The 288,358-nt window shown below is 42.9% G+C and overlaps 1 protein-coding gene across 2 annotated transcripts; it reads right to left on the bottom strand.

Annotated features, from left to right (window-relative positions):
- Positions 1-67,976: 67,976 nt before the first annotated feature.
- Positions 67,977-278,604, bottom strand: LOC120932057 (solute carrier family 23 member 1-like). 2 transcript variants are annotated; one of them, XM_040344158.1, is made up of 12 exons: positions 278,440-278,604; positions 256,589-256,738; positions 222,046-222,203; positions 207,084-207,243; positions 196,263-196,444; positions 183,615-183,732; positions 172,070-172,226; positions 115,911-116,164; positions 112,157-112,321; positions 105,102-105,210; positions 79,441-79,536; positions 67,977-68,382 (listed from the first exon to the last, which is right to left on the bottom strand). In XM_040344158.1, the coding sequence occupies exons 1-12, from the start codon at positions 278,446-278,448 to the stop codon at positions 68,207-68,209; spliced, it is 1,734 nt and encodes a 577-aa protein (XP_040200092.1). In that variant the 5' UTR covers positions 278,449-278,604; the 3' UTR covers positions 67,977-68,206. The 2 variants fall into 2 exon arrangements, with proteins under 2 accessions (XP_040200092.1, XP_040200091.1); XM_040344157.1 differs by lacking the exon at positions 278,440-278,604 and adding an exon at positions 275,919-276,110.
- Between the last annotated feature and the right edge of the window lie 9,754 nt (positions 278,605-288,358).

Here is a 288,358-nt window from a genome sequence, read left to right as displayed (position 1 = left end):
TAATATTTCCCATGTACTACTGGTTTGGAAACAACTATAAAAATTTGGATTTCTCGTCACTTTCTCGAACAGGGACTTTTGACACAAGGACAGCAGTAAACACCACAGTGGGCTCCTAGTTTCAAGGCTAGACTGTTACTGATAGTGCTGGTCTCATTATGTGGTGCCACTCTATCATGATCACAACGACAGCCAGTTATGGTCATTACATGGATTTGTTTACAATACAAACCCGCTGGCTTAAATGTCATTGTGGGTCACAGGGAGGTTACAAAGGGAGGTCACAAACAGCAAAGTAAATTATTGCATCCACACTCTAATCCACAAAAGCTAATGAGAGAAACATTTTGACTCAAAGTGGAGCTCCAGGATCCTTCAGAAAAAATGTAAAGTCAGCAGCTACAAATACTATAGCTGCTGGCTTTGAATTTCTAGGATACTTACCTGTCCACGAATCCAGCAGTGTGTTCACCTGAGACGATTTTTCAGTCGGCTCTCAGGTGCTGCCGCCGCCATCTCAGGTGAGGGAAACCGGCTTCACTGCCAGCTCCCTACTGCACTCTGCACTTTGTGAATGGCTTGGTGGTGGGGGAAGGAGGAGGGGGGTCGAACTTCCATATGAGTTTGCTGCGGCAAAGTCAGCCAGAAGTTGGAGCAGGTACCTGTTAAAAACAGGTACCCACTGCCCCCTCCAAAAGGTACCAAATTGGCAGCAGAGGGGTGGAAGAGGCAAATAAGCAGAGATTCACCTTTTGGGTGGAGCTCTGCTTTAAAATACGATTAAGGGCTTGTGTCAACAGGCTTTAAGCTTGTGTCAATGGCATTAGTTTGACATTAGTTTTAGAAACTTCTGAGATAATTCAGAATTCATTGACAGGTGCTATTGACCTGCAATGGACCACCTTCTGATTTGCTTCAAGTGAGCTTTATGTCTCCATAGACTTGCACAAAATGCAAAACCTATTTGAAAACTAACAACATCCCATCAAAATATACCCCTAAGCTGTAAGCTAGTTCTTAGATAACATGCTTTCTCAAATGTGTTTATAAAAGCATTATTTGTTTTAACTCAGAATTCAGCAATCATTGGTGAATACCAGTATTTGCAAATAAAAACTTTTTTTATTATTTTATGCACTCTATAGGGCAGTGATGGCGAACATTGGCACCCCAGATGTTTTGGAACTACATATCCCATGATGCTCCACTACACTGCAGCGTGCATGAGCATCATGGGAAATGTAGTTCCAAAACATCTGGGGTGCCAAGGTTCGCCATCACTGCTATAGGGCATGCAACCTCATCACTTGAGTGGTTTAGTTGAATGCAGAACTTTGACATATTGTGGGGGTAAATATTGTCTAGGCAAAGTTAAAGTCAAGACTATGGGCTAGATTCAAGTAGCCCGCCGTAAGTTTGTGCGGGCGTAGCGTATGTTATTTACGCTACGCCGCCGCAACTTACACGGGCAAGTGCAGTATTTACAAAGCACTTGCTCCGTAAGTTGCGACGGCGTAGCGTAAATGGGGCCGGCGTAAGCGAGGGGCGTGTTTTCTGTAAATGGGTGGTGACCTGACGTGATTGACGTTTTTCCCGAACGGCGCATGCGCCATCCGTGGAATTTCCCAGTGTGCCTTGCTCCAAAGTACGCCGCAAGGACGTCATTGGTTTCGACGTGAACGTAAATTACGTCCAGCCCTATTCGCAAACGACATAAAAAATTCAAAATTCGACACGGGAACGACGTCCATACTTAACATTGCGTACGCCTCATAATAGCAGGAGCAACCTTACGCCGAAAAAGCCTAACGTAAACGACGTAAAAAAATAGCGCCGGGCGTACGTAAATTTGTGAATCGGCGTATCTAGGTCATTTGCATATTCTACGCCGAAAACGACGGAAGCGCCACCTAGCGGCCAGCGTAAATATGCACCCTAAGATACGACGGTGTAAGAGACTTACGCCAGTCAGATCTTAGGCTAATGTCGGCGTATCTTGCTTTCTGAATACAGAAAGAAGATACGCCGGCGCAGCTTTGAATTTACGCGGCGTATCTATAGACACGCCAGCGTAAATCAATGCTGAATCTAGCCCTAAGTCTTAAGCCTGCACAGTACTAAAAAATTTAAGAAGACAGAATAATAGGCAGTGACAGGGGAAGGTCATTAGTTCACAAAACCAAAGTGATAAAAAGTCTAGACCAGAATGAGAAAACATTATTATCAGGACTTGATTTAATGTTGTGGGAAATAGTGCAATCTTGAACAACCTGATGGTTAGAAAAAAAGGAGCAGCTAGAGAGGTATAACTCTATATACCTATATATATTATCTCTATATTCTAGAACAAACAAACCCTTGTCTTCTTTGGATACACTTGTCTAAATATGTTAAACAAGTGTACACAAAGTAGTGTGTGTACCTTGTATTATACTGGTTTCAGAATTTACAGAATACTGTATGTTAAACCTAATCAAATATCTGTCTTAAAGTGGACCTCCGCTCTCCAGGATCACTGTTCCGCCTTGTACTCTCCCGTTCCTCCCAACACTACAATATAAAATGAAGTTTTTTTTTTTTTTTTTTTTTACTTTTTTGATGGCCCCACCATTCTTGCCTACTTAATAATGAAATGTCCTGCTCTCTCAGCCTCCTGATATATCTACATTACATATCTCAGGAGGGTTCAGGAGTAGGACACAGATTGATCATTGGGAGGAGCTGGTGCTGCTCATTGTGGTCCGGCTGCCTGAAAATGGAAGAGGCAGCTGGCCGACGAGGACCAAGAGGACAATATGGGATCCAGGTTGTCAAAACTGAGCAGTGGATTGCAACAAGACAAAGCTGGATTCAATGGGCAGGTGAGTATGTGAATCAAGGACAATGCTGCAAAAGAGGTAAGTGGGGTGGGGGGAATAACAATGTATATACACGTAAATTCATAGGTCCTTTTCATTATTTTAAAATCGTTGACTTTCATTAGGACCTGGGGATTTTGCCTTGGAGGTTGTATTTCAGGAACTTTGTGCCTGTCTCCAGTGTTGTAACCATGTGATAGAGGCTTTTCATAGAGGCTACAATTGGCCATTAGTGTTGAGCAGAATATGCCATATTCGATTTCGCGATATATCTCGAATATATATTCGAATATTCGAGATATATTCGCTAAATTCGAATATTCGTGATATTTTATCGAAAGTAAATGATTGCGATTTTTCGCTATTGCGAATGCGAAAATAATTGCGATTTTTTGATAACTGCGGTAGGAGCACTCTGGCTCAGAATATTCGTGATATTTTATCGAAATATCGCAACATGCGAATGCGATATTTATTGCGCAATTTCGAGAAATGCTGGAGGAGCGCTCTGATTGGCTCAGAATATTCGTGATATTTTATCGAAATATCGCAACATGCGAATGCGATATTTATTGCGCAATTTCGAGAAATGCTGTAGGAGCACTCTGATTGGCTCAAAATATTCGTGATATTTTACAATACAAAATAATTGCGAATATTCGGCAAATGCGGAAGGAGCACTCTGATTGGCTCAGAATATTCTTGATATTTTACAATACAAAATAATTGCGAATATTCGGCAAATGCAGAAGGAGCACTCTGATTGGCTCAGAATATTCTTGATATTTTACAATACAAAATAATTGAGAATATTCGGCAAATGCGGAAGGAGCACTCTGATTGGCTCAGAATATTCTTGATATTTTACAATAGAAAATAAAAAGTGTTTTGCATTGGTGGTGATTCTTTACTCTATCCATCTGTCACAGCCGTTTGTCAATCAAACACCTTAAAGATTGAACACGTTCATGCTGCATGCTTTGGACTTTTTTTCACTTCACATATCAAAGACATTTTTATGAAAGATTATTTTTCTATTATTGGGACTATATTTCTTTATATATTTGTTTCACTGTGTATTTCACAAGTTATTTGCGCTTGCTTATTTTATAATTTGCCCACATGTCTTGTCACTAAACATATTTTTTATTCTTGTAGAGCGACTCCATTTTCTGTCTTGTATTAATTTATGTTGTATAACATTTTTGAGTTGCTGCTGTATTCTCCCCTTTTTTAAGGTATGCGCAATTTTTTCCTTCTTACAAAAAATAATAATATCAAACATACAAATATTCATAACATACACATACACAAAGCCCCCCCCCTTTGCATCAGAGACAATCAGAGTTCTCCTACCACAGTTATCGAAAATTCGCAATCATTTTCGCATTCGCAATAGCGAAAAATCGCAATTTTTTTTTTTTCAATTTGGCAACATAAAAGGATCGCCTCAGCTTAGCTACTCGGCCCAGGGTCTCTAATCATACCAGCAATGCTTTTAGACGTCGATAGGATGTGATCTGTTTTAAAAATCAAATTGAAAAAATGCGAATATTCGGAATTGCGAATATTCACCGCGAAATTCGAAATATAGCGCGATTTCTCGAATATGCTATATTCGAGTCGAATATTCGCAATGCGAATATTCGTGAGCAACACTATTGGCCATCCCAACACACATTACTGAGACATTGTCTATGATTGTAATTTGTTACCATCAGGAAACCAGCCCTGAGAAATGCAGGCATTTGGACTTAAGGTGGCTGCAGGTGATCTCCAGCACTGAGACACAGCAAAGAATGAAAAAAGGCAAAGACAAGGATTTGTTTTTATTTGAAAAAGGTGATAAATGGTATTTTAGTAAACTAAATACCATCTAGTAAAGTGTAAATTTAATTTGAACGCATATCTACGGTCAGAATCCAAATCATATGTTAATTTCCACATTGTATTTCAATTATTTGTAGCCTATGCCTGTTAATCTGAATGATCTTGAAGTTTGTTAGTTTACTGTTTGAAGATTCCACATATTTACTTCCTGGAATTGTGTGAGACATATTCACTATGCTATGTAAATAGGCATTGTTGTGTCACAAGATTCAAAGGGCCTGACCTTCTGACTACAAAGGAGCTGAGAGAAGGAATTTCAGGATGCAGCAAAGTACCATGGGATATATAGTCCTTAGAGATTGAAAGTAAACAGCAGAGGAGAAGCTGCAAAGCATGCGGGGAATCCAGGAAATTGTGGGAAGAAATGACCAGCAGACAGGCAGAACTCACATAGAAAAATGTAAATGAATTGTGAAAATAACCATTGTTTGTATAGTTATTACAATACTGATATTAAAAATGAACATGTATGCTGCGGTCATAAATCTCCTAAAATATCATGGTTCAACTCCAGTTGTTTAAATAGTTGCTTGGCATGTGCTTGAAAGTTCCAAGAGATGCAGAGATGCACTCATTCACATTCACATCCCGAAGCAGGCCTAGGCATGTAATTATTACTCACCACAGCTATAACACTACATTCCAATGTGTACCCATGTATCTGTGCCAACTTCTTTTGTTTCATAACAGAGACTGTCCTTCTGTTTTTCATGAGAGCATGGCTGTTACTGCAAGGGGTGGTAAAATTCCAATCCGTGGTACTACACAGAGGGAAGCAAGTTATGCAATGAAAAGCATGGACTTCCCCTTTAATCTTCTATAAATGATAAGGTATATGACAAACGTATACAGTTCTTTCCCCCTCCCCCTATTTTTTTTTTGCTAAACAATATGGGTTTTCACACACACACATACAGAGACACACACAAGTATGCATATGTATGCATATTTTTTTTTTAACAAAAGAACACATCTAAATTTCACATGAGAGACTATTTTCGTGGAAAAGGTTCATATTAATTTTATGTCTAAATCAAAGAGAAGCAGATGCGAAAAGGCTGTGAAACATTGCACAAGGGAGTGATAAATGATCCTGACCTATTAGACAGATGATTCAAGGAAATACTTCTGAACATGTACCTTGCTTCTATTCATTATCCTTTTTGTATGTGTAAAAAGGAAAGCCAACGTTATACTGTCTAAAGGATCATGTGATATTGAATGCTCCTTGTCCACATTATACATAGCTCCCAACTATCCCTGACTTTGAGAGACTGTCCCTGATTAGAAACAGAGGGCCTAATCCTCAAAAGAGATACGACGGCGTATCTACTGATACGCCGTCGTATCCCTGTTTCTATCTTTGGAACAAATTAACAGAATCAGTTTCCAAGAGATAGACAGAAGATCCGGCATGTGTAAGGGACTTACACTGCCGGATCTTAGGATGCAGTACCGCATCCGCCGATGGGGGCATTTTGCGTCGAGATGCCGCCTCGGGTATGCAAATTAGCACTTACGGAGGTCCACAAAGCTTTTCAGCTTAGTTTTTTCTCCGTAAGTATTAAGTTGCATGTGTAAAATTAGGGCTGCTTTTACAAAGTGTAAACTGTTTACACCTTGTAAAAGCAGACCCTTCTGTCCAGCGACGCGTTTTTTTTTTGTTTTAAATTTTTTTTTCCCTGACGCAAATTTATTGACCCGTCGCGATCCACAAAGCTCGGCGTAACGTGGAAATCGGGAAAATGACGTCACGAGCATGCGCAGTACGGCCGGCGTGGGAGCGCGCCTAATTTAAATGGGAATCGCCCCCATTTGAAGAGGAACGCCTTGCGCCGGCCGGATTTAAGTTACACCACTCAAAATTTCGAGGTAAGTGCTTTGTGGATCGGGCACTTAGTTAGAGATTTTGCGGCGGTGTAACTTAAATGGAAAAAGTTACGTTGCGCCGGGTTTTTGAGGATTAGGCCCAAAGTCGCTCTGTCCCTCTTTCCTCCTCATTCCGCCCTAATTTTGGTCTGAACTATATCGTTGCATATAAAATGCATGTTTTAGCTGTCAAAAAGTGTTTCCCAGTGATAGACCTTTCATCCAATTACTAAATTGCTGCATTTGTAATTTTCAAAAGTCAGTAAAAAGGAATGGTAGTGGTAAAAAAAACACTTGTCTTCTGCACTAATTATCCTTTAAGGGGGGAGTGGCAGGGGTTGTGTCCTATGCCTACATCATTTTTCCAATAGGTTTCCCTCATCCCCATCTTAAAAAGTTGGGTTGTGATATTTCCCAGCATTATCTGAAGTGCATTGAGAAATAAGTGGGCAACCATGCTATCTTCTCTTTTTATGCTAATTCTTTGGCTTGCACGCTCCTCCTCCAGCTCCACTAGTTAGTGTATGCAGGTCCAGATTTCTCACTGCAGATCAGGGACTATTTAAAGAGGAGCTCCAGTTTCCTCCAAAAAAAGCAATGTAATGACAGAACGGCATTGTTAGAGCAGCATATTATAACTGTACCCAATGTTTACAGTCAATCAAGCATTCAATTTTACATGTTGCATATAAAACAGGATGTTGGACTGAGGGTAGAGAAGAGCAACTATTTATGTTGCTCTGGGTGTTTAATCTTCTCCTGAGAGTCTGCTCACAGGATTCAGATCCAGAAGTATTGTTTTCCTTTTTTGCCTTTTAAAGTGGTTGTAAAGCTTTGTTTTTATATTTTCTAAATAGGTTCTTTTAAGCTAGTGCATTGTTGGTTTACTTACCTTTTCCTTCGATTTCCCTTCTAAATGTTTTTTTTCTTAGTCTGAATTTCTCACTTCCTGTTCCTGCTTAGGAGGAACAGGAAGTAAGAAATTCAGACAAAGAAAAAAAACTTTTAGAAGGGAAATCGAAGGAAAATGTAAGTGAACAAACAATGCCCTAGCTTAAAGGAACCTATTTAGAAAATAAAAAACAAACCTTTACAACCCCTTTAAGTAAAAACTATTTACACATTAAGCCACCTGTTATACTGATATGGCCTGTATGCCTTTCAGCATCAACATTCTCATCCTATGCAAAGTCTTCGAGAGATACCAATATCCTATTGCCCACATTCTGGTTATTTATTTCACTGATTTATAGAAAACACTGTATACCGGCTTATTACAAATGGTGGCTCAGAGATATAAGCTTTGAAAGGGAATGTCAGGCCATAACTTGGTTTTGTATATATATATATATATATATATATATATATATATATATATGAATCATTTTTACATTTGTTTAGTCTGTGGTCCATCGTCATGCATAGTCTACATAGCGATTACAATGCCCCTTTATCTACTGCATTTATACTGGTTAAGGGCTGGTTAAGGGCTTCCTGCCTGTGTTTATTTGGTCGGCATATACAGCAAGCAGAAAAAGGTTCCCATGGAGGGGTAGAAAACATAGTCCCAAAGCAAAAGTACAGCAACACAAATATAATGCTTCTGGCTAATAAATATACCTCACTGTGTCTGCTCCAGTTCTGCAGGCATGTTCTCTTACAGCCTGCTTGTCTACTTTCTCAACCAAAAACCTGATTAACCCAAGGCAGGCAAATTATACCCCAGGTGGGGAGCAGGGTGTGGCCAGGGCTTAACCCCTAGTATCCTGCTACAGACCTCTATTTTCTTCATGAATATCAAAACTCTGTGTGGCAGATACTATCTTCCACTGACAGGAGCTGTTTGTCACACAGTAAAGAAGTTCACACCGACCAGCAGGATAAGTACATGAGCAGGTCACCCTGGCGGATGAAGCAGGCTCACCCCGAATACAAAATTAAAACATAGCATGCTGTCACAGTCAGGGGTCAGACTGAGAGGCTAGTAACTATAACAGTGAAAAGGTTCACACAGAAAATGGAAAGATTAATGCACAAGTCTCACCCGAGGTGCAATGTCTAGGATTCACCAGTGCCCCTGATGGTGGAGATGGGTTTAACTTTGTGCTAATGCCAGGTCACAGTTCTCGGGATTGCCCCACCAGTTGAGAAAGCCAGGGTCCGGTTGCAAGGGTGGCCAGCTAGGGATCAAGAAAACAAGCCAAAGGTCGATAACAAGTGGTTGCAGGCTGGGATAAAGTGGAAGCATAGTGAATGAAAAAGCCAAATGTAGGTAATGGGTGGTTGCAGGTTGATATCATGTGGAAGTGTAGTTGAAGAAAATACCAAAGTTCGGTAATGAGTGGTAGTAAGATAAGGACAGCTGCAGGTGTGCAAAGGAGCAAGATATTGTCTGGAGAGGGAACAATAATCTGGCAAACAGAAGTGCAATGACATGGTTTAAATCAGGACATTCATGGGAGGAGCAAAGATTTCAAGGGCCACCAGAAATAAGAGAGAAGGCAAGGTTGTCCAAGAATCCGACAGGGAGTTGTTCAGCATCTCAGGTGGGAAAGCGAGAAGCGCTACAGCCAGGTTCATATCTGGATCCTGACACAAGAATCTATCAGCTATGGGTATAATGACTTTCTGTCACTGGGATGTGGTAATTACTCTGGGTAAAATTAGTGTTAGCGTAAACCAGTATATGGTTTACTTGTTGGTAAGAATAAAGGTTTTTCATAGTTATTGGACTAAATTTAATTATCTCTAAACTATATCACAATACTTAACAAAAGCAATAGCAGCCTGGAACAAGAGAGTAGGGTTGTATAAAAAAAAAACTTAACACAGTTGTAATACATATACAGTATGTTAAATTGCAAAAAACTAAAAAGTTTTACCAGCTAAATAACTTGTAATGCACCACTTCTGAAGACTAGGCATGAGCTTTTGGTTCTATACAAACACAGGTTCAGGCTTTCTGGAAAAAAGTGAACTTCGCCTTGAAAGGTTCAGATTCTACTGTATATGGAGGAGCTCATTCATAAGAAATCTCTCAGTTATGCTTAAATGTCCAAGGTCTATGTGGAGGAGCTTGGTCACAAGAATGCTCTCAGTTATAATTGAAAGTCCTGATTCTTTGTGAAGGCGCTCACCCATAAGAAAGCTCTCGATGTACCTAAAGGTCCAGGTGCAATAATTGGATATATTTGTAACACCATTTACGCTAATCTTCAATACATGTATCTAAACATTGATCTTCAGCTGACAGATTAACACCTAATAGCTACATTAAGAATGTCCTAAGTCCCCCTATTTGACAATAAGGACCTGTGCACATTCTTCTCATTGTGTGATTATTTTTTCAGGATGTATAGCATTATTTGAGCCAGTTACTTCAGTTAAGGTTTTTGTACTTGTATTGTACTAGTGCATGGAGCAGGAGTAGAGGAAGCAAAGGATACATGAATGTTTCTACATAGAATAAAGTCTATAGTGGTCTTTACATTTTTTCTAAACTTTCTGGGTCCCTCTCTCATATGGCTATAATAGTTGGCCACCTAAACGTAGAATTTGGCTCATTGACTGAGGTTCTAGTGGTATCTTATGCTTTCTTTTTCAAGGCAAAAGAGCATGGAAAAATTACATTCCAGTCATGACCAGTGTATTAGAGAAATCCCCCAAACTATCCATACCAACCCTTACCACCAAGTCCCATACTTTAACCACCCTTGTACCTTTTTCCTTTATTAAATAATAATAGACCACACCAGAGTTGGAGTATAACTGGCTATAACAGCTTTTTTAATAACAAATAAATAACTCCAAATTTTAAATATCTTTCAATAAAATAAGATTTCCATTAACATCTACAACTATTTTAACGTCAGTTTTATATATCACCCAGTCTGTTGGTCTCTGACGGCACCCCAAACTTTTTCCACTTTTACCCTACACTGCGGGGCCATAATTTCTCATACCAGGCCTCCAGCCGTTCCACTGAAAATACACCATAGGGGCCCATACCACTTATGAGCCCCCACCAATTCCATCACCTCTGATTTGCCACTGTCAAAGACCACAGACACCGCCATCCCACAGCTGCTATGACGACCAGGTCCATGTGTCCTGCAATAAAAGAAAACAACGACAAAAACAACACATACCACACTGCATAACATGGGAAAAAATTTACTCTTACTGCCACGCTATTTCAGAATGTCCTCCTCCATTCCTGCCCCCACTATTTAAAGGGCTCCTCCCCCTCTTCCAACTAAACTCCTGCCTCCTCCCTTCTTCCAACCCCCCAGCTGTTAACCCTTCTCTCTCTGTCTCCTCTCTCCCCTGTCATGCCCGTCCCTGTCTTTTATTCTGGGCCTCCCTGTAACAGCCTGGGAAAACTGCAGTTTTCTTCCTTTAGGACCAAAGCAGCTTGCTTCTTCAAGGGGTCCTAGTGCTGCTATTCTTGCAGCACTATAAATTCCTGGGTTCAAAGATCTGAGAACGAGATAGCTGTTACAGTTGCAAAAGCTAGGCAAAATCTCAGGAAAAAAGACCATATGCCAACAAGTATCTCAAGTAATTACTAACCATCCCATTGTGCATCCACAGAACCCACCCTCAAGCCTGCTGACTGTCTCAGACGTCAAATGTTCATGATAAAGATTTTCCCCTTTAGTACACCCTTCTTACTCAAACAGGAAGTCAAATCATTCCATACTTAGACATACTGACAAAAGCTATCTGCTTCCTACAGAAACACAAAAGTATAAAATGAAAATTCAGAAAAATACTACATCACTACATAGTGTATGGAGTAATATAGGTCAGCTATACAGAGTTTACACATGTAGGGGATTGGACATGTCTTGTTTGCCCCATTATTTCCTGTATTCAGTTCATGTAGGATTATTGTTTTCTACTTTCATTCTATTTTACATTTTTATTTATTGTAGTATTTTTGCTAACCACACATCTGCCTAAGTAAACCAAATGAAAAACATAACCTGTTTGTGATTTTGTACAGTTCCTTGAAATATTGGAAAGAAAAACTATGTTGCTTGCCATGTGTCCTTTTTTTCACAATACAGTACATTAACCAGACAAAGCTACATTTGTACAGAAATTCTCCTAAATATTTACATACCTATTTATTCAATCTACAGAGGCGCACACAATTCATGATGCATAACTGCCTGGCTTATTAAAATTGCATGATTCTAAATAGATCAGTAAAATAAACTGCAAACATTAACCACTTAAGCCCCCGGCCATTTTGTAGCTAAAGGACCAGGCCCCTTTTTGCGATTCGGCACTGCGTCACTTTAACTGACAATTGTGACATGACGCCCAAACAAAATTGATGTCTTTTTTTTCCCCCCACAAATAGAGCTTTCTTTTGGTGGTATTTGATCACCTCTGCGTTTTTTATTTTTTGCGCTATTAACAAAAATAGAGTGACAATTTAAAAAAAAATCTATATTTTTTACTTTTTGCTATAATAAATATCCTCCAAAAAGATATGAAAAAACATTTTTTTCCTCAGTTTAGGCCGATACGTATTCTTCTACATATTTTTGGTAAAAAAAATTGCAATAAGCAATAAGTAAAAATTACACTGGCAGTGAAGGGGTTAACCTGTAGGGGGCGCTGAAGGGGTTAAGTGTTTCCTAGGGAGTGATTACTACTGTGTGGGCGCGTGGCTTGGCGTGTGATGTCACTGATTGTTGTTCCCTATGACAGGGAACAGACGATCAGTGGCAGTCACACTAGGAAGAACGGGGAAAGGTTTGTTTACACTTACCTCTCCCCATTCTTCAGCTCTGTGACCCGATCGCGGGACACCGTCGATGATCGGGTCCCGCGGGTGCAGTCTCGGAGAACAGGACCAGGTCACGAGCGCGCCCCCGGTGGCACGCTTGCAAACCATGGCTGGGCTCTTAAAGGCGACGTACAGGTACGTGCTTGTGCCCAGCCGTGCCCTTCTGCCGATGTATATTGGCGTGAAGTGGTCCTTAAGCGGTTAAGGATAAACAAAACATGATTAATCAACAATTATTCTGGTTCGATTATCCCAAATTCTATGAGTAATACTGTAGAGCATGCTAACAATAATAAGAACTCTATTTATCATGTTGGAAAATACTAGATCCTTTACCCCCCCCCCCCCACCAGTAAATGATTGTTTCACTGTTCATGCTTGAAAAGACTTTGGTGGGTTTGAGAGAATGATAGTACTGTAATTTTTATTATTATCTATCATTGAAATAAATGAGAGTTCTGCTCATTTATGAGTGGGTTAAAGGTAGCCATACATAAAGATAATTTTCTTATCAATAGACTTAAACGGGTTGTAAAGTTACATGTTTTTTCACCTTAATGCATTCTATTCATTAAGGTAAAAACATCTAAGCATTAGTGGCCCCCCGAGCCCCCATTTACTTTCCTGACCCCTTTGAAAGTCCTTCGCCGTGAATGAAGTGAATGTCGCATGAAGGTGGAAAGTTCTTGTGGGGAGGAGCCAAGACAGCTGCCGAGGGACCCCAGAAGACCAGGTTCGGGGGCCACTCTGTGCAAAAGGAGCTGCACAGTGTCGATAAATATAACGGGCCAGATTCACGTAGATCAGCGGATCTTTAGATCCCCTCGATCTACCTGATTTAAGATACACTGCCGCAAGTTTGAGAGGCAAGTGGGTAATTCACAAACCACTTACCTAAAAAACTTGCGGCGGCAGATCGTAAAACCCCCGGCGGAATTCAAATTCCGCGGCTAGGGGGGGGGTGTACTATTTAAATCAGGCGCGTTCCCACGCCGATTTAAATGAGCATGCGCCGTCCGCGTAATTTCCCGGCGTGCATTGCTTCCACTGACATCACTAGGACGTCAGTGGTTTCGACGTGAGCGTAACTTGCGACGCGCGGGTTTCTGAATCAGCGAACGCAAACGACGTAAAAAAATTCAAACTCGACGCGGGAGGCAGGGGTAAGTATACGCCGGGAAAACCGCTACAGAAACGTCGTAACAACACTGCGTCGGGTCCGCGTACGTTCGTGAATTCGCGTATCTCGCTGATTTACATATTATTTAGCGTAAATCAGCGGGAACGCCCCCGCACCATTTTTAAATTGAAAATAAGATCCGATGGTGTAACACAGTGTAACACTGTCGGATCTTAGCCATATCTATGCGTAATTGATTCTATGAATCAGGCGCATAGATACGACCAGTTTAAGTCAGAGATACGATGGCGTATCAGGAGATACACCGTTGTATCTCTTTGTGAATCTGGCCCAACATGTTTGTTATTTAAAAAAAAAAAATCTCTTTATTGTTCCTTTAATGTGGCTTAAAGGTTTAGTTAACTTTACCAAAAAGCTGGCTATGCAGATAAGAAGCATATGAAGATAAAAGCTAACTGTACATCTTTCACTAAATTTGAATAATGCCCTTGCTATAGGTGTAAGCCATTTACATACCTCATGAAGTCTGAATGCAAAACTCCCAGGATGTTGCTAGGACGTTGCTAAGAGAGGCTCAACTCTTACTCTCCACCTCGACCATCACAGGATTGAGCTCTGAAACTCCGAGCTCAGAATACAATAGCTTGTGTAGCACCCTCTAATTAGTGAGTGCTAGAAGTGAGTTTTTTTTGACAGGGTAGAAAAATGTGGGCAGGCCTAGCTGGCGGCTAGGCCTGTTAGTTTTCATTCTGGGCTTAAAGTGACTCAGGGAGAGTTGGGTGACTGACAGGTGGCATCCACATCTCCTCCCCCTTCCTTCTAGAAGGCCTTGGAAAGACAGGAGAGGAGGAGAGGTGGAGCTGCTTGAGGTATATGGGGAGCCTTGTTTTCATTCTGGGCTGGGAGTGGCTCAGGGAGAGTTGAGTAACTGATAGGTGGCATCACTATCACCTCCCTCTTCCTTCTAGAAGGTCCTGCAAGGAGAGGAGGGGAGGAGAGGTTTATCTGAGGAGCCTTGACCAATCCCCAATTTAGATTGACAGGAGGCAGGCCTCCTTAAATGCCAGTGGTCAGCCTAGCTGGGGAGGAGTTGTCGGGTGGAAGAGCTGGAGGGAGAGGGTATGCAGGCCGTCGAGCCCACGGGGAGCTCCCCAGTCTGTGGGGGGGACTCGGGTGCATCCGAAACGAGTGAAGAGATCCTGGAATCAGAGGTGCATATGAGAGCAAGAGAGAGGATAGCAGGAGAGAACACGCAAAGAGTCTCCAGGAGGACTACTGGTCGCAGTCAGGAGGGCTGGTGAGGAGTGAGCACAGTCAGAAGGACTAGGGAGGCACGACTGAGAGAACTGGGAGATTGCAGTTTGACAGATGGGTGCAGAACCAGTGGAGAGAGGACTGTGGAAAAGGGCAGTGGAAAGGGGTCTTTGCAGCCAGGCTGGCTAGTAGGGCCTGAAGTGAGCTATCAGGGAGTGGTAGCTGAGGAGAGGACAACTAGCACCCAAACTATTCTACATCACAGGGGCCCAAGGCCCTTGCCTGCAAAAGGCAGTTCATTGAGGCCTTGCTGAAGCAGTGTCAGGCCTACCCACATGGTGCTAGCTAGTCTGGAGGAGTGAAAGTCTGCAGCAAGTGAAGTGCTGGTGGAGGAACAGTCTGCAGCAAGTGAAGTGCTTTAGGAGGAACAGTGTGCAGCAAGTGAAGAGCTGGAGAGAAGATTGAGGTGTATGTACATGTGAAGTTCTATCCCATAAGTCTGACAGATTGCTGGAGAACTCATCTCTAGTGGTTTCATAGTTTTCTCTGAGTTTCTGTATCGGTTTTATTGTATGTTTGGGTCTCACACTCTGTTCGGCAATATCTGCAGAATCTACTCCCTGTACATCTGCGGGTTCAAAGGCATGATAAATCTGTGTTGGTTCAGCCACTAAAAAGTGCTCAGAGTCTTGTCTAGACATTTTTCAAGTTTTTGCAAAAAAATTGTACTGTCTCTTTAAGAAGACGAACAGCAGCTTAGACAGGTGGGGTAACACAGTTATATATAGAAAAACATTTTTTAACATTCACATGAGGTGCAGTAAGCTTGTGCGACCATGTGCAGGGGTGCTTTTATTCCGAACATCAGATTACAGCAGATGACAGGATACAACAGATGAATAGGTTATGGTACTTATGCAGTCAAAAGATGATATTGTCTGTAGCTTACTATGTAGAATACATGTTCCCTGCTACATGTGGCCTGTAGTTGCCTCCATTACACAGGAAGTACAATCACAGGAAGAAGGGGTGGAGCATTACATACAAAGGAAGTGTGTCATAACATCAGAGAAGGGGAACATGGAAAACAAGTGCATACCACAAAAGGTCACTAGATGGCAGAATGAGAACTAAATATAAACGTCGATAGAACAATAGTTCAGAGAAACAATATATACAAATTCTATGCCCCATTGGGGCAGCACAAAGAGCATTATTCAACTTTGGTAAGAGCTGCACAGTTTGTTTTTCAGCTATAGACAAAAAACAATTACATAAACTTCTGAGCTGCTAACCTCTTAATTAATATAACGTATTTATCGGCATATACCGCGCGCCAGAGTATAGCGCGCACCCCAAGCTGAGGAGGGAAGTTTAGTGAAAAACTTACATTTTGGATGTCTTGCCTGGCATCCATCGGCGGCCTTGTCCGGCGTCCGTCTGCGGCCTTGCGCGGGGTCCGTCCAGCCTTGCGCAGGGTCTGTCTGCTGTCTTGCCCAGCGTCCATCGGCGGCCTTGTCTGGCGTCCGTCTGCGGCCTTGCGTGGGGTCCGTCGAGCCTTGTGGGTGTCCGTATGTGGTGGGGTCCATCGAGCCTTGTGGGTGTCCATCTGCGGCGGGGTCCGTCGAGGGGTTGCAGCGTCGTGTGTTTGAATTTGACGCGCTGTGCAGAGCCGGATTTCCTGCGCACTTGGCTTCACTCGGCTTCTCTCGGCTCCTCTCGCGTGGCTGCGGGCGGAGCCGAGCGTGGCCGAGCCTAGCCGAGTGCGCAGTACACTCGGCTCGGAGATGTCGGGGACAATGTCGGAGACAGCGGGGATCGGCGGGGTATCGGCGTATATCGCGCACCCACGATTTTCCCCTGATTTTAAGGGGAAAAAAGTGCGCGGTATACGCCGATAAATATGGTAATGCAAAAAATCTATAGCTTGCTTGCACTACCATCTGTTTTAAACATTAAACACAACAAATCACAATATACTGTATGAGTGGTCTTCAAAAAGTTTCCACACTTTTTTATATTTTAGTGAGTGAAAAAAAGTTCATGTCATTTTGCAAAAAAAAAAGATCTTTCTTCATACATTTAGCCCAAAATGTATACTGCTACATTTCTTTGTGGAAAATATCTCAAATCAGTGTATATTATTTAGTTAGTAGGAAAGTTATAGAGTCAACAAACCATGGTATATATATCTGAAAATCGACAAATCCTTATGTACTGTTGGCCTAATTTCTTGAGGCCCAAAAATGCCAGGACAGTACAGTGAGCAGTCAGCCTTCCATTGAATACAGCACTGTCTTCATGGAATACCCTCTGGGATGCCGGCTGGATGGACTGTACACAGTGAGTACTGGAAGACACCATAGTAACCTACACATACTGTAGGTCATATCAGCTGTGCTGTCCTTGACCTTGAGCACAGGCTGGACTAGGGACATGGATGAGAAGTTGTAGCATCGGGACACTGGCGTACCTGCTGTATTCATTATTTCCCAGGACAGTAACACAACAACTTGCATTGTTATTGACTTTCTTCTCTACCATCTATATACCATTTTGTGCTGGATTAGACTTTTTACTATTCTTAGTCCATCTAGTTTATGTACATACATTGGTTGGCTTAACAGCTCACTCCCTACTAGATTGTATATTCAGTCTATGGCAGCAGCTGATTTATCCACTCATGGTATGACTGCAGATCACCTATCCATCCACCTATCCATCTACCTATCCATCCATGATATGAGAGCGGCTTACATATCCACCTATATCACAGAGACTTATAACTGAGCATGAGGAGTTAATCATTCTTCCATTCATCCTAACTCACAGCAAGCAGATTACTTGTGCATGCATTTTATTCCATTGAGGATCTACTCACCTTCACTTACTACTGCATGCTGCATGCTCATCTATCCATCCATGATAAAAGTCACTGACATTGCTCCCAGCATGGCAATAGTGTATATTCTGGTGTAATAGGAGTACCACCTTTGTTTAATAGGGGTGTTTCTGTATCTGTTCATTGCTCAACTTAGTGGGTTGCCATCTACCACTGTGAGCATTGCATTTCTAGGTACTGTTGTGTATGTCTTGGACCTTATCCATTGTGGTTATTTACTTTCTTGGAGGAGCTGGGATTGGTCCCGGACATTCCACACTGTTGCGTTTTGACTATATTCATAGGTGCATTTTAGGTGAGTATCAGAGGGGGCTAGGTAGGGGTAAGCAGGTTCCCCAGCTTCTTTGGGGCTTCGGGTGTTTGGGTGGGGGGTTTGAGGTGGGCATGGGGGGGAATTAGGGATCTCTGTTGTGGGGGGCTGCTTGGAAGGGCTTGGAGGGTGGGCATTGGGAACTCAGATGCAATGTTTTTACTTTGTATTCTCTTTTTTATACTTAACTAGCTGAATACCCGGCGTTGCCCGGTCTTCCTATCTTAACCTTTTGGGGAGGAAAATCATAGTAATATAAATATACCCATCTTTTATATAAGGGTGTAGGTAACAGTTAATTTAACTGTCATATATTTTTTTATTTGGCATATAAGTAATATGTGTACCAGGTATTATTGAAATATCTCCAGGCGTACAGAAGTTATGTGGGAACATACATTTCCCATTGATTTGCATGGGACTTTAAACAAAAACCCTGACCCTCACAAATGGGGGTAGTTAAGGGATAAATTAACTATCCTATAGTTTAAGTGGACATATAAGTAACATGTGACCAAGTGTTATCGAAATATCTACAGCCGTTTGGAAGTTATGAAGTAACATGTATTTCCCATAGAGTTGAATGGGACTTTAAAGGAAAACCCCGACCATGGCAAATGGGGGTGGGTAAGGGTTAAACCACCTATCCTATGTTTGTTGCTGACATATAAGTAACATGTGTGCCAAGTTTCATGTTAATATCTTTAGCCGTTTGGACGTGATGCTGGAACATACATACATACATATACATACATACATAGACAACTTTTTTGAGGAGGTAGCCATTTGGATATGTTCCATTTCATTTTTTTTTTGTTGATATGTGTATTTCTGGTTAAACCAAACGATACCTAAACTGTTTTATGGTGGCACCACCTGACATGGTTATACACTAAGCTTTGTATGATATTATTTTACCTTCTTTTTCCCAGGCCCCAGCCCCTGGGAGACAAGGATCTTCACACATTGGATGTGGTGCGAGCTGTCAAGATGTATATTATATAACATTTTCTGCTGCAATCAGGAAGTCTGTAAGTAGACTATATCACGTTGGATTTGTAAGCTTATTTCCCAAGCCTACAGCTTGAAGAGAAAGACTATTTCAAGTGAAGGCTCATTCTGTCAGAAGTGTTGGTGCATCTTAGGCAATCCATCATCAGGCATCAGTGGCTTAGGCTGCAACCTGGTCTTCGGTTCACGTTTACAAGGTACTGCCTTTGGCTGCAGTGTTGTAGGCTGCTGAGTAGTTTCTTTGGGCCTGATAATGTCAGTCATGTGCATTGCTTTGAGGCATCCCTGGTAGTCATGATGAATAATAACTCGCTCTGTGTCCTGTGATGTATGACATTTTTTTTGTACTTAACTGTAAAATCCTTTTCTTTACGTAATGGGACACATTCCTATATGCTGCTACTTTCTCACATACTCTAGCCCTGCTATACAAGGGCTGGGAGAGGCTGCTATTAGGCCAAATCAGATACTAAGCCCGCGTACACACGATCGGTTAAACCGATGAGAACGGTCTGATGAACCGTTTTCATCGGTCCAAACCGATCGTGTGGGGGCGCCACCGGTTATTTATCCATCGGTTAAAAAAAAGCCAACTTGTTTTAAATTTAACCGATGGATTCCTAACCGGTAGAAAAAAAACGATCGTTATTAGGCACAGCCATCGGTTAAAAATCCATGCATGCTCAGAATCAAGTCGACGCATGCTTGCAAGCATCGAACTTCATTTTTTTCAGCACGTCGTTGTGTTTTAGGTCACCGCGTTCTGACACAATCGTTTTTTAACCGATAGGGTGTAGGAACGACTGACCATCAGTCAGCTTCATCGGTTAACCGATGAAAACGGTCGATCAGACCCTTCTCATCGGATGGACCGATCATGTGTACGCGGCAATAGACTGCTTGCTTTGAAAATACATTTAATTACGTATTAGTGATTACAGAGCTGCATTAAATTGTGTCTTTCATATCTGCCTACAGTTCAACTTTAAAGTATAACTAAAGGTAAAACATTTTTTTAGTTTTGGACAGTGGAGATGGATTAGAACCCCTGTCAGATTTTATTGCAGTCTGTTCCCCCATTAGGGAGATTCGATCTCTCTATTTGTCCTGTTTACCATTGTCATTGAAAGTTAAAGTAAAATAAAATAAAAAAAAGTGGGTTGTTCCAAGAAAAGAAATAGAAGGAAATCTTTCACTGGGGACACTAGTTCGGGGGATTTGGGATTCCCCATGAGATTCCCTTAATTAGCAGGGATTTCCTCTCACTTCCTGTTTTGGCGATGGGACAGGAAGTGAATGGACATTTTGCAATGGGAAACAGATGACAAAAATAAACAGGGGTTATTATCCTCCTCTATTCAAAATGAAAAAAAAAAGTTTTGCCTATAGTTCTAGTCTAAGCCACTTTGGCCAGTGAAACAATCAAACCATATTTTAAACTGTATCTACACCAAAAAACACAAATGTAATATAATGTAGCTTACCAGTCCTTGGATGTGGAGGTTGCATGTATTTTTTCAACTGAATACATTTTCTGTAACTACTAGACATGTGCATTCGTTTTCGTTCAAATGCATTTTCGTCCGATTTTCGTGTATTTTCATTATCGTTTTAACAAGCAAAAACAAACGTGCAGAATCCAAAATCAGAAACATCTGACATAAAAAAAAATGCTTTTATTTCGTTTTTGTTGCTACAACAGTTCGATATATAGATAGGAGATTCGACATGACACTGACAATAGCAGTCTGTGTCTATAGAACCTGTGGTCGAATGTGCCTAACCTTAACTCTATTAGTCCAAGGTTATTCTACATAGAGAGGAAAGATTGACATAGAGAGAAAAGATTCAACATTATAGAGACAGTGTTGGGGTAGACCATTCGACATGAACGGCAAAGATTCGACAAAGCAGCGAAAAACATACAAACGTTGAATCTGTCATTGAAGGCTTATGGTGTCTGTCGAAAATGTTCTAAGGCCCCGTACTCACGACCAAACATGTCTGCTGAAACTGGTCCGCGGACCAGTTTCAGCAGACATGTTTGGCCGTGTGTAGGCCCGAGCGGACCATTTTCGGGCGGATCGGACAGGTTTCCAGCGGACAACTGTTTCCTGGACTTGCTTTAAAACAGTCTGCTGGAAACCTGTCCGCCCGGACATGTACGGTCGTCTGTACAGACCTACCGTACATGTCCTGCTGCCCGCCATCCCTCGCATGCGTCGAATGACTTCGACGCATGCGTGGAAGCATTTTAAAGGCAGGCCGCCCACGTCACCGCGTCATTGTCGCGGCGACACCGCGTCATCGACGCGGCGACACCGCGGACACGCCCCGCGTATTGTTACGCGCGGACCTCTGTTCGATGGTGTGTACAGCCATCGAACAGAAGTCCCCGGGCAGTCCCCGGGCAGACATGTCCGATGAAAACGGTCCGCGGACCGGTTTCATCGGACATGTCTGCTCGTGAGTACTCGGCCTTAGAAGATTCGACAAACAAAATAAATAAAAACGAATTCAAGGGGTTTAATATTTTAGGAACTGCAGCCATTTTTATACACAGTTCCCCCATTTTAAGGGGCTCAAATACAATTGGACAAATGAATATAATCATAAATTAAATGTTAATTTTTAATATTTTGTTGAGAATCCTTTACTGCCAATGACTGCCTGAAGTCTGAAACCCATGGACTTTACCAAATACTGGGTTTCCTCCTTTCTGATGCTTTGCCAGGCTCTAACTGCAGCTGTTCAGTTGTTCTTTGTTTGTGGGTCTTTCTGCCTTTAGTTTTGCCTTCAGTGAAATGCATGCTCAGTTGGGTTGAGATCAGGGGATTGACTCGGCCATTGCAGAATATTCCACTTCTTTTCCTTCGAAAGCTATTGGGTTGCTTTTGCATTGTGTCTTGGATCATTGTCCATCTGTACTATCAATCGTCATCCATTAAAATTTTCTGCATTTGGCTGAATTTGGGCTGACAGTATATCTCTAAACACTTCAGAATTCATCTGATTGCTTCTGTCTTCTGTTACATCATTATTAAACACCAATAACCCAGTGCCACTGGAAGCCATGCATGCTAATGCCATCACACTGCCTCCAGCATGTTTTACAGATAACATTGTGTGCTTTGGATCATGAGCTGTTCCAAGCCTTCTCCACACTTGTATTCCCATCATTCTGGTACAGATTAATCTTAGTTGTATCAGTCCAAAGAATGCTTTTCTAGAACTGGTCTGGCTTTTTTAGATGTTTTTTGGCAAAGCCTAATCTAGCTTTTCTATTTTCAGGCCTATGAATGGTTTGCACCTTGTGGTGAACCCTCTGTATTTTCTCTTGTGAAGTCTTCTCTTGATTGTAGACTTTGGCAATGATACACCCACCTCCTGGAGAGTGTCCTTCTTTTGTTTGTATGATGTGAATGAGTTTTTCTTCACCATAGAGAGGATCCTGCAATCATCCACCATGGTTGTCTTCCGTGGATTTCCAGGGCTTTTTATGTTGCTGAGCTCAACCGTGCCTTATTCTTTCCTCAGAATGTACCAAACTGTTGATTTGGTCACTCCTAATGTTGCTGCTATATCTTTGATGGATTTGTTTCCTTTTTGAAGCCTTACACTGGCCTGTTTCACTTGCATGAATGTAGATTCACAGCAACATATTCCGAATGCAAATACCACAAATAGAATAAACTCTAGACCTTTTACCTGCTTAATTGATGAAGAGAAATAACGAAGGCGTAGCCCACACCTGGCCATGAACCAGCTTTTGATTCAATTGTCCAATTACTTGGTAATGTTTTAGTAAATACCAAAAAAATTAAAATTGTGCCTGTGTCCAAATATATATGGACCTAACTTTAAATAAATCAATAAATAAATACCTGCATCAGACTCTATGCTGTTTTCTATAAATCAAACTGGGAAGCAGTCAGATGTACTTTGTGTTCCTTTTAGGAGAAAGACTGGTTCTCAAGAATGCTGCTGTCTGACAACTAGCCAAGATAAGGTAAGACATACATTTTGCATTCATCTTTTTTTGTACATTGTGATAAATAAATAATAAATATGACTGAAATTCTTCAAAATTCTCAGGACTCACTGTGTACATTGAATACACTTACAATGAGTCATCGGGATATATTCCTTGCCAACTGTAAATGTGTGTAGTTCATTAAAATTTACTGGCTTTCATATGATCGGAATCTTACATCACAATGCCACATGGAATTACTTGAGTCATGTTTCATGGTGATCTCCACCATAACTTGGCTTTCATCTTTCTATTAGTGCCCTCTCTTTGCACCATTTAAATTTGACAAAGACTGAAATACATCTGGGACACAGGAGCCATGCTACAGACTGTTTACATGCTGAATCAATTTTCTTACGTAATAAACGACAGGTAGATTTATACAAATTCACTTCAAAAACTTCTTAAGAACACTATATAAATGAGTTCAAACTATGAAAAGCTCATTGTTGTACCATGTTGTAACATGTCATTTAAATTGACTCTATTTCCTGCTTTGCAAGTAATGACATTATCACTGGAGGAACAACTTTTAAGGTCCTTAATCACAGGCTTGATGACATAGTTTAGAACATGTGAGCACATGTGAGCACATCTCTAACCCATATCAAATAAATATTGACTTTCTAGAAGGATATGCCAAATATGCCAAATATGCCAAATAATAACTGGTCTCAACTTCAGCTTCCTTATATTTTCACTTATAAATAAGAAATGAACAACTTTATAGGATATATCCACTCAATGTGTGCCTACTAGCCTTAACACAAAATCATGGGAGTGCAATAATTGCTATATTCAGAGATAATTGCAATGTTATGCCTGCAGTTAAAGTGGTTGTAAATGCAGTAATCGCTTAAGGACCGGCGTCACAATGGCTCTCCTGCGTGAATCGCCGTAGGTGTACGGCGGCTTGTGCAGGCTCAGTTGCGGGAGCGTGCCCTTGGGTTGGTAGGACTTAATGTCTTCTGGCGGCCCGTGATTGCCTAGTACACAGGCAGAATGGGGAAATGCCTATGTAAATAAGGCAATTCCTCGTTCTGACAGGTGACATGACAGGGATCTACTGTTCCCAGTGGTTGGAAACAGTGATCTCTATCATGTCCCAGTAAGTCCTCCCGCCCCCCACAGTTATAAAACACTCATTGGGAACACAGTTAACTCCTTGATCGCCCCCTTCCCTGCCAGTTACATTTATACAGTAATCAATGGCTATTTTTAGCTCTGATTGCTGTATAAATGTCAATGTTCCCAAAAAAGTGTCATAAGTGTCCGATCTGTCTGCCACAATGTCGCAGCCCCAATAAAAATTGCAGGAAAAAGAGAGAACCCCCTTGAGAATGGGACTTTTAAAGTGTCTGGAAACAATGGAGTACGGTATGTAAAAATGTATACATTTATTGTATATAGTAAAAACATGCATAAGTTAAAATAACATGTGGAATATACAAATCCTATGAGAATATCAATTCAATACATATAAAAGACTCCAAATAAAAAACGCAGATCACCGCCATTACTAGTAAAAAAATATATAATAATAAAAATGCCATAAATCTATTCCCCATTTTGTAGACGCAATAATTTTTGTGCAAACCAATGAATATACACTTATTGCGATTTTTTTACCAAAAATATGTAGAAGAATACATATCGGCCTAAACCGATGAAAAAAAAAAAACGATTTGTTTTAAAAAAAAAAAATAATGTGGGAATTGTATTACAGCAAAAAGTAAAAAATATTGTTTTTTTTTCAAAATGTAGGCTTTTTTTGTTTGTAACTCAAATAAAAAAACCCAGAGGTGATCAAATATCACTAAAAGAAAGCTCTATTTTGAGGGAATAAAATGACGTAAAGCTTTGTTTGGGTACAGCATTGCACGACCGCGATATTGTCAGTTAAAATGACACAGTGCCGTATCGCAAGAAATACTCTGGCCATTAAGGGCTAAAACCTTCCGGGGGCGAAGTGGTTAAAGTGTTACTAAACCCAATAATATGAAAATAGTTCATCCACAGTGCCCACAGCTTATAAATCCTCTACATCTAAATGTGGAATCGTTGAATGAATAAGGCCCCTTTGACACTGGCCTCTCTGCAGAGGCGAATTGCGGGCGGTATTGCCACGGTTTCCTATTGTTTTAAAGGGGAAGGAGCAGTGAAGGAGCGGTATACACGCCACTCCTCTCAAAGATGCTGCTGGCAGGAGATTTTTTTCTCTCCCGCCAGCTCATTGCCTTAGTGTGAAACCCCTCGGGCTTTCACATTGAGTATGCAGTGCAGGAGTTTTTCAGGCGTATAGCAGCGCTATTTTTAGCGCTGTACCGCCTGAAAAATTCCTCAGTGTGAAAGGGGTCTAAATCTTTACATTAAAATACTGCCACTATATACCTTTTGGATGATCTGTATACCACTGTTACATGATAAACTGCAGAGTTTCTCTAGTGCTGAGAGTTCAGAAAGGAGGAGATTTTCACTTCAGCCTGTATACACGCCCACATGTGTGATGTCAATATCATGTGACCTGGCTATCATTGAGAACAAGTAACTGTTCTCTACAGCATAAAAGACACAACTGAGCATGTGAATGTTGACTACTCTGCCTGTGTTAGCTGGCTTTACCCATATAGACAATGCAGGGGGGAGGATCTGAGTAAACAGGATAAAACAGCCTTTTTACACAATGCAGAGGATTAACCCCTTAAGTTCCACATTAAGTATAACAAGCATGCTATGCTGCATATACAGACTGATTTTACTGTTGTGGGTTTAGTAACACTTTAAGGTGAAAAACCTTCTGTCCTGCAGCTCCCCCCAGACCCCCCCCCTTTCCTTACCTGAGCCTAAACCGATCCAGTAATGTGCATGAACATAGCAGCTCAAGCCACTGTCTCTCTCCTCATTGGACAAATGTATTGCAGTGGGAGCCATTGGCTCCCGATGCTGTCTTCAAATTCAGTGACATGGGAGTGAGGGCCTGGGCCAAGTCCAACTTTCTGTGTCAATGGACCCAGCAGCGGGACTCAAGAGCAAGCCCACATGGGTGTCCCCATGGGAAGTGGCTTTCCGTGGGGGCACCCTATGAAGAGGACCAGGGCTCCTCTGTGCAAAACCATTACACAGAGCAGGTACGTTTAGACATGTTTGTTATTTTTTTTCTAAACTACTGTTTACAACCCCTTTAATATACAAGTAGCAATATGATTGTTGCAAATGCATTACATGCCCTTGTCCACAATTGTGTTCATTCCATTACTGGCTTCATATTTATGAGTACCTTACACTGTGTAAAGGCATCTGCATCAGAAACACACATGCAAGTGGAAGCCTGGCTGAGAACCATAACAACTGAAGCATAAACTCATTCAAGCTTAATTCACTGTTTAGCCAAGTTGCCATAAGTATTTCAGGTAAAATTTGCTCAATAATGGATACTTTTAAAAACTGTACATGGGAATGCTAAATATAAAGACTTTTATTATTAAAGTGTTACTAAACCCAGGACTCTGCATTCTCTATATCTGGTCGCCCACAGTACACAGAACATGGAAATTTAATAGTTTAGTAATAGTAATAGTTTTTAGTAAAACTAAACTTCTAAATACCTTTTTTTTCATCACTAGTTAAAGCAGTCTTGTAATTTCTATTGGTGTCTGTTTAAATCTTATAGGAGGGTTTTTTATTCTGTACTGGCTGTCCTATAAGGCTGCAGGACCCCCGATCCTCTGTCTGGACAGTGCTGATTAGCCCTGTGCTGAGCACATGCACTTTCTCAAGAAAAAAAAAATCTTTAGCAATACACACCAAACTGAGCATGTGCAGCTTGCCCCCTAGCCTCTATCTTATCAGGAGATAGATTGGGGACTGTGGAAGAAGGGGAGGAACAGAGAAGACAGGACCAAACAGTATTTTTACATAGTGCAGAGGATTAACCCCTTAGGTTCCACAGTGAGTATAACAGGCATGCTTTACTACATATAAAGACTGATTTTATTGTTGTAGGTTTAGTAACATTTTAATGGCTTCATTTGTACTGCTTTTACACACAAATTGTACACTGAGGGCTAGATTCAGATAGCCCTGCGTAATGTTGTGCGGGCGTAACGTATCTCCGATACGTTACGCCACCGTAAATTAGGGCACAAGTTCCGTATTTAGAAAGAACTTGCGCCCTAAGTTACGGCGGCGTAGCGTATGTGCTCCGGCGTAAGCCCGCCTAATTCAAATTTGGATGATGTGGGCGTGTTTTATTCAAATTTAGTGTGACCCCACGTATTTGACGCATGTGCCGTTCGTGAAAGAATCCCAGTGCGCATGCTCGAAATTACGGCGCAAATCGTCAATGCTTTAGACGTGAACCTAACTTACGTACAGCCCTATTCGCGAACGACTTACGCAAACGACGTAAACATTTCAAAATTCGACGCGGGAACGACGTCCATACTTAACATTGCGTACGCCTCATATAGCAGGAGTAACCTTACGCCGGAAAAAGCCTAACGTAAACGACGTAAAAAAATGCGCCGGGCGTACGTACGTTTGTGAATCGGCGTATCTACCTAATTAGCATATTCCTTGCGTAAATCGACGGAAGCGCCACCTAGCCACCAGCGTAAAATTGCAACTAAGATACGACGGCGTAAGAGACTTGCGCCGGTCGGATCTTAGTCAAATCTATATGTAACTGATTCTAAGAATCAGGCACATAGATACGACGCCGCAACTCAGAGATACGACGTCGTATTTGGAGATACGCCATCGTATCTCGTACCTGAATCTAGCCCACAATTGGTAAAATTCACGCAAGTTGCACTATCCATTAGAATGAATGTATTTTCTATTAATTTGCATTGTTCCCCAGGTTCTACCCCTAGCATGGCGAGTGACCGATGATGGGGTTGACACTATACTCTCCCATTGTTCTTGATAACCTTCTGCATTTAGCATAACAAACATATAAATGTCTTGAAACCATTGGTGTTGGAAGTTGGACTGAGGGCCTGATGAAATGCAGAATGGCTTTTTCTTTTGAGTGCCAGGATTTTAGTTCAATGTACTAATTCATTTGCGGATTTTAGATCACACATTTTTGGAAAAACCAAGAAAGTGCAGGATCTCTTCTTTGTTATGGCATTTATTTGCATGCAGATTACAGTTTCTGAGCCCAGTGCTATCACAGTACATTAGGTGTATATAAATATTACCTGTGCGTCATTCATTGGACAACAGTCTTAAGCAATAAGCAGAAATATTGAAAAGAAACAGTATATTTATTTACAAACTTACGCTATCGGTTTTCCACTTGAAGAATGACAGTTTGAATTAAAAGTCTTAGTAAGTGCATGACATGAAAAAGAAAGTATTAACTAATAAATCTTTTTTATTTGTCTTTTTTCACCTTGACATGACTTGAGGCGATAGCTTGTTGAGTCAGGAAATGACAGTGTGATGAAACACATTATTATCCAAAGAAATCACCCTGTCATAAGCTAGTACTATTAAGCTGTAAAATAAACCCTTTGTCTGAAATGTATACCTCAAACAATTTTTTGTTAACATTTCTTTTTTTGGTAATGTATAGTTAAATAATGATGATTCGGCTTTAAACTATACCGAATAAAGCGTCATTTAAAAAAAAAAACGAAAACAAGTTATATATATATATTTTTTTCAACAATACATTTTTATTTATGTTAAGTAAGAAAAAATACAAATAAAATTGCTGTATATAGTAATCTACATTGGTAGTAATATCTATACTATAAAGGAATTTAGTATAGGATTGATAAGTTCTTGATGACCTGGACTTGCCTACCCCTAATGGGTTTATACTGTAGGCCTGGGAGGTCACCAAGTTAAATGGGCTGAATTAAAGTTATATATTTTTTTAATTGCCAGACATTTAGTAAAAAAAAATCACAATAATCTAGGACCTCTCAAACTTTGATGGTTTTCCCAGCGGTCAAAAGTTCTCCGGGAAAACCGAGGGGAAAACCGAGAGGAAAACCGAGAACCTGCTTTTCCCGTGTACACACGGCCGGTTTTCCCGTCAGGAAAACTGCCATGACAGCTTTGGTCGTGAAAACTGGCCATGTGTATGCTCCACTGCAGTGTTTCCCATAGGAAAATTGCAGAGCAAAAAAACGCAGAGAATCGCGGCGGGATAAAAAAAGAACAAATTCTCATTTTTTTGCTCGCAGTTTTCCTGTCGGGAAAACTGCTATGGAGCATACACACGGATGGTTTTCCTGACCAAAATCAAACATGGCAGTTTTCCCGTCGTGTGTACAAGGCATATGTGTTTTTCTTATTTCTCCTCATCAAAGAGGAATTTGATTGTATAATACTGGGTGTATTTATAAAAAAAAAGAGGTGTGGACAACATTTTACAATATTTGACAGGACACAAATCATGCCTCTTTGAAACAGATGGTGTCCAACTTGGAAAAGGGCCAAACACAACAAGTTAAAGAGAGATATCCTCATGTAATTACATCTGGACAACCTTAAAAACCACAGTCATCTGAACAGTATAACATTGCAAAGGATATCAGCGGCCCCGTCAGGAGCTGACCTAAGAGCAACTGTCATGGACAAGTCAGTCCACTAGATGTCACTAGCAGCACATCGGCGAGCACGGGTGCGCGCATGAGCGGCAGCGGCGCGCGGGCTCGTGCTGACGCCATTTTGGCGCCGAGCCAGACTATTTAATGGAGCTGATGCTAGGGGCCTCTTGCTGTTTGGTCTACAGAGCCTCCTGTGACCCATCCGAAACCTGTTATCTGATTGTCTACCAGTTTCTGCGACCCGGCTTGCCTCTGATCATCCTAGACCTCCGCCTGCCCTGACCCCCATCTTGTCTGACCTCATCTCTGCCTGTTCTTCTAATCTGACTGCTGCCCGCCTGTTGCTGATCCGGCCTGAACTACGACTTCGCTCCTGCTTCTACCCTGTACCTGACCCGCCCGCCAGTGGTTGACCTGGATTGTCTGGCCCTGCTTGTGCCTGTACTACAGCACACCTCCCTCCTGCTGCTGATCCCGCCTTCCTGCACCAAGTTCCAGCTGTCCGCTGTCCTGCTATCACCGGCACCGCTGACATCTCCTTGGAGTCTACAGGAGTCCACCTCAGCTCCAGCACAGAGTTCCTGCAAGGCGCTTGTGCGACTTTGTACTCTCAAGCTCCCTGTCCACACTACCAGGGGCTCCGGAGTCAGAGAAGCAGGAGTAGCCGCTCCCTGCACGTCAGGCTCTATTACTAGGTATGTGATAGCAACAGTTACTGGAACCTTTAACCACTTGAGCCCCGAGTCATTGTAAAAAGACGTCTTCACGGTGGCTCTGAAAATCCAACAGGACGTCTATTGACGTCCTGGATTCCTCCGGCCACTGAGGGGCGCGCGCGTGCCTGCCAGTCGCGATGTCCGCCAGGTACCCGCGATCAGTAATGACAGAGCAGGGACGTGGAGCTCTGTGTGTAAACACAGAGCTCCACATCCTGTCAGGGGAGAGAGGAGACCGATCTGTCTCCCTTGTACATAGGGACACAGATCGGTCACCTCCCCCAGTCACCCCCCTCCACACACAGTTAGAACACAATACAGGTACACATTTAACCCCTTCCTCACCCCCTAGTGTTAACCCCTTCAATGCCAGTCACATTTATACAGTAATTAGTGCATATTTATAGCACTGATCGCTGTATAAATGTGAATGGCGCCAAAAATGTGTCAAAAGTGTCAAAAGTGTCCGATGTGTCCGCCATAATGTCGCAGTCCCAATAAAAAAATCGCAGATCACCACCATTACTAGTAAAAAAAAAATATTTTGTAAACGCTTATTGCGATTTTTTTTTTTTTTTTTTTTTTTACCAAAAATATGTAGAAGAATACCTATCGACCTAAACTGAGAATTTTTTTTTTTTTTGGAAAAAAAAATTGGGCTATTTATTATAGCAACAAGTAAAACATATTGAATTATTTTTCAAAATTGTTGCTTTTTTTTGTTTATAGCGCAAAAAATAAAAACCGCAGAGGTGATCAAATACCACCAAAAGAAAGAGACTTTCTAAGAAGGAGAAAATATTGCATGGTCTTTGTGTATTCTGTTTATCCCTTCCGTGTAGTGTGCATAGCAAAATTAAAAGAATGGTAAAACAAAAACAAAAAACTTTATGATCATTTATATGACCCACTCAAATGTGATTTTCGTTTTCATACCTTTTTGGTATGTTTTCTTTGGGACCTTAGTCCCATTTCGCCGCAGTGAGGTAAGTCCCTTTTGCAGGTTTTTTGTGCCCTCCTCCTTTCCCTCATTAACCTCTGGGACCTGTATGTGTCCCAGAAGATGACGGGACCATTTAGAAAGTGCCGTGCGACTTGCGCATGCTCAATAGGTAACAGACTGTGGAGCCGAAAGGCTTCACTTCCTGTTTCCCTTGGTAAGGATTTCGGCGCTTGCACCCAAAGCCGATGGACGGGTCGGCTTCGGGTAATGACATCGCAGGCTCCCTGGACAGGTAAGTGTCCTTATATTAAAAGTCAGCAGCCACAGTATTTGCAGTTGCTGACTTTTATCCTTTTTCACCCAGGCTGGAACTTCGCTTTAAGGCAACATTCCCCTCAGACTTAATGATTGTTAAAGTGGTACTAAAGTCTAAGCATTCTATGCTTTAAGGTAAAAAATGCTCCACATCCCTAAACACTCACCTGACTCCATCGATCCAACACTGTCCTGTCTGCAGTTCCACTGCACTCTCTTCTTCTTCCCACAGCGGCCGTCGGAGGACTTCTGTCCCCGCCCACCAGCGTGACCTTTCAGACACCTATTGCAGCGGCAGAGCCTATAGGCTCTGTGCTACTGGTGATGGGCAACAGAAGCAGTGAAACACTGAAGCACCATCCAGACCCAGTCCACTCCTGAATTGCTGCCTCAGTTCTATGGTAGGGCCGGCCCTGGGCAGTACAGCAGTGCTCAAAATAATGGCTGCGTGGGCTGATGAAAAAGTTTAAGTGCCATCTCTTCTCTCCTCTCTCCAGTCGTGAGCTGGAGACAGGAGGGGGCGCCCGGGACATTCGAGCCCCTTACATGTGTAATGCCTGTACCCCCCTGATGGCGGCCCTGATGAGAAGCCATACTAATGGTGACCTCCAGTGATCCCGCAGAGTACAGCTCTCCCCATAGTAAAAAGCAGAGGCCACTGAAAAATGCGCAAGGGCTACAAATATTTTTCAAGGAGGCTACCCTTCCTAAAGCAAGGCTGTGCGGATTTGAACAGGGCCGTACAGTGAAAGTCACTGGGTTAAGGTTAAAGGTATTTCTTTAGGTGGGCTGCAGGGGTGGGGCATGCCTTGAAGGACAACTTGTACCAAAAGTACAATTTGTCCATGGGAAAAGGAATTTGTAACATTCAAAAAACATAGACCCCCGAGGTGACATTCACTTTAAAATTATTTTTTCAACATATTTCTGATTCACATTTTAGCAAAGGGTCATAAAAACATTTTCAATATTTTCCTGTATCATTCTGCAGCTGCAAATATGGGAATTACATTTACACAGCTAACTAGTTTATTTATGTGTGTATATGCATATTGTTTATATACAGATTGGGCCGGATTCAGGTAGATCCGCGCATCTTTCTGCCGGAGTAGCGCATCTCATATGCGCTACGCTGACGTAACACAGAGAGGCAAGCAAGGTATTCACAAGGCACTTGCTCCCTACGTTGCGCCAGCGTAAGGTAAATTATTCGGCGTAAGCCCGCCTAATTCAAAGTAGGTGGACGGTGGACGTGATCCATTTAAATGAACCGTGACCCCATGCAAATGATGGGCCAAATGAACAGCGCATGCGCTGTACCGTGGACGCATCCCAGTGCGCATGCTCAGAATCACGTCTAAAATACTCCATAAGATATGTCGAATCACTACCTACGTTGTGACGTAACCTACGCCCAGCCCTATTCACGTAGTCCTACATAAACTACGTAAAATTTGACGGCTGTTATGTCGTCCATACCTTTGTATGGGAATCGCCTCCTTTAGGTGGAATAACTTTACACCGGACGTACGCCTTACGTAAACGGCGTATATTACTGCGACGGGCGCAAGTACGTTCATGAATCGGGGTATCTCAGTCATTTGCATATTCTACGCGTAAATCAATGGAAGCGCCCCTTGCGGACAGCATAAATATGCGCCCAGGAGACGACGGCGTAGGACACTTACGTCGGTCGGAGGAAGCCAAATTTCAGGCGTATCTTGCATTAAGAGTCCGGCGCATAGATACGACGGCGCATCTGTGCACTTACGCGGCGTATATAGAGATATGTCGGCGTAAGTGTTACCTGAATCCGGCTATATATATATATATATAGTTATCTTCACCCAGAAGATGGGAGCCTTTAATACTTATTTTTACATGAAACGTAAATAAGATCTTGGAAAGAGGGGGCATGTATGAAAAAAAAAATCCTGCATAATTTTAAAGTTGGCATTTATGAGTGGAGCTTTTCCCACATTTTCTGTTCAGCTATATTTGATCAGTGGTAGGATTTACTTGGTTACCATAACACTACACCATTTTTTGTGCAAAAAAATGTATCTCCTTATAATGTACCAAGAAACACTAATCCTTTTACTCTAACTTCTAATGCTCTCCATATGTATTCAATAAGTAGAGCCTGTCCAGTACTTTGCAGAGAAATGTGCAACAGACTCAGATAATGCATACCAAATCTAATTATAAAGGTCACTTAATGTAATGTTGTTGTTATACTTTAGTTCTTTCATTGTTCACGTGGCAACACATGTGTAGGAAAGATCAATGGGAAACTTAAGAAGCACAAAGAATAATTCCCCCCAGTGTCACTGATGGGTACATAAAATCATAACAAGTAGAAATGATTCCATAATTAAAGTGATCGTAAATTATTATTATTATTTTTTTAAGAACAAACAGGTCATACCTACCTGCTCTGTGCAATAGAATTACACAGATACATGGCCCTATACAGCGATCCTGACATCCCGCATGACCCCCTGACCCCCGACCTGACCGACCGCTTGCACCAGTACCTAGAAGGCAGCGGCATTCCCAAGCTCCAAGTGTCGGAACTCCTCTCCCTTAATGCTTCTATAACGGTGGAGGAACTGACGGCCGCTATCAAGACCTTGCCCTCGCATAAATCACTGGGGACGGATGGCCTCCCTTATGAGTACTATACGGCGTTCCTCCCAACCCTCCTACCACACATGTGTAAACTGTTTAATACCTTTCTTCAGTCGGCCCCTATTCCCTCGGACATGCAAAGGTCGTTCCTCGCGCTGATCCCCAAACCTGACAAGGACCCCTCATTGTGCGCAAGCTACAGGCCGATAACACTTCTGAACTCGGATCTGAAAATCTTCACCAAACTCCTCTCGATGCATTTGAACACAATACTAGCCTCCTTGATTCACAAGGACCAGGTGGGCTTTGTTCCCCTCCGCCAAGCAGGGGATAACACGAGACGGGTTATCGACCTGATAGATGTGGCAAACAGGGATGGCCTGGAAGCATTAGCCCTCAGTTTGGATACGGAGAAGGCTTTTGATCGCCTCAGCTGGCCTTTCATGTTTGCCATGTTAACACACATGGGGTTTCGGGGGCCCTTCTTGCTGGGCCATACATCACCTTTACACGAATCCTACGTCCCAGGTTTCAACTCCCTTTGCAAAGTCTCCCTCCTTTCCGATAGCCAACGGGACCCATCAGGGCTGCCCGCTGTTGCCGCTATTGTGTGTGTTATGCGTGGAGCCCCTGTTAGCGTCCATCCGACGAAATCCGAAAATCTGAAATTCACGGGATCCTGGTGCGGGGCAGGGAGTTCAAGCTAGCACTTTTTGCGGATGACATCATACTTACCCTGACCCAACCCAGGATCTCTTTGCCCAACTTACATGCGGAACTTGACCTATACAAGTCCCTCTCTGGCTATAAAATAAACGCGGATAAATCTGTAGCTCTTCCTATCAACATTCCGGACGCAGAAATTCTACATCTGCAACAATGCTTCCCTTACCACTGGAATACGGAGGGCCTGAAATACCTAGGGGTTCAGATTACTCCATTCTATGCTACTCTCTATAAGGCGAACATTCCCTCCTTCTTCCAGGCTGTAAGAGAGCTATTACAGAAGTGGAGGGCTCACCATATTTCTCTCCTGGGCAGAGTGGCCTCTGTGAAGATGACCATTCTCCCCAAACTTCTCTACCTCTTCCAAACGCTACTTGTTCCAATTCTCTTTGCAGACCTGAGAAAACTCCAGGCGGACTTGGTGCGCTTTGTCTGGAACTACAGGAGGCATAGAGTACCCCGCACTGTCCTGACAGTTTCTCGCACTGATGGAGGTCTGGGGTTTCCTGACCTGCTCAAATATTACCAAGCAGCTCAGCTGCGCACCATCACCTCCTGGTTTCCCCAACGCTCCTACAATAAGTGGACTGAAATTGAAAAGATTTGGCTTGCACCCATACACCCGAACAGCCTGCTCTGCAATGCGAATGCGAAGGTAGATCCTGGCCGGCTCCTGGGGCCTATGCTTCACCTTAGGACGCTCTGGCGTAGGTTGTCTCGGGCACATAGCCTGAGCACGGAAAGATCTCCTTTGACCGATTTCCTGTACAACCCCAGGATGCCTGATAGTCTAACCCATCAGATGTCTTCGCCCTGGGCGACACGAGACCTGTTCCACTTTGGCCACCTGGTGGACCTTATTGCACGTAAGCTGCTCTCATTTGCTGACTTACAAAAAAAATCGATCTGCCTCGCCAGGTGTTTTATGGGTATTTGCAGATACGACACTATGCTCAATCATTTGCCCCTAATCTCCAATTCTCAGCGCCAACCCCCTTCGAAAGGCTGGTATTAGAGAGCTCTGCTCGCAGAGGTCTGATATCAGACATGTACCAGCTGCTGAACTCCCGCTCCTTCCCCAACCAGGTGCCATTTTGGACGGACACACAGCTATTGCTGACCCGTCTTATGGGGGTGCCGGTCCCCAGGACTCCAGAATTATTTTTACTTGGGGTGTCACCTCTGCAAATCCCAAAGTGCTCAAAAAAACGACTTGTTTTGACGGCTGTGAGGTGCCTTGTTGCTCTCCACTGGAAGCGACAATCTCCTCCCTCACAGGAGGATTTGTACTCACGGATAAAAGATATAGAGCTGATGGAGAAAATGACAGCCAGGCTGCAAGATAGACTGGCGATGCATGATAAGGTCTGGGAGAAGTGGCACCGTTGTGAAGATCCGCCCTGAGCTGACGGCCAATCCCACCCCCCGCCCCCTTCTCCCCTTCTTTTCTCCTATCTGCAGTTACCTCTCCACTCTTCCCCCCTTTCCTTCCCCCACCCCCTTTTTTTCTCTCTTCTTCTCTTTCTCTCTCTCTCTTTTAATTTTATTCCGTTCTTACTGTGAACTTAACTGAGGTTTTCAGCAGACTTTGTTTATGGTCTAGCAATATATATGTGGAGTCAGTAAACTCCCCTTGTAGTCTGCCTTGTGAAGTACTGTACCTTGCTATGCTCTGTTTTTGTTGCTGCTATGCTGAAGTTTGCCATAATGCATGTGCTGCCTGCAGAGACAGTGCCATCCATGCTACCAATGGCATTATGCCATTGACAGCATGGGTGGCACTGTCTGCAGCACAATATGGCATTGGCGGCATGGGTGGCACTGTCAGCAGGTAGCACATGCATTATGGCATTAGCGTTATGGGTGGCACTGTCTGGAGCACATTACGGTATTGGCGGCATGGGTGGCACTGTCTGCAGCACAATATGGCATAGGCGGCATGGGTGGCACTGTCTGCAGGTAGCACATGTGTTATGGGCCATAACGCATGTGCTGCCTGCAGAGACAGTGCCACCCATGCCGCCAATGCTGTAATGTGCTGCAGACAGTGCCACCCGTGCCGCCAATGCCATAATGTGCTGCAGAGACAGTGCCACCCATGCCGCCAATGCCATAATGTGCTGCTGACAGTGCCACCCATGCCGCCAATGGCACTGTCTCTGAAGGCAGCACATGCGTTATGGCATTAGCGTCATGGGTGGCACTGTCTGCAGCATATTACGGCATTGGCGGCATGGGTGGCACTGTCTCTGCAGGCAGCACATGCGTTATGGGCCATAACGCATGTGCTACCTGCAGACAGTGCCACCCATGCCGCCAATGCCATAATATATACAGTAGGGAGAAAAAACTGCGCTTGTCAAAAACGTTCTAAATATATATGCGTCAAGGCAGCAGAAGAAATGTGATAAGCATATAAAGTCCAATATAAAAGTAAACTGTGCCAAGTAGGAAACCAGATATCAGGCTGGTAAAAAGCAATGATAGTAGATAATATGAATAAAAGCACATTCAGTCCAATAAAAGGTTCGTAGCAGCACCACCATGTGTCAGCAAAACTTCAGTGTGAACACACCACCACCAAACTGAAAGCCGCTTACCAGAACCACCCAAACATTAGGCATGTAGACAGATTCTATTCAATGGGCTCCACATCAGATTAGCATCAGACTGGGGAGGGATCCAGGGAGCAGATCTCAAATTGCACCACATCGATGATTAAACATATCCTCGGTATATAAATAAAAACGGACCATAGCGTGATACCGTACGAAATATTTAATAAAAATGCATAAGACATGTACTTACAAACATCTCATGATTAAAAGCGTGTATGTATGCCGGCCGGCAATAGGAGCCCTTCCTCCTTCAATTGGAACGCAGTGACGTCAGTGTGCGCCTTCCCAGACGATGTTTCGTCATTAACAGACGTTCTCAATGGGCGGCATACATACACGCTTTTAATCATGAGATGTTTGTAAGTACATGTCTTATGCATTTTTATTAAATATTTCGTACGGTATCACGCTATGGTCCGTTTTTATTTATATACCGAGGATCGACTCGAATACGAAGCTCATCCCTAGTACAGGGTGCTGAATCCCAGTGTGCGCTATGTACAGGGTGCAGATTCCAGGAATGTTCTATGTACAGGGTGCAGATTCCAGGCGTGTGTAAGTACAGGGTGCAGATTCCAGGAGTGTGCTATGTACATGGTGCAGATTCCAGGCATGTGCTATGTACAGGGTGCTGAATCCAGGCATGTGCTTTGTACAGGGTGCGTAATCCAGGCGTGTGCTATGTACAGGGTGCAGAATCCCGGCGTGTGCTATGTACAGGGTGCAGATTCCAGGCATGTGCTATGTACAGCGTGCAGATTCCAAGCGTGTGCTATGCACAGGGTGCAGATTCCAGGCGTGTGCTACCCCAGTATGCATACCCAGTCGCCCTGCAGAGCTCTCTTCCCCCCAAAGAAGAAAATTGTCTATAACTCACAGTGGCAGGTCAGGCATCTGACACAGGCTCCTGTTGATGCACGCTGAAGGCTCGAGGGACTGTGGAAAAACCACCCCTCCTCTGTGGTATATGCAGAGCTGGGAGAGTAGGAAGAGTTTTGTGTGTGCTAACTCCTCATACTAGAGACCAGCGCTGTCTTAACATCGGACAATAAAAAGCCCTGCCGGCTTCCGCCCACAGTGCAATCTTCCTTCCTGTGCCATGTACTGGTACATGGAGAGCCTTACCGTGCCTGGCACACGCAGACACTCTGCACGCTGCGCTTGGGTGATTAGGGTGTGCGTGCCTGGGCACAACCCATGCGCACCCCTTTGGCAGACACCTTGCTGATTCATGATTCCAGGGGGGCGCTTGTTCCCCCTGCCCCTACCTGTGGACACCCATGTTAATCAGTGTTTATGTGTGTACTGTGAGGCGTTTTCACTAAGGGATGTACTGTATTGCATTCTCTGCTTTGCAGGGAAACAAAATCCAGCACACCCTCGCTGACAGGATGGAGCTATGGAGTATATATGCCATAGCTTGTAGACGCTATAACGTTTGTGTAAATCAATCAATATGTGCGTATTGGGATTTTTTCTACCAAAAACTTGTAGCAGAATACATATTTGTCTAAATTTGTAAAGAATTATTATAATTATATATTATTGAATATGCTTTATAGCAGAAAATAAAACATACTGTTTTTTTTGTTTTTCAAAAATTGTCAGTCTATTTTTGTTTATAGCACAATAAAAAAAGGCAGTGGTGATCAAATACCACCAAAAGAAAGCTCTATTTGTGGAGGAAAAAAATACATAGTTTTTATCTGGGTACAGCATTGCATAACTGCGCAATTGTCAGTTAAAATAGCAATTTTGCCTGAGCACTGCATGAAGAAATTAGAGGCTATTAGGCCCCGTACACACGACCAAACATGTATGCTGAAACTGATCCGCGGGCCAGTTTCAGCATACATGTTCGGTCGTGTGTAGGCGCGAGCGGGCCGAATTCCAGCAAACATTTGCCCGCCGGGCCTTTTCCCAGCGGGCAAATATTCCTGGACGTGTTTTAAAACCGTCCGCTGGAATCCTGCCCGCTCGGACATGTACGGTCGTCAGTACAGACCTACCGTACATGTCCGAGCGCCCGCCGTCCCTCGCATGCGTCGAATGACTTCGACACATGCGTGGAAGCCTTTAAATGGCAGGCCCGCCCACGTCGCCGCGTCATCGCCGCGGCGACGATGCGGACACGCCCCGCGTAGTGTTTACGCGCGGACTTCTGTACGATGGTTAGTACAACCATCGTACAGAAGCCCTCTGGCAGGCATGTACGGTGAAAACGGTCCGACGGACCGCTTTCATCGTACATGTTTGCTCGTTAGTACCCGGCCTAAGAGGTTTTTTTTTTTTTTTTTATGAGATTTTGCCAAAAAATAAATCTGTAATTTTGTGGCAAAATCAGTTCAGCTGATGTCCTTTAGATCTAATCCTAGGTGTTATGTAATATCTATAGCCTGCTCAAATCTTACAACTTCTAGTAGGGAACATGCTGTTATTTGTCGATGGGCCTGTTTGTAAATATACCTTTGATGTTCAATACGCTTTGATGTTTTCATTTATCTCTTAGTGATTATCTCATGAATTAGAATCTCCTAAAATGATTCCACCCATATCCCAATTGTGAGTTTCCTGTAAGAGCAAGCATAACAACAAAGGTGCATGACGCAACAATGGCCAGTACTTATGTTCATACTCTATAGCTCTTGTGTCAGCAGGTACAAAGCTTTAGTCATTCATAGCAATATACATATCATAATGGTATTTATTTTTTGTATCCCCTTAACTATACAGTATATGCCTGTATACAGTATATATACACTTGCACAGAAGGAGGCAATCCCATTCATGCATACACAGAAGACTGGGCCGTGAGCTATGACCACGATCCCCTCATGTAGTTATTTTGTAGGGAGTTTTCTGATACAGTAATGTCTTCTATCAACGGGTAGAAAGATATATATGTACAACACTGGAAGGCTCCCTAGCACTAAGGCCCCATACACACAGTCGGTTTGGTCCGATGAGAATAAACCGAAGTTCATTTTCATCGGACCAAACCGACCGTGTGTATAGGCTATCGGTCTGTTTTCCTTTGGTCCAAAATTTTAAAACATGCTTCAAAACCGAACTGATGGACCGCTGCCCCATCGGACCAAACCGATGGTTAGTACAGAAAAGCATCGGTTCAAAACCTGCGCATGCTCAGAATCAAGTCGACCCATGCTTGGAAGCATTGAACTTCGTTTTTTTCAGCACGTCGTGTGTTTTACGTCACCGCGTTCTGATCCGATCGGATTTTAAACTGATGGTGTGTACACATCAGACCACTTCAGCGGTGAACCGATGAAAATGGTCCGTCGGACCATTCGGTTTTGTCCGACCGTGTGTACGTGGCCTTACTCTGTCCATGCCAACATTGATCTGGCCTGGAACCTCTCAAAGAAAAGGTATGTACAGTTTTTTTACATGAACACTTTTCTTAAGGCATTTTACTGTTAATGGTTACTCAAACTTTTATCCCATTCTCTGCCTGACTTTAGCTGTCTTACATCTTACCACCTTCCAGACAGGTCCATTTTAGCGAGGAGCTTTAGTCAGAAAATTAAGTCCTGTTAGATCATATTAGGCTGGCCCCTTTTTCAGGTATAGCTATGTAAAACATTAAAAATAAATGTCTATACTGCTGCTCTCTATCTTTAGGCAATGTGCTGTTTAGGGGCTCTGGGCTACAGCAAAATGGCAGCCTCTGGCAAGAAGAAACAGGAGCCATGCTGGAGGCAATTTACAGCACACACTAATTTTGGTTGCATAATTATTAGCGTGGATTGCATGTTCCTTGCAAAAAAAACATTATTTTTTTATCAAATTGTTATGGGTAAAGTTCCACTTTAAGGTTAGTACAACCAGATTTAGAGATTAGCTTACTGCCCTGCATGATTTCATTGTTTATGACATTGATTAATTTTCTGTGGATATGAGAATTGAAAATGTGTTGTACTGGAAAAAAATTCAAGGGGGTCTGTTATAAAAACCCAAATTTTCCAGCATGTTTTAGCAGTCGATGAGGACATGATGGATGTCTAGTGAGGGAGGGGCCTGATCGCACCGCCGCCGCCGGAGGAATAAGGAGCTCCGAGGACCTGTAGGAGAAATCAGCGGAACGCAGCATGAGAGGCTGTGACGCCCTCTGAGACCCCCCCTCCGCAGCCTTCCGTATCCCCGCACCCGGCCGGCTTCTAGATACAACAGAAGCGCTCTGAGGCATCGGGGAAGATAGCAGCCAGAGCGCAGTATGAGAGGCAGCGAAAGCGTTGGAGAGGATCTCCCCACAGCCGCATCCGCCCTGGCAGACTGGGATGGTGAGCAGGACACCGAAGCGGACAGGCGGCGTGGAGAGAGCCGCCATCGATCAGGATAGTGTGAGGGATCTTCCCCGCCCCCCCCCCTACCGATGTGCTCCCATTCCCTTCCCGAAGAACCCCTGTGTATAGGGTAAAAAGCTTTTTTCTCATTAAAACTGGAAACGATCTGTTAACAGGGCAGAGGGGGGGGGTCCCATGTGGGTGGGAGAGCACACTGGAGACTGAAGGCGATAGCATGACCTGCTAAAGTGCTGATTGTGACTGACAGGATTGAAGGACAAGTGCACAGTATTTAGGACTGTGGAAGCTATGTAAAACATAAAGAGGCTGCACAGATACTTTGGACAATTGAAATACAAAGGCATTTACTGACCAGCGACTTTCAGGAAATTGCAACGAACGGCAAAGAGCCCCCATACTTTTGAGGGACGGTGCTGTTTATAATAGCCGTGCCTTTCTTAAAGGGGTCATAGCACAGAAGGCTCGGGAGGTTGTATACCCCGAGATAGGTTAAACCTTAGTGAAAGGAGAAAACGGCTAATTTTACTATCTCTCAAGTTACGGAGGAGTAAGAGAATTTATGGCTCATTAGTTAAAAAAAAACAAAAAACGTAAGGAGCAATTTAACAAATCTTTAAAGGCAGGCCTAAAGGGGAAGCCATACCTAATATTGTATCGGCCCCTGCCCCCTTTGAAGTGTGTACCCCTGAATAATCTATATGCTGGATAGCAGTAACAGGAAGAACTTAATTTGGGGGGACCCCTCTTTTTGCTGGGCCTGAAGTCTATCTGCCTTAAAGGGTCACTAAAGGAATTTTTTTTTTTAGCTAAATAGCTTCCTTTACCTTGCTGCAGTCCTGGTTTCATGTCCTCATTGTTCGTTTTTGCTTTCATGTTGCTGTAAATCCTCTCTGTTCTGGACACTTCCTGGTTGCCTGTTTCCTGATGACCACAGTACTGGGAGATTTCTCACGGTGGTCACTAATCAAGGAGGTGTGAGTAAAACGAAAATTGAGATTTTCCTAGCTTGTGACGGAAAATATTAGTTATATGAAGACAGGAGGCGAGTATCTTATGCATTATCTTCCTTTAATAATGCGCACAGCAGAAATACAACTTTCAGTGAATTTCAATAATAAAAGAACTTTTTATAAACAAACTACAAGTCCCAGCAGTCCTCTGGGTATGCCGACCAATCACACGGCAGATCAGGTAGTATATAAGGGACTGTCTCTTTAAACACCTCCTCTTTCTTGGAGCGAAATTAGTAAGGACTTGAAACCGAACAAAACTTCCACCGTAACTAGTCTTCCGTCCGTCAGGAATCGGATCCGGCGAGTCGAGCAGGTAAACGTCCCAACGGGGAACAACAACGGAGAACACTCCGGAACTTCTCAGCCCGTGGCTCGTGTATTTCGTTCATCAGTAGCCTGGAACAACATGAGATAAAACCGTGATAGGGTTGGGTCGGGTGGGAAGATACTCGCCTCCTGTCTTCATATAACTAATATTTTCCGTCACAAGCTAGGAAAATCTCAATTTATATATCAGACAGGAGGCTCATATCTTATGCAAGTTCAAAGTCATACATGGATATACATACAGTGTTAAACTTGACTAGTCAAAATAATAATAACATCATCACAGAACTGTCATAGATACGTGGTCCTCCGGTCTAAAGTAAAATTGGCGAAAGGTGGTCTCAGAAGACCAGTCTGCCGCCATCAGAAGATCCGAAAGTGAGCCACCCGAGGTGATTACCTTGGTAGCCATGGCACCCCTTGAAGAATGGGCACCGAACAGAGTGACGTCAATCCCGGCCATGTCCATGGTGAACCTCACCCACCGGGCCAGCGTGGCCGATGACACCGGAAGATGTGGGCGTACGTAGGAAATGAGAAGTTGTGACAACGACGGAGATCGTAGCGCCGCTGTTTGTAACTCATAAGCCTGTAAACAGCGAACCACACATAAGCGTGGGTGTGATGGAAAAGACGGATAGAAGACCGATTGTATTCTTGTTTTTGTACGACGTACAACCGAGAACTGAACGCCCCGGGGTGAAAATTGGCGCCTAGAAATGTCTAGGGCTTTGACATCAGATACTCGCTTGATGGAGATTAAACATAAAAGAACAGTAAGTTTAAAGGATAGTAGTTTTAGCGAGAGAGCGTCATTGTCCTCCCATGTAGAAAACATGTTCAACACTAATGCCACGTCCCAAGTGTTCTGATATCTGGGAAGTGGTGGACGTTGGAACCTAACACCTCGTAAGAGGCGGCACACCAAAGGATGTCTACCAACCGGAAGGGAGTCTACCGGGCAATGGTACGCCGAAATGGCTGATCGATATACGTTGATGGAGCTATATGATCTCCCGGATTCAAATGAATCCGCTAGATAATTAACTACCACTGCTACAGGTGCGTGAACGGGATCAATTTGCCGTTGATCACACCAACGTACCCAGGTTCCCCAGGCTGATCGGTACGCCGATCTAGTCCCGGGGGCCCAGGCCAGGGCGAGGAGGTCCCTAGCCGTTCGTGAAAGGTTGCTACCCGAGTCCGGGACCCCGAGACCAACCAAGCGAGGAGATGAAGGTCGTGACCCACTAGCAGGGGATGGGGTTCCCCTGTTGGGTTGGATAGGAGATGTGGAACCCGGGGAAGCAGCCTGGGGAGATCGACAGTCATTCCCAGGAGCAGGGGGAACCACGGTTGTGCTGGCCACCAGGGAGTGATCAACACGACTGAGGCTCTCAGGTTTGCCACATGTAGGAGAACCCTGAGGATCATTGAGAAGGGTGGAAACGCATAATGCGTCCCTTGTGGCCAGATCTGGCGAAGGGCGTCTATCGCCTGGGCCTCGGGGTCCGGTCTCCAGCTGAAAAAGTGCGGGAGTTGCCGGTTGAGGCGTGAGGCGAAGAGGTCCATGAAAAAGGGACCCCACAGTCGAAGCAGGGAGAGGAATACCAAACGGTCCAGTCGCCAGTCGCTGGAATCGGTGAGATACCGAGAATTCCAGTCCGCCACCAAATTCGAGGTGCCTGGGATGTATTCTGCTAGGGGAACGATGTTGCGTTCCAGACAGAAATGCCAAAACTCCTTTGCTAGAATTGCCAGGGTTCTGGATCTGGAGCCGCCTAGGCGGTTGACATATTGGACTGCGGTCACGTTGTCCATGCGTAGTAAAACACAGCAATTGGATACGTTCGGCAGGAGACTCCTGAGGGCGAAAAAGGCCGCCGTGAGTTCCAACGCATTGATGTGTAGTATAGACTCCTCTGCGGACCAGGTCCCTCCTGTGGTGGAAGGTCCGCAGCGAGCACCCCAGCCGTGTCGGCTCGCATCCGATTCTATAATGTAATCCGGATTGGAGCTGAAAATGGTTTTCCCATTCCAATCGATGGCGTGTTTTAACCACCAGCGTAACTCTACTACCGCCTCCGCATCCAGTGGTACCTCGTCTGAGTAACGAAGGCCCTGGCGTAGGTGAAGCGCTTTGAGCCTCTGCAGGGCTCGATAATGAAGGGGTGCCGGAAAGATGGCCTGTACAGAAGCCGATAAGAGTCCTACTATTCGTGCTAATCCGCATAGGGACACTCGTCGTTTGTACAGTACGGAACGAATCTCCTTGCGGATAATGGCCAGTTTGGTCTTGGGCAAGCGAAGGCCGGCGCGATTGGTGTCCACTAAGAATCCCAAAAATTCCATCTCTTGAGATGGGGTCAGGATGGACTTTTCGCGGTTTATGACAAAGCCTAGTTCCTGGAGTAAACTGACAGTCCAGGAGGCATGTATGTTTGCCAGGTGAATGGAACGAGCCATAATGAGTAGGTCGTCCAGGTAGATAATTAATCGTACACCTCTGCTCCGTAGGGCCGCCACCACTGGTTTCAGCAATTTGGTGAAGCACCATGGGGCGGAGGATAGGCCGAAGGGAAGGCAGGTGAATTGCCATACCTTGTCCCTCCAGATGAAGCGTAGAAGGTGTTGGGAGGAAGGGTGAATGGGGACTGTGAGGTAGGCGTCCTTCAAGTCCACCTTTACCAACCAGTCCCCGGGGCGCAGGAGGTCCCTCAGATGATGAATCCCTTCCATTTTGAAGTGTCGATAAACGACGTGTTGATTGAGGATTTTTAAATTTATAACAGGGCGGAATCCGCCATCATTTTTCCTGACCAGAAAGAGGTTGCTGAGAAACCCTGGGGAGAGAGGGTCCACCTCTATGACGGCCTGTTTGGAATGAAGAGCTAGGAGCTCTTGGTCTATAAGTATCGAGTTTTGGTTTGAGAACCGGATGGGGTGAGGTACCACATTCAGTTCTGGTAAGGAATACAGTTCTATCTGATATCCCGTAACCGTGTTGAGTATCCAGGGGTCTGCCGAAATCGCAGACCAGGCGTGGATAAAATGTCTCAATCTTCCCCCTAGGAGAGTGTGAAAAGAATACTGGTGTATGGCACTCACCGGTAGTAGGTCTTGAGCGGGGGTAGCCTCTCCCTCCGCGTCCCCTCCAGGGACGTCCGCGTGGCGGAAAGAATGGTGCTGGTTGAGCCACCGGGATCGGATATGACTGTGGAGCCTGGCTGTACTGAGCGGGAGCTCTATAGTATTGCCTGTTTGCGGAGTAGCGACCGGCAGAACGGCCCCTGTTTCTGCCGGCCCTAGGAAAAATTTTGGCGGTCCCTGACTTCTTCAGTGAAGATTGGGCCTTGTCTAGACTCGTGTACAGTCCGACCATTTTATTAATATCCTTGATAAGGGAATCTCCAAAGAGCATCCCTTCGGCTGACGGGCCAGGTTCTGAGTCTGCGAGGTGGGATAGTTGAGGATCCAATCTCATTAAAATGGATCGGCGACGCTCCGTGGAGCAAATGGTATTTGCGCTGCCTAACAGGCAAACCGTTCTTTGTGCCCAACCTCTGAGTTGCTCCAAGTCCACCGGATTATCCGAGGAGGAAGCTTGCTCAGCAATGTTCAAAATTTTGGTGACAGGACCAAACAGGTCGAGGATGCGATCCTGGATGGAGCGAAAGGATCGTTCGATACCCTTTTTAGAATATTTGCCCTGCTTAGTAAGGTACCTGAGCAGTACCGGATCCACCTCGGGGGTGAAAACCGCCTTCTTCGGGATGCATGGGCGAGGGCACTCCGCTCTCAATTTGTTGCGGTTGTTTTTATCCACGGACCTGCGGGCCCAGTATTGGATATATTGGGCAACCTCCGGAAGAGGGGCCCATTCTCCAGAGCGGGGGTGAGAAATCCCTTCTGGGTCGAAGAAGGGTTCTCCCCTAGCGTCTAGAATTGTTTCGCCCTGGGTTACAGGGGTGGCGTTGTCAGTGGGCGCCATATGCCCACTACCCTCATAATTAATATCATCAACATCACCATCAGACTCGTAGGCGTCTGCCGCCTCAGATTCCGCGGACGAATCAGACGTGTCCACAAAGGAATCAGGTTTGGACCGTCTTGCGGACCTTTGCCCCTGCGTTTGCTGCTCCCCGAGGCTCAGGGGTCGGTGAGAGTCTGGGAGGGTAGTGGGTCGGCAGACCGGGTTGGGTGCTGCCTGGGGCACATTATTTACTTCCCCTGCCGGGGAGTCGCATGTTGTGGGAACGTGTTTGCGCTTGTGAGTCGCCTTGCCCTTTTTTGTGGGCGGTTCACCACAGCCTGGGGGACCAGGCATGACCGGGGTAGCCCAGTGTGTCATAGGGGCTGAAGCCATGGCTACTTGTACTGATTGATTAATAAGTTCCTGGATCTGTGCAGCAGTCAGGAACATTGGGCTATGAAGAGAGTGGTCACCTCCATTAGGGGTGACAGGGGATTCATTATGCTCTTCATCAGCCATGCTAATTATAGCTGAGGGTATAATCTGTTAACAGAGATAGTTGAAAATCAATTTAGGGCCAAAGGGGAAAGCAGGTGGGAAGACTTTCTATCTCCTGATATCACTAAGCACCGTGAAAACTGGAGCTCCCCAAATTATATATGTATATATATATACCCGCTTTTGATTTGGTAACCTTATCTCTTATTAAATATATCTAATTACTTTCCAGGCCCTCAGGGACGTCCTATCCGTAGAGCCGACTTCTCCACACTGGAGCAGCGGCGAACGGTAGGCGTGTCCCCGTTCAGGAGAGCGTAATCTCGCGAGATTACGCTTCCTGCGCTGTGATAGGCCGGCGTTGAGGTCCGCCGAGCCCGCCTCCCGCAGTGCGCGACGTGCTGATTGGACGGTGCGCGGGGATGCTTCGATACGCCCCCTCAGAGACGGGACGCTCTGAGGGGGGAGCGCGCGGTGACTAAGACACTGACAGGAAGGCGCCAAGATCCGTAAAATGGCGCCGACCTGCAACGAATCTACCTCAGAGAGGGCTACAGTCTTGTGGGAAAAAACCCCGCTGCGCCAGGCGGCAGCAGCAGGTACCAAAATCATATACACATTACATGTTGTACATATTTATACAGATTAAATAATATCAACAGTATATAAATAAATATTATACAAATATCATACAAATACTGGATAAAAATTTTTGTAAAGGGGGAATATAATGGGAACAAGTCCCAACGAAGTCCCCTTTAATATGAAAGGAATCTTATTCAATAGTACAATTATCTGATAATAATATACTCATCTGATTTCATGCTGTGAGCAGAAAGAAAGAGGAGGTGTTTAAAGAGACAGTCCCTTATATACTACCTGATCTGCCGTGTGATTGGTCGGCATACCCAGAGGACTGCTGGGACTTGTAGTTTGTTTATAAAAAGTTCTTTTATTATTGAAATTCACTGAAAGTTGTATTTCTGCTGTGCGCATTATTAAAGGAAGATAATGCATAAGATATGAGCCTCCTGTCTGATATATAACTGGATTGGTGCTGAGGAGTTTTAGACAAAGTATCACTGCTCTCTATTGGCTGACTGCCCTCTAGTGGCTCTCTGTACATCAGAGAACCAGCAAACAACAGCAAAAACGAAACTACACTGAAGGCACATTATATGATTGTTTTTTATCTATTTTTAATCATTTTTAAAAGGAATCAGTTAACTATTATGTCTCTATGCCCTGTAAACAGTCATTTCAGCAAAAAAATGTTTTTCCTTTAGTGACCCTTTAACTAAGGTTATCTGAGACAATTTACACTCTGGAAAAGGATAACTACGTGTCTAAAACCAGGGGGCCAAAGTATATGTGAAATCCTGCAAACAGGGATTTTTAACGCATACTCCCAGAACTTAAACTTGGTAGTCCAAAAAAAAAAGGGGGTGCTGAGGCGACAGACGAACAGTTAAAGGTCCCTATAAACACTTTTCAAACTGGGGAAGCGGATTAGAGCCTCAAATAAAAACAAGATGAATAGGACCACGAAGGGTACCGCCCCAAAGACCCCTAAAAACAGTGCAGTCACTTGCACAATCAAGCAATATATGACCCAGGAGGGAAACGCAAAGAGCCCAGGAACTACTAAGAAAATAGAAAAAAAAAGAGTGAGACCAATAAAGGGGTAGGAGGATCGGAACACTCAAATGCAGAAACAACAATAGAAAGTGAACAAGAGTCTAGCAGATTGGAGGAGCAAAGAACGGAAACACAAATACCAACAAAGGGGGAAATTAATGATATGCTAACGAGGCTAGGAAACGCTATAAAAATAGAAATTAAAAAACTAAGGACAGACTTAGGGGGTATACTAGAAAGGGTGGAAGATTCGGAAAAGAGAATAGAAAAACAGGATCAGGAACTAAGCAAATTAAAAGACCAAGTTAATTTAATGCAACAAAACCAGAGGATGTTAGCATATCGTTTAGAGGATCAGGAAAACCGTAACAGAAGACAGAACCTCAGAAATTAAATTTGAGCGGGTGCATCGAGTGGGAAGATCCAAAAATACGGATAGCCTGGCCAAGAGATGTAATAGTAAGGTTTTGGTATTACGAGGACAAAGCAGAAATATGGACAAGACTGAGGGGGAAACCCCCCATCAGATATAAAGGGACTGAGATACAAATTTTTACTGACCTTGCAGCAGAAACTTTACCAAGGAGAAGGCACCTGAAACCTCTCTTAGAACAGATGCCGTCACAGAATGTAAAATACCAATGGGGATTCCCTGCTTGCCTCATAGGTCTGAAAGAGGGAAGATCTGCTAGACTCAGGTTCCCAGATGAACTGGCAGGATTCTGCCATAAATTGGACTTGCCAATACCTGACCTACCCGACTGGGTTGAATAAGTAAAATAATAATAATATAACATGCGGCCAGATAAGATGTAATGAAGCTAGCCTTCGGAAATCAGGGGGGGAGGGAGGAGGAGGGCGTAGGGGAGCGGAGTACTTTTTACCTCCGCCCACCCCCCCTTCCTTAGGGGCGGCGTGGTGGGGGGCAGGAGTGCGGTCAGAGCACCACCTCGATACAAGCGAACCGGTGGCGATGAAGAGGAGGAGGCCACTAGGGGTTCTGTAGCCGGGATTGGGCTAGGGGGTGGAGAGGGAGGGGGGTATGGGAGGGAGGGGGGAGGGGAGGAGGGAGGGGAGAGGGAGATGGGGGGGTGAAGGAGCATCTTGATGACCCCATAAGGAAAAAAGGGAAAACTCAATGGCAGACTGATCAAAAAAACAAAAAAAGAGAAAAGTAATGACAGAAATAAAGTTCCTGTCCTACAATGTAAGAGGCCTAAACATCCCTCTAAAAAGAGAGATAAGAGAAATTAAGCAGTATAGGGCGGATGTAGTTTTCTTACAGGAGACTCACCTGACTTTGGAGTCTAATGTAAAACTTTACTCCCCCAAGTACCCAACCTGGTTCTACGGAGATACTATTTCAAAGCGAGCAAGAGGAGCGGCAATTGGATTTTCAAGAGAAATGCGATTCACATTGGAAGCCAGGCTGACTGATGCGGAGGGAAGATTTCTCTTCTTGAAAGGCAAATTTGGAAACACATAGTTAGATTCACACACATTGGCGTCAATTTAGGGCGGCCTAGCCTAGCCTTTTTAGGCTACACCGCTGTAAATTAGTTAGGCTAGTAGTGATTCACAATCTACTTACCTGCTAATCTACGGCGGTGTAGCCTAAAACGAGCGGGCGCCTAATTCAAATGACTTGGAGGGGGGTGTGTTGTATAGAAATGAGGCTTGACCTCATGTTTTTTGACGTTTATTGACACTGCGCATGCGCCGGGCGACTACATTTCCCAGTGCGCATTGCGGCTAAGTAGGCCGTACGGGCCTATTGATTTCGACGCGGACGTAAACGACGTAACTCCCGATTCGCGGACGACTTACGCAAACAACGTAAAAAATTCGAACCTCGCAGCGGGAACGGTGGCCATACTTTAACATTGTTATTCCACCATTCATAGGTGGAATAACTTTAGGCCGCCTAAGGCCTTACGGAAACGACGTTAATCGACTCTGGCGGGCTCGCGTTCGTTCGGGAATCGTCGTAAAAGCTCATTTACATAATCTACGCCGGCCGCAATGGAAGCGCCACCTAGCGGTCAGCCAAAACATTGCAATCTAAGATAGGACAGCGCAAGCCGTCCTATCTTAGATATGTTTAAGTGTATCTCTGTTAGAGAATACACTTAAACAAACGCCGGCGTAGATTCAGAGTTAGGTCGGCTTATCTACTGATAAGCCGGCCTAACTCTTTGTGAATCTACCTAACTGAATACACTTTGGCAAATATTTATGCCCCCAATGTGAACCCCATTAATTATGTTAATGAAGTTATGGGAAAGTTGAAAGATTTTGCTACGGGGTATGTGATATTGATGGGAGATTTCAATTTTTGCATGAACCCGACAATAGACAGTACGTCCCGGGTACAGGGGATGAACAGGTGTCAGCTGAAAAAATAAAACAAAAAATGTATTATAATCAAATGGTGGACATATGGCGGATATTACATCCAAAAGTTCAGGACTACACGTTTTTCTCCCCTGTACACGGGACATATTCTAGGATTGATTATATTCTAGTTGATCACAGACTGTTGGAGATGGTAGCTGAAACAAGTATAGAGATTACGACAATTTCGGACCATGCCCCTATAACAATGAAAATCAGGACACCCGAACAGCAAAATCAACCACCAATCTGGCGGCTTGACGAAAATTTACTGGGGGAAGAGGAAGGACTAGAGAGGATGAAAAAGGAATTGGAGCAATATTTCCCAGAGAACGACACGGAAGGGATATCTAGGGCCACATTATGGGAAGCACACAAAGCCTATATAAGAAGAATTTTGATTATGGAGGGAGTAAGGGAAAAAAAAAAGAGAGAGGTAGGAAACGAAATATGTTAATTGATGAAATATTTAAAATGGAACAAGAACACAAAAAACAGGGACAAAATCAAGAAATACACCATAAATTTGTTTTAAAGAGAGACAAGCTCAAAGAACTGTAAGGGCAAGAGACAAAAAAAAACACTAAACTGTATAGCTAGAGAAAGGTATATCTGGGGAAATAAATCTAGTAAACATCTAGCAAAAATGGTATAGAAGAAGAAAACTAGGAATTATATTGAAAAATTAAAAAAAAGAACGGAGATATGGCATATGCAACAAGGGATGTAGCAGAAACCTTCAAAAAATATTATGAGGGATTATATGCTGTTTAACATAAGGGATGGAAGCCAGGGGAGAAAGAGGCTACAATTAGGGAATTTTTACTAAAAGCTAATCTGCCAAAAATCGACGAGACTGAAAGTTTAAATATAGACAAGCCAATAACGGAAGAAGAAATAAGTAAAGCATTGAAAAATTCAGCAAAAGGGAAAAGCCCAGGACCAGACGGGTTCACAGCTCTGTATTTAAAAAAAGTTTAGTAATATACTGATTCCTAGACTCTGCCAATTTTTAAATGGGCTAGGGTCAGAATATGAAATGAGCAGGGAAGGCTTGGCAGCCACTATTACGGTCATTGCAAAAAAAAGAAAGGACTGCACGATCTGCTCCGGATATAGGCCCATATCATTGCTGAACGCAGACACAAAGCTTTACGCAAAAATGTTAGCAGAACGAATAAAAGGGGTAATGACCTCGCTGGTTCACCCAGACCAGGTCGGCTTTATCTCATGAAGGGAAGGGAGGGATAATGGGGTGAGAGCCCTACTCCTCCTACAGAAAGTAAAAGAAAATGGGTCCCCCGGTCTATTCCTGTCAGTGGACACAGAGAAAGCGTTTGACAGGGTAGACTGGGGGTTCATGATGCAAACTTTGGAAACAAAGGCCCAGATTCTCGAAGGCGTTACGACGGCGCAACACCATTAGCGCCGTTGTAACTCCTCATCTGACCCCGGGTATCTATGCGACTGATTCTTAGAATCAGTTGCGCATAGGTACCCATTAGATCTGACAAGCGTAAGGCTGTTACGCTGTCAGATCTTAAAAGTAATTTTTTTTCCCGCCGCTAGGTGTCGCATCGTCGCTTTTCCCCGTCGTCTATGCAAATGAGGTAAGTACGGCAATTCCCGAACATACGCGAGGTCGACGCAGCGAATTAACGTCGTTTGCGTAGCGTACCCGACGCGTAAGGTTGCCCCTGCTAATTAGCAGGCGCAACCAATGTTAACTATGGCCGTCGTTCCCGCGTCGAATTGAATAAAAATGACGTCGTTTGCGTAAGACGTCCGTGAATGGCGCTGGTAGCCATTTACGTATACATCTAGGCAAATGACGTCGGGGCGACGTCATTTAGCGCAATGCACGTCGGGTAATTTACCCGACGGAGCATGCGCAGTACGCTCGGCGCGGGAGCGCGCCTTATTTAAATGGTGCCCGCCCCATTTGAATTGGGCGGGCTTGCGCCGAGCAATCTAACGATACACCGCCGCAAGTTTACAGGTAAGTGTTCTGAGAATCAGGATTTAAACCTGTAGACCTGCGGCGGTGAAACGTAGAGCTCATACATTACGCTGCCCAGGAGCAGCGCTAATGTATGAGAATCTGGGCCAGTAGGTATAGGGCCTAGGATGACTTGGTGGATAAAAACGTTATATCATCACCCCCATGCAAAGATCAAAATTAACGTCATGCTATCCACGTCTTTTGAGATGAAGAACGGGACGAGACAGGGGTGTCTCCTCTCCCTGCTCCTTTTCGTTTTGTCGTTAGAGCTTCTTCTTTCCGCGGTTCGAAATAACCCAGACATTACAGGCGTTAAGGTGGAAGAAAAGGAGCATAAACTTTCAGCCTTTGCAGATCATATATTATTTTTTGTTACCAATCCTAGAATTACTTTACCTAATTTACTCAAAAGCCTTAAACAGTACGGAGAAATCTCAAATTTTTAAATCAATGTAACCAAGACGGAGATATTAAACGTGAATATCAACAAAGTTGAAGATCGCCGCTTGAAGGACGAGTTTAAGTTCCCCTGGCAGAAAGAATTAAAGTACCTGGGTATAAAACTAGCCAACTCATTAAAGAAAATATATAGAATAAATTATATTACTTTATTAGATGACATTAAAAGAGAAATAAAAAAAATAATAAATTGACCTATCTCCTGGATGGGAAGGATTAACATCCTGAAGATGGTCCTGGTCCCGAAAATATTGTACAAATTCCAAATGATTCCAGTAACTCTGCCACAATCATATCTCAGGCTCCTAAACACCTTATTAATGAATTATGTGTGGAAGAACAAAAAACACAGGATCTCTCTCTTGGTGTTAAAACAGAATAAGAAACAAGGAGGACTGGCTGTCCCTGATATTAGAATATACTACAATGCCATGGTACTGTCGCGGGTAGTGGATTGGGTCAAAGAGAATCAAGAAAAAAGATGGATTAAAATAGAAAATGCACTAGGTAAGACACAATTGCGAAGCACAATATAGAACCCTCCGCAGTATAGAACACTAAACACTAATACGCACGTTGTAACGCTGAATGCTTTAAGAATCTGGGATAGATTGCACAAACAAATTGATAGTGATTACAATTCCACACTTATAGACTTAAAAGATAACGAATATTTTGCACCTGGAAAAAAAAGTGTAGGGGGGAACTGGATTAGAACAGATAGAGCACAATTAAGGGATATTATCAAAAAAGGAAAGATTATGTCACTACAGGAGTTAAGATCTAAGGAAGATTTAATGATACTGGATGAGTGGCGGTATCACCAGCTCAGACATTTTGTTAAGCACTTACCACAACCTCTGAGATCAGGGGAGGAGCTAACCCCACTGGAACAGCTATGCACAGCAGAGAGCTCAAAGGGGACTATATCAAAAATGTATAAATTGCTGCTCAGGGTGGACGACCTGGGGATGCCCCCATTCATCCAAAAATGGGAAAGGGAGCTGGGAGCACCAAGGGAGAAAACTACAATTGAAAGAATTATTAACTTGACCCATTCCTCTGCCATAGATATAAGGACCGCCAAGATGAATTACAAGTGTATCACCGGATGGTATGCCACCCCCGACAAAATAAGTAAATTCAGAGAGGGGCAGTCGGCAGAATGTTGGCGAGGGTGTTCAACAAAGGGGACAATGGCCCACCTGTGGTGGGACTGCCCAAAGATAAAAAAATACTGGAGAAAAATTCTGACTTTAATTAAAGACATCACTAGGAGGGAGATAGAGGAAGACCCATGGGTAGTCCTTTTTCATGGAGGAGAAGAGGCAATAAAAGATTATAAAAATTCATTGACCCCCCACTTACTGAATGCCGCCAAAAGGATGATCCCCAAAAAATGGCAGGAGGTACAGTACATGTTGCCGAGAATGTGTTTCTAGCACGACAGCATCGCGCTGATTCTCGGCGACATGGTGCCGACATCTCGCACTCGCTGGAATAGACAAAGCACATTCCAGCGAACGCGTCATAGAAGCGACGGGGATCCGACTTTAATTCCCGCCAATTCTAGCTGCGGCATTTGGTATGCATTCCTGAGAGGGAGAACCCCACGCCAATTTTTAAATAAAAAAACGACATGGGTTCCCCCCAGGAGCATTCCAGGCCCTTAGGTCTGGTATGGGTTGTGAGGAGACCCCCCTACGCCGAAAAACCGACGTAGGGGGTCCCCCTACAATCCATACCAGACCTGTATCCAAAGCACGCTACCTGTCCGGCCAGGAAAGGAGTGGGGACGAGCGAGCAGCCCCCCCCTCCTGAACTGTACCAGGCTGCATACCCTCAACATGGGGGGGTTGGGTGCTCTGGGGCAGGGGGGCGCACTGTGGGGCCCCCCCACCCCAGAGCACCCTGTCCCCATGTTGATAAGGACAGGGCCTCTTCCCGACAACCCTGGCCGTTGGTTGTCAGGGTCTGCGGACAGGGGGCTTATCGGAATCTGGGAGCCCCGTCAAATAAGGGGGCCCCCAGATACCGGCCCCCCACCCTAAGTGAATGGATATGGGGTACATCGTACCCCTACCCATGCACCTGGAGGCAAAGTGTTAAAGTAACGACACAGGGTTTTTAAAATAATTTATTAGTCTGCTCCGGGGCCCCCCCCCCCCTGTCTTTTTTAGCTCTTTTACCAGGGGGGCTTCTTCCGCTCTCCGGGGGTCTTCTCCTGCTCTCTGGGGGGTCTCCTCCGCTCTCCGGTGGTCTTCTCCGCTCTCCGGGGGTCTTCTCCGCTCTCGGGGGGTCTTCTTCTATCTTCGCCGCTCTCGGCTGTTGACTCGGCGCACCCCGGTTCTACTCCCGCTCTCCGGTGCCTTCTCCTTCAGGGCTGGCCGCCGCTATTTTCGTGTGTTAGCTCAGTTACTAGCAGGCGGCCAGCCCGCTCTTCTGTGACCTCTTCTTCTTCTCTTCTCTTCTTCTGCCTTCTCCCGATGTTGACACAACGCCTCTTCTCGCTGCAATGACGGGTGCGCGGTTTGCATCCGATTTATATAGGCTTCTCTTATGATGTCACAGTCCCATCATGCTCCGGTACCTACCCACGTGGGTAGGTACCGGAGCATGATGGGACTGTGAGGCCTATATAAGTCGGATGCAAACCACGCACCTGTCATTGCAGCGAGAAGAGGCGTTGTGTCAACATCGGGAGAAGGTAGGAGAAGAGAAGAGAAGAAGACGACGTCACAGAAGAGCGGGCTGGCCCTGAAGGAGAAGGCACCGGAGAGCGGGAGAAGAACTGTGGTGCGCGGAGTCAACAGCGGAGAGTGGCGAAGATAGAAGAAGACCCCCGAGAGCGGAGAAGACCCCCGGAGAGTGGAGAAGACCCCCGGAGAGCGGAGGAGAACCCCCGGAGAGCAGGAGAAGACCCCCGGAGAGCGGAAGAAGAAGCCCTCCCTGGTAAAAGAGCTAAAGAAGACAGGGGGGCCCCCGGAGCAGACTAATACATTATTTTAAAAACCCTGTGTCGTGTGTTTATTTACTTTAACACTTTGCCTCCAGGTGAATGGGTAGGGGTACGATGTACCCCATATCCATTCACTTAGGGTGGGGGGCCGGTATCTGGGGGCCCCCTTATTTGAGGGGGCGCCCAGATTCCGATAAGCCCCCCGCCCGCAGACCCCGGCAACCAACGGCCAGGGTTGTCGGGAAGAGGCAGTGCGCCCCCCTGCCCCAGAGCACCCAACCCCCCCATGTTGAGGGCATGCGGCCTGGTACGGCTCAGGAGGGGGGGCGCTCGCTCATCCCCACTCCTTTCCTGGCCGGCCGGGTAGCGTGCTTTGGATACGGGTCTGGTATGGATTGTAGGGGGACCCCCTACATCGGTTTTTCGGCATGGGGGGCATCTCCTTACAACCCATACCAGACCTAAGGGCCTGGTATGCTCCTGGGGGGGGGACCCATGTCGGTTTTTTATTTAAAAATTGGCGTGGAGTTCTCCCTCTCAGGAATGCATACCAAATGCCACAGCTAGAATTGGCGGGAATCCAAGTCGGATCTCCCGTCGCTTCTATGACGGCTTTGTCTCCATCGCTGCAAGCCAGCTCGGTGCTGGCTCCCGCGATGGGGCTCGTAGGTGGTCAATCTCGCCGAGAAAGGGAGCGAGATTGACACAATATCGCGGTCACCTACTGTAGAAAGCCCACAAATATGGGAATGGATAGATTCGGTAGAGGAAACATATAGGATGGAGGAGCTGAAATGTTGGGTGGAGGAGGAAAAAATAGGCTTTAAGGACAAATGGAAAAACTGGAACGATTTCAAGAAAACATGGAGTTACGTAGAAAATCTGAGAGTAACGAGATAAGAGGTTAAGGAGTAAGCAAGATCAAATCTGCCAAAGGAAGAAGATAAGGAGTCACGAGATGAGGGGGGGGAGGGAAGGGGGGCATTTACCGCGGAGACTTCCTGAATAATTGATCAAAAGGAAGCATCCTTAGCGGGCCTGGGCTGGACCAACAAAGGCCATGTGATTTTCTAAATTAGAAAAAAAACAAAACATGGCTGTTAGTGGTGTCTGTTTTTTTTCTCTCTACCTCTAAATGACCCTGCATGTTATGAGTCCATGCACACATAGGGTTTTAGAGGAGTTTAGAGGCAGGGTATTTAGGAGCATCGAGTATAGAGAAGCAGCAGCATTTTGGCCAAAAAAATGCTTGACGCGCGCAAACACATGTAAATGTGTCTAAAGACGTGTTAACACTAGGTGCGTTTAATGCTTGAGCGTTAGTTCATTTCAGTAGCCAGAATAAATAGTTTTTCTAGTCAATAAAATAAATTAAAGTGGAGCTCCACCCAAAAGAGGAAGTTTTGCTTTAAGGCCTCCTCCACCACTCATCTTTCAGTAATGTCAAATTTGGGGAGGGGGAAACAGTTTCCCGATTTTAGTAGGAACCCCTTCCACTTCCGCTCCAAACGCCTAAGCCAGGGTTTTTCAACTCCAGTCTTCAAAGCGCCCCAACAGGTCATGTTTTTAGGATTTTTTTCAGATGAAATGGCAGTGGTAATTACTAAGGCAGTGAAACTGACCAAATCACCTGTAAAAAATAATGCAAAGCCTGAAAACATGACCTGTTGGGGCACCTTGAGGACTGGAATTGAGAAACACATGGTCTAACGAGAAGGTCTCCTCCCTCCCCACAGTCTTCTGGGACATGTGACAGGTCCCAGAACACTACAGGATCATTCACTATGCGCAGCGCAGCACAGCACACACATGCACAGTGAGCACCTGACTGTGAAGTAGAAAGCTGTCACAGCCAGGTGCCCACATTTAAGATGCCGGTACCTAAGACAGAAGATGAGAAGTGAAAATGGCTGGGGTGAACACACACATCTCTGAATCGTGGGACAGATGAGAGGCTGTGTATTCAAAGTCAGCAGCTACAGTTTTTGTACAGGAGACAGGAGCTCCTCTTTAACGCCTAAGCATTTGGTGCTCCTAAAGGTTCCTAAATGTGTTACACGTGTTTACAAGTATCAAGCGTTTTGTTTTCAACCAAAACGCTGCTGCCAGGAGAAAAGAAGTCTAGAAGAGAAAGCAAAATGTCCAGGGTGAATTGGGCCTTAAAGTATATACAACAAAACTTTTTTATTATTTATTTTTTCTCTAGAGTAGGAAATGGTTACATCCCATGTCAAGTTTTTTTATTATTATTAGTTTGCTGTCTTTGTCACTTTGTGAAGCATTTCCTTCACTTCCTGTGTAGAGATTCAACAGGAAGTGAGAGGAAGCCTCTCCAAAGGAAGGGACATTCTTTCTTAGACAGTTGTCACTAGAAAACTTCCCTATTGGAAGATTTCTCCTCTATTCTTGTTTTGGGACAACTCCAAAATTTCCCTCACTTTCAGTCCAGTGTTCTCTCTGACAAATATGGAGGATAAATATTCCTAAAGAGGACACAGCAATAAAAGCTAAAGTTTTAAGCCTCTCGCCACCCTATCCAACATAGAAAAGCAAAATGGCTTTATACACACTTTAAATTTAAAAATGTAATGTACACTTATTGTTGGGCAGAGCATAGATTTTTACATTTTTTTTTTTTGTATAAATTATAATAGTGATTACCTGTACCAGATTTCATGTTCTGCTTTACACTGGTGTGTTTTGCTCTGCTTTAGGTGATAAAAATCATGCTCTTTTGCATTATGTGGGATCTGATGCAACCAGTTGGAAAATCTGTCAGGCATAACCCTTCACATTGCCCTGCATTGGGACCTACACATGGGGATCGATAAGTACAGTGGGCATCAAAAGTTTGGGCACCCCAGGTAAAAATTTGTATTAATGTGCATAACGAAGCCAAGGAAAGATGGAAAAATCTCCAAAAGGCATCAAATTACAGATTAGACATTCTTATAATATGTCAAAAAAAGTTAGATTTTATTTCCATCATTTACACTTTCAAAATTACAGAAAACAAAAAAATGGCGGCTGCAAAAGTTTGGGCACCCTGCAGAGTTATTTTCTTGTACTGCCCCCTTTGGCAAGTATCACAGCTTGTAAAACGCTTTTTGTAGCCAGCCAAGAGTCTTTCAGTTCTTGTTTGAGGTATCTTTGCCCATTCTTCCTTACAAAAGTCTTCCAGTTCTTTGAGATTTCTGGGCTGTCTGTCACGCACTGCTCCTTTAAGGTCTATCCATAGATTTTCAATTATGTTGAGGTCAGGAGATTGTGAAGGCCATGGCAAAACCTTTTTACGCCTCTTGATGTAATCCCCCGTGGATTTTGAGGTGTGTTTAGTATCATTATCCATTTGTAGAAGCCATTCTCTCTTTAACTTCAGCTTTTTCACAGATGGCATCAAGTTACCATCCAAAATTTGCACAAATTTTATTGAATCAATTTTTACTTCTACTCGTGAAATGTTCCCTGTGCCACTGGCTGCAATACAACCCCAAAGCATGATTGATCCACCCCCATGTTTAACAGTTGGACAGAGGTTCTTTTCATTAAATTCTGTGCTCTTTCTTCTCCACACGTACCTTTGCTCATTCCGGCCAAAAAGTTCTATTTTTTTGTTTTCTGTAATTTTGAAAGTGTAAATGATGGAAATAAAATCTAACTTTTTTGACATATTATAAGAATGTCTAATCTGTAATTTGATGCCTTTTGGAGTTTTTTCCATCTTTCCTTGGCTTCGTTATGCACATTAATACAAATTTTTACCTGGGGTGCCCAAACTTTCGATCCCCACTGTATTCTTTGAACAACATATTTCTATTTTAAGGACTTGTTTTAACTCTATCAGGCAATTCATGGCAGACTCACCGTTGGACTGAAAACGGTCTTTAGATTGGGATATAATAGTATTAAGGTGATGATACTCTTCTGAGTCCGATCAATCCTGGCAGCACATTCATTCATCCTCCTCTGTACCACTAAGCCCGACATTGTGTTTATGGGCACTGCCGGCTGAAGTTGGAGCTGTAAAATAAGGGGCAACCAGTGGACAGACTATATGGATATATAAATGGGCTGAGCACCACTCCAAAAGCTTTCCCATGAGATCTTCAGCTGCCAAAAAATCCTGGGTGCCTTCCTGGGTCCGCAAACCCCATATGCAGGTAGAAAAGAAGAAGATAGCGGCACCGCTATCTTCTTCTTTTCTTTATGAATATATACCTTCAGAGGGAACTTGTCAGGAAAGGTTCCATCCGCTGGTGATATTTATTATTATTGTTTGGATCGCAGTACTGCATTTCACCAGCAGGTGTCTCATGGCAGTTTGGAACTGTCATGAGAACTTCTCCCTGCTGGTGTTATATCACCTTTGGGACGCAGTACTGGTCTCCACCAGCGGATGGATCCTGGCAGTGTGGAGCGTACGGCTCTTGCTGCGCTCAGGTGTGACTTGAACCTAATCACTGACACCTCTACTTATACCTGGCGAGTACAAGATCACACCGCCTTGGTATCTATCTATCTTTCTGACCCTGAGCCTGCAATCCTGACCCTGAGCCTGCAATCCTGACCCTGCTTCTGATCCGATCTGATCCTTATCCCAAGCCCTTCCTGGACCCGTCCCGTCTGTATCCTGGTTCCCTTTGGATCCCTGCCCCGCGGCTGATCCATCCTTGCTCTCCCTGTTTGTCTGCTCCTTGTCCCCCATCCTTACGTTTATGGTATCTCCCCTGCATTTGTATATATTATTTGTTGTGGTTGTGCACTGGTTGTTTTCACTTGTTTTTCACCTGTTTAATAAATACCTTTTTCTTTCACTTATATGTGTTTCTGGTCTCCTCTATGCAGTGACACAGTCTGGTCTACTAGCTTCCCTGACAGAACTCTTATTAGTTGGCATACGATATATGAGTCATTATGGATATGTTATTGAATGCTTTTCTGCAACTTTATAGCCTTTCATGCCATATAATATCTCACTTGTTTACAACTTTTCTTGAATGGAAGGACTATAGTAGATTCGACGTTTGGATGTTTTTCGCTGCTTCGTCAAATCTTCATCATTCATGTCGAATGGTCTACCCCAACACTGTCTCTATAATGTCGATCTTTTCTCTCTATGTCAAATCTTTCCTCTCTATGTAGAATTATCCTGGACTAATAGAGTTAAGGTTAGGCACATTCAACCGTAGATTCGATAGACACACATTGTTATTGTCAGTGTCATGTCGAATCTCCTATCTATATCGAACTGTTGTAGGAACAAAAACGAAAATAAAGCATTTTTTTTATGTCAGATCTTTCAGATTTCGGATTCTGTGCGTTCATTTTCGTTTGTTAAAACGATAACAAAAATACCCGAAATTCGGACGAAAATGCATTCGGACGAAAACGAATGCACATGTCTACTGTTTTGTAATGTACAAGGACCAAGTGGGGTACTAATCTGTAGTGATTAGTACATGTTTTTTTCTATTTTAGGCATGTATAGAGGAGGTTGATTTTAAACCAGGTCTTTTTAGTCTAAAGCCCTGTACACACGGTAGGACATCCAACAAAATTTCCCTTGGATTTTTGTCCTAATTGATTTGTCCTGCCACACCCATAGCATACACACAGTCAGACTTTTCTGCAAACTTTTCTAAAAGTTTCCTAACATCATGTGTTTTTTTTTGCTATTTTCTGCTCTTTACCGCCACCCTTTGGTTAACCTCTGCTATTGTTTGTTGCTTTTAACATTGGTTTTGAGCATTCGTATTTGCACTTTGTCCAAAAGTTGGTTGGATTGCTGTACACACGGTCACACAAAGCACCATCGGACTTTTGTTGCCGAAAAGTTGGTCCGTTCGCAGACCCAACTTTTTGTTGGATGAAACCAGAAAAAGTTGGTCTGATGGAGCGTACACACGGTCGGACAAATTTGAAAAGTTGCAGATTTTGAAGTTGGTTGGCCAAAAGTCCTACCGTGTGTACAGGGCTTTAGGCCGCGTACACACGGTCGGTCAAAACCGATGAAAACGGACTGAAGGACCTTTTCATCGGTCCAAACCGATCATGTGTGGGCCCCATCGGTCAGTTAACCTTCGGTCAAAAAATGTAGAACTTGCTTTAAAATTGAACCGATGGACGCCTAACCGATAAGTCAAAACCGATGGTTAGTATGAAAAAGCATCGGTTAAAAAACCACGCATGCTCAGAATCAAGTCGACACATGCTTGGAAGCATTGAACTTCGTTTTTTTCAGCACGTTGTTGTGTTTTAAGTCACCGCGTTCTGACCCGATCGGTTATTTAACCTATGGTGTGTAGGCACATCAGACCATCAGTCAGCTTCATCGGTTAACGGTCCGAAGGACTGTTCTCATCGGATGGACTGATCGTGTGTACAGGGCTTTAATCTACTGACATATTATGTAGGACCAGACCTATATAAAGGCTGTCCACAATATTGAATTTTTTTTATGATATATTATCTTCACATAATTTTGAAGTATGTCAAGATGGTCTACCTATAAGGCTTTTTAGAAGTATTGCCATCTATTACAATATTTTTTTGTCTTATACCTGTCTTATACCTGTCTTATAATCGTATAACGATTGTCATTTACTGAATATAACAATATATACAGGAGTTATTATTTATGCTCTTATTCTGCAAGTATGACATGCAGTTATTTAACAGAAAAAAGAATCTAACATAGTAATTTCCATCCATTTTCATGTCATGGTGCATCTGCCAACACACCTATCTGCTTGATTGTTATTTTGACAAATATGTCAAAAAGTATTCTAAGAAAATGTATTTTCAAACAAAAGTGTTTCCAAATGATTTGTAATTTGTTTTACAATTCAGTACTTAGCAATAAATGTAACAATGACAAATGTTGTAATGGAGTACTTTGAAGAACTCAGAATTCAGACAAAAAAACAATATATATTAGTATAAGCATGTTGTAAATATGTACACAAATGTTGTATTATTTTTTTCCTCAAAATATAGATGAGCTTTTTCAGCAAATCTGACAACCAGAATAATTAACTGTCAGCAGATGAGTCACAGATTCTGTAGAGAGATGAAGGAAGGGAGTTCTCTAAACTCCAACTTTCCATCATCAATATTATGTGCTTTTTCCTATTGATACTGCATCTACTGGTGCATGACATGAACAATAATAACCATTAAGGGCTCTTGTTCATTTAGCACTTGTTTTGCAGAAGTTAAATAGTCATTCTAAGCTTTATGCAGATCAACATGTGATTCCCATTATACCCCCTTAAATATAAACTAGTCATTTTGGGTACATTTTTAGTTTTTAGTTGGTTTAAACTTTCTACATATATAAACAGATGTTTTATTTTGTAATATGTGCATCTCTGACTTAAAACAGAAGTAAACCCATCGATTTGATAGTTTAAAAAACAGTTAACATTCCCGTTTCCTGGAAATGTTAGCTGTCACATTGGTTGTGCTCTCAACCAAACTTTCACACTATCCAATGATTGGTGTCATAACTGATCACATGTGCAGCATCAGGGCAGTTGAAGGTTAAACAAAGGCCAAGATGGCAGCTTCCTTGGCTGAAAACAATAGGAGGGTTTACTTCCACTTTAATCTAAATACAGACCCTCTGTCATAGTCAGGGGTCAGGCTAAGAGGCCAGTAGCTACAGTGCCTTAAAAAAGTATTCATACTTGAAATTTTCTACATTTTGTCATGTTACAATCAAAAACGTTAATGTGTGTGAAGTGGAAGGAATATGATAAATGGTTTTCCAAATCTTTTCAAATAAATATCTGAAAAGTGTAGCGTGCATTTGCCCCCTATACTCTGATACCCCTAGCTAAAATATATTGGAACTTTTGGAACAATTGCCTTCAGAAATCACCTAATTAGTAAATTGAATCCACCTGGTGTAATTTAATCTCAGAATAAATACAGCTGTTCTGTGAAGCCCTCAGAGGTTTGTTATGCCTCGTACACACGGTCGGATTTTTGACCATGCAAAAGTCTGCTGTGAGTCCGTCGCAAAGAAAGAGAACAGGTTCTCTATCTTAGGTCCGTTGGACTTCCAACAAAAAAAGTCAGATGGAGGCTACACACAGCCAGACTTTCCGAGAAAAAAAGCCTGTCTGACTCTTTTTGTCGGAAAGTCCAACCGTGTGTACGAGGCATAAGACCCCTTTCACACTGAAGCGTTTTTACAGCGTTTTAGCGTTAAAAGTAGCGATATTAAAACGCTCATAAAACGCTCTCCATGCATCTCAATAGACCCTTTCACACTGAGTCCTGCAAGCAGCATCTTTGGAGCAGCTTTTGGGCACTGAAAAAAAAAACGCTCCAAAAATGCCCCTCTCTATTGAAATGAATTGAAAGCACTGTAAAAACGCCTTGCCCTTTCAAACTGAAGCGTTGCACTGGCGGGGCATTGAGAAAAGTCCTGCAATCTTTGAATCAGCTTTTGGGCGCTGCAAAAACGCCTTAAAACTTTAGGGTCTTAGCAGTGCTTTACCAGCGTTTTTCAGGCGCTGGCAGTGTGAAAGGGCTCTGAAAGCACTCGGGCTTTCACATTGGGATTGCAGATGAGACTTCTTTCAGGCGCTTTACAGGCTTTTTTTTAACGCCAAAGCGCCTGAAAAACGCTTGAATAACGCCCGAAAAACGCCCCAGTGTGAAAGGGGCCTAAGAGAACCTTTTTTTCCCCACAAATAGAGCCTTTATTTGGTGGTATTTTATCACCTCTGCAGTTTTTTTTTTTGCGCTACAAACAAAAAAATGTAGACAAATTTGAAAAAAAAAAAAAAAAATTTACTTTCTGCTATAATACATATCCCTCAGGTGGCGTGCACGTGCCCATAGTATCTATTACACGGAACAATGTACATGTACATCGTTTCACACAATAGAGCCGCCCTACCACAGTATATGTGCGGTTAATTGGTTAATTGTGCCTCAATAGTACCCTCAAAAATGTATTTTTTATCTTGGTTTTCTCCTTAAAAATAGCAGTGCAGTTCTTGGTTAGGGATGAGTCGAACACCCCCCCGTTCGGTTCGCACCAGATCCTTCGAACGGAACGACTGTTTGCGCGAACATTTAAAACCCCATTGACGTCTATGGGACTCGAACGTTCGAATTCAAAAGTGCTCAATTTAAAGCCTAATATGCAAGTTATTGTTGAAAAACGTCTTTGAGAACCCGGGTCTTGCCCCAGGGAACATGTATCAATGGAAAAAAAGTTTTAAAAACTGACGTTTTTTCAGAAGCAGTAATTTTAATGATGCTTAAATTAAAAAAACATATATTTAAAATTCCTTTAAATATTGTACCTGCTGGGTGTCTATAGTATGCCTGTGAAGTGGCACGTGTTTAGAACTGTCCCTGCACAAAATGAGATTACTATAAGAAAAAAGTAATTTAAAACTGCTTGCGGCTTTAATGTAATGTCAGGTCCCTGCAATATGGATGAAAATCATTGAGAAAAATAGCACAGACACAGACAGTACATACACAACGTAGCTTTAGGTGCACACTGCAGAGGACACGGGCAGTACACACTACATAGCTTTAGGTGCAATCTGCAGAGGACATGGGCAGTACACACCAAGTAGCTTTAGGTGCAAACTGCAGAGGACAAAGGCAGTACACACACTACGTAGCTTTAGGTGCAAACTGCAGAGGACACGGGCAGTACACACCACGTAGCTTTAGGTGCAAACTACAGAGGACAAAGGCAGTACACACACACCACGTAGCTTTATGGTGCACACTGCACAGGACACAGGCAATACACCACGTGAGAATACTGCAGCTAGCACAATCACCTGCCTGTCAGTAAATTAGGAAGAGCTGATCTAGCTAAACTATACAGTGTATAAATATATATACAACACCTGGGATGCATATATATATCCTCTACACACTGTAACTTTAACTGACTAGCCTGCCTGCTCTATCTACCTGCAAAAAATGACACTCTCTCTGTCTCTCTCTGTTCTCTCTTAACCACCGCAACACACTACACAAGGCCGACCTGCAGGCGGCCTTTTATAGTGTGGGGCATGTACTAAATCCCCTGAGCCATAATTGGCTAAAGCCACCCTGGCTTTGGCCAATTATGGCTCTCCGTTTTTTGCACGCTGTGATTGGCCAAGCATGCAGGTCATAGTGCATGCTTGGCCAATCATCAGCCAGCAATGCACTGCGATGCCGCAGTGAATTATGGGCTGTGAAACGTAACTCGAATTTGGCGCGAACGGCCCAAAACGTTCGTAATTCGACGAATGATCGAACATACGATGTTCGAGTCGAATAAGAGTTCGAAGGAAATACGAAGCTCATCCCTATTCTTGGTATGTGAGGATATTCAAGCACTTTTGTGCCTACAACCTCATAGCTGTACATCTGCAAATGAGACATGTGAAATCCAAGGCATTGCTGACTGCTAGTTTCAAGAGATCTGGAGTAGGGTTTGGTGATTTTACCACTGTGTTGCTCAGTGATCACTGTTCTCCTTGCTGGAGGCTTTGAAATGAAGAAGTAAAGCTGTGTCTCTAGCAAGATGGCCACCTCTATACAGAGACACATTGCAAAACAATGCATGGTATGTCAATAATGGGTAAAATCAACTGCAGGGAGACCACAGACAATACTGGTGACTGGTGCCTTCTGACTACCTTTTTATGGCCAATGTTTCACTTTAGTTCCTCTTTAACTAATTTTGAGAATAGCATATTTATCTATATGTAGAGAGCCATTTTTATTATTATAATACACACAACTGCTAAGAATAAGGGTTTACAAATGCAAAATTGTATGTGTATTTATTCCGCTTTCAAAATTGAAAAACATCCTTTTGTTAAAATCAAATGTTTTATTAATGATGTTCCCACAGCCCAATGTTTATTCAGTTATTTGATAAAACAGGATATATTTCATTTGGCAGAAATACTGTCTGAAAATGTTTTCTTCTGGTGAACTTTCAGATGCTGGTCCGGTGGATTTAGCTTATGCAACACGACTTGTTGTAAGAGGTCAGCTAATTCCTATTCATCTGAAATGTTGGTAAGAATGGAATGTATCGACTCCAGGAAAGCTTTCTTAAATATTTTGTGACAAAAGGCAGATCATAACAAGATTGTCCTGCACTGCCATTAGTTTTCCCTGCATGCATCTGTTTGTGCCAAGCGTTAGTTCCCCTTTCTTCATCTGAACCTAAGCGGAAATAAGAAACAAGATCATCATTTCTGCCTGAACAAATGATTTATTGCTCTATGCTGGTTGCTAGCCAAAACATGCACAATAGCAGGCAGAGAAACATCCTGGGATCATATACTTAAGCACACAAGTTTTATATTCAAACAGTAGTTAAGGTAACTTTGTGATGATTCAAGGAACATCCTTACTGAAAAAGTCCTGTTTCAGAGCCAAAGAGTATATATTTTGTGCTCACAGCCTTTCTATTGCTACCTAAACAGACTACAACTTCAAGCAGAATAATAGATCTCAGTTTGAAATAGACATGTGCATGATGAAAAAATTAGTTTAGGGGGCGTGGCCTGGTGGGGTGCTGGATAGGACGTGCTGCGGCTGAGCTCCAGCTACCCGATCTTCAATCCTCGGCATCCAGCTCCCGGGAGACCCATCCTGCCACTGCAACAACACCGGGGGCTCGCTGGGCAGGATCCGCTCTCCACTGGCCTGAAATCGCGGCGTTCCGGGTGCTGGGGACCACTCGGGAGGTGACTCGAGGCTTCGGCCTAGTACGGGACCGGCGGCCGTCTCCCTCCACCTGACTGAGGTACCCTCATCTGCTCCCGGCCTCTGTGGGCTTGTCGGTCCTATAGTGTGGGCTCCGGAGCCTGGCTGCAAGCTAACTGCCGCCCCTGATCCCTGGCAACACCTGTCCTCAGCGGCCTGTGGGGAGATTGTTGTCTTCGGGCCCACAACGCGGTGGCCATCTTGCTCTATCCGGCTATAACGTCTAGGCCAGATTTCGGCCCTGGGGACTCTTACAGCACCCGCTTCTCCCAAGACACGGCCACCGGATCATACCTACATGCTCCCCGCTGCCCGCAACAGTTAGTGGCACTCCCTGTCAGTGGCGGTGGATCAGTTGAGGCCCTATGTTAGGCGGCCATCTTGCTGCACCTGAGTGCCCACCATTTGGACTCTCCACTGTTTAGTCAGTTCTCTGGAAGCCAAAGTACTTTAGCTGACCAGGCTATGGCCCCTGAGCTGGTTAGCGCTATAAACTGACTTGCACCATGTACTGAACACTTAGCCTTGGGGGACGCATATGTAGGGCCAGGAAAGATGAACCCTTGCTCCCTGCCCTGCGCTGTCAGACTGCCCATTCTCACGAATAAGGCACATCTTGCTTCCTGACACCTTCGTACCAGCTCTCTGTGCTGCGGACACTTCTTGGCTCCCAGTGGGTATGTACAATACACCCTGGAACCTGCAGCGTTACTGCTCCCAGCAAAAAGCCTCTCCTACTGTGGGAAAGGGGAAGGGCAAAATGTCTCTCGAGCCCCCTGAGCCGGATGACACTACACAACATTCTGAGGACAGCCTGCTCCAGTTCCCCACCAACTTGATGAGCCCCACGGACGCTGGCTCTGATGCCTTGCTCGAGAAGTTCTGCAGTATAGCAGGGATAACCTTCGTATCCATGGGCTCCCAGAGGCCATCACTGACTTGCAGGGGTCAGCCACGGCTTTTTTTCCAGGAGCTGGCACCCGACATCCCACTGGAGCGCCTGGAATTTGACCGCATACACAGGTCCCTTGCTCCCAAACCCTCTGAGGGTCCCCCCAGAGACGTTATCATCAAGTTCCACTTTTACAGGACCAAGGAACGGCTTCTGCAGGCAGCCAGGGATCTCCCGGACCTCTCCTTCCAGGGTAATCCCCTCCAACTATTTGTGGACCTCTCTCCGGTCACAACGAAGCCTGAAACCTTATTTGCTGATCCTGCAGACTCGGGTCATCTGATATAGATGGGGGTTCTTTAAGCTCCTTTAAGCTCTCCTTCTATCACCAAGGTCGTCAGTTTCATGCCTCCTCCTTGCCTGAACTACGGTGACACTTTCAGGATCTGCAGTTTGATCTCTCTCCCTCCCAATCAAAGCCTTCCTCAGCCCGCCCACAGACATCCCAGTCCCCTCACGGCTCCTTGCAGTTGTCTCAGCAGAATCCCAGGCACTTCGATCGCTGCAAGCACAGCAGTTCCAGGATGTCCCTAAATGATGACAGCTTTGACCCTCATTTGATGACCTTGAGAGGATGACCTTTCCTGGAGCCTGTTTTGATGAATCGACTGTCGGATCGCATTTTGACTTCTGAGTATGACTATTCATCTTGCCCTTGAATTTTTTCCTTTTTTTTTTTTTATTATTATTTTTATTTTTTTTGAGGGCCCAGTTGTTATACTTTCTGCTTCAAGAACTTTACGATATCTGGACTGCCCCTCCCCCCTTTTTTTCCTTCTCTCCTCCCCTTTCTGGGCCTCTGGCCCGGTCCTGCCCCCCTCCCTTGCTCCTGGACGCCTCACTGTGTGTTTGCCCCATTGCCTGATATTGCCCCAACTGTGTGATGGCGGCATTTGGTTTCTATGATGGGGTTGCATTCGCATGGTCATTTGGCCTACCTTGATTTGTGCCCCCTGTTCCCCCTCCCTCTTCCGCCTCCCATTTTTTTTTGGGGTGTATGTTTTTGATCTGCAGCTTATGGGGGCTGTCCTTGTGCTGTGGTGAGCGCTCCCACTAGAATTGTGGGTGTGCCCAGCCCACCGCAGATCGCAATTTGTGGCCCTCATTGATTCAGTGATAGTCTGAGAATGTCGTTGACATTGCATTTGCCGTGGACTGGTCCTGTGCTCTGGACTTCCCGGACTTTTGTGGGGACTCCGGGGTGCGGGATCTCCCCCGACCTTCAGTTTTCCATTTTCACTTTAAACTGTTATGTTATATAATTTAGGAATTAAGACTGCTTTTACCTTTATTTAGGTGGTGTCTATCAAACATGTTGTTCTGTTTACTCTGTGCCATAGTTGATTTGACCTCAATATTCATTTTACTTTTAAAACGATGCCGAGTGGTTTCTGACGGACCACTGCTCCCCCATGTATCGGAACTTGACCCGAACTGACGTTTTGGTCAACTTCCGACCCTCCAGTGGGCTTTAGTCCCACTACAAATTGCAACCTTGATGTCTGGAATATGTTTATTCCGAGTTCTACTCGGTCATTGTGTTTTCCTTGATCTAATTTCTTTCATTTTCTCTCTACCTGGCTTTCTGGCCTTTATATCCTTTCTTTCCTCCTCTGGGTCCGCGGGGTGTGTGCTTTGGGGAATGGTCTCTGGCCTATTGTTAGATTTATGCTCAACTGGCTATTCCTGAATGTTCAGGGTATGAATTCTCCTCAGAAAAGGGTGAAAGTTTTCAAGTATGTAAGGAAGCAGCTGCTTACAAGAAACCCATTTTTCGGCCACTTCCTTCCCTAAGTATTTTGATGCTCAGTTTCCTCAGGTGTTTTTTGCTAATGCCCCAACCAAACAAAAGGGGGTGCTCATAGCTTTCCACAAATTGGTCCCATTTAGTTGCACTAGACAGATTGCAGACCCTGATGGCAGATATTTATTGCTACAAGGCGCTATCCAAGGAAAAGAGGTCGCTGTTATGACTTATTATGCTGAGATGCCACCTTCCTATGGTGACCACAGCCTCTGTTTTGGCTGCTCCGAGATCTGATCATGACCCTGTTCTGGTGGTCAAGGAAGATATCCTCAAGGCCTCGGAGGACTACTTCCGCGATAATGAGGGGTCGGTTGCTTCGCCTGTAACGCTCTGGGAGGCGTATAAGGCGGTACTCCGAGGCCACATTATTCGGTTGGCGTCGGCACATAAGCGATATCGGGGTCTGAAGCAGAGGGCTCTGGAGTCCCGTCTGGAGGTGCTATCTGCGGCTTTTAAACAATCCACCACCCCTGGCAATCGTAAACTCTTGGAGCAGGCCCGTACGGAGTTAGATCTTTGTCTCACTGAGGGGGCTGAACGCGTTTTACGTTGGTCCCGCCAGAGGTGGTATACCAGGGCAAACAAACCGAATCGAATGCTGGCAAATAGACATAGACATACAAGTTTCAGAGGTCCTCCAGGGTATTAAGGATCTTAAGGTGGGAAAACGACGGGGGCCAGATGGCTTTACGGCACTTTACTATAGAAAATTGTCTGTTATGATAGCCCCGCATTTAACAACCATGTTAAAAATGGTCATTCCTTCACCCCTGATCTCTTAACTGCAAGCATTGTGATGATCCCTAAACCGGATCGTGATCACTCCTCCTGGGCCAATTTTAGGCCTATTTCCTTAATTAATATCGATATGAAAATTCTGACCAAAATTCTGGCAAATCGCTGTTGGTTTTATACCTCAGAGACAGGCTAGTGATGCTATCTGGCGTATATTGCAACTCCAACACATAGCTTACACACGCTCGCTGGAATCCATGCTCTGGTCTCTGGATGTAAACAAGGCCTTTGACACTTGTTGTGGCCCTATCTCATGTCTGTTCTTAGGCATTACGGCTTCGGGTTATCGTTTATGCACTGGATGTCAGTCTTATATGACTCCCCCTGGGCAAAAATTAAGTACTATGGATTTGAATCTTCTCTTTTCAATATCAAGAGGGGAACCCTCCAGGGATGCCCCCTGTCGCCTCTTCTTTTTGTACTGGCTCTGGAGCCCCTGGCGGAGGCGATTCGCTCACATCCGGATATACGGGGTATTGAAGTAGTGGGCTATCCCCATAAAATTTCCCTTTTTGCCGATGATATTCTTCTTACTTTGACCTCCCCCAGAACTTCCTTACCAAATTTACAATCCCTTTTAGACACCTTTGCTTCCCTTTCGGGGGGTCCAGGTTAACCCTTCCAAATCGAAAGCGTTATCGGTCAATCTTTCTCCTGGTCTGTTGGGGGATTTACAGTCGGCGTTCTCCTTCCAGTGGGTCTCCTCGCTACCCTACTTGGGGATCCACCTTACACCTACGTATTCTGGATTGTACCAGGCTAACTTTCCACATTTGTTTAAAAGGTTAATGGATATGCTGCTGTCCTGGTCACATTTGCCTTTGTCTTGGTTCGGTACCTCCCAAAATTACTATATTTTTTCCGTGTCTTGCCTGTTCTAGTTCCCTCACATATTCTCTGCATACATCAATGCAGAATTATGCCATTTATATGGGGCTCGACCCACCCTCGAATTGGCAAACAGGTCTTGTTTGCTAGGAGAATCAATGGCGGTCTCTCGGTTCCTAATCTACGGGCCTATTATATAGCTGCTAATATAGCGCCTCTCTCTCTCGCCTTCATGAGACTTATCAGCTTCCACTCTGGGCTATGCTTGATTTAGTTGACATTGACCCTGTTCCTATCTCCTCATTGCCCTGGCTCCCTCCTGTGCATCGACCAGCGGATATGGGGCCCTGTCTGGCCCATTCTCTGCGCCTCTTGGTAAAGTACTCTGCAGGGCTGATCTCTCCTCATCTCCCACTCTTACGACTTTTACAATGCCCTCTATTTCCCGCCGGGTCATGAAAATCCATCCCAGTTCTCATGGTGGACCGCGAACGGGTTTACAGACATTCATTCACTCTTGAGGCCTACTAGGATTCTGACATTTGATGCTTTATTCTCTTCTCACAGTATTCCTTAACAAGAGCACTATCGCTATTTACAGCTTCGCCACTTTCTTCAGAGTCTTATTAAGTATCAGCCTGCCCCTTATACTTTGACCCTGTTTGAGGGTCTCTGTAGATCCAGACCCCATTCACCGGGCCTGATTTCACTGATATATTCGGCTGTGATATCCACAAGGAGACCCCCGGTGAGATCCTACCACCTTTAATGGGAGAGAGAGTTGGGGAAGCGGTTGGACCCTGAGGACATGGGAAGGCGAAAACACTAACTTTGTCCAAGTGCTCACGTAACATGTTGATCTTGGAAAATGCCTATAAGGTTCTGTACAGGTGGTACTACACATCGGTGAGATTGGCTCGCTTTATTCCAAATTATTCTCCACTCTGTTTTAGGGGGTGCTCCCAGGAGGGCTCCATGGCACACATATGGTGGTCCTGCCCGCGGGCGTGCAGACTGTGGATTAGGGTATACACTCTCCTTCACAATCTATTTCAAATTAACATTAAAAGGGATCCTTATGTAGCACTCCTTGGTAAGCCTATTGTGGAATTACTGCCTCCAGAGAGGCAACTAGCCCAGCATCTCTTTACTGCAACGAAGTTGACAATCGCGAGAGCATGGAAAACCCCCGAACTTAGCTTTGAGGCAGTCAAAAACCGCCTGAATGACGTTATGGTTAATGAGAAACTGACGGCGTTCCTTTCTGATACTCATTACAAATTTCTTAGGGTTTGGCAGCCTTGGATTACATACCACCAGGCCCGTCGCTACAAAGCAGGCAAACCAAGCAATTGCTTGGGGCCCCGAGCTGGCGTGGGGCCCCAAGCAGGGCCCTTGCCACGCTTCCTATATGCTGCAGCCACCTGAGCGCTCTATAGAGAGCCTCGAGTCATCACTTCCCCTTCTCTGTAGCGTGTCTGAGCTCCTCTTCCTTCCTCCTGTCATTCCGGACTCCGGCCGGGTACCACGCGGTACAGGAGATTCAGTTTCCTGTTCCCGGCTGGACTGACAGGAAGTGCACACTGAGTACTCACTTCCTTTCAGTCCGGCCGGGAACAGGAAACTAAGGGCCGGATTCAGGTAGATCGGCACATCTTTCTGCCGGCGTAGCGCATCTCATATGCGCTATGCCGACGTAACACAGAGAGGCAAGCAGAGTATTCACAAAGCACTTGCTCCCTACGTTGCGCCAGCGTAACGTAAATTATTCGGCGTAAGCCCGCCTAATTCAAAGTAGGTGGACGGTGGGCGTGATCCATTTAAATGAACCGTGACCCCATGCAAATGATGGGCCGAACGAACGGCACATGCGCCGTCCCGTAGACGCTTCCCAGTGCGCATGCTCAGAATCACGTCGGAACGAATGCCTAGGATACGTCGAATCACCGAACGTAACCTACGCCCAGCCCTATTCACGTAGTCCTACGTAAACGACGTAAAATACGACGGCTGTTCCGTGGTCCATACCTTTGCATGGGATGAGCCTCCATTAGGTGGAATAACTTTACGCCGGACGTACGCCTTACGTAAACGGCGTATATTTCTGCGACGGGCGCAAGTACGTTCGTGAATCGGCGTATCTCCCTCATTTGCATATTTGCAATGAGGCGGCCAGCGTAAATATGCGCCCAAGATACGCCGGAGTAGGAAAGTTACGTCGGTCGGAGGAAGCCTATTTTCAGGCGTATCTAGTTCTATGGGCACGGCGCATTGATACGACGGCGCACATTTACACTTACGCGGCGTATCTGTAGATACATCTGCGTAAGTGTTATGTGAATCCAGGCCTAAATCTCATGCCACGCGGTACGGACCTGGTAGGGAGGGGGGACGTAAAAAGAACATAGGGAGGGGGCCCGGGGGGAAGTAAAAAGAACTGGGGGGGGGGCTTCATGTCCATTTTGCTTGGGGCCCCCAAATTCCTTCAAACGGCCCTGCATACCACCACCCTTCTCGGTTTGACACTGCATTACTGTCAATATGGAATCGCCTTGCGCGCACCCGGTGGACCTCACACCCCCTTCCTCTGTCGTTCCCTCTTCGCCTTCTCGCTCTGCTCCATTCTTCTTTTTCTTTTTTTTTCTTTTTCCATTCTCCCATAGTCTCTTTTCTCTTGGCAGTTAATCCTCTCTACTCTTTCTAGAGGATGCTAACCTTTAGGTTCTTCTGTTGTGTATTATATACAGGTTAGCCTGGGTTCTAGACCGTATGGTTCTAAGGGCTCTTTTCTTTTTTATCTTATATTTGAGTATAGCATAAGAGCTTGGCTCCTGCTTCCTTTATGTTGGTTAGGGCTTGCAGGCCCGGATTTGCTTTGTATGATGTATACTATAATACCATATATATCATAAACCTGTACTGTTGGTTTTTATGACAATAAACTTTTTTGTAAAATAAAAAATTTGTTTAGTTTTGTTTCGTTTTGATTTGTTAATCTAGTTATTTAGTTTAGTGAAATTTGATTGATTCGTTCGAACCGTATTCGTAATTTTCAAATTTTATTTGAATTTACTGATTATTTTGATTCAAAATATTCAAATCGATATATTTTCGAAACAGTTGAAATTAAAATGTTATATTGTTTTTGATTTGAATGTAGAAAAGTGAACAAACAAAGAAAAATCTTCATCAAATGATTACAATGACTATTTAAATCACCTTTGGCTTAACAAAAACAGCATTATTTTGAAACGGTGATCTAATAGCACACACAGTTTTTGATTTCAGCACTATGTGTAATTAGAATTGGACTGGAATTCAATGTAAGTTTCAATTAGAATTTTAGACTGAATTTGTTACGTTATTCGGAGCATTAGGTAAAATTTGTTTATACTGTAATGCGGGAATTCAGGTAAATCCAAATCTCTGAATAATGAAAAATGTGTCTGAGTATTAATTTGAAACAAAAGGAACCACACATGTCTAGTTTGAAAGGTTACCTATGCACAGTTTCAGACCTGTGTGTGTCCCAGAAGACAGCCGCCCATTCACAAAGCACTGTGCGACTCACACATGCGCAGTAGGAAACGGGCAGTGAAGCCGCAAGGCTCCACTGCCTGTTTCCCTTAGTTAGAATGGCGGTGACGGCACCCGATCCGATGGACGGATCCGCCTCGGGGGGCCAACATTGCGGACTCCCTGGACATGGATATGATGTTACGGCGAGTAAATAGATACCTGACTTAAAAAAAAAAATATTGGCTAGAACACTGCTTTAAAGACATTTTATGAGCCATAATTCACCTAGCTAATCACATACCATCACATGTGCTGCTATTTTATTTTATTTTTTCTAAGATGGGAATAGCTCTTATTTTTGGGTTTTCAGGGCAGGAAGTGAGTGACATGTTTCTCAGTAGGACACAGAGCAAAAAAATAACATAAAGCAAAAAATAATTGGCTTTTAAACTCCTGCTCACTCTATTGAAAATAAAGAAAGTTATAGCTGTGCATACGCTTTCATGATTTATAATGTCTTTTTAGTACACAAAGTATGGTGCTGTATGCCACAAGGAGGTATTGAGAACCAATATTGTGATTCTAGTTTAACATAGAGATATTTGGGGTGGTGGTAGTGTATGTGGCAATATGGGCAGCTCCCAGGTTACAAAGATATGTTCTGTCGTTTTGTTTTTAACTTGAATTTTTATGTACAGCGTAAGTTGAACTAGATACATTTTTTAGGTGTAACTCCAGCCCAAACATTTTTTTTATGTTTTTTGTTTTTGGATAGCATAGGGAAGGGTTACACCCCTATTTGTTTTGCTGTCTGTGCCCCTGTTCAGAAGATTTCACCTCACTTTCTGCCCTAATGACAATTGGATTTTAAAAAACTTGGGTTGTTGTGGAAACAAGTATTGGTGATAAAGTGTCAGTGGAGACACTTTTTTTTCCATGGTAACTAATGCCCCGTACACACATGCGGGATTTCCGACAGGAAAAGTTCCCGTTGGAAATCCCGAGGGGAAAGCCGAGAACCTGCTTGGGCAGTCTTTCCCCCTACACACAGGCCAGTTTTCCCGACAGGAAAACTGCGATGGAGCTTTGGCCGGGAATCCCGGCCGTGTGTATGCTCCATCACAGTTTTTCCCATAGGAAAACTGTCAAAAAACGCCAGGCAAAAGTCTGCCAGTTTTGCCAGTGGGAAAAAAGAGAGCTGGTTCTCTTTTTTTGTCTGTCAGTTTTTGGGCAGTTTTCTCGTCGGAAAAACTGCGAGGAGCAAACACACGGCCAGGATTCCCGGCCAAAAGTTCTCCTTGCAATTTTCCTGATGGGAAAACCGGTCGTGTACACGAGGCATTACAGGAGTGAATTTCCCTTCCTAAGGGTAGATTTCCTCTCACTTCCTGTTGTCTCCTTCCATTTGTAAGTATGGGTCTTATGTAAGTCGGATGTATGAAACTCTGGGACTGCCTGTAGTGGTGGCAATGGTTCTGGCAAATCTATGGGTGGATAACAGAAAGGACACGGCACCTATAACTCTGCTTCTGTTATTTTCTTAAGTAATACTAAATATTGTTAAGGTGTTTGACTCTTTGACAAGTGCAAAGGGTTGTACATTTTTTTGCTTTTATTAAAAATCTATTCCTACTTCATCACTTAAGTCTGATTACACACCAGAGGAGTTTAGGCCGGGTTCACACTGGAACTACACAACAGTCATACTACTTTGGATCCGACTTTGCCCTGCGACATGCGTCCGACTTCAATGAACAGGGTTACGACTTTGATCCCCACAATACCAGGCACTTTGTCTGGTATGAATCTTTAGGAAGAACTCCACGCCAATTTAAAAAAAAAAACGGCATGGGTTCCCCCTTCGGTCTGGTATGGATTTTAAGGGGAACTCCCTACACCAAAAAAACGGTGTGGGGGTCCCCCCAAAATCTATACCAGACCATTATCCGAGCATGCAGCCCGGCCGGTCAGGAAAGGGGGTGGGGATGAGTGAGCGCCCCCCCCTCCTGAACCATACCAGGTGCATGCCCTCAACATGGGGGGGGTGGGTGCTTTGGGGATGGGGGGCCCTGCGCCCCTCCACCCCAAAACATCTTGTTCCCATGTTGATGAGGACAAGGACCTCTTCCCGGCAACCCTCGCCCTCTGCTCTTCTTCCAATGTTGACGCAATGCTCTCTCCCGCTCTAATGCCCAATGCGCAGTGTGCCACTAATTATATTGGCATGGGATGGGTGACCGGAACTGGCCGCCCCTTATCACATCACCATCCATCATGCCCGGGTGGTGACATCATAAGCGGTGGGGCCTTCAGATGATGTCACACGGTCACCCCGCCCCATGCCAATATAAGTAGTGGCAGACCGCTGATATTCAATGGGCTGAAGTAGGATCAAAGTCGGACCAAAGTAGTACAGGGAGCTTTTTTTAAGTCGGATTGCCTTGTGTCGGACCAGTAAAGACGGCTCCCATAGGGAAACATTGATTTTTTTACACGTCATGTGACATGAGCTCCCAATGTCGGAGCGTTTGTCATACCAGTGTGAACTCGGCCTTAAAGCCATAGTTAGGACACATGTGTGGAAACCTTACAAATACATGTGAAAAATTACCTGGTATAGTATTGTCCAGTAGACACCCGAAAAATCCTCCAACAAACATATTTGTTGTAAGAAGTACAGTTATGGTTTGATCCATTTCTTTGATTCCTGCCAAAAAATAAATGTCAGATAATTTTTAATTAACCCTCAGATCTTTTATTTACAACATACTGGACCTGAATGTGTCACAAAGTGTTATACAGTTCATTCAGAGAACATTATGCATAATATCTGCCCTAGAAAGAAAATATGTATAATTAAAGCGGTATTAAACCCAAAACATTTTTTTAATATATATTGCAGCTTACCAATCATTTGATGTAGTGACTGTGTTGGTTTTCCTTTTTTAGGCTCTTTTCCTTCTGTTTTCACCTGGTGATCTATCCAGCAACAATCTTCCTGTATACAGACACCACGATGGATATTTGGACAGCAGAATTGTCAGTCTTGGGATTATAAGATATACTAGCTGATTTAAATACACATTGAAGCTTAACTCCAGCTAACCCTGTATAATCAGTTACAGCAGTAAGATTTTTTTTTTTTTTTTGCTTTTGGGATAAAGGTTTTACATAAATAAATAAAAGCTAATCATTTTGAAGCACCCTGCCAGTGTTAAATGGTCTCATCCTTGTCACTGCAAGAGAGCTTGTCTGTTGAAAAACAACAGACTTACTGGCTGGATCACCAAATGAAAATAGAAGAAAGAAAGCCTACACAAGAAAATGAATACAGCCATCATATCTAAGAACTGGTAAGCTGCATAATAATAAATGTTTGCTTTTGGTGTTAATACTACGTTGACCAATTGCTGACCAGCCATAGTACAGTACATATACTACAGCTGGGTGGCATGTGCACTAAAATCATGTACACATACATTGTTTAGCCTGTTTCGGTTTAAGGGCATGCTGCACCCCCCCCCCCCCACCACCACCACACACAAATGATCACAATGTCAACAAAGCTGTTATGAATTAATTAATTCATAAAAGCTGTGTTTCCCAAGCTGTGACTGGCCCACAGCTATCACATGGTACCTGGGTCAATCACAGCACCCCTTTACCGTGTGATTATATGTAGCCAATCACAGATCACTAGTGATTGTAGCTGTCATGAATGTAACCCATTTATGACAGTTAAAAACGTTGCTGTTACAATAATCTTAATTTTCTTTTAACATACTGTCACCAGTCAGTGTCCCTGATCATCGCCCTATCAGTCATATGATCACGCTGTACTGCACTGACTTATTTTCAAAAGATTGTGACAACAATTACATCCTCAAAAAACTCACCATGCCTCTTACTAAATGCCTCAGACTGTCTGCTTTCCACAAAGGGGTCATTTGGAGGATATTTTAATTGTTTTCGGGCCTCAAGAAATTAGATAGGCCATCAGTACATCAGAAATTATACATTTTCAAATATATACAGTATACCACAGTTTGTCCCTATAACTTTCACACAACCCAATTAATATACACTTATTGGGATTTTTTTACCAAACATATGTAGCAGAATACATTTTGGCCTAAGTTTATGATGACATTTGATCTTATTGGATATGTTTTATGATAGAAAGTAGAAAATATTATTTCATTTTGTTCACAATATTCAGTCTTTTGTTTACATCGCAAAAAATAAAAAAACTCAGTAGTGATCAAATACCACCAACAGAAATCTCTATTTGTGTAAACATTTTTTTATAAAAATGTCATATGCGTACAGTATTGCATGACTGCAAAATTGCCAATTAAAGTTTATGTAAACCCTCCATACACCCAGTGAAGTGAACAGCCTCAGATGATACACAGAGGTTAACCAAATCTCCCTACATAGGTTTTATATGAATATCTGCTGTGTTCACATTTATATACTGTTTAGAAAGTTCAGATTTTGTTAGGAGATTTTCTCTTTGTGGTTAACACAGAGTGTGACGTCTGGGCATACAGCCAAGATAGCTAAAATTGCTGATTGGAGGAAAGGCACACACCCCCTCTCATCATAGGCAGAGACTCTCAGAGCTGTTTTGTAATAGGAGCTACTCTCTGCTAATCTATTTTAGCAACCTCCTTTGACAAAAGATTCAGGCTGCTTTTGTCTAAAAAGTAAAAAAATATGTCAGGAGTTCTCAGGCTAAAAAAACAGAGGAACTGTTCAGAAGAGAGCTATAAGACTTGGCTCATTGAAAAGAGATAACAAAATACTGCAGATATATGTGCCCAGCTTAAATTTCATGAATCGGGTTTAAGGGTGTTTACATCCACTTTAAAGTACCACAGTGCCGAATAGCAGAAAACTTCCTGGCCCTGAAGGGGGTAAAACCTTCTGGAGCTCAAGTGATTAAACATATACTATATTTGCAATTAAATTAATAATTAGAGCATTAACAAGAAGGCAAGCCCACACACTGAGATGAACTGTACAAATGGTGACTGCAGAGGGTGGTGTGGCATTCAAGTCAAACCGTGACTTTTGAATTTAGACAATAAAATAACAAATTTCAAGGAGTGGAATTTATTTTTTTACATACTTCCCTGCTACAGTTATACACTTATCCCAGCGTTTAACTAATGCCTGGAAAGTTTCGGCTTCGTCATCAGTGCTGAAATACTGACCTCTGAGGAACCCCTTTTAGGTGTCCAAACAGGTGGAAATCACTCAGAGCGAGGTCCAGGCTGTAAGGGGGATGTGGCAATACGTCCCAACCGAGTTGCTGTAATGTGCACATAGTGTAGTGAGCAGTAGGAGCGTGTGTGTTTTCCTGTAGAACGAGGACTCCCTTAGTGATCAAACCAAGCCATGTTTCCACAGAAAGATTTGTCTCGTGCAATTTCACAAGAGGTTATGCTTCGATTATCCATGATTAGGATTGACTGCTGTGAGCTGGGAACCACAATGGCCGGGATCATAACTGACAATTTAGCGGCCATCTTTGAAATGTTCCCACCATTCAAATGTCCTACTGCAGCTGAGCATCTCATCACTGTAGTGTGATTGAAGTCTTCTGTAGATATCTGCTGGTTTTACACCTTCATTCACAAGAATTGTCATCACCACACGCCATTCCATGCACGCACTAACACTGCTGTCTGCCATCTTGTTTAACAGTCTCTAGACTGGTGCGCAGCCTATCAGTAATAGGACAAACGTAGCACTTGCTACTGCATGTAGTACCGCCATGCTAGCATCCCTTTTTATACATGTACAATTAAAAGTCCCGGTTTGACTTGAACACCCCTCATATATGTAAAGCATAGTTTTGCACTTTAAATATAAGTACAGTAAAACCTTGCGAGCATAATTTGTTCCAGAAACATGCTTGTAATCCAAAGCACTTGTATATCAAAGCATTTTTTTTACAGGGTATAAAAGAGAAGAGAGGCACCTCTTAGGCCCCGTACACACGGTCAGTTTGATCCGATGAGATGGAACCGAAGTTAATTTTCATCGGACCAAACCGACCGTGTGTATAGGCTATCGGTCTGGTTTCCTTCGGTCAAAAATTTCTAAACATGCTTCAAAACCGCTGCCCCATCGGACCAAACCGATGGTTAGTACAGAAAAGCATTGGTTCAAAACCTGCGCATGCTCAGAATCAAGTTGACGCATGCTTTGAAGCATTGAACTTCGTTTTATTCAGCACGTTGTGTGTTTGACGTCACCGCCTTCTGACCCACTCGGATTTTGGACTGATGGTGTGTACACATATCAGGCCGTACGGCCACTTCAGAGGTGAACCGATGAAAACGGTCCGACGGGCCAGTCTCATCGGTTTGGTGCGACCGTGTGTACGGGGCCTAAGTGTAGCAATAAGTTGCTAAATGTTGTACCTTCATTAAATGTAACCATATTGCTACACTTAGAGGCTCCTCTCTTCTTTTTTATACTCAGTTGTGACATGACGCTACTCTTATATCAAGAAATCGCTTGCATATCAAGGCAATTTTTTTGTCTTGCAAAATGCTCTTAAACCAAGTTACTCTCAAACCAAGGTTTTACTGTAAATGTATATGAATATCTACATTGAGGTTATGTTTAATAAATAGGCAGTAAGGTACTATAAGCATTTCACTTATAGAAATATTTAAAAAAATAACATATGCACCTTTTTTGGTGCCTAAGGCTGGCCATACACAGTTTGACTCTCGACCGGTTCCAGCTGAACCATTAGTGGGCAGGCTGAATGTACCAAGTTAATCGATTGACCGCCCCCGCTCCTGCCTCCCATGCTGGGAGAAGACAATGGCTCAGCAGGAGGGATTCCCCTATCAACACTGTCAACCCATGGTTGCAGGAAAGAAATTTGCACCGTCTATGGCCTGCCTTAGGAATTGCTAGTTAATGTATGGCATAATGAGTGTTAACGCACAGCAAAGATGTCAATGAGCTCAATGTCCGAATACTGAAAATGTATAAACATGCACTTTTTATCAGAGTGTTGAAAAAGATTCTTCAATTCAAGTGCAAGTGGTAAAATTAAGTCTGCAATATGTGAAGTTAAGCAGACTGTGATACAACTAATCTGTCTTTGATTTACATTTGTGCAGCAACTGCTGAGCCTCCAGAAGGGACAAATCAGTGTATATGGCTACTTTTGTTGAAATATTGCCAGATAATGCGCAGAGGAAAAGCCTGGGGTGTAAAACGCGCAAGGAAACACTCTTCCTTAGAAGATCGCTTTGGCATAAATACGAGTAGTCTCACAGTATTAATTTTGGAACTGTTTAGGTAATAAAGAAAAAAAAATGTTAATACATGTCTGAGAGAATGACTGACAAAATCCGTTACTATAAGGGTTGTGGTACAGGGTGGTTGTCTTGCAGAGTTTTGGTAAAGCACAACACATACCAAGGAACAACAAGCCATGAGCACAACAAGCAAAGAGCATAGTGAAAATGAAAGTTAATAGGCTGTTCACTTTGCAAGGGAACTTCCCCATAAGCTTAGTGAATGCAGTGAAAATCCAATTTGCAAATAAGAAGTCAATAATGTGACACTGAAAGCTGGTGAGTGTCATTATCACTGATCCCATCCCTTCCCCACCACCACCCCTCTGCCTGATCCCATCCATCCCACCATGCCTCTGATCCCACCACCCAACTGCCTCTGATCCCACCACCCATCTGCCTCTGATCCCACCATCCTTCTGCCTCTGATCCCATTATCCCTCTGCCTCTGATCCCAACATCCCTCTGCCTGATCCCACCATCCCTCTGCCTCTGATCCCACTATCCCTCTTCCACTGATCCCACCATCCCTCTGCCACTGATCCCACCATCCCTCTGCCACTGATCCCACCATCCCTCTGCCACTGACCCCACCATCCCTCTGATCCCACCATCCCTCTGCCTCTGATCCCACCATTCTCTGCCTTATCCCACCATCCCTCTGCCTCTGATCCCACCACCCCTCTTCCACTGATCCCACCATCCCTCTGCCACTGATCCCACCATCCCTCTGCCACTGACCCCACCACCCCTCTGATCCCACATCCCTCTGCCTCTGATCCCACCATTCTCTGCCTTATCCCACCACCCCTCTGTGTGATCCCACCTTCCCTCTGCCACTGATCCACCATCCCTCTGCCTTTGATCCCACCAACCCTCTGCCTCTGATCCCCCCATTCTCTGCATTATCCCACTATACCTCTGCTGATCCTACCATTCCTCTGCCACTGATCCCACCATCTCTCTGCCTCTGATCCCATCATCCCTGTGCCTCTGATACCATCCATCCCGCCGCCTCTGATCCCATCCATCCAACTATCCCTCTGCCACTGATCTCATCCCCCCACCACCATCATTCTGCCTGATCCCATTCCCCACCACCATCCCTCTGTCACTATCACTTATATTTTGTGAATTTAGGTCAGGTCTTTGTTAAAACAATCTACTGAGCAGCCCAGAACTAGTTTGTGAGAAAGTCAGTGTGTTACACATTTTCACAGCTCTTACGGCAAAAAAGCCTTTCTGTTTTTCTTCTAGATGTAAAGAATGCTCCTTTGTTCTCTGCTATGAACTGAAGGTGAATAACTTGTAGCCCTCTTTTGGGATGGTTATGAGAATTACCCTCCCCAAACAGGATATTGCGCTAAGAGCAAATTAAAATAATTTTTTTTAGTTCTTCTGACTGCTTGAATTTTTGGATAAAAAAACATGCGCAGTAATCGTGATGCATCACGGAATCGAATCAAATCTAATCGTGGACAGGATAATCATAATCAAATCAAATTGTGAGACCAGTGAAGATGCGCACCCTTAGTGTCTAATCATATGGCTGCTCCAAGGGGATGGCAAACATAAGTGAAACTGGGATTACACATAAAAGAACAAGGGGATCCACTTAAAAGTATAATACTACACAGCTACAAGCATACTGGTTGAGGGCTTCTAGATCTATTTTACAATAAAATTAATATCAGCCCCGTGTCTATGCAGTGAATGCACATAGTGTGCAGTAGAACAACTATTGCTGTTCATCCTGACATAAAAGTACGTTATTTATAACTGTTTATTCATGAATAAAATGAGTAATGATGAAACTTCCTCATTGCTAATAAATCAAAGAGATTTTTAACCATTACTCAGTTTAGAGTAATTTAATACAACCCGTATGGGGTCTATAACTGTCGACATCTGAATCGAATACTGATTGCTTACTGACAAAGTTGGAACACATTTTTAGTAAATAAATTCCCTGTGGTATTTAAAGTTGTTCCCTAAAAGGTCACAGATGATTCTGAAGGAAATCTGGTGGCAATAGGTAACATATATCACATTCTATAACAGGTAAGGATCAGGTAAGTAAAACTGCTTTTCTGTTTTTCTGTTTTTCTTTTCATAGGGCAGCATAGTGGTGTAGTGGTTAGCACTTTCATCTAGCAGCAATAGGGTCACTGGATCAAATCCCGACCATGACAGCGTCTGCCTGGAGTTTGCATGCTCTCCCTGTGCCTGCATGGCTTTCCACTAGGTGCTATAGTTTCCTCCAACTATGTAAAGACATGCTGGTAGGTTAATCGGATCTTTTTTCACCAAAAAAATTGTCCCGTGTATGTAAGCGCGTCGGGATCCTACGGGGTAAGTGACCGCGCTATATCTAGATAGACTCGACTCAACTGTTTCCTAGATTAGGGTGACCAGACATCCCCAGTTTCAGGGGACAGTCCCCTGATTGAGGACACTGTCCCCGGACCAAGTCTGTCCCTGGTTTTGTCCCCAGATTGGATTTAATAAAGGGCAGGGGCAATTTCAAAGACAGTCAGTGCAGAATTAAAATAAAAAAAATAGAATTACACACCCCCGCTCCGCCGTGCCTACTAGCTTAGGGGGTGTATTTTTTCCCTTTCAGAGTGATCTTCCTCCACTCCCCATCCAGTAGTAGTTGGGGCCCGAAGAGTAAGACTTGAGAGGCTGTGAGGCGGGCGGCTGCGGCGATGGGCAGAGAGTCGCTGATTGTTGCCAATACTAGTAAAGAAAAAATATGTCCCCGGATTTAATTTAAAAAAATCTGGTCACCTTACCCTAGATATAAACAAGCAGTTAACTCTCCTGCTGCAAGGGAGGGTTTTTAGGTCTCCTGGAGTTGGGCTTTAAGTGAATGGGGGTAAGCACTAAATTCTAATAATATAAAAAACTTACAATCTTTTTAATGTATGATTCATTCACCAGGAACTGAGGAATAGCTTAATTTCAGAAACCAAGGGTGAAAGTGAGGGAGCATATTCTAAAAGGCCTCAACAGCATTCCATACATAATTAAATTTAAGACAGACTTGCACAGCATGTTTAACTATGGAATTCTTGTCTAAAAGCATGACAGATTGTCCTACTTTTAACACCTATGGAAAAATCTTATCAATTCTAAATCTGTTAAATTAACAAAGCTTCGGGCACTTTGTTCCAGGTGTTCAAATTTATGAGTATGTAACTCAATATAGTTACTGATACATAATTAGAAGCAATAAGAAACTTCTAACAGACTTCTTTTTTTTTTTTTTTTTTTTGCACATTACATTTTTATTGGGCTTAGACAGTACAGGAAATAAGATACAGTAACTGTGGATGCAGCCACTGTAGATTTCAATAGTATCTACCATATTTGTTACATAAGGTACAGAGCAATAGAACATTAATACATTGTATAGCGGACTGCTCCTGTTGGGCAGGTGCTGCTCTAAATTTAGAGGGGAGTCTGAGTGTTAGTTGACTCAGACACATATAATTGTGACTAAATTTGGCCTCTGTTTCAGCCATGACTGAGCTGGGAGTAACCACCGTTGTTCGCCTAAGGATGTTGTTATCACACCAGGCCAAGGGGTGGCAGCAGCTTAGTCAGGGTGAGATTGGGTGTCCCCCTCAGCAGCCAATCAGTGGAGGTTTATCGTCCCACTGTGCATGCTGGGGAGAGGTACTTAAGGAACAGACGTAGTTAGACCAGGGTTATCAGTCATTGGTCTATCATCCCACCACCTTGTGGCCCTCCTGGCCAGGGGTGCGTGCTCCTGCAATCCTGGCTCCGGGACCACTTTGGTCCGGGGTTGTGATTTGTAAAGTAGGCTCAGAAGTCAGACTGGGTCTACACTGTCAAGGTAATCCTGTGCTGTCCATCCTGGAGAGAGGAAGCCGCTTGATGAAGGACCTATCTTGGAGAGGACCAAGAAAGAGGCTGGTATCTCGGGAGAGACCTGGAAACTTCATCGAAGGATGCACCATATACTGAGAGGCTTGATGATGATCGCCTGTCATACTTGAGTTCTGCAAAAGTTAATCTGGAGAGATCCGGGTGCTGAATCCTGTGTTAGGGGATTCTGGACCAAAAGTGTTTCCATCCAAAGGCAGGTCTGTGGCAGAGACTGTACTTTGTTCCGTGCGCCACTCCGGCTGCTAGGCCGGTGAGAGGGACCTATCCGGGTGCGCAATACCCACTCTAGCTAGAGTGGCGACGAAAGCTGTGTTGCTGGAAGCAGGAGTGTTTGCGGATTAAAATTACGCACCTGAACCTATCTACCTGTTTACCCTTCCACCTCTTCAACCACTTTCTTCTTTCTTACCAAGTTCTGCAATAATAAATCTTAGAAAAGAAGTGTAAAGTATGGACATTGAACTTTTTCAACTCTCATTCACCACCCTGGACGGCGAGGAGAAAGAGGTAACATGCCGTCCGAAAATAACTAGCAGCTCCTTCGGGGGTAGTGCTACAATAACATAACAACAGAAAACAGAACATTAAACATGGCAAGGTAGTAAGTCAAGGCACACCTAGAGTTAAGTATTTCCATTACGAAAGTAAAGTTTATGGTCATAGAGGGTACATTCTAAGAACCCCCATATTGTCTGGGGCCTAAATGACCGGCTTAAGCGAGCCCTCATGTTCAAATTCTTTCAGTTCCATAAACCACATGCACTGTTTCTCCAAGAAACTCACTTGACTGGTAGTAAAATATTGGCCCTTTGCAAAAATTGGGTGAAACGGTTCTTCCACACCACAGAGTAAGGTGGAACATGTTATTACTGACCCTAAGGCCCCTTTCAAACGAACGGACCGTCTATCTTTTTTTCTTCCACCCGTCAACGGACGACAATGCATTCCTATGGGCAAACAGATGAGCATCTGTTACCATCCGTTAACCTTCGCTTTTAATTTTATCAGTTTTTTTAAACGTACAAGGCTACGTTGAGATCTGTGAAAACTGATATTAACTACAATTAACTGACAATGTCCGTCAACGTCTGATCAGTTAAGATCCGTTTTGAAGAAATAATAAATGTTTTGTTTATATGTGAACTCATTCTATGACCCAGGCAGTATTAGTTGGACAATAGGAAGTACATTGGAAATACATCCCCAAGGAGAACCATGGCCACAGATGTCTCCCAGGAGCAGCTCCTAGTCACAATCTGTTTTTTCTTGCTCTACTTTCTCCACATCTAGGCAAATATGAAAAACAATTTCATGCTGTCCCAAAATGTGTTGGAATCCATCGCACAATGCAGATAGCACACACAAGGACAAGGACAAAGGAAGGACACAGGAAGGACACGTCACTCACTGAAAACTGCAATGCAGAATGGGAGGAGCAATGTTTTCTGGGTAATGTCATCAAAGCCACAGAAACTGATTTAAAAACGTATGTAAATGGGTAAATTAACAGATGTAAATGGATGTTAACGGAATGGAAGACAGATACAAATGGAGATTAATGGCCCCTACACATGATCCTAATATCTTATGACAGATCATATGACTTTTTCCGCTTAATAGTCACAAGTAGAAATTGAATGAATTACTAAAGTCATGAAAATTCTCGTACGACAGAAAAAAAAATCGGAAGTGATGTCATGTGCTGTAATGTATTTGCATTGTATTTTCGGACGACAACTATACTGACTAAATGAAAATCATACGATCTGGCATCGTAGGAGGAACATTTTTGCGCTTGTACGATCGAATAATATCGGATGAACTGTCATGATCGGTTCTCGAAAGTAGTGTACACACGATCCGAAAATCATATGATTCTTCCTCGGACGATCGTTTTCATCCGATATTCGGATCGTGTGTACGGGCCATTAGGGAACGGAAAACAGATGAAAATGGATAAGAACTGATGCGTTTTTAACGTGGCTAAACTGATGGTGCCCATGTGAATGAGGCCTTAGGGTCAATATATTGTACTGCACCTGCTGATTGGGTTACAATTATTTGCTTTTGTTAATGTGTAACCCCCCTCCTTTTATTCCCACTATTCTGTACATAGTGTATGACAATTTTAATAATATACTAGATGAGCTGTTGGGCACCACTAATCCCAGCAGACTACAATGTGTGAGACATCTGCTGTAGACCAACATGACTCTGAAGCCGCGTACACACGGTCGATCCATCCGATGACAATGGTCCGACGGACCGTTTTCACCGGTTCACCGCAGAAGTGGCCTGACGGCCTGATATGCATACACACCGTCAGTCCAAAATCCGATCGGGTCAGAACACGGTGACGTCAAACACACGATGTGCTGAATAAAACGAAGTTCAATGCTTCCAAGCATGCGTCCACTTGATTCTGAGCATGCGCGGGGTTTTGAACCGATGCTTTCTGTACTAACCATCGATTTGGACCGATCGGGCATCAGTCCATCGGTTCGGTTTTGAAGCATGTTTTAACATTTTGGACCGAAGGAAAACAGACCGATGGGCTATACAGACGGTCGGTTTGGACCGATGAAACTGAACCTCGGTCCATTCTCATCGGTTTTGTCCGTTGTGTACGGGGCCTGAGGCTGCTACCAGTCTCCCTTAAGTATTTAAATAGACCCCTGCCTCTTATAGTTCATTTGATTATTTTACAGTCCCATGACTAATGGTTTCTCGATATCTCAGCCCATAGGGTAATAGAGAGGGGAAACTTTCCTCAGGATCATTATTCTCTTGTTATACTGGTCCTAGCAGTTTGGGTACATTTCTTGCGTTAAACGAGTAACAAGGGTGGGGTTTTTATGTATCGTTTTACGTTTTACGTTTACGTTTACCTGCTCTTGTGTTTTTCGAAGACTCTATGTATTATTGCACTGCTACCTTATCAGGGGTATGCCCAGAGGCTCTGTTTTGTACCTTGTAATTTTTAGCATTAAATAAATTAAGTGTTTGTTTATTTTGGGAGTTGTTTTGGTGAGTCTTTTTTTTTTTAAGTGATATGTAAGAATTTATGGTGATAATTAAACGCAAAGGATAGCTAGATAATCGGAGACTGATGCCGCATACACACCATCACTTTATGTGATGAAAAAAAACGACATTTTCTGTGAAGTAAAAAACGACGTTTTTGAAACTTCAATTTTCAAAGACGAAGTTGCCTACACACCATCGTTTTTCTCACAATGTTCTAGCAAAGCGAGGTTACGTTCACCACGTTTTTCCATTGAAGCTCGCTTCATAACTAGCTTATGGGCATGCGCGGGTGTAAAAACATCGTTTTAAACAACGTTTTTTGCTACACACGGTCAATTTCTGTGAAGTAAAAAACGACGTTTTGAAAAACGACACATAAAATTGAAGCATGCTTCAATTTTTTTTTGTCGTTTTTCAGAAGACATAAAACAACGTTTTCCCCCCCACACGGTCATTTAAAGTGACGTTTTTAAAAACTTCGTTTTTTTCATCACATAAAGTGATGGTGTGTACGCGGCATGATTCCATACGTTTTTGGCCTTTGGGCATTTCCATAATTTGTGCTGCATAGTACGACCTGGTATAGTTCTGCAAATATTACAGGTCTCTAGGTAAAAATACAGTACACATATCCAGTAAACACACATACATCCTCTCATCAACCTCTTTATTAGTAGAACAGTATCAAACAATTGCAGCAGGTAATAAAGAAGATATTACATTAAGCTATTATTCATATTATTATTATTATGTATGCAAGTTTCTAAAAAAAGGTGAATTTGCTTGTGGAGGCATGTAAGCAGAATAAAGTGACAGATAAAGAGTGAAGGCTTGATTGTGAGAGTAAAGCCCCATACACACGGTAGGACTTTTTGACAACAAACTTCAAAATGAGCAGGTTTTCAAAAAAATCCTACCGTGTGTACGCTCCATCGGACAAACTTTTTCGGTTTTCATCGGACAAAAGTTTGCTCTGCAAACGGACAAACTTTTCGGCAAAAAAAGTCCTACAGTGCAAAGTCCTATCGTGTGTACAGAAATCCATCGGACTTTTGTTCGAAATACAAACACGCATGCCCAGAACCAATGTTAAAATCAACCTACAATAACAGAACTTGACCAAAGGGTGGCGGTAAAGAGCAGAAAAGAGCAGAAAAATCATGTGATGTTGGGAAAGTTTTGGGAAAGTTTGCAGAAAAATCCTGCCGTGTGTATGCTATGGGTGTGCCCAGCCAACTCCCTTCAAACAAAAATCCATGGAAAAGTTTGTTTGAAGTCCGATCGTGTGTATGAGGCTTAAGATATTTAGTCCATGAGATTTTCAGTCCCAGATCAGTCCTAAAGTTCTGGGCCGAAAAATTTGTGTTTAAACTAGTGGTATGTTAGGAGTTGTTATGAGTATTATAATATTATTAAGAAAAACATATAGATTATAGGATATAGCTGCAATTTGCAGGCCAGCAGTGTTAAGATTATTAGGAGTGTTAGGATGGCTAAGGAAGTAAAATGATAGCTCAGTGATAACACAAAAATTGTTGTTGATAAAACACACCTTTGATGCCTCTATAGCTTTTCAACATAAGATAATTTGCTGACCATCATGAGACCATTATGGAACCCAGGAAGTGACATATTGTATTATATATTTTGCAAAGCTACTGTCTGAAATGTATTTTGCATGTCTGTCAATATGAAAATAATCTGAACCATTAACCTCCCTTGCGGTTTTAGGTGCTGAAAGCGGTATCATTATTTTGCATGGAAATTTGGCGTTTTAGATTGCAGGCCTGTAATTCTTAGGAATAACTCACCTAAATCTGTCCAAACCAGAGTCTAGTAGACGTCTCGGGTATGATAAAGTTTGAAACACAAAATTATAAATTATAATATAATAAATAATAACAAATAATAATTTAATAATAACAATACTTTTTATTCAATACATTTTAGTAAATAATATATTCAAAAACTCAGATTTTTTTGGGGGTCAAACAAGGGTGCAATATTTTAAGTCAGTAAACGTCTCAGGTATGGAAAATTTTAAAACAAGGTACAGCACAAAGTCCAACGTCACAGTTGGGACAATAGAAGCGTGTTTCTTTTCGGAATTTTCTTCCGGTGTCATCACGCTTGGAGCAGCAAACCGCACACATCCTTGTGGTTGCTGTTTTCTTTTCAGTGGGTGGAATGTGGTCCATAAAGTGACGACCAGTCAGTCGTTCAGGGTTCACAACACCAGCAGCATGACGTCCAGTTCGGTTTACAGCCGTTGGCGCCTAGTGCTTTAGAAGGAGAAGTTCTGCAACCTTCCACACAACGTCCGCATGGACCATAGGCCTGTCACTTTTTTTTTTCATTAGAATGAAGGCATTCCAGAGGCACTGTTCCAGAAGATGGCGGAAATTTTTTTTATAGTATTTTTTTTGTTGCTTCCTCATGGCTGGATAAAAGGTCATGGCCTGGTTAGCTCTGTCCACACCTCCCATGGTGTGGTTGTAGTCCAACACAACCTGTGGCTTCATCACATTCTTTCCACCTTTGGTGTGTACCATTACGGTCCAGGTATTATGAATGGTACTCATAAGGTACATGTATTTTTTGTCCCGCCACCTGAGTGCCATCATTTTCCCTTTCTGCCAGGCAACTACTTCTCCTGCCCCGAGCTTTTTATTGGCAAAGGTTGACGGCATGTCACGCCGGTTAGGCCTCACGGTCCCATATGCGTCCGTCTTGTTCAGGAGAAGGAACTCATAGAGATCTGGGGACGTATAAAAATTGTCTGTGGTGACACAGTAGCCCTGGTTCAGCAATGGCTCAATCAAGGAAAGAACCAAAGTGGTTGCCATTCCAAAGGCTTTTTTAGGGGGAGGGTATAGCTCCCGCAGTTATATGAGCAAGCCCCAGCCAGTGCCTGGGAACTAGGAAACAGAAAAGAAAGAGGTATATACATCTGTATGAGCTTTACTTATAATGACAACTGACATGGCAGATGGGGATTATAAAATCCCCCATGCATTGAACAGTCAGTTTATATAAATGGCCCAATGAAATTGGCTAAATTATAAGGTATTGTTATAGGAAATATAAAAGCTGCACAACAAAGTCATAGCAGAATATGTGTTCAAAACCTTACACAGAAAAACCGCCCAATATCAAATAAATAAGGCAGTATATACCAGGTATAGGTATTATTTACTTATATATTGTTGAGCTGGTCCCTAAGAGAGGAACCAGCCAAGGTTATCTTAAAAGTAAAATGAATTGAAGTGAATAAAGAAATATCATTTAAATAGATACATAAATAAATACCCAGCCCAGTATGAACAGGCAAAGAGGCATAAAGCTTACTTGCAGCCAGATCCAGTACGGATGGGTGGAGCAGGTGTCAAGCCTCCTGCGTAGGAGGATATGCAGAGACAGTTGGTAGGAATACTCCACCAGCTGTCTTATAAGGGGAGAAACGGAGACGCCACTTAGTGACGTATGGGGCCAGCTGATCTATCACAGAAGAGCCGAGGGTGCGATGAGGGAGAGATGGGGGGCTTGTACCGGGGCATGGCATGCGTCTTCACATAAAGAGAGGGAGCCCAGCCGAATAGGGAAGGCAGGTCATTCCAGATGTACCCAGAGCTGGATTCACACAGCATAAATGACTTTATGCCAAATCGAGCACGCTTTGATGCAATATATTGTATCCAGCTATGTCTACCTTTGTAGGCCATAAGACTTTTGTCAATAGTTATGTCTCTCTCTGGAACACAGGTCTGCAGGAAATTATTCAAAATAAGTTGGTAAATCTCGCAAGTTTTTTTCAGTTTTCCGACATAACGGTGCCAAAAAAAGGAGTGGCCAATAATTTGTTGGTTGTCCAGTACCATTTCTGCAGGGGTTTCCCCACCACTCCCTGTAAAATTATAAGGCCAAGAAACTTCCAGATGTCCTCTCTGGTTACTGGTTCCCATTTTCTGCACCTTGAAAATCGCTGATGGGTAGCAGCTTGTTGCTCCTGGTAGCGATTCGTCGCCAAAATAATTTTGGCGATCACTTCATCCGTCAAAAAAATTTGGAGGTATGCCAAGGGATTGTCATCCTCAACATCCACTTTGATCCCAGTTGCTCCTGTAAACGGAAATCTTGGGGGCGGTACGTGTCCAGTACCGCAATCAATTGAGCACCAAGTCCGCACATCGCTGGGCACAGTCGCAGGATCATCGCTCAAATCACTTTCTGCGTCTGATGATGAACTTCCCCACGAGTCGCTGTCACTAAACTCCTCTGCAATCGATTCTGTATCGCTGTCGCTGTTTTCCAGCAGCTTGCATAGCAATTTTGAGGTGGAGATGCGCTTTTTTGATGCCATGGTCGCTGTGCAGTTTACAGTCACCGCTGGATCCCTGGGAAAAGGTAAGTAACCTCTTCCAGCATCCAGCGAGGGAATTCCGAGTGTGGCTCGGCGTTACCTAGAAGAGCGCACAAAAATCTCACCCCGAGCCACACTCGGGAATACCGCTGAGGGGGGTTATGCTGTGCAAATAGAAAATGAAGAGCTCATTAAAAATAAAATAAAAAGTAGCTTTTGGTGGAATACTCACCTTCTATCCAGAACTGCTCTCAGTCTTCCAAGAAGTCTGGTGTTCAGGGGACTCCAACTTACTTCATCTGTCCCACTCCCAACCTGTTAATGAAGAGCCCATTAAAAATAAAAAATAAAATAGCTTTTGCTGGAATATTCACCTTCTATCCAGAACTGTTCTCAGTCTTCCAAGTAGAATGGTGTTCAGAAGACTCCAACCTACTTCCTCTGGCCCACTCCCAACCTGTTAATGGACAGGGAATAAGATGCAGCACAGCAATGAGCTCATCTTTCTCCCACACTTCTTTCTGCTCCTATCCAAATGCTCATTGTCAGCATTGTGTCTCCCACTTTAAGCTCTGCTGAAGGCAGTGCCGTCTTTAATATGAATAGGACCCTGGGCAAACATTTTCTTGCCCCCCCCCCCCCACCCCCATGGAACACAAACAAAAAAAACTCCTGATCACATTTAATTTAATTTTTTTTTTTCCAAAAAAAAATTACAGCCTCGAAAAATTCACCATGTCTCTTACTAAATGCCTCAGACTGGCTACTTTCCAAAAAGGGGTCATTTGTACACATAGGCCTCATACACACAATCGTTTTCCTCGACAGAATCCATCAAGAAACTTGGTGGCAGAGCTTTTTTGCAGAGGAAAACGGTTGTGTGTATGTTTTTCTTTTACGACGAGATTCTCGGTCGTGTGTACAAGGCCATAGGCTTTTAGGATAATTTAGGAGCTGCTGCGATTAGGTAAGGTTCAACCTCTATCCCTTGAATGCGGAAGAATCGCATTCAGGATAGAAACATTTTGAACATTGCAAAATTGCAGGAAAAACTTGGCAGGATTTTGACACATTTCCCCGCGGCCGGTGGTCAAAGTATGCCGTGTGTACATGAAGCCTAAATAATATACATTTTGTATTTGTTCCAAAGAAATATTGTATACATTTTGGCCTAAATTTACGAAGAAAGACATTTAATAACAGAAACAAATAAAAACACACTTTTTTGTTTGATTAGCATGAAATAAAAAAACAAGCGGTGGCTAAATACCACTGAAAGAAAGCTTATTTTGGCCTGGGCAGGAAGGGGTTGAAAATGCCCAGTAGGCAAGTGGTTATGACAAAAGTGACCCCAGTGTTCTCTTCTATTATAAATGTCCCCCCTTCCTGCCAGAAAAAATGTGATTTGAGCCGCACATGCACAGCTCACATCACATCTAGAGCCCGTGCCGGAGTGACGTCACTACAGCCTGGCCATTCAAGTGGTCAAAGGTTGAGAATCCGGAAGGATGATTTAAAGAAGAGGGATGCACCGAGGGCCAATGGGAGCCATGTGCATTATGACCTAAACCTGCAGGGGGGCCCAGTGTTTTTATTTTTAAAAATGACTTTATCACCGCTTTAGGCCTGGTTCACATGTATGCGTAGGCGGCCCAAATTCATTTCATATTCATTTGAATGGGCTGTCGTGCCTGCGTTTCCCGCAGAAAAAAGGTGCATGCAGCATTTTGAAAAATTGCGGGAAATGCAGGCACAATAGCCAATTCAAGCCCACATGCATTTGAACCAGGCCTGAAAGAAGCCCACCAAGCAGTGTTGTGTTTCACTGAGTGTGGAAGATGATCATGTCAATAGAGAACCTATTGGGTGTGATGGAACTGAACATTTTTAATTTTTTTAATCTGTCACAAAGAATTAAGGCAGTTCTGAAGGCAAAGGGGGGTCCAACCTGGTACTAGCAAGGTGTACCTAATAAAGGGCCAGATTCACAAAGGAGATACGACGGAGTATTTCAGATACTCCGTCGTATCTCTCAGAGTATCTATGCGACTGATTCATAGAATCAGTTACGCATAGATAGCCCTAAGATCCGACAGGTGTAATTGTTTTACACTGTCGGATCTTAGGATGCAGTACCGCGGCCGCCGCTGGGGGGAGTTCGCGTCGTAAACCAGCGTCGGGTATGCAAATTAGCAGTTATGGCGATCCACGAAGGTTTTTCCCGTCGTTACGTCGTCGCAAGTTTTAGATTCCCGTCGCAAAGATAGGGCTGCTATTAACATGGTGTAAAATTACTCCACCATGTTAAAGTATGCCCGTCTTTCCCACGTCGCTTTTGAATTTTTTTGTTTTCCCGACCTAAGTACGTTACGCACGTCGCATTTCTCAACACGTCGGCGCGTCGTAATTTCTCGCAAAGCACGTCGGAAAACTTGCGCCCGGAGCATGCGCAGTACGTCCGGCGTGGGAGCGCGCCTAATTTAAATGGTACCCGCCCCATTTGAATTGGACCGCCTTGCGCCGGACGTGTTTACGATACACCGCCGCAAGTTTCCAGGTAAGTGCTTTGTGGATCGGGCACTTAGACTGAAAACTTGCAGCGGTGTAACGTAAACGGGTTACGTTACGCTGCGCCGCAGGTACGTGAATCTGGCCCCTAGTGTCCAGTAAGTGTATATTAGCCCTAGCCATATGAAAAAAAAAAAAATATGTCTGATTGATTTTTAAACAGAAGTAAAGTATATCCCACAGGCTATGATATGGTGAATTCCTGATGTACTAAGTAGAACTGCTATAAATACAAGTTAATTACTTCATAAACTAGTCTAATTCACATTAGTAAAATAAGAAGGAAGCTGTCCTGTTAAATGTCTATTTCACAGCAAGGTGTTCCCCCGACAATGCAATAACACCAGTTGGCACACTTGCTTTGTTTGATTCAAAGTATTTACAGAAAGAAAAATAGACTACAAACCAAAGTGGCTTCATAGCTTCTAAAAGGACTGGTAGTGAATTGAGGTCAAGCCAAAGCAAGGAATTCATCTGTTCATAAACAATGTTCCATAAATATTAGTGAAAGGAACATTTATGCCAATGTAGGTAATTATTCAAGGGCTACTTGCAAAGCTAGGTAATGCCGACCCAGTCTATTTTGTGTTTGGGACACAATCCAAGCACAAGGATTGCTCAAATCCAGCACTTGAAATTGTGCAGTGATTACTTGTCCCTGACAACAGAGAATGTTACTCCATCTGTGTTTTTTAGTGCTGGCGCTTAAAGAACGATAACATTTTGGCCAAGCTAAATTACTCATTGACATTTTTCTCTACTGAGTTGCTGTGAGAAACGTGTTGACAAATGAGGAAGGGATTTTGCATGCACATGGAACATTTCATTGTAATAATGTCTGTTACCAGAGTACTAATTCCCAATATTTCTTCAAATCATTCATTTGTACAGTTCAGTAGAAGCAGTACTTTTTATCCTTTTGTTTATTTCTTTCAAAAGTTGTTACGTAGAATGTTACAAACTTGCTAACTTCCCTGAAAAACGTATTATATACCTAATTCATTAAATAAATAGGGAATTCTAAATATTCCTTGACTTATGTGCTGTATTCTTGTTCCAGGTACATGATTTAGGTTATTGAAGCTGAACACTGCCAGGTAAATAGCAAAACCTGGATGGGGATCCCAAGAAGGGTTAACCATCTGAAAAAAAATCTATATTAGGACCAATTTGGTATTAAGCGAAAAAGCATAATCTTTATTACATTATCGTGTACAAGGGACATCGGTCCCGAAGAGGAAGAGACAATTCTGCCTCATCTGTGCAATATGTACCACATGCCATTGCCACCTGCCAGTGTCCACATTGCCCACCAGTGCCACCTATCAATGCCCACAAGTGCCACCTATCAATGCCCACAAGTGCCACCCATCAGTGCCACCTCTCAATGCCACCTCTCAGTGCCGCCTATCAGTGCTCTTCAGTGCCACCCATCAGTGCCACCTCTCAGTGCTGCCTATCAGTGCCCATCAGTACCGCCTTATCGGTGCCCATCAATGTAGACCATCGGTTCCCATCAGCGCAGCCTCATCAACGTACATCAATGAAGGAGAAAATGTACATGTTTGCAAAATTTTATAACAAAAAAAAAATATATATATATGTCTTTTTTTTAAAAAAATGAAAACCGCAGAGATGATCAAATACCACCAAAAAAAGCTCTATTTGTGGGGAAAAAAATGTATTAAAATTTTGTTTGCGTACAGTGTTGTATGACCGCCCAATTGTCATTCAAAGTGCGTCAGCGCTGAAAGATGAAAATTGGTCTGGGCAGGAGGGGGGTTTGGGTGCCCAGTAAGCAAGAGGTTAACCACTTCAGCCCCGGACCATTTTGCTGGTCAATGACCAGGCCATTTTTTGCGATTCGGAACTGCCTCGATTTAACTGAAAATTGCGTGGTCGTGCGACGTGGCTCCCAAACAAAATTGGCGTCCTTTTTTTCCCACAAAAAGAGCTTTCTTTTGGTGGTATTTGATCACCTCTGTTTTTTATTTTTTGCGCTATAAACAAAAATAGAGCGACAATTTTGAAAAAAAATGAATATTTTTTACTTTTTGCTGTAATAAATATCCCCCAAAAATATACAAAAAAGCTATATTTTCCTCAGTTTAGGCCGATACATATTCTTCTACATATTTTTCGTAAAAAAAATCGCAATAACCGTTTACTGATTTGTTTGCGCAAAAGTTATAGCGTCTACAAAATAGGTGATAGATTTATGGCATTTTTCTTAATATTTTTTTTTTACTAGTAATGACGGCGATGTGCGATTTTTATCGGTACTGTGACCTTATGGCGGACACTTTTGACACATTTTTGGGACCATTGGCAATTTTATAGCGATCAGTGCTAAAAAAAATTATTGATTACTGTAAAAATTTCACTGGCAGGGAAGGGGTTAACACTAGGGGGCGAGGAAGGGGTTAATTATGTTCCCTCATTGTGTTCTAACTGAAGGGGGGGTGGGACTGACTAGGGGAAATTACAGATCGCTGTTCATACATTGTATGAACATGCGATCAGTCATTTCTCCCCCTGAAAGGACCGGGAGCTGTGTGTTTACACGCGCATCGGCACCAGGGGCGGGCGGGGGGCGCGCGCGTGCGCCTCCGGAGGCACGCGCGCCCCTAGTGGCTGAAATGTAAAATCACGATATATTACGTGATTTTGCGCAGCTGAGCAGACCTGCTATCGTAAAACTACGGTGGGTGGTCGGCAAGAGGTTAAAGTATTACTAAACCCTGGACCCTGCATTCACTATATCTGGTCTTCCACAGTACACACATGGAAATGCAAATATTTTAGGAAATATAAACTGCTAAATACCTTTTCTCATCAGCAGTATATATCAGTCTTGTGACTTCTATTAGTGTCTGGTTAAAGCTTGTAGGAGGAGTTTTTATTCTCCCCTTCATTCTCTTATGGGGCTGCAGGACCTCTGACCCTCTGTCTAGACAGTGCTGATTGGCCCTGTGTTGATCACATGCACCCCCCCCCCTTTTGGTGTTGCTTTCTTATGCGATTTTGGTATCAAATTACTCTGTATAGGAACGGTGTGTTATTACATTTTGGTCACAGTTTGTATTATCTTTCTTGTACTTGACCAATCCATTTTCTAATATACATAGTGTCAAGTGTTAGAGCAGTAAAGGAGGCCATTAATTAGCAAAGAAGCCAGTTTCAGAGGGCTTATCGAACTAGCGGCTCCTACAAGGGTGTGCTACAGGTGTATAGTAGTGTGCAAAAGGTAATTGGAAATAATTTTTCCTCACTTCCTTTTCCTGTGAAACATAACTTTGTAGATCTATCTTATTAAGTTTGGAACTTTGTTTTATTCGAAGTTGACATGCTTGATGTAGACAGTAAACAGTATTAGGTCCCCTATCTTGTGACGTTCTACTTCACTTTTCTTGACTGCATGTTTCAGTTTTACTTGTCTGTGATTTCTTCAGTGGAAGCCATCATCAATAACTGTAAAGCTTTGAAATTTAAACTTTCAAAGTTGTTATTCATAAAAATAAACTTCCTGATGTTTTTAACAAAGACAGGTAAAAAATTGGTATTGCGTTTTGAAAAATTCAAATCACTTCACAGTAAATTCACTAAAGTTAAATGTTTGCAATATATACAAATGAAAGGCTTTTCAAAACAGAAGCTAATTGTAAAGTTTTAGCATGCATTAAATAAAATTGTAAATTTCCAAGAACACTTTGATTTAATAAGGTCCTTAAGAAGAACTGGATGAACTCATAATTAAGTCGTTATCCCAGGCAGTGACATCTTTCATAAACTGGAACAAAACCTATCAATGTGTTCCCAAAACAGTTAAGGCATACCACGAATGATAGCAGTTACAGTTGCTTGTGCTTTCAGTTAGACCATCAAATGGTTGGTGTTATAACTGATCACATGTTCAGCACCATGGTAACTGCAGATCAAACAGAAGCAACAATGGCAGTTTCATTGGCTGTAAAGGATAGTAGGGTTTAGCTTCACTTTAAAGGAACAAACACAGTACAGTAGTTTGCTATTTTTTCTCTCTCTCTAAATAACTGATCAGAACAATGGTCTGTGAAGCACTCACATTTGACCGTCTAGCCCTAGTGACTAAACAGCTGGATTTGGCTTTCTAATATTTCATATATATGGGTATTTGTAAAAATAAGCCAAGCCACTGTGTAAAATAGTTTTAGGATGTTAGACTTCATCAGCCAAACCCATAGCACAAATATGCAAATAAATTATGTACATTATTGTGTAAAATGTGCATTTTTCATAAGGGTTCCCAGAACTGGAACACAGAATCTGGTGCAGCTGTGCACAGTAACCAATCAGCTTTTAACTTTAGCTTGTTCTATTAAGCTTTTACATTAAAACCTAAAAACTGATTTGCCTCACTGAGGCTAGGTTCACACTGCCGCGATTTTGCCGCGATTTCGGCCGCGATTTAAGAGACATCTGTGCAAGGTTCAATGTAAATCGCGGCCTGAAATCGCAAAAAGTAGTACAGGAACTACTTTTTGAAATCGGTGCAGCGGCGTCGCACCGATTAGGACGGTGCCATTGCCGACAATTGCCGGCAAATGCCGCCGATTTGAGATGCGATTTAACATGTGAACACCGGGCCAGTGTCAAATTTTCCCGTTGTGTACGTCGTTTGCGTAAAACGTTCACGAATAGGGCTTTGCGTAGATTGACGTTCACGTCGAAAGCATTGGCTTGTTGCAGGTTAATTTGGAGCATGCGCACTGGGATACCCCCACGGACGGCGCATGCGCCGTTCAGAAAAAACGTCATTTACGCCGGGTCAAGTAAAATTAACATAAAACACGCCCACATCTTTATAATTCTAATTCCGTGCCCTTACGCCGGCAGATTTACGCTACGCCGCTTTAACTTTAGAGGCAAGTGCTTTGTAAATTCAGCACTTGCCTCTCAAAGTTGCGGCGGCGTAGCGTTACTACGATACGCTACGCCAGACTAAAACTACGATGCGTTACATGGATCTGGCCCGTTGTCTTTAGATAAAGTTGGTGACATGTTGTAATAGGGTGCAAGCTCATAATAGAGAGTAGGAAATGCCAATATTTAGTACCTTGTTGACAGTGCAAAAATGTTCAGTTCATTTGCTAGTCTTCAGTGCAAAATGCCACCCTTATACTGTATATTGGTGGTCTATGGAAAAAAGCTTAATGTTTACATTGGTGGTTGCTAGTAAATCCTTCCTTTATACACTTTATACTCATTCTTCCTCACACTGACCACAGACATGAGGGGGGCATTCTTCCTCACTCTAAATGTGTAAGTGAATCCTGTCTTTATTTAATTAAACCCATTTTATTTTACAATATTTAAATTAATTGTCTTGAAAAATCACTGACACATGCATAATAAAATGAGGGGGGGGGGGGGGTAAAGTTTGGAATCAAGTTATAGACCCATTATCATTGTGACAGGAGGCATAATGTCAACAGTGTAACAGAGATTCAAGGATCCATTATTCCCCATTCACTTAGTACACTTCTGTACCACGAGTCACAACCTTGAAATAACACTGGGCAAGTAGATCAGAGGCAGTGCAGGAGTGAACAGGTAATGCTAGTATGTATTAGGCTGTCAATAGATTAGATTATTAAATATAGCCTGTCCCTATCAGAGTCTCTCCTTACATCAGGTGTCCCCATCAGAGTGCCCCCTTGTATCAGATGTCTCCATCAGGGTGACTCCTTACATCGGGTGTTCCTATCAGTGTGCCCACTTGTATCAACTGTCTGAATTAGAGTACCTCCTTACAACAACTGTCATCAACTGTCAACAACAGAGTGTCCCCTTAAATCAAATGTCTCAAGGAGCTGCGGTGGCTCAACGCGATTGGCACTGCGCTGACAAGCCATTCACCTCTGCAGCTAGGGGTTCGGATGCCGGTCTCAGCTACATGTAAATTGAGTTTGGTGGTCTCAGCCCAGCTCCCGGTGGGTGTGCTATGCGAGGTAAGCCTGCGCTTAGTACGCCCACCCCCCTCCCACAAAAACCACCACACTTACACGCACTCGAAATTGGGTTAACATGCACGCACTTTGACCATGCGGTCTCTAAAAAGAGAGGCGAAGGACTAACGGGGCTGGTTAAGCCGGCTAGATCCTCTCACTCCCTTATAGGGAGTCCCTCTGCCCCATTGGGCTTCAAAGCGGAGCAGGTAGGGCAGGCTGTGTGGGAGGACCCCCTCACACACCCACCATTGCCACCCGGGGCATATAGAAAGGTGGCAGATTGCCTCTGGGGGAGGCCTGCCTACTCCTGCAGTCCGGCTCCTCTCTCGAGTACACGCACAAAATACACTTATAAAAAAAAAAATCAAATGTCTCATTAGAATGCCCCCTTACATCAACTGTCCCCATCAGAGTGCTCCCTTATGTCAACTGTCTGCATCAGAGTCCATCCATTGTCACCTTATATTAAATGACCCATTCGAATACCTAATTAATCAGTGGATGCACTCTTAGACACCTGGGGGTGGGGGCACACCTACAGTACCCACCTAGATCCAGGCCCAGCTCATTGTGTCCCAGTCCAGAGGTAGGGTACAGTCCTGGTGTTTCTGCAAGCTATTTACAGAAAATGACACCTTACCAGATATAATAATCCTACATGTCAGACAAAAATGAAACTGGTCTAGGTTGGTAGATAAGTACTCAGAAAAATCTGTCTTCCTTAAAGCTGAACTCTGAACTGAAGAAAGGTGAGCTTACAGCTGTACACTTAAAATAAAACTCACGTTCCTTGACCTCAGCTTCAAACGTAGGATAGAATATCACAGACTCTGACAATAGCTAACATCTGCAGAAAACCCGTCACTTGAAACTCAAGTCTGGCTAGGTCCCCTGATTATAGGTTCTGCAAAAGCTATGTTGACTGTTATATTGGATGTTATGCTACTGTGTATAGACACAGATATACTGTAAGGCCTGAAGAATATTTTGGCGTGCCTCACTTCATTACAACATATTAAAAAACTTGACAGACTATCATGTACTAAGAATATATCCTACAATAATAATTGATGCTACATACCTGTACTGATAATACCTGGATTTTCTGCTAGCCATGTTGGAATAACAAGGCCAGAAAACATGGAAAATCCCAAGACAAACAGATTTCGTGAGGAGTTTAAATCGACATACTGAAAAAAGGAGCATGTGTGTCAATTATATAATTACTCATTTAATATTTGTATTCGTTATTTGAAGCTACAAATGCTAAGAAACAACAATAATCTTCTCTTACTAAACAATATTAAACACTTTGGGGTTGTTTCACTAACGGCAAAAACACTTTTCACTTTACAAGGGAATTTTTTTCAGAAGCCTAGGGACTTCCATCACCCAAAAATGCATTTTTTCTTTCATTTTCCTTGCACGCAATTGTATATTCTTTGAAAAGTGAAATTTCACCAGATTCACTAAGCTCTGGGGAAATGTATTTGCAAAGTGCAACTTCCCTTGCAAAGTGAACAGCATATTTGCTTTTAGTAAAGCAACCCCTATGAATGGTGTACCTTGTTCATTAAACCTCTGTCCTGGTAAAGAATAGTCAATTAAAAAAAGGAATGTGCTGCAAAGTGATGACAGTGTGAAACTATTTTACAAGATAAGGTCTTGCTGTGGTCAGAACTCCATGGACAAGCTCCAGGGGCATGCCTGGAAACACAAAGGGAGTCCTGATGTTTTTTCCAGTATTATTTACAGGATCGATTCACTCTTGTAAGAATAGATTAAAATAAATGCACATCTTTTTGCAGGCAAAAAATTTGCATTTATTATTTTTTTTATTAGGAGCCTGCATATCATAGCACCGCAATGCAATTTCAGGCTCCTACAGACTGTCAGTGAATCTGTCTGCTCATACCTCGGACGGGCAGGCAGTTGCACAATGACAGGAAGCATCAATTAACTACCTAGTGCCCAACAGCGCCCAAATAGTTCATTGAGAACTTCAAGCTATCAGCCAGAAAAGGCTGACGGTACTTGTAGTTCTCTCATTCACAGAACTCTGCAAATGAATTATGCAGCTGGATGGGTGGAGCCCCTCAAGGCCACATTTTTAAAATTGTGACAACAGGTACAGGGAGAGGATCCCCAGCCTGCTGTCACAACGGGGGATAGGGGGGTGCTGGGGTGCTGCAAAAGTAACATGTTACAAGTTACACCCTGAATATGGATGTAACATGTTACAAAACGTATCCTTTAATGAACTTAAGAGAGCTTGGAGCAATGGAGTGCAATGATTAGGCTTTAGAATAAACTTTGATGTTTTGGAAGACATTAAAATAATTAGAACAGTCTCTAGTGTTTACCAGGCCTGCATCAATCAACGGCGATTACAATACTGGAGTCCATTAGTGCCAGGATTGACTTACCAGCAATATTTGCCACACAGTCAGGCTGGTCAGGTCAAAGGTTTACACGGGTCTTACGTACAGGTAGAGGCATCTGGTCAGGCTGCATAAGCTCTCCTTAATTTGGACTGGAGACAGAGATGTGACCTGGTTCACCACAGTGCTAACAGTTCATGCGTGTGGTGTGACCCTGGGAGCCCTCTCTGGTCATGGATAAGTAGATAGGTTTTGGGGTTTCACAGGCAATGATGGTGCATAGGCGGGCAAAGCAGCCAAGAGCAGGTCCTCGATGATGTGATAACTTTCCACATTTGCCAACAGCTACTCTGCTGTTTTGAGGTTAATGCTAGGGATGACCTTATGGTTTGGTTTGGACTGTTTGGGCATTCGGATGAGCCCTGCTAATATTTACCTGTTTGGCCTAAGCCAAACATCATGCATAATAGTTTTATTATTACCATTATTAATTAGGGTTGTCCCGATACCACTTTTTTAGGACCGAGTACAAGAATCGATACTTTTTATCAAGTACTCACCGATACCAATTTCCAATACTTTTTTTAAATCGCATGTGAGAGTGGCACATGTGTCAGTATTTTTTTTTTTCACAATTTTTTTTTTTTACAATGCTTTCTTTTTTTAAGGGGGGTGGGGGGAATGGACAGTGTCAGTGTGTTTTTATTACATTTTTTATTTTATATGTTTTACAATATTTTTTTTTATTATTTATTGCAATTGTTTTCAATTTCTTATTAGCCCTGTTGGGGGGCTTTTGTTAGATATCAGGAGTCTTACCAGACCTCTGACATCTCCCCTTTGAGACAGAGAAATGGACTAGGGACACAGATTCCCCAGTCCCTTTTCTCAGCAACCTCAGCTGCACTGAAAATGAATGGAGAGAAGACAGCGGCTCCTTTCCATTCATAAACTGAAACATTGTAAACACAGTTTACGATGTTTCAGTTATGTGAAGGGACAGAGTCAGTAATCACTGACTCTGTACATTCGGAAAAGGTAGGAGCTGCAAAGTGATGACAGTGTGAAACACAGAGGGAGATGGCAGTATGGAGGGTTACACCGAGGGAGACGGCAGCACGGAGGGGGACACGGAGGGAGACGGCAGCACGGAGGGGGACAGCAGCAGAATGGAGGGGGGCTGGAGGAGGATACGAGGACAGTCAACGGTGATCGGTGCTTGTAACTCCCCCACCGCACTGATCACCCTGACTGTCCAGGTATTGGTTGAAGCATCGGAGCATTTGCCTGAGTACAAGTACTCGGGCAAATGCTCGATATCGGTACCGATACTGATACTAGTATCGGTATCGGGACAACCCTAGTTATTATACTTGACAGCTTCTGGCTCTCATCGGTTGTTAAGGATGCCAGTGGGTGCAGGCACTCTGCAAGTTCCTTAACAACCAATAATGTCACCAGCATGGCCAGCAAATGTTTATAAAATGTGGAAAAAAAGTCTCTTTTAATTTCTGAGTGAGTGAGAAACTTATATAGTGCTACAAATGCGAACTAAATCGCCTCAAGGCGCTGTAGCCAACATGATCGTCCAATCAAGCTTCAGAAAAGATGGGTCTTACGTTTTTTCCTGAAGGCCCAATGATTTTCCTCCAACCGAATGTCTGCGGGTAGAGCGTTCCATAACCGAGGTCCTTTGGACCGCGAATCGTCATTCTCCTTTCATTTTGTAGCGAGATTTGGGGATGTGAAGGAGGTTCTGATTTGTTGATCGGAGGACCCGACTTGGGGTGTAGTGTTTTATTTTCTCCCTTGCGTGCATTTGTGGGTGAGGCAGAGGGTCTTGAATGTCACCCGATCTTTTACGGGTAGCCAGTGGAGGGTCCTCATGGCCGTGGAGATTGGCTCCCACGTTTTTTTACCTGCAACCAGTCTGGCTGCCGTGTTCTGGACCACTTGTAGACGAGCCATCTGGTATTTCGGTAGTCCTAGGTAAAGGGAGTTTGTGTAGTCGAGTCTGGAATTGATGAGTGTTCCCACTACTACTGCTGTGTCTTCTTTCGGGATGAAGGGGATGAGTCTGTGCAGAAAGCGGAGAAGATAGTGAGATCCGCTGACCACCGATCCTATTTGTGCGTCCAAAGACATGTCGGAGTCAAAGATAACTCTGAGGCTTTTTACTTTATTGCTAGGGGTGATGGTTTGTCCAAAGATGGTGGGAGGAACCCAAGTCATCCTAGAATTAGTCTTTCCCGGTTTGCGTGTAGAAGGAGCAGTTCTGTTTTGGAGCTTTCTGTCATCCAGTCCATGATATTGGTCTTTTTTGTTGGTGATGCAGAGATAAAGTTGAGTGTCGTCCGCGTAAGAATGATAAAGCAGGTTCTGTTTGCTGATGATTGCGAGGAGTGGGCGGAGGTAGATGTTGAAGAGCACTGGCGATAGGGGAGATCCTTGTGGGACTCCACATGTAACGGTGCAGGCTTCTGACGTGAAGGCTCCTAGTTTGACTGTCTGAGATTGATTTTCCAGGAATGATGCGAACCACGGTAGATCCGAAACTGCGACTCCGGCTACTTCTGTGGGACGTGCGAGAAGCGTTTTGTGATCTACTGTGTCAAAAGCTGCACTTAGGTCCAGCAGGACCAGGAGCACCGATTCTCCTTGCCGTTTCAGTCCCGTGTCCTGGGCGGAAACCTGATTGTAGTGGGTCCAGGAGTTTGTGGGAGTCCAGATGGAATTGCAGCTGTTGTACTACTGCTTTCTCCGTGATAATTTCTCCACTATAATTTCTTATAGTGAACCATGTCTTTTTTTTCAAAAACACTTTACAGTGACAATAACTCCAAAAATAATTCACACTGGTGAAAGACCTTTGTGTTAAAGGGGTTGTAAACCCTCACGGTTTTTCTCCTAAAGTGAAAAAACGTTTGTGAGTTGATTTTAAACAATATCACACTGAAGTCTTTTTTTATTTTTTTTTACTGCTGACTACTAATGAGATTATCTGGTCATGGAGAAAGAACGTGGACCAGGAAAGGATTACTAAGGAGAATAGTGCTTCAGACTATATCATTCACCTCCGATGAGTCACCCATGAGCGTGATGGTGTTGGGCAACACAACCTTTTTATTTTTTGGAGTGATTTGTCTGTGAGTCATTACTGAAATATACTTTTTCTGTTTTAAACACAGTTTCTTGTAATAAAATAAATAGGTTTATAAATACATTCCATATTTATAAAAACTAAAGAAAATAACATGCAAACAAATGTGGGGATGTTGCCCAACGAGATCAAGAAATTTCTGTATCTGATTTTTAACGTGCTTAAAGTGGTTGTAAACCCTTACATACTATATGCCCAGTGAAGTGACTGGCCTCAGTACACAGACCTGAAACAAATCCTCCTACAAAAAGTTGTGCTTGTTTATCTGCTTGTTTACATTCCTTGTAATAGGAATAAAAGTGATCCATTTTTTTTCAGTGTAAACATGTATAAAATAAATAAAAATAAATAAGAAAACAAAAAATGTTTTTTTTAAAGCGCCCCGTCCCGACAAGCTTGCGCGCAGAAGCGAACACATACGTGTGTAGCGCCTGCATATGAAAACGGTGTTCAAACCACACAAGTGAGGTATCACTGCGATTGTTAGAACGAGAGCAATAATTGTAGCTCTAAACCTCCTCTGTAGCTCAAAAGATGCAACCTATAGAATTTTTTAAACGTCGCCTATGGAGAAAAAAAAGTGCGCTTGTAAGACCGCTGCGCAAATACGGTGTGACAAAAAGTATTGCAATGACCGCCATTTTATTCTCTAGGGTGTTAACATTTTTTTATATATAATGTTTGGGGGTTTTAAGTAATTTTCTAGCAAAAAAAAATGTTTTAGTCTTGTAAACGCCAGATCTGAAAAACAGTCAAGGTCCTTAATTAAATGGTTAATTGTGTTTTGTCATTATTGTTTGTAATTGTAATTTTATTTCTGGTTTTGTACTTTTTTTTACTAGATACCACAAAACATTGGACAGTTGCTTCCACGCCAAAGTGAACTAATTTGCAGTATATAAAATATATAGCTTCTCTGGCCACAAGCCAACATAGAACAGGAAGAAAATTAAAGGTTTAGACTTTTTTTTTTGTTCAGTTATTGCATAAGTCATAAGTAAGAATCCAAACTAGATAAGGCATATGCATAGCTAGAAGATAGTTATTACGGATTTCATTTTAATTTTTAAACTATGAAAAGACAAAACAAAAGAGAAAATGGAGAGAAGAAAGTTTTTACTTTTTACTCCCTGGAAAAATGTATCAAAGCATCTCATTGGTCTATGTGGGAAAGTCCAATACCAGCCAAAGCGTTTTCTTTTAGTACAGAGGTGGGAACGGTGAAAAGCTATGTCATGTTTTTATTGCTGTCTTTGTTCCTGTTGGGGAGATTTTTTTTCACTTCCTTTCCAGGTGAGAATTGACAAAGCAGGAATTGATGGGATATCTCTTTGACGGTAACAGAGACAAAAACAGAAGCACATTTACCGTATATACTCGAGTATAAGCCGACCCGAATATAAGCCGAGGCACCTAATTTTACCACCAAAAAATGGGAAAACGTATTGACTCGAGTATAAGCCTAGGGTGTAAATCTGCATGCCACACTGTGCCTCATTTTGCCTCACTGTGTAAATGTGCATGCGCATGCCTCACTGCGCCCATGCCTAGACTGACGCTTAACATGGGAGTCTATGGAAGGGGGGCCTAGCTTGAAAAATCGGTGCTCCCCAGCCGTAGGTCCCCCCAGACAACAAATTTGGCACACTTGTAGAGGAGAAATGGGGCTACATGTGTGCTTACGACTGGCCGGTACCAGGTCCCCAAACTCACCGGAGAAATGACCGTTTAACATGGGAGTCTATGGAAGGGGTGGCCGGATTTGAAAAATCTGTGCTCCCCGGCACTATTCCACTTATAGAGGAAGAGTGAGTGGGGCTACATGTGTGCCAAGATCCAGAGGACCTATGGTCAGCCAGTACCGAGCCCCCAAAGTCCGGGAGATCAGGCGCAAAAAGGTGACTCGATTATAAGCCGAGGGGGGCATTTTCAGCACAAAACAATGTGCTGAAAAACTCGGCTTATACTCGACTATATACGGTATTTGCTAAACTGGGGAAAGGACAGAAGTTCTAACAGGTTTTTTTTTTGTTCTCTTTGTCTTCTTGTCCCAGTTACTCCTGTACCTTCTCTTTACTTTTCCTGGTTTCACCAACACAGCAATTGAGCAGAAATCTCACCACTGAGGACATAGACAGCAATAAAACACTTTTTTTTTGGATATAGACTTTAAAATATTTAACATAATAATGTATACCATTTAGCATACCACTATAAACCATAACACAAGGCAAAAAAAGACATATAGCAGAATAAATTTTGCCCAAAATGTATTAAGAGATTCCACTTTTTTACTTCATGCGACATGTTTTATAGCAGAAAATACAATATTTTCTTAAATTGTTGGTCTTTTTTCTTTTATATAATAATTAAATAAAAAAACAGAGGTGATCAAATATCACCAAAAGAAAGCTTTGTGTAAAAAACATATACATTCTGTTTGGCTACAGCGTTGCATGACCGTGCAATTGTTAGTTAAAGTAGTGAAGCTCAGTATAGCAAAAAATGGCCTGGTCATGAAGGAGGTAAATCTTCTGGAGGGCAAGTGGTAAGTTAAAAGCTTATTATAGCTGAGTATTGTATACATAATTTTACCTGGAGATTTGAAATACCCACTGCAGCAATCATTCCAAACATCACCATAAACATTCCTCCAATTACGGGTTCTGGAATTGTAATAAAAATAGCACCAAATTTACCAAACAATCCGAGAATAATTAAAAGGATTCCTGCTGTCTGCATTACTAAACGGCTTCCAACCTAGAAAATAATAAAGAAAAGTATAAGAATATATTGTGTTATGTGAAAGCTATGGTTGTCTTTTGTCTATCTAATGCTTTAAAGCAAACTTGTTACAAAGTATAAAAAACCTGGGGATTATGGGAGTTTTGGATTATTTGCACATGCTTCCACATATTGCATCTACCCTGGCCAGTTTTCAGACTACACGTGTGCATGACGGCGATCTGCAATTTTTACAGTGACTGAGACTTTATGGTGGACACATTGGACACTTTTGACACATTTTTGGGACCATTGTAATTTTTACAGTGATCAGTGCTATAAAAATGCACTGATTATTGTGAAAATGACACTGGCAGTGAAGGGGTTAACCACTAGGTGGCGCTGAAGAGGTTAAGTGTGTCCTAGGGAGTGATTCTAACTGTTAGGGGGGAGGAACTACCAGTGACACGTCAATGATCACTGATCACCGATCACAGGGAACATTCGATCAGTGACATGTCACCAGGGCCGCCATCAGGGGGGTACAGGCATTACACCTGTAAGGTACCCAGCTGCTCCCTTTTCTTTTTCGTTTGCCCCCCCCCCCCCCCACACACCTTTTTTTCATTTTTCTTTATTTTTTATTTTTTTCGTCTGATTCCCCCCACCTTTAACTTGTGGCAGGACAGAGAAGGGAAGACTTGACTTTGTTTTGTTCATTAGCACCAAACCAAGAGATGACACTTTCGTTACTACAACCCCCACCGCGTTTATCATCTCACGACAGGAGAGGGGAAGGCCCCCCCAGTTCTCTGCTCCAGGGGGGCCCTGCCTACAGCTCTGTAAGGGGCCCCAAAATTTGTGATGGCTGCCCTGCATGTCATTAGGCAGAACAGGGGAATGCCTTGTTTACAAAGGCATCCCCCTGTTCTGCCTTTGCCGACCGCAATTGCGAGCCACCCAGAAACATCGAGTTCCTAGGACCCGCAAGCGCACTCACGAGGCACGCAAATTTAAAGGGACGTACAGGTATGCCCATTTGCCTGCCCGTGCCATTGTGTAGACGTATATGTGCGTGCGGTGGTTGCTATGTGGTTAATAACCCTCCAATTGATTTTGTATCCTCTACTTGATTGAAAATAACCGTTAAAAACTGTTAGTTAATGCCTCTACTCTTTCCATCTACACCTATCAATTTTTAACTAACCACTGTCCAACCATGTACTTACTGTAAATCCTTTCTAGGCCCTGTGTACTAGTTTTCCTTTAAGCCATTTTTTATGAAGAACTGTATATTGTCATTTTCAATTCTTTCTTCTGCCAAATTTTGCAGTCCCTGACATTGTTAAATGCGTTCTCTCCTAAAATATAAATAAAACAATAATAAAGTGGAAGGCCTCGTACACACGACCGAGAATCTCGTCGTAAAGGAAACGTCATTTTCCTCAACGAGTTTCTTGTTAGGCTTGTCGAGAATCTTGTCAAGCTTTCTTTGCATACACACTGTCAAGACAAAATCTCGTCGTTCTTAAACACGTACGACGGCACTATAAAGGGGAAGTTTGATTCCACTGGCACCACCCTTGGGGCTGCTTTTACTAATCTCATGTTACTGCATGTTAAGTAAAAGTTTGGTGAGAGAACTATTCGCGCTTTTCAGTCTGTTACAGCGTGACGAATGTGCTATCTCCATTACGAACGCTACTTTTACCGAAGGTGCTCTCCTAAATCATACTTTATTCTGAGCAAGCGCGCGTTTCTAAGCATACGCGCGAACGTGTTTCTCGCCGTAAACCAGCCCGATGAGAAACACGACGAGGAAATTGAGACTCCCGATGAGGAAAAAGAGAACATGTTCTCTTTTTTTCTCGTCGAGATCCACAGTTCTCTCGAAGAAAAACATACACACGACCGTTTTCCTCGGCAAAAAAGCTCTGCCAGCATTTTTCTTGATGGATTTTGTCGAGGAAAACAGTCGTGTGTACGAGGCCGAACACTCTTCAAAAATAAAACAAAGCACCTGTCTCTAATCACCCCTTTAAAAAAAAATGCACAGAATAGAGAGGCCCAATGTGATGTCCATGTCATCCGATTAAAAGGAAAAAAAAAAGATTAAAGTAGAACTAAGGGCACATTTTTTTATTTTTTTTTATTTGGGCTAGAGCAAGGGAGGGTTATTTTGCTCAATTCGATTTTTGTCCGCCATCTGTGTCCCATTGCAGAGATTTTTCTTCACTTGTGTCCCATAGCCAAACAGGAAGTGAAAGGAAATCCCTGCAAATTAAGGGAATTTATTGGGGACCACCAAGTCACGAGAACTAGTGTCCCCATAGGAAGCTTTTCCCTCTATTACTTTTCTGGGGACAACCCACAATTTGTGACTTTCTTTTACTTTCACTTTCAATGATAATGATAAACAGGACAAATAGAGAAGGGTAATCTCCCTAAAGCCCCGTACACGCGACCGGTTTTCCTGCCAGGAAAACTGCGAGGAGAGCTTTTGGCCGGGAAACCCGGCCGTGTGTATGCTTCCTTGCAGTTTTCCCAACAGGAAAACTGCTGGAAATCCCAGCGGGATAATACAGAACCTGCTTTCTATTTTTAAACCCAGCAGTTTTCCTATGGGGAAACACTGCGAAGGAGCATACACACGGCCGGGATTCCCGGCCAAAGCTCTCCCCACAGTTTTCCCGATGGTAAACCCGGCCGTGTGTACACGGGGAAACTTACCGAGCAGGTTTTTGGGTTACCTGTCGGGATTCCCGGCAGACTTTATACTGCCGGGAATCCCGGTCATGTGTACAGGGCTTAACAGAGGTACAGAAAGCAATACAAACTAACATGTGTTCTAATCTATCTCCCCTCTATCCTAAACTTTAAAAAAAAGATTCCCCTTAATTAAACTTTAAGAATTAAAATCAATGTAAAAAGTCACTAGATCTGCACACATTGTAAAATTCAGTGCTAATTAAGGAATTTCAATATGAGATTTTGTCATAATATAGTCCATCCGGAGTGTGGGAAGCTGGCAGTTACTTGCTTAGGATGTGCCAACTTGCATGGATGTTATTGCATGGATGGGCAAGCTAGCCTTACATGTTATCTTAAAGCCACCCTCTTCAGCAGCATATTCTCACCTTTCCTTTAAAGCCCTGGTAGCAAAGTGAAGAAAGTCATTAGAGAGTAATTATTAAAAAAGGCTAAGTATTCTTTCATTTCCATGTCACAGAACAAGCACAATCGCCAAACACCAGCCCTGACACATGAGATGAAGGGGAGTCAGTCACATGCTCCTCCATACCTGGAAGTATGGGTATTTCATTTGCTTCTGTGGATTGAATTGTGTGGTGGAGGAGCAAAAGAAAGTGCTACTGGGAAGGAAAGCATTAAAACACAGTTTTTCTTTGATGCTGGGATTTAGGACAAAGGCATGTTTCTTTTCCATTTAAAACATAAAAAATAAAAAAAATAAAAGGCCGTAGATTTGAACATAGCCAGGTGGGTGACATGACAGCAGAGGGGATTATTTTCTTATCTGCCAAAACAGCCAATTCAAAACGCTGAGCTGTATTATCTTTTACAAAATAAATAGTGTAAATACTGTACTTTCAAAATGTTAATTCACCTTTGTTATCCCCAAAGCTGCAATATTCTGGCTGTACGAGGTAGTTCCATTTCCAGTTCCCCAAATGCCTGCCAAAATGCATCCAATCCCTTCCATCCCTATTCCTCGATTTAAAGCATGTATTGGTGGGATTGGAGCTCCTGATAATCTTGAACACGTGTAATAATCACCAACTGACTCAACAGTGGAGGCCAGAACTCCTGATATCATCCCTAGCACAGCGGAAAGGCTGATTGTTGGACATCCCCATTGACCTACGAAGTAAATAAATGAGTATAAGTCATTAACATTATAAAACGATTTCTAAAACGAACATTTGTAAAAATGTACCCACTGGCATTTTGAAATTATTGACCCATGTTAGTGAAGGGTTCATACAATACTATTTGTATCCCAAAGTAATTAAACTACATTTTTATAACCACCACATTTTGTTCAGGCCCAGTATTACTTCAGTGTAGTTGGATTTGGTGAAAGTTATCCTGTTCATTTCAGATACATACACCCCATAAAACAATTCCCAAAAATCTGTCACTTTGGATGCTTACTGGGTTTAAGGGAAGAGCTGAATGTGACACCACACATCGTGCTCTAGGAAGTTTGCTTGTAGGAAAAAATAGTTTTGGGAAAAACCTAAAACCGTTCTTTAACCACATCCTAGTTTACTCCCGGGATATTGAACTAAAATCCACAGAGGTCAGAAAAGCATGTTTGATTACTAATAGCACCCTTCGCGCATCAGCAAATACAACTTGTTGCTGCTAGCGGGCCAACTGCATGTTGCTGCAGCACCATGCGGCTCAGCGTGCCACAAACTAAAATAGGGTTATGGAATTATTTTTTCTGCATTTCTGCATGTAAGGCAGCCCATTGAAATTAATGGGCTGCCTACATGCACAACATAACCTCAGATCATTTAGATAAAAATCCCATTAACACATTAGTATTCTTAGTACCCCCTGCACATCACCCCCTCCCCCCCTTCATAGGATCCTGCCCCTTTAAAATTCCTGTCCTTAGCCCCCCTTTATATCACCCCTTCTTCTTCACATTCCTGTCCTGGCTCCCCTCCATATCCCCCCTGTATTCCTTTTACATTCCTCAGCCCTCTTTCATACACTTTACATTCCTGTCCTCCCCTCCCCCCCCTTTTATATCACGCACCTCCTCCTTCAGACTCCTGCCGGCTTCCTCCCCATCACCTCTTCCTTGTCTTACCTTACACAGGGCTGAGAGCGGCATACACAGCAGGTCTGGAGCTGACGTTAGAAGGCAGGAGAGTTCTGAATGGAGCACCAGAGTTGCACAACTTTTCCTGTTAATCAGCTTGTGATTGGTTGCTAGGACTGCCAAGCAACCAATTACCCGCTGCTTAACTTAAAAAGTTAACTTGGCAGCTTTGCCTACATCCAGAACTGTCTTGCCTCCCGATGGCAGGCTGTGGGCATGTCAGCAGTGGCGATGTCTCAGGGAGAGAGCGACTCCTAAATGGCAAGACTGCACCACTCCAGGTGGGACAGTGGCTTGGTCTGGACGTGGAGTGTTATCCGCCATTTAGTGATGCCCTGTTTACTCTGTTAGGCTTCATACACACTTGATCTCAAAGACACGTTTTTTATTTTTTTTTCCTGCCTATAAACAACCCTCCATGTTAACCTATGTGTCCATGTACATATAGACATTTACAGGAGTTTAGAGACTGAGGCATTTAGAAGCAGGGAAAAAAAACACTTGCACGTTCTGAAGAGGAGTGTTTGTGATGAAAAACATGTGCATTTATGGTCATTTGCACATTACAGTAATATATTCTAATGACCAGAATAAACGTAATATTCTGGGCAAAATAATGTGATAATTCCAAACGCTCGAACACGCATAAAACACGCATGCAAAAACATGGCTTTAGTGTTTTTTTTTTTTTTGCTACTTTTCTCCTGCAAAGGCTTCAAGAAATACTGGGTGCATGTTCTCTTATGTAAAATATATGCATAACACAAATAAACAACTGTCGGTAGTTTTAACTAGAAAATGAGTAGTTGCATTTCCAATAGGGTTGCTAATTCATGATGATAACTCTTGGATGGGCACCCTACTACGGAATGATAGTTGTATTTTAGTGTCCAGAAATATTTTCAGCATACAATTTTATTCTCCATTATAGCATTTTTTTTTTTTTAAAGGGTAAAACTTAATGAAATACCACATTTTTAATTTTTTAATTACATTCAGAGGTACAAAGGAAATTCCATATTAGAGTGTAAGAATGTTCTTTCATTCCTGCTATTCAAAAGAAAAAGAATGTACTGTTTCTAATCAGATGCAGCAGTCTAAGGCCTTGTACTCACGACCGGATCTGTGCGCTGGAAACTGTCTGCCCGACAGTTTCCGGCGTACAAGGCTGATTTGTGTTTTGTTCCGCTGGCGTGTACACACCAGCGGACCAAATTCCCGTCGTACCGGAACGCGTGCACGTAAACTACGTACGACGTCACTATAAAGGGGAAGACCAAAGTTAATGGCGCCGCCCTCTGTTCCTCTTTTGCTAGTTACGTGTTTGCTCGTGTTAGTGAAGGTTTGGTTAGAGCTGATTCGCGCTTCTCGGTCTCCAGGCTTTGACAGCGTGTATTCACGGGTTCAGTGCGTGTGCTTGCGGTAACGTAGTTGTCATTCGGCTATAGGCAAGCAGGTTGTTTCTGCTTTAGCAGTTGCATCCTGTGCGCTCGTATCTGTTTGTCACGCGTTTGTCGCAGGTAGTGCTGGATTTGCGAGTGCTTTCTGTTTCAGTGTGTTCTTGACTGACCAGCCGGCCGGTTTGAAGCCATGATGGAGCAGCAGCGTCAATTTTCGCGAGTTGGTGCTGTTTATGGGATGGCTGCTGGATATGTTCATTTGTCCAGTACTTTGGCCAGAAACAGGGGGCGGAGGCGTTTCTGGACCAAGAATTGGTTGCGCCAGCGTGACCAGTTCTCACATATGCCTCTGCTTAGGGAACTCCAGGAGAATAATCCTAATGACTTTAGGAATTTTCTCCGCATGACGGACCCCGTATTCAACCGTCTGCTGGATCTTCTGTCCCCCTATATCACGAGGCAGGACACTGTGATGCGCCAAGCCATCACGGCCGAGCAGAGGCTTATTGCCACGTTGCGGTACCTGGCGACTGGGAGGAGCCTGCAGGACCTCAAGTTCTCGACAGGCATCTCTCCGCAGGCGCTTGGGGTCATCATACCGGACACGTGTGCTGCCATCATCAAAGTTATGCATGAGGAGTATATTAAGGTAAGTTTCCTGGCTCTAATAATGTGGCCAACTAACTTTATTTTTATTTTCCCAGATATGCTGTGTGTTTAACTAACGTTACCTTTTCTCCCTATGCATGTTGATATCAGCTTTACATGTTTTATTCTTGGCCTACCTGCATATTTGTCCCTTACCCAATATTAACCTGTCCAGCATGCTATCCTAGGGACAAACCCACCTTGCCATTTTTTCAAACAGGACTTTTTGGTTTTTGTGTCCCCCCCCCCCCCCCCCCCTTCAAACTTTTATTGTCCCCAACAGAGGGCTGTGGAGTCTCTTAATGAAGTGGCCCTATATATTTCATTTCCCAAATTCTCCATGCACATTTTTCTAATGCAATTTTAATACTGTGAACTGTCACAAGGATGCTTGTAGGATGTATTTGTTACAAAGTACTAAATCTCTAATTTTGTTTGTCCCCACAGCTACCCTCCACACCACAGGAATGGCAGTCTGTGGCTTCCCAATTTGCCCAGCGGTGTGATTTTCCAAACTGCGGTGGAGCAATAGATGGGAAACACGTCCGCATTGTGCCCCCACCCCGCTCGGGGTCCTACTATTATAATTACAAGGGTTATCATAGTATTGTGTTGATGGCGGTGGTGTCGGCACAGTATGAGTTTCTATATGTGGACGTGGGGAAGAACGGCCGGATGTCTGATGGGGGAGTGTTCGCACGGACTGATTTCTATGATCGTCTCCAAGCTGGTGGTCTGGCATTGCCACCAGATGAAGATAATGTGGAAGGACTTCCGTTTGTGTTCCTAGCGGACGAGGCTTTCGGGCTTGGTCCTCACCTCATGCGGCCTTTTCCCCAGAGGACCCTCACCTCAGAGAGGAGTGTGTTTAATTTTCGGTTGGCCAGGGCTCGGAGGGTAGTCGAGAATGCCTTTGGGATACTCACCAACCGGTTCCGCCTGTTCAGGACATCGATACATCTGGCGGAATATAAATTGGACACCGTTGTATTTGCCTGCTGCATTTTGCACAACTTTTTACGCAGGCACTCCCAGACGTACCTACCCGACATCGGTTCTGAGGCAAGACTACCCTCAGATCCCCTTCCCGGGCTGGACACTGGTCGCGCTGGCTTGGCCCCCCAATCAGCTCGTGAGGTACGCGACAAATATGTTGAGTACTTCATGGGTCGGGGGGCCATTGCTATGCCAGATCATATTTCTTTCTAATTCGGCCCCCAAAGAAAGGAATATTCTAAAAAATAATAAATAATTAGACCATTGGACTTTATACAGTTGTTTGTCATTAATGCTTTTTCTCTTTTTCTGTCTTCCTGGTTCTCTAACTAACTTCTTCAATTGTAATGCATAATTGATTTCTCCACTTTTAGTAACTAACCACATTTTGCACAGTATTCACTCATCTACAAACAGGGTATTGAGTCTAGAAATAAGAAGCAACTCCATTTGTAAATGTTGAGGTCAAGTTTTTTTAATTTTTGCTTGTTCATGACCCCAAAAATAATTTTATATTTTTTTCATTACTCCCTGCTTTTGTACTTAGGAGTCTTCAAAAAATTTTTAAACTTTTTTTTTTTTTTCAGGTAATTCAACCAAAAATATTATGCAGATTATACATTTATTAACAAGTTCACTTTTTTTTTACTCAAATATAGTTAGATTTATTGTTTACATATATATATATATATAGATTATATTTGGTGGGGTGTTTACCGCCTTAAATTTTTTTTTGGCCATATTTTTTAGGCACAAAAAACAATAATTTTTTAACCATTTTTTTTGTTTTTGGTGTGTTTTTCTAAAAGAAAATTTTTAGGTGAGAATTTGGAGTCAAATCTCTACTTCACTAAATTCAGTGATTAGAGAGATTTATAATTCTATATATATATTTTTAAAAATTTTTGGCGTTGTTTATTCTTTATGGTCTAAACTTTATAGTATCCCAAAATGTTCAACATGGTCAAAAAGTAACAAAATCCAATTCCAAAAATATAAAAACTCACAACAGCAGTCAGTCATGGTGTGCTTTCACACTGGAACACGCCAAAATTGGAAGATACACACATTCAGTGCAAACTCGCCAAATGTCATTGGTTCAACAGACAAATGGCCACATGTGCTATCTGACATCATGGGTGATCAATGTCTGTGTTTTGTGGGAGCAAACCCTTCCTCTCAACTACTTGAGGATGGAGGAGGGGGTTGGACCCACAAAGCACAGACATTAGATATTCTGTGATGGCAGATAGCACATGTTGGCACACTGTGTGTGTATCTTCAAATTTTGGCGTATTCATTATTCAAACTGTAAAAATGTTTGTGGGGGCGGGGGATGGGCGGGGGGTGTTTCAGTCTTTGACACGGCCCATCATGTCAATAATGTTCTTAAAATTAGATTCGATGACCATCATTCTTTGCCGCATATTGTCCATTTCCGTGCTGCATTCCAAAAGGACATTTGTTACATTCTGTTCCATGAGAAACATCCTTTCACGCATATTGTGCATTTCAGTGCTGCACTCCATTACCTGCTGAATAATTATAGCAGCACTTGCACGTGAAAATATTGGCACACCATCCTCCTCCCCTAAAACAAAAAAAAAAAATGGCATTTACAATATTATTTTTCAATGAGGCCTATCTACATATGTTTTTTTGAATCAAGCTAGGGTGACACTGACCTGATGGGCTTCTCCTTTCCACCTCTTCGACATCTTCTATCACTCCTCCTTCTTCCACCACCTCCCCATCATCTTCAATCACTCCTCCTTCTTCCACCACTTCCCCATCATCTTGGACTCCTCCTTCATCCATCAATCCACCTTCTTTCAATTCGCCAAATTGTTCTTCCGCCACTTGCCCTTCATCTGCTATGACTTCTAAGTCCAAAATTACTTCTTCCTCCTCTCTTCCTTCCTCCTTTCTTCCTTCCTCCTCTCCTTCCACATCCTCCTCTCCTTCCACATCCTCCTCTCCTTCCACATCCTCTTCTCCTTCCACATTCTCCTCTCCTTCCACATCCTCCTCTCCTTCCACATCCTCCTCTCCTTCCACATCCTCCTCTCCTTCCACATCCTCTTCTCCTTCCACATCCTCCTCCTCCTCCACATGTTGAGATGGCAGATTTTGGCCTTGTCTGGCCCTCTCTGCCTCCTCCAAATGCTGGCGACTTCTTTCCCCTGAAATAAACCAAAAAAAATGTAGACTCATCAGCACACAGATATTGGAGAGCATAAATCGCACACATTGCTTAGAAGATGCTTTCATTTAGTTACTTTTATCTTTCACCAAACCTACATTTTGCAATTACTTCTATATGGCAAGCTCTGATCCTGCCCCTTTTTAGCAAAGTGACACACATGGATGTCCCCCCTAAACTGTATTTCTGGGAGACCCTACCAAAACCCATTTTTGATTTGGGGAGACACAGGTGCTCTGCATTGCAGATGTGAAAACATCTGCTTTATTACCACTGTTTTTAGAATGAATCCTGTTTGCCTTTCCCATTCTCATACTTTTTTTTTCTAGAACTAGCTTTTACACAATGTTTACAAACAAAGTTTTTGGCCAGTGAGCCATGTCCAGGTGTGTTGTTCCTGGAATAACCGAGCCTTTCTGATAAACTATGTGATGTTACGTTGTTTACTAAGAACACTGTTTGTAAATATGTAGTTATTTATGTTCTAAAAAATAAATAACAACATGTCTTTAAAATTACAAGCAGGCCAAGGAGGCAGATGGTGAAATATACATGGCAACACATTATTGCAGACAATCACCACCCCCCCCCCCCCCCCCCAACCCCAATATATATTTACTTACTTTTACGCAGAATTTTAAGTATTTTCTTCATCTGATGTGGCTCCCTCAATTTTAAGTCTGACCATCGTTTCCTCAGCTGTTCCTTGGACCTGGTGATCCCAAACATCCTCTGCATTCTCCTCGCCACCTTGTCCATAATATGTGCCTTTCGGCGGTTAGGGGTCTTGTATGGCCCTAATTCACCATCATAGTCCTTTTTTCGCATGATGTAAACTAACTCCACCATTTCCTGGAACCGCATATTAGTGGCTTTATATCTTCTTTTCCTTGATCGGGACGTCCCTGCCTCTGTCCCTTCACTTGTGGCATGAGAGCATCGTGCCCGCTCGTGTGACATCGCCATCTTTCCTTTCCCACAGAGATTATGGGCGTGGAAAAGATGAATTCTTACGCCATGGGCGGAGAAGAGGGCGGCGTTTAATACATACGCGGAGTGTAGAGAATGCAAACAACGTGTTTACGTCCGTTACGCGGAGAATCTTCGAGCGCATCCAGAACATACACAGTTAACGCCATATTTCCTAAACTCATTGATTAGGGGCCTCGCAAAGGTGACGAGGGCGGGGTTTCATAAATACGCGGAGTGTTTAAAAGGTTTACGCCGTGATTACGCATCTTACGCGGTAATTAGGCGAGCGTGAGAAACGAGGAGCGAGAGACAGGAAGGTAAGGAAATTAAAAATGTGATCAGCAGAGGCCTTGAAAATGTAGACACATGGGATGGGGGTTTGGGCTGTTGGTTGCACCCTTTTTAAGCTATTCTGTCTATGGGGTACCACAATGTTATTTTGGTATCCAAATGCTTTTGGACACCTCACAAAATAGAGATGTGAACAATGCTGTACCTCATTGACAAGTTTTTGAATGGTGTATTCAGATCAGGCAAAGTATTGTTCAAGTGTTGGTTGTACAGAGGTCATTAGGAAGTGTCTTTTATGTCATCCATTGTCAGGGGTATGAGATTTACACATGAAAGAGTGCCTAGATGAAAACTGTCATTTGTAAGCATTGTTTAATTTAATATATTTAAAATATTTACTGCAATGTGAACAATGGCTCTGCATCTAGCAAATCAATGTTTGGTACAAGCAATGCGGCCGAGCTGCCAATCATTGTTTAAACAAGAGAGACTGTGTTTGGAATTAGATATAGGTAATAAATTTGAAGACACATATTAGATCAAGGTCAACGCTGATCCTTTGGAATATTTATTTTTCTGTGGTTTATGTTTTTGTAATCTAGACTCAAAAAGAAATATAATTTTGCAAAAATTGCAATGGACCTCCTACAAAGCAAGGAATCTATAGAGGCCTTACTTCAAAAATACCAGGACACGCCCATCCTGTGGAATTCAAAACACTCGTTATATTGCAATAAAGAGGTACGAGCGGCAGCACTAGAAGAGCTAGCAAATTATATGCAAACTTGGGTGCCAGGATGCACTGCCAACATGGTGAAGGATAAACTTGCCAACCTCAGAAGCACATACAGGAGAGCATACAAAGCTAATAAAATCAAAAAATCGGGAGCAGCAGCAAGACAAGCAAAGGAACCCAAACTGTGGTATTATAAACAGATGGCTTTTTTGCGGGACGAAATGGAAGGCAGGAAAACGATGTCCAGTCTTTCTTCCAACCTTTCCTCCATGCTACCTTCCAGCGGACATTCCCCAGATGACCACAGCCCTGCAGAGTCGGAGGAAGAGGGCCTGGCTGACAGAGATGCAGATCTGCCACCCTTCGATGAGGAGGTATAGTAGTTTCCTCTATATTTATGGCGTAAATAATTCTTGGTGGATTAATGATTAGATATTGTAAAAAAAAAACCAAGCTGGAAAAAAGCAAACAAAAAGGTGTACAGACAAATAGGTGTCAGGGATGACAACTGCAGGGGTCAGAAGTAGAGTGTATTCAAGTAATAATGAACAGAAAATACTGAACGAAAAACATGAAAATGAGTGTGGTTTTATTTAGCGAAATTGTAAAAAAAATCTTTTTTTTTCCACACAGGAAGAAGAGATCAGCCAGGAGGTGGCAGATCCTCAGGTGTCTGTCAGCCAGGAGGAGGCCGGGGTCAGTGGCAGCCAGGAGGAGGCCGGGGTCAGTGGCAGCCAGGAGGAGGCCGGGGTCAGTGGCAGCCAGGAGGAGGCCGGGGTCAGTGGCAGCCAGGAGGAGGCTGGGCCCAGTGGCCTGCAGCAGGTCCACCCGGCCAGGAGAACCACCACCAGCCAGTCTTCTCCCCCCCAGGTGAGGCCATCAGGCCGAAGGAGGCAGTTGAGGCCTGTGGAGGAGGCAAGCCTCCGCATGATCCAGGAGGCAAGCGCCATCATGAGGGCCCCCCTCAACCCCACAGAGGCCTTCAGTGCCTCATTGGCCCATGATTTAAATGAAGGGGAGGAGGACCAGAGAAGACTGGCAAAGGCCCTGATGAACCAGGTCCTTTGGTGGATGCAGAGGGGCCTGCTGACCCCAGACACTGGGCTATGTGACCCGGCCCGGCTTGCGGAACACCATCCTCCTGCTGCCACATCAACCCCACCTGCAAGACCCCGTGTTCGATCCGCTGGAAGGCTGCCTGGAGGGAAGGCTGGAAAGAGGAGGAAACGTTGATTTTCTGCCTTCCATTTCCTTCCACATAAAGGACATCTTGTTTGTACTACCACAGTTTGGGTTCCTTTGTTTGTGTGCTGCTGCTTCATATTTTTGTGTTTGGCTCCTGAGGCTTGGAAGTTTATCCTTCACCATGTTGGAAATGCAAGTTTGCATATAGTTTGCTATCTATTCTAGTGCTGCTGTTCTTTTTATTTTTTGTGATGACATTTGCCTGAATAAAAGGCCTTTTGCTTTCATTTGAAAACATGTCTATTGTTTGATATACTGTGGGGATTATTAGGCAGCAAACCTTTAATAAATATACAATGGGTAATTTACAAAGGACACACTCCTTGGGGGGGGGGGGGACATTTGGTGTGCCAACATGGTTTAATATTCTCTAATGAAACACCAAAAAAAAAAAAAAAATTTAAAAAAACATGTAAAAAAAAAAAAGTTTAAATGGTGACATAACTAGAAACAAAAAAAGAAATTAAAAAAATGCACATTCCTTTACAAAAATGACTACTCTAAATTATGGAGGACCACCAACCAAAACACACGTCTGGCATAGAAAACATTATTAAAGGATTACATCACAAGCAAGAAATGTGACATTTCAGTATGGGACAACTCTATTGAAATTGCATCAGCAAGAGAACGGGGTTATTCTAGCAAGAGAAGAATTAATAAAACGAGGCTTTAAAATGTGGTTTAGTGCGCCTTTTTAAGACATTGTTCTCTTGCTAGAATAAAAGGTTTCTAATGACGAATGTGCCATATCCCAAAGAAACGCGAGTTTTACCTGAACGAGCGCTCCCGTCTCCTCATTTGGACTGAGCATGCGCGGGGTTTTTGTACGCTGCTTTTGTGTACAGACGACCGAACATGTCTGACGGACACGATTCCAGCAGACTGTTTTAAAGCAAGACCAGGAAACAGTTGTTCGTTGGAAAACGGTCTGGCCGACGATTGTTTGCTGGAATTCTGTACGTTACTGCCTACACACGAACGAACATGTCCGCTGAAACTGGTCCGCGGACCAGTTTCAGCAGACATGTTTGGTCGTGAGTACGAGGCCTAAGAAGAACTAGAAATGTGTCTTTCTCTTGGTCATTAATCCTCATGTAGAAGCTGAGGAAACTATTTCATAACCTCTTACTGATTTCCAGCTGTGGATCTGAAGTAACCACATAAGAGCTGCCATTTTCTTTTTTCTACACGTGTCTTATGAGGTCTGGGTCCAAAGGTGTTTTTTTTTTCAATTATTAGGCTGCATCACTGGTGAAATATTTTGTTAGAGGCTAAGTTCACCTTTTCACTATGGGGCCGTTAGGTTAAAAAACACTGAAAGTTTGCAAAGTTTTTCTTGGTTTGAGTGCCATTCCTGCAGGCCATGATCAGTACCCATAAAGCCTGTCTGAAAAATGTCCACTGTAGAGTTCAGCCACATCCCCTTTAGATGCAAGGACACACTATACATTAGGTGCCCACCCTCAACCTCACAGGAGTGTGTGCTCTTCTGGTTGAAAACTCTTATGCCGCGTACACACGATCGGACATTCCGACAACAAAACCGTGAATTTTTTCCCGATGGATGGTTGGTTTAAACTTGTCTTGCATACAAACGGTCACACAAATGTTGTCGGAAATTCTGAACGTCATATAGACCTATCAGTCTGAATGGTAATGAGGCGATCGGAGAAGTTGTGAGTGTGCTCGCTGCGCATTGGAATCAAGCTCTACTTTATACTACACGCTTTCCCTGATCCTCTGTAACGGAGGATCACGGTCATTTGGTAAGAAGTGATTTCTTCTAAATTGGTGGTGGATTCAGCACATTTTTCTATCAGCGTTTGGAGATGCCATTACACACATAGATGGACTATTGATTAAGATCTGCACTGGTGGATGTCACCAGTGAAACATGGACTTTTTATTATTTTTTGAACACTGAAGGACTTTGTATATGTGTTTGTTTTATATGTTTTTTCATATGTTTCTCATATGTTTTTTTAATGAACTTTGTTGATTTATGATTCACATATTTCGTTCAACACTGGTGGATTTTATTGATCAATTTATGATCTCACACTTTTGATTTATAGGTTAAGCGCAATTCTATTTTTTATTTTTTTTATCTTACTGTGCTAGTGTTATACAGGAGAATTGCTGCTTCCGACAAAAATTTGGGAATATTTTTGTATTTTTTGTATATTTTATTTAAAGTTTCATAGCGCAGTTTCTTTCCCTTTTTACTTTCAGTAATTTGTCCACCTGTTACCTGCTTGAGTACAGTTTTTGAAAATAGAGTAAATTACCTTAAAAAGAATATATAATAATTATTTGTATATTACTTACTTATGGTAATTAACCCCTTGCCACCCAGGTCAATTCTGACACTTCTCTCCTACATGTAAAAATCATAATTTTTTGGGTAGAAAATTACTCAGAACCCCCAAACATTATATATATATTGTATTAGCAGACACATTTGGGAATAAAATAGTGATCATTGCAAGTTTTTTTTCATGTTACACGGTATTTGCGCAGCAATTTTTCAAACGCATTTTTTTGGAAAGAAACCGTTTCATGAAAAAAAAAAAACACTAAAGTTAGCCCGATTTTTTGTATACTATGAACGATGATGTTACACCGAGTAAATAGATACCTAACATGTCACACTTAAGAATTGTGCACAGTTGTGGAATGGTGCCAAACTTCAGTACTTAAAAATCTCTATAGGCGACGCTTTAAAATTATTTACAGGTCACATGTTTAGAGTTACAGCGGAGGTCTAGTACTAGAATCATTGTTCTCGCTCTACCGTTTGTGGCATATGTAACCTGTGTGTATCTGGCTCTGATACTAGCCAATGCCTCAACAGCCACTGACCTCACCGCACATCCCTGATTTGCATGCATACATTTTGGACTATGATAAAAGGGTAATTTGCTGATTCACTGGATTTTCTAACAAGCATTGACTTTTCTATTGTCAACTCCAAGTCCTCTCTGTCCAGATGTGCAGTTGTAAAATAAATAAGTTTGAAGAATATTGAGTGTATATGAGCCAGGAAAGCTAAAAAAAAATGAACCATAAAGAAAATAAAACTTCTTAAAGTTTCTCATTTTGATCATTTTGCTTTCATGTTCCTGTTCCAGGGGAAAACCTGATCCCCAGAATCCCTAGATATGAGATGGTCATATGATATGTTTATGATATAACTGAGTGATTGAAAGATGGCTCGCCAAATAAGTTATTTGCAAATGGACACCACAAAGGACCGTGACATTTGTATGAACGTTCAGTTTCTCAGTGCTGAACTTTGCAGCTCATAATACTTATCTCGATATGAAGATGGATCATGTCATGTGTGCTACATTACCAAAAGCCAAGTGACATTTCATTAAAACATCACATGCCCAGCATATCCTGTAAAGAACATTTCTTTTCATGTACTTCTGGAGAGTACATCCAGTATTGACTATTTTGCATTACACAAGCACATTGTCACATAAATCCTGTTGTGTCCAGCAAAGTACAGTATGTGTTTATAGAACAATTGTATCACAATACTGTATATCTGCAGTTATAACATTTATGACATGGTGCATCCTATGCATTTACCATTTATCACATGGTAAAATCAATATACAATACAGTATTCCAGAGCTACATACAGTATATATATATATATATATATATATATATATATATATATATATATATATATATATATATATATATATATATATATATACAGTAATAAAAAAAAATGTTTGCAGATATCCATGTCAAGTGAATTGCTGACAACTTTTTCTTGAACCTAGTTTGCATGCCTCAAGTTGCTTATATCTCTTTCAAGGCCAGTAAATAACTAACTACAAATAACAAGCTTTGGTTGACAAACTGAAATACGCTGGAGGTTACAGTAGAACTATAGACAAAACTTTGTTTTACATTTTGGATAGAGTAAGGGATGGTTACAACCCCTATCAGTTTATTTTTTGCCATCTGTGTCCCATTGATGGAGATATACCTTCACTTTCTGTCCCATAGCCAAAACAGGAAGTAATAATCCCTGCAAATTAAGGGGATTCCTTGGAGACCCCCAAGTCACCAGAACTAGTGTCCTCATTGGAAATTTTCCCCTCTATTAAATTTCTGGGGGCAACCATATACGGCGCTGTATAGTGCCGACTCTTAGCTTGGGTATTTCCGGAAATCTGGTGATGCGCGTTGTGCGACAGGTCACCTGTTTCACAAGCCGTCAATCATCGAACGGAAGGATAGGAAGTCCCAGTCCCGCAGTCATCGGAACCCTGAGGCTGGGATAGGAACACCCAGTCCCGGAGACATCAGAACGCGGAAGCCCTGGACAAAATCAGGATATAAAGGTAAGTGCACAGAAAAAAAAAAAACATGCCGTAATGAAATTTCCATACTATGCTGGCTCTAGTGTAAAAAAAAACGTTTTTCGGGTGAACCTCCACTTTAAGTACTGATAATACTTACCGAGTGGGCTAGCTAGATTCTTCCATAACCATCTAAATCCATGGCTGTTTAGAAATAGGTACCTTCCTCCATATTCCCATAGCCCAATAGCATGGACATTTTGGAGTAAGGCCGCGTACACACGATAGGATCGCCAGAGGAGAACGGTCTGAAGGACCGTTTTCATCAGTCCAAACCGATCGTGTGTAGGCCCCATAGGTTCTTTAACCTTCGGTCAAAAAATCGAGAACTTGCTTTAAAATTGAACCGATGGACGCCTAACTGATAGATCAAAACCGATCGTTAGTAAGCATTGGTTAAAAACCCGCGCATGCTCAAAATCAAGTCGACGCATGCTTGGAAGCATTAAACTTCATTTTTTTCAGCACGTCGTTGTGTTTTACGTCATCACGTTCTGACACGTTCGGTTTTTTAACCGATGGTGTGTAGGCGCGACGGACCATCAGTCAGGTTCATCGGTTAACCGATGACAACGGTCCTTCAGGTCGTTCTCATCGGATGGACCGATCGTGTGTACGCGGCCTTAGACCTACCATATTAATCTACTGGCTATGCGAACAATCCCTTAGCAAAGTCCAATGCTTTGCTAAATCACTAGGCTACCAGAGTCTACCAATATAACTTTAGATTTTTACACAATGTATTCACAGCCCCCAAACAGGCAATAGCTAGAACCTAGATTTGGCCCTTAGTATATTAAAAATTAAAACCTAGATTGATGCAAACAATGGTTTTCAAGAAACTGTTTGGCAAATAGCTTTTTTCTAACTTACCTGCCTAATATAGCTCAATTCTTAATTTCCACGTATCACACTACATACAGCCGCTGTATGAGCAGCCTTATATAGTGTGGGGCCTGGACTTAGCCCCCTGAGCAATGATTGGCCAAAGGCACCCTGCCTTTGGCCAATCATGGCTCACACAGCAGATCACGCTGTGATTGGAGAAAGCATGCAGGCCAGGTGCATGCTTTGGCCAATCAGCAGCCGTCAATGCACTGCAACCTTGCACTCAAATTTGCCGCAAACGCCCCATATGTTCAGTTCTTCAACGGACAAAGATCACCCGATGTTCAAGTTAGACATCAGAACCATCTCTACTTAGAATGAACAACTCTGTCAGTCTAAACCAGGGGTCTCCAAACTGTGGCCCAGGAGCCATATGTGGCCCTTTGCTTGCTTTTATCAGGCCCTTGGGGCACTTTTTTATCCACTGATACCAACAATGGGGTGTAATTCCCCTTCACTGACACCAATGAAAGGGCACAATTCCTCCCAATGACGTCAATAATGGGTAAAAATTCCTCCCAATACCATTAACAATGGGGACCAATGACACCAATGATGAAAAATTCCTCCTGCTGACACCAACGATAGGGCATTGTTTTTTCCCCACTGCCTTCGGCCCTTTTCCACTCCCAGTGACCACAGTCCAGCCCCCCTAAAGTCTGAAGGACAGTAAACTGGACCTTTGTTTAAAAAGTTTGGAGACCCCTGGTCTAAACCATCTTGCATGTTTGCCACTAAGAGACCAGAGCATTTGTTGGACCTTCTGCTCCTACTGTTCAATTTACAGCCACTCCAGAACCAGATGAAAGGGCCCCTTCCATCTCAAGAGCCCATCGTCATATTGTATCATTCAAAGTGTGAGAGACCGCTGAAGCTGAAAATTGGTCTGGGCATGAGTGCCTGGTATTGAAGTGGTTAGGGGTTGCTCACCCACTTTTATTAACAAAACAGAAAAAGTTTAGGAAGAAAATCAATTTCTGACACAGGGGTTTCCACCATGAACATAACAAAAGATCAGCCTTGTATTCTCTCTCTCTCTCTCTCTCTCTCTCTCTCTCTCTCTCTCTCTCTGCTGCTTAAGCCTCCAGACCAACTAACACAGCACCTTAGTGCTTCCATTCACAATCTGTACCTCAGTTCTTTTCCAGCTCCTTGCTGTTCTGTCATGGACTGCACCTGCACTGGCTTCCCATTGCAGCCTCTCTGACTCCTGAACCCCTATGCAGAGACCTCCTGTGTCTTGGGTGGAACTCCAAACTATTGTCAGTTCCTAGATTATAAAGACTGTGAACACCTTCACACCCAGCCTGCTGATTTCTGGCAAGATCTGGACACAGGATTGAAGACTCCTTCCCTCTCAAAGCACTTCTAAGTCTCTGAGCTCCAAATCCCGATTCAGAAATGACAAAGCCCTGAGAAAGGTGAAAAAAACTGACATGCTATAGCCCCTCACACTTTATTCTTGAGAACCCTGTGTTGTTTTCTCTGATATTTTAACTGTGGCAGAGCTTCGCACTGCCCCAATAGAAATTAGAAAACCTCTAAAAAGTGCAATTAATTGTAATAAAGTTAAAATTTAAAGTCTGAGAACCTCTGAACATCTGAATCTTCAATATAGAAGTCACACTGAGGTCAATAGAAAACCGAACCAGGCTAAACAAAAACATGTATTACAGCGCAATGCCTGAAATTGCACAGAATAGTATTTGGTGTATCCAGCGGCACTGGCTTGCCATACTTTAGTAGATTTCAGAACGAATGTGCTTCAAAATTTCATTTGCTTTTAACATTAACATTAACATTTTAACATTTGGAACAAATGGACTTTCCCAAATGAAAAATGCACTTTAAAAAATGTGTTTGTAGAGAAAAATGTTCTATTCTGCACCTTTTTCATCACAATCGTCAAAATAAAAACATTGATTCGACCCCACTAATGGATAGAATGGCGGTTCTTAAATAAAAAAAATGCAAACAAATTCTACTAATGTATTTTAATTTAAGCTAAATAGTTTAGAAACATCTGAAAACTATTGGAAATCGAAACCACCAAAAATAACTGAAATTTGGTTTCTGATTTGACCATCCGATTCTGTGAAATGAAATCTGATATAAACATCATCTCACAAACAGGATCCACTTTGTTAACTGTGTGTTTATAGACAGTCTTATAAAAGACTTAATTCTTGCTTTTTTCATTTAATAACTTGAATATCAATTGCATTCCATAATTTTAAGTTAGTTGCTTACACACGATAGTGAAAAAAAATGCTCTAGCAAAGCGCGGTGACGTACAACACGTACAACGGCATTATAAAGGGGAAGTTCCATGCGGATGGCGCCACCCTTTATGGCAGCCTTTTGGGCTGCTTTAGCTGATTTTGTGTTAGTAAAAGACGATTTGCGCTTTTCTGTCTGTTACAGCGTGATGAATGTAATTACGAACAGTAGTTTTACCAGAACGAGCACTCCCGTCTCATAACTTGCTTCTGGGCATGCGCAGGTTTTTCACGTCGTTAAAGCCCACACACGATCATTTTTTACAACCCGAAAAACAACATTGTTTAAAGCGTCGTGAAAAAATAGAGCATGTTCGAATTATTTTTTTTTTACGTTTTTCAGAACCCGAAAAATGCTCTGAAGCCCACACACGATCGTTTTAAATTACATTTTTAAAAAAACTTTGTTTTTTACAACCCGAAAAATGATCGTGTGTACGCGGCACTACAGGAGTGAATTTCCCTTCCTAGGGGTATATTTCCTCTCACTTCCTGTTGTCTCCCTCCGTTTGTAAGTCGGATGTTTGTAACTAGGGGACCGCCTGTATCTGTTACTGCTATTGTTAGCATTGCTGGTCAATACTTTTGTTTGTGATGCTGGTGCACAATGCCACTTGCCGCATTATGGACAAATAGAAATGATCCCAAGCCAGTTCTGAGTGGTAGTAGCAGAAGTTTTGCAGTCTCTTTCCCTCTCCCTTACCCTGTACCTTATGCCTACCTAGCAGAAGTCACTAACCCCCCCCCCCCCCTCTTTTACAGTAGTCTTTAACAAATTAATGACATTATGTTCTACAAAAAGAAATAATAATAATCACATGAAACTAAACTAATTATGAACAGCAAAAGGACACGATAATCAGTTAATGCGGTGTGACAGAATTTGTCGGTCACAAAGTAAGCCATTTGATTAAGTTGTGTAATGTGTTCCTTTCCCTGCACTGACTTTTACGTGCAGACAAGTAATGTATGAACATAATAAGTTTGTTACAATCTAAGAAAAATCGTTTTTCCACAAATACAGCAAATTTAATCATTTCATTTTTTATTCTAGAAAATGTGAATATTTTTAACCAACATATTGAATTATGTGAACTAATTTACATGAAAGCCACATGGTGCAGGAATAATGTAATAATCTGTAGGTCATGCATTTCAAAGCAGACTCAACTGGAGGTAAGGAAATAAGCAGGCTTACATACTTACATACTTCTGTCAATCTATAATGAGAGTATAAAACTCAGCTTTTTTTCTAAATATCACTACACAATGCAGCATATATAGATCTGTTACTCATTCTTAAGACACATTCACACATACTTAGCTAATATTTACATTCTAGTGTATCAACTCAAAATTTCATATTCCTGATATGTGTCTGTACCATGTACTTGTATGTATTTATACGAGACAGTATCCAGTTCTCTTTGTATTGCTTCCATTGTGTGAAATCCCTGGTGTTCCTTCTAGTCTCCTTTCCTTCCTGTTAAAAACTGACCACACTAAGCAGGAGAGCAAACTGTGGTCAGTTCTCTAGCTATGCTGGGAACTCAGGGCCAATCCTCAAAAGAGATACGATGGAGTAACTGCTGTTACTCCGTCGTATCCCTGGTCCTAACTATGGAACTGATCCACAGAATCAGTTTTCCATAGTTAGGACGAAGATCCGACATGTGTAATTGAATTACACTGTCGGATCTTAGGATGCAGTACCGCATCCGCCGCTGGGGGCATTTTGCGTCTAAATGCCGCCTCGGGTATGCAAATTAGGACTTACGGAGATCCACAAAGCTTTTCAGCTTCGTTTTTTCTCCGTAAGTTTTATTTTGCAAACGTAAAATTAGGGCTGCTTTTACAAGGTGTAAACTGTTTACACCTTGTAAAAACAGACCTTTCTTGCTCGCGACGCGATTTTTTTTAAATTTCAATTTTTTTTTTTGGCGCCGTATCTTTTTTTTTACCCGACGCAACTTTATTGTCCCGTCGCAATCCACAAAGCCCGACGTAACGTAATTTTGCGCTATGCACGTCGGGAAAATGACGTCACGAGCATGCGCAGTACGGCCGGCGCGGGAGCGCGCCTCATTTAAATGGTAATCGCCCCCCTGGAGAAGAGGAACGCCTTGCGCCGGCCGGATTTAAGTTACACCGCTCAAAATTTCTAGGTAAGTGCTTTGTGGATCGGGCACTTAGTTAGAGATTTTGCGGCGGTGTAACTTAAATGGAAAAAGTTACGTTGCGCCAGTTTTTTGAGGATTAGGCCCTCAGTGTACTCTCCAGACTGGTCCTGACACTCCCCCGCTGTACAGCCATTCACTGGGAAGTCCAGTCTACTGCTGCTTCTCCCCACCCCCAACTCTTAGGCCTCGTACAGACGACCGGATCTATCCGCTGGGATTGATCCGCGGATCAGTTCCAGCAGATAGATCCGGTCGTCTGTACGTCCGAGCGGACATTTCCCGGCGGATAAAAATCCAGCCGACGGATTCCCAGCGGATAAAAATGTTGTAGCATGCTACAAAATCTATCCGCTGAGATCCAGTCCAGCGGACTGATCCGGTCGTCTGTACAGACTCACCGGATCAGTCCGTCCGCTCCCATCCCTCACATGCGTCATAATGATTCGACGCATGCGTGGAAGTGTTTACCTTCCAGCGTCGCGCACTTCGCCGTGTCATCGTCGCGGCGACGGCGCGACACGTGACCGTGGATGTTTTCCGCGCGGATTTTGATCCGATGGTGTGTACAAGCCATCAGATCCAAACCTGGAGGAGGAATGTCCGCTGGAAACGGTCCGGCGGACTGTTTCCAGCGGATAACCCCTCGTCTGTACGAGGCCTTATGCAGCTGAGAACAGAAGGAATGTGATCACTTATAAAAAAAGGGGGGGGAAGGTATTTATAATGTTCTTTATATCTATAAAAAAAAAAATTGCCTTACATTTCTATTTTAAACTGACTGGCCCGGATTCACAAAGCACTTACGCCGACGTAGAACAAGATACGCCGACAAACTGCACTCCTGTGCTCTACAAGAAAAGTGCAGCCAAAAGAGCTGTGGGTTTCTGACTAGGGATGAGCCTTATGTTTGGGTCGAACATGAGTTTGACTCGAACATCAGGTGTTCACCTGTTTGTTGAAAAACTAACATTATAGGGCGGAAAATGTGAGCGCTGCGTAAGGCACCATAATGCACTGCGAGGTTGCAGTGCATTGCTATAAGATGATTGGCCAAAGCATGCACAATGACCTGCATGCTTTGGCCAATCCCAGCGCCCTCAGCTAAGAGAGCCATAATTGGCCAAAGGCCTGTCCTGCATTCAGCGTTCTTTCTGAATGCACATTCAGTGCTGCTGAAGGCTTTGTAAACGATCGCAGATTGTGCCTGTCCACAGTCTCTGCTGATCGGCTCACATTCATAAAAATGCTGATGCTGATGTAACCGATTGATTTTTCTATGGATGTGGTATCCCTTGAAGACTGCCTATGCTGAGTGACTATACTACTATGCTGAGTGACTATCCTATTCCTCCTCAATCTTCATGATGATAGCTTCTAAGAATATTTTTGGTTCAGGGCACCACCACCACTGCCTAAGGCCCAATTTGTCTTCCCCTGTTTAACAGGGGAGTGTAATTACAATTTTTGATCAAATATTTCACAGCAGGGCTTGTTCATGTGCTCAACAAGAGTATCTGTGAGGGGTTGCAGTGTTGTGGCACCACCACCAAAGTCCCAATTTTTCTGCCCCTGTTTAACAGGGGGGCGTAATTAAAATGTTTGATCTAATATTTCACAGTAGGGCCCATTCATCTGCTCAACAAGAGTATCTGTGAGGCTTTACAGTGTTGTGCCACCACCACCTAAGGCCCAATTTTTCTGCCCCTGGTTAACAGGGGCATGCAATTACAATTTTTGCTCTAATATTTCACAGCAGGGCTAGTTCCTGCACCCCACAAGTTAATCTGTGAGGGTTACAGTGTTGTGGTACCACCACCACTGCCTAAGACCCAATTTGTCTGCCTGTTTAACAGGGGAGTGTAATTACAATTTTTGATCTAATATTTCACAGCAGGGCCCGTTCCTACGCCCACCAAGAGTAACTGTGAGGGCTTAGAGTTTTGTGGCACCACCACCAAAGCCCCAATTTTTCTGCCCCTGGTTAACAGGGGCATGCAATTACAATTTTTGCTCTAATATTTCACAGCAGGGCTAGTTCCTGCACCCCACAAGTTAATCTGTGAGGGTTACAGTGTTGTGGTACCACCACCACTGCCTAAGACCCAATTTGTCTGCCTGTTTAACAGGGGAGTGTAATTACAATTTTTGATCTAATATTTCACAGCAGGGCCCGTTCCTACGCCCACCAAGAGTAACTGTGAGGGCTTAGAGTTTTGTGGCACCACCACCAAAGCCCCAATTTTTCTGCCCCTGTTTAACAGGGGCAGGTAATTACAATTCTTGATATAATATTTCACAGCAGGGCTCGTTCCAGTGCCCACAAAGAGTAACTGTGAGGACTTACAGTGTTCTGATACCACCAACACCTAAGGCCCAATTTTCCACAGAGTATATAGGGTAGGCCGTATAGTATATATAGGCGGTCCCCTATTTTCAAACATTCGACTTACAAACGACTCCTACTTATAAACGGAGGGAGACAACAGGAAGTGAGAGGAAATCTACCCCTAGGAAGGGAAATTCTCTCCTATATGCCCCTTCTGATGCTTTATCACTAAGGATGAGCTCCAGCGTGTTCGCACAGTCCACCTGCAGAGTCTGCAAGGAAGTCGGCACTGCGCTGCGCTAATCACAGGAAGGAAGACATTTCCCGATCTCTGCAGCCAAGCATCGGGACAATGTCTCCCTGTCTGTGATTAGCTAACGCCGGTGCTCATCCTTATTTATCACCAATCCTTGTTTCCCTAATAACCCAAAATGTTCAAATTCAATTGTCATTGGGACAGAAAGTGAGGTGAAATCTTCTGAACAGGGGCGCAAACAGCAAAACAAATGTTACAGGGGTGATTTCCCTTCCCTATGATATCCAAAAAGCTTAAAAATAGATTTTTTGGCTGGAGCTACACTTATGTACCTGTTCAAAATTATAAGCAGATTCAACCAAAGAACAAACCTACAGTCCCTATCTTGTTTGTAACCCAGGGACCGCCTGTATACTGCTGTTCAGGGTATATATTGCCCGGGGGCCCCACGCTTTTTATTTTATTTGGGTGCAGGGTTCCCCTTAATATCCATATTAGACTCAAAGGGCCTGGTAATGGGCTGGGGGGGGGGGGCATGCCGTTTTTCTCAATGATTGTCATCTATATTGCCGGGACCCGACATTACATTACAGCCGCAAGCAGTTTTAAATGACTTTTATTCCTTTAGAAATATAATTTTGCTGCAGGGACTGTTTTAAACATGGGAAAAATGTGCCAATTTACAGGCATACTATAGTCACCCCCAGACACGATATTTAAAGGAATATTTCACTTTTATCATTTCACTTTAAGCATTTTTAAAATCACTGCTCCCGTAAAAACTGCCATTTTTTAAAAAAAATTTACATTGATACATGTCCCCTGGGGCAGGATCTGGGTCCCCAAACACTTTTTAGGACAATAACTTGCATTTTAGCCTTTAAAATGTGCACTTTTTATTTTTCACGTTCAGGTCCCATAGACTTTAATGGTGTACGCACAAACTTTTTGTCAGTTCGCATGTTCTGCTGCGTACCGAACCGGGGGTGTTCCCTATGTCTGACGATATGCTTTACACTACGTTCTTTTATTACTGTAAAGGGGAATATTTAAACCCCCTGTCATTGTAGGTTTTAACTACATTGTACTATAAAGATTTATTTGTTAACTCAATGAATTTGAATTATATTGTATTAAATATACTGACTGAGGGGTGGTTCAGCACCTTTAGGCTGGGTTCACACTAGTGCGATGTGGGAACCCTGCAAATCCACTGCGGGTTTCCGCACTGCACCCAATTCGAACAGCAGATCACACTGCCATATGCAAACTGCTGGGGAGTGTCATCCATTGTTAATGACACCTCCATTTCAGCTCGCATAACGCACTGTGAACTGTCAGTTCGGACATGAATCGGATCGCATAGGTGTGAAAAAAGGGTCCTGTGCGAGTTCAGTCCGAATGCGATGCAATTTCAGCCATACTAGCTGTATGTCTAAAATTGCATCGCACGGACATCGCATGTGATTCATACTGTACGCATAGGTGTGAACCGGCCCTTAACGCCCCAGTTGTTTCCAATATATTTTTCTCTATTGCACAATACCGTACAATATTTTTGAAAAAAATATTTTGCTTTGTTAAATGTCCCCAATAGCAGTGCCCAGCTTTTTTTGACAATAACTGTAGTAATCTTGTATAGTGTCCAACACAGAACCATAAGATCCAATGTACTGAAGTCAGAGAGTAAATTAGGTTGTTCCGCAACAACTCACACCAGGTTCTCCAGAGAACTCATTTAATGGATCTTCCAATAACATACAAAGTCCACAGATGATACAAGAATCCAACAAAGTAATGTAGTGTCAAAGTCTCATCTTAGAGAATACATGTTCTGATCCCTTCTAGATCTGTGCCTTCACATGTTCATGCAGAGAATACATGGGGGTTTCTTCTCTAACTGGTAGCCAGAAATTCCCAACATTATATATTGTTTCTTTTGAATAGCTGAGCAATTTGATTGGTTGTCTCTTAATTGAAAGACAGCAGGACATATTTACCTGCCACTCTTAAAAGACAGGATGTAACTTCAGCCGGAGTCACTAACTAGTATGCATCCTTGCATACTAATAAGCAATAATGGTTCGATATGTAAAAACGGCTCCATCCTGTCTCTGTCTTTTTTGACAATAGACAAACCTCTTTTGACTTGCAACATGTAATCACAGGCCTGATGTGTAAACTAGACTTATCATTTAATCTAATTCAACTGATTGAGTAGTGGTTTGAGACTCTTCCTGTCTCTTTGAATCACAGGTTTGAAATCCGGCCGGTATATGTTAGACTCATATAATATAATATGACACCAACCCATACATATATATATATATATACATATATACATATATATATATAATCTACACCTATATATCAATATTAATATTACAACAATAACTTGCCTTAAAAATGGACATCATTTATTATTAAGTCCCACCCCCCCCCCTCAAATTTATTGGGGATTCACTACTGAAGCGGATTCACAAATCACTACTTATAGTAACATAAACTGTGGTGGTGCTGTGGCTCTTTTACACGGTGGTGGAATTTACAATTTAACATTTATGCGTTATGCAACATTAATTCTGTTCTTGTTAAAATAGCAATAATTTGGTGAAACTGGATATACTGCATATTATATTTCATTTGTGGCTTGGATACACAGAACAAAAATTATGACTTGTGGTATATTGTTATCGTTAATCTTCTTTATGTTAGATGGTTTGGATAACCTACTGTATAAAACATAGCTTGTTAAGAGTAATTTAATCTATTCTCATGCTTTGAATTAGTTCTAGTTCATTTTGTATGAAGAATTTCCTAGGTAATGCTTCATGACTGCAAGAACTAAGAACCAAAAAATTAATAATAATAAACTTTATTTTACAGTTGTGTTCATAAGTTTACATACCCTGGCAGAATTTATGATTTCTTGGCCATTTTTCAGATAATATGAATGATAACACAAAACACTTTTCTTTCACTCATGGTTAGTGTATTATCAATCAACTGTGTTTACTCTTTTTTTAAATCATAATCACAACAGAAACTACCCAAATGTCTCTGATCAAATGTTTACATACCCCAATTCTTAACTGCATTGCCCCTTTAACATCAATGACAGCTTTAAGTCTTTTTTGGTATTTGTGGATGAGGCTCTTTATCTTCTCAGATGGTAAAGCTGCCTATTCCTCTTGACAAAAAGCCTCCAGTTGCCACTTTCAACTCCCACTAGAACCTTTAACACAAGTCTGGATCCAGAAGGAAATGGACTGAGGCCTCGTACACACGGGCAAGAATCTTGTCAGGAAAAAAACATTGTTTTTCCCGACGAGATTCTTGGCAAGAATCTCTTGCCGCCCGAGTGTACACACAAACCTTACAAAAGAACCACGGTTCTCTTGAAAGGCAAGAACGCGGTGACGTCATCGCGTACGTATGTCATGCCAAAAAACAACGTTTTTCTCGACGATTCCTCTCAAGCCTGCCTTGCATACACACATCCATGAAAAAGTTCCATTCGAATGGTGCTTTTGCTAATTCCCTGTCTAATAACTTGCTTCTGAGAATACACGTTTTTCCCCCTCATTAAAAACAACGAGAAAAAATAGAGCAGGTTCTAAATTTTTTAGGCCATTTTTCCCGTTGAGAAAAATGCTCTGGAGCATATACACGACCGTTGTATAAATGGAATTTTTCTCGTCATGAAAAACAGTCGTGTGTATGCGGAATTAGTCCGTAGGGTTCAATATTGAGTTGGCCCACCCTTTCATGCTATAACAGCTTTAACTCTTCTAAGAAGGCCGTCTAAGAGGTTTACAAGTGTGTCTTTGGGAATGTTTGACCATTCTTCCAGAAGCGCATTTGTGAGGTCAGGCACTGATGTTGGACCAGAAGGCCTGGCTTGCAGTCTCCGCTCTACTTCATCCCAAAGGTGTTCTATCAGGTTGAGATCAGGACTCTCTGAAGGCCAGTCAGGTTCCTCCACCCCAAACTCACTCATCCACGTCTTTATGGACCTTGCTTTGTGCACCAGGCCTTAGGCCAGCCTGATATTGGGAATTGCTTGTATTCTATAACTTTAATCTTGGCTTTGGCAATTGGGGGAGAAAGGAGATGGTGTTGTTGTACTAAAGATGTGGTGATGATGTCATGAAGTGCTGCAAACAAAGGACAGCTTTGCCTGTGTCAGTTACAAGTTCATCCTGCTGACACCAAAAAAAAAAAAATTAAATATAAAAATATATCTCCACCACGAAATATAAACCCTAAAAAACTAAAGCCAAATTGTATGTTCTTTAAAAGCTTGAAATAAATTAAAATACATTTTTTTCCAATAAAACACCCCAAATACTGCACTGGCGGTGATGTTAGCAGCTAAACAACTAAAGTTGTTGCTGCCAAACCAAAAGGTAGTCCTAGAAGGGACTGTTGGGTCTATGCACCTTGACAAGTGGGTTATACAATAATATGTAGCACACTTTACTTCAATTGACAGTAATGTAGCATAATAGGGCACTGTGCATAGAACTGTATAGCATTGTATAGCACTGTATATCACATAATGGCCACATTACCAATTCATTCAAGTGGGCTGAATGAAAAAAAAACATATAGAGCTCTGGAGGAGCTGCTGTTCTAACTATCCAATGTTAGTATAGTGATCACGCCAGTGAGCTATTGTGTTCTAACAGGGGGATGCCCCTTTCCCCAGAACACCCTGGTCAGTGCTCTCAGCCATTGGCTGAAAGCCCTGATCAGATGCTGATCGACAGACCTTTTCAGCCATGCCCCTTTGACAGATGCCAGATGTACGGGCAGCTTCTGCCGGGCCAGATGGGCCAAATTTTGAACAGTTTCTATTGAACCGGCTGATACCGCCCAATGTTCGACCCATGTTTTCGGGCTTTAGGGGAAAAGGAGAGATCCTGTATGCAGAGGTATTAGAAGTGTAAGCAGGTCCAGTAAAACAAACCTATGGTGGGCTGCACCATCAAGAGGCAGGGCATAAATCCCTTTCCTGTCCTCCTTATATGCACAGAGCAGCCAAATATTTGCAACAGCTGCAAATGCACCCTCCCTCTTGTTCATCATATTCATCTTCTGCTACTCTCACCATAGTCCTTTAAACTGGCACAGAGGAGTCTGTAGGACTATTTCAGACCACCGTCAGTAACTTTCTGCAGAGGATGTGCAATAAATTCCTCAGATGTTGAGGAAGAGAGTGTCAGAAACATAAAGGGAAGGGGCATCAGACAGTAAGCAGCATTCACCATTGATGTTCCTGCAGGTGCAGTGTATTGCCATTCGGGTTCCAGTGATGAGGAGGATGGGAGTGGCATAGCATACATGAGTGCCAGAGATTGGAAAGGGTGAAATTAAGGGAGAGGCAGAACGTCAGCGAGGAAGGATTTCATCCAGGGGCAGAGACAACTTGCAGAGGACTGGTCCGACTGGAGGGATCAGCCATCTCCTCAACCAGATGGCACTGTCAAATAAGTATAAGCTATTACTATCTCCATATCCGCTTCACAGAACTCTGCAATCTGGGCCTGTTTTACACATATGTTGCCAACAGAGTCTGTAGTCCGCAGCTTCTGCTTGCAATGTATCAGCCGCGGTGGGGGGATGGGGGGCGGCGCCCAGGCGCCCCCTATGGACGGGCCTCCACTGGGACTGGAGGGATCAGCCATCTCCTCAACCAGATGGCACTGTCAAATAAGTATAGGCTATTACTATCTCCATATACGCTTCACAGAACTCTGCAATCTGGGCCTGTTTTACACATCTGTTGCCAACAGAGTCTGTAGTCCGCAGCTTCTGCTTGCAATGTATCAGCCGTGGTAAAATTACCAGTCATTTCCATATACATCAAGAAACATGTAAATCTATACAACAAAGCTCGGTAGGACTAGCACCTCAATAATACTGATTGATAACAGAAGGTCTGCACTTCACTGCCCCTTTGTTTCTCAGTTTTCAACCTGGAACATCTGAGGCCTCAAGCAATAGGGAGGAAAGTCTGACAAGGGGTTACCTTATGATACATCAAGCAGAAAAAAAGTTTCAGCATGTGGCCATACGGAGTACAACTGTGGCCAGAAGTTTTGAGAATGACACAAATATTCATTTTCACCAAGTCTGCTGCTTCAGTGTTTTTAGATATTTTTGTGAGATGTTACTATGGTATACTGAAGTATAATTACAAGTATTTCAAAAATGCCAAAGGCTTCTATTGACAATTACATTAACTTTATGCAAAAAGTCAATATTTGCAGTGCTGCATCTTCTTTTTTAAGACCTCTGCAATTCACCCTGGCATTCTGTCAATCAGCTTCTGGGCCACATCCTGACTGATGATAGCCCATTCTTGCATAATCGATGCTTGGAGTTTCTACGAACTTGTGGGTTTCTTTTTGTTCACCTGGCTTTTCAGGATTAACAAGAAGTTCGCAATGGGATTAAGGTCTGGAGAGATTCCTAGCCATGGACCCAAAATTTTGATATTCTTTGATCCCCAGGCCACTTAGTTATCAATTTTACCTTATGTCAAAGCGCTCCATCATGCTGGAAAAGGCATTGTTCCTCACCAGACTGTTCTTGGATGGTTAGGAGAAGTTGCTCTCTGGGATGTTTTTGTACCATTCTTTATTCATGGCTGTGTTCTTAGGCAAAATTGTGAGTGAGCCCACTGCCTTGGGTGAGAAGCAACCCCACACATAAATGGTCTCAGGATGCTTTACTGTTGGCATGACACAGAACTGATAGTAGCGCTCACATTTTCTTCTCCGGACAAGGTCTTTTCCAGATTCCCTAAACAATTGGAAAGGGGATTCATCAGAGAAAAGGACTTTACCCCAGTCCTCAGCAGTCCAATCCCTGTACCTTTTGCAGAGTATAAGTTTGTCCCTGATGTTTTTTTTCTGGAGAGAACCTGCTTCCCACAGCTGAATCAATTGTAGGAGATGGTTCTGGCACTTGCTGGACTTTCTTGGGTGCCCTGAAGCCTGCTTTACAAATGCAGTGCAATTAATTGCAAATCATCTTATCACTCTTCATAACATTCTGGAGTATATGCAAATTGACATTGTAAAAACGGAGTCATTTACATTTGCATTGGGTAGATATTAAAAACATACAGTTGAGCCATGTTTTTAAACCGCTGGCTTTACAGCTGCCTACATTTTAGTTTGTGGAGTTGGCTTCCCTGAGTGTGTTTATGGCCTGTGCTGTACCACAATGGCAGGTGCCCAGCTGCCAGTTTTTTAGCCTGAAAGTCATCCTTACTCTCCTTCAGTATTTTAAAGGTAGTGTGTCCATGCCATTGACCACACTTTCAGTGGCAGGGTACGCATAACTACAGACACGTCACACTGGGAAAATTTGCTGGTGGCTGGGAAGGATACAGGACAGGGCACTGTGTGTCTTTTATGGTGGTGTAGGTGACAGCACAGTCACCTCTACATCCTCCTCCTCAATTGTCTCTTCCTCGGACTCCTTAGAACCAGTAGCGTACAAGCACCCCAGAGCCCAGGCAGCAGCCCAGGCAAAATGCTGGCATGGTGTTTGGCAACAGTTGTCTGCTATGAACCACACATCACAAAGTTCAAAATCCTCTGTGTCAATTAGTCCTTCGTCAATATATAAAAAATATGTGCAGTCTTCTATAGTCTTATGATACCTCTTTATCCACCATCTAGTGCAATATATGTGCTCACCTTCCACAGTGGACCTCAATATGAGTCAAGGTCGTGTATACTCATGTCCGAAGGAATGCCTTATTTACTCCACTTTCATCTTCTCCCCCTCCACCTGCTGTAATGCAACTCTCATGGATATTCCTTGAATGGACCTCAATATTTCAAGGTCATAAAGGCATATGTCACTACTTCCAAAGCCATATCTCCTTCACTCTTTCGTCCCCTCTTTCCCCCCCAGTTCAGCACTCATGTACCAGGCCACATGCAAACACAGAAATGGGGCCAATAGTGTACTTAGCTTAAAACCACATTTTATTAAAACCTATAATATTCCACTCACAATAAAAAAGCTGCTTGGCGCTTTATAAATAACATCAATAAGGAGCATATAAACAGATAATCAGAGAAAGAATTCCAGGAATATGTACACCTTATGGCACTTGCAGCGTGGCTCTGCCCCCCTATATGCTTTACGCCCACCGGGCTTCCTCAGTAGTATGACCCTAGTCATAAAAGCAAAGTGACAAAAGGAGTGTGGAGTCCCCCACTTTTCATACCAGACCCTTTGGGGTTTATTTACTAAAATTGGACAGCACAAAATCTGGTGCAGCTCTGCATATAAACCAATCACCTTCTGGGTTTTATTACCAAAGCTTAATTGAATGAGATAAAGTTAGAAGCTGATTGGCTACCATGCACAGCTGCACCAGTTTTAGTAGATCTACCTCACTGAGCCTTGTATGGATTTAAAGGGTGTACCCCTTGCAAAAATAAAGAGTGGAGGTCCTTCTAAAAATCAACACCAGACCCTTATTCATAGCATGCAGTCTGGTGGTCAGGATAGGGGGTCTCTGGCAGTTTAATTAAAAAAATGGTGTGTGTTTACCCCTTTTTTGTACAATATCCTTTAAGTCTGTTATGGATCTTAAGGGGCTATCCCATCTAAAAAAGGGAAGGTCCCCATAAAAATCTATATCAGACCCTTAAACTAAGCAAGCAGCCTGGCTGGTCAGGATAGGAGCATATCAGGTCACATGCCCTCAACATGGTGGGATAATTTGCCAGGCAGACTCCCTGACAAAGCACCCTGTTCTCATGTTAATGATGGGACAGGGTTGTGGGGGTCTTCAGGGGTATTATCAGAATCTGGAAGCTCCCTTTTACAATAAGGGAGCACCCAGATACTATACCTCTTCCCCATGTGAATGACAATACTACCTAGACTAATTCACAAAACATAAGTAGGCAGCCGGACTGCCACCATAACCTCCTGCTACCTTTGCTACACTGCCATTATTACAATTTCCAGACACCTCTATGCTGGACTGACTGACACTAACTGATTCTGCCTCCTCTGCTGGACTGCAGCAATTACCATCTCTCCTGGCCTGCTGCCGCCACCATTACTGCCTCCCAACACCTTTGCTGTACTGCCACCATTACCAGCTCATGTCACCTATGCTGGCCTGCTGCCATTACCTCCTGAACCTCTGCTGCATTGCTGTTGTTACTTGCTGTGACCCACCTCTCCTTGTCCGCCACTTCCACCATTACCAGCACATGGCACATCTTCTGGAATGCCACCATTACCTGCTTCTGACATCTCTCCTGGCCTGTCACTGTCATCATTACCAGCTCTTGACACCTTTGCTGGACTTCCACCATTGCCAGATTCTGTCACCTCTCCTAGCCTGCTAGCATTACAAGCTCCTGACACTTCTCCTGACTTATTTTGGTGCTCTGGCACACAATGCTTCTTCAACTTCTAACGAGAAATAAATGGCCTTTAAAAAATGTAAAGTGGATTGATCATTGTCAGAAATTCAACACTATAAGGAATGCAATCAGAAGTGTAAGAACGCAATCAGAGTAGCTAAAAAAGACTATAAGAGACACATAGCAGAAAAGAGTAAAAAAAATTCCAAGACATTTTTTAGATATATTACCAGTAAAAAAACGAAGTCAGAGTGCATTGCCCACACAAAAGACACTGAAGGGAGGATGGTTACAGATGACATGAAGAATGCACCTGTACCACATGCTTTTGTCTCCTCAGTTTTTACACAGGAAAAGGAGGGGTACACCAACCCCGACTGTTTTGTTACTAACACATCTCAGGGCATACCCCAGAGGCCAGAGTCCAGAGTCCAGAAAATTGCAAAAAACAGAAGGTGCAATCAGCGCAAAAATACCCCAAAAATTACCCTTAATACATATGCAAGCTGAACACTACAGAATAACACAAAATTCCAGTGAAAAAATATAGAAAGAAAAAGTGCAGCGCAAAATAAGAACTATAAAATTAAATATGGACGTGGCTAAACATATAATAATGAGTACAATCCATGAATCAAAATGAGTGTAAAATACATTTTAAATGTTGAGCATGTAGCAAGTGAAAGAAAGTCCATAGGAGATGATCCACCAGTGTAAGATCCACAAAAAACGTGACAATCCCTCCACCGCAAGTCTCACTAGGTACTCTCACCTCCAAAAATAGACCCCTGTACTACTGATTCATGGATTGTACTCATTATTATATGTTTAGCCACATCAATATTTCATTTTATAGTTCTGTATTTTGCGCTGCACTTTTTCTTTCTACGGAGTCCAGAAAAGACTAGAAAAGCTTAACACAAATAAGTCATAAGCTTACACCCTAGAATCTGGATTTTGCAAAAGCATTCGATACAGTTCCCCATAAACCAATGGCAGCTGGTGCTCAATTTTTTTTTGGGGGGGGGGCAAACAAACGAAAAAAAAAACATCAATTGCAGCCTCACTGTGCCGATCAATTGTTGCCACTGTGCCATCAAACGCAGCCACTGTTCCATCAAACCCAGCCACTATGCCATCAATTGTTGCCACTGTGCCATCAAACACAGCCACTGTGCCATCAATTGTCACCACTGTGCCATCAAACGCAGCCACTGTGCCATTAATTGTTGCCACTGTGCCATCAAAAGCAGCCAATGTGCCATTAATTGTTGCCACTGTGCCATCAAACGCAGCCACTGTGCCATCAATTGTCACCACTGTGCCATCAATTTTCGCTACTGTGCCATCACACACAGCCACTGTGCCATCAATTGTCGCCACTGTGCCATCAAACGCAGCCACTGTGCCATCAATTGTCACCACTGTGCCATCAAACGCAGCCACTGTGCCATTAATTGTTAAAACTGTGCCATCAAACGCAGCCACTGTGCCATCAATTGTCGCCACTGTGCCATCAAAAGCAGCCACTGTGCCATCAATTGTCACCACTGTGCCATCAATTGTCACCACTGTGCCATCAAACGCAGCCCCTGTGCCATCAAACGCAGCCACTGTGCCATAAATTGCAATGCATGAATCTATGTATTGTTGAGTGACTGGTGCAGGAGAGAGGGGACGGTGCTCCTGCGCCCACTATGGACGCACCACCACTGCCATAAACGCTTAATCTAAAAACTGAAGTCTGTAGGCATGGACCATAGGGTTTGTTCTTAGATAGAAAACTGGTTACAGGGGCGTGTCTAAAGATTGGTGATAAATAACGTGTACTCAGACTGGTCTGGAGTGGTAAATGGGGTACCCAAAGGCTCTGTCTTGGCACAACTTTTGTTTACTTTATTCATAAATTATATAGAGCAGGGGTCTCCAAACTGTGGCCGGAGGGCCAGATGTGGCCCTTTGATAGCCTTTATCCGGCCCTTGGGGCACTATTCATCCCACTGATATGAGGCACTAGTCCTCCCACTAACACCAACAATGGGACACTGAATCTTACACTGATACCAATGATGGGATACTATTCCTCCTACTATTGGGGGGGAAAACTCCTCCTTTTACTGACCACCAAACTTGAGGCCATATTAATTCTCACTGATGCTGAGCCCGTGAAATTTCATGTCCCTGCTGGCCACAATCCGGCCCTCCTAAAGTCTGAAGGACAATAAAGTGACCCTTTGTTTGAGAGACCCCTGATATAGAGTTTGGAATAAATAGCTCAATCTCAGTTTTTGCAGACAACACAAGCAGGGCAATAACTGCACATCAGGATATAGAAATTTTACAGGAAGACCTGAATCAAATAATGGGGTAGCATCTACATGGCAAATGAGGTTCAATGTTGAGAAATATAAATTGATGCACTTGGGGGTTGAAAACAAACACAAACTACTCACTAGGGGGAGAACCTCTGGGGGAATCAAGGATGGAGAAAGATCTAAGGGTCCTGGTAGAATACAGACTGAGAAATAGCATGCAATAAAGGGTCACTAAAGGAAAAAATATTTTTTGCTGAAATGACTGTTTACAGGGTATAGAGCAGGGATATGCAATTAGCAGACCTCCAGCTGTTGCAGAACTACAAATCCCATGAGCCATTGCAAGACTCTGACAGCCACAAGCATGATACCCAGAGACAGAGACATGATAGGACTTGTAGTTTTGCAACAGCTGGAGGTCCGCTAATTGCTTATCCCTGGTATAGAGACATAATAGTTAACTGATTCCTTTTAAAAATTATTAAAAATAGATAAAAACCAATCATATAATGTACCTACAGTTTAGTTTCGTTTTTGCTGTTGTTTCCTGGTTCTCTGATGTACAGAGACAAAGAGCCAATAGAGGGCAGCAATGCTTTGTCTAAAACCCCTCAGCACCAATCCAGTTTTGTTTTACAAACAGTAATCACACCTCCTTGATTAGTGACCACAGTGAGAAATCTCCCAGTACTGTGGTGATCAGGGAACAGACAACCAGGAAGTGTCCAGAACAGAGAGGAATTACAGCAACATCAAAGCAAAAACGAACAATGAGGACATGAAACCAGGACTGCAGTAAGGTAAAGGAAGCTATTTAGCAAAAAAAAAAAATTCCTTTAGTGACCCTTTAACCACTTGCCGACCGGCCACCGCTGTTATACGTCGACAAGTTGGCTCGGCTGGGCGAGAGCACGTAATATGACGTCCTCTCTTCCAGCCGCCACTAGGGGGCGCGCGCGCGCCCCCCGCTCGCCCCCGACTCCCGCGCGCGTGCCCGGCGGGAGCGATCGCCGCCGGGCACACGCGATCGCTCGGTACAGAGCGGGGACCGGGAGCTGTGTGTGTAAACACACAGCTCCCGGTCCTGTCAGCAGGGGAAATGCTGATCTTCGGTTCATACAATGTATGAACCGAGGATCAGTGTTTCCCCTAGTGAGGCAACCCCCCCCCCACAGTAAGAACACACCCAGGCATACTTAACCCCTTCCCCGCCCCCTAGTGTTAACCCCTTCACTGCCAGTGGCATTTTTATAGTAATCCAATGCATTTTTATAGCACTGATCGCTATAAAAATGCCAATGGTCCCAAAAATGTGTCAAAAGTGTCCGAAGTGTCCGCCATAATGTCGCAGTACCGAAAAAAAAAACGCTGATCGCCGCCATTACTAGTAAAAAAAATATAATAAAAATGACATAAAAATACCCCCTATTTTGTAAACGCTATAACTTTTGCGCAAACCAATCAATAAACGCTTATTGCAATTTTTTTTTACGAAAAATATGTAGAAGAAAACGTATCGGCCTAAACTGAGGAAAAAAAATGTTTTTTTATATATTTTTGGGGGATATTTATTATAGCAAAATGTAAAAAATATTCATTTTTTTCAAAATTGTCGCTCTATTTTTGTTTATAGCGCAAAAACTAAAAACCGCAGAGGTGATCAAATACCACCAAAAGAAAGCTCTATTTGTGGGAAAAAAAGGACACCAATTTTGTTTGGGAGCCACGTTGCACGACCGCGCAATTGTCTGTTAAAGCGACGCAGTCCCGAATAGCAAAAAGTACTCTGGTCTTTGGGCAGCAATATGGTCCGGGGGTAAGTGGTTAAGCTGCAGCTAGCAAAGCCAGCAGACTATTAGCTTGTAGGGATGAGCCGAACACCCCCGGTTTGGTTCGCACCAGAACATGCGAACAGGCAAAAAATTTGTGCTAACATGTGAACACTGTTAAAGTCTAGAGGACACGAATGTGAAAAATCAAAAGTGTTCATTTTAAAGGCTTATATGCAAGTTATTGCCATGAAAAGTGTTTGGGGACCCGGGTCCTGCTCCAGGGGACATGTATCATTTTTTAAGGAGCAGTGATTTTAATAATGCTTAAAGTGAAACAATAAAAATATTCCTTTAAATATTGTGCCTGGTGGGTCCTCTTAGTCTGCCTGTAAAGTGGCGCATCTTTCTGATGTGCTTTACTGTGCCGCAGCAAAATGAAATTTCTAAAGGAATAAATGTAATTTAAAATTGCTCATAGCTGTAATGTATTGCCGGCAATATAAATAAAAATCAAGGAAAAAAAATTCTGGGACTGGTTTGAATATCAAGGGGAAGTCCGTGCCAAAAAAAAACAAAACAGAGTGGGTTCCCTCCCCAAAATCCATATTAAGCCCTTCTGGTCTGGTTTGGATTTTAAGGGAAACTCCACGGCAATTCTTTTTAAAAAATGGCAAAGGTTCCCCCCAAAATCTATACCAGACCCCTATCCGAGCAAGCAGCTTGGCAGGCCAGGAAAGGGGGGAGCAATTAAGCGCCCCCCTCTTGAACCATATCAGGCCGCTTTCCCTCAACATGGGGATGGTGCTTTGGGGTCCCCCATGTCACCCCCACAAGCCTGGCCATTGGTTGTGTGGGTCTGCATGTGAATGGATATGGAGTACATTGTACCCCTACTCATTCACCAAAAAAGTGTAGAGAAGTAAAAATTAGTAACTGACTGTCCGACTGAAACACTGGAGATTTCCCATGGCAAGGCTGGATGAAGACTGCAGTCTTCAAGATAGACCTGGCTGTTACAGCTGGCAGTCTCACCCCTTGTCTGTCCCTGCATCGTGCTGATCTACTCACGGTCTCTCCTTGTTCTCTGCTGCCTCTTCGGAACGATTTCCTCCAACTGTGTCCTGTGGTAGGATCCTTCCAGGCCAGCCACCCGAGCTGGGTAAAACACCTCCCCGGCAGAGATCCCTCAAAGGCCACTGACTCTCTTAGCACTGCATCTCCATCTCCATCACTGACTCCCCTGCTGGCATGGCTCATGTCTATTTAAAGCGGAGTTCCACCCTGAATTTTTTTTTTTTACACCAAAAATCAAAAAAAAAAATTGTACTTACCCTAAATAGCTGTTGCTATGCGGAAGTGCCGAATCTGCCTCTTCATCTTCCGCGGTAGATTCTCTTCCTTGCTTTCTTCTTGTAAATGGGGCGCGCTGCATTCTGGGAACTGTGTGTATCCCAGAAAGCAGCCGGCCCATTCACAAAGCGCCGCACTGCTCGCGCATGCGCAGTAGGAAACGGGCAGTGAAGCCGCACGGCTTCACTGTCAATTTCCCTTACTGCGGATGGCGGCACTTGGAGCTGCCTTGATCGTGGATCGGCCTCGGCGGGGGCCGACATCGCTGGCGACTAGAACGGGTAAGTGTCCTTATTAAAAGTCAGCAGCTACAGTGTTAGTAGCTGCTGACTTTAATTTTTTTTTTTTTTTTTTAACGGACCTTCGCTTAAAGAGCATCTTAGTTCCCTGCCAGGTCCCCAACCTAGGGATTGGCTAAGAGACCCTAAACATGCAAGACACCCCTCCTAGCAACCGCCCATAAACTTCAAGAACATTCTAGAAATAGTGGGAGGCACCAGAGAGCTGCCTAGATGAGTCATCCAGCCCTGGCCTCTAATAACCCTGATCCCAATTCAGTGAATCAGGTTCATCCCTGGGCCAGACTATGGTTTGCCTGTACTTCCACTACTAGCACACAAGAGGGTACTACAAATATATATATATATATATATATATATATATATATATATATATATATATATATATATATATATATATATATATATATATATATATATATATATATATATATATATAGAAGGATGCACCATCTCTTTAAAAATTATGTGAAATACAAAAAAAAAATTAATTATATGAAACACAATACGTAAATAGTGGGTATGTCCCATTAACACATGCAAAATGTTAACTTAATCAATAATTCAAATTATAAAGTCCTTATGGCATGTGAACCACTGGTGCCAGCAATCCCTTTAAATGGTCGTGCTCCACTACAAATGCAAACACTTTTTGCTTAGCAGAACATCAGACCCCCCAGTTAAAGATGTCCAGAGAACTTGAAATTAAGCCACAGCAGTCATCTAATCACAACAGACAGCAAACAGACAATTATGTAATGCCCTTACACAAGAGCGTTTTTCCCATCGAAAAAAAAAAACAGATGTTTTTTCCGATGAAATTCCACCAAAGCCTGCCTTGCATACACACGGTCACACAAAAGTTCGATGAACTTTTGACTGCCAAGAACGCGGTGACGTAAAAGACTACGACGAGCCAAGAAAATGAAGTTCCATCCTTCTGAGCATGCGTCGATTTGTTTCCGAGGATGCGTCAGAATTTTGCACGTTTAGGATTTGTACACACGATCGGAAATTCCGATCAGTTTTTTTCCTGACAGGAAAAAAGAGATCCTGCTCTCTATCTTTTTCAAGCAGTTTTTCCATTGGAAAAAGTCTGATGGAGCATACACACGGTCAGGATTCCTGACCAAAAGTCGCTTGTGTGTACGGGGCATTACAGTGATGTACCGTTCAATAATAGTCAGTCGGGTGATCCCAGACCAGTTCACACTCATAAGTAGCCCCATATTGCCCCCATATTGTCACAGAGAAAGAAGAGCACTATAGTGCATTACCACTAAACACTGTGGGGCAGATCCACAAAAGGATTACGCCGCCGTATCTATTGATACGCCGGCGTAATTTTAAATTTCCTGCGTCGTATCTTTGCTTTGTATCCACAAAACAAGATACGACGGCATCTGGGATTGATCCGACAGGCGTACGTCTTAGTACGCCGTCGGATCTTAGATGCAATTTTTCGGCGGCCGCTAGGTGGCGTTTCCGTTGAAATCCACGTCGAGTATGCAAATTAGCTATTTACGGCGATCCACGAACGTACGTCCGGCGCATTTTTTTACGTCGTTTTCGTTCGGCTTTTTCCAGCGTATAGTTAAAGCTGCTATATGGTGGCGTACTCAATGTTAAGTATGGCCGTCGTTCCCGCGTACAATTTTGAATTTTTTACGTCGTTTGCGTAAGTCGTTCGCGAATAGGGATTTGCGTAGAATGACGTCACCGTCGTAAGCATTGGCTGGTTCCGGTTTAATTTCGAGCATGCGCACTGGGATACCCCCACGGACGGCGCATGCGCAGTTAAAAAAAAATGTTGTTTACGTCGGGTCACGACGTATTAACATAAAACACGCCCCCATTACATCCATTTGAATTCCGCGCCCTTACGCCGCCAGAGATACACTACGCCGTCGTAACTTACGGCAAAAATTATTTGTGGATTCGAAGAAAAAAAAAAAAGTTGTGGCGGCGTAGTGTATCTTAGATACGCTACGCCCGGCGGGAAGATGCGCCCAGGTACGTGGATCTACCCCTGTTACTTTATTGAAACAGAAATGCTGGGTAGGTTTGGATGACTGCTATATGTTTGCGCCAGCAACTCTAAGTGCCTGTACTTTAAACTTGCAGAAGTTTTTTCATGAGAAAATCTCATACGTCTTCATCCAGCAACAATGCAAAGAAATCATAGAGGCAAGCAGGACTGCAAGTAACATAAAAAGAAAATTGTTATGGTGTAAAGACCACTTCAAATTCTATTTTTTCATAATAAACTGTTGCCAATATTTAAAACATCTGGATTTTCCTGCCATTGTTCTGACTTCCTTGGATTTCCTCAAATTTTAATTACTGCATACCCTTACCTAATGTGCCCTGTTGTTTTAATGTGTTTTCTTCAGCAATATGGTATGAGGAAATCATTTACAGTATAGTGAATCTGATATTAACAAAGACAATAAAGCAGCTGCGTCATGCAATTAAGGCTCAGAGTAACTCTAACGAATGCAATTGTATTACACCTCAGTTATTAATCTTATCCAGTTCTCTGAATCCTCCAAGATATTTACACTCACTGGCACCTTTATTAGGTAGACCTGTTCAATTGCTTGGCAACACAAATTGCTAATCAGCCAATCACATGGCAGCAACTCAATGCATTTAGGCATCTAGACGTGGTGAAGACGACTAACTGAAGTTCAAACCGAGTATCAGAATGGGGACGAAAGGGGATTTAAGTGACTTTGAACGTGGCATGGTTTTTGGTGCCAGACAGGCTAGTCTAAGTATTTCAAAAACTGCTGATCTACTGGAATTTACACACACAACCATATCTAGGGTTCACAGAGAATGGTCAGAAGAAAATATCCAGTGAGTGGCAGTTGTGTGGACGAAAATGCCTTGTTGATGTCAGAGGAGAATTGGCAGATGATAAAAAAGGCAACAGTAACTCAAATAACCACTTGTTACAACCAAGGTATGCAGAATGCCATCTCTAAACATAACACATCGACCCTTAAAGCAGATGGGCTACAGCAGCAGAAAACCACACCGGGTTCCACTCCTGCCAGCTAAGAACAGGAAACTGAAGTTACAATTCACACAGGCTCACCAAAATTGAACAATAGAAGATTGGAAAAATGTTGCCTGGTCTGATGAGTCTCAATTTCAGCTGCGACATTTAGATGGTAGGGTCAGAATTTGGCGTAAACAACATCAAAGCATGGGTCCATCCTGCCTTGTATCAACGGTTCAGGCTGGTGGTTTAATGGTGTGTAGGATGTCATCTTGGGCCCCTTAGTACCAATTGAGCCATGTTTAAATGCCACTGCCTATCTGAGTATTGTTGCTGACCATGTCCATCCCTTTATAACTACAGTGTACCCATCTTCTTGTAGCGCTCACCCCTGAAGGAGCCGCTGGATAATTTGGGGATCGGCGTATTAACCACTTCCCGACGGCCGTATGACTATTGACGGCCGCAGGGTGGTTCTAATTCTCTGAGGCGCCGTCAATTGACGTCCGCCCCTTTGCTCGTTCCCCGCGCGCTCCCGAGCGCGCAGCGGGGAACTGCTGTGCTGGCCGTGTCCCTTGGACACAGCCAATCACAGATCGCCGTGAACGGCCAATCGGAGTGGCCGTTTCCTAGGCGATCTATGCGGCCAATGAGAGATGATCTCATATGTTTACATATGAGATCATTTCTCATTGCCGGCTCTCACAGACAGCGGTGCTGTCAGGGAGAGAGGAGACCGATCTGTGTCTCTTGTACATAGGGACACAGATCGGTCACCTCCCCCAGTCACCCCCCTTCCCCCACAGTTAGAACACTAATATTAGGGTACACATTTAACCCCTTCCTCACCCCCTAGTGTTAACCCCTTCCCTGCCAGTCACATTTATACAGTAATTAGTGCATATTTATAGCACTGATTGCAGTATAAATGTGAATGGTGCCAAAAATGTGTCAAAAGTGTCCGATGTGTCCGCCATAATGTCGCAGTCGCAATAAAAATCGCAGATCGCCGCCATTACTAGTAATAATTCTGTCCCTTATTTTGTAGGCGCTATAACTTTTGCGCAAACCAGAATACGCAAACCAGAATACGTATGTAGAATACGTATCGGCCTAGACTGAGGATAAAAAAATAAATAAAAAAAAATTGAGCTATTTATTACAGCATCAAGTAAAAAAAATATTTTTTTTTTCAAAATTGTTGCTATATTTTTGTTTATAGCGCAAAAAATAAAAACCGCAGAGGTGATCAAATACCACCAAAAGAAAGCTCTATTAGTGGGAAAAAAAGGATGTCAATTTTGTTTGGGAGCCACGTCGCACGACCGCGCAATTGTCAGTTAAAGCGACACAGTGCCGAATCGCAAAAAGTCCTCTGGGCAGGAAGGGGGTTTAAGTGCCCAGTAAGGAAGTGGTTAAGTTACCAAGTTCTCTTGTCTAGGGGTACAACTTATGAGTGTGGATAGGGAGCAAATGTTCAGACAACAGTGTGAGTTTCCAATGCTTTATTCCAAGGCTAACATAGCCAACATCAACATGGCACACAATAGGAAAAGGGTTGATGCAGTATCAGGCCTGGATATCAAGAGCATGGAGAGCAAGCCTGCTCTCAGCATAGACAGTTCAAACATCGCCACTCCCGCCGGAGTAGGTAAAGTGCCCCTGGACAGGTGATTAACTTGAGCCTGGCAGCCAGAAGGTCACTTGCAAATAAAGTCACTGGGAGGAACGCAGGGCCCCTGCACAGGCCTGGTATATATTCGAATATGGTTAAATGGTAGAACTAGCGAATCCTCCCAGTAAGTCCAATTCAGGGTCACCAATAGACAGCTAAAATGTACCTGTCATGCAGCGTGGTGACCGGATCCCCGATGGCACGTCCAGACCTTGCAGACAACTTCTGTATCTAGGTTCTCCTGAGCAGACCCCCCATCGTACAGCTCCCAGCTTAGGATCTGGGACCCAGCGAGCCGCTGGGGTCCCTCTCAGCATCAAGGTGTGGTTTCGGTAGGTGTGTAGCTTCGGCCAGGCAGGCCTCGATGGCGGGGCCCATGGATGCGCGCACCCTGAAGGTAGATGCCGCACCTGGGACTCAGGCCTCGCGTAGAACAGAACTTCTCATGGCGGTCGCCACAGATATACCCCCCACCAGCATGCCCGAAGAGGGAAAACCCCTCTGATTGGCTGCTGAGGAAAGATAGGTCCGTCAGAACCCCTCTAGCGCCAACTGTCACCCAGGGGTGATAACACACCCCTGGCACGCAGACTGACCCATGAGGCAGTACCAAACTGGCAACAGCACAAACTAAACAATTTGTGAGTGGGAGTAACTTAAATCTCCCACTCCCTACTAACTTTAGCGTAACGCCCCACTAACTAAAAGGGGGGGGGGGGCTACATTCTAATGACTACTTCCAGCAGGATAATGCACCATGTCACAAAGCTCAAATCATCTTACCACTGGTTTCTTGAACATCACAATGAGTTCACTGTACTCCAATGGTCTCCACAGTCACTAGATCTCCAGTCAATAGAGCACCTTTTGGATGTGGTGGATCGGGATATTTTCATCATGGATGTGCGGTCGACATATCTGCAACAACTGCGTGACGCTATCATGTCACTATGAACCAAAATCTCTGAGAAATGTTTCACCTTGTTGACTCTATGCCACAAAGAATTAAGACAGTTCTAAAGACAAAAGGGGGTCCAACCAAGTACTAGCAAGGTGTGCCTAATATAGTGGCTGGTGAGTGTATATCTCAGTGCTACACAATGCTTTTGCGGTACTTTCTCAAAGATCATCCCTTGCAAATAGCAGAGAATTGGGATGTAGGTCCAGTTACAGGAATACAATGGGAAGAGGCCTTTCAGCCCGTGGTGACTTGTTCCAAAAAGCTAACTCATCTATAAATTATTTTATGGGCTTATTATTAGATTGCATCGAATAGGTAACCTACTGGAGCCTACTTGTACTAGATGTAAAAGTGACCATGGGGATTTTATCCATCTTTTGTGGAGGGTCCTAAAATTGCATACATATTGGAAGGGGTGGCTGACACGGTCAACTCATTGGGGTGGATTTCAGTGGCGGCCCTTCCATTAAGGGCGCATGGGCGCTGCCCCATCTCTACAGCCAGTCACCCCCCTATATGTATCATGGATAGATTCATGCATAGCTGCCACCCCCTATTCAGACGCCTGGCCCCTTTTTGGATGCCAGGTGCCTGAATTACAGCGGCAGGGGTGTTTTTTTGAAGCACCTGATTAGAGCCAAAGGCTCTAATAGGCTTCAAAAAAGGTGGACTCGTTGCATTCAGAGTTCCTCTTCTCCGTGTGCCACCATAGGAAGATACTTGAATTGAACCCAGGGCAGTCTGCTCATCTCTAGCAGGAGACATAGGCTACTAGATAGGGGAGTCTATTGGATTTTCAACTGCAGGGTCTTGCAAGTAAGAATTTTTTTCAGGGTTTGGCAGAAACCTTAAATGTTTAACATATATGCCCGAGTAAAAGTAAGCTGATTTACTGACTTGAGAATTTCTTAGGCCTTGTACACACGACCAGGCATGTCCGATGAAAACGGTCCGCGGACCGTTTTCATCGGACATGTCTGCTGGGAGGTTTTGGTCTGATGTGTGTACACACCATCAGACCAAATTCCCCGCGGACAGAAAACGCGGTGACGTGGCGGCGACGTGCGCGAACCAGGATTTTCAATGCTTCCACACATGCGACGAATCACTTCGACGCATGCGGGGTATTTCGGTCCGATGGTTAGGTGTACTAACCATCGGACATGTCCGACAGGCAGGTTTCCACCGGACAAGTTTCTTAGCATGCTAAGAAACTTTTGACCGCTGGAAACCTGTCCGCTAGGCCGGAAAACTGTCCGCTAGGCCCTACACACGGTCGGACATGTCCGCGGAAACTGGTCCGCGGACCAGTTTCAGCGGACATGTTCGGTCGTGTGTACAAGGCCTCAAAGGCATTATAAACCTTCCTACCTGCACCTTGTGTTTTTCACCTGCATAAGTGTGCATCACATATGTAGTTTCATGGTGTCATTTGCTGCCCTGTATTCACATCCTATAGAAAAGTAAATCTTCACAGTCTTGTGTCAGAAGTTTTTGCTTGTGTTCAAACATAAAGCAAGTGGCAGGTATTACACAGATAAATGCATGACCTCTCTCTGTAGTGTGAGAACCTGTGATGAAACTACATATCCCACAATACCTGAGTCTCTCAGTCTAAAACTGTTGCAGGCGAGAGACAAACACAAATGGGATCTGACACAGTCAGAAAATGGCAGAACAAATAACAGGCATCTCTCCATGCTGGTAGAGATGTGCTGTCATCACATTAGCATGCCAATATTTGTTTTGCAACTTAGAGGAAATGACAAGGCATCCATTGTGTACTGTGTGACCCAAAACAAGACGCTGTCTGAGAATAGGAATAGACGAGCTGCAATAACACATGGCTATAGGGGAATCGATCAGCCATAACATTTCAAACTGCAGCAACAATATATGAGCCAATCATTACAAGGTAAGCAGGGCCGATCCTAGGGTCACATGCGCCTGGGTGCAGAAATAATTCTGGCACCCCACATGGGCCTGGTAATTTTACTAACTCCTCCCCATTTACCGCCAACGTCCCAGCACTGTCAGTGTGAAAGGGCTCTTGGTACATCTCATTATACATCACATCTGTAGGATGGACTTCTGAGGCGCAGGAATGGACATAGGCTGTGTATCCTATGCAATCTACCATGCCATAAAACATCTAGAGCAGGGGCAGCCCAGAGCACATGTAAAGGGATGCTATCCTCCAGCACACAGCACACTGAACACTGTGACTCACCTCAATTCTCTCTCTGTGCAGCCCAAGATAGAGATGGGAGGGGGAGGCATTCCAACTGGAGTTGGTGCAGGATCCAAGACTCCCAGTGTGAGGAATTCATTCCTGCACATTAGCACTCAGCAGCCACTGAAAACTGGAACCCTCTGGAAGGTCAGGAAGAGGAGCAGCCCCTCCCCCGAGCACTGCCAGGCTGGACGGGCTGCCCTATGCTCACACATTAGTTCTGGATGGACACAAACAAGGAGAGAAGGAGGGAGGGGAGAACTCTGGCACTTCGGCGCCCCCACCTCTGCAGGCGCCTGGGTGCAAAGACAAAAACATTTGAAAGTGTATAATGTCTTTAAAATAATATGACTGTGTACTGTACTGTGCAGAGTGTGCAGAGATACTGTAATTTGGTTTCGATTATCAGGAGCAGTCTTTTGCATTTTTTCTGTAGGTTAGAAAAATTCCATTTGACATGCAGAAAGAAGGGAAAAGAGCTTTTACGCATGTGGTTAAATTGGGAAGATCCAATAAGGATGACAGACATATGCTTCACTACCCATTATTCTAAAACAAATGCCAGTCTATGACCACCAAAAGACAGGAATCCTGATATATTGTGCATGTTGCTAACATCAGTAGATTGACCTAAGTGAGAATACGTCTGATCTCTATTAGCAAGAACCATACAAGGAAAGGATTAAAGATGTACAATGTGTCACTGGAATGCTACTTTCCCTGAAGCAAATCCTAAAAAGCCAGTCTGTTTTATTTTAAAAGCAGCTGCTCAAGAAAAACTAAAAACGAAGTGATTACAATCTGAAACCTACTACCCCAGAGTTTTACTGTATCTGTAATTTTTCAGTATAATCTGTAGAATTAATTTTCTTTCCTAAAGATATTATAAAGACCTTTATTAATCTAGTGAAATTGAATTACTAGTTAGTAGGGATGAGCCGAACACCCCCCTGTTCGGTTCGCACCAGAACCTGCGAACACACCAAATGTTCGTGTAAACTTTAGAACCCTATTAAAGTCTATGGGACTCGAACATTTGAAATCTAAAGTGCTAATTTTAAAGGCTAATATGCAAGTTATTGTCCAAAGAAAGTTTTTGGGGACCTGGGTCCTGCCCCAGGGGACATGTATCAATACAAAAAAAGTTTTAAAAATGGCCGTTTTTTCGGGAGCAGTGAATTTAAATATGCTTAGAGTGAAACAATAAAAGTGAAATATTCCTTTAAATTTCGTACCTAGGGGGGCTATAAAGTATGCATGTAAAATAGCGAATTTTTCTAGTACTTAGAACTGTCTCTGCACAAAGTGTAATTTCTGAAGGAAAAAAAGTCATTTAAAACCGGACTCGTGGCTATAATGAATTGTCGGCTCCTGGCAATTCAGAGAGAATTCATTCATAAAAAAAAAAAAAAAAATGTGGAGGTCCCCCCAAATTTAATTACCAGGCCCTTCAGGTCTGGTATGGATATTAGGGGAACCCCGCCGTCAATTTAAAAAAAAATTACGTGGGGTTCCCCCAAATATCCATTCCAGACCCTTCAGGTCTGGTGTGGATTTTAAGGGGAACTCCACCCCTATTTTTTTTTTAAATGGTGTGGAGTTCCCCCAAAAATCCACACCAGACCCCTTATCCGAGCAAGTAACCTGGCCAGCCGCAGAAAAGAGGGTGGGACAGAGTGTGCCCCCCTCTCATAAACCGTACCAGGCCACATGCCCTCAACATGGATGTCCCCATGTTGATGGGGACAAGGGCCTCATCCCCACAACCCTAGCCGGTGGTTGTGGGGGTCTGCGGGCGGGGGGCTTATCAGAATCTGGAAGACCCCTTTAACAAACGGGACCCCCAGATCCAATGTGAATTGGTAATGGGGTACATTGTACCCCTACCATTTCACGAAGGAAGTGTAAATAGTTGTAAAAAACACACACACACACACTGTAGAAAAAATTCCTTTATTAATAAAAAATAAATAAAAAATCCAGCGGTGGTAATTCACTCGGTCCCAGCTCCCTGCTCCAACGTTGTCTGTATCCTGCGACGGGTGATCTCCTCTCCGGTCCAGCGATGAGAAGATCGTCCGGGATCCAGAGCGCAGCATCGCCGGCCGCCTGTTTCCATCGGAGACAGCCCGGCGAATGACGCTGCTGAAGCTGTGACATTTCTTTTATTGGTGAGGTGGGGCCACCCGTCACGTGACCTCGTCCCCCGCCCACAGACCCCCACAACCATCGGCCAGGGTTGTGGGGATGAGGCCCTTGTCCCCATCAACATCCTCCCCATGTTGAGGGAATGCGGCCTGGTACGGTTCAGGAGAGGAGGGGGGCGCACTCTGTCCCCCCCCTCTTTTCTGCGGCCAGCCAGGTTACGTGCTCGGATAAGGGGTCTGGTGTGGATTTTTGGGGGAACTCCACGCCATTTTTTTTTTAAATTTGGGGTGGAGCTCCCCTTAAAATCCACACCAGACCTGAAGGGTCTGGAATGGATATTTGGGGGGAACCCCATGTCATTTTTTTTTAAATTGACGGCTGGGTTCCCCTTAATATCCATACTAGACCTGAAGGGCCTGGTAATTACATTCGGGGGGACCCCCATGCTTTTTTTTTTATGAATGAATTCTCTCTGAATTGCCGGGAGCCTTCAATTCATTATAGCCGCGAGTCCGGTTTTAAATTACTTTTTTTCTTTCAGAAATGACACTTTGTGGAGAGACCGTTCTAAGTGCCGGAAACATGCGCTATTTCACATGCATACTTTACAGCCCCCCTAGGTATGAAATTTAAAGGAATATTTCACTTTTATTGTTTCACTCTAAGCATTATTAAATTCACTGCTCCCGAAAAAACGGCCGTTTTTAAAACTTTTTTTTGCATTGATACATGTCCCCTAGGGCAGGACCCAGGTCCCCAAACACTTTTTAGGACAATAACTTGCATATTAGCCTTTAAAATTAGCACTTTATATTTCTCCCATAGACTTTAACAGGGTGTTCAGCAGCTTTTCGAATTTGCTGCGAACACCCCAAATTGTTCGTTGTTCGCCGAACAGGCGAACAGGCAATGTTCGAGTCGAAAATGAGTTTGACTCAAACTCGAAGCTCATCCCTACTAGTTAGAGAACTGTAGCAGTTCATATATGCTTTTTAGGATGACCATAACCTACCCAGTAATCACTACCAATGCATCCCAAACTGATGTCAAACTGATGCCATCAACTCAAGCTGAAGGCCTGTTTCTAGTGGATCCAATTCTGCAGTTTTTGCTATGTAGAAAAGTAAAGGATTAAAGAAAAAGATTGAGTATGTGCAATAGGGTTATATCGGCCTTATGGTCACCATAAGATGGGCAGATGTGTCATTGAGAATGGTGATAGGCCGTGTGCCGTGGGCCACTGAGACCCATATGTGACTAGACTAATGCTGGGTACATATGGGCCAAAAATCGGTTGAAAATGGTCAGTTGGCAGGAACCACTTAGACATGTGCACACTGAAATATTTTGTCTCGTAATTTCGTTTTCGTCCGAAAAATAAATGTATTTAGTTACTCCCAAAATAGTTTTTTATTTATTTTGTTTTTGGTTAAAAAAATGCATTCGTCCGAAAATCCAAATTAAGGTAGAATCTGTCATTGAGGCTTATGGTGTCTGTCGAATGTTCTAAGAAAAAAAATAAGATTCGACAGAATCTTAAAAAAAAAAATAATAATTTGACTCTTCATGTCTCTCTATGGCCCCTGTACACACGACCAAACATGTATGCTGAAACTGGTCCGCGGGCCAGTTTCAGCATACATGTTCGGTCGTGTGTAGGCGCGATCGGGCCGAATTCCAGCAAACATTTGCCCGCCGGGCCTTTTCCCAGCAGACAAATATTCCTGGACGTGTTTTAAAACCGTCTGCTGGAATCCTGCCTGCTCGGACATGTACGGTCGTCAGTACAGACCTACCGTACATGTCTGAGCGCCCGCCGTCCCTCGCATGCGTCGAATGACTTCGACGCATGCGTGGAAGCCTTTAAATGGCAGGCCCGCCCACGTCGCCGCGTCATCGTCGCAGCGACGACACGGACACGCCCCGCGTAGTGTTTACGCGCGGACTTCTGTACGATGGTTAGTACAACCATCGTACAGACACCCTCTGGCAGGCATGTACGGTGAAAACGGTCCGACGGACCGCTTTCATCGTACATGTTTGCTCGTGCGTACCGGGCCTTAGTCGAATCTTCATGTCTCTCTATGTCGAATCTTCATGTCTCTCTATGTTGAATCTTTTCTCTCTGTCAAATCTTTTCTCTCTATGTCGAATCTTTTCTCTCTATGTCAAATCTTTTCAATCTATTTCGACTCTTCTTCATGTTTCTATAATGTCAAATCTTTTCTCTCTATGTCGAATCTTTTCTCTTTATGTAGAATAATATTGGACTAATAGCGTTAATGTTAGGCACATTCGACCGCAACGAAAACGAAAATAAAGCATTTGTTTATGTCGGATTTTTCAGTTTTCGTTTTCTGTGCTTTCGTTATCGTTTGTTAAAACGATAACGAAAATACCTGAAATTCGGACGAAAATGCATTCGGACGAAAACGAATGCACATGTCTAGGAACCAGTAGACTTTTAGCCTGTGTGTACAGTTCCCTGTTCGACAGAAGTCAGTTGTGAGACTGGCTTCTGTCAAACAGACATGCTGGGAAGCCAGCATCCAATTGGCATCCGATCACCGCTGGCAGTCAGTAGAAAAAAAAATTATAGTGTGTACAAGGTAGAGATGGGCCGAACACCCCCCTGTTCGATTCACACCAGAACTCCAGAACAGAGAAAAATTTCTGACCCGAACGGCGAACCCTATTAAAGTATATGGGACCCGAACTTGAAAAATAAAAAGTCCCAATTTCAAAGGCTTATATGCCAGTAATTGGCCATAACAAGGGTATGGGGTCCTGGATACTACCCTGGATACTACCTGCATACTATCCTGGGGGACATATCAATGCAAAACTTTTTATTTTAAAATATCATTTTTAAAGGAGCAACTATTTTAATTATGCTAAAAGTGCAACAATAACCATTAGTCTGCCTGTAAAGTGGCGCATCTGTAGCATATATAGAACATGCTGCAGCAAAAATTACCTTTCTAAAAAAATGCATGAAATTACATTTAAAATGTCGGCAATACAACACCATTGTCAGCAAGAGAAAAATGTTAAAAAACAGCATGGGGTCCTTCTGTTTTGGTATGGATTTTAAGGGGAACATAATGCCAAAATAAAAATAAGAAAATGGCATGGGGTCACCCAAAATCCATACCAGACCCTTTTCTGAACACGCAGCCTGGCAGACCAGGAAAGGGGGGGCGACCGAGCCCCCACTGCTGAACCATACCAGGCCACATGCCCTCAACATGGGGGGTCACATGCCCTCAACATGGGGACCCCAAAACACCATGTCCTAATGTTGATGGGGACAAGGGTCTCTTTTGCAAAACCCTGGGCTGTGGTTGTGCGGGTCTGCAGGCAGAGGGCTTATTGAAATCTGGAAGCCCCCTTTAAAAAGGGGGCCCCCAGATCCCACCTCCCCCTTTGTGAATGAGTCAGGGGTACATTGTACCCCCACCCATTCACCAAAAAAGTGTCAAAAAGTAATATAAACATAGAGACAGTATTTAACAATCCCTTTATTTACTACTTGCCGACCAGCTGCCATCATTATACGGCGGGAGGTTGGCTCCCCATTATACAGAGGCCGCTTTAAGGGCTATAGGGGGAGCACGTGCGCGCCTGCGTCACGACGCTGGAACCCATGTGCGTGGACAGCGAACGCTCCTCAGAGAGCCAGAAAGGGGATATGTCAATGTAAACAGACAGATCCCTATTCTGTCAGGGAAGTTGAGAGAGATCTGCTGTTCCTAGTGATCAGGAACAGCGATCTCTCTCTAATCCCTGTCAGTCCACTCCTCCCCCACAGTTAGAAACACCTCACTAGGACACACTTAACCCCTTAATCACCCCCTAATGTTAACCCCTTCCCTGCCGGTGACATTTATACAGTAATCAGTGGCTATTTTTAGCTCTGATCGCTGTATAAATTGTCAATGTTCCAAAAAAATTGCCAAAAGTGTCCGATCTGTCCGCCACAATGTCGCAGTCCTGCTAAAAATCGCTGATCACTAGTACAAAAAAAAATGTATACTAAAAATGTTGAATATATAAATAAATCCCCTATTTTGTAGACGCTATAACTTTTGCGCAAGCCAATCATTATACACTTATTGCAATTTTTTTACCAAAAATATGAAGAATACATATTGGCCTAAACTGATGAAGAAGAAAGCTCTATTTGTGGGAAAAGAAGGATGTAAATTTTGTTTGGGTATAGCGTTGCACTACCACGCAATTGTCAATTAAAGCTATGCAGTGCCGTATTGCAAAAAATGGCCTTGTCAGGAAGTGGGTAAATCCTTCCGGGGCTGAAGTGGTTAAAAACAAAACAACAAAAAAAACTGTTTCCCCGATGTAAATACATCGTCAATCACAATGTGCGCTGCCACCACCGATCCGAAAAAAATAAAATCCTTCTGATGTCAACTGCCAAATGTCTGGCTTGCCGTTTGACAGTTCTTACTGTATATAGGTAAGGGCAGGACCACCTGGTGACATCGCCTGGTGGTACCGCTCCTTGTGACATCACTGACCCAGCATGCACCAGTCCGTAGTATAACTTCGCCAGGTATCTCAGCTCCGTATCTAAATAAGAACTGTGAAACGGAAAGCCAGGCATTCATTATTTTTTATACGGTATTGTTAAAAACTATGTCTATGTGTTTTTATTACTTTTTGACACTTTTTTTGGTGAATACTATGTACCCCATACTCATTCACATAGGGGGACCAGGATCCGATAAGCCCTCTGCACGTAGACCAACACAACCACAGCCCAGGGCTGTGTGGATGAGGACCTGCCTCAAAGCACCCACCCCCTCATGTTGATGGCATGTGGCCTGGTATAGTGCAGGAGGGGGCACCCCCCCTTTCCTGGCTTGCCAAGCTGCATACTCAGATAAGGGTCTGGTATGGATTTTGGGGGGACCCCATGCCGTTTTTCTTTCACTTTTTAGTTGCCGTAAATATATATTTTTTTTATTCAGCTGTCAGCGGGGAAGCCCATTGACAGCTGATAAATAATCTGGTTATTATGTACACCGGGGCTGGCTTCCCAGCCCGCTTCTTAACAATCAGCTATTCACTGCGCCCTGATTGGGCAAAGCTTTGCCCAATCAGGGCTCAGAATGCACTGTGTGGGGCGAACACATGCCGAATGCCCTGCAAATTTGGGCAATGTTTGGAACAAACTTGGCCCGAACCGTTTACCCAACTCTAGTACCAGGCATTACAACTGACACTGTGCAAAAGCAACATTTAATCACTTATGGACCGCCAGGAATACGTCGGTACTCTGAAGAGAAATACCGTTGTTATGGTAGCAGCTAGCTACCATAACCCCAGAATCCTCTTCTTCAGCGGGCGCTCCTCTTTCAGATAAAAGTGGTCTCTGTGGCGGATACACCACAAGATCACTTTTATTGGTGGCGGGAGAGGTCCCCCCTTCCAAAGCTCTCCGGTGCCCTCCACTGCTTACCAGAGCCGTCGGCAGTGGTGGAGGCGATTGGGTCTGTTATCTTCCTAGGTATGGAGATGAGTGAGGGGAAGATGGCTCCCATCCGTCTCAATATCATTGCAGGGCAGAAGCAGTGTCAAAACTTCCGCCCAATGCTCTTAAAGGGAATTTTTTTTTTTTAAATTACATTTATTTTTTTAATTGCATTTTAGTCTAAATATGAGATTTGAGGTTTTTTTTTTTACCCCAGATCTCATATTTAAGAGGACCTGTCATGCTTTTTTCTATTACAAGGGATGTTTACATTACTTGTAATAGGAATAAAGTGACCCAAAAAAAAAAAAGAAAAACTATTTTTTTTTAAAGCGCTCCGTCCCGACTAGCTGGGGGACAGAAGCGAACGCATATGTGAGCAGCACCCGCATATAAAAATGGTGTTCAAACCACACATGTGAGGTATTGCCATGATCGTTAGAGTGAGAGCAATACCTCTAGCCCTAGACCTCCTCTGTAACTGAAAACATGCAACCTGTGAGAATTATTTAAACGTCGCCTGTGGAGATTTTTAAGGGTAAAAGTTTGTCTCCATTCCACAAGCAGGCGCAACTTTTAAGTGTGACATGTTGTGTATCAATTTACTCGGCGTAACATCTATCACAATATAAAAAAAAAAAATTGGGCTAACTTTACTGATGTCTTATTTTTTTATTCAAAAAGGTGTGCTTGTATAGTAGCATGGGAAAGTGAACTGGGAACCAAATTCTCAGATATTCAGAAAACAAAAATATTTAAGTTCACACATAGGGCTTCGTTAGCCTCCAGATACCAGGAGGGGGGGGTATACATTTTTAACTAGATGGTATAAAACCCCTGTAACATTAAAACGAATATTCCCAGAAGTGTCAGATCAGTGTTGGCGATGCGGAGTAGCAGGGGGTCCTATGATACACATATTTTGGGAATGCTCTAAATTGAAAGAATTTTGGGAAATGGTGGCGGAGACGATAAAATAAATCACTGAGGTGGATTTGGGGGATAATCCAGCCACCTACCTATTGTACGATTTCCCAGTCTCCATGGCAAAGTTTAAAAACTCTCTGCTTAGGCATTTATTGACTGCAGCAAGGGCCTGCATCCCAATTCTGTGGAAAAGTACGTCTTCGCCGACAAGACAACAATGGCTGGGTAGAATAACAGAAATCCAGCATATAGAGAATTTGACCATGGGTATAAGAGAGCAAGAAGAGAAGTACAGACAGGTTTGGACCCCCCATGAGAGATATAGGGAGCAAAATCCGTGAAGGGGGGGGAGGGGGGAGAGATGAGCACTAAGGGCTTTTTTTTTTTTTTTTCGTTTATGTTTTATTGGGGGGGGGGGTTTATCTGGGAGATAGGAGGAAGGGGTGCTAGGAGTAAGCTGTGCCTAGGAGAGCAGGAAGATGTAATGACATAGCTATTAGATAGGAAGGGGTACTGGGGATCGGTGGTTAGGGAGAATAATGAATAATAATGTAAAAGGTGTATTAAAGTGTAAAATTATGTATTATGATATGTAAGCTGTATTTACCTTTGGAAGAGCTATTGAGAAAGAAAAATATATAAAATAAAGAATAAAAAAAAAAAAGTGTGCTTGTAAGACCGCTGTGCAAATATGGTGTGACAAAAAGTATTGCAACGACCGCCATTTTATTCTCTAGGGTGTTAGAAAAAGATATATTATTTTTGGTGATTCTGAGTAATTTTCTAGCAAAAAAAAATCTGTTTTTAACTTGCAAACACCAAATCTCAGAAAGAGGCTCGATGCTTAAGTGGTTAATATATAAAAATAATAGCCTAAACTATTCATGTGCAGTAAAAAGATCACCCTCTCTCAAAAATATTAGGGAAAGTTATAAAGCAAGTCTTGACAGAACCAAAGACAAATCTAGGGCAAACAATTCATTCCTCTTTTTGGAAAATATTTCTTATATGTTTTGTGTGGTTTTAAAACCCCAGCACTTGCATTCCTGGACTGCTAACTGCACCATTTTTACAAATATTTCAGACAGGTCTGAGCCAATTATGTAAGGATAAGAGACAGTTTTACACTTAAAACACATGTGGTCACAGGTGTGTTTTATTCCAATGCAGTTTTATTTCAAGTACCAGAAGAGAGAATTTACTTTAATTGTTTCATTGTTTCAGTTTAGCAATGTTTTACCAAGTGGCAAAACTGATAAATGTTCCTTTACTGTTGCTATATTCCAGTTGTACTCAAGGGTATTCAAATATATACTGAAAAATCCAAATGACTATTTTCTCTATAGCTCCTTTCTGATGTTCTCCACTTTTCAAATACAGTAGATTCCATAGAGAACTGCTGTATCTTTATGGTTGTAATTCAATATCAAATTTCAATGGTTTTACAAATAAAATATTAAATACTGAGGGTGGGGGGAAGCACTACTGTTACTACATGGAAGGGCAAAAAAATACTTGAAAAAATACCATCCATCCAAAGAAATTCCTATAATACCTACAATTTTAAAATAAAACTGACCCATTCAGGTTACACAAAAGTCTAATTCATCAAAGAGCAAAAAACGTGGGCCCGAAGGTGGAAAACAGGACATTTTTGGAAATGGAAAACCAAGATCTAAAGCTGCGTACACACGACCATTTTTAATGTCCTAGAAAAAACTTTGTTTTTCTCGACATGATTATTGTTAAGCCTGCATTGCATACACACGATCGTGAAAAAAGATGCTTGAGTAAAGCGCGGTGACGTACAACACGTACGACGGCACTATAAAGGGGAAGTTCCATTCAGATGGCGCCACCCTTTGGGCTGCTTTTGCTGATTTCGTGTTAGTAAAAGTTTGGTGAGAGACGATTCGCACTTTTCAGTCTTCGTGCTTTTCAGTCTGTTACAGCGTGACGAATGTGCTATCTCCATTACAAATGCTAGTTTTACCAGAACGAGTGCTCCTGTCTCATAACTGGTTTCTGAGCATTCGCGTTTTTTCCCATCGTTAAAGCCTACACATGACCGTTTTTCACGACGTGAAAAACGACAACGTGAAAAACAACGAGAAAATTTAGAGCATGTTCTAAATTTTTAATGCCCATTTTTCTCGTTGAGAAAAATGCTCTGGAGCCTACACAAGATCGTTTTTAATGACAATTTAAAAAATTTGCATTTTTTACGTCATGAAAACCGGTCGTGTGTATGCAGCATTATTTCCATTTTTTTGTTTTTGCATCCATATTTGTGTATTATACTTCTAGATGAAGCTGTGTCATAGTTGAAGTAATAAATAAAAAAAATTAAAAAATTATCTGCTAAACACAAGCACTTGACTCACATTGCCATAATTCGAAAATGTATATTTCTACAATTTCACATTAATACGTTTGAACAACACAACAGATATCTAACGCTGACTTAAAAAAGGGAGACAGGAGATTTTGTTTGTGTGTTTACCCAGAATTGTAGAATCAAACATACCTGGATATGGAATATGAAACCAAGGTGAATTGATTATGGCATCAGTGTTAATATCAGTCCGAGCAGCAAATCCATAATTTACTGGGTCTCTTGGGAAAATGTTGTAGTACGTCAAAATGTAACAAATCAGCCATGATAAGCACATTCCTAATAATACCTTGAAAGAGTTTGAAAGCAAAGTTTTAATTTTTTCTTCTTCTTACAATGTAAAAATAGTAATTACAGACATTTGCAGCAAAATAGTATGGAATTAATTAATTTTTTAATTTAGCCCAATAAAGCTACATTGTTTTCAATCGTCCTTTCATGTGTAAAGGAATCCCATATTTTTTTAGACTGAGCAGGCAAAACGAATAAAAATTCCAGCCGTTGTTTGTGTTATTTGTGAATATGTTATTGTATTTGAATTTTAATAAATATCTGTGGTTGTAATGCACTAGATGTTTGCACCCTCCTGTGTGTTTTTGCAGTTTGTTGAAGACTCCCCAATCTGAGAAGGCTGAAACTTTACATGCCATGACACCAGTAGATGTACCCCTGTCTGAGCACAGGAGTGTTTGAACTTTTAAGTGAAAGTGAACACAGGCTCAAATTATTAAATTAATAATAAACTTCTTAGAATATCTTACCCTATGTGTGAAGCCAGTGATGTAACAATTGCCTAACTCAAGTTGTCACCATTTCATGGGTGCACGTACATTTAGGGATTGACACACGTACCTATTTACTTGAGGCAACTTCATTTTAACTTTGTTTATATTTTTCCTAAAAGATCAGGTTATATATTGTATTTGCATGCCAAAAGTTAGCTTTAGCATATGGCTTACTGAAAATATGCCTCTGATAAAGAGTTGACATAAAAAATGTCAAATACCACCATTTTTAATCTGCAGGGTCCCACAGAATCTGGTGCAGCTGTGCCTAGTAACCAATCAGCTTCTAACTTTAGCTTGTTTAATGAATCTTTTGATATCACTGATATCACAAATCTTGCAGCCTCAACCTCCGCAACATCTCCAAAATACGCCCCTTTCTAACCAATGACGCAACAAAGCTCTTAATTCACTCCCTGGTCATCTCTTGCCTTGACAAGAAACCCTGTATGCATAGGCGTGCGCACAGGGTGTGCCACGTGTGCCCAGGCACACCCTAATCACCCTGTGCAGAACAGATTCCCCCTACTGATCTGGCTCCCCCTCTTTGCCACCACAGCACTTCCGGCTTCCCTCCTCTCCCACCAGTTGTTGCTGTGGATGTTTTAGGATGAGTAGGGGAAGGGGCCAGTAAATATGTCATTTACCGCTCCCTTCCCTTTCTGAATGAAGATCGTGAGTGATCGGTAGAGTGTGTTTGAGCTTTGGGGTGCACACCCTAATGCCAAAGGCTGCGCACACCTATGCCTGTATGATAATAATAATAATAATAATATAAATAGGCTGCAGGCGCTGATTGGATGCCGATCCAGCATGACCGTCCAAAAGAAGTCGGATGTTTGGCCGACTTCTGTCAGGATGCTGTACACACTGGCGGAATGTTGGCCAGTTTCTGTTGAACAGACAACATTCGACCAGTGTGTACCAGTCTTAAAGCTGTTACCCTGTAACCTGAACCCACATCTGTTTTTGCAATCGGCTTAAACGTTGCTGTCTCAGCCTGCCCCTGGATTCCTCTCTGCTCTGATTTCCTGTCAAGACCTGGTGTAATCCCGACCATTTGTCTGCCTGTTCATTGCTGACTGGCTAGTTCCTGACCATAGCTCATTTTTGCTGACTTTCCTGTGTGACCTTGGCCTGCCTCCTGACTGCAGTTCTGCTGAATATCTGGTGTGGCTTTGGCCTATCTCTTGACCATGATTCTGCTGACTTCCTAGTGTGACTTCAGCCTGCCTCCAAACCACTACTCTGCTTTCTGCCTTGCCTGCTGTCAGCCTCTTTGGTTGCCAGCAACCATCTGTCTCAAACAATGCTTGTAGCGTGTCTTGGGTTCCAATGTTCCTGCCAGCTGCTGTTCAGCCTTCTTCACTATGGTGACTTCTCCTTTGGCCCTGCCTCTCAGTGTTCCTATTATTAGTTTGCATGTGCACCTCGCAGTTGAGCCTTTTCCCAGAAATGAGCTTTTATGGACTGGACTTTTGACACTCATGTCATTCTGTACCATCTCATCCCATGTTCTCTATTCCAGGGGTGTATGGACCACAGTTGTAAGGGAATCCCTCTTGTCATCTTGTCTTCTAACCAGTTATGTGATACACATCCTACATATTAGATTTTTCTATATGTCTGTTGGACCAACTCCAGGAACAGAGAATTTTGTCACTGTTGTTGAGTACTCAGATGTACTAATGATGCCGTCAATATTGCAATATTTTAAACAAATTGCCATTAACATTAACCCAATTTAGCATTCTTGCAGTACTTGGCACCCTCTTGCATTTTTGTGTACAGAAGAATTTCCCGATGAAATTACAGCTCCAGAGATCTGGTAGAAAATCATGTTTAAGCTAAGCTAACTGTATAGTATAATTTATTGACTTTACAAGATGAAGATGATAATTTTGCTTAGACTCTTGTCTTCTTTTTTTAGTATTTGCATTCAGTCAAGTGGGAGAAGTAGAAAAAAAAAAGATTTATATGGGTCTGACCTTCTAGCCATGAGCTATAGCGACAGGTTTATTTATATTTATAGCTACTAGTTCACAAAAAAGGATGATATAAAGAATGGCCAATTATATTTGTTGTGCTTACTTTTAGTTCAATGAAAGGTTTATTTCAGAAGAAGTCATTGATACATTAGAAGACTGTCTGACAATGTCTGTGCAAAAATTTACAATGTGTTGAACACCCAGGCAGCGTAAGAAGTTTTAACTGTGTTAAATCTTTTCTCCATTAATCTGCTGGTCATCTGGCTGGAGCTACCAGAGGTTAAGTGACTGTATACTTTTTGTATGAACTGTGTTTCTTCCCTCTTGTAGGAATGACAGTTCTCATTATGAACTGCATGTAAATTGCACAAGAACTGCACCACATTTTTTTTAAGGTTATTAAAACCTTGATCCTGAGATATATATGGCAGGGTAAAAAGGGAAGAATAAATTATGCGTTGTTAACACGGAAAAAAAAGAATGGGGATATGGCATTACCAGACATAAAACGATACTATAAGGCAATTATATTGGCAAGATTAGCGGAATGGGCAAATCCATACACAAGAAAAAAGTGGGTTCAAATGGGAAATACACTAAGCACAACACACCTACAAAACAATATATTGATATCTCCGAAATTGAGAGCACTGGGCATATACACACATCACATAACTAGGAACGTATTTCAATTTTGGGATACAATATACCGACACGAAAAATGGAAATATAATTCCCCACTAATGCCGTTAGCAGGCACAGGGTTTTTTTACGCTAGGAAACTGGACACGACTGGGCAAGCAATTGGGAACCGCACAATTGAAGGATATTATTATTAAATTGGGTAAAATAAGGACAAGACAAGATTCAATTATGACACACGGGTGGAACCAGCTTAGCGAATGGGAGTATTTTTAGTTAAAACACTTAGTTAGCACTATACCACAACCAATTAGAAATGAAAAAACACTAAACTCAATAGAAAAGTTATGTAATAAAGGAAAGCCCCTGAAGCACAGTATATCACAGGCATATGAAATACTAACAGATCTAGAAACGAAAGGACCATTACCCTTCATAGAAAAATGGAAACAGGAACTGGGTAAAGAAATAGAGGAAAAACAAATGATTGAAGCAGTTAACAGTTTTGCAACAGATATAACTACGATTGAAGCAAATTACAAGAGTATGGTACGTTGGCATTTGACCCCAGAGAGAATGAATAAAATACACCCTATTAACTCCCCGTTATGCTGGAGGGGCTGTAATCAAATGGGAACGACAATGCATATATGGTGGGAATGTCCAATAATAAAAAATTACTGGGAGGAGACCCTGGAATATATTGAAGTAGTAACTGGGGAGAAGGTTGTGCAGAATGCCTGGACATGCTTGTTCCATGGCACAAATAAAACAAAAAAGCAATATTTGAAAACACTGGTCCCATCCCTGCATAATGCGGCAAAAGGATTCATTCCAAAAAATTGGTTATTGATAACAAAGCCGACCATAAAAGAGTGGATACAGCGAGTGGATCATATCGCTGCAATAGAGTACCTGAGCCGTGGAGAGCAGGGAAGGGGAGAAAGTAATAGAGCAATAAGGGAGAAATGGAGAGTTTTTAAGTTGTCAGATAAATATGTGCAGGGAATGACAGGAAAAGTTGGAGAATAAAGTATAATAACAAAGGAGGATGTCAGATCAGGGCGGGTAGGGGGAGGGGGCACGGGAAACGGGTAAATGGAAAACCTAGGAAAAATGCATATTTATCTAATTATTTATTGAGTTTGTATATATTAATGTGGGTGTGTTTTGTATAATAATAATTTTCCAATAAAGAATAAAAAAAAAAAAGAACTGCACCACATTCCTGTGCAATTCACATGCCATTCAGTGCAGTGCGATTCAAGCCCATTCAGTTTGAATGAGCTCAGTTTACACCGCATTGCACCAAAGACATGCATGCACCTTTTTTGGAGCAGCACCGCAAACTAATAACATGGTCCTTTTGTACCATGTGATCTGGTGCAGGTAAATGCACTCTGTTTATGACCTGCATTTGAGGTGTTGTTAACGTTAAGCTATTTCTTGTGCTGGCCGAAATGTTTTTTTTATTTAAAATGGAAATTTCAGCCACAGAAGGCAATAAGGCTTCATGCACATAGAAAGCTAAAAACTGCTTTATAATCGCTGGAAAAAAATGCAAATTCTTTAATGTGTTTAGTAGTGGGCTGGAAAGCAGGCCAGAAAATGGGCCTTAACAACGGATGAGTCATCAGCCGTCAGTGGGCTTCCCCACTGACAGCTGAATGTGATCAAAACCATTGTTAGCAATAAGAAAAATGTGAAAAAAAGGCGTGGGATCCCCCCCATCCCCCCAGGTCCTCTGGGTCTGGTATAAATTTAAGGTGAACCCCATGCCAAAATAAAAACAAAACAGCGTGGGCCCCCCTAAATCCATACCAGAACCTTAGGTCTGGTATGGATTTTGAGAGAAAACTCTGCACCAGACCCTTACCTGAGCATGCAGCCTGGCAGGCCAGGAAAGGTAGGGGGGATGAGTGAGCATCTGACAGATTTTAAATAACTAAGGGGCAGGGGGCCACCCGATGATATCACCAGGTGGCAACGACCCCTTGTTACTTCACCAACCTAGCATGCCCTCAGTCGATGACATCACAAGGGGGTCACCCAATAATGTCATCGGGTAGCCCCACCTCTTGGTTATTTAATAGCTGTCAGACCACAGGAGCCTTTGTCAGGACTGGAGGTTTTTTCCTCTCTTTTATCGGGTCAGCGGTGGCAGCGGACGTCCTGATTGATGATGAATCTACAACGGGGAGGCATTTTTTTTTTTTAAAGTCAAAAACTTGTGTTGTGTTTTTGTTTACTTTTTACACTTTTTTGGTGAATGAGTAAGAGTACTATTTACCCAAAACTCATTAACATGAGGGGGGCCACGATCCGAGGGTCTCCCATATCCCGATAAGCCCCCTGCCCGAAGACCCCCACAACCACAGGGTTGTGGGGAAGAGGCCCTTGTCCCCATCAACATGTTAAGGGCATGTGGCCTGGTATGGTTCAGGAGGGGTATGTTCCCCCATTTTCCTGGCCTTCCAGGCTGTATGCTCAGATAAGGATCTGGTATGGGTTTTGGGGGGGGGGGGGGGCATGCCATTTTTAAAAAATAATTTGGTATAGGGGTTCTTCTCAGAATCCATACCATACCTGGTATTTAATTTTTTTTTATTGCTGGCAATGTTTTTTTTTTTTACACTCAGCTGTCAGCAGGGAACACTGACAGCTGATGACTCATTCGTTGTTAGGGACGCGGCAGCCAGCTTCCCAGCCCGCTTCTTGACAACCAGCTTTTCACTGGTTGCTAAGGACCCTGGCAGCCTCCGCTTCACAAAAAAAAAACTCTGCTAAATGCTACTGCTCTAGAACACGCTGGCAGAGGTTTTTTTCTCTCACTAAACTCTCCTGCCAAAAATGCTGATAAAAGCCTATATGTGTATGAACGCATAGGATAACAAGCAGGGGAGTTTAGTTAGGGGCAGTTAAAAACAAGTCTAACACCCAAAATAGCAGCTGTAAAAAAACGCCCAGTGTGAGGCCTAAATATCATTGGAATTTCCTATCGGGCTTGGTGCTATCTAGTTGCCAAATGTGGTATTTTACATTTTATATCAATAAAAAACATTCAACCAGCAAATGGAATAGTCTAAAAACATCAGTGTCCTATATTTCTTATATTATATTATATATGTTTTATTATATTATACACCAGGCAGGCAGCTGGGTGCCTTTAAAATGTATGTAAGGACAGAAATAACTTGATAGAAACTTGGCAGAAATTAAAACTAATATGACAGAAACATTGATATGTACTGACATTCCCACCAATACTCTTTGTTGATACATCAAAAAACTAGACAACTTATGAAATACTGTACAAGGCACTGCAGCCTCCTCCCTGTGCATACCAATGTTGGTGCCTGGGTGGAAGATGCTGGGCCACATCTACATGATTGCATCAGGCCCAGTATTGCCTCTATGAGTGTCTGTCAACTATTTTTTCCATCTATTATCCTTAAAGCAGAGTTTCGTCCCTCCCCCCTCCCAAAAGAAAGAAAAATAAAAGTCAGCAAAAATCAACCCCATAGTTTTATGAAGTTATTTTACAACTGCTTTAACCACTTGCTTACTGGGCACATAAACCCCCTTCGTTCCCAGGCGAAAATTTCAGCTTCCGGCACTGCGTCGCTTTAACTGACAATTGCGCAGTCGTGCGACGTGGCTCCCGAACAAAATTGGCGTCCTTTTTTCCCCACAAATAGAGCTTTATTTTGGTGGTATTTGATCACCTCTGCGGTTTTTATTTTTTGCGCTATAAACAAAAAAAGAGCGACAATTTAAAAAAATATATATATTTTTTTTACTTGTTGCTATAATAAATCTCCAATTTTTTTAAAAAAAAACAATTTTTCTTCTCAGTTAAGGCCGATACGTATTTTTCGACGTATTTTTGTAAAAAAAAAAAAAAAAATCGCAATAAGCGACTGGTTTGCGCAAAAGTTATAGTGCCTACGAAATGGGGGATAGATTTATGGTTTTTTTGTTTTATTTTTTTTTACTAGTAATGGCGTTGATTTGCGATTTTTTTGTCAGGGCTGGGATATTGCGACGGACGTATCGGACACTTTTGACACAATTTTGGGACCATTCACATTTATACAGCGATCAGTGCTATAAAAATGCACTAATTACTGTATAAATGTGACTGGCAGTGAAGGGGTTAACACTAGGGGGTGAGGAAGGGGTTAAATGTGTTTCCCTACATAGTGTTCTTACTGTGTGGGGGGAGGGGGGTGACTGGGGGAGGTGACCGATGCTGTGTCCCTATGTAAAGGGACACAGATCGGTCTCCTCTCTCCCTCACAGCACTGTGGCTGTGTTCCCGACGATCGCGAGTGTCTGGCGGACATCGCGGCCGCCAGGCACTCGCATCGGCTCCCGAGCGATGCGCCGGGCACGTTGTTTCCCCGCTGCGCGCCCCCAGCGGCGCGCACAGGGAACAACAACAGCAGGACGTCTATGGACGTCCACCCGGCACTTGAGAGCCGCGCTGTGGACGTCTTTCGACCATAGCGCGGATCTCAAGTGGTTAAAAGAAACATTGTTGGGCAAAAATGTTGTCACCTAGCAAAGAACATCGGATAAAAAAGACGGCGCCTCTAAGGGCAGCAGCATTAAGACTTTATTGGCCAAAGGTTAAAAAACATTTACTACGGGTAGAAGTTAAAGACTCATCATATGCCAACGGCATGAAGAAGGAGCCTATCAGATCTCTGCGTTACGCCCAATAGATGTCACTTCCGGCCCGTGCATTCCACTCTTGTTCTGGGCGCATTTCCGGTGACATCATCCATGAGTCCAGCCGCAGCGTTCCATTCTGGGTTATCACAACACAGCTTTCTCTCCACTGGTCTCCTGTCACGCGGTTTTCCTCTGCTGGACAGCCAGGATAAATAAAACCTTGCCGTGGACCTGACCATCCTAGGACTACCCCTACTGCTGGACTCCTTTAAACAAATGATGACCCTTTAACTTCTACCTCTATTAAGTATTTTTTAACCCTTTGGCCAATAAAGTCTTAATGCTGCTTAGAGGCGCCTTCTTTTTTATCCTTTTCTTTTAGAGTTGTTGCTTTTCTCTTAAAGTGCCGCCTCAGTGCTCTATACAGACGTTCATCAACCAAAATTACACCTATCCTCTTGGGGACATTCTCTCTGGTCAGACACAACTATCCAGAAGTGCCCTTCTTTTTTCTTTATCCTAGCAAAGAACATCACCTATGTATTATTTATTTATTTTGAATAGCAAGAAATCAGATTTTGAAATGTATTTTATGATTTTTTTTTTACAGGAATTATCATTAGTTTATATAGGCAACAACTCCAGCACTGTCCTCATTTTTTTTTCCTGTTTTATAGAATATGCACCATTGTTAAGCTAGAGATTGGTGTAAGGTATAATTGTTGAAAGGTTAGGAGTCAGGCACCATGAAGAATAAATTAAAATGTAAAATCTATTTAAATCTTATAGGGCCACTGATTAAAGAACTATTCCTGTAATTAACCCCATGCTACATTTTCTCTGACTATAATTAGGTCGGATATCACTACTATGGTTATATTCATGAGCTTATGAAAGAATTCTATTCAATATCTGTAGATATGCTATGCACTAAAGGAACAATAAAAAATATATTGTGGCATACTAAGATGATTCCTCTTGATAAGTCGGAGATACAGAATGCTTTGCACACAGAAGCCAACAGACACGTGTGACAGAGAGTGTATTTTTACACTATAATACATCTAATCTTTATAGAAACTTGTGTTTGCATTCTTGAAATGTGTTCACTTTCTCCGCCCTTTCTACTTTCTATCCTTACATTGCACCACCTTATATGACCAAACAGAAAGATAGCAATGCTGTGTAGGAAGTATCAAGTGCACATCAGTAGTCCCTCACAAGAATTGTTTATATTGTATATATCTAATGCAACCGATTCAGTGCTAAGAGGTGGAGGCTGTGTTTTGTCATGAAACCGAAGCAGTGAGCTGTGGTTATAGAATACATCTAGACATTTGTTCTGTACAAAATGGCTTAGTGTTTTCTTCATTGAATAATACCCTTAAAGCAGAGTTCCGGCCACAATTTCACTTTTTAAATATAAATACCCCTGTAATACACAAGCTTAATGTATTCTAGTAAAGTTAGTCTGTAAACTAAGGTCTGTTTTGTTAGGTTGTTACAGCATTTAGACACTTTATAAAATAGAAATTGACTGGGGCCATCTTAAGTGTGGGCATCATGAAGCCAGACTGTATGACTTCCTGGATTTCAGCCTTGCAGATCTTGCACATGCTCAGTGCTGCACAAGCAGTGTCAGATCAGGTTTCAGCACCTGTGCTGTCCAAGTCACATGATTCTTTAAGACTGGGGAGTGCACAGACTCCTGGTAAGTTACACCCACTACATTCCCAGGAGTCTGTGCGGTGCATTACGCACCTAGGTGCAGGAAGTGGGAAGATTAACTATTCTGCCTAGCAATAACACTTTGAAGGCATCTAAAAAAAAAAAAAATTTCGTAAAGGACTAATGACATTTTTTTAAAACTACTGATGTAATGTTATATTTATGGGTGGAACTCCACTTTAATTAGTCTAATAAGCTTGTCCAGCTCCTCTTTAATCGTTCTTACCTACTGTATGTCTTTGCCTACTAGTGACTGAATGAATAGTTAACCAATACTGCTATCAACCTACAGTGCACACCTTTGGTATAGCCAGAGATGGATATGCTATACCTTTTTGATTCTGATACCCCTCATGTGGCAATTAGAGGAGTCTCTGGAGATGACAAAATAGGACTATATGTGTAACAAATTGAAAGTGGCCAATATGATAACAAAAGGCTTATGCTTAAAAAAAAAAGGCTGTTTATACATTACACAATTTTCTTGTACAATTATTCTTGTGGTTTACTAAAACCATACAATATGACCTAACCTAAATATATAACTATATAATAAACCTAAACACTTTCAATTTATATGCAATCAGACAGGCCCATGCACTATACAGTTGAAGCCAAATCTAAAGGAAATTGAATACGAAAATCATTTAATGTATGGCCAGCTTATAATTATTGAAAGGTTAGGAGTCAGGAACTATGAAGAATAAAATAAAATGTAAAATCTGTCAGACCAACTCTAGTACACACGGGTCGAAGGTGTCAGAAGGTTTTTATTGAACCAGCCGATGCCACCCGACATTCGGCCCGTGTGTACTGGAGTTGGTCTGACAGATTTTACATTTTATTTTTTTCTTCATAGTGCCTGACTCCGAAACTTTCAACAAATATAAGCTGGCCATACATTAAATCACAGGAACCTCCTCAAGAAGTAGATCCATCTATATATGGCCAACATTACTGTCATTACATAGCTAAAATGAACACAGACATCCTCAATTTTTCTGTTTGTTCTGTTCTGTTTTCTGTCAAATCTCTTACATAAAGGGGTTGGTTTATTTAAACTGGAGAGTGCCAAATCTGGTGCAGTTGTGCATGGTAGCCAATCAGCTTCTAACTTAAGCTTGTTCAATTGAGCTTTGACAAAAAAACTGGAAGCGGATTGGTTTCTGTGCAGAGCTGCATGAGATTTTGCACTTTCCAGTTTTAGTAAATTAACCCATAAAGAGTAAAATCTAAATAAAAGAAAAAAAAACTGTTGTGTCTGTATTCTTCATTTTATTGATGATTGGATCCATATGGTGTTCATTTGTCAATCATTTACTCTAAGGCCTCGTACACACGGACGGACTGTCCACTGAAAACCGTCCGCCGGACCGTTTTGAGCGGACATGTCCGCTCGGAGATTTCTGTCTGATGGTTGTACACACCATCAGACAGAAATCCGCGCGGACACGATACGCGGTGACGTGGCCGCGCCATCGCGGCGACGATGACGCGGTGACGTGCGCGGCCCTGGAAGGTCAATGCTTCCACGCATGCGTCTAATCACTTTGACGCATGCGAGGGCTTTCGGCCGAGCGGACATGTACGGTGAGTCTGTACAGACGACCGAACATGTCCGATGGACAGGCTTCCAGTGGACATGTTTCTTAGCATGCTAAGAAACATATTTCCGCTGGAAACCTGTCCAATCCGCCGGAAAATTGTCCGGTCGGACGTACAGACGACCGAACATGTCCGCTGAAACTGGTCTGCGGACCAGTTTCAGCGGACATGTTCGGTCGTGTGTACGGGGCCTAAGTGTGTTCCACAATATTAACTTTAGTAAAAAGGTTAGATTTATTTTGTTTGACTTACTGGAAATAGCTTGAAAACAGGATATGTGCTGATTTTCCATTTTCCTTTGCTATAGGAGATCAGTGGCATTTCTATATTCCTCAGATACTGGGAGAAGATGATGATTAAAGCAATAGTTCTGAAAAAAAAAGTTTGCATTTTTTTTTCCATTCCTTTTTTCCAAGTGAAGTTACATATGAAAATAAGTTTCCAGTACCTTAACCAGTCAAATATCGCAACCATTTGACATTGTTTTGCAACTACTGTGTAATAGATAGATCAATAAACCATGATAATGTGAATCTAACTATAAACAGGGCACCCCGATATACTAGTGAACCCCAAAACTGACCGCAAAATCACCTCCCCCTACTTCTTCCCCATGTGCAGTACCCCAGTCCACCAGATGGGGGGGGCCTGTATTCACATTTACACATTGTATTTCAGTTATGTTGACACTGCTAATCTGAATTATCTTGAGGTTTGTAAACCTACTTGTGCCCTACATATGCCCTGTGAAGAGACACTGATGTGTCACACATTTCACAGAACCTGCCTACTGAACTGCAGAGGTGCTGAGATGATGAGTTTTAAGAGACAGACAGCAAGGTATCATGTGATATAAACTTAAAGTAAATGGCAGAGGAGGAGCTGCAAAGCATGCTGGGAATCTAGGAACCTGTGGAAAGAGATAACCAGTAGACAGAAAGCACTCACATCATAAAGGACATTTTTTCGAGTACAATTATGTTGAGTTGACAAACATAACTATTGTTTGTATTGCTAGTACAATGCTGAAGTTATAAAATGAAAGTGTATGCTGAGGCAAAAGAAAATTTGTTTTCAAGTTTGAATAGAGTAGAGAATGGTTAAGACCCCTGTTAGGGCCAGGGCCGCATGTCTATTAAGGGTGCATGGGCACTGACCCCGTCCATCGTTGCATCCCCTATCCATGTGTATAACCCCTTTAAGGACACTGGCCCATGGATTCCAATGTGGAGGGACTGTTTTTTTGAAGCACCGATTAGAGCCAGAGGCTCTAAAAGGCTTTAATATGGGGTGGGCTCAGGTCGCAGCGAGTGCGCTCTGAGCCCAACAAGGTAAGTTACAACAGCGAATCAATATTCACTGTTGTAACACTGATCCTCCCCCCTGCCAATCAGGAAACTGGTTTTGACACTGGTCACCAGATTGGCTAAAAGGACAGGCCATCCTATTGGACACGTAGGAGGAGGAGGGAGGAGCCGCACGGGGGAAGCCGCCATAATGCAGAGGGGACACAGGAGCTGCTGCCTGCCACTCATAGGAGCCCGCAACCCACCACCCAAAAGAGCCCGCAACCCGCCCATAGGAGCCCGCAACCCAGCTGCTGCCCGCCGCCCATAGGAACCTGCCGCCTGCAACTGATGGGGTAAGGAGGTTCCGCCAACCGACCAACCGGGGAGGTGGTTGCTTGCCAAAAAAAAAGACCGCCACTGGTCAGGTCTCTGTCCAGTCAAAGAGATCTTCCTTCACTTTCTGTCCTATAAACAAAGCAGGAAGTAAGAGGAGATGGCTACATAGCCAGAGGGTATCCTTCTTAGTAATCAACAGAACAAATTTACCTATAGAATATTTCACTTCACCTTATTTTGCAAGGACATCCAAACATTTTAGATTTCCCCCCACTTCCAGCCTTGGCAACAATAGCCACCAGGACTAATAGAGGGGACACAGACAGCAATAAAAACCTGATGGGGGTTCACATTCTCTCTCAAATCAAAGAAAAAAGGCTTTGAAAAATACATTAAGGTGATATATGTCTTTAGCCTGTTTTAATCGCTGACATATTTTTGGGGCATTGCAGAGGTGAAGTCTTCCCACCAAAGTTTCCATATACTTCTTTCTAACCTAAAGTTGCTGAAGTTATTTGAATTGTTTCTTGAATATTGGCCTCCTTTTGACAGCTGTCTGGAAATTGTGATGGGTTGTCTGCGACCATGATAAATTCTGGTGCCCTGTCTCCCTCTTTGCTATATTTATGTATGTCCAATAAATAACACCACACAATCTACAAAGAATCAAAGCAGTTTTGTGTTTGTTCTTGAACTTAGGTCACATTTGTGTTGTTCCTCCTCCTTTCCAGCGTTTGGAGAAGTTGTTGCTTTTAATTACCAGGGTAGGTCAGGCCTTTCCTTTGTTAGGAATTTAAATCTTTTTTTTTTTTAACAAGAAAGCACTATTGTTAATTTTTTTAGAGGCTCCTATTTAGACGTTGTTAGCTCTTTGCTATCTTATAAGATACATTATGTTATCTATTATGCAGACAGAGAGAACTACAGTATGTATAAAAGAATAATGTTGTTAAGTTAAAGGAGTGTTTATAGAAAGGCTCAAATGTTGCACGTTAATCTATAAAAATTGTAAGATTAAGCTCATATACTAATGTCATAAAAGGACTTGTCTGTGAGCAAGATGGGAAAATAAAAAAAAAGAATGTATTTCCTTTATACTGCCTTTCAGTGTTCTATCTGGTATTCATTTTGGCACTGCGGTGCTCCTTCCTGGAGATTTCAGCATCTATAACATAGGCAGCTGCTTCATCCATTTAACTCTCAGAACCTCTACTTTTATAGTGCATCTCCCTACATGTGTCCATGCAATATTTGGCAACCGTTTCATGCGATCATGTTTCTCAGGCATTGCGTGCAGTAGGGTGTATAGTTAACACCAAAACCCATAGAGCAAGGTTCAACGGATATAATTACTAAGAATTTATAATAATATCTAGAGACACTGGTAAGCTTAAATATTTGGACTGTGTTGCAAACACAGTCTCAGTTCATCATGCACATGCTGTATGTATTCTCCACAACAACAAAAAAACTTCTTTGCATTTCAAATTCTTTGACTAAAACACAACCAAACTTTCAGTTTAAATCAAGCAAATACATTTGCCACCACATAAAAAAGGTGCACAAAAGTCTTGCAGTCAATTTTCTTTAGAAAACAGACAAAGTAACATCAAAGGACACCGAAATACAGTCTTGTAAATGCGCTTCACAAAATACAATTGTGCTTAATCAGTTAATGATTAAGCACAATTCTACTGTGTGAAATGCGTCTACAAGACTGTATTTTGGTGTCCTTTGATATTGCTTTGGTGATTCAATAAAACGGCTAATTGGACTTTCTTCGATGTGCAGCCATTTCTTTTCTAATTAACATATCCACGAAGGCGGCCAAGGGCTTGCACTTGATTAAAGCTCTTACCAGGCACAGCTTATTCACCTGGAGCGGTGATTTCTTCATTTATACTGGGGCCACATTAGCTGAGTGATCGAGAGAAACTGAGGGAAAAGAGACAAAAGAGAAAACACTGGAATACTAGTACTAAGTACCAGTGTGCAAAGGTGTATTTGCTTTGGAAGAATAAATCACCTCTAATGTTGGGTATCCTACATTTGTGGCTTTTGCTGCATTATGCAAAATAATTTGAATTTTTTTTTTTTAATATAAGAATGGGGTGCTTTGAGACTGTCCTTAATTTTAAAGGGTGCCTCAGGGCTGTCTATTAGGGTTGAGCGAACCCGAACTGTAAAGTTCGGGTTCGGTACGGTTTTTGTTTTTTTTTTGCTCCCGAACCCGAATAATTGGAAAAAGTTTGGGTTCGGGTTCGGAGTTCGGCTATTTTATGGCGCGCTGCACGGCAGCCAATCGCCATTTGTTTTACTAGTGTGACTAGGAAGCCATCACAGCCATGCCTACTAATGGCATGGCTGAGATTGGCCAGTGCAGCATGTGACCCAGCATGTGACCAGCCTCTCTTTCAGATAGAGGCACACAGCACAGCTCGTCACTCTGCATTAGCTAGTGTAGGGAGAGGCTGCTGCTGATAGAGGGACAGTGTCAGAGAGGTGTATCCTGCTTCAGAAATCTACACAAGCACTGTTTATTTCTGTGAGATCTGCATCTTATAGTTTAGGGAGAGGTTCCAGTTATTTGCTATAGGGACAGGCTGCTGTTGATTGAGGGACAGTGTCAGAGAGGTGTATCCTGCTTCAGAAATCTACACAAGCACTGTTTATTTCTGTGAAATCTGCATCTTATAGCAAATAGCTGGAACCTCTCCCTAAACTATAAGATGCAGATCTCACAGAAATAAACAGTGCTTGTGTAGATTTCTGAAGCAGGATACACCTCTCTGACACTGTCCCTCAATCAACAGCAGCCTGTCCCTATAGCAAATAGCTGGAACCTCTCCCTAAACTATAGGGACAGGCTGCTGTTGATTGAGGGACAGTGTCAGAGAGGTGTATCCTGCTTCAGAAATCTACACAAGCACTGTTTATTTCTGTGAGATCTGCATCTTATAGTTTAGGGAGAGGTTCCAGCTATTTCCTATAGGGACAGCAATCTATAGGTGACTCTCTGTATATTTCACCAGCACTGCACCTGTCACCACCTGTGATATACTGTGTGTGTCAAGTACATAGTTTAGGGAGAGGTTCCAGCTATTTCCTATAGGGACAGCAATCTATAGGTGACTCTCTGTATATTTCACCAGCACTGCACCTGTCACCACCTGTGATATACTGTGTGTGTCCAGTACATTGTTTAGGGAGAGATTCCAGCTATTTCCTATAGGGGCAGCAATCTATAGGTGACTCTCTGCATATTTCACCAGCACTCCACCTGTCCCCTGTGATATACTGTCTGTCCAGTACATTGTTTAGGGCTAGGTTCCTGCTTCTTGCTATAGGTAGAGAAATATATAGGGGAATCTCTGCATATGTCACCAGCATTCTACCTGTCCCCTGTGATATACTGTCTGTGCAGTACATTGTTTAGGGATAGGTTCCTGTTTCTTGCTATAGGGAGAGAAATATATAGGTGAATCTCTGCCTATTTCACCAGCACTTCACCTGTCCCCTGTGATATACTGTCTGTGCAGTACATTGTTTAGGGCTAGGTCACTGCTTCTTGCTATAGGTAGAGAAATATATAGGTGAATCTCTGCATATTTCACCAGCACTCTACCTGTCCCCTGTGATATACTGTCTGTGCAGTACATTGTTTAGGGCTAGGTTCCTGCTTCTTGCTATAGGGACATAATTATATAGGTGAATCTCTGCCTATTTCACCAGCACTCCACCTGTCCCCTGTGATATACTGTCTGTCCAGTACATTGTTTAGGGCTAGGTTCCTGCTTCTTGCTATAGGTAGAGAAATATATAGGTGAATCTCTGCATATTTCACCAGCATTCTACCTGTCCCCTGTGATATACTGTCTGTGCAGTACATTGTTTAGGGATAGGTTCCTGTTTCTTGCTATAGGGAGAGAAATATATAGGTGAATCTCTGCCTATTTCACCAGCACTCCACCTGTCCCCTGTGATATACTGTATGTGCAGTACATTGTTTAGGGCTAGGTTCCTGCTTCTTGCTATAGGTAGAGAAATATATAGGTGAATCTCTGCATATTTCACCAGCACTCTACCTGTCCCCTGTGATATACTGTCTGTGCAGTACATTGTTTAGGGCTAGGTTCCTGCTTCTTGCTATAGGGAGAGAAATATATAGGTGAATCTCTGCCTATTTCACCAGCACTCCACCTGTCCCCTGTGATATACTGTCTGTGCAGTACATTGTTTAGGGCTAGGTTCCTGCTTCTTGCTATAGGTAGATAAATATATAGGTGAATCTCTGCCTATTTCACCAGCACTCTACCTGTCCCCTGTGATATACTGGCTGTGCAGTACATTGTTTAGGGCTAGGTTCCTGCTTCTTGCTATAGGGAGAGAAATATATAGGTGAATCTCTGCCTATTTCACCAGCACTCCACCTGTCCCCTGTGATATACTGTCTGTGCAGTACATTGTTTAGGGCTAGGTTCCTGCTTCTTGCTATAGGTAGAGAAATATATAGGTGAATCTCTGCATATTTCACCAGCATTCTACCTGTCCCCTGTGATATACTGTCTGTGCAGTACATTGTTTAGGGATAGGTTCCTGTTTCTTGCTATAGGGAGAGAAATATATAGGTGAATCTCTGCCTATTTCACCAGCACTCCACCTGTCCCCTGTGATATACTGTATGTGCAGTACATTGTTTAGGGCTAGGTTCCTGCTTCTTGCTATAGGTAGATAAATATATAGGTGAATCTCTGCATATTTCACCAGCACTCTACCTGTCCCCTGTGATATACTGTCTGTGCAGTACATTGTTTAGGGCTAGGTTCCTGCTTCTTGCTATAGGGAGAGAAATATATAGGTGAATCTCTGCCTATTTCACCAGCACTCCACCTGTCCCCTGTGATATACTGTCTGTGCAGTACATTGTTTAGGGCTAGGTTCCTGCTTCTTGCTATAGGTAGATAAATATATAGGTGAATCTCTGCCTATTTCACCAGCACTCTACCTGTCCCCTGTGATATACTGGCTGTGCAGTACATTGTTTAGGGCTAGGTTCCTGCTTCTTGCTATAGGGAGAGAAATATATAGGTGAATCTCTGCCTATTTCACCAGCACTCCACCTGTCCCCTGTGATATACTGTCTGTGCAGTACATTGTTTAGGGCTAGGTTCCTGCTTCTTGCTATAGGGACAGAATTATATAGGTGAATCTCTGCATATTACACCATATTACACTATTGTTGTATTTAAAAAACACCCATTTAGGGCAAGATCCTACATTTGAGAAATATGAGGAAAACGTCAAATAAGGGACTTTGCCGCGGTCATGGTGCTGCTGGTGGAGCTCCTGTTACAGGGAGAGGACGTAGTCGATCTGTGCCAGCTACACGCACAAGTGAAACACCTTTCTCAGGTGCGAGTAGCCGACAGAGCCTGCAGCGGTATTTGGTCGGGCCTAATCCAGCTCTACGAATGTTGAGGCCAGGAGCAAAACAGGCGGTAGTAGATTGGGTTGCTGACAGTGCCTCCAGTTCCTTCACATTGTTTTCCAACCAGTCTTGTGCTGAAAGTTCAGAGTTGGCGCCTGCAGCCGATGTCCACCATCAGTATTTCACCTCACCCTTTTGCAAATCAGCCAAGCAGTCTGAGCCCCAAATCATGCAGCAGTCTCTTCTTCTTCTTCTTCTTTTTGATGAGTCTGTTAGCATTTGTTCCCATGGCCATCTACCTAGCCCAGCCCCAGAAGTGGAAGAGATTGAGTGCACCGATGCCCAACCACTTATATTTCAAGATGAGTACATGGGGGGACCATCACAGCACGTCTTGGATGATGATGAAACACAGTTGCCAACTGCTGGTGCTTTTGCAATTGTGCAGACCGACAAGGAGGGCAGTGGTGAAGACTGGGTGGAAGATGATGTGGAGGACGATGAGGTCCTCGACCCGACATGGAATCAACCTCATGCAGGTGACCCATGTAGTTCGGAGGAAGAGGCGGTGGTCGCACAGAGCCACCAGCACAGCAGAAGAGGGAGCAGGGTGCCAAAGCAGAGCGTCCGTCCCCTAGACAGTACGCCTGCTACTGCCCAATGCAGCAAGGGACCGAGCACACCAAAACCAGGTCCAAGGAGTTCCCTAGCGTGGCAGTTCTTCACACAATGGGCTGATGACAAGACACGAGTGGTTTACACGTTGTGCAATCAGAGCCTGAAGCGAGGCATAAACAATCTCAACCTGAGCACAACCTGCATGACCAGGCATCTAAGTGCAAAGCACGAGCTGCAGTGGAGTAGACACCTCAAAAAACAAGAAAGGTCTCTGGCTCCTCCTGCTTCCTCTTCTGCATCAGTCTCGGGCCTCTCCGCCTCTTCATCCACCTCTGTAGTGACAGTGCCACCTGCCACCCCTCAATTAGAGGACCGGCAAGCAACACTACCACCTGGGTCACCAAACATCTCCACAATGTCCCATGGAAGCATTCAGCTCTCTATCTCCCAAACACTGGAGCGGAAGAGGAAGTACCCTCCTACCCACCCACGATCCCTGGCCCTGAATGCCAGCATTTCAAAATTACTGGCCTTTGAAATGCTGTCATTCCATCTGGTGGAGACGCAGAGTTTTAAAAGCCTGATGGCATTGGCTGTCCCACAGTACGTCGTGCCCAGCCGCCACTACTTTTCCAGGCGAGCCATCCCTTCCCTGCACAACCAAGTGGGGGACAAAATCAGGTGTGCACTGCGCAACGCCATCTGTGCCAAGGTCCACCTAACTACGGATATGTGGACCAGTAAGCACGGTCAGGGACATTATATCTCCCTAACAGCGCACTGGGTAAATGCAGTGGCGGCTGGGCCTGAGGCGGATAGCAGTTTGGCGCATGTCCTACCACCGAGGATTGCAGGGCGCTTCAGTTTGCCTCCTGTTCCTAACTCCTCCTACTCCGCTTCCTCATCCTCTACCGCCTCCTCATCCAGTCAGCGTAACAAATTCACCACCAACTTCAGCACAGCCATGGGTAAACGCCAGCAGGCAGTTTTAAAACTTTCCTGTTTGGGGGAAAAACCACACACCACGCAGGAGTTGTGGAGGGACATGGAACAACAGACCGATGAGTGGTTGGCGTCAGTGAGCCTCAAGCCGGGCCTGGCGGTTTGCGATAACGGGCGAAATCTCGTAGCAGCTCTGGGCCTAGCCGGTTTGACGCACATCCCTTGCCTGGCGCATGTGCTGAATTTGGTGGTGCAGAGTTTCCTGAAAACTTACCCCGATATGCCACAGCTGCTGCAGAAAGTGCGGGCCGTCTGTGCGCACTTTCGGAGTTCTCACCCTGCTGCTACTTGCCTGGCAGCGCTGCAGCGTAACTTCGGCCTTCCCGCTCACCGCCTCATATGTGATGTGCCCACAAGGTGGAACTCCACCTTGTACATGCTGGCCAGACTGTGCGAGCAGCAGGCGATAGTGGAGTTTCAGCTGCAGCATGCACGCATGAGTCGCTCTGCAGAACAGAACCACTTCACCACCAATAACTGGGCCTCCATGCGAGACCTGTGTGCCTTGTTGCGCTGTTTCGAGTACTCCACCAACATGGCCAGTGCCGATGACGCCGCTCTCAGCGTGACTATCCCAGTTCTATGCCTCCTTGAAAAAACGCTACGGGCGATGATGGAAGAGGATGTGGCACAGGAGGAGGAGGAGGAGGAGGAATCGGGATCATTTCCAAGGCTTTCAGGGCAGTCATTCACAAGTGTACCAACAAAGGCCAGGTACACAATTGTCCAGCAAGGGCACAGTTCTGGAGGATGACGCGGTGGAGGATGAGGAGGAACCATGTTCACAGCAGGATGGCATCCAGACCAGCTCATCATGGCCATCACTGGTGCGTGGCTGGGGGGATACAGAGGACACAGATGATACACCTCCCACAGAGGACAGCTTTTCCTTGCCTCTGGGCAGCCTGGCACACATGAGCGATTACATGCTGCAGTGTCTCTGCAACGACCGGCGTGTTTCGCACATTTTAACAGGTGCTGATTACTGGGTGGCCACGCTGCTGGATCCCTGTTACAAGGACAATGTACCGTCCTTAATTCCCTCACTGGAGCGTGAACGCAAGATGCGCGAGTACAAGCGCATGCTGGTAGATGCGCTGCTGGTGCAATTTCCACCTGGCAGCGGGGGCACAGTGGAAGCAGAAGGCGAAGGCAGAGGAGGAGGAAGAGGTCGCCAACGCAGCAGGGGCACCGCCAGCACCTCAGAAGGCTGGGTTAGCATGGCCGAAATGTGGAAAAGCATTGTCAGCACGCCACGTACTGAATGACGGCTATGCCCCCTTAAACTTCTGGGTCTCCAAATTGGGCACATGGCCTGAGCTTGCCCTTTACACCTTGTAGGTGCTGGCCTGCCCTGCAGCCAGTGTATTGTCTGAACGTGTATTTAGCACGGCAGGGGGCGTTATCACAGACAAGCGCAGCCGACTGTCCAGAGCCAATGTGGACAAGCTCACATTCATTAAAATGAACCAGGCATGAATCCCAGAGGACTTGTCTGTACCTTGTGCAGAATAGACAGCGGGCCAGCCTTACCCAGTCATTGTTTTTTTTCTGATCTTTCTAGGGTTGCCATCTCATCCCTTTAAAAGCAAACACAGGTTCTCTGGCTGATTAAGGTGCTGCTAATTAAACTCACTTGGTGCCTTATCGACATTAAATTAGCCCCAGAACCTGTGTAATTACCCTGTGTTCAGGTTTAAAGGGATGAAGTAGCAACCCTAGATCTTTCTCACTCTTTTGGGGTTTACCCTAATTTAAAAAATAAATCAATTAAAAACCAAAACCTGCTGTGTTGGCTACCTCCTCCTCCTCCTCCACCGCCGCTTCCACCTACACCGCCACATCCACCTCAACCTCCTACTACATATGGACCTCGTCCTCCTAGGTCAAAATGATTTTATTTTTTATTTCTATTTTTTTATGTTATTTTAAGTTATTTCCCTATCCACATTTATTTCCAGAGTACTTGCCATGCTCTTCCCGACATGTTGCTGCCATTTGCAGCCCTCCAGCCCTTTCCCTTAGTTTTTTAGAGACATTTTTGTAGTCAATTCAGAGTCAAAATTCAGGGTCCCCATTGACTTCAATGGGGTTCGGGTTCGGGTCAAAGTTCGGGTCGGGTTCGGTCCCGAACCCGAACTTTTTTTTCAAAGTCCGGGTTCGGGTCCAAACCCGAACATCCAGGTGTCAGCTCAACTCTACTGTCCATAATTTAAAAGGGTGCCTTAGATTGTCTTAGACAATTGTCCCAAGAACAAGTGTCCCCATTGGAAGAATTCTCCACTATCTCTGTTCTTGTGGCAACTCAACACTTTAGATTTTACCATCATTTTGTGTCCCAGTGACAGTGGTTACCAGGGAAAATAAATAGATAGGGTAAATGTCCCTAGGAGTAACATAAACAGCAATAAAAACTCCCTTGTTTTCTCTCGCATTGAATATTGCAAATCCCACCTCATACGCCTACCTAATCGCAGGTTATCCCCCCTTCAATCTATCATGAATGCTGCTGCCAGACTCATCCACCTTACCAACTGCTCAGTGTCTACTATTTCACTCTTAAAATACCTCCACTGGTTTCCGATTGCCTAATGTATTACATTTAAAATACTAACAACAACATACAAAGCCATTCACAACTCTGCCCCAAACTGATTGACCAATCTTGTCTCAATATATTACCCAAACCATCCTCTCTGCTCTTCTTAAGACCGCCTGCTCTCTATTTTATCCATTATCTATCCTTCTCTCCTCTTCCAAAGGTCATCTCTGAGACTTTTCGAGAACCTCTCCCATCCTATGGATCTCTCTCCAGCTATCCCCTACCCTGTCCACTTTTAGGTGATCCCTGAAAACTCATCTCTTTAGGACAACTGAACAACTGAATCTTTTATTTCTTCCCAAAGCTCACAGTTATTATCTATTGTTCCACTTGCCCCGCCCTATCAGAATGTAAGCTCTCAGGAGCTAATCCTCTTGTATTGAATTGTATTGTAACTGTAATGCCTCTCTTTATAATGTAAAGTGCTGCACAAACTGTTGGTGCTAGGACAATACGTGTCAAGTGGAATCTGCCTGTGATGTCACCACACGGTCGAGGGAAACCATATTAGCCATTGGGAAGACAGAGTGCTCTGTATTCAGGACATGTTTTTTTTTAGATATTTAACAGAATGTATAATCAACCGATTACAGATAGATAGATAGATAGATAGATAGATAGATAGATAGATAGATAGATAGATAGATAGATAGATAGATAGATAGATAGATAGATAGATAGATAGATAGATATGTAGCACCCTCTAGCTAGTGTGCTTGATTTAAATAGGTTTGTTAGTGTAGGTAAATTGGTCTAGCTGGGAGCCCGGCCTGGGTTGAATCTGGGTCAGGGTTGAGCGACTCAGGGAGGCTGGATGACACAGCAGGCAGCATCTCTGGTGCCTCCCGTTGTTTCTGGAACCTTGGAGAATCTTCCAAATGTAGTAGGCTGGGGCAAGGATAAGCTGCTTGGCATATGTATAAGGCCCAAAGCCAATCCCTAGCAAATTGGCTGGCAAGGGACAGTCACCTCATAAATAGGCATGAGTCATGCCAGAAGGAAAATCACAGAGATCTCCTGAGAAGTTGATGGGGTGGGCTGGTGATGGTACAGTCTGGAAGGACTGTGGAGAAAGTTAGTCAGGAGGGCTAGAGAAAGGGGCAGCTGCAGCCAGGTGGGTTGGCAGTGCCTGAAGAGTTGGTGCTGAAATCAGTAGCCACAGACATGTAAGCCAGACACTGACTTTTGCTACACACCTAGAGGGGCCTCCAGGTCCTGCCTATAACAGGCTATTGCTCAAAAAAATCTGACTGAGTGCTGTGTCAGGTCATTTTTATCAGTGTGCAAACTGAGTCCTGCAAGCGAGGGAGCTGGAGGAAGCAGAGGAGCGTATATAGACTCTACTGTATATTTAAAAAAACAAAAAAAAGCTCTGGACTGTTCTCTGGCTTGTAGTGAAGATTTGATGTGCATGGCTGTGCAGGGTGGGGGATCCTTTCTACTTGCGGCTCCTAAGGGGGTGCACTATAGATAGATTGGTAGATAGATAGATAGATAGATAGATAGATAGATAGATAGATAGATAGATAGATAGATAGATAGATAGATAGATAGATTTTTCAACATACCAAGACTACATGCAATACTTTAAGTCTTTAGTTACTGATATTTCAGGATCAACTTACAATGCAGCGATGCCCCAGTGTGCACCACATTTTTTTCCTGCCTCGTGAAACAACGAAAGCCCTATAAGTGTTATGGTTGGCGTAATAGATAAGGGTCCAATAAACTTCAGTAAGAGTCCAATCAGTCCTGTAAATCCCAGCAACAATTGCAAGACAGAAGCCACAATAATTGCTCCTTGAATCTAAAAAAAAAAGAAAAGAAAATGGGTATATATTTTTACAATGCATCTCTTAACCTGAACACTGTATAATTTCACATTTCCAGTTCAACTATATAATTACATAAGACATACAGTATCCTTCTGACAGCAACAGCAGATAACGAAATTATACTGTACCCATTTATTTCCTGTTCCCGTTCCATATAATTAGATCTATTAAAAATGTAGAGCTCGTTCTGCAGCTAGCATGTTCTAAAATATCAAGCTGCAAATTCAAGTTTATCTTCATGTTTAGCACTTGATTTAAACATACTTACTGCAAGTGCCACTGCCAGACCTTAGGGGGCCCAAAGTACTTCAAGTTCGAGAGACCCTCAACATAGAAGTTAAATTATATGACAAATAAAAATGTTACGAGCACTGAACTTGTTCTCTCAGGAGAAGAGACGCTTGAGAGGGGATATGATTTCAATGTACAAATACCATACTGGTGTGGTGACCCCACACTAGGGATAAAACTTTTTTGTGTAAGGAAATTTTATAAGACATGCGCCCATTCACAAAATTTAGAAGAAAAGCGCTTTAACCTTAAACTGCGTAGAGGGTTCTTTAATGTAAGAGCAGTAAGGATATATAATTCCCTTCGACAGGCAGTGGTTTAGTGGCATTGATAATTTCAAAAATGACTGAAGGTAAAATAAGTTTCATTTTTTATAAAGGAAGTATGGGGCTCCGTCTGCAAGGGGGGCCCAGGGCAAATGTCCCTTCCCCCCCCCTTATTAATCTGGCACTGCTTACTGCATTATATGACTTTCACTCTATCAATATTTTGTACCTTATTTTTACACTAGCACTAGATTTTTTTCAGAATACTATGAATGTAGATGTAATTTCCTCTAAAGACTTGCTGAAACCACATCTGAAAGTTTTTAATCATGTGCTCAGTTAGGAAAAGAACCCAAGATGCCTACATTTATTTATTTGTTGCCTAATAGCCTACACTGCTAGGTAAACATGTACAGTAAATGGCTTTGTTTTTTGTTTGTTTTTTACGTTGTTCAAACTTCAATATAGTTCTGATAATCAATAATAATCAACATAAAAATGCTTTGTACTAGTGGTATGTAATGTAAAACCCTAAGGAATGTAAATGTACAGTCTGGATTTGTCTACACATATACCATTAGGTCAAAGGGTGAAAAAAGCATGTCTGTCATGACTTACGCCGTCTTTTCTTTTGCTGCTTTGTTATGCTGTCTTACCAGAAATCTGTGTTCAGCTAGTCTACAGAAGCTGGGTCATTATATCATATATTTTCCTTAAACATTCTGGAGATGTTTCAGCTGTTTTGTACTGCCACACTCCTATCCCTGTGGACTGGCTAGCCTTAAAGAGACTCAAAGCGATATCCTTATTCTCCAAAACATATCTATACACTTCAACTACCTAATGGTCCTGTAATTTATTTTGTATGATTTTGTTTTTTGCTGTGTTCTTTTTTCTGCATGCTTGTGAAGTCCTCCATGAGCTCTCAAACGACTTATTTTCCTTCCTCACATTTGTAATGAGCAGTGCATATTGGTTGCATTCATGTGCATTTCCCTATGCCCACTACAAATGCCATAGTCTTCTAGATTGTAAGCTCTAACGAGCAGGGCCCTCTGATCCCTCCTGTATTGATTGTATTGTGACTGTACTGTCTTCCCTGATGTAAAGCGCTGCGCAAACTGTTGGCGCTATATAAATCCTGTATAATAATAATAATAATAATAATAGTCCACAGTCCATCTCAAGAGTGAACAAGAGAGCCCTAGTAAAACATAACATTTCTTGGATCATGGTCAATGAACAATTGACCAGCATCCTTAAAGATAAACAGACCAAATTTGACAAAGTATGGTCCCCCTGGATCAAATATCTCCAAACCCCATAATCTCTAGATCTGAATAATGAGGAGATCTGGACAGAATGAAATATCTCCTACTTTGGATTACTAACCTTTGCTCTTCTCCTCTATATTCCATTCAGTCCTCCTCCTCATTTTCCTTATTTTATCGTGATTAATTTTGTCCTACTTTATTTCCTTTATTTCCTCTTCAAGATAAATGTATCTTTCTTTATCAATATACTATTTGTATCCCTACATTATTTTTTAAACTTTTAAATAAAAATGTATTGAACCAAGAGTGAACAAGAGAGGGTGACTACATTACTGTATAAAGTGGGACCATGGAGAATGAATGTAGCCACCCTCTAACAGGAAGTCGCATAACAACAACAACAAAAAATAAATACAATTAAAAGCGATTTGGAGGGGGCTGAGAGCAACAGATGGTGCTTCTTGAGTTGAATTGTTTTTTTGTTTTGTTTTTTTAACCAGAATTTTGTGTGATTTTAAAAATCTCATGAACAATAGCAGACATCTTAGTCACAAATGAAAGAGATAAATTGTCTCTTCTGTATCAATTCAACCAGAACTGAAGATGAGAATGATAGACAAACTATCACTCTTCTATGATAGTAATTTGGTTATAGGACTCAATTGGGTTAACTGTAAGTACTAGAAGTGCGCATCTTCACTGGACTCACGATTTGATTTGATTACGATTATCATGTCAACGATTTGATTCCGCGATGCATCACGATTACTGCCCATGGTTTTCATTAAAAAAAATTCAAGCAGTCAGAAAAACTCAATTTTTTTATTTTATCTGTTGTTAAAAAAAAAAAGACAACACTCTCTGCATGTAGCAAAGTCTAAACACAACAGACAACTAAAAGAGGAGCTCCAGGCTCTCCCCAAAATACTACAGGAGAGGGTCAGATAATGCAGACATACTAAGGGAGAGGGTCAGAGACTGCAAACATGACACAAGAGAGGGTCAGAGAATGCAGACATGATACAAGAGAGGGTCAGAAAATGCAGACATGATACAGGAGATAGTCAGAGACTGCAGAAATGATACAGGAGATGGCCAGAGACTGCAGACATACTGCCAGAGATGATCAGAGACTGCAGACATACTACCAGAGGTGGCCGGAGATTGGGTTATTTGCTGCTGGAGATACATATGTTGCTGATAGAGAAACACAATGCTAAATGAAATATTAAACTGACAGCTCTGCACCTACTTGTCATTGCTACTATATCCTTGGGTGACAGTTATTATACAGCCATTTCTAAATAGAAAGAAAGAGATACGTAACCATTTTTTAATAGAAAGAAAGAGATCCGTAACCATTTTTCAATAGAGAGAAAAAGATTTGTGGGAGGTTAATGTCCTTACTTAGCAATGGCGTCACTAGTGTTGGTGTCACCAGGTGCAGAAAAAAAGTGGTGTCACCCCCCTCCACCAACTATAGTCATCCTCAGTACAGAACCCCTCCATTAAGTACAGACCCCCTCTCTCAGTATAGACCCCCCCACTAAGTCTAGACCCCCCTTCCACAGTAAAAATCCCCCTCTCTCAGTATAGACCCCCCCACTAAGTCTAGACCCCCCTTCCACAGTAAAAATCCCCCTCCGTCAGTGCAGACCCCCCTTACTAAGTACAGACCCCCCTTACTAAATACAGGCCTCCCTCACCGAGTATAGACCTCCCCTCAGTGCAGACCCCTCTCAGTGCAGACCTCCCTTCAGTGCAGACCCCCCTCAGTGCAAATCTCCTCTCAGTGCAGACCTCCCCTCAGTGCAGACCCCCCTCAGTGAAAATCTCCCCTCAGTGCAGACCCCCCTCAGTGCAGACTCTCCCCCTCAGTGCAGACTCCACTCCCACAGCGCCCCACAGCACGTGTTCTTTTTTTTCTCGTCGTGAGATTCTCTGCAGTTTTCCTCCCGAGAAACCCAAGAGTGTGTATACTTACCTGTCGCCGTGGAAACCCGCACATGTTTGAAATGACTTTGACGCATGCGCAGTAGCTTCCTAGGCATAGGTAGGGTGCAGCAAGATGGCGGCCACGGCATCGATTGTGACGAGCGCATGCTCGTCGTACGCAATGACGTCACCGTGTTCACGCCTTTCAAGAGAACCACGGTTCTTTTGAAAGGAGAGTCTGTACACTTATGCAACCACCTTTATCAATTAGATATCATTGTGTATATGGTTGAAGGATCAGCTCACAAAATATTATACCTTCTCTCTTTCCTGAATGATGCACAAGCCAAAAGCTATAAGGCATGAAATTTGGTAGCATACACACGGTCGCACAACATTTTGACCGTCAAGAACGCAGTGACGTACAACACTACAACGAGCCAAGAAAAATTAAGTTCAATGATTCCGAGCATGTGTTAAATTGATTCTGAACATGCGTGTTTTTTTTGCACGTCGGAATTGCATACAGACAATCGGAATTTCCAACAAGAACTTTTCTTGTTGGTAAAATTGAGAACCAGCTCTCAAATTCTTGCTGTCGGAAATTCCGACAGAAAAAGTCTGATGGAGCCTACACACTGTCGGAATTTTCGACCAAAAGCTCACATCGAACTTTTCTTGTCGGAATTTCCTGCCGTGTGTACGCGGCATTAGACAGTTAAACAAACGTCTCCATTGAAAGGTTTTCCTTTTTTACCAGTTCTGGTGGCAATTTCTAAATTTTGGATTTACCCTTACCCAGAGATATTGCTGATCAGGACAACTGAAGACAGTGAATCTCCCCAACAGGGACACAGACGATAACAAAAAACTGACAGTGGTTCCAGACCCTCCACTCTATCCAAATTTTGAAAAAAAGTTTGGATTTTAGTTATACCTTAAATACATTCCAAGAGACACGAGTGCCACACACATTCATCAGTCTGCTCCTTTAACAAAGAATATGCCAATCTTGGTGCTTTAGCTTCACTCTGGGAAAATAGTCATGTTTAAATTACTTAATACTTATCTATGGTCCTAAAGATAATTTGAAACAATGGTAAAGTAAAAACATTATCATAACTAAAAATAATCCACTGAAGAGTTATATGAAGGTCAGATCTTTTGTTATAACAGGAAAAATATGTTTCTTTAATTCTTTAATTCAGCTGGTCGTTGCAAGGAGCAGGAAGTTCTGCTTTCTGCTAAATTTGTGCTCTTATTGTGTACTTATCTCTCCAAACTATTTAAGTGCTTTGTCAAGTCTTGCTTATAACTTTGTAAAAATCAAAGAAACTATTTTGTATTTTTAAATGGTTTTCATTAAATGCAACTTTCTTAGAACTCCAAGGGATAAAATTTACATTTTAAAGTATAACTAAAGGCAAAATATTTTTTTTTACTTTAAATGCCATAAGGGAGGGTAAAACTCCCATAATTTTTTAAATTTTATTTTGTGTCTAAATTTTTATTTTCCATCTGTGTCCCTCTAGGGATATTTCCCTTCGCTTTCTGTCCAATGACCAAAACAGGAAGTGAGAGAAATCCCTGGTTGTCACCAGCGTCTCCAAAACTAGTGTTCCCACTGGAAGATTTCCCCTCTGTTCATGTTTTGGTGACAGCCCAAAATTTGGAATGGTATTTTACTTTTACGCTCAGTGATGATAAACAGATAGAGAATCAAAGAGGTGCTACACTCCCATCCAACCAACCTAGTGTAGACTTGAAAACAACCATTTTCAAGTCTACACTAGGTTGGCTGGATGAAAGTGCGGCGCTTCTTTGATTTTATACATGAATTGCTTCGGATAAGCACCTTTGACAGCCTGCATCTTTCTCCCTGGTGACTGCGGGAGTTTGGCTTCCCCAGCTTTAATGGCGTTCATAATTTAGCTCCACCGATGGATAGAGATGGTGAATCTCCCTTATAGGCACACAGTACAACAATAAAAACCAGAAAGATGTTCTGTTAGCTTTAGTTATACTTTAGAGCTGAACTAAAAACATCTATTAGAAAAAAATATATATATAAATTTAGCTAAATGCTCATTAGCCACTTCACCCCCGAAGGATTTGCCCCCTTAATGACCAGGCCATTTTTTGCGATACGGCACTACGTTGCGTTAACTGACAATTGTGCAATCGTGAAACACTGTACCCAAACAAAATTGATGTCCTTCCACAAATAGAGCTTTCTTTTGGTGGTATTTGATCACCTCTGAGTTTTTTTTTGCGCTATAAACAAAGAGCGACAATTTTTTTTATGACTTTTTGCTATAATACATATCCAAAAAATATATATATATATAAAAAAAAATTCTACATATTTTTTATAAAAAAAAATTTGTAATAGGTGTATATCAAAACAAAAATCAAAAATACTAAGTAGTCCTGAACCCAGCGCTCAATCTAAATATGTAAACTGCACTATCAGACGCTATTATAAGAATACAAAACAGTATAAAAATATGCCTAGTTAAAAAACATAGCATTACCAGCTCTTTGTATGAATACCACAAAATATTCAACAATATAATATCTCATATGATGCAGTGAGTTAGTCCTCTCATGTTTTTGCGATCACATCCAAAAAAACATGCGAGACAGCGTCCCCTTAGAAGTCCGTCAATCCACTACAAGATAGCATGAAAGAGTGGTGCAAAGACCGGCTACTCCTATTAACAGTTCAGTGAAGTGAAATCAGTGTGCTACTGTTCCAGAGAAGTTCTTAATATGTTACACATTCGTTGCTACACCTTCACCAATCCACCTCGTGCACACCCCTTTGGATGTCAGGAGCGTGCCCATGGGTCCCACGGACTCAATGTCTACCGGCGACCAGCGATCACTGTGTATAGAGGCAGAACTATGTAAACAAGGCAATTCCTCATTCTGCCTGGTGACATGTCAGAGATCTTATGTTCCCAGTCATCGGGAACAGCAATCTCTGTCATGTCCTAGGTAGCCCACCCTAGGTAGCAAAAATGCAAAATACGTGTAGCGCTACCCCCGAAGGAGCTGCTGGTTTGTTTTAGGTCTACGATCTGGTTGTCAACCCCTGAAATTGGCTCAAAACCCTCCCTTGGCACAACTGGTATAGTGGAAATTGTGGACCCCAATAGCTTGTTGGAGGGCACAATATCCTGACACACCACAGTAAATTATATACTGTAAATTAAAGGTTACCTTGAGTTGTATAGATCCCACAGGATGACATAGAGACTATACACAAATCTCAGCTTAACCAATGTTTACTTGATAGGATAAAGCAAAAGAAACAAAGGTAAAAAATTGTAACCAACTGCTTGCAGAGCCCTGCAAGAGTCATAAACAATAATAACCAATAAATACACGCTAAGTTATAAAGGCTATGCAGACCTGGGTAAGCACGCAGCAAGGGAATTCCCTCAATAACCGCGTTGGCAAGCGGTGGCGCGCAAGCGGTAATTTGTAATCCTACAAGGTAACAAATAAAACTGGTGGGAAAGGCCCAAATAGCCAAACCACAATGGCTAATGTGAACGATCCACCCTTCAATAACACAGTCAATAGGTCCTGGGCAGGTGTCTCACTCAACCAGTTCAGGCCTTGTCCTTCCGAAACACTCCGTCCGCGATCTCCGATCACAGTCTTCCAAAATGACAGCCTCCGGTTCTCAGACAAGTCACAGGGGTACTGGAAGCCCGTCCGATCACTCCGTCAGAGGTTCTGTCTCTCTTCCTCAATGGCGCTCCCCGTAGATAGGCCGCAATTCCAGCCTAGACTTTCGGGAAGACACCTCGCACAGGTGTCCTCCTGAGTTGAAGAGGCGGTCCAGAGAGAGGGCGCCAAACACATCCTCTCCCTTAAATTACCTCTCCCAGCAGGCTGTGCAGGGAGCAAAAGCACTCTGGGATTGTACAGTGCTCTCTGGGTAACATAGTCTATAAAAAGCCAGGGCAAATGGAGTCTCTTTTCTCCCTGTACTAAATTTCCCAACATTCTCTGCGGTATCAGGACAAAAAGTAAGCGGCAGGTGGTTATTACACAATTGGGCCACAGGAGGGAGCTGAGATACTTCTTGATCAGCAGATGGTAGTCTTTTATATCACAATAAAGGGTGATATCCTGCTACATACGCACCATTCTTTCTGGGCTGTACTATGGGTACAAACAACAACTAACATACACATATGTACATATGTACTAACACGTCAAAGTTGCAAAACTAAACTTAGGTTTTTAGATTTGTTTTACCCTTAGGTGTGAAGGGGTTAAGAAAGTGTTCCCTGGAACACTTACAAGTGTTTCTGGGCACACTCCCCTGCTAATCAGATCTACAATCCCTATTTCACTACTCAGTCCTCTATGGAGAGAAATATGATCCGACACAGTGTGTACTCACATTGAACTAAACCACAGCTAGGACCACCTCTTCCAAGTAGTCCTGGGCGTGGTATACTAAACGTGTCCTGAGCACAGTTTGCAGCACTCACTCTACACAAACAAACTGCCTCAAGGGACAGTACCATGCCTAGGACCAGTTTAGCTATACATTACCTTCTATAACAAAGATAAAGGTAGCAGGTTTTCAGGATGAATAATTTATGTAGGAAAGGTGTATTCATCATGACACTTAAGTAATGGTAAAAAATAAAGTGAACAGCAGTGTGTAAATTGCCGTAACACATGGCATCCAGTCAGAAGGTACAGTATCTCACAAAAGTGAGTACACCCCTATTGTAAATATTTTATTATATTTGTTCATGTGACAACACTGCAGAAATGACACTTTGCTACTATGTTGTTTTTGTTGCTTACGCCAAGAGATTCCACAGACTCTGAATGACAGTCTGTCATTAACTTTGGGATCGCGGTGTGATAGGGCTTTTTGTCCCGCACGCTACACTGTAGCTGATGCGGTGTGATAGAGCTTTTTGTCCTGCACGCTACACCATAGCGTATGCAGCGTCAGCTTCACCATGGCAACGTTCTTGTTTATATCTGGGTGCACGTTATTGCCTCCCTACATCCGCTGAAGAAGTCCCGCCCCTGGGACGCAACGTTCGGTAGGGAAGCACGTGACGTCACCCGCTGCCACTCATCGGACTATGCTGCTTGTTTTGTATGCACTCCTGGCACTGGATATAGTGCCTCTTATGTGAGTTTATTTTATTATTATTAAATTTTACCATTTGTACCACGGAGAAACACTATGTTTTGTCCTTCCTTTATTACCTTTGGTTTCCATGCTTGCCATCCATATTGACCTGTCCTGAGAGAGTTCCATTTCCCTGTTTGGTCTTGCTGGAGATATGCCTTGGATACACCCTTGTGGGAAAGCGTATTTTGAATATCTGTGAGGTGAGTGGCCATTGCTATTATTGGTGGAGGTTTCCTGCTATCCCACGCTACATCACCTGCATGTTTTACATTGCCAGTCACTTTTAAAAGGATCACCTGGATGACTTTTACTTGGACTATATTTTAGCGCTGCACTATCTTTTATATGCACTCAGAGAGGCACCTGAATTATTTTCTTCTTTTTCATATCCTGGAGATTGCTTCTGCTTTCCTGCACAAGGCTGGCCCTGACACAGTGGATTTCCTCCTTTTTTCCCCCCTTCTCCCTTCTCTTTATAACTAACAGCTTGCAACTGTTAAGCCGCGTACACACAACCGTTTTTCGGGTTGTAAAAAATGACGTTTTTTTTAATGTCATTAAAAACTATCGTGTGTCGGCTTCAGAGCATTTTTCGGGTTCTGAAAAACGGCCCAAAAAAAATTCGAACATGCTCTATTTTTTAACAATGTTTTTAACGTTGTAGTTTTTCGGGTTGTAAAAAAATGGTCGTGTGTGGGCTTTAACGACGTGAAAAATCCGCGCATGCTCAGAAGCAAGTTATGAGACGGGAGCGCTCGTTCTGGTAAAACTACCGTTTGTAATGGAGTAAGCACATTCATCACGCTGTAACAGACAGAAAAGCGCAAATCGTCTTTTACTAACACAAAATCAGCTAAAGCAGCCCAAAGGGTGGCGTCATCCAAATGTAACTTCCCCTTTATAGTGCCGGTCGTGTGTAGGCAAGGCCGTTTTAATGATCGGGTTGAAAAAAACGTTGTTTTTTCTAGAGCCTGAAAATGTAATTTTTTACAACCCGTTAGTTATAAAGACTATATAGACTTCTCAGTACAGCGGGAATCTGTCTCATAGTTGCGCCAAACATGTATGTTTGATTCTTTGGCATGTGCATGGTAGTTCATTCATACCAGTACCCAGCACATCTCTAATGCCTCGTACACACAAGCGCTTTTCTGACAGGAAAACTGCTATGAGAGCTTTTCAGCAGGAATCCCAGCCGTGTGTATGCTCCATCGCAGTTTTTCCGACTGGAAAACTCCCGGACAAAAAAAGAGGGCAGGATCTCTTTTTTCCTGTCAGGAAACAATCCTGGGGGGAAAACCGTTCGTCTGTATGGTTTTCCGACGGGCAGAATACTGTGCATGCTCAGAATCAAGTATGAGACGGGAGCGCTCTTTCTGGCAAAACTAGCGTTCGTAATGGAGATATCACATTCGCCACGCTGTAACGGACTGAAAAGCACAAAGACTGAAAAGCGAGAATCGTCTCTCATCAAACTTTTACGAACACGAGGATCAGCAAAAGCAGCCCAAATAATGAAAGTACCCCCAAAAAATGTTTGATAGTATTAATAGGAAAATAATGTTTACTATCATATTAGTTCATGTACAGTATATGGCATACAAAATGAAATGCCTTTGTTTCACAATGGATCTAAAAGGATTTAAGAGAAAAATGGAAATACTTCTCTCATCCGAGACTGCCAGGATTCTGTATAATTCGCAGAAAAGTTTCCAGTTCCGTTATACAACATTTCAGATTCTTGGCACTTCCACTGAGGCAGTGATAGTATTGCTAAAGTGGGTGTGATCAGGCTGAAGGTCCCACCTTGTAAAATAGGAAGTCTGTGAGAAATAAAAACAGGGTTGACGTTTCAATAAAACATACAGTACATAAATTGTGAGTATGTTATTCTGAATTGTTACCATTACTGCCTGTCAAGAAGAAAAAAACATGGCAATTAAAGCAGTATTAAACCCAAAATTAAATATTTATTATATTGCAGCTTACCAATTCTAATGCCGCGTACACACGATCGGAATTTCCGATGAAAAAAGTCAGATGGACTTTTTTCATCAGAAATTCCTATCGTGTGTGGGCCCCATCTGACTTTTTTCCATCGATGTTTAGAAATAGAACATGCTCAGAATCAAGTCGACGCATGCTCAGAAGCATTGAACTTTCTCGGCTTGTCGCAGTGTTTTACGTCACCGCATTTTGGAGGGTCGGAATTTGGTCTGACAGTGTGTATGCAAGACAGCTTGAACGGAATTCTGGCAAAATATTCCATCGGATTTTAGGCCATCGGAAATTCCGATTAATTGTGATGAGTGCATTTGTTTCCTTTTTTGAGCTTTATTTCTTAAATTTTCATTTATTTATTCATTCATGAGGAATTAGAACAGGAGGCACAGCAGACCGCAACATTTTATGTCTAGGCGGAGTGTAGTGTTAAATGTATTAGCTGATTTAGAATCACCAACAAATTAAAGCCAAACTCCAGATCACACTTTATAAGTAGTTACAGCAAACAGTTTTTTTTTCCTTTTTGGGATAAGGAAAAAGGATAAAGGAAAAAAAATAAAAAAGGAAAGAAAAAACTGTTTGCTGTAACTACTTATAAAGTGTGATCTTGAGTTTGGCTTCAATTTGTTGGTGATTCTAAATCAGCTAATACATTTAACACTACACTCCGCCTAGACATACAATGTTGTGGTCTGCTGTGCCTCTTGTTCTAATTCCTCAAGAGTTGTCTCTCACTAATACAGAAGGTGTGTTACTGGCCAGATTGCCAGGTGAAAACAGAGAGGAAAAAGCCCCCCCAAAAAAGAAAACAAATGCAGCCACCACATTTAATGATTGGTAAGCTGTAATATAATAAATTTTTTGGTTTTGGATTTAATACTACTTTATTTTATAATAAATTTGTAGGTCGGTCCTTGTTTTTACTTATTACCCAATTGAGAGGAATGAACAGAAAGTAATGACATCAACTCAGATTCATGCCTATAATATTTATGCTCACTTTACTGCCTTAGAATATATTCATGTTTTTGTTACTCTTGCACAAAGATCACATTAAGCTCCCCAAAATAGAGAATGTGTGGTGCCACTTGAATTTCCTTTTACTCAGAGGTCATCTACAGCCTTCTGAAATACAGAATGTGTGGTGTCCTCTCGATTTCCAAGTACCGAATGTGAGGTATCCCCCTGGGTTTCCAAGTATATAATTTGTGGTGTCCCTTGGATTTCCAGGTACAGAATGTGTGGTACCCTTTAGGTTTCTAAATACAGAATAAGTGATTCCCCAATTACAGAAAGTATTTGGAGCCTCAACACATAAAATATATATCACTGCTTTGTGTTACTACCTTTACACAAATATCACTTTGAGCTTCCTTAAATACAGAATGTGTAGTGCCATCTGGATTTCATCTTCTACAGAGGTAATTAACAGTTTTTTACTGTACAAAACATGTTGCCTCCTCAATTTCCAAGTACAAAATGTGTGATGCCCCCTGAATTTTCAAGTGAAGAATGCGTGGTGCCCATTGGATCTCTAAATACAAGATGTGGGTGCCCACTGGGTTTTCCAAATAGAAAACGTGTGATGTCCCCTGGATTGCAAACTAAAGACTATGTAGTACTACCTGGATTTTCAAATACGGAATGTAAAGTATCCCATTGGTTTCTAATTACAGACTGCAAAGAATTCCTTGGTTCTTAAATACAGAACATGTTGTGCACCTTGATTTTTTACCACAATTCTGAGCTATTAAATCCACAGTTACCCATATTATTATTATTATTAGATGGGATTTATATAGCGTCAACAGTTTACATAGCGCTTTACAGCTTGAGGGTAGAAAGTACAAATACAATACACTTTAATACAGTAGGAATCAGAGGGCCCTGCTCCTTAGAGTTCACAATCTAAGAGGCAAGGTCAATAGATACAAAAGGGAATAACTGTGGGGGATGTGCTGATGGAGAAAATAAATGTACAGTTGTTAGGTGGGGGACAGATAGGATTCTCTGAAGAGATGAAAGAAAGTGGACAAAGTAGGAGAAAGTCGGACAGATTGGGATAGAGCATTCCAGAGGATGGAAGAGGCTCTGAAGAAGTCCTGAAGGCGAGCATGGGATGAGGTGACAAGGGAGTTAGAGAGCAGGAGGTCTTGGAAGGAGCAAAGTTGAACAATAAGGTTGGTATTTTGAGACTAGGTTAGTGATGTAGCTGGGGGCCATGGTTGTGGATGGCCTCATGGTGGACTTAAGTGGGGATAGCCTATTTAGAGGTAAGCCAATAAGGAGGGAGTTGCAGTAGTCACGGCGAGAGATGACCAGGGAGTGGAGTGGAAGCTTTGTGGTGTCAATGGTTAGGAAGGAGTATATCTTGGAGTTGTTGCAGAGCTTGAGGTGGAAAATTTTGAAAGGTTGGTTCGGAGTCCAGGATTACACCTTGGCGTTGGGGGAAAAGTTGATAGTTAAGCCGTTTATATTGACAGCAAAATCAGGGGAAGTGACATGTGGGGGAGGAAAGATCATAAGCTTGGTTTTGGATAGGTTGAGTTTGAGGAAGTGATGTGACATCCAGGCTGATATGTCTGTTAGTAAGTTGGTGATGTGTGAGGAGACAGATGGGGAGAGCTGGGGGTTGGAGAGATAGATTTGGGTAGCATAAGCGTAGAGATGATATTGAAAGCCATGGCTTGCAATCAACTGACTCAGGAAGGTGGCGTGGATTGAGAAAAGGAGAGGTCCAAGAATAGAACCATGCGTAACCCCTGACAGGGAAAGGAAGCGGAGAGGAAGAAGTAGAGATGTAAGTGACACTGAAAGACTGAAGGACTGAAGGACTGTTGGGATAGGTAGGATAAGAACAAGTGAAGAGCACAGTAACAGAGACCAAAGGAGTGGAGTTTATTAGCCCTCCTAGCTACCTCTCTCTGCTTCCAGCGTTCAGGTGTGGTGTGTGCTCACACCGGTGACTCAGCAGCTCAATCCATCGACTCCCATGGCCCCACCGAAGTCCCGCTCGACTCGGTCCCAGCCTGATACTCCCCGCCATTCTTCCTCATGAGTGGCCATCATGCCCATGAGGAAGACAGCTGCCACAATGTCTGCCAGCACACAAACTCCTGCTGTGTCCTGGATACCTGGTAGTCCAGGATGTAGCACCCTGGTGTTTAGGCAGGGTTGCTAATAAATTTAATTTGCCAGGTGGTAATTTTCCTGGCTAATTGTTAGAAGATCAATTGATTCCCCTCTAATTCTGGAATTTTTGCACCTTTTCTCTTCTGTCACTAGGTGGCACGGTGGCTGGTGACATTAGAATAAAAGGGGCTTCATAAGGTCAGAGTATGAATTGATCTGGTGTCTCAGCCAATCGGCAGGGGGTTCTTTTGTCCCTTGGCCTGCTGGGAGAGCCTATTTGACCCCGCCTCCCTTTGATGCAACGGGAAACCCGCGCTGCATCAAAGGGGGCGGGGTCACCCGTACATGTCACTGGGTAACCCGGCGGCATTTCCCCGTTGCATCAGAGCCCTCAGCTATTTAAGAGCTGTCACGGCGGAAGAGCGTCATTCGGCGGGTGCCTCCCATAGAGGCAGGATCATGTCAGCATTTTTTTTCTCCGTATCATCCGCTCGAGAATGGATTACATCGCTGGAATTATTTTTTTCTTTTTAATAAAGGACATGTCCCAAGCTGTCTCCTGTGGTTTTTAACATTTTTTACACTTTTTTTGGGAAATGGTAGGGGTACAATGTACCCTGTTACCAATTCGTATGGGAGGGCCGGGATCTGGGGTCCCTTTTCTTAAAGGGGGCTTACAGATTCCGATAAGCCCCCCGCCCGCAGACCCCCACAACCACCGGGCAAGGGTTGTGGGGATGAGGCCCTTGTCCCCAAAGGCCCTAGACCCCAAAGCATCCTCCCCATGTTGAGGGCATGTGGCCTGGTACGGTTCAGGAGGGGGCGCTCTCTCTCGTCCCCCCTCTTTTCCTGCAGCCTGCCAGGTTGCGTGCTCGGATAAGGGTCTGGTATTGATTTTTGGGGGAACCCCATGCCATTTTTTTTTATTTTGGCGCAGGGTTCCCCTAAAAATCACATTTGGTTCGGTTTTGTGCAGAGACTGTTCTAAACACGGGGAAAATGCGCCATTTTACAGGCATACTATAGACACCCCCCAGGTACAAAATGTAAAGCAATATTTCACTTTTATTGTTTAACTTTAAGCATTGTTAAAATCTCTGCTCTCAAAAAAACTGCCGTTTTTAAAAGTTTTTATAGCATTGATACACCTCAAACAGGAAAAAAGTTCTATTGAACATGTAGACCCTATTAAAGTCTATGGGACGCGAACATGAAAAATCTAAAGTTATGTCATTTAAACTTGCTCGTGACTGTATTGTATTGCCAGCTCCCAACAATATAGATGAAAAATCAACGAACAAAACGGCATAGGGTCGCCTCCAGTACAAAATCCATACCAGGCCCTTATCCGAGCATGCAGCCTGGAGGTCAGGATGGGGGGGGGGACGAGCATGTGCCCCCTCCTTAACCATAACAGATCGCATGACCTGAACATGGGGGGGTGCTTTAGGGCAGGGGGGCTCTGCGATCCCCCACCCCAAAGCACCTTGTCCCCATATTGGGGTGGAACTTAACAAGGGGGGCCTCAGATCCCACCCCCCCCCCCATGTAAATGGGTATCGGGTATATTGTACCTCTACCAATTCACCAACACATTGACACAAAGTTAAAACCACAAGAGACAGTTTTTGACAATTTATTAAAAAAAAGAGGAAGTGTCCTGCGATGTAAATCCATCATCAATCACGCTGCTCGACGGACCCGAAAAAGAGAAAAAACTAAAAAACTCTGCCTCCATGGGAGGTCTCCCGGCATCTGCTGTCTTTTCGCTTTGACAGCTCTTATACAGGCAAGGGCGGGGCTACCCGCTGACGTAACTGGATGACCCTGCCCCCCTCTGGCATCACATGACTTTTTTACACTTTTTTGGGTGAATGGTTAGGGGTACAGTAAAAGGCTGGAACTTCGCTTTAATTCTGTCAAAGGGTTCCCCGTAACCACTTCAATACACTGTATTAAATACTCCACACTGCACTATATACCTTGCCCTGTATTATATATACTACACTGACTACACTATATATTTTCCACTGTATTATATATACTACACTGACTGTACTATATACTCTGCAATGTATTATACATACTACACTGATGTCACTATATACTCTCCACTGCATTATATATACTACACTGACTGCACTATATACTCTGAACTGTATTATATATACTACACTGACTGCACTATATACTCTGCAATGTATTATATATATACTACACTAACTGAACTATATAATCTGAACTGTATTATATATTATACACTGACTGACTGCACACTACGCTACCTGCTTATTCTCCATTCATTCACTATATATGGCCATCGTGTAAGCAGCAGCCTTATATAGTGTGGGGCCTGGACTTAGCCCCTGAGCTATGATTTGCCAAAGGCACCCTACCAATCATAGCTCTCATAGCACATCGCTCTGTGATTGGCCAAAGCATGCAGGTCAGGTGCATGCTTTGGTCAGTCAGCAGCCATCAATCTTGTAGTGCATTATGGAGCGTTCAGTGGCGCCCGAATTTGCAGCAAACGCCCGTGTTTTCGTTTGTTCTACAAACAAACAGCTGATGTTCGAGTCGAACTTACGTTCAACTCAAACATCCAGCCCATTCCTAATTCTCACTGTAGTAGAGAGAACATTGGTGGGCCTTCTCTTTTTATCTAAAAATGTTTTTATTTTGAAATATAACAGACATATACAAGCTAAACATCGGTACAACAGAAGAGGTGTTTTGTGTTACAATACAGGCAGGCTCGGATTTCCCACAAGGCCACCAAGGTTAGGCCTCAGGGCGGCAGGGTGCCAAGGGGCGACAGCAGCATGGAGTCCCCCGACGCCTGGAACATACAATTAATGGCGGTAAGTTGCTTTCTAGCAGGACTAAATGTAGTGTGGGGGAAATACTAAGAAATAATAATTAAATTAATAAAATAAAAAATTTATTAAAAAGTAAAGAAGAAAAATAATATTAAAAATAATAAGAAAATTATACAATAATAAGAAAGAGTAAATGACAAGCTACAAATAAAAATAAATAAAAAAGTGATTAAAAAGTAAAAAAAAAAAGAAACAAAAAATATTTGAACTAACCGTGCCGCCCCTGCCATCCGGTTGCCATTCTCTGTTGATTTGGGGGGTGGGGGTAGTTTGGTTGGCGGGGAGGGGGTGCATTGCGGAACCTGGCCTTGGGGCGGCAGGGAGAGCAAATCCGGCCCTGAATACAGGAGTAACTCCAAAGGAGCTAGCAATATCCGGCCTTCTTCTCTTTTATGCTAGAAAGGCTATTGAACTCCACTGAAAGAAGCAGTCTTCCACTCTATAAGAATACTTATGTGATTAGGGGTTGTCCTCCAAAATATAATTACGTTTGGTCTAAGTGGTTGGCTAAGCCCACCACAGCTGCATCATGATTTTTTGTTTGACGGCCACCGATAGTCTTCCCCTAACCAAGTCAGGGTCATCTTTGGAGGGCTTGCTGTCGCTTAATGTTGCATGTATTTTGCCTTATGCCCTGTACACATGATCGGATTTCTCATGGAATCAAATCCGATTGATTTTTTCATCGGATATCCAATGAAGTTGACTTTCATCAGTCTTGCATACACACTATGAGACTAAATTCTGACTGTGTCAAAACGGGGTGACGTAAAACACTACGACGAGACGAAAAAGTTCAATGCTTCCAAGCATGCATCGACTTGATTCTGAGCATGCATGGATTTTTCTCCGATGGAGTTCCACACAGATGATCGGAATTTCCTATCGTTTTTTTATCCATAGGAAAAATTTAAAACATGTTCTATTTTTTTACACCGATCGGACAAACCGATCGTGTGTACACGGCTTTATACCTTCCTATCTGTTATAACGCTTCTCAACCACACCTTGTTAATCCATGTTCCGCCCATGGAAGTAATGATTACCCTATTATTTATATTGCTCTGGCACCCCTGCAGGGGTAGCACACATTTCTCTTGTTTTTTTTTTTTTTTTTTTAGTTTTTGGTTTGTTTTGCTTGAGGTTTATTTTAGGTTTTTGTGTACTTTTGGTTTTGTATGTGAAAACTTCAATAAACACTATTTCAAAAAAAGGAATAGGAGCTTAGAAAAAAAAAGAATATGCAAGAAAGAATCGTTCAATATGGCTTCAATATATTTAGCGCATTGCTATGAAATCAAATACACTTAATTCTTTGTAATTTTGAATAGGAGTTTCTGAGTTTACTACTGATTTAAACAGGATGATTCTCCCTAATGAGGGGCACAGACAGCAAAACAAGCTGACAGGTGTTGTAATCCATCTCCCTTCTATCCAAAACTATATAAAAAACAATTGCCTTTAGTAATATCTTTACCTCTTTATGTGTAGCAAGGTGACACTTTTTGATGTGGATAAAAGACTACCGTAGATAAAGAAGGAACTCAGCTCCCTCCAGTGGCCAATTGTTGTATAGCCACCTTCTGTTTGGTTTTACCCTGGTGCAGCAACGGATGATGTGAATTGAAGTGCAGGGAGATAAAGACTCCATTTCCCTGGTTAATTGAAAGACTCCAGAGTGCAACTGTGCCATCCCAAAGTACTTTGCACCCCTCACAGCCTGCTGGGTGAAGGAATTTAAGGAGGAGGACGTCTTTGGTTCACTATCTTGGGACGGCCTCTTCGAGCAAGTAGGAGGCCTGTGTTGAGGCCTGTCACCTGAAGCCTAGGCCTAAAAAGCCTGGGCCTACACACGCCTGTGCGGATTGCCCATCCTGAGAGGGGGATTCCTGACAGAGTGTTCGGTCTGTGTCCAAGAGCAACTGGTAACCTGTCTGTTCGGCAGTGTGGAAGACCGGGAACTGTCGGTGGCGGAAAGGCTGAGGATCGGGATTTTGCAGACGGAGCATTCCAGAGAGGCCAGGCCTGGTTGAATGAGACGGGCACCTGCCCAACAATATTGTGTCGCTAATACGCCTTAATCATTCAGACGATCTTTATCAGTTTTATCTGTTCCCTTTGGATTACAAATTGCTTATTGTGCACCAACTTATGCTAGCGAAGATATCAACTAACTGTTGAGGAATGATCGTATTAAGGTTTGGTCTGATCAACCAAGCCACTATAGTAAGGCACGTGTTCAAGGATTGCCTGTTAGGTGGAGTTAGATAGATATATATATATATATATATATATATATATATACTGTGGTGTTATATTGTTGTGTTCCCCAGCAACCAGTGGGTTCCACAATCCTTATCTATACCATTTGTGCCAAGGGAGGGTTCGAGCCAGTTTCAGGGGTTGATAGCAAGAGTACAGACCCAAATAAAACCAGAAGCTCCTTCGGGGGGTAGTGCTAAATATATAATACAATATAGTCTAAGATTTTAACATTTAAAGGGGTTGTAAAGGTTCGTTTTTTATTTTCTAAATAGATTCCTTTAAGCTAGTGCATTGTTGGTTCACTTACCTTTTCCTTCCAATTCTAAATTTTTTTTTTTCTTTGTTTGAATTTCTCACTTCCTGTTTCTCCTCAGTAAGCTTGCCCCCATCATCCGAGCAGTGGAAAGTCATTTAGAACAGCTTACTGAACACCTTACTGAGGAGGAACAGTAAGTGAGGAATTCAGACAGAAAGAAAACCAAGAAAAAAAACATTTAGAAGGGAAAACGAAGGAAAAGGTAAGTGAACCAACAATGTACGAGCTTAAAGTAACCTACTGTATTTAGAAAATAAAAAACAAACCTTTGCAACTCCTTTAATTAGTATTCATTTTTATATAACTGATATAGTGCACAATAGTGGGGTAACGTAAGAGTATTTGGAGAACAACAAAAAGCATGGTTGGGTCACTGATCTGCAAGGACTTTGATGAGTAGAAAGACACAGAGGAATAATTGATGATCACCCTTTTATTTGCTGTAAGCATCTGAACAAAAACAACTTTTTGAAGTAAAGTACTTGTTTTTTTGTCAACATCAGTGAGAAAATTGGCTTCCAACAATTCCAATCCGGAACAGTGAGATACAGTTCTTTTGGAAAATGTTTAAAATATAAACTGCTTCTATTTCCCAAACCAGCTTTAAACTTTCATCCTGTTATCAGCAAAGAAAGGTCAGACTCTGATTGGGTTCTATAGGGGAGGGTGGAGAAGTCAAAGAGGAGGATAGGATGATGACCTGATGTTGAACAGAATGAATGTGCCCTGGTTACAGTTTGATACAGCTTACACATCCCATCTGCTGTAAATCTGGAAGCTCTTGCAATTGTTTTTCCAGTGTCTGCTTATATTATGATAATCAAGATGTCTACAGACAAGGATTTTAAACTCGGTAAAATGATCCGAAAAGCTCCAATATTTTGAATGCAATTTGAACACTTATATCATAGCTAATAACATCTAGGGACATATAACAGTATATAGCAAAGTTATATTAAATCAAGAATCTGCTATTCTTGATTTGATATACCGTAACTTTGCTATACACTGTTATATCTCCCTAGATGTTATAAGCCATGATATAAGAGTTCAAATTGCATGCAAAATATTGGAGCTTTTCAGGTCATTTTACAGAGTTTAAAATTCTCGTCTGTAGACATCTTTTTTTTTTAAGTATGTATATATATCGCCTTCCCACCAGGGTAATAAGATCTACAAATACTCCTTTATTGTCTACCCCTTGGCTAAGGAGGTCAAACAAAGCTCATATATAAGACATTCCCCCCCCCCTCCTCCCCCTCCCCCTCGTGGCTCCCAGGAATCTACTACCTTTCCGTATAAAGGATGCTTATAAGTTTGACAGTAATGTGCAGGTTATTTATTTGGAAGATAAGGTATCTAACTTTGTTTAAGGTCCGCTTGTACATTCATACCTTGGAATACTATATTCACAGGGCATCAATGACTAGGGAACTCTCAATCTCTCAACATAGCTCCATGTTTTTTTGTACTCTTTCCACTTTTTCCATTTTTCCTTGAAGTCGCTGTTTGTTTCTAGAAGACTCTCCTTAAGCTCTTCCATCCTATAGGTTTCCTCCACTGCATCTATCCAGTTCCAGATCTGTGGGCTTTCAATTTCCTGCCACTTTTTTGGAATAAGCCTCTTCGCTGCATTCAGCAGGTGAGGTAAAAGGGACTGCTTATACCTTTTGATGTACTCTTGGCTACAATGGAAAAGGACGACCCAGGGGTCTTTCTTTATCTCTATGCCCGTAATCTCTTTTATTTGGCTTAGTATAGTGTCCCAATAGTTTTGAATTTTCGGGCAAGTCCACCAAAAATGTGCCATCGTTCCTCTATCTGAGCATCCACGCCAACACTCGGCGGTCTGTCCAGCTTTAAAGTTACTAGATTTATCAGGGGTAATAAACCAACCCGAGATGCATTTATAATTTATCTCGGCTGTTCGTGTGTCTATTGCTGAAGAGTGAGTCAGTTGCATAATCCTCTGAAAAGTGTTTGCCCCTCTGGAAATTTCCAGCTCCCTTTCCCATTTCTCTACAAATGGTGTTTCCCCCCGTGCTCCTAACTATATAAGTATCCCGTAAAGTTTTGTGATCGTGCCCTTAGAATTTTCTAATGTGCATAACTTCTCTAATGGTGTCAGCTCCTCCCCCGTCCGTAATGGGCGGGGGAGGTGCTGCACGAAGTGATGCAACTGGGAGTAATGCCACCTATCAAGATTCCAGTAATCCGTTCTGGTTTTCAATTCTTCATAGGTCCTTATCTCACCATCTTTAATAATATCACCTAAGTGAACTTTATCTTTCCTAATCCAGTTCCCCCCAGTTTTTTTCTCCCCAGGTGCAAAGTATGCGTTTTCTTTTAAATTCATAAGTGGGGAATTAAATTTCCTGTCAAGTAGTGTCTGGGTCCTGTCCCACATTCTCAAAGTGTCCCGTGTCATATCATACATTTTGTGATCCAGTGCTTTATATTGTGCGAGAATCCAAATAGTGTTGCTCAATTGTGTAATAGCTTGTGCCTTTTCAATTTGCACCCATCTTTTACCTTTTCTGTCCCTAGCCCATTCCACCGCCCATGAAAGAACAGCCGCCTTGTAGTAATTTTTGATATCGGGCACCGCCAGGCCCCCTAATAATTTGCCCTGTTTTAGAATGGAGAGAGATATTCTATGTTTTTTATTTTTCCACACATAGTTCATTAATAGGGAGTTAAGGATTCTCAAAAATTGTTGGGGTAGCGCAATTGGAATTAATAAGAATTTATAGAGTATTTTTGGTACTACTATCATCTTCAACATATTTATACGTCCTACCCTTGAAATGGGTCTATTTATAGTTTTTTTTATTTGTTTTTAACTCATTTAACAGAGGCACGTAATTTATTTTGTATATCTTCTGAACCGTTTTGGCGAGTTTAATACCAAGGTATTTTAATTCTTTACTCCAAGGAAAGGCGCAGATCTCTTTTAATTAATTTTAAAGTTTGAAATGGAACCGTATTGTTGTAATATCATATCATGGGAATAGATTTTACCGGATTGGTAAGGTAGAACAAAATATCGTCGGCAAAAGCCGACAATTTGTGTTCCTCCTCCCCCACCCTGACACCGTTGATTTCCGGGTCGTTTCGGATGGTGGCCAACAAAGGTTCTAATGACAGGATGAAGAGAAGGTGGGACAGGGGACACCCCTGTCTTGTCCCATTCTTCATCTCGAAAGAATCTGAGAGCGTTCCATTAATTTAAATTTTTGCCGAGGGATGATGGTAAAGTGTATTGATCCATCTGGTCAACCTATTCCCTATTCCCATTACTGTGAGAGTCTGCATCATGAGCCCCCAGTCTACCCTATCGAATGCTTTTTTGGCATCGACCGACAGGAATAGACCCAGGGACGCATTCTGGCTTATATTCTGAAGCAGAAGAAGTGCTCTTATGCTATTGTCTTTACCCTCTCTGTTAGGGATAAACCCCACCTGATCAGGATGTACCAGAAGGTGCATGACCCCTTTCAGACGCTCAGCAAGAATTTTAGCAAAGAGCTTGATGTCCGTGTTTAATAGGGAAATTGGTCTATATTCTGAACAGAGTGAGCTATCCTTCCCTTCTTTTAAAATAATTGCAACCGAGGCGGCTAGCGCTTCCTTACTGGTTTCGTACTCTGACCCAAGACCAGTGTTGTTCATCTTCCTTTAAAAAAGTAACTAGTTACAATTACAAGTTACTTGCCCGAAAAAGTAATTGAGTTAGTGACTCAGTTACTTTATTAGCAAAGTAACTAGTTACTCGGAAAAGTAACTGAGATTTTTTTTTTATATTCTACAATACAATTACGTTCTATAACATCTTTAATATCAAAGATGTTTATATTAACTGATTGAAGAATAAAAACACTATATACAGTATTTTAGAACATTTCGAACTGTGTACAATTATTAATATCATCATCACACTCCAGCTGCCCAGGCAGCAATACTGTACAATATATATTCAGTGTGCAGTGTGATTGACACTGCTGCAGTGCACACTGAATCTATATTGTACAGTATTGCTGCCTGGGCAGGTGGAGTGTGATGATGATGATATTAATAATTGTACACAGTATTGCATTTGCTGGGCCTGCCATATACTGTACTGTACTATACTGTATAACTGCACTACAAAATTCCTTTACAAATAATGCATATTTTAAAATGTTATTACTAATAAGTTATTACTGATAACATTTTAAAATATGCATTATTTGTAGAATTTTATAGTGCAGTTATACAGTATAGTGTACAGTACAGTATATGGCAGGCCCAGCAAATGCAATACTATGTACAATTATTAATATCATCATCATCACACTCCACCTGCCCAGGCAGCAATACTGTACAATATAGATTCAGTGTGTCACTCACACTGCACACTGAATCTATATTGTACAGTATTGCTGCCTGGGCAGGTGGAGTGTGATGATGCTGGGCCTGCCTGGGCATGTGGAGCGGTCCGGAAGAGTGTCCCGTGTACTGTGCAGGCGTACCTGTGTGCCTCAGCCTCTCCATCCCCGACTGTCATGTTGACGATCTCCTCGGCGGGCTCCAACGCCGCTGTTCCATCCGTTCGCATCCGGGTTGTCCCACTCCCATCTCACTGTCGCCATTCGGCCGCAGGCGGGACTCGGGAGACTCCAGGGGCCCATCACCAAGCAAAGCCACTGCCACTGTGATTGGGTGGGTGACTGTCTGTCAACTCATCATCACATTCACATGCATTGATGTCAAAGAAGTTAATGATTGGTCGCGGGCGGGCATGTGACTCTCAGTGTGGGTGATGCTGGCAGTGCCAGCGCCACCCACACTGAGAGTCACATGCCCGCCGGCGACCAATCTGACATCAATGCATGTGATGATGATGATGATGACAGACACAGTCAGTCACTCACCCACCCAATCACAACCGTCAATGCAACATCACAGCCATCCCGCCGGCCCTGAGGTGAGGGGAATTAGAACAGACATGACCCCGGATGTAACGTGGTAATGGAGAAAATGTAACGGCAACGGCGCTCCCGCTGGGGTAAAAGTAATCAGGTAGATTACTAGTTACCCTTTGGCGGGCAATCGTTACGTAACGGCGTTTATGTAAACGCCGTTACTTACAACACTGCCCAAGACCATTGAAATATTTACATATCTTTGGTATTAAGATGTTGCTAAATCTGTTGTAATATAGTACTGAAAACCCATCTGGGCCGGGGCTTTTTCCGCCTACCATATTTTTCAAAGCATTTTTAATTTCTTCTTCGGTTATAGGCCTGTCCATATTTAATCTTTCTATCTCCTCTATTCTGGGGAGTCCTGCTTTCTCGAAAAAATCGCAGGTTTTAGCCTCCTTTTCTCCTGCTTGCCACCTCGACTGATTGATTGTGTATAATTCCTCGTAATAATTTTTAAAGGTATCTGCAATGTCCTCTGTTGAATAGACCAAGTCCCCGTCTTTCCTTTTAATTTTTTCAATATAATTCCTAGTTTTCTTTTTTTGGGCCATTTTAGCAAGGTGCTTACTGGATTTGTTACCCCATAGATACCTCTCTCTGGCAATGCTATTTAGGTTTCTCCTCGCTTCTTGTTCCATAATCTCCTTCAGCTCAACCCTTTTTAGAATTAAGTTGAGGTACGTTAATTTTGCTAAAATCCCATCTTTCTGTCCAATAAGACGCACCCATTCAACTAGCAATCCCCCCTCCAGGGACAGCACTAAAGCTTTTTTTTATATTTTTAGAATCGTGTACCCCCACAAGTTACAGTTTGGGATTGTATTTTACATGGAAATGCCTTAAAATACCCTTTTCTCTTAGTGAAAGTGCTGTTTGAGTAATAGTCACACCCTCCATTAACAAGTTTCCACATACAGACTTGCATGTAGAGGACAAGTGGGGGGGGGTTGGCAGATCAAGTGTATTATCAAGAGACCACCAACATGTACTGCAGTTTTGTTGGAGGTCTACTGTGTATACTTCATATATATCATAACCATCCTTGTTGTCTGGTATAATTACCTTGTTCCTACTGTTGTTTGAAGAAGTGTGCATATGCCAGACACAAAAAATATGGTGCTTATCAGCTGGCTTTTCACTGCATTGTCATTTTTAACACACAGAGGCTCTGCCAGGATTAATGGGATTGCTATTATTCCTCCAAAAGCCAAAATATAATGCTGTAAAAAAGAATGTTTATATATTATTTGAAATTGTACAGATTACGTGCTAAATGTTACTAAGGATTTAAAAATAAAAAAGACATATATCTCAGAAAGAATCAACATGTATAATATATATATATATATATATATATATATATATATATATATATATATATATATATATAAAATATATTTATATATATATATATATATATATATATATATATATATATATATATATATATATATATATATATATATATATATATATATAATATATTTTATATATATATATATATATATATATATATATTACACATATATACATATATACATATATATATATATATATATATATAAATATATATATATATATAAATTTAAGGAACATTTTTTAATCAGACTATAGCATTGAGTCAATTAAAATCCTGGGATATTGATCTGGTCAGTTAAGTAGCAGAGGGGGGAGGGGTGTATACAGAGGGGGACGTTAATCAGTTTCAGCAGCTTTGGTGTTCATGAAATGAACAACAGGTGCACTAGGTGGGCAACAATGAGACAACCTCCAAAACAGGAATATTTTTTTAGAAGGAGGTCACTGACTGGTTTGCTGTGTCTTCCAGCACAGTCTCAAGAATAATGGAGAAGATTCCAGGAGACAGGCAGTTACTCTAGGAGAGCTGGACAGGGCCGTAGAACGTCCTTAATCCATCAGCAGGACCGGTGCAAGAAGAAACAGGATGATCACTGCCAGAGTCCTACAAAATTACCTCCAGCAGGCCACTGGTGTGAATGTCTCTGACCAAACAAGTACAAACTGGGCCCAAAGAACATTGGAGAAGATGGCCTATCAAGACGCCCAGGGTTGGCCCCTATATCTAAAGACAATGTCTGGGAAAAGGTAGCTGGCCCTGGTGTTGGGGCCCTGTCTGCTACAGCTGCAGTTGTTGAAGATAAAGTAGCCTTTTCTGAGATACGGCTTGTGGACTGCATTGGTGGTGGTTCAGAAGCTGTCCCTGATATGTTCGCCTACACTGCTGCACTGGGGTCATTTGAAAGATGCTCCACAGCCCCCCCAGAGAATGATTAAAAGTTAGAAGTCTGACCCTGTTATTGGACCTTGGTATAGAGCAGTGAGTGCTAAAGATCCAGAGATGTTGAAGAAGTTAAGTAAAATAATGCCTCGTACGCACGGTCCGACTTTTGACCGTGCAAAAGTCCGCCGTGAGTCAGTTGAATGTCCGACGGAAAGAAAGAGAACAGGTTCTCTATCTAAGGCCTATCGGACTTCCGAGAAAAAAGTCAGATGGAGGCTACATACGGCTGGACTTTCCGAGAAAAAAAGCCCAAACCATCAAGTGGCTGGTTTGTGTTGAAGTATATATCTGCCACTTCATTATTTAAAGCAACGGTGTCCATTTTTGGTCTGGGGGGGTTCCTAGCTAGTATTAGCCTAGGGAATGGTAAACAGCTCAGGGCAGCCACAGGATAGGCTTCCGATCCTGATTAGATAGGTAGCGGTCCAGTAGCATTGATAGCTAGGGAGGTTATGGACCAATAGATAGGTTTGATATGCCTGATTTTCCTTGCAGTTGGCGTGTTCCAGACTTCTTCGCTATTGGGGTGTTCATCTGTACAAGCGTCCCCAGGAAGCCACCGATCCACAGATGTATCAGCATTCATCCTCTCAAGTTTGATTGTGTTACACCTCGCAAGCAAGATCATCAGGGGCAGCTGAGTTGTGCCACAGTGCCTAATTGGAGGTATTGGTGTTGAAGGCCTTTAGTTACAAATGTCAATCCACAATGATTAGAGGGGTTGGCATGAGCTTCTTCTGAAATACAATCACTTATCCTGTGCTTCAGATCTCTTATAGTTCAATATTATAGTGCAATCTAATCTATACTGTATATGTGTGTAGCCAAGTCCCGGGTCACTCCAGGCCTAATGGTGACCTCCAGAGTTAGGGACATCCTTCTGTGTAAAGTGGGTTATGAGGCATGGTGGGTGCAAGTTAAGGTAGAATAATGGGTGCCAGACACTTCTTGATTTGAATTTTTTATTGTCTCTACCTGGCAAAGTCTCACCGTAATTGACGCGACTTTTTGGTCACATCAACGTGAACCAAGCCTTATACAGTAATTAAAAAAATAACTAATTGTTGTCTCTGTTTATTGGACTCATCTTTACATTCAAGTACATGTAAGTGAATATTATTAAAAATTACCTTTTCTTTTCAATCTGCAGCCATTGTCATTTTCTTAGAATGCAATGCAATATGGCTACCTGGAGCTGTTCTGTACACAGGGCCATATTCTCCTAGATTTCCCGCGGGCGGCGCGTAAGCCATTTACACTCCGCCGCCCCAACCTACAGGAGCAAGTGCTGTATTCCCCAAACACTTGCTCCGTAGTTTGGGGCGGCGGAGTGTAAATGGCCCGGCGTAGCCACGCGTATCTCCAAGGGGGTGGCTTCTATTTAAATTAAGCGTGCCCCCGATTCTAACGAACTGCGCATGCGCCGGGCTTAAAATAGCCCAGTGCGCATGCTCCAGTTCTCAGCGTAAAACGTCAATGACGCCGACGTGTGCGTCATTGATGTAAAGTCGTATTCAAGAACGACTTAGGGAAACGATGTAGCCGACGGAAAAACACGACGCGGACGCCATACTTAACATGGCCTACGTTGGACTTGTGTAAACTTACCCCTCATATAGCAGAGGTAAGTTTACGCTTACGCAAACGACGTTAGCGACGGTTACGTGACGCAAATTTGTTCGGGAATCGGCGTATCAGGCTCATTTGCATAAACAAATGAGACCTGAACGTAAACGCCATCTAGCGGCGGGCGGAGTAATTACATTTAAGATCCAACAGTGTAAGTGACTTACACATGGCGGATCTTAAGTGTATCTATGCGAAAATGATTCTAAGAATCAGTCGCATTGATACACGGGCCAAAAAAGAGAGATACGATGGAGTATCCTGAGATACTCCATCGTATCCTTACTCAGAATATGGCCCACAGAGTGTGTACTGACCACTCCCTAGAAACATAATTTCATGCTTGTGTGATTGACTCACTGATTTTCCCAGAAGTCTACACTAAGATACAAGTCAGATTTAAGGCATCCCCTGCAACAAAAATTTCATTTTTGGTGAGATACAGTACTCCCTGTAGGAACACGTCTAAAGGGATGCAGGCCCAGCAGATTTCGTCATTAGTACTGTGCAGGTGCACACCTGATAGCTAATTATGAAACCACTCCCATTAGACACCCACTCATTACAGAGGCAGAGAGGAACATGCAGGGATTCCTTCAGAATAACACAAGATAGGAATCTGCAACAAAGGTTGTTATAATCCTTGCAATGTACATAGATCCCCCAGAGGGAAATGTTGTGGAGTTACGCTTTAAATGTAATGCATATTGTTCCAGATTCCTTAAATATATTTCCACTACTCTCTACTCAGTTGCCAACTTATTATTCTATTGTGTTTCTCAGGAGAAAAAGGTGGATAGTACCTCTGTTGAATAAGATCATATCTTATATCAGCAGCATCAGCCCCAGGAGCCATATAATTAACACTCTTTTGATACTGCATCAGAATCCCACATGATCACTGTATTGTACAGGCATGTTCATGGCACTCTCACTGGTTTGGCCTGAAAAATAATTTGTGGCTGCTATGTCAAAAGCATGTGTCTTCAGTTCCCAGTACAGCTTTGTGGAAGCTTAAGCCAAAATCAAAAATGTGTTATATTGCAGCTTACGGGGGTTCACCTTCAAGCAGGGCAACGACCCTAAACTTACAGCCAGAGCTACAATGGAATGGTTTAGATCACAACATATTCATGTGTTAGAATGGCCCAGCCAAAGACCAGACCGAAATCCAATTGAGAATCTGTGGCAAGACTTGTGAAATTGCTGTTCACAGATGCTCTGCGTCCAATCTTACAGAGCTTGAGCTACTTTGCAAAGAAAGGGCAAAAATGGCACTCTCTAGATGTACAACGCTGGTAGAGACATCCCCAAAAAGACTTGCAGGTGTAATTGCAGTGAAAGTTGGTTATAAAAAGTATTGACTCAGGGGGGCGGAATACAATAGCAAGCCACACTTTTCACATATTTATTTGTAAAAAAAAAAAAAAAATTGAAAACCATTTATCATTTTACTTCCACTTCACGATTATGTGCCACTTTGTGTTGATCTATCACATAAAATCCCAATAAAATACATTTACTTTTTTGGTTGTAACATGATAAAATGTAAAACATTTGAATAATCTTTCAAGGCACTGTAAATGTTTACTTTTGGGTTTAATACCGCTTGATTTCCAGCAGCACTAATCAGTGGTAAGCTCAATTCCAAATGGTTGTGCTGAGAACCATGGACACATTCTTCTGATGTAGTGACAGGGGTTACAATCAAGAGCAGCAGAGCACAGAATGGAAGCAACACATCCAGAAGCGTCAAACTGGGGTTAACATAGCAATGCTGAAAATTCTGTCTGAACTGTAAATTTTTATTTAAACAGTGGGACCAATTGTAAGAATCATATGTAGCGCTACCCCCGAAGGAGCCGCTGGTAATTGATTGGGCCTGTACTCTGCTTTAACACCCCCCCCCAATAATTTGGTCTCACTCCCCTTGACACAGCTGTGGTGCAGTGCTGATGTAAAGCTCAATAATAAATGACAGGTACATAGTGTGGCAGGAAGTCAGGTAAATCTGTGGGTGTTGTCACAGACTGGACATACATTTCTGCCTTGTTTAGACAATGCACCAATTGTTATTAGGCATATGTAGCCAGGAAAGGCTAAAGGCCGTTGAAAGACTCCAGCGGTTCAGAATGAGGCAATTAAGGCCTCTATAAGTAGTACAGAGGATTACCACTGAATTTGCTGCATCCTGAGTCTTTCTGAGTGCAAGAGAGCAGTACTGAAAGTCTTCTGAGGAGGTGAGGAGAGGATTAATTTTTCTGTGTGATAAAAATCAAAAGACTATTGTTTTTCTGCTGTATGACCAGCAGTGTCTGCCTAGCACTAGGCTGTGCCAGACTTCATTAGATAGGCTCCTGTGTGGTGAAGATAGACGCCCCAAGTGGCCAGGGTTTATTTTATGTTTGATTTTGTTTATGCTGTTTTGGATGCTTGCACTTGTTTCCAGTAAGATGGAAGAATAAACCAAAATCTTTGTTTTCAACCGTCTTCGACTGCCTGTCTGTATAAATTCAGTGTGTAGTGAACCCATCCAGGGGATCACACACCCCGCTACCGAGCTAACCCCTTACAATAGACACAGATTATATTCACTTTACCTGTGTTGTCACCCGGGCATACACTGTTACACCTGCTTGGAGAATTAACAAGCCTCACAACAGATTACGTTAAAGCAAAAAGTAACTTTACTAGAACAGGTTTTATCGTTAACATGGAATCACAATTGGTATACAACAATGAGACAAGAGGTTGTAAATGACAATCGCCTGAGAGCCACCTGTATTGCTTCAGCAGGGGTGTCTCCAAGTGGGACTAATGTTCAGGCAACAACCTCAGCACTGAGCACCTTCCTACTTCCAGCACACCATGTAGACACTATGAAACCCACTATGCGGCACACAGTATTTGGCAAGAATGACATATCACAGTATAATGAACTCAATATTCCCCCCTTACAGTCTCTAGTAAGTGATAACAGCACTGCAAGGCCTTGCGATACGAATACAACTTCTGCTAGCTATCGTGAGGCAAAGATTGTAATCCAAAAGGCTTTCTGATCAATAAGCAATGTAGAACAACATGGAACTGTAGTTTAAATTGTGAAAAGTATCTGTGCATTCCTTCCCAGAAGCGCACCTTCAGAAGCAGTCACCAAACAATCAATTCAGGCTTGAGGCCTATGCATATGTGGCTCTATTGAACTGAACTGTTCCGTGGGACTACCGGTCCCAGCAATACTTTGCACTCAGTCTAGGTGTGTGAAAAGCAGTACAAAGTTCTGGGCATCAGCCCTCTCACCACACAATCTCCAGGCAGATGGATGCCTCCGCTCCACAGGATCTCAGTCTGTTTGCTGCGACCACACTGTCACGCTGTTCTGCTTCACAGATGACAGGAGTTCTCGGTTACCTCCTCAAGAGTCGCTGGTTTGATCAGAAAAATATAGGCCAGAGCTCTGTGGAACACACACACACACACACAGAGCTCTGCTGCAGGCCATCTTCCCAGGGACAAGAGACCTAAGATGGCCACTACAGGGGCTTTTTTTATCTCCTTCCCAGCATGCACTTCAGTCCCAAGTGTTCATGGGTAGGTGATTTGCATAATTCACTGTGCTCTTGAAAAACAAAATGAATGAAGTCCATTTCACATTTTAACCACTAGATGGTGCCAAATACCAATTTATAGAATTTATAGCATTAGTCATGAAACAATACTGTACCACATTAACATTATATTAAAAGGCAAAAATGCCCCCGCTACACATATTTGATCATCCAACGCAATGGTCAAACCTAAAAGAAAGAAGCGGTGAGAGGATCTCATTATGTACTGCACCTTAAACTGTTTAATGAATAAGGACACAAGAAAACATTTTGTCATGACTTTGAAAAAAGGTCTTATACTTCCTCTGTCTATGCCATTATGTACTTCATATCATTGACTTGCTGCATCACGGTGCATGTATTAAAGTGTATGTATAACACAAACTTTTTTCATTTTAGTTTTGGATAGAGTGGAGAAGAGTTATGCCGCGTACATACGATCGGGTTTCTCGGCGTTGAAAACACAGACGAGAAACCCGACGGGAAAACCGAGGATCGGCTTGGTCCCTTTTCCCCGTGTATACGCGGACGGTTTTCCTGACAGGTTTTTTCTTGGTCGAGAAAACCATCCGTGTGTAGGCTTCCTAGCAGTGTTTCCCTATGGGAAAACTGCCAAGAAAAAAATGCCGCAATTTGCGACGAGAAAATTTAGAACATGTTCTAAATTTTCCAGTCGTGATTCTCTTCTATTTTCTCGTCAGGAAAACTGCTGGAGAGCCTATACACGTTTTTTCTCGTCCAAGAGAAAACATGACAGTTTTACCGACGAGAAAACTGATCGTGTGTGCGCGGCATTAGATTTTTATTAATGTGTGTGTTCCCTGCTGGGAAGATTAACCATTACTGTTGGTCCTGGTGACCAGACAGAAAACAGAAGATTATGGAAAGTCCACAGTTGTATGGCTGCAATGAAACAGAAGTGGAGGGTAACTTTTACAATGGGAGCACCTGCTTTCAGTGACAACTCTCTATGAAGAGATTTCCTCTCACTTTGGAAATATTTATTTTTACTTTCTGTTGAATATCTCATAAGTTATCACTTAAACGGTGGTTTTAAATAGACGTTAACGTTCAGTTGTCAGACAGTTACTCTAAAAAGAGAACTCTTTAAAATCAGATGGCAGGTTATCAAATTCAGATGAAATAGCCCAATTCCCTTCAATAAATGAATGGAAAGCACTATGTACTGCTCTGCAATTAGTGCCTAGTATTACTTGGGCTTCGCGGGGATCACCTGTGTCAGGGCAGACCAGAGCTGTGATCTCCATAGGGAGAATAAACATGTTCTCTAACTCAGGTACAGTTACAATCACTTCCATTGACACGGTATGAATAAGAGTTTAGCCCCCATAACCCCATCTGTCCAGTAGATTGAAGAGGTATGCTGCTTAAATTCTTCTGGTAGAATGAATGATCGATAAGTGTAACTTGGGACCGGTACCAAATAAAGCTTGAGTGGCATGTCCATTGACAATAACTTTAACAAGCAACTTAAACCCTATAATATTTCCTCTTGATTTTGGTTTGAAATGTCTCCTTCTTTGGTTTCTGCTTTCGTACAGGAACAACACACTTTGCACTGTTCCCCCAATGTCCTCCTGACATATTCTAGCTAAATGACCTGTCTGACCACACCTGAAACACTTTCGGTGGTCCCTCTCCCTTGGTGGTACAGCTGGTCATTTATTTGAAAGCTGCTGCTGGTAAGGCTCAGGTTTCTCTCTTTGGGTCTGATCAGAGGAATAATTCTCTTTTGAGACAGCTTTGATTTTCTTACGATACTAAATTGAATGTCAGCTTCCTGTTTCTTTACTATTTCCATTAACTTATGGATGGGAAGTACTTTGTCAGATAACGTCATTTTAAGGAGCTGTTCGAGAGGGGGATGAGGTAACAAACCTCTAACTAATCGACGGGTCTGCATAGAATCTACTTCATAAGTGACTATAGCGTGGTGATATACTAAACAAGAGCAAATGTAATCAGTTAATAAAAGAGACATGTGGTAATCAGCAACCATCTGCTCATGGTAAGGCTCAAAGTGTGGTCTGTTGCATGTAGTCTGTTGCACTTGCTCCTTTGTGTGTGATTCTGTACAGGCAAATTATTTCAGTGGCTGCCGAGCGCAGGCTTTTCGGTGATACGCTGCTTCTTAGCTTCCCATAAGCAAGACCACTCCCCCAGACATGGTGTGCTCTTTCCATGCCTTAAACCCCTCTTCTTCTTGCAGCAGAGGAACATTACAAGAGAATGATTTTAACTTTTTTTAGTGTGCGGACTGTAACCCATGTGCTCAGCGTTTCTGTCAGCTTAGTTAAAGCGGAGCTCCACCCTCCACCCTAAAGTGGAACTCCCACTGATCGGAACCCTCCCCCCCTCCGGTGTCACATTTGACACCTTTCAGGGGGGTGCAGATACCTGTCTAAGGACAGGTATTTGCACCCACTTCCAGCCACACAGTCTCGGGCAGACTACGGGCATGACTTTACCTCCCGTCCTCCCATCCCCGTTGTGTTCTGGGAACACTTGGCTCCCAGTACACAACGGGAGCCAATCGGCAGGCATAGCGTGACTCGCGCATGCGCCGTATGGAACCGGGCAGTGAAGCCGGAGCGCTTCACTTCCTGGTTCCCTCACCGAGGATGGCGGGGGCAGCAGAGTGACAAGCGATCGCTCGTCCTCTGCTGCGGACGACGCTGGACTCCAGGACAGGTAAGTGTCCTATTATTAAAAGTCAGCAGCTGCAGTATTTGTAGCTGCTGGCTTTTAATATTTTTTTTTTCAGCGGACATCCGCTTTAAAAGATACACTGCCTTATCCCTAGATTGTTCACTATCACTAACCAAACTGGGAGGATAACTGGCTGACATATAACATATATAACTAAAGGCCTTCAACACCAATACCTCCAATTAGGCACTGTGGCACAGTTCAGTTGCAGGGGCCCCTGATGAGCTGGCTTGCAAGGCGTAACACAATCCGGCTTGAGAAGACGACCACTGATGCATCTGTGGAGCAGTGGCTTCCTGGGGGAATGCTTGTACAGATGAACACCCCGATGGCGAAAACTTCTGGAACACGCCACCTGCAAGGCAAATCAGGCCTATCTTTTGGTCTCTAACCTGACTGTATTCTATCAATGCTACAGGACAGCTACCTATCTAAATGGCTATCGGAAGCCTATCCTGTTGCTACCCTGAGACCAAAAAAGGGAAACTGTTGCTTTAAATAATGAAGTGGCAGATATACACATCAACACAAATCAGCCACTTGGTTATAATCAAATGTGCTAGGCTCTCATACACTTGAGAATAGCCCAAGTATATTCCAGTATACAAATATAAAGTTTCAGTGAATCTGAGAAGCCTGTAACAGATATCTTTGATTCCCACACAAAAGTGCTCACACAGGAGTGACAGTAATATATAACAAACAGTGAGCTACACAGTGCAGTAACACTTTGCCTATTGTCCCTTTTCAGTCTGTAGCACCTTCTGGCTTGGTCAGCATGTGTCTGGCCACTCTTTCCCTTCACTTTCAGTAAGACATCCACATATATTGCCTTGAAGGGTCTCCTGACCCTTAAGCAGGGGCCGGAAACAACCTCTTAACAGGAAGAATCTGTTTTTAATAAGAACTATATGGTAGGTACCAGGCATGAATGTAAACCACCTCACAGACATTGTACAACAGAACACTACCCTACAATAGATTGGTGCAAACATCTAGCCCTTGTAAATCTTTTGTAGTCTTGTCTTGCTTTATGTGTGTCACAGAGACAGATCTCTGTTAAGAGGAGCATATTCTGTTAGTTTCTCAACTGTACATGACATTGTGATAAGTCAGAGCACCTTGGAATTACACCTCTAATTTAGGGTGACCCAGACTGAGAACATTGTCCCCGGACCAAGTCTGTACCCGGTTTTGTCCCCAGATTGGATTTGAACAGGGATGGGGCAATAAAAAAGAATAAAAAAAAGATCATCTGAATTACTTCCCGCCTCCCCTAATCTCCTACTTTTTTTCCCATTATCTGTGCCCCTTTCTGATGATCATGTGCTGGTCAGAGTGGAGGGAATATTTCTGCAGTTTCAGGTGGATGCCCATTCACTCGCATGTTATTCTGCCTTAGCTCAAGTCCCCGCCAGCCGCCTGCCTGCTTGTCTCCTTGCCTTCCCTGGCAGAGTGATCTTCCTCCACTCCCCACCCAGTAGTAGCCGGGGGCCCGGAGAGTTAGACTTAAAGTGATTGTAAAGTGATTGTAAACAAACATATCATATTTACCTGGACTGTGCAGCTCGTTTTGCACAGAGTGGCCCCAAACACCGACTTCTGGGGTCCCTCGGTGGCTCTCGCGGCTCCTCTCCGCATCAGATAACCCCCTAGGAGAAACGCTCTCCTGGGGGGTTACTTTGCAGGTGCGCTCTCATTCATTTGGTGTCCATAACTGCTGAATGTATGACTCGGCCCTGCCCCCCCCCCCCCGGCACCCATGTCATAGGTGTTGATGGACAGCAGCGGAAGACAATTGCCAATCAAGTGTCGGGACCCTGTGGAGAGAGGGACGGCGCATCCCTGCCGAGGGAGATTCGGGGCTCAGGTAAGTAAAATCTGGGGGCTAGGGGGTCGGTCACTGCAATGTGTTTTTTCACCTTAATTCATAGGATGCATTAAGGTGAAAAAACACAAGGTTGTGAGGTGGCCGGCTGTGGCGACGGGAAGAGAGCTGATTGACGCCATTACTAGTAAATAAAAAAAAAAATATGTCCCCGGATTTCATTTTAAAAATCTGGTCACCTTACTCAAATTTTATCGCATCGATTGGAACATTAATATAGTTACCCTCTTGTCAGATTGCTATTATCCTAGAGGTCCGCTTACCTTTTCCATCCAGGACCTCGATGCTGTATAATTCCATGAACATGTAAAATAAGTGGTTTGAGTGTTAAAGTTATTGTTATGATTTAGATCCCAAGTTACCAAACTTTTCCCTGAAACTATATGTCACATCAGAGCAACAGGACTCCAGACAGGAAGACATAACACAGATGGCCTTGGGGCAGTCTATGCATAAATCTGCTGCTCAGTCTGATGTATACATTTTACAATGCAGTAAAATGCCTGAAGGTTTAATATGAAGAATGGGACTACACTGTCATATAGCTAGAATGCACAACACATTGGTCTTATGCATAAGGGCAATAGCATATATAAAGTCACATATGTCTGTAATCTCGTCTTCTGGGTATACTATTGTAAGTTAGTAAATTTCTGTGCTTGGCACCTCGAGGTAGTTAGTACAAAAGAAACATACCTATATCAAGAGAGAATATTTATTATCTTTTAGGAAATCATAAACATTATACCTTTAACAAGCAAGTTAAAATATTACATTTCACACATAACCTATGCTGTCTAGCGTTCACACCGCACAATTACACATAAAAAAGTAATTCAAATTCTTGCGCCATACCTTTTGCTATCTACCAGGTTCATCACAATATGCTCCTAAAAAAGGGAGTTTGCAGAAACAGAATGACTTGCAAAAGACTGCAGTCCCACCAAGGGATTTCTGAAAGCTCAAACTGGCCAATAATAACATCAAAACAAAAACAAAAGCATATATAGGGTCATTTCACAGAGGTTTCTTGTGTGTTTCCTTTCTAGTGAGTCTGCCTATGCATGGGTTGTTACTGCTTTTGACAAATACTGTTTCACACGCTCTAGTAAGCTCTGGTTGAAGCGATTGCAATGTGCGTTATGAATGTTTAACAACCCATACAATCATCAGGGGTGGGTTTGGACCTGGTGGTGTGAGCTAGTGAGATGCAACATTTTTGCCACACACCCTGCTATATAGTCTTTCTCTACTGAGCTTAGGAAGATTGTGTGACTCTGTCTCTTTCCCCTGGATTTGGGCTTCAAAGTTTATATGCTTCAGCATTCCCCCTTCTGGAAGGCCTGTCATGCCCTGTACACACGATCGGAATTTCCGTTGGGATAAACTCCGAAGGATTTTTCTGCCGGAATTATGTTCAAGCTGTTCAAGCTGTCTTGCATACACACTGTCACAACAAATTTTCGACTGTCCAAAACGCGGTGACGTACAACACTATGACGAGCCTAGAAAAATGAAGTTCAATGCTTCCGAGCATGGGTCGACTTGATTCTGAGCATGCATGTTTTTTTCTCCGTCTGAGTTTCATACAGACGAACGGAAAAAAAGAGAACATGTTCTCTTTATAAGTCGGTCGCAATTTCCGATGGAAAAACTCTGATGGCACGCACACACGGTCGGAATATCCGAAGAAAAAATTCTGTCTGACTTTTTCCAATCGTGTGTACAAGGCATCAGGTGCTAGTTTGTTGTATGTGCATTCATCAGCCTTGAGCAAAGCACATGCAGCTGTCCCCCATCTTGGAGTGGGTAAGTGACTGGCTGTTGAATCTTCCCAACTCTCCTGCCTTAGAAGTGTATTATCAAGATGTCACTAGAACCTCTAGGAAAAGTTCTGAGCGTTTTAGTCAGCATAGCTTATGGGGGTTCATGGAACTCCCATAGTGTTCCAGTGTGGGATGTCCTGTTACTTTCTTAATCAGAGACACGACAGAGCAAAGCATCTTGGGACATGTAGTCCAAACAGATAGGATTCGCCCTCTGGCTGTTTTATGTGAAACTACAACTGCCAGCTGGCTGATGGAGAAGAGCAGACCACTGGGAGGGTCTATAAGTGGAAAAGCCTGTCACGGTCTCTTGGGAGCGACATGGATCTGCATACAGGGAATCTGTAACAGGGTGAGCTGCAGCTGAGTTGCGGCCTACTTTGGTGAAGTTACCCAGCGGATATCTGGAAGGACATCTGCAGACAGGTCCCCTTCACTGTCCGGCGGCAGCCAGGAGGCTGCACCTGTTCCATCCACCTTGCAGAGATATCGGATTTGTGTGAGCCGCGGTGCGGTGCAGCGGAAGCAGGATTTCATCCCTTGAGCCACATTTCTGAGAGATCATCATCACCATTCTCCTCATCGTCATCATTATCATCTCCTGTTCCAGTGTGGCGAGTGGGCGTCAGCCCAGTCTTATAGACACTGAATATAGACATCATCAGAGCTTTTTTTCTCAGAAAATAGGTGCAGGAACTCAACCACGACCCTGTTCAGATTTCACAAACAGTAGAAGGGTCTTAAAGGGGCATTAAATACCAGGATTGCATTACATACAGAGTGCAGAGTTCAGGGGGGTTACACACAGAGTGCAGAGCTGTCACTTGTAAACACAGAAACCAGACGTCTGTGTTTACAAGTGATTGTGGTGAGCAGGCACCAATGGGTCTGAGCCAAAGGTGGTGGAACTGAGTTCCCCCATGTTCCCCCTGAAAAAAGCCCTGGACATCATTGTCTCTTGCACTCATTGCCATCTTTAGTTCAAGGATCTGTTCCAGCATATCATAGACACTATATACAGACATCTTTGCCATCCATTGTTCTGCTGTTGCTTTTAGTTCCACAGAATTTTACCATCTTAAGTCAGAAATCATTGTGAATCCAAATACAGTTTTGAGTTGCACATGAAAATTGTCTGTTGGTTATATACCATCTATTGGATCAGCTATTTTGCTTTACCATTCAATATGTATTGCATGCAATTAAACACCTAAGAGCTAGTTGAAGATTAACTGGATTGCCACACAGCAACACAGGACTACCTTTACCTCCCTCCCCACTTCAGGGATTTTTTTTGCTGAAACTTGTAAAGCTGCAGTTCACCAATAAGTCTCTGTAAGAGCATATCGAATTGCAATACAGTTCCTGGTTGGTAAAGTTGTACTTGTTCATCTACAGGTCTTTTCCATTTATGTGTGAAGGAGCAGCAGAGAGGGGTCTGACACTCATAAGAGTCATTCCTTTGCTCTCCTGTAGCCGATTCACATAGATATTATATGAACTTATCTGAGCATAGAAATTATAGTGTTTACTGTTGAATGTTTGAATTTTAGAGGTGATAGATGTTTTTCTATCAATAACATTCTTTGGTAGACAACATTTTTGAGGTGTAAGTTTAAGTTGACTCTTTGATTTCTTTTCCATTCATCTCATTGAGCAAACTATTTCTGATTCAACCAATTCTGGTGAATTTTATTTTTTGCTGCTGTTATCTAGTGGGGAAAAAAAAATATTTGAACCCAGGCTGTCAGAGGTGGCAGAGGACTGACGGGTCAGGGCAACCAGAGGGGTTCTGATTTATCTTGAGACCCTGAAGAGGGCAGCACTACACATGTGTTGAAAGTTCATCTACAATGTTACTGGCACCCATCCTTTATCTACCCTGCTAGGGAAGAACCAACCTTGAAATAAATGTGCCTGGGGCCTTTTTGATATAAAAAATGCACTTAGATGTTTCACAACATAGACTACTAGACAGATGAATGTCAATCTTTATTGAAGCCAGAATTATTTGTTTTACTGAGTGATTGATCGTTTTAACTCAAGTTCACCCTTCTAGTATGGAGGATATAGCCAGGGATGGACTGGCCATTGGGACTACAGGGAGTTTCCCGGTGGGCCGGTGGCTCAGTGGGCCGGCTTCAGTGACAGCGGACCGCTGCCCCCCTCCACTCCTCTGTCTCTCCCTTCCTGCAGAGCTTACCTGGGGGGAACAGAGAAGCATGGGGAAGGGGACAGATAGCTGACTCAACAGCTATGGCCTGGGAGTTTCTCACTTCTGCCTAATCTTGTCCCATAAGGGGGGCACCAAACTGATTCTTTGCCCCAGGTGAAATAATGTCTAGCTTCCCCACTGGAACTGCCTATAAGAGTACCAGTATCTAATAAAGTAGAACGGCTAGTGACTAGTGAAGGGGGAGAGGGGGTTTGGGTGGCCGGAGGGGGGGGGGGGGGGGGGGGGGTGTCCAGCCGCCATGGGAGAGACCTGTCAAAGTGGGCCAGTCTGGATGAAGTCCAGGGCCAAATCTTTGTCCCAGTCCAGCCCTGGATATAGCTACTTGAACAGGAAGGCATACCTTTAAACTACAAAGTCTATTAGGGACATTTACTTTACAAAAAAAATGTAATAGATCAGCTAAATCTAAAGTACAATTTGGAAATTTTGCTGTACAGCACTTTGAGACTAACATTAGCATTATGCCTTTTTTAGTCACATGTAATCAACATATATTGACTCACAATGACACACATTGATCAGAAGTAACTGCTTTACAAAATATTCAGTGTCAGACCTGACGGTTCATGGGACATTCACAAACCATGTGGGAATTCATTTTCCAGAAGTCTAAAGTCTGAATGTGACAGAAATGCAGTTTACAGGAATATTTTATAGGCTGATTAAGAGCTTAAGGAAACCTCTGACCACAATGCCGATGGGGGAGGGGATCACTGACATTTTGGAATTTACAAGTAAAGGTAAAATTTACTGGAAGACCCTTTGATGTAATTATGTCTCTAGAAAATGGACATTATGTAGTGCAGTATAGGGGGTATTTGTCTGAAAATTGACATGTCATGTATCTGTCTATGCATGCAGAATCTCCACCAACTAAGAAATATCTATTTCTCCCCGCTATACTGTATGTTGCAAAAAACATGTTACAATTAGCATGCATCATAATAAAATGCCCTGCAAGAAGAATTTATGTGTTTGCTAAGAACAATGGATGTTGTAGGTACAATAGGTAAAACAATTATTAATGAGAAGAGACATTGTGGCGTCCTATATAAATACATAGCCCACTGCTAAGTTCTTGGACATGACACAAGCCTGATGTAAGGTTAATTAAAGGATTATGCGTGGTTTGGAACTTTATGTCTGTATTTATTTAATTTTATAATCAAACTAAAAATACATGTATAATTATTTTATTTAAAAAAAAAAATTGCCACATAAATATGAAATGCTTTTATATTTTGAGTTTCTTTTACCCAGCGTGTGAGATTCTGATGCCGCGTACACACGATAATTTTCAGCATGAAAAAAAAACAATGTTTTTCAGCATGTCTAAAAAACGTCATCAATAAAACAATGTTGCCTACACACCATCGTTTTAAAAAAATGATCTAGCAAAGCGCGGTGATGTACAACATGTACGACGGCACTTTAAAGGGGAAGTTCCATTCGCCTTTGGGCTGCTTTAGCTGATTCCGTGTTCGTAAAAGACGATTTGCACTTTTTTGTCTGTTACAGCGTGATGAATGTGCTTACTCCATTATGAACGGTAGTTTTACCAAAACGAGCGCTCCCGTCTCATAACTTGCTTCTGAGCATGCGCGTTTTTTTTTCGTCGTTTTAGCCCACACACGATCATTTTTTACAACCCAAAAAACGACATTGTTTAAAACAACGTTAAAAAATGCAATATGTTCGAATTTTTGTTTTATCGATGATGTGAAGCCCACACACAATCATTTTAAATGACGTTTTTGAAAAACAACGTTTTTTTCATGCTGAAAAATTATCGTGTGTACGCGGCATTAGACTTTTTTCATATAATTTGTTCTACTTGTTGTTACATACCCCAATAGCTCAATGTGAAATTTAGGGATGGTCAGGATGTTCATTTGTTTATAGAACAAACGAACATATGGGGCTATCGCGGCAAGTTCAACCACCCCAGAGCGCCCCATAATGCACTGCGAGATCGCAGGGTGCCTTTGGCCAATCATGGCTCAGGGGCCTAAGTCCACGCCCCACACTATATAAGGCTGCTGCTTACACGGCGGCCGTATATAGTGAATGAATGGAGATTAGGCAGGTAGTGTACAGTCAGTCAGTGTAGTATATATATATAATACAGTTTAGAGTATATAGTGCAGTTAGTGTAGTGTATATATATAATACAGTTCAGCGTACATAGTTCAGTTAGTGTAGTATATATAATACAGTTCAGAGTATACAGTGTAGTCCGTATAGTATATATAATACATTGCAGAGTATATAGTGCAGTCCGTATAGTATATACAAAACAGTTCAGAGTATATAGTGCTGTCTGTATAGTATATATCAGTGTTTCTCAACCTGTGGTATGCGTACCCCCGGGGGTACGCGCAACCCGGCGGGGGGCCAGCCCAGAGCCAGCACCACCAGCGGTGTCGGGAGACGGGGCTGATGGGGCTGACTACCCGGTGACATAGAAGTCACGCCTCTGGCTCCTATGATGGACATCACACTGGTCCAATCCCAGGACGTGAGATTACCATCATAAGAGCTGCTGGTCCAGGAGGTGGGCGGCAGCGGTGGACGGTGACTCTCCTCTCCCCATGGCAGCACTGATGGACAATGGTGACTGGTAAGGCTGCTATAATGGGCACTGGCAAGGCTGCTCTGATAGGCACTGAACACTAGCGAGGCTGCACTGATAAGGCTGGGCTGACGGGCACTGATCAGGCTGTATTGATGGGCACAGGTAAAGCTGCACTGATCAGGCTGCATTGATGGGCACAGGTAAAGCTGCACTGATCATTTGTTTGAACTTAAAACCTTGACATTTTTAAATATTCACAACATAACATCTCACAGCATAAAGACTCCTCTGTGTGCCTCTTTGTAACTAGTTTCAAGTTGATACTAGTGGCTTGACTTCAAACTAGGCCTCCTCTACCCATTTACTTTCCACTGAGTTTCCAAGAACATCACTGTCATTAGAAGGGGGAATGGAAGATGACAGAACCTAGTGCTGAGGTCAGGGAGGTAAAAAATAAAGTGAAGCTAATTTACCAGAGGAACACTCAAGATTATCTTCTGGCTAATTAAGGTAATAGCAGGAATCTCGTGGTATCTGTTCTAAGTTAGCACATAAATGTTTTAAATGGCTGCAATTTTTTATTGCATAGTTACAATGGTCCAGCTTGACCGATGTAAGTATGTATATTTCAGTGTTACCAACCGTCCGTATTTTTATGAACAGTTCGTAAAAACAGGTACTTTTTTCCCCCGTTCGTAAATTTCCGTGGTTGCGGAAATGTGCCAGTAAAAATAGCCGAGATCGGTTCGGCTTGGAACTGCGCATGGAGATTGGAGGCAGGGGGTGAATGGAGGCAGTGGGTGATGGTGGCACCGCAGAGGGGGATGGTGGAACCGCAGAGGGTGGGGGATGGAGACAGGGGTTGTTAGTGGCACTGCAGAGGGGGATGGAGGCAGGAGACGATGGAGGCAGGGGTAATTGGAGGCAGGGGCCCTGGGGGAGATTGGAGGCAGGGGGTGTTAGTGGCAGGGGGTGTTAGTGGCAGGGGGTGAATGGAGGCAGGGGGTGTTAGTGGCACAGCAGAGGGGGATGGTGGCATGGCAGAGGGTGGGGATGGAGACAGAGGTTCTTGGTGGCACCGCAGAGGGGGATGGAGGCAGGGGATGATGGAGGCAGGGGGTGATGGGAGGCAGGGGGCCTGTGGGAGATTAGAGGCAGGGGGAGATTGGAGGCAGAGGGGATTGGAGGCGGGGGGAATTGTGGCACGCAGAGGGGGGTGAAGGCAGGGCGTGTTGGAGGCAGAGGGGGATGGAGGCAGGGGGTGATTGGAGGCAGGGGGCCTGGAGGAGATTGGAGGCAGAGGGACATTGGAGGCAGATGAAGATTGGAGAAGGCAGAGGGAGATTGTGGCACCACAGAGGGGGGTGAAGGCAGGGGGTGTTGGTGGCAGAGGGGGATGGAGGCAGGGGGTGATGTGACTAAATAATTTGCCCTTATTATATCGAAAATAACAAAAATATGTTTTTTTTTTTACCTTAATATCTACCTTAAATCATATTGCTATTTGCCTAGAGTACTTGTTTGTAGCCTAAATACTGAAATTTGAACCTAAAAATGCAATTTAGTAACTTTTGTGAAATGCCAGTAAAAACGTGGCTGCTCCAGTAAATTTCGGGTGTCCTGCCAGTAAATTTCAATCTGGTAGGTTGGCAACACTAGTATATTTCATACCTGTGGGATCCTTGGAGAAGGTGGAAACCACTGTAGCAGTCACCAATACTACACTGATCACTGCTGTCTTCCGGTTCCTGTGACAAGCAGCATCCCTGCAACAGTAACCACAGAGGGTCAAAAATGTTCTCTGCAAATGCAAGGCATTCTCTGATTGGATGACGTGTGGATTGATATGTCACCTTGTATGGAATATGCTTACTTATGTTGGTCCAATGTAATGGTGTTTGTTTTCTCTGTGGGTTGGAGTGGATGGACTTGTATCTTTTTTTTAAAGTGGTTGTTAAGGCTTACCTGTAGCAGGTTTAGGAGATATCCCCCATGCGCATTAGGGCGAACTGAAGCAATGGCACCTATGTGCTGTTGCTTCAGTCTTCGTGCCGTTACCGTCGGTTGCCACGCGCATGCACGGGAGTGACATCATCGCGGCTCCGGCCAATCACAGCGTCGGAGCCGTGATACCCGGAAGCAAGCCCCGGGCGACATGTCGGTGGCCGGAGGGGGAGAAGAGGACAGCTTCGGGGGCTTCGATGTGAGGTAAGTAATTCATAATGAGCTAGTATGCATAGCATACTAGCTCATTATGCCTTTGTCTTGCAGGGGTTTTTTTTTTTCGTTTTTTTTCTTTAGGTTTACTTCCTCTTTAACTACACTAATGATGTAACTATGGCCCAATGTACCTGTGCTACAAATCTATACCTAGAGTTCAGAGCTGGGCCAGTGAGGGGGACCTGTCCCGGTGAGCAATGCCCACTCTGGCTAGAGCGGTGACGAGAACTGTTTGCTGGAAGCAGGAGAGTTTCCTATTTGAGAGTATACACCTGAACCTACCTACCTATTTACCCTTCCACCCCTCCAACTTCTTTTCTACTAAGTTCTGCAAATAAATCCTAGAAAAAGAAGTATATCGTATGGACATTAGAGTTCTTCAGACTTTCTTTTATTACTCTGGACAGCGAGAAGATAGAGGTTACGTGCCACCCAAAATACTCAGCAGCTCCTTCGGGGGTTAGTGCTACAGGAATTAGGAGTGATAAAGGGGCATAGCCTTTTGAAAATATCATACAAGTATTGAAGGGTGTCTAAGTTGTGTAAGAATAGGCAGATGTCTCTCAACCTGTAATTCTCCAGGAGATCTGTCTGTCTGTCTATGTACAGCCTTTTGGTTTCCATACATGGACAAATGATTTCCTAGTAAAGACAGACAGCAGGAATTAGCCTCACGAGATAGATCTTCGAATAAGTTGGGAAATCTGTGTGTGCCAGCATATGTTTAGACGTAGGAAGAAATTTTTATTGCCTCCTAGGTTTGCCTTAAATAGCCTGATCTTCATCCAAGCATTGTATTGGGCTTGTACCATTTATGGCTGCCCTTCAGGTTCTTTGCCAGCTTCTCTGCGTCTAAACATCAGATTTGCATTGTAAGGGATACTGAATGCAGGAACCCAGCAGTAGCAGGGATGATCAGATCAGTGTAGCTTAGGAAACTGAAATCAAACCTTGTATGATTAAAGTCAGATATATTAAAGAAGTCCAGCCTGAGCTTATTTGGCTGGGCTTCTCCTATGGGTCACAAAAGTGCAATTAGTTTTGCACTCCTGTGAACCGTTTTCAGGAGAGAGCAGTCTGTATTCCGCTCTCTGCTGACGTCACACAGACTAGTCCATGCACCGCGTCATCCCGACTCTGGGAGTCTGGATCCGCCAGGTGCCTGGACTGATGCTTGCCTTAGCCTCTCAACGAGCCACTGAGACGGCCGCTCCCCACCCCTCCACAGCTCAGCGCTCATGTGAGCATGGAGGAGCACAGCAGGAGAGCTGCTGACTGACATACAGCAGCTCTCTGCTCAGGGAGCTGAGAGAACTGAGCCATCGGCGAAGTTCGGTGACTCGGTGCTCAGTGCAAAAACGCCGGGGGACAGATGCAGCATCAGACCAATGCTGCATCCACCTAGGTATGTATAATAGGGAGAAAAAACCCAACAAACCCATACTTCTCCTTTAAGACTGATACAAAACTGATACTAAACCTATCCAACACCTGCAAACAGTAAAACACAGCAAGTGAAGATATACACAAACCATAAACCAAGCGACAAAATTCCTAACAAGCAACCCAACTATAATACAATATATACAGTACAAAATAGTGAACACAGATAAACAGTATTAGACAGTAACAGAAGATGGCTAGGGAAGTAGGTAAGAAGGTATGGAGACTCAGCTCATTGCACAGATGGAAAGGGCTGCAAGAGCTGGGACAGTGATAATAATGGGGGATTTTAACTACCCAGAAATTGACTGGAGTAATGGCACTGCTGGGACAGTTAAAGGGCAAGAATTTACAAACCTATTACAGGACAATTTAATGGTCCAGTTTATTGAGGCCCCAACTTGGAATGATGCTCTGTTGGGCCTGGTAATCTCAAACCATGCAGAGCTCATTACTAATGTTCAGATAAAGGAACACCTGGGTAGCAGTGATCATAACACGATTTTTTTTATGTTAGTTGTAAGCAAGAAATACACACAGGAAAGATAAAAACACTTAATTTCAAGAGAGCAAATTTTCCAAGGATGAGGGCTGCCTTTCAGGACTTAGACTGGTAGGAAATATTGGCATCAATGGGCACAGAACATAAAATGGGATTTTTTCAAAAAGACTGTTTGGGACTCTTACTGCAAAGTTTATTCCCATGGGCAATACGTTTAAAAGGCTAAAAATAAATGTGGCTCACGTGCCAAAATTAAAAAAGCTATAAACTATAAGAAAAGAGCCTTTAAAAAATATAAAGATGAAGGAACACTAGTGTCGTTTAACCACTTAACATCCGTCGCATGTATATATACGTCCACAGAATGGAACGTACATGCAGATGGGTGTACCTGTACGTCCCTGCCTTTCCGCGGGTCGGGGGTCGAGGGGGCGGCTATTCGTTTCTAGCCCCCCCCCCCCCCCGCAATCGCTCCCCGGAGCTGAAGGATGGGGAGAGCCGTATGTAAACACGGCTTCCCTGTGCTTCACTGTGGCGGCTGCATCGAATGTGTCTTCCCTTTTATAGGGAGACACAATCGATGACGTCAGACCTACAGCCACACCCCCCTACAGTTGTAAACACACACTAGGTGAAACATAACCCCTTCAGCGCCCCCTGTGGTTAACTCCCAAACTGTAACTGTAATTTCCACATTAAAGAATGCATTTTAAATGAATTTTTTGCTGTGAAAATGACAATGGTCCCAAAAATGTGTCAAAATTGTGCGAAGCGTCCGCCATAATGTCGCAGGCATGAAAAAAATCGCTGATCGTCGCCATTAGTAGTAAAAAAAAAAAAAAAGAATAAAAATGCAATAAAACTATCCCCTATTTTGTAAACGCTATCAATTTTGCGCAAACCAACCGATAAACGCTTATTGCGATTTTTTTTACCAAAAATATGTAGAAGAATACGTATCAGCCTAAACTGAGGAAAACATTTTTTTTTAGATATATTTTTGGGGGATATTTATTATAGCAAAAAGTAAAAAATATTGAATTTTTTTAAAAATTGTCGCTCTATTTTTGTTTATAGCGCAAAAAATAAAAACCGCAGAGGTGATCAAATACCACCAAAAGAAAGCTATATTTGTGGGAAAAAAAGGACGTCAATTTTGTTTGGGAGCCACCTCGCACGACCGCGCAATTGTCTGTTAAAGCGACGCAGTGCCGAATCGCAAAACCTGGCCTGGGCTTTTAGCTGCATTTTGATCCGGGGCTTAAGTGGTTAAATGTTACAAAGAATATAACAGGATATGTAAGAAGGAAATCAAGGATGCAATAATTCAAAACGAACAACAGATTTAAAAAGATAGTAGGACAAACACCAAAAAATTCTTCAAATATATTTGTAATGCCTCGGCTGTGTGTTGCTTTAGGTACACAGCTTAACATCAAGTATAAACCAAGTCCCAATGAAAGACGCGCTGGTTGTTGAACTGATGCAATCTTTACTGAGATATAATGAACAGGAATGTGTACAATAGTATGATGATATGGGATGAGATGTGATGTGATAGTGATTTGATTTGGTAAAACTGTGAAACAAACATAAAAAGACAAATGTAAGCATGGCTATTCAAGCAACATACATTATACATAGCTAATACAAAAGATAGGCCTAACATGTGCTTTGCCTACTACACTGAAACACACATTATCTATCTGCAATGTCTAGCATCCCTCTACACAAGCTGAACTAGCAAAACCCCTTTACTCACAGGCTTTGGTGTTCGTCAGGTTTGCAAATTGTGATAGCTTTAAGATGTCTTGTGGATCTGGTCACTACAGTAGCTAGAGCTGGAATGAAACAGGAAATGTCCCAGCAAGCCTTAGACATACAGAGAAGACCCGCCTCTAGGCATCAAGAAAATGGAGGGTCTTAAAGAAACAGACACTGCAGAGTGCCAAGCATGTAATATACATTGCAAAGGCAGCACACTCCCCACCTGGCATACCTTCCGTTATGCCACTAACCTTTGGATAGAAGTAAAACTACTTCGGAAATTGGCCTAGCATACACCTTGGGAATGCCCTGTCTAACAATTCTAACTTCAACCTTTCTAACTCTAGCATCACTACTAGGATCAGTCCCCACAATGAGTCCAATAGGCCATTCGTTCCTGTGGGCCTGAGTGTCTTTTAATAAGACAATGTCTCCAACTTGTAAGTTGGGTTTGTCATCTTGCCATTTCTTGCGTGGCTGGAGTGTCACCAGGTATTCCTGTCTCCACCTCTTCCAGAAAATGTCCGCAAGACTTTGAACTTGTCTCCATTGCTTGGTGTACAAGTCCTTGAGGTCAAAGTCTCCTGAGGGAGCTGTCACTGGTTCCATCTTCTGGGTCAGCAGCATTGCGGGTGTCAAGACTGACGGCATCTCCGGATCTGTAGACACTGGAACCAAAGGTCTGGCGTTCATAATGGCCACGACTTCAGCCATTAGTGTAGTCAAAGCTTCATGAGTGAGGCGAGTAGACCCAACCTTCAGGAGCATGGCATCCAGAATACGACGAGCTACTCCAATCATCCTCTCCCAGGCTCCTCCCATATGCGATGCGTGTGGAGGATTAAAAGTCCAAGTGCATCCTTGATCTTGAAGATAGGAACCTGTTTCAGAGTCTGTAGAGATGATCTTCAACTCCTTGCAGGCCCCAATAAAGTTTGTGCCACGGTCTGAACGAATCAATTTCGCTGGTCCTCTGATAGAGAAGAATCTTCTCAAGGCATTGATGAAACTTGAAGTGGATAAAGATTCAATCACTTCAATATGAACTGCTCTAGTACTCAGGCAAGAGAACAGAACAGCCCAACGTTTACTTTCGGCACTGCCTCCTCTGGTCTTGCGAGAAGAGATGTTCCATGGTCCAAAAACGTCTAGACCTACGTGAGTGAACGGAGGATCTGAAGCAAGTCTGTCTGCAGGTAAGTTTGACATCTTCTGAACCTCAAGTTTCCCTCTAATCTTCTTACAGGTAACGCATTTGCTGATCACGCTGGAGACTAGTCTCTTACCTCCTATGATCCACAATCCTGCTGACCGTACTGCTCCTTCAGTGAAGTGTCGTCCTTGATGTGCAACTTGCTCATGATAGTGTCTTACCAGAAGAAGAGCGATGTGATGATTCTTAGGTATGATGAAGGGATGTCTCTCTTGGATAGTCATATCCGCTGCCAACAAACGACCTCCAATTCTTAGTACTCCGTTTTCGTCGAGGATAGGGTTCAACTTCTTGAGCGAACTGAGTCGAGAAATCTCTTCCTTTTTCAGAAGGCTTTGAATTTCTTCTTTAAAGACTTCCTGCTGGATGCATTTGATGATCGCGACCTTAGCTTGTTCAAGATGGTCGTTGCTACGCTGATCAGTATTAGTAGCTCTGCAGGAGTATCTAGCTAGACAGATAAGTTTTCCGATTGCACGGGTTAAAGACTTCCAACTGGAAAACCTTTCAAATCTATGGGCGCCCAGACTGTCTCTGGTAACTAAAGTCTTACAAACTGCAACTTGAGGTCTTACCTCTTTGTCTTGATCTGGTTCTATGAGCTGAAAGGTCTCTACCTGAGTAGTCTCTTTGGTTTCTGGCTTACCAAGAAACGATGGACCTACGAACCAGTTAGTTTGCTTGAGTACAGCGGCTGACACCAATCTTGTCCCATGATCAGCTGGGTTCTTGTCTGTGCTGATGTGATGCCACTGATCTGGACTTGTAGACTTTCTGATACGTGTCACTCTGTTGGTCACGTATGTGTAAAATCTTTTTGAAGCATTGTGAATATATCCTAACACAATCTTGCTGTCTGTATAAAAGTTCACTGCATGGATCTCAATGTCCAGTTCAGTCGTAATCATGTCTGCCATCTCTAACGCTAAGACAGCAGCACAAAGTTCTAGACGTGGGACAGTGTGAGCAGGTCTGGGAGCTAGTTTAGATGTTCCCATGATGAACCCAACATGGCTTTGTCCCTCAGTGTCTATTACCCTAAGGTAAGTTACAGCTGCAATAGCCATAGTGGAAGCGTCAGAGAATACGCATAATTCTCTCCTCTTTGTAGCAGACAAGGAAACAAATACGTACGGTCTTGGAATGTTGAGTTGTTCAAGCTCTAACAATGAGTCTTTCCACAACTTCCACTGCATTTGCTTCTCTTCAGGAAGAAGTACGTCCCAGTCAATTTGTTCTTGCTCAGTAGTGATCTGTCTCAAAAGAGCTTTGCCTTGCATGATGATGGGTGCTACGAATCCCAGGGGGTCATAAAGACTGTTGACTGTAGATAGGACGCCTCTTTTTGTGAATGGTTTCTCTTCTCTGGAGACCCTGAAGGTGAAACTGTCAGTCTTTAGGTCCCAACTAAGCCCAAGACTTCTTTGCAAGGGTGGTGATTCTGTTCCTAGATCTAAGTCTTTGAGGTCTTTAGCACGGTCTTCCATTGGAAATGCTTCCATGACTCTGTAGCTGTTGGAAGCTACCTTGTTTAATCTTATGTTGGATTCTGCCAACATTTCTTTTGTACTTTTCAGGACGTTAATAGCTTCTTCGTTGCTGGAGAAAGAAGCAAGTCCATCGTCCACGTAGAAGTTCTTCATGACGAACTGTTTGGCTTCTTGACCATGTCTTTCACCTTGCTGTGCTGCTCGTTTCAGATTGTAGATAGCTACAGCTGGGGAAGGGCTGTTTCCAAACACATGTACCTTCATCCTGTACGCTGTGATGTCTTTGTTAAAGTCGTTGTCTGCATACCACAGGAACCTTAAGTAGTCTCTGTGATCTTCTCGAACGAAGAAACAGTAGAACATCTGTTGTACATCTGCTGTTACTGCTACGAGTTCTTTTCTGAACCTGATGAGTACTCCAAGGAGTGTGTTGTTCAGGTCAGGTCCGCTGAGAAGGACGTCATTTAATGAGATGCCTTCGTGCTTCGCACTAGAGTCAAATACTACACGTATCTGACCTGGTTTCTGAGGATGACACACCCCAAATATTGGTAAGTACCAGTGTTCTTGGTTCTCTTGTAGTGGTGGTGCCCTTTCTGCCTGCTTGTTGTCAAAAATCTTTTGCATGAAGGCTTGGAAGTGTTTCTTCATATTTGGCTTTCTTTGTAGAGTGCGCTGCAACAAACTGAAGCGTTTCTCTGCTTGTACCCTGTTGTCAGGAAGGCTATGGCGTGGTGACCGGAAGGGTAGAGGGGCTACCCAGCTGCCTGACTTGTCTCTGTAGACTTCTCTGTCCATGATCTCAAGGAAGAGGGTATCTTCCACCGAGGGTGCTGGCTTGTCGTCGTCTCGTGTTCTTTCAAACACCTTACAACCCAGTTCATCTGCATTTCCAGTTGAGGCTAAGTCTTCCATGCACCTCTGTATACTTCGATGATGTTTTGGGTTATCTAATCTCTCTTTAATGTGTAGACTGTTGGTACATGGGCAAAGACAAGATGTACGACCATTCTGCAACAGATGTGTTCTGTAGACATTTACCTTTGCTGGTTTGTGCAGTCCGTCTAGACATACTTCTCCAACGATGACCCATCCGAGATCAAGGCGTTGTGCAAATGGTGCATTGTGTGGCCCATTGTACTGTTCTCTGACTTTGTGCACTCTGAGAATATCTCTCCCGAGTAGAAGGGTGATTGCAGCATCTGGATCTAGTGCTGGTATTTGGTCTGCTATTCGCACCAGATGTGGGTGATGACGAGCAACTTCAGGTGTGGGAATCTCTGACCTGTCGTCTGGTATCTCATCACATTCTATGAGGGTAGGAAGAGTCACCTTTGTCTTTCCATCTAATGACTCGATGATGTAGTTATTTGCTCTTCTCCCTATTGTCTCTACAACTCCAGAACAAGTCTTCAAGGTGTATGGAGTTGGACTTCCTTTGTCACCGAAGAGGTCAAAGAATTCTGTTTTTGCCAGAGATCTGTTACTCTGTTCATCCAAGACTGTGTACATTTTGATTGCCTTCTCTCTGAAACCTGCTGGATACACCTTGACTAAGCATATCTTGGAGCATGATCTTGAGCGGCCCTGCTCTGTACAGATCTCAGTGCACTTTGAGGTTACTGCTGGCATTGTACTCTCGCCTTGCTCCCCACCATGGTCTTCTTGAGTTGCCGGAACTTCTTGTTTCCATGGTGGTGGTCCCGGGTGCAGTGTTGACAAGTGTTTGTCACTGTTACACTCTGCGCATTGTATTGTTTTTGTACAGTCTTTTGCAAGATGCTGAATTGAAGCGCAGCATCTGAAACAAATGCGATTGTCTTTAAGATAAGCTTTGCGCTCTTCTAATGTCTTACTTCTGAAACTGCGACATTTTCTTAGTGGATGAGGCTTGTTGTGGATAGGACATATTTTGTCTGGCTCCTCAACTTTCTTCCTTGTGTTGTCTTCCTGATTGGCTGCAGATTCAGGCGGAACTTCTGTCTTCCTTACAGAAACTGTTGCTCTGCGTTCTTTGTAAAGCCCTGGAGGTTTCTGCTCTACCTTTGGGAAGCTTGCCGTTCTCTTGTTCAGGAAAGCAAAGCTTGGGTCATTGCGTATTTCAGCTTGGTCTTCTATGAATTCAGCGAAGAAGGCGAACGGTGGAAATGCAACTCGATGATCTTTCTTGTATCTTGAAGCTTGAGCTACCCACCTTTCTTGCAAGTTGCAAGGAAGTTTCTCGATTATGGGCTCAACTCCACGTGCTGTATCCAGATATGAGAGACCTGGCAGATATCCACTAGACTTAGCGGCTTCTATTTCTAAGAGTAGGTCTCCCAAACCTCTCAGCTTTTGGTAATCCTTACTTGTTATTCTTGGATAGTTTTCTATCCTTTTCAGCAGAGCATCCTCGATCACTTCAGGTGATCCATAGCATTGTTCTAGTCTCCGCCACACCATTGCAAGTCCTGCTGCTGCGTCATGAACATGTACTGATCTGATCCTTTGGGCTTGCTCAGTGGACTCTGGTCCTAGCCATCTGACGAGCTGGTCAAACTTTTCTTTCTCTGTCAGATTTAAGTCTTGGGTACCACTCAGGAAAGATGACTTCCAGGCCCAGTAGTTTTCTGGACGGTCATCGAATTTCATGAGACCAGCGCCTACTATCTCACGGTGCATCAGGAATTTTGCCACTTCTATAGCACTTGTTGCGTCTGGCGAATACTTCTCGGGTGTAAACTCAGGGTATGGCTGCTGCTGGTAAGGCTGATGAAGCGCTTGACTGAATCCACTTTGTTTAGGTGGTTGTTCTCGTCTGTTGTAAGTCTTTCTGCTATAATCCAGACTTGTATTTGCTTGAGGAGGGAGTACGCGAGCATCCGTTTGCACTCTTGGAGGGTTGGCAGATTGGTCTCCGAGCATGCGACCACTTGACTTCCCACTCTGGGATCCTGATTCAGCCTTGCAATGTTGCGTAGTATCAAAGTTGCTTATTGCTAGTGGAGTCAATGAAGACCTAGGTGCGTCATTGGATTGCTGGTCGGTGTACATGGTTGCTTGTGACTGTACGTACTCACGGGTGCGCTGGATTGCGCTATGGGATGACGTCTGGTTTTCTATGCCATCGTACTGAGCTTCGGCAGCCCTTGTGAAAACTTCTGCCTCGGCTAAGGCTGCTGCAGCGTTTTTCTGCTGTTTGAGTAAGTGTAAAGATGCTTCCACTTCTGCTTTCTTTTTGAGTGCTTCGGATTCACTTTTTGCTTTTTCTCTCATCAATTCAGCTTCTTGCTCCGCATAAGAAGCCATGGCGCAAGCTGCCTCTGCTTTTGCTCTTGCCTTAGTCGCTTTGTCGCTAGCCGATGACAGACTGGTGATGCTTGAATGTCTAGAACTAGTACGCTTAGATCTTGCTGAATCTGCGCTAGCTGAAGTCAGATTTGTTTGACTAGATGCTCTAGACAATGTTGTGCATCTAGACTTGATTCTTGGCAAGCTGTGTGTGTCATCCTCCTTATAGGAGCATTGAGGGTTAACTGTCAGAGTGTTGTTCTCTGTGTTCTGCATCTTGATTTAGCTGGCAGAGTGGATAATGATGATGACTGGACACAGGCAGTATCAGTGTTGTAGTGAGTGAGAGAAATTAGTTTCACTTTAGCTTCACTCCACGTGGCTGAAAGGAGTTAATAGTTCTTTTACTGCGGAAAGACGATTCAAAGCTGTTTAGCTGCTTCTGACAACGATTTAAAGCCTTTTTACTGTAATGCCTCGGCTGTGTGTTGCTTTAGGTACACAGCTTAACATCAAGTATAAACCAAGTCCCAATGAAAGACGCGCTGGTTGTTGAACTGATGCAATCTTTACTGAGATATAATGAACAGGAATGTGTACAATAGTATGATGATATGGGATGAGATGTGATGTGATAGTGATTTGATTTGGTAAAACTGTGAAACAAACATAAAAAGACAAATGTAAGCATGGCTATTCAAGCAACATACATTATACATAGCTAATACAAAAGATAGGCCTAACATGTGCTTTGCCTACTACACTGAAACACACATTATCTATCTGCAATGTCTAGCATCCCTCTACACAAGCTGAACTAGCAAAACCCCTTTACTCACAGGCTTTGGTGTTCGTCAGGTTTGCAAATTGTGATAGCTTTAAGATGTCTTGTGGATCTGGTCACTACAGTAGCTAGAGCTGGAATGAAACAGGAAATGTCCCAGCAAGCCTTAGACATACAGAGAAGACCCGCCTCTAGGCATCAAGAAAATGGAGGGTCTTAAAGAAACAGACACTGCAGAGTGCCAAGCATGTAATATACATTGCAAAGGCAGCACAATATTATTAGTAAAAAGGTCAAGTCTGAGCATGTAGGCCCTTTACAAAATAATCTAAAGAGAAAACTAATTTATTAAATGCTTTCTTCAGCTCTGTGTATACAATGGAGCATGGGGGAGCTCATGCCCATAATGGACATTGGGGGTGGTAGTGAAACAGCCCCAAATGATCCACAATGGCTCAGAAGTGATATAACCCAGAAATATTTAGACAGAATAAAGGTGGATAAAGCACCTGGACCAGATGGCATCCACCCACGGATCCTAAAAGAATTTAGCTCTGTAATTTCAAAGCCACTGTATCTAATATTTAGGGACTCATTAAAGACATGAATAGTACCACTGGATTGGCGTAGAGCCAATGTGGTGCCCATATTAAAAAATGGAACAAAGTCTTTACCAAGTAACTATAGACCTGTTAGTTTAACTTCTATAGTTGTGAAGATACTGGAATGTTTAATAAAAGACCACATAGAGGAGTTCTTGCTGGAAAAAAAACTTTTTAAGCAACAGACAGCATGGATTCATGAAAGACAGAAGCTGTCAGACAAACCTAATTTCTTTTTATGAAGAGGTAAGTATAACCTTGGGCAGTGGACGTGGTATACCTGGATTTTGCAAAAGTGTTCGATACGGTTCCCCACACACGGCTCATGTGTAAGGTAAAGTTTACAGGGTTGGATATATCAGTTTGTAAATGTATAGAAAACTGTCTGAAAGACAGAATTCAGAGAGTCATGGTTAATGATTCTTACTCTGAATGGTCTAAGGTTATCAGTGGTGTACCCCAAGGTTCAGTGCTGGGACCCTTACTTTTTAATATCTTTATAAATGATATTGGGTCTGAGATCAAAAATATTTTTTTTGTCTTTGCAGATGACACCAAGCTATGCAGTGGAATAACGTCCTTACAGGATGTCGCCAATTTACAAACCAACCTCAATGCTCTGTCTAATTGGGCGACTAAGTGGCAGATGAGGTTTAATGTTGATAAATGTAAAGTTATGCACTTGGGGGCTAAGAATATGCATGCATCATACATACTAGGAGGTGTACAACTGGGGGAATCCATAGTGGAGAAGGATCTGGGGGTTTTGGTAGATCATAAGCTCAATAATGGCATGCAATGCCAAGCTGCGGTTTCCAAAGCGAGAAAAGTCCTTTCTTGTATTAAGAGAGGTATGGACTCCAGAGAAAGAGATATAATTTTGCCCCTGTACAAATCATTAGTAAGACCTCATCTGGAATATGCAGTTCAGCTATGAGGAAAGATTAGAGGAACCAAATTTATTCACTCTTGAGAAGAGGAGAATAAGGGGGTATATGATCAACATGTTCAAATATATAAGGGGTCCATATAGTAAACTTGGTGTTGAGTTATTCACTTTACGGTCAACACAAAAGACAAGGGGGCGCTCTTTACGTCTAGAGGAAAAGAGATTTCAATTCCAAATACGGAAAGATTTCTTCACAGTAAGAGCTGTGAAAATGTGGAATAGACTCCCTCCAGAGGTGGTTCTGGCCAACTCAGTAGATTGCTTTAAAAAAGGCCTGGATTATTTCCTAAATGTACAGAATACAACTGAGTACTGACAGTTATAGGTAAAGTTGATCCGGGGAAAATCCGATTGCCTCTCGGGGGATCAGGAAGGAATTTTTTCCCCTGCTGTAGCAAATTGGATCATGCTCTGCTGTTTTTGTTTTGCCTTCCTCTGGATCAACTGTGGGTAAAGAATTGGGTATATGGGATTGTAAGTAGGGTTGTCCAGATACCGATACTAGTATCGGTATCGGGACCGATACCGAGTATTTGCGGGAGTACTCGTACTCGCGCAAATGCTCCCGATACCTAAATAGAATACTTTTTTTGTATTTATCAACATGTTCTATGAAAATTCTTTGAGTTTTTTACTACTGCGTGACAAGCAAATAAAACATTTTTATTCATTTTTACTCATTTTTATTCTTTTATAATGTCTTGAGTTAGAGTTCTTCATAATTCTAAAGAAAATATCCTTAGTCTGTATTGTGGTTTGAAAACTGTCACATGACATTTAAAAAAAGTATCGGTATTCGGTATCGGCGACTACATGAAAAAAAGTATCGGTACTTGTACTCGGTCCTAAAAAAGTGGTATCGGGACAACCCTAATTGTAAGATATTTTTTATTTTATTTATTTATTTTTTATGGTTGAACTGGATGGACTTGTGTCTATGTAAGGAGGCCAGAACAGGGAGCAGGAACAACGGTAGCAGGTATGAAGTAGCAGGGCACAAGATGCATGTACTGAAACAGAATTACAGCAGAAGTCAGGATCAAGGTCTGGAGCAGCACATCAATAACCAATAGCTCCCTATTGATTTGGAGGGACTGGTTCTGATTTTGAACAATGTCCCTCTTTCCTCCTCATTTGTCTCTCAGTTTCTGATTTTGGTCTGATCTATATAGTATATACATATAATATATATATTTATATATTATACATATATTGTATATAAAATGCACTTTTTGCCTTTCAAAATGTGTTTGCCAGTGCTAAACCTTTCATCCAATTTCTAATTGCTGCATTGGTAAATGTCAAAAGCCAATTTAAAGGAATAGTATTGGTAAAAAAAGAACTTATTACTAATCTTTTTTTTCTTTGTATAATTCTCCTTTAAGTGGCGTGACAAGGGTGTGTCCTATGCCTACACGATTTTGCTAATGAAGTATTCCGTTGCCATCTTAAAAAGTTGGGAGGTATGAGACCAAGTAGAAGGCACACATGCAAAACACACTGGCCCATATTCTCTGTAAATGTCCGCGGGCGGCGCGTAAGGCATTTACACTCCGCCGCCCCAAACTACAGGAGCAAGTGCTGTATTCCCCAAACACTTGCTCCGTAGTTTGGGGCGGCGGAGTGTAAATGGCCCGGCGTAGCCACGCGTATCTTCAAGGGGGCGGCTTTTATTCAAATTAAGCGCGCCCCCGATTCTAAGTAACTGCGCATGCGCCGGGCTTAAAAAAGCCCAGTGCGCATGCTCCAGTTCTCGGCGGAAAATGTCAATGATGCCGGCGTGTGCGTCATTGACGTAAAGTCGTATTCAAGAACGACTTAGGGAAACGACGTAGCCGACGGAAAAACACGACGCGGACCCGACGCTATCCGTAACATGGCCTACGTGGGACATGCAGAAACGTACTCCTCATATAGCAGGAGTAAGTTTCCGCTTACGCAAACGACGTTAGCGACGGGTACGTGACGCGAAATCGTTCGGGAATCGGCGTAGCAGGCTAATTTGCATAAACAAATGAGACCTTCACGTAAATGCCATTTAGCGGCGGGCGGCGTAATTACATTTAAGATCCGACAGTGTAAGTGACTTACACATGGCGGATCTTAAGTGTATCTATGCGAAAATGATTCTAAGAATCAGTCGCATAGATACACGGGCCAAAAAAGGGAGATACGATGGAGTATCCTGAGATGCTCCATCGTAACTTCTCTCAGAATATGGCCCAGAGCCAGCGATAGAAGTTAGGAAAAGAGTTATATACCTTCTCAGCAGCCAGCATTAGGTGGAGACTGATTACTGGTATCAGCTGGTTACTGAGAGACACCTGCTGGTGGCCACAGGAACTACATCCTTCAGTTCTGGGAACCACAGTGGCAACAGCAAGGTGATCCAGGTCCTGACGTACAGTAAAGTACAAGAAATTTTTGATTAATCAGTAAATTTGTTTTTTGAAAGGATGAAAATGGCCAAAAAAGCCAGTGAAGTTCTGAAACATCTTCAACATTTGTAATTGCTCACAAAACCAACAATCATTCAGAAGAGTTCTCACCCATTTTCAATGTAGATGTACCAACCTGAAGTGCCAGCAGTATACACAGATACCAAGGTGGTCTATCATTGATGGCATAAATTAATTCTGTAGACGGTGTGTTGTAGGATTCTTCATTCTTGTCTGGTATATTCTGAGCATTTCCTACAAGCTCTGTATCATATAGCCTCTGCCTCTATAAAGAAAATGTAAATTGTTTTAATTTTAATTATAAAACAATGTCAATACTTATGTTTGATTACTTGGTGAAAATTGTAGTAGAACACTGGTTTTCAAATATTTATACAAATCAAACATAAAACGATAACTGCATTATTGTACGCGTTTATCTTTTGACACTTTGAAAATGCCGGGACAAAACGTTGTTAATTACCAATGACAAGCTTTTCTAAACTTATGTGATTTTCTTCTTTTTTTTTTTTACCACTATGTGCTTTCAAGTTCTCAAGGTCTGGGAGAAATACCAGCCTTCAGTAGTACACATACAGTATGTAATAGTTAATATTGTATTCAATTTTAACATAAACAATACAGTATTTTGCTGGACTATGAATGCAGTCTTCAATGACTGATAAAAGGTATTTCCTGAAAGATAAATAATGATATCTAATGCCTAGAAACAGTGGATTGTTATCTGTGACGTGTTTTTCTTAGCATTCTTAAAAGGTGGGGTGGTCAAGTGCTGCCATCTACTGCATATTGCAATTGCTGCATTTTGACTGAAAACTTTATTTCAGATGTTTTTCAGTAAAAGTTTTATTTTTTTTACACTTTTCAGTCTATGGTATTATCTAAAGAATGTATCAAAATACTGAAGCATCAATGGAGTGCCATTTTAAATTACTGAAAGCATGCTGTATGCTCAATTATGTCACAGCATTTTGGACTCCTAAATATATCAATTACCCTCCTGGACAAAATACATGGAAAAGGAAAATTGCTATAAAGATGACTATTCACCTGAAACGCCTCCACCCGTTTCATACTCTCCCTGTCCCTTTATAAACCTTTGCACTTAAGGCAGTTGTAAAGGGTATTTTTGTAATAAAATATTAAACATTTTGGGCCAGATCCAGATAGAAATGAATAGGTGCAGCGTATCAGAGATACGCTACGCCGCCGTACCTTACCTGGCGTTCTTTCAAATCCTCAAAGATTTTGCACCGTAAGTTACGGCGGCGTAGTGTATTTCTGTCGGCGGAATTCAAATTGGCGATTAGGGGGCGGGATTTATTTAAATGAAGCGCGTCCCCGCGCTGAATGAACTGCGCATGCTCCGTTTCGAAATTTCCCGCCGTGCATTGCGCGAAATGACGTCGCAACTACGTCATTTTTTAAACTTAGACGTGACTTACGTCCATCCCGATTCACGGACGACTTGTGCAAAAAAAAAATTCAAATTTTGACGCGGGAACGACGGCCATACCTAACATGGCAAGTCTATCTATACGCCGCAAAATACCAGCTTTAACTATACGCCGGAAAAAGCTGACTAGAGACGACGTAAGAGAATGCGACGGCCGCGCGTACGTTCGTGGATCGTCGGAAAAAGCTAATTTGCATACCCGACGCGGAAAACAACGCAAACTCCACCCAGCGGACACCGAAGTATTGCATCTACGATCCGAAGGCGTACGAAGCCGTACGCCTGTCGGATCGAACCCAGATGCCGTGGTATCTTGGTTTGAGGATTCAAACTAAAGATACGACGCGGGAATTTTGAAAGTATGCCGGCGTATCAGTAGATACTCCGGCGTACTCTCTCTCTGGATCTGGCCCTTTATACTTACCTGCGCTATGCAATGGTATTGCACAGAGCAGCCCAGAACCTCCTCTTCTAGGATCCTCTGTCGGCACGCTTAGCTACTCCTTTTCTCTGTGTGCCACCATAGGAAGCCATTTCCTTTGGTTGCACACCTGCAGCCTCACTCCAGAGGCAGGTTGTGTCGGTCCATTGACACACATACCTTGGCTTGGCCCAGTCCCCTGCTCCCTCGTTCACAGCATCTTCCCGCAGGGATGTAGTCCCAAGGGAGGGGACAAGCACGCTGACTAACCCCAAGCCAGAATGGCTCGGATGATGGGGGGAAGCTTACTGAGGAGAAACAGGAAGTGAGATATATTTAGACAAAGAAAAAAAACATTTAGAAGGGAAATTGAAAGAAAAGGTAAGTGAACCAACAATGCACTAGCTTAAAGGAACCTATTTAGAAAATAAAAAACAAACCTTTACAACCACTTTAAGGGGGGGGGGAGAGCAATATAGCTAGTAGGACATTTTTTTTTACAGGATATCCATTAGGAAAAAATGTCTAGCCTTTGGAACAATTTTTAACTCTTTCCAAAACCATGTAATAATATGTATCTGGTCCAACAAGAAAGCTGGAATCACGTTGCTGCTCACCAGTGAACTCAGGCACTCCCTTGTCTCCCAACCCAATCAAGACCTCAAACCATTTCCCTTGATGTGCCAAACCTAAACCACCTAAGATTCTACCAAATATTCCAGCACAGCACTTGCACCATGCTATTGCTTCTAGGAAACTTACTATACCCACCTGGTTTGGAATCCCACTGGTACATTCCACTTGTGGACATGCAACAAATTCCATTACTTATACTGCTTCAGTATTTCCGATATATGCAAATTAAACATTGGGTCTCTTCTCAGAAAATGAATAAGGATCTTACTACCCAATTATCAATTTTTGAATACAGTTTGTACCACATACCTCTTTATCCTAAGGAAATTACCATTATATCTCTCAACTCAATTTCTTTCCCACACATACAGCTCATTTAATTTTCAAATGGGAAGTTGATTTTGGAATCGCCCATGTCTCACCAGAGAGACTACTGACAAAACTTAGAAGAATAAACTCATACATTTTATGGACATCGGGCAGCACATAGACCTGTTTTTCATCAACGAGATAGTCACCAGCTTGTTTTTTTATTTATTCAAATTAGTTTGGAACCCATGGTTTCAGTGTGCCTGGCCATCACTTTCCTCCAAAAGCCTTACCTCTTTATGGCAAAATCAATTTAAGAGATATTTGGGAGATTCTGAAGCCTCCTCCCCCCACCCTTATTCGTCTTCCCCCTTTTCACCCTTTTCCCATTTACAGGTACATTGCTACCACTTCCTCGTTACTTTTTTTTGCAATATATTTCATTACACTAGACAGAAATGTTATTAGAGACCAAAACGTTGTTGTATTTTGATGATTTCTTGAACCTATGCTTTACCTCCCCTACAATCTTTATGGTCTTACTAGGCTCAGAACACATGAGGAAACATGCGTGGTCTTGAACTGAGATTCATTTTCTCTACAGTCTATAATTGACACGTATGCATATTATTTTTGTAACTTTGCTGAAACCTAATAAAACCTAATAGAAGTGAAAACATACAGTAAATTTCTCATTATCCTCTTCTGTTGTTTGTTTATATGAGACAGATTCCAGAGCTATAACTGTGTGGAGTCCTATAACAAAACCATTAAGCAGCCCTCTAATCTTTAATCCCCATCTCAAAAGATGATTCCCCTAATAATTCAGAATGCTGATTTCTTTCATAGTATCAAATGCAGGTTCCTAAAATACATTCATATAATACAAATGTTTTTGTTAAATGGTATTGCTACCTGCATGAATCACTGTGTTGGTAGGCAAAGCTGAGTCCCTGTGGTTTTAGGTCCCATATGAGTCTCACAATCACCAATGGTTATTGTTATGCCCCTAGCTACCACCAAGACTACCTTTTCTTTAATATTACTTTCTCCACTGCTTTGAAAATCTAATTCCAGCAATATAGGGCCAGATTCACAAAAGGGATACGACGGCGTATCTGCTGATACGCCGTCGTATCCCTGTTTCTATCTATGCGACTGATTTATAGAATCAGTTACGCATAGATAGGCAGAAGATCCGACAGGTGTAATAGTTTTACACTGTCGGATCTTAAGATGCAATACCGCGGCCGCCGCTGGGGGGGAGTTTGCGTCGTAAACCAGCGTCAGGTATGCAAATTAGTAGTTACGGTGATCCACGACGGTTTTTCGCGTTCGCTACGTCGCCACTAGTCTAGTTTCCCGTCGCAAAGTTACACTTTTTTTTTGTTGCCTTAACTTTAGTCAGCAAGTGTATTGTTGTCTAAAGTATGGCCGTCGTTCCCGCGTCGAAATTTTAAAATCAACGTCGTTTGCGTAAGCCGTCCGGGAATACGGAATTACGCTACACGCGTCGCTGTTCGAAAAAATGACGTCACGGCGCGCAAAGCACGGCGGGAGTTCGGAAACGGAGCATGCGCGGTAGGTCCGGCGCATGAGCGCGCCTAATTTAAATGGCACGCGCCCATTTAAATTGGCCCCCCTTACGCCGGAGGCCGCCGGCGTAGGTTTTCATCGCAAGTGCTTGGTGATTTAGGCACTTGCGATGAAAACTTGCGGCGGTGTAACGTATCTACGATACGTTACGCCGCCGCAATTATTCGTGAATCTGGCCCATATATCTTATGTCTGCTTTTCCTATTTTGATGCTGGATAATTCTTCAATGGAATTGTCAATTGGCAAGGATACGGGGAACACTATGTCAGTTGTTGATATAAATCAAGCAAGGGTGGCCATATTCAACATGCTCAGTCCTGGAGGCCTAAAAGGATAAGAAGGTCTATCAGTATTCCATTGGTGCTTATAGGAAGTTAAACCAGATGTGCTATGAAGACAATGTAAAAGAAACTGAAGCTTTTGAAATACCTCACAAATTCTGAATTGGGAAAGATGGGTACCATTTGATACACAGTAGGTTTTCAATGGACATACACCTGACATACCAACCATTTACATGGACCATGAAGAATTCATTTGCAAAAAAATGATTGAGGCAATGTTTATTGTTAACTGCTTTGTCTCATCTATTTCCTTTATACATATTTTTTTTAAATAACCGATGCAATAATTCAGATGTTTGAAGACCAACATAGAGGGCCAACTAAGAAGGATATAAGGACAAAAGAATTTGGTGGTAAAAGAGGGACCGTTTCTCCATATGAAGGGAAGTTAGGAGCTATGGGCCAGATTCACAGAAGAGATACAACGGCGTATCTCTGTGTTCCGGCCGTCCTAACTATGCGACTGATTCATAGAATCAGTTACGCATAGATAGCCATAAGATCCGACAGGTGTAATTGACTTACACTGTCGGATCTTAAGGATGCAATTCTATGCTGGCCGCTAGGTGGCGAGGCCATTGCGGTCGGCGTAGAATATGCAAATGACTAGTTACGGCGATCCACGAAGATCCGCGCGTTCGTCGCAATCCCGTACGTCGTCGCTAGTCGTTTTTACCCGTCGCAAAGTTACACCTGCTTTAACATGTCTTATCTTTAGATCAGCCATGTTAAAGTATGGCCGTCGTTTCCGCGTCGAATTTTGAATTTTTTTTTCGGACAGGCAGAGTAGAAGCTCCAGCGGCTCACACTTTCCAGTGCTTGCCTGACTGAGTCTCCTGAGTCCCGCCCCCATGTTCAGTGTTTGCCGGCCGGCGCACTGTGATTGGGCATATAGGGGTCATGTGCGGAGGCGAGACTTCAAGAGCAACCGTAATAGGCCAGCCCCACGCCGCACATGACCCCCTTACGCCCAATCACAGGGTGCCTGACACTAAACATGGCTAGTGACATTTCTTACATAGGTGAGGCAGGGCCACCCATCACGTGACCCCGCCTCACCTACGTCACTGGGCTTCCCCAGTGACGTAGCAGAGGGTGCGTCAGAGGGGGACGAGGTCACGTGACGGGTGGCCCCGCCTCACCTATATAAGAAATGTCACTAGCTCCAGCCGCGTCATTTGCCGGGCTGTCTCCAGTGAAGACAGGCGGCCGTCGATGCTGCGCTCTGGATCCCGGACCTGGATGGATCTTATCATCGCTGGTCCCTGGCGGAGAGGAGATCACCCATCGCTGGATACCGACAACGCTGGAGCGGGGATCGAGAGTGGATTCCCACCGCTGGATTTTTTTTTTCTTTTTAACCACTTACCCCCCGGACCATATTGCTGCCCAAAGACCAGAGTACTTTTTGCGATTCAGGACTGCGTCGCTTTAACAGACAATTGCGCGGTCGTGCGACGTGGCTCCCAAACAAAATTGGCGTCCTTTTTTTCCCACAAATAGAGCTTTCTTTTGGTGGTATTTGATCACCTCTGCAGTTTTTAGTTTTTGCGCTATAAACAAAAATAGAGCGACAATTTTGAAAAAAATGAATATTTTTTACATTTTGCTATAATAAATATCCCCCAAAAATATATAAAAAAACATTTTTTTTCCTCAGTTTAGGCCGATACGTTTTCTTCTACATATTTTTCGTAAAAAAAAATCGCAATAGGCGTTTATTGATTGGTTTGCGCAAAAGTTATAGCGTTTACAAAATAGGGGGTATTTTTATGTCATTTTTATTATATTTTTTTTACTAGTAATGGCGGCGATCAGCGATTTTTTTTCCGGTACTGCGACATTATGGCGGACACTTCGGACACTTTTGACACATTTTTGGGACCATTGGCATTTTTATAGCGATCAGTGCTATAAAAATGCATTGGATTACTATAAAAATGCCACTGGCAGTGAAGGGGTTAACACTAGGGGGCGGGGAAGGGGTTAAGTATGCCTGGGTGTGTTCTTACTGTTCCTCACTAGGGGAAACACTGATCCTCTGTTCATACATTGTATGAACCGAAGATCAGCATTTCCCCTGCTGACAGGACCGGGAGCTGTGTGTTTACACACACAGCTCCCGGTCCCCGCTCTGTACCGAGCGATCGCGTGTGCCCGGCGGCGATCGCGCCTCCCGCGGCACGCGCGCGCCCCTAGTGGCGGCTGGGAGAGAGGACGTCATATTACGTGCTCTCGCCCAGCAGAGCCACCTTGTGGACGTATAATGACGGTGCGCCGTCGGCAAGTGGTTAATAAATGACTTGTGTGTGACGTGTGTGTTTTTTTTTACAATTATTTACACTTTCTTCGTGAAATGGTAGGGGTACAATGTACCCCATTACCAATTCACATAGGGGGTGCCAGCATCTGGGGGTCCCCTTTGTTAAAGGGGTCTTCCAGATTCTGATAAGCCCCCCGCCCGCAGACCCCCACAACCACCAGCCAGGGTTGTGGGGATGAGGCCCTTGTCCCCATCAACATGGGGACATCCTCCCCATGCTGAGGGCATGTGACCTGGTACAGTTCAGGAGGGGGGGCCACTCTCTCGTCCCCCCCATTTTTCTGCGGCCGGCCAGGTTACGTACTCGGATAAGGGGTGTGGATTTTTGGGGGAACTCCACGCAATTTTTAAAAAAAAATTGTGGTGGGGTTCCCCTTAAAATCCACACCAGACCTGAAGGGTCTGGAATGGATATTTGGGGGGGAACCCCACGTAATTTTTTTTTAAATTGACGACGGGGTTCCCCTTAATATCCATACCAGACCTGAAGGGCCTGGTAATTGAATTTGGGGGGACCCCCACACTTTTTTTTTTTTTTATGAATGAATTCTCTCTGAATTGCCGGGAGCCGACAATTCATTAAAGCCACGAGTCATTTTTAAATGCCTTTTTTTCCTTCAGAAATGACACTTTGTGCAGAGACAGTTCTAAGTACGGGAAACATGCGATATTTCACATGCATACTTTACCCCCCCCCCCCCCCCCGGGTACGAAATTTAAAGGAATATTTCACTTTTATTGTTTCACTTTAAGCATTATTAAATTCACTGCTCCCGAAAAAACGGCCATTTTTAAAACTTTTTTTGCATTAATACATGTCCCCTGGGGTAGGACCCAGGTCCCCAAACACTTTTTAGGACAATAACTTGCATATTGGCCTTTAAAATTAGCAGTTTAGATTTCTCCCATAGACTTTAACAGGGTTTTCCGCGGCTTTTCGAATTTGCCGCGAACACCCCAAATTGTTCGTTGTTCGCCAAACAGGCAATGTTCGAGTCGAACATGAGTTTGACTCGAACTAGAAGCCCATCCCTAGTTGTAATGAATGGTGAGATAGGAAAATAGGAAAGTGCATTTGTATGTAAATCAGCTGTAGTGACTTTAAGCCAGATTCACGTAGAATCGCGGCGGCATAACGTATCGTAGATACGTTACACCGCCGCAAGTTTTCATCGCAAGTGCCTGATTCACAAAGCGCTTGCGATGAAAACTACGCCGGCGGCCTCCGGCGCAAGGCGGGCTAATTCAAATGGGCGTGTGCCATTTAAATTAGGCGCGCTCCCGCGCCGGACCTACTGCGCATGCTCCGTTTCGCAATTCCCGTCGTGCTTTGCGCGCCGTGACGTCATTTTTTCGAACGGCGACGCGCGTAGCGTACTTCCGTATTCCCGGACGTGTTACGCAAACAACGTTAAATTTTAAATTTCGACGCGGGAACGACGGCCATACTTTAGACAGCAATACGATTGCTGACTAAAGTTAGGGCACCCAAAACGACGACTAAATTTGCGACGGGAAACTAGACTAGCGCCGTCGTATCCCCTTTGTGAATCTGGCTCTTTGTGAGTTCCTGATTAGGATTCTGGACAGCTTGTATATAAAACAACAATTATACAGTAAGTGACACAAGAGAGCCAGTTCCTTACTTATAATTGGTTATACAGTAAATTCAGATGCAAGACTTCACGTGTATTTGTAAAATCCTGGTAAATCCTATATTAGCTGAAGTTATAACTGTTCAGTGCCAATAACAAGTATAATCCTGGTTGTTCCTGTACTGTATGATATATTACCCTTCAGCCTCAAGATGTCGCCCTTGCAGTTGCAATAGATTCGTTAAAATCTCTTGCTTTACTTATGATTAGTCTAGAAGCGTTTTTTAAGCTTCAGCTTCTAGGTTAGGGTGACCAGACATCCCTGTTTTCCGGGGACAGTCTCCGGATTGAGGACACTATCCCCGGACCAAGTCTGTCCCCGGATTTGTCCCCGGATTGGATTTGAACAGGGGCTGGGGCAATGACAGTCAATGCCTAATTAAAAAACAAATTCTGAATTCTGAATGTATTTTTTGTCCATTATCTGTGCCCCTTTCTGACCATGTGCTGGTCGGAGCGGAGGGAATATTTCTTCAGTTTCGGGTGCATGCCCATTCAGCTCCGCTCGCATGTTCTTCTGCCTTGGCTCAAGTACCTGCCTGCTTATCTCCTTGCCTTCACTGGTGAAGTGATCTTCCTCCGCTCACCACCCAGTAGAAGCCGGGGCCCGGAGAGTAAGACTTGACAGGCTGTGAGGCGTGCGGCGGCGGCGGGGCGATGGGCAGAGAGACGCTGATTGCCACCATTACTAGTCAAAAAAAATATGTCCCCAGATTTCATTTTAAAAATCTGGTCACATTATTCTAGGTGCAGAACAAAACTCTCACTGACAGCTCCTATAAGCTTCTAAACACTGCTAACCTTTGCTAAGCACCAGTTCCCAGCATGTTTATCTCAGCGGGCAGCCCTTTGGGTCTGGTGTTGATTTTAAGGGAGACCTTATGCCAAAATGTAAAAATAAAATGGCATGGGGTCCCCCAAGTCCATACCAGACCCTTATCTGAACATGCAGCCTGGCAGGCCAGGAAAGGGGGGACAAGTGGCTGCCCCCTCTCCAGAACCATAGCAGGCTACATGCCTTCAATGTTGGGGGGTGCTGTGGGGCAGGGGGCACCCCCAAAGCCATTTGTCCCAATTTTGATGGGGACAAGGGACTCTTTTCCACAGGTGGGCGGCTTATTGGAATCTGGAAGCCTCTTTAAAAAGGAGGTCCCCACATCCCATCCCCCCATGTGCATGAGTATGGGGTACTTTCAGTGTAGATCCAATGTTAATCACAATCACGCCGATGAAAATAAAAAAAAGAGGTCTGTACACGACATTGGCTCCCTACAAATGACAGCTCCGACCTCGTCCCATCGCTAAATGAACTCAGGGGTGGGGGCACCCGATAAAGACACTGGGTGATCCCACCCCCTTGTGATGTCATAGACCCGAGTCATGATGTCACATGGGGGGGTCTCCTGTGACACTGAAGGGTGGCCCCACCCCTTAGTTTAATTAGTAAAGGGAAGCGGTGGAGCTGTCATTCTGTGGGAGCCAGCGGTGGGTGCGTACCTTTTTTTTTTCTGAGTCGGCTGTCAGCGTTTATCATGATTGACGTTGGGTCTACACCGGAAGGCCTGCTCCTTAACAAAGAGATAGTCCCTGCTAAATATCGGCACAAAAAGTGTTAAGCGCCAGAACAAAAACGCTTAATATGAGCGTTTTTGTTCCAGTGTTTTTCTGACGTTTTCTAAAGCTCCTAATGTGCATGGAGCCTTATAGTTAACAAACACTGCTAATAGGCAATGAATCCAGCATGATGGATGTAGTCAAGTGCTGGACTACAAAAACATGGACACGTATCCCTCTTTACGATCAGTTTATTTTCACTTTCTACTGCCATGCTGGATTCTGTTTGCCTTTTGTCAGCAGTGGGACAACTATCGTGTAGGGTGACCAGACATCCTCAGTTTCAGGGGACAGTCCCCTGATTGAGGACACTGTCCCCGGACCAAGTCTGTCCCTGGTTTTGTCCCCAGATTGGATTTAATAGGGCAGGGGCAATTTCAAAAACAGTCAGTGCAGAATTAAAATAAAAAAAATTTAATTACACACCCCCGCTCTGCCATGCCATACTAGCATAGGGGGGTTGTATTTTTCCCATTATCTGTGCCCCTATCTGATGATCATGTGCTGGTCAGAGCGGAGGGAATGTTTCTTCAGTTTTGGGCGCATGCCCATTCAGCATTCGCTCGCATGTTGTTCTGCCTTGGCTCAAATCCTGGCCAGCCACCTGCCTATCTCCTTGCCTTCCTTGGCGGAGTGATCTTCCTCCGCTCCCCATTCAGTAGTAGCCGGGGGCCCAAAAAGTAAGACTTGAGAGGCTGTGAGGCGAGCGGCGACGGGCAGAAAGTGCTGATTGTTGCCATTACTAGTAAAGAAAAAATATGTCCCCGGATTTCATTTTAAAAATCTGGTCACCTTACTATAGTGGGAGAACCATAACCTTTCTATGCAGAACGCTGAGGATGGGACTCTTTAAACTTCATTTAGCAGAGCATCTTAAGGCAGAGGAGGAGAGGTGGAACAGCTTTTACCAGACTGCACTGGAAACCTTTTCCTCTTTACATCACGGAAGTCAAGATGCGCACATCGATCCTGGTGCACACTGATCATGCACAAGGTGAGTGACCAGAGCCACAGACTGAGACCTAGGGGTAGACACCCGGGCACCACAGCACAGACCTCAGCGATCACATCTGCACTGCTGTAGGGCAAACAGAGCATCCTCTCACCCTCTACTTCCCACCACTGATCACTAGAGGCATTCTGGAGAGAGACTGAGAGAGTTCACAGCTGAACTGCAGGGACTGGTGAGAGGGCTCACTGCTTATTTTCTGCCCTTAACAGGTTGCAAAACAGGATGAAGACAGCAAGATAATGTTGGGTGTTTGATCTTGGCCAAGGCACCATGAAATGTAAATCAATACTGACAAGTAAAAACAACAGTTTCAAAAGTCTTAGCAAGGAATATGTTAATTTCAGTCATACAAAGTAGCCCAGTGTTTCAGAAAATAGTGCAGTAAGCTACTGATGGTGACAGCGGCCAGATGTGGATTTTAGTTATGCAAAGTGGATTAGTGTAGAGATGGGCCAAATGACCCTCTGTTCCATTTGCGGCAGAACTTTTAAACATTGCAAACGTTCGGAACCGAATAATGAAGCCCATTAAAGTCTATGGGCCCTGAACTGGAAAATCAAAAGTGCCCATTTTAAAGGCTTATATGAAAGTAATTGGGCATACAATGGATATGGGGTCCGGGTACTGTCCTGGAGGACATATATCATGGAAAAAAAGTTTGTAAAAAACATAATTTTTAAATGAGCTGTGATTTACTGATGCTTAAAGTGAAACCATCAAAATGAGAAATAACAATAAAATGACAAATTCATTTAAATATAGTGCCTGGGGTGTCCTTAGTCTGACTGTAATTTTGATATTAGAGGCAAAGTGGAATCTTCTTGATGAAAAAATTAGTTGATAGACTGATCCGACACCATACCATGTGACCACTAACGTGCCCCTACTCCCCAATAAGATGTACACTCACCAGCATGAATTGCCTCAAAACTATCGTGTTTGGCATATAAAGCAGTAGACCACTCGGGGTCAAGTACGTCCCATCACAAGTGTTACAAGTATCCAGAGACCCAGAGGAATCCGCAATATATGGAAGGAAATGAAACTTCAAATAATGTGATAACGTAAAACATTGAATTTATTAAAATCACACACCAAATGGTAATGCACTTACAAAAAGGCAAATATAAAATCGCATTGGTATGGTGTGCAGATGCCAGAGATACCTAGCCACAGCAGACATAGGTTAAACACTGCATCTCATCCGACCAGCACATCAAAACACACAGAACGTCACTTCCAGTGATGCGTAAACATCACTTCCAGTTGCCATACAGCCACGCACCGACATGTTTCATTATACCGGCTTCGGAATCCCAGGACGAAGTTGGTATGATGAAACGCATTAGTACGTGGCTGTACGGAGCCTGGGGCGTGGCAGTGGGGGGTGGGCGCCGGTACAGGGGGTGTGTGAGAACGATCTGGTGGCAGCGGAGCCGCACAAATGCATTTCACCTGACAGACAGGAGTCTGCATGTCAGTTTCACAGACAATCCCAGTGGCTGTAGCCACCAGATTGTGTGTAATACCCCCCAATGTCAGGTCCGCACGACGTATGGACCTGGAGGCGAAAGGGTTAAACGTGCCACAACGCACTCAAATATACTGCGTTAAACATGCAGTAGTGCACTGATATATACTACGGTAAATGTGCAGTAACACACTGATATATACTGATTTAAACATGCAGTAACACACTGATATATACTGCAGTAAACATATAGTAATGCCCTGATATATACTGCATTAAAAGTGCAGCAACACACTGATTTATACTGAGTTGAACGTGCAGCAATGCACTGATATATACTGTGTTAAACATGCAGTAACGCACTCAAATATACTGCATTTAATGTGCAGTAACGCACTGATATATACTGCATTAAACGTGAAGTAACGCACTGATATATACTGCGTTAAACGTGTAGAAATTCACCAATATGTACTGTGTTAAATGTACAGTAACACACTAATATATACTGTGGTAAACAAACAGTAATGCACAGATATATACTGCGTTAAACGTGCAGTAACGCACTGATACATACTGTGTTAAATGTGCAGTAATGCACTGATATATACTGTGTAAAACGTGAAGTAATGCACTGATATATACTGTGTAAAACGTGCAGAAATGCACTGATATATACAGCGTTAAATGTGCAGTAATGTACTGATATATAAGGCAGGAAACCTGCCCTGACACTAAAGTGAAAATAAATGGTCACACTACACTCACAAAAACTGACACTAAAGTAAAAATGAATAGTCAAACTACACTCACACCAAACTATCACTAGATTCACACTAATCTGATATTTTACACTGGCAATAGAAGCACAATAGCACACTAACTCGCTAGCAGCCAGTGGTGTCACTAGGGGCTCCATGGCCCCCTGACATTATACTGTGCCCCCAAGTGCCCCCAAATGAAACAGTGGTGTTGCTAGAGCGGGGGAAGGGGGGGTCACATGTGGCAGCATGCATCGGTTCTCACATGGTGAGAGCTTTCTCTTTCCTGTCTCCTCTCCCCCTGCATGCTTCTGCAGCCCAGTGTGCACAACAAAGAAAACAGACACAGATGAGCAGAGAGAACAGAGCAGAGGGAGGAGCTACCCATCACCCCACCCACCGAGGCACTGATCGACCAGACCTGAGCTCCCTCCATCCTCCACTCAGGGCGGAAGATCGTGTTGTTCTCAGGGTGCCCTAAGACTTTATTGAAGAAGCTGGCAGCCAGGAGGAAAGGATTCGGGAGGCAGAAGTAGGCCCAGGTTTTATTTTACCATACCCATTAAATCCCTCCCATTTGGCTACACCCTCTCGCCATAGCGCGATATGCCCACCAGACCATTGCTCTACTAAAGGTGCCCAGGGGTGTCCCAGTGGTGCCCCAGGGCTTTCAGCAATGCACCTGCACACTGTGACAACTGTAGGCAACGCGAATGTCACTTTTAAGTTATCCTTAGTAGCAATAGACAAATTATAAAGCCCATTGTAGTGTCAATTTTAGCAAATCAGACAAACTTAGTGTGCATACAAACTTTAAAGTGTCTTACTTTTATTTATTTCTTAACTAAGTCTTAGCACCTGCTCAAATTTCAACTCAACTCCACAGTAGGCTGAAGTTACCTTTTTTTGGCTGTTTGGCTTTTTTTATCTTAAAGGTCATACGAGTACATTAACTTTTGTTCTCCTGTGACCCAGAGTCAGCTGATAGTGGGTTATTGCCAGCTTTCAACTGACAGGGCAGAGCTGCACCAAGCTTAAGAAGGATCCTGATAATATTGGGATTCAGCCAGCTGCCTGATTGACAGCTGGCTTTACCTTTTGGCATGTGGATAACAGCTTTCCCAGCTTATCTCTATAGTGAGCATTGGAGGAGCAGAACAGAGAGGGTTGACTAACAGTCACTGCTCCCCGCTGGGAGCAGACCGAGAGCTGAGTGATCAGCGGTCATGTGATCACTTACTTTTCAGCTTTAGAGCAGATGTTGGACAGCTGCAGTATCACACAGATGCTGCAGCATGGAGGCAAGTATGTATTTAAAAAAAATTGTATTCTCCAAACTTCTCCTTTAACCAGTACCGGACTGTCCACTGTATATATATGTATGTCATTACTTTGATATTATATACCTTTGTTATGGCAGCAGTTAGCTGCCAAAACACCCATGGAATCACTTTTATAGGCAGAGGGAGAGGTGTCCCCCTCCTGCCGCTTCCTGGTCATTTCCCCTATTATCTGAGCTCTCGGTAGTGATCCGATCCCATGGAGCTATGGTCAGGAAGTCAAGCGACGGAAATATGGCCCCCACTCGACACTATGCTGTTGGAGGACCGAAACTACGTCTGACGTCACTTTCGCCAAATGGCCTTAAAGGAACAATTTTTTTTTAATGTAAAATTAAAATTCTCTGACCCCAAATCTCGCAAGAAAGAGGACCTGTCATGCTTATTCCTATTACAAGGTATGTTTATATTCCTTGTAATAGGAATAAAAGTGATCCAATTTTTTTTTTTAAAGAGACAGTGTAAAAATAAAAAATGTAATAAATCAGAATTTTTTTTTTTTTTAAAGCGCCCTGTCCCTCATACCTTGCAGGCAGAAGCGAATGCATACATAAGTCGGGCCAAACTTTTTAAACAGTATTTAAACCACACATGTGAGGTATTGCCATGATCGTTAGAGCGAGAGCAATAATTCTAGCACTATACATTCTCTGTAACTCTAATGCCGCGTACACACGATCATTTTTCGGGTTGTAAAAAAATGCTTTTTTCAAATGTAATTTAAAACGATCGTGTGTGGGCTTCAGAGCATTTTTCGGGTTCTGAAAAACGGCCCAAAATAAATTCAAACATGCTCTATATTTTCACGACGTTATAAACGTTGTCGTTTTTCGGGTTGTAAAAAATTATCGTGTGTGGGCTTTAACAACGTGAAAAAATTATCGTGTGTGGGCTTTAACAACGTGAAGCAAGTTATGAGACGGGAGCGCTCATTCTGGTAAAACTACCGTTCGTAATGGAGTAAGCATATTCATCACGCTGTAACAGACAGAAAAGCGTGAATCGTCTTTTACTAACACTAAATCAGCTAAAGCAGCCCAAAGGGTGGCATCATCCGAATGGAACTTCCCCTTTATAGTGCCGTCGTACGTGTTGTACGTCACCGCACTTTGCTAGAGCATTTTTTTTTACCGATCATGTGTAGGCAAGGCCGTTTTAATGATGAAGTTGAAAAACACTTTGTTTTTTATAGAGCCTGAAAATTTTATTTTTTTACAACCCAAAAAATTATTGTGTGTTCCCGGCATAAAGCGTTGCCTATGGAGATTTTTAAGTTCCGTAGTTTGTCACCATTCCACGAGCGTGCGCAATTTTGAAGCATGACACGCTAGGTATCTATTTACTCAGTGTAACATCATCTTTCACATTATGCAAAAATATGTGCTAACTTTACTGTTTTTTTACTTCATGAAAGTGTATTTTATTTAAAAAAAAAATGTGTTTAAAAAACTGCAGCTTAAATACAGTGTGACAAAAAATATTGCAAGGACTGCCATTTTATTCTCTAGGGTCTTGGGGGTTCTAAGTAGTTTTCTAGCAAAGAATATTAATTTAAACTTGTAAACAACAAGTGTCAGAAAAAGGCCTGGTCCTGTGCGCTATGCTCCAGCTGTCCAACATGCCTCTTGTCTTCTCATGAGTGCACTTGTTGCTGATTGGAGAGGGATAGTTGGGACAAGGCCAGATGGTGTGTAGGACCACTGGAAATAAACTTCTGTGTTCATAGATTTTTAGGCTACTTTAGAGGGGGAACGCAATGTGGGCTAATGCTAAGACTCACTTAAAAAGAAAATACAAGTAAGATAATTCAAACATATTCATGGTGGACAAAATGTAAAAATCATATATTCATTCCCACATTGTATTTCAATTATGTCTAGCCTACTTCTATTAATTTGAACAAATCCTTGAATTCTGTGACATGTATTCACTATTCATTGAGTAGGTAATGCTGTGTCAGCCAGAATTCACAGAGCCTGCCTTCTGAACCACAGAAGTTCCCCAAGAAGGAGTTTCAGGAGGCAGAATCAGTACAGGAATCATTGCTTGCGAGCAGCAAGGTATTATGGGATATATAGTAGTTAAAGATTAAAAGGAAACAGTAAAGGAGAATCTGCAAAGCATGCAGAGAATCTTGAAATTGTGGAAAGAAATGGCCAGCAGACAGGCAGCAATCACAACATAAAAGGATATTTTTCAAAAAGTCTATATTCAATGTCATAAATAATTATTATTTGTATTGCAATTACAATGCTGATGTTATAAAATGAAAGTGCATGCAATGACCATAGATCATCTTTAGATCTTTAAATTTATAGGCACACTAAATCTGACAACACACTTAGCAAATTCTGGACGATTCCCGATGAACTGGCTCAAATTCGAGTCAGGGTGGCCATGTCGGCATCCTACCACTAGGGTTGCCACCTCATCCCTTTAAAACAGAACACATATGAATTACACAAGTTCTGTGGCTGATTTAATGCAGGTAAGGCACCAAATTAGTCTAATTACCACCTTAATTAGCCACAGAACCTGTGTAATTCATATGTGTTCTGTTTTAAAGGGATGAGGTGGCAACCCTACCTACCACCCTCTATGTGAAGATTGAAGGAGCAGGACGGACACTTGTCAGATAAACAGTGGCTGTATCCAATTAGATGCAGTCATTGTTGAGGTATTCTTACAACTGCTGGAGCCAGTTGTCAGAATACAATAGCCAGCAGAGAAAATTCCTCCATCCAAGCTATTCAGAATGGATGGGGAAGCCACAGTGTATGGCCAGTTTAAGTCTGTCTGCTTTGTTAAACTTGACATTACAATAAGGCTTTAAGATTTGCTCAATGCTACTAAGAATTGTGTAAAAATTACAGCCACACTGTTTACAACATTAGGCTGTGTATGTTTAGGTCATCCTAACACATAGCTTTGTTCTGTTTTGTTGCCCTAGAAGCATTATATCCAATATTCACCATTATCTGTTCTAATTTTACTTGGGAATTGCTAAGGCTAGGCATAATTAAACTGCTATATATGTATTTGACCTTTCTCTAAACCATTAAAAAATGCTAAGACTGCAAAAAAAAGACAAACGTGGGATCCATGCTAGTGATCTGATTTTGGCAAATGACTTGAGCTGTAAAGGATTATTTAAAAGTCGTGTTTTTGACATTTATTCACACAATGTCAAAGACCTCCACATTCAGATGAAGATTTTTTTTCTAGCATGCCAGATAATTAGCAAATACTTTCATGAATTCTTGCCTTTCAGACCTGATCCCATGAATTAAAAAAAAAAAAAGATGTAAATAGAACGGAATAGAATAATGTATAGCATATGTGTAGTTCAGGGGAATATGCCAACTATGGCCAAATAACCAAAAGTGAAACAGGATTTTCTAAAAGGTCTCTTTGAAGTCTTTTGTAAATTCAGGTTTACATATGCTTTTAATGTTTTACAGTATTATGCAATATTTAATGCAAATAAAATAAAAAATAATAATACCAGGAAAAAAATATTTTTGTTTCATTAAAGCGGGGGTTCACCCTAAAAAAAATTCTAACATTGCATGGAGCCGACCTATGAGACCGACAGTATGCTGTTGTTTTTTTATTTTATTTCGTACATACCATTTTAGGGCTATTTTCACCCCCGGCTTCCCCGCTGGAGTGGGCGTTCCTAATCACAGGCTGTGATTGACATGCTTCCGACCGGCGCATACTGACCCTCACGAGTTGCTGAAAGAAGCCGAACGTCGGTGCGGCTCTATACGGTGCCTGCGCACCGACGTTCGGCTTCTTTCGGCAACTTGTGACGCGCAGTATGCGCCGGTCGGAAGCACGTCAATCACAGCCTGTGATTAGGAACGCCCACTCCCGCGGGAAAGCCGGGGGTGAAAATAGTCCTAAAATGGTATGTACGGAAGAAAAAAAAAAAAACAACAACAGCATACTGTCGGTCTCATAGGTCGGCTCCATGCAATGTTAGAATTTTTTTTTAGGGTGAACCCCCGCTTTAAGAAAAACATATTTTTAGACACATCTGTCAGTTACAATTATTGATTTTTTTATCCTATTAAATGTTAAGTAATGCATTCCTAGATAAAAATGTATGTATAGTAGCACAACTTTAAATAAAAATTCTTAAAATGCAATCTACCATCACCACACAGGTCCACGGCAAATGCAATAAATACTTCACCAAAAAAAGTTATTTTAAGTAAAAGGAAAAAAAAAATCATCAAATTTAAAAGACTGTAAAAACAACTTTAAGTGTTAATTTTATATGTAGAGTAAAAATGAGAAATAAATACTAAAATACACACCTTATAAGTGGAGGAAAAATTCGAAATGTATGCTGATCTCTGATTGAAATGAATAATAAACATAATTTTTTCTCTCAACATTGAAACAATTATTGAATGAACCCATAGGAATCCGCTTATGAGTAGCATTTCATCTTATAAAATCAAACAAATGAATTCTAAACATGTAATACTATGTTACCTGAGCCATTAGAGTCTCGTCCCTCATTTCTATACACTCTGCTTTATTTTTGTCGTGGGAGGTCATTTTGTAGACACTGTGTGCTACAATAAACAACTAACATTTGTCTCTAAAGTACAGCTTCCATGTCCAGTGCAAGACCAAAAAAAAGACTTCTAAACACCTTAATTATTTACAGCAATCTCTACTTCATGCACAAGTTTATTCGTTTTGATTTTTTTTTTTGTTCCTGTTCTATCGTCTTGATTTGGCTAATGTTTATCAGAAGCATACAAGTCAATTAATTGCTTAGCTTTTTTTTTTTTTTTCAAATTCTTAAAGCAGGATTAATCATTATACTGAAAGAGATATGATGACTGTTCTATATCTATATATCGACCACAAATTTGATCACTAATGAAATACTAATGTCTTTTCTATATACATGGGATGACTAGTACCATCACTAATGCAAATCTAAGGACCGTTTCCCACCAGAATCGCACAGGAACGCTGAGCACATTCCTGTGTGATTCCTGTGCATTTCCCTGCAATGCAAAAATAGCACCAGATTGCAAAAAAAGTAGTGAATGCACTACTTTATAAAAATTCGCCATACTGCATTTGCGATCTGCGTTTTGAGTGCCATTAAAAAGTATCGGCACCCTCAGCAGATAACAAAGGCAGTGGGTTTGTGATGCAATGTGGGAAACGCTCTTGGAATGTGCCATTTCCACATCATGTTCTGGCCTGAACCAATGCTAATGCCTTGTACACACGATCGGAATTTTCGATGAAAGAAGTCAGACGGAATTTTTTCATCGGATATTCCGACCGTGTGTGGGCCCTATCGGACTTTTTTCGTCGGAGTTTAGAAATAGAACATGTTTTATGTTTAGAAAAAACGACGCATGCTCAGAATCAAGTCGACGCATGCTCGGAAGCATTGAACTTCATTTTTCTCGGCTTGTCGTAGTCTTTTATGGTGTATGTGTAGCGCTTAAATTAATACAATAAATAATAAAACTATTGTGTTCATATACCGTAAATAATGAATGCCATTGCAATGCAGACAGTAGTACAAAATGTCCAGTAAATCTCACAAAATAAAATGATATAGAATGTGAAACAAATAATGTAAGTCCATGTATGACCATAAATGGCAAAACATCCACCACGTGTCAAAAACTGTGTCTGAAACTCAAACGTTGAAGTGAGGCAAAAATGGACGTGACTTCTTATGTGCGGTAAACAACCCTCCACCAGTAAGGCCCCGTACACACGTCCGAGGAACTCAACGTGCCAAACACATCGAGTTCCTCGTCGAGTTCAGTGTTGAAGCCGCCGAGGATTTCGGCGGGCCGACTTTCCTCATTGAACAACGAGGAAATAGAGAACATGTTCTCTATTTGGCCCGACGAGTTCCTCGTCGGCTTCCTCGCTGAAAAGTGTACACACGACCGAGTTTCTCGGCAGAATCCAGCTCCGATCGAGTTTCTGGCTGAATTCTGCCGAGAAACTCGGTCGTGTGTACGGGGCCTCAGGATGCAGGCTTACAGGAACATACGGACTCAAAGAAATATATATCTCAAATGAGTCAAACAGGCTTAAGGATCAATGTAGACTACGAAGGCATCTTTGGAGATAATGCATTGTTCAATCGATCGTCAACAGAATTGGATATAATCGAATAGAAATAATTGCCACAATAGCCCACAGCTTGTCCTCAGTGTATACCAATAATGGAAGGATAATAGAAGGAGAGAGGAAGCAACATAGCGTGATTTCGTAAAAAAATAGTAAAATTGAATAGGCAGTTGCACTTACATTTGATTTGAAGATACAGCGCATATATGAATAATAGATGAGGCGGCAATGGAGTCCCCCCGACACGTTTTGTGTCAATACACGTCGTCTGGGGTCATAGTCGTAGTCTTTTACATCACCGCGTTTTGGACGGTCATAATTTTGTCTGACAGTGTGTATGCAAGACAGCTTGAATGGAATTCCGACGGAAAATTTCATCGGATTTTATCCCATCGGAAATTCCGATCGTGTGTACAGGGCATACAAGTTTTTATAATACTCCATAATTGTAATACTCCCTAGTGTGCAATAGACATGTTAGGGAAGAGACATAACTCGATAACTTACAAGAGAGAGGATAAACTTGACAAACGTTCATTTTCTGGCCTAGTTTGTAACTACTGTGTATATATGTATGGAACAAAGCTACTACCTGTATGTCTAGGTGTACATTTGTCGCAATGGCATGCTATATCTTCTTTGCGTAAACATCTAGCCTTGTCTCACAGATGGCATGTAAGAATCACTAAGAATTGTGTGAATTATTACGTTTACCAGTACCCAGTTTTACAGTTTCTGAATCTAAGTTGCCAGTTTAGAGATTGGCTACCTTCTGATTTTTAATAATTTGCAAATAATTCTCTCCCTTCCCCATGAGATTCTACTGAAAAGGTATGATCATACAAAGTGTTCAGGCCAGTGCCTATAAATTGAATACAGAACAAAATATACTCACTGAACTCATGGCTGTATCATCTTAGAATGCAGAGGAAATGGTTCCGATGCTCCCTTATGCGTTGGCAGATCCTCTGTCTATTTGCAGGTTTATAATCACATGCATAAAATACTCTTATGTGTGAGGGTACACTCAGTTATTTAGCTTGGAACGGAAGCTTTTCATAGATGTATTTGTTTTTCTTGAATATCATATTATGTTAATTCCTCGCTGAACTGATGATTGCTGTATCATGTAAGCGTGGATGGATTATGCGAGGCAAGAATATGGGCTTGCAGCAATCTTGGCAGATCATTTTCATGAAATCTTCCTGTTTGACAATGGGCTTAGTTTTAGGTGTTCCGTGGACCGTGGTAGAACTAACAATATGCACCTTGCATTGCAAAAAAAAAACTGAGAGAATAAAAAGTTCTTCTATGATGTGTTGGCATAAAATATACCACTACAACAATTACTTATAATATTAATAATTACTATTAGTATTATTAATATTGAAATACACATTTATTATGTGTTAGAATTAAAATAACAACAATAATAATCTTTAATAATATTAAAGCTAAAGTGAGATTTTTGTTTTGACACTGGAGGATTCTGGTTCAAGTAGCAATTCCACATCCCTCCCTCGTTCAGAAAGTGCCTAAAGATGCCATCCCTTCCAGCCAATTCATATCCCCAAAGGACACCATGGGGGAGATTTACTAACACTGAAGCACTCAAAATCTGGTGCCGCTTTGCATAGTAACAAATCAGCTTCTAACTTCAGCTTGTTCAATTAGGCTGATCTGTTTCTACGCAGAGCTGTGCCAAATTTTGCACTCTACAGGTTTAGTAAATGAACCCCCATTTCTTACAACAGCTCTGCAACCCTTTTGGTCAGACGGTGTCCCTAAATGCATTTGAAATTTCCTAGACACCATCTAATTTTTTTCTATTTCATGCCATTCTCCCTGCAGTCTCCCTGCAGTCCTCACAAGCCTCCCAGCAGCTTAAAAAAAAATAGGCTTTAACCACTTCAGCCCCAGACCATTTTGCTGGTCAATGACCGGGCCACTTTTTGCGATTCGGCACTCTGTCGATTCAACTGACAATTGCGCTTTCGTGCGACGTGGCTCCCAAACAAAATTGGCGTCCTTTTTTCCCCACAAATAGGGCTTTCTTTTGGTGGTATTTTATCACCTCTGCGGTTTTTATTTTTTGCGCTATAAACAAAAATAGAGTGACAATTTTGAAAAACAATGAATATTTTTTACTTTTTGCTATAATAAATATCCCCCAAAAATATATAAAAAAACTATTTTTTTCCTCAGTTTAGGCTAATACGCATTCTTCTTCATATTTTTCATTAAAAAAATCGCAATAAGCGTTTATTGATTGGTTTGCGCAAAAGTTATAGCATCTACAAAATAGGGGATAGATTTATGGCATTTTTATTAACATATTTTTTTTACTAGTAATGGCGGCGATCAGCGATTTTTATCAGTACTGCGACCTTATGGCGGACTCTTCGGACACTTTTGACACATTGTTGGGACCATTGGCATTTTTATAGCGATCAGTGCTATAAAAATGCATTGATTACTGTAAAAATGTCACTGGCAGGGAAGGGGTTAACACTAGGGGGCGAGGAAGGGGTTTATTATGTTCCCTCATAGGGTTCTAACTTAAGGGGGGGTGGGACTGACTAGGGGAAATTACAGATCGCTGTTCATACATTGTATGAACATGCGATCAGTCATTTCTCCCCCTGAAAGGACTGGAAGCTGTGTGTTTCTCGTTCTCTAACGTGCGATCGCAGGTGCCCGGCGGTGATAGCGCCACCGGGCACACGCATCGGCACCAGGGGCGAGCAGGGGGTGCGCGCCCCTAGTGGCTGAAATGCAAAATCACGTGATTTTGTGCAGCCGAGCCGACCTGCCACCGTAAAACTATGGTGGGCGGTCGGCAAGCTGTTAATAGGCTTCAAAAAAGGGTGGGCTCGGGGCACAGAGCACTGCACTCCAAACCCACCCAGTTGTGTGACAATAGCGAATTAATATTTGCTGTTGTCTTTCTGATTCTCCTCCTGGCCAATCAGGAAGCGGGACCTGTCACCCGATTGGCCGAGAGGAGAAGAGATCCTATTGGCTGTTGAGAAGGAGGAGGGAGGAGACACAGGGGAAGCTGCCGTGAAGCACCAGGAGAAGGAGACGCCGCCCGACGCCTGGAGGAAGTGCTGCCCGCGACCTAGATGGGGTAAGTGCGGGGCTTGGGACCAACCTACCGACTGGGGGGGGGGGGGTGACTGTGAACGACTGACCCCCCCCCTTAAAAAATTGTCAAGGACAATTCTAAAAAATGAGTTTAAAAAGGGGTTTTGTACTCTTTGATGATGATGATGATAATGATGATGATGATTAAAAAATAGTAATATGTAAATTTTTTCCAGCCAAGGCACCTTTGTCTCCTGCATAAACATAAACCAATATTTTTCTTCCTACCCAACAAGCTTGCTTATAGCAGCTCCTTCCATTAACCTCATTATATATCCAGCACAGGCTATAGTAATGTATTTATAGTATAGATCCTTCTGAAGAGCCATGTAATGAGTTCATAGCAGACCTGAGTGTTAATGGAGTGATGTGAATGGGATTATTCATTATATTTCTGCAGTGCTCACATCAGCACTGTTTCTAGGTAATGTATTACTGCCCAGGAGTCATGGTCAAGTAACATTAATGTGAATGTACTAATGGCTTACTTGTACTGGCGACTCTTGTATTAATAAACATTCTTTAAAAGAAAGGGCTCTGTAAAGGCAAATACTATTGCTATTTTTTTTTTTTTAAGGAGAAGAGGAAATACCTTTAAAACATAATTAGTATGGAGATCTTTAGAGTATGTAAAAGGCATGCATTAACAGAAAAGTCAGTTCTCTCACTCTTAAAGGAGTTGTAAAGGAAAATGTTTTTTCAAAAAACATCTGCTGCTGCTGGCCCCCCCCCCCCTGAGCCCCCGTTATACTTACCTGAACCCTCGAAAGTCCAGCGCGGTCCCGATATCCTCTTCGCCGCTCAGCATTGCCGCTGATTGGCTAGAGCGGATGGATTGAGAGCAGCGCAGCCATTGGCTGGCGCTGCTGTCAATCACATCCAGTGACGCGGCGCGCCGAGGGGCGGGGCCGAGTGATACAGCGAGCGGCTATGGCCGCTCGCTGTATCACGGGAGCGCGCCCGCAATTAGTGACCACCATGCGAGCTCTCGCATGACTGTGGTGACTAATTGCGGGGAGGATCAGAGACAGCCACCGAAGGGACCCCAGAAGACGTGGATCGGGGCCACTCTGTGCAAAACGAGCAGCACAGTGGAGGTAAGTATAACATGTTTGTTATTTAAAAAAAAAAAAAAATTCCTTTAGTGACCCTTTAATTGATAAAAAGATACTTTAACTGACTGCTGTAGCAGTTGATTTAAATATCTTTTTCATTATTTCTGCAACAAAGCTAACAAGTAACCTTTCTACTAATAGAAAATCAGTGGGGTTGATTTACAGAAGGCAAATAAGCTACAATTGCACTCATTTTCTCCGGGGCTTACTGCATGTGGTGAAGCTCTGCTGATTTCCACCCTCCATTCATGTGCAAGCAAAAAATGTTTTTTTTTTTTTTACCTTAAACCTTTTTTAGGTATTCTTTACAAAGTGAAGCTTCACCACGCTCATTAAGCTCTGGGGAAAATAGGTGCAACTGCACTTGCAAAGTGCACAATATAGTTTTATTTAGTAAATTAAGCCCACAGTATTTGACTTACCTAAGGGCTAACTCATTCACGGTCAATTGCATCATATTAGATACTCCTATTTTTCTCATATTTTCCCTATTCAGTGTTTTAAGATCTTATCTAGTAGTGAGCCAGGTTTGGTGAACTTAACATAAATTGTTTGGATGCAGAATTCAAACCCTAGTGAAGTCAATAGGAGCTGAATCTTAAAAATCATGAATTGCTATTTTCTAGGCTAGTAGGAAATAGGGGTGCCCTGGGTGACATGTATGGGAAAAAAAACTTTTTTTAAAGGTTCTGTTTGGTAGAGAGTATCAATTTTAATAACGTTAAAAGTTCAATGTAAAAAAACAACATTCCTTTAAATAACATGCCTGGGGGATGACTTTAACCTGCTTGTGAAGTGGTGCATCTGTGCAATGTATACAATCTACTATAGCAAACCTGACATTTATAAAGTAAAGTTTTTTTATATTGTTAGTAATTCAGCCCCTTTGTACTGTTTGTAAACAAAGTGGCCGGGCATTCCCATTCACTACACCAGACCCTCATCCTTAATGAGAGTCTGATATAGATGTTAATTGTGGGGTTCCTACAAAAAGTACCTACCAGACCGCTATGCTTGATGAGGGTCTGGTATTTATATCAAAGGGTACCCTATGCAAAAAAAAAACAGGTATGGTTTGCAACGCGGCACCCCACACAAAAATCAAGAAAAAAAGTGATCGGTATTCTGGAATGCAGCCATACATCCCCCGCCTTGATAATACCAGGCCAAATGCCCTCAACATGGGGAGGGTACCTTGCCAGGGGATACTCCCCTTGAAAGCACCTTATCTGTTTGTTGATGAGGACAAATTCTTCTTCCCCACAACCCTGGATCAGTGGATGCAGGTGGGGGGGCTTATCAGAAACTTAAAAACTCCTTTAAAAAAAGTTTTGAAGTTGTCATTTTGTCCCACAATTCTTTGCAAAATCAAGATTTTTTTTATTTTTATATTTTTTTCACAACATTTTCATATTAGCAGGCTATTTCTCACACACAGCATATGCATACCACAAAGTACACCCCAAAACACATTCTGCTATTCCTCCCGAGTATGGCGATACCACATGTGTGAGACTTTTACATAGCGTGGCCACATACAGAGGCCCAACATGCAGGGAGCACCATCAGGCGTTCTGGAGCACCAAGGCCAATATTTGGTAGAAAATTACATAGAACCCCAAAAAAATATATATGCTTTTTTAGCAAAGACCCTAGAGAATACAATGGTGGTCGTTGCAACTTTTTATCGTGCACGGTATTTGCACAGCAATTTTTCTAACGCGTTTTTTTTGGAAATAAAACTATTTTGTGCTTTTAAAAAAAAAAACATTAAAGTTAGCCCAATATTTTTGCATAATATGAAAGATGAAGTTACGCCGAGTAAATAGATACCCAACATGTCACCCTTCAAAATTGCACACGCTTGTGTAATGGCGCCAAACTTCGCTACTTAAAAACCCCCATAGGTGACGCTTTAAATATTTTTACTGGTTAGTTGGAGAAGAGTTCTACGGCCATTATTGCTCTCGCTCTAACGTTCGCAGCGATACCTCACATGTGTGGTTTGAACACCGTTTTCATATGTGGGCGGGACTTACGTGTGCGTTCGCTTCTGTATACGAGCACACGGGAACAGGGGCGCTTTAAAAAAAAAATATTGTTCATTTTACTCCAAAAATAAATGTTTTGATCACTTTTATTCCTATTACAAGGAATGTAAACATCCCTTGTAATAGGAATATAGCATGACAGGTCCTCTTTACAGTGAGATATGGGGTCAATAAGACCCCACATCTCACCTCTAGGCTGGGAAGCCTGAAATAATAATAAAAAAAAAGATCATGGCTTCAATCGTAGCGGTAAGTCGGAAGAAGCACCGGAGGGCGACGGGAGGGGGGGACGTCCCCTTTCGTCTCCCGTAAGAACGATCAAGAGGTGGAACAGCTGCCATGATCATTCTTATGGTGTAGAGAATCGCCGGCTGAAAAAGATGATATCTGAATGATGCCTGTAGCTGCAGGCATCATTCAGATATCCCTTCACAAAATCAAGGACGTCATATGACGGCCGGCGGGCAGGAAGTGGTTAAAACGCATTTTTTCCCAGAGTATTTTCCAGGTATTGCAGAGTATTGTGCGGGGTATTGCAGAGTATTGTGCGGGGTATTGCAGAGTATTGTGCGGGGGTATTGCAGAGTATTGTGCGGGGGTATTGCAGAGTACTGGAAGGGGTATTGCAGAGTACTGGAAGGGGTATTGCAGAGTATTGCACAGGGATATTGCAGAGTATTCGCGCGGGGGTATTGCAGAGTATTGCGCAGGCATATTGCAGAGTATTTCGTAGGGGGTATTGCAGAGTATTGCGCAGGGGGTATTGCAGAGTATTGCACAGGGGGTATTGCAGAGTATTGCGCAGGGGGTATTCCAGAGTATTGCGCGGGGTATTGCAGAGTATTGCGCGGGGGTATTGCAGAGTATTGCGCAGGGGTATTGCAGAGTATTGCGCAGGGTATTGCAGGGATGGCTGAGCAGGGATGGCTGGATCGGTGACTGCAATAGTCACAGATCCAGCCCACAGCGCTGCTGACACCCGCTCTCTGCTCGCACACTGTACCGATCGGTACAGAGAGAGGAGGGAGGCACCGGTTTGTTTACATGTGATCGCTCCGTCGTTGGACAGAGTGATCACGTGGTAAACGGCCGCTATCACCGGCAATTTACCGCGATCCATGATGCGCCGGATCCTCTGGACCCGGCGGTCACGTACGCCCTCCCAGAGTTAACGAACCGCCCTGTAGACGTATTTTGTCTATGGGCGGGTCGTTAAGTGGTTAAAGGACTTGTACCAACTGTGTGTGTGTTTTTCCTTTTTTCTCACTTTTTTGGGTGAAATGGTAGGGGTACAATGTACCCCGTTACCAATTAACATAGGGGGGCCTCAATCTGGAGGTCCCCTTTATTAAAGGGGGCTTACAGATTCAGATAAGCCCCCCCGCCCGTAGACCCCCACAACCACCAGGCAAGGATTGTGGGGATGAGGCCCTTGTCCCCATCAACATGGGGACATCCTCCCCATGTTGAGGGCATGTGGCCCGGTACGGTTCAGGAGGGGGAGTTCCCTCTCTCGTCCCCCCTCTTTTCCTGTGGCTTACCAGGTTGCATGCTCGGATAAGGGTCTGGTATGGATTTTTGAGGGGAACCCCACTCCATTTTTTTTAATTTGGCGCAGGGTTCCCATTTACCTGAAGGGCCTGGTAATGGAATTTGGGGGGACCCCCACACATTTTTTTTTTGGTTCGGGATTCCCCTTAATATTCACACCAGACCCAAAGGGCCTAGTAATGGACTGGGGGAACTCATTTATTTCAATTACGGTACTTTTATCATTATAGCCGCAAATAGTTTTAAATTACTTTTTGTCCTTTCGAAATGTCATTTTGTGCAGGGACTCTCATGCCGCGTACAGACGGTCATTTTTTGTGATAAAAAAAAACAACGTTTTGAATCATGAAATAAAACTACGTTTTTGAAACTTCATTTTCAAAAACGACGTTGCCTACACACCATCGTTTTTGAAAATGCTCTAGCAAAGCGCGGTCACGTTCAGCACGTACGACGGCACTCTTTTCCATTGAAGCTAGCTTCATAACTTGCTTCTGAGCATGCGCGGGTTTAAAAACGTCGTTTTGAAACGTCGTTTTGCCCACACACTATCATTTTCATTGACACAAAAAACAACGTTTCGAAAAACGACACAAAAAATCGAGCATGTTCGAATTATTTTTTTGACGTTTTTCAGAAGACATAAAAGGACGTTTTCCCCACACACGGTCATTTTAAATGATGTTTCCAAAAACGTCGTTTTTTTTCATCACAAAAAACGACCGTCTGTACGCGGCATCAGGCCTCGTACACACGATCAAGTTTCTCTGCAAAAAACAGCAAGAAACTTGCTGGGAGATATTTTTTTGCTCGAGAAAACCGGTCGTGTATACATTTTTGTCGAGGAAACTGTCGAGAAACTCGACGAGCCAAAAAGAAAGCATGTTCTCTATTTCCTTGACGGGAATGGAGAAAATTGGCTTGTCGAGTTTCTCGACGGCTTCACAAGGAACTCGACGAGCAAAACGATGTGTTTCGCCCGTCGAGTTTCTCGCTCGTGTGTACGAGGCCTCATAAACACAGGAAACATGCACTACTTTACAGGCATACTATAGACACCCCCCAGGTACGAATATTTCACTTTTATTGTTTCACATTTAGCATTATTAAAATGACTGCTCTCGAAAAAACTGCAGTTTTTAAGACTTTTTTTTGCATTGATACACGTCCCCTGGGGCAGGACCCGGGGCCCCAAACACTTTTTATGACAATAACTTGCATATTAACCTTTAAAATTAGCACTTTTGATTTCTCCCATAGACTTTTAAAGGATGTTCCGCGGCTTTCGAATTTGCAGCGAACAACCCATATTGTTCGCTATTCAGTGAACGGGTGAGCAGCCAATGTTCGATTTGAACTCATGTTCGCCCGGAACATAAAGCTCATCCCTACCTGTACCAAAAAGTTGATTGTAAGGGCTTACAACCACTTTACCCCTTGATCGCCCCCCTAGTGTTAACCCCTTCCCTGTCAGTGACATTTATACAGTAATCAGTGGCTATTTTTATCTCTGATCACTGTATAAATGTCAATGGTCCCAAAAAAGTGTCAAATGTGTCCGATCTGTCCGCTGCAATATTGTAGTTCCGCTAAAAATCGCTGATTGCCGCCATTACTAGTAAAATAAAATAATAAAAATGCCATAAATATATCCCCTATTTTGTAGACCCTATAACTTTTGTGCAAACCTATCAATATTTTGCTTATTGCGATTATTTTTTACCAAAAATATGTACAAGAATACATATTGGCCTAAACTGATAAAGACATTTTTTTTTGGTATTTATTATAGCAAAAAGTAAAAATGTTTTTTGAAAATTGTTGCTCTTTTTTTGTTTATAGCGCAAAAAATAAGAACCGCGGAGGATATCAAATACCACCAAAAGAAAGCTCTATTTGTGGGGGAAAATTACATCAATTATGTTTATGTACAACATCGCACGACTGCGCAATTGTCAGTTAAAGCAACTCAGTGCTATATTGCAAAAAATGGCCTAGTCATTAAGAGGGCAAGTCTTTCCGGTGCTTAAGTGGTTAAACATAAAAAATAGAAAGGGTGGATCTCCCTAAAGGGTGCACAGACACCAAAAAAAAATAGAAACCTTTTCCAAGTGAAATACCGAGTACTTCTTTGTATTGGGGAGCATGTGACTCTCTCATCTTCTCCTAAAATGCAGTGATTTGCACCTAATGCCGCGTACACACGACCGTTTTTCACAACGTAAAAAATGGGCATTAAAAATTTAGAACATGCTCTAATTTTTCACATAGGTTTTAACATTGTCGTTTTTAACGTCGTAAAAAAATGGTCGTGTGTGGGCTTTAACAATGTGAAAAAAAACAGGCATGCTCAGAAGCAAGTTATGAGACGGGAGCGCTCGTTCTGGTAAAACTAGCGTTCGTAATTTAGATAGCACATTCATCACGCTGTAACAGACTGAAAAGCGCAAATCGTCTTTTACTAACACAAAAGCAGCCCCAAGGGTTTTCTCTTGGGACTCTGGTGGGTGTACAGGAGTATTGGAAGGGGCACAGGGAAGTTTGGTATCAATGGAGGGGATGAACTTTCACGAAAACCAAAGATGTAATGAAAAGTTATGTACAAATCTGATTTCAATTTAGGAAAAATTACAAAATAGTATTTCACTGTCTTGACTAGCAGGACATTTGTCCCAATGGCGAAGTTATACTTTAGATCAACGTTTCTCAACCAGTGTGCCGCGGCACACTGGTGTGCGGTGAAGAGTCCCCAGGTGTGCCGCGGCAAAATGACCCCCAATATGGCAGCTATCTGATGTCACAACTACTTCTAGCCACTTGGTTAATATTCGTTATTACAGCGGTGCCGGTCCGCTGTGTAAAGCTCAATTGCCACTGCAACAGGCACTCGGGAAGCTGTGCTGGCTGTGCGGGCCTCCCGAAAGCGTCTTGCCAACCGAGTACGTCATCG

This window comes from Rana temporaria, chromosome 3, assembly GCF_905171775.1.
Source record: "Rana temporaria chromosome 3, aRanTem1.1, whole genome shotgun sequence".
NCBI lineage: Eukaryota > Metazoa > Chordata > Amphibia > Anura > Ranidae > Rana > Rana temporaria.
This window is presented reverse-complemented; position numbering and strand designations above follow the sequence as displayed.

Excerpts from the sequence above, each read along its gene's own strand:
- LOC120932057 (XM_040344157.1), bottom strand. The coding sequence starts at position 275,984 with ATGACCTCCCACGACAAAAATAAAGCAGAGTGTATAGAAATGAGGGAC. Across the intron at positions 222,204-256,588 it reads GTATACTGCTGGCACTTCAG|CATTATATTTTGGCTTTTGG; the intron begins GTTGGTACATCT and ends TCTTTTTTACAG. Across the intron at positions 207,244-222,045 it reads CAAACAACAGTAGGAACAAG|ACTTCCTATTTTACAAGGTG; the intron begins GTAATTATACCA and ends TATTTCTCACAG.